We start from the raw sequence: 215830 nt of genomic DNA on the forward strand, positions 1-215830 counted from the left end.
GGGGGTGTGGTATATTGTATATCTTAAAATGTATGCCTACATTCAGATATATACAGTGCCTTCGGAAAATATTCAGATTTGACTTTTTAAAATTGATAAGGGAAAACAATTTAATTAATCCACACACAATACCCCATAATGACAAAGCAAAAATAGGTTTTTATAAATGTTTGCTAATTTATAAACAAATAAAAAAACGATATAAAATATACATAAGTATTCAGACCCATTACAAGCTTGGCACACCTGTATTTTGAGAGTTTCTCCCATTCTTCTCTGCAGATCCTCTCAAGCTCAGGTTGGATGGGGAGCGTTGCTGCACAGCTATTTTCAGGTGTCTTCAGAGAAGTTTGTTTGGGTTCAAGTCAGTGCTCTGGCTGGGCCACTCAAGGACATTCAGAGACCTGTCCCGAAGCCACTCCTATGTAGTCTTGGCTGTGTGCTTAGGGTCGTTGTCCTATTGAAAGGTGAACCTTTGCCCCAGTCTGAGGTCCTGAGCGCTCTGTAGCGGATTTTCATCAAGGATCTTTCTGTACTTTTCCCCGTTCATCTTTCCTACGATGCTGGTACCTGCCACTAAAAAACATCCCATCCAGCATGATGCTGCCACCACTATGCTTCACTGTAGGAATGGTGCCAGGTTTCCTCCAGGCGTTACGCTTGGCATTCAGGCCAAATAGTTCAATCTTGGTTTCATTAGACCAGAATATCTTGTTTCTCATGGTATGAGAGTCTTTAGATGCCTTTTGGCAAACTCCAAGCGGGCTATCGTGTGCCTTTTACTGAGGAGTGGCTTCCGTCTGGCCACTCTACCATAAAGGCCTGATTGGTGGAGTGCTGCAGAGATGGTTGTCCTTGAACCTTTAATGCTGCAGACATTTGTTGGTACCCTTCCCCAGATATGTGCCTTGACACAATCCTGTCCAGGAGCTCTACAGACAATTCCTTCGACCTCATGGCTTGGTTTTTGCTCTGACAAGCTCTGTCAACTGTGGGACCTTATATAGACAGGTGTGTGCTTTTCCAAATCATGTCCAACCAATTGAATTTACAACAAGTGGACTCCAATCAAGTTGTGGAAACATCTCAAGGATGATCAATGGAAACAGGATGCACCGGAGCTCAATTTCGAGTCTCATAGCAAAGGGTCTGAACACTTACGTAAATAAGGAATTTCTGTTTTATGTTTTTAATATATTTGCTAACATTCTAAAAACCTGTGTTTGCTTTGTCATTATGGGGCATTGTGTGTAGATTGCTGCGGAAATGCTAGACAACAGGAACTAGAGACAGACAGGAGCACTGGAAAAATACTGGTAGGCTTGACGAAACAAAACGAACTGGCAACATACAGAGAACACAGGTATAAATACACTGGGGATAATGAGGAAGATGGGCGACATCTGGAGGGGGGTGGGGAACAAACACAAATACAGGTGAAACAGATCAGGGTGAGACAGGTGTGAATACCTCCCGAAGGCACTGTAGATCGCTCTGTTCAATATCACTTACCCTTCCATTTCTTGATTAGTTGTCTGGGACAGAGATGTTGTTTCGATGTGCCAATTCGAAGGTACTAAGCCCATGAAACTGGTCCGGGAGACTCTTGATACGTTTATCAAGCTCAGACTCCATGTCATCAGACAAGACCTTGTGTGCCTCTGTTACTCTCTCATAGAATTTCTTTCACACAGGTACATGTTCGTTATCCTTTGCGTACCTCTTCAGTGTCATTCAGTAATTTTTTAAAATCTCTTGCTGCTGCTCAAATGGACTTCTTCCATTCTCTCACTTCCTTGGCTGCTCTCGTAAGAACGTCAATGGGGGCTAGACCCTTACTTGTTTTACATTTGTATACACGGGGAATGATTGTCTTCTCTGTAACAATAAAAATTCACTATCTTGAGTTTATATGCATGACACATTGCAAAAATACTACTATATTAGCCCACATACATACAGTGCCTTCACACCATTTGAATATAGTACTCATACTCCTTGACCTTTTCCCCATTGGTGTTGTGTTACAAAGTGGGATTAAAATGGATTAGATTGTCATTTTTTGTAAACGATCTACACAAAATACTCTAATGTCAAAGTGGAAGAAAAATGTGAAGATTTATTTGTAATGAATGGAAAATAAAACGCAATATATTTTGATTAGATAAGTATTCAACCCAGAGTCAATACATGTTAGAATCACCTTTTGGCAGCAATTACAGCTGTGAGTCTATCTGGGTAAGTTTCTAAGAGCTTTGCACACCTGGATAATACAATATTTGCACATTATATTTTTTATTTATTATTCAAGCTCTGTCAAGTTGGTTGTTGATCATTGCTATACAGACATTTTCAAGTCTTGACATACATGTTCAAGACAATTTTATTCAAAAGTGTAACTAGGCCACTCAGGAACATTCAATGTTGTCTTGGTAAATTAAATACATTTAAAAAAAGAATAATTCCAGTGTATATTTGGCCTTGTGTTTTAGGTTGTTGTCCTGCTGAAAGGTGAATGTGTCTGTCTTGAAATTCACTGCTCAACTAAGGGACCTTACAGATAATTGTGTGTGGGGTACAGAAATGGGATAGTCATTAAAAAAGCATGTTAAACACTATTGCACACAGACTTAGTCCATGCAACTTATTATCTGACTTGTTAAGCACATTTTTACTCTTGAACTCCTGAACATTTCAGCTTTTAATTTTTCAGAATTTGTAAACAAATCTAAAAACATTATTATACTTTGACATTATGGAGTATTGTGTGTACATCAGTGACACAACATCTAAATGTAACCCATTTTAAATTCAGGTTGTAAAACAACAAAACATGGAAAAAGGATGTGAATACTTTCTGAAGGGACTGTAGCTACAAGGATGCACTTTCATGCTCGATGATGTATAAAACAATCTTAAAATGATCTACTTTGGTTTAGATACAAGCATTATGAAATACAAATTCATTTTACTTTTTGAAAATCATTTTTTTTGGACCTAACATGCTTACCACATTTTCCATGTGGTTTCTTCCTTCAGACTCCGTTAAATTATGACTTCTTACAAAATATTTTGTGTATGGTTTCCTAGAAACAAGGGGTGGCTCAACTTACCCTACTCCTCCCTATGGATCCAAACAACTGGGTAATCCATTCCCTTGACAGATCCTCATGGAAGACCAAAATCACTAATGGAACACAACTCTTCGAGGCCGAAATAAGATAACGCTAGCCGGGAAAAGAGCACGCCGCAAAGGACAGACACCGGTGCCAACAACAAGCCCTGGTCACAAGATGTACCATCCCTGCCCCCACTGTGACGAAATGTGCAGGTCACGCACGGATTGGCCTATTCAGCCATCATTGGAACTGTGGCCAGCCACACCATAACCCGGACCTGTGATAGCTGGAGGGAAATCATACTCGACTACGAGGGATCCCAAAGGAAGGAAGGTTTGTGTAGCTGCATTGGTAGCCTCTTGATACTTGGCTCTATGGCCTACAGGGAATGTGAGAGAAAGAAAGATGGAGGGAGAAAGAGAGAACGAGAAGGAAGGGAAAGACCGATACACACCGAGGAAAAGAGAGAAAAGGCAGTGACAGCCATAGAAAGAGAAGGGGGAAAGAGCAAGGTAGAGATACAGTACAGTAGACACAGGAAAAGAGAGTGATCGTCTCCTCTGCCCTACGTATCAGTATGTGCAGTGGGGCTCGAGAGCTGTCCTCCCTCATCGATCACCCTCATTTCAGGGAGGTGAGGATGAGGCACAGTCCAATTCAAGGTCAGGCCATGTGTATCTGCTTCACATGTGCATGCATTGTGCGTGTGTGGGTGTGTGTATGCTTGCATGTGTTTAGTACTGCTTATTCTATACAAGTGGGATTGTGTGCACATGGCAGTAGTAAGTGTAAACATCTATATTCTGTGGGTGCGTGCTTACAAGTGTGCATGCATATACATGTGTACAACCAGCTCCTGCCTCCCCCGCCCCCCACTCCACTCGGCATAAGTACAGTAACTGAACTCCTGCTATCAGCTCATGCATGCCATCTCTTGCCATTATGTAATGACGTCAACAAGAAAATGTCTAACTAACACAAGATAGACCAGAGCCTGTCGTTTTTCAATGGGAGCAAACTAATCATAGTGGGCAGAACAAGCAAGGAGGTGGGCAGAGCCAAGCTGGAGCTAGTGAGATCCTATTGGTGCGTTCATCCATTTATTTGCAAATTTTGGTTAGGAATGCCTATGCTGTGAAGTGTGCATGTGCAATAACTGAATTCGCCTTTGCACCCCTTCTACATTCAAAAAAAACTTTAGCAAAGGGTAAAGTCTACAAAGCGCAGTTCACTCTGTTACAGATTCTAGTTTTGGAAACAGAAAACTGTATAGAGATCAAATGTTTCATCAATGAGAAAATTGGCTGGCCACTGGGCTTCCTCTCATCACCATATTTGGTAGGGAGTGGAAATGCCAACCGGATGCTTCACATTTATACATCCGGTGAAATATCTGGCTCATTGTTCTATCTGTGATGTCAAGCTTGCATGGGGTCAGCGCCGATACACACATTGTGGGAGAAGTTAGCTGTCAAAGTAATTTCAGACCCATGCTCCGTGTTTATGAAAAACATCTTATTCATCTTAGCAATGCCGCTGCCCTGGGGAAGACTGTGCTCCAGATGGCACCCTATTCCCTAGTGCACTACAGTCGTGGCCAAAGGTTTGGAGAAAGACACAAATATTAATTTCCACAAAGTCTGCTGCTTCAGTGTCTTTAGATATTTTTGTCAGATGTTACTATGGAATACTGAAGTATAATTACAAGCATTTCATAAGTGTCAAAGACTTTTATTGACAATTACATGAAGTTGATGCAAAGAGTCAATATTTGCAGTGTTGACCCTTCTTTTTCAAGACCTCTGCAATCCGCCCTGGCATGCTGTAAATTAACTTCTGGGCCACATCCTGACTGATGGTAGCCCATTCTTGCATAATCAATGTTGGAGTATGTCAGAATTTGTGGGTTTTTGTTTTTCCATCCTCCTCTTGAGGATTGACCACAAGTTCTCAATGGGATTAAGGTCTGGGGAGTTTCCTGGCCATGGACCCAAAATATCGATGTTTTCTTCCCTGAGCCACTTAGTTATCACTTTTGCCTTATGTCAAGGTGCTCCATCATGCTGGAAAAAGCATTGTTTGTCACCAAACAGTTCCTGGATGGTTGGGAGAAGTTGCTCTCGGAAGATGTGTTGGTACCATTCTATATTCATGGCTGTGTTCTTAGGCAAAATTGTGAGTGAGCCCACTCCCTTTGCTGAAAAGCAACCCCACACATGAATGGTCTCAGGATGCTTTACTGTTGGCATGACACAGGACTGATGGTAGCGCTCACCTTGTCTTCTCCAGACAAGCTTTCTTCCGGATGCCCCAAACAATCGGAAAGGGGATTCATCAGAGAAAATGACTTTACCCCAGTCCTCAGCAGTCCAATCCCTGTACCTTTTGCAGAATATCAGTCTGTCCCCAATGTTTTTCCTGGAGAGAAGTGGCTTCTTTGCTGCCCTTCTTGACACCAGGTCATCCTCCAAAAGTCTTCGCCTCACTGTGCGTGCAGATGCACTCACACCTGCCTGCTGCCATTCCTGAGCATGCTCTGTACTGGTGGTGCCCCGATCCCGCAGCTGAATCAACTTTAGGAGACGGTCCTGGCACTTGCTGGACTTTCTTGGGTGCCCTGAATCCTTCTTCACAACAATTGAACAGCTCTCCTTGAAGTTCTTGATGATCCGATAAATGGTTGAATTAGGTGCAATCTTACAGGCAGCAATATCCTTGCCTGTGAAGCCCTTTTTGTGCAAAGCAATGATAACGGCACGTGTTTCCTTGCAGGTAACCATGATTGACAGAGGAAGAATCATGATTCCAAGCACCACCCTCCTTTTAAAGCTTCCAGTCTGTTATTCGAACTCAATCAGCATGACAGAGTGATCTCCAGCCTTGTCCTCGTCAACACTCACACCTGTGTTAACAAGAGAATCACTGACATGTCAGCTGGTCCTTTTGTGGCAGGGCTGAAATGCAGTAGAAATGTTTTTTGGGGATTCAGTTCATTTTCATGGCAAAGAGGGATTTTGCAATTAATTGCAATTCATCTGATCACGCTTCATAACATTCTGGAGTATATGCAAATTGCCATCATACAAAATGAGGAGGCAAACTTTGTGAAAATTTATATTTGTGTCATTCTCAAAACTTTTGACCACGACTGTACTTTTGACCAGAGCTCTAGTGTACTACTAAGGAATAGAGTGCCAATTGGAATGCTGCCTTTGACTTGAGTGAAATGGATTATCTCTGCCTCTGTAATCATTGTAACACGCCTTGGTAGATTTGTGGAGTGGATATGTGTTTGTAAAAATAAATGCTAAAATGTGTATTTATTTTTAGAATGTTATAAGTTTTCCCACAATAAACATCCGGTCACATTGTACAAGTCAAGATATCATTAAAGATGGGCTACTTGGCTTCAGCACCCAGAGAAACAACTGTGTTTTCCTGTTTGGGCTACAGTTGATCATGCCAGATTGTGCAATTGGGGCGTGCTGTGACTCACCTGAATCAGTCTTGGAACCCCCAGGGTGTCTGTGCACATCTTTGGTCAAGCTCAGCACTAACACACCAGACACAAACACCCTGGGGGTTCCAAGACTGATTCATGAGTTTCAGCCTCTTTCTCCTCCACCTCTCTTAGGCTCTCCCTTCTTTTTCTCTCACCCCTCTTTCTTCCTGTGTCTACTGTACCATAGCTCCACCTTGCTCTCTCTCCCTTCTCTTTGAATCAGTGCTCTTATAAGCTGTGTTCCAGCACCTCCTGATTAACAAATTAAGCACTGGTGCATACCCTAGGGGTCCTCCAGTGATTGATTGGGAAATGTGTAATGTAGCATCCAGGTATAATGTGTTTGGATGCAGTGTATTGTAAGACTTGTTATGAGCATACATGGCATTGTTATAATGCCTTTATAGTCACCTCATAACGATCCGGGCTAAATAGCATCATTGTCGGATGAGACAGTTGAAAATGTTGTCCATAGAGAGACATAACATATTATAAGCCTAATAAGACATACAGTTAACACCAACATTAAAATCAAGAAAACACCAACATAAAGAGTCTTAACAAGACATTGAGCCACCACGAGCCAGAACAGCTTCAATGCACCTTGGTATTGATTCTACACGTGTCTGGAACTCTATTGGAGAGATGTGACACCATTCTTCCACGAGAAATTCCATCATTTTGTGTTTTGTTGATGGTGGTGGAAAACGCTGTCACAGGCGACGCTCCAGAATCTCCCATAAGTGTTCAATTGGGTTGAGATCTGGTGACTGGCACACACGCATGCACGCACGCAACACACACACACACCATTAAACCCCCTATGCTCCTTTGAGACCCCTCTGTCAAAGTCACTGAGATCTCTTCTTTTAGCCATGGTAGCCAAGATAATGTAATGTAACTCTGCCAGACAAATAAACATTTGGACACCTTGTAACGATTTTAGTTCTAATCCAAGTCAAGGTCATGCTTTTAAATATTCAGAGTATATGATACTGCTGCAAATTCACAAGAGTAAGAGTTTTAAGAAACACCACATTAAAATGTCAGTGTCAGTTCACTATTTCTTAACACCTACTCCTATCTTTCTCTATTTCACCCTTTCTTCCCACCAATTCCACTCTTTCTTTCCACCTGTCCTCGCTTTCTCTATTGATTCAAGCCTCCTTCCCACCCAGTGGAGTCGTCCCCCCCCGTCCCCCCAGTGAGATACATAGCTGATACGATCATATCATCCAATTAAAAAAATACACACTAACTGAAATGAGTTTATTGACTGATAAAAATTGAATGTGTGTGATTGTGTTGTTGTGAGGAACTACTGTTCCTTAACTAGGGCCGGGATTTAATGCAAGGCACGTTATTGTGTACCACAGTACCAGTACGACTTTAAACAGTAATTTACGATTGGGCTGCCATAAGCACTGTGAATGCTATCTCTGCGAACGTCAAGGAAAATGCCTTTAAAAGGCACATTGTTGGATGTATAGCGATGTGCGCTATAACACACCTTGGATTGAATCCAGGCCTAGATTAACTTGGAATGCTGTTAGGAAATGTTCTGTTCAAAAGCTGGTGGACTTGACGTGTAGAATATCAAAATACAGAACACCAAGATCTACCATCCTTTTCAGTTTACCAGTGAATTCATATAAAATCATAAAATGACAGAATTTTGTCATAAAACATACTGTAAGTAAATGTACAAAAACACAAAAGAAATGGCCATTTGGTGCGAAACAACATATATAAACATACAAACAGACTACCCAACAAGGATTGATATTTACATTCATACATAGTTGTAGTTCTTCATATTTGCTTTTGAAAAGTATGCACAAGATAAAATAGCTAAAATACAATGACATTTCTACAAACAAACTAAAGCATTTCAGTAAACTTTCTTTTCTTTTTTTCCTTCCTTTTTACAATGATATACAGAGCTCTACCAAGAGATAGCTGCCTTTGGAGTGCTTGTACTATTCTAGGTTTCATGGATACATCAGGCCTCACGTTGTCAAAGCATAAAAGTGCCGCTAGTGTGGAAAGTGACCGTATTACTCCTAATAATCGTAGCAGCATTTTATTTTTGAATCTTTCATTATCAAAACAACCTGGAAAAAAACTGGCAACGAGCAGCGCTTATACACGATGCACACAATTTATTTGAAGTGATACGGTTTGTTATGACAACAGCGGCACTTCTTTGCTTTTTCAAAATACCACCCACTGAGTTTTGCATTAGGTACATATTTTACAAAATGGATGCCAGTTAATTTCATTATTTAAAAAACTGCATTTGTGAATACCAGCATTTGATGACGATCATAAAGGGAGATTCTACAGAGATCAAAGGACGGGGGTAAACAAGGATGGACGTAAGCACAGTATCAATTCCCTTTCAACCACATGACAGTCGGTAATAAACAACAAGATAAATATGTCCAAATGTTAATTTCAATGACTGGAATTGAAAAGGGACTGACCAACTCGGGTGTTTATTGAGATAATGGTGAGGGGCATGTTGTGCCCATTGTGCTACTCAGTGCCCATAGATGCATTGAATAGCCCTGCCAGCTGAAGCCAACGTCCCGTTTTGACAATTATAGCACCGCTACGAAAGGCGAGCAAGGTTGAGTGGATACACTCCGGTATGCCCTTTCCCTGACCGTTTCCAAAATGGCATTCCCTATATAGTGCACTACTTTTGACCATAGTGCATTATGTAGGGAATAATAGGATGCCATTTGGGACGCAGGCCCTCTCTACAGAGCATAATGCAATGCGGCAATGACAAAAGGCCCATTGCAGTACCAGTGAACTGGCACGACCTAGCTGTTCTCGCCGACTGCTCATTGAGTGGACAGACGGGTCAGTGTGAACTCTGTAACAATAGAAAAGTAGGTGACCGAGGATTGTGGATATTTGTGAAAAATATTTTTCAAAAGGAAAGGAAAAAAAGCACAGGATCAGCGTCCCCCCCCCAAATTCTAACCTTCATTACTGGCAAAACTGATTCAAGATCAGCATCTAGAGGAAATTTCACCCTACACTTCAAGATGGCTAAAGAGGTATAGCCACATTGTAGCCATTGAAGATAAAGTGAAGCCATTCACTGAAGCCAGTCACTTGCAATCTGCATATACCCTGCACTGCTTTAACTTCACTGCTTCGCGTATATATGTATCATTTGCTAATGCACTCCAGAGTTCCCAACCCCAAAATGGTACCCCTGTCTTTCTAGAAGACAGGGGATGGCCAACCCTCCTCATAGAGAGCGACTGGTTGTGCAGGAACACACCTGATTCTACTAACCAACTCCTGATCATGACATTGATTGGCTGAATCAGGTGTGTTTGAGCAAGGCTGGAATAAAAGCTTGCATACCCCGTAGCTCTCCCCACACCCAGCCACACTCCATGTTCACCTTAGCAGTTTATCTGAACAGTGGATGTCCTTTTCCTCTCCTCCCTTCCTCTGGTGACTGTCCCCCGCTCAAAGAGGTCAATGGTGAGACAACTATTTTGGGGAATCCGCAGTATTTGATGAAAGAAGAGGAAAAATCGAGCCTAGAAAACCTCTTCCTCTTCAGCCTCACAGCCGTACTCTAAGAGAAAAAGAGAAAGGGAGTGAAATGCTAGTGTGCAGGTCCATTGGGTTAGCATTTCAATCAGCACCATCACAAGCTCACAGCGCTAGGATTATGTTGCCTGGGGTATGCAATTTATTTTACCTTTATTTAACCAGGCAAGTCAGTTAAGAACAAATTCTTATTTTCAATGACGGCCTAGGAACAGTGGGTTAACTTGCCTGTTCAGGGGCAGAACAATAGATTTGTACCGTGTCAGCTCGGGGGTTTGAACTTGCAACCTTCCGGTTACTAGTCCAACGCTCTAACCAGTAGGCTACCCTGCCGCCTGCAATTATTAACAACATTGATGAAAATAAGCCATAACACCTACGATTCACACGCGTTGAAAAGAGCTTGCAATGAATTGTTACTTACCTATTGTGCCATGGATACGTTCTATTGTCAAGTCTGTATTGACATGCTATGACGTGTGTGTGTGTGTGTGTGTTGGTGGTGTGTGGATGTTTTTGTACTGTAATGTGTGTGCGATCTGCATTGCATGTTCTCTCACCGTTTCCTCCCAGGAGCTGCAACGCACTGACACAGGGCTCCTCCACTTCTTCCTCCTCTTCATCCTCTGCCACTTCGTCATAGGCCACCGGGCCACTCTCCACCATAGTGGGTCCTGGAGGGGCCGGGTTGGGGGTAGGCGGGCTGGACAAGTTGGGCAGAACAGGGGTTGCAGCCGGGGTCAGGTTAGGGGTCACCTGGAAAAGGAACGTGTTTACGTTAAGCAATACTGTCATCTGCTATGGCCATTGGATACCACTTCTGCCACCGAAATGTCGCTAAATCATGTCTCTAGCAAAAATTGAAAATATTAATTAAATGAGGGAGTGAGTTAGAGAGAGCAAATGGAGACAAAGAGGGAAGAAAGGGAAAAAAAAGAGCAACAGAGAGTGAGGGATAAATCAGGGATCGCATATCCCAGCAGGCATTTTTGCAGGAGTGAAGGGAAGCAACGCCGGGAGGTGCGAGAGGCCTAATTAATCATCGTGTACTGGAAAAGAGGAGGCTATTTGAACTAATTATAGCATGGCCCTCTCTTATTTCTCTCGCTCTCTCTTTCAGTCGCTGCCTCTTTCCTTCTCTCTCATGCTAGGGCATAATGAGGACCATCTCCAGGCGGTGACAGTCAAGTCATGACCACCAGTAGGAGACCTGATGGCAGATGGTCAGGGAGAACAAGTTGACTAGCCTCAAGCGCCTACAAGGCTCTGACCAAGGGTCTTCAGCACTGTTCACAGGCAGGCTTGTTGAAGCCTGGGCCAGTGGGGCCTGGGCCAGTGGGAGGGATTGACAGAGAGTGGAGACTGGGATAGTGTGAAGCCATGTTGGCCTTAACTAGTGGGTTCACCAACAAGAGGAGAGACAGCACTATGGTTGGGCCAGGGCAGGGAGGATCCCGATTGAAACTGCAGCAGAGCCATGTATACTGAACAAAAATATACAGTTGAAGTTGGGAGTTTACATACACCTTAGCCAAATACATTAAAACTCAGTTTTTCACAATTCCTGACATTTAATCCTAGTAAAAATTCCCTGTTTTAGGTCAGTTAGGATCACCGCTTCATTTTAAGAATGTGAAATGTCAGAATAATAGGGTCAGAAGTTTACATACACTCAATTAGTATTTGGTAGCGTTGCCTTTAAATTGTTTAACTTGGGTCAAACGTTTTGGGTAGCCTTCCACAAGCTTCCCACAATAAGTTGGGTGAATTCTGGCCCATTCCTCCTGACAGAGCTGGTGTAACTGAGTCAGGTTTGTAGGCCTCCTTGCTCGCACACACTTTTTCAGTTCTGCCCACAATTTTTCTATAGGATTGAGGTCAGGATTTTGTGCTGGCCACTCCAATACCTTGACTTTGTTGTCCTTAAGCCATTTTGCCACAACTTTGGAAGTATGCTTGGGGTCATTGTCCATTTGGAAGACCCATTTGCGACCAAGCTTTAACTGACTGATGTCTTGAGATGTTGCTTCAATATATCCACATAATTTTCCTTCCTCATGATGCTATCTATTTTGTGAAGTGCACCAGTCCCTCCTGCAGCAAAGCACCCAGACAACATTATGCTGCCACCCCCGCGCCTCAGTTGGGATGGTGTTCTTCGGCTTGCAAGCCTCCCCATTTTTCCTTCAAACATAACGATGGTCATTATGACCAAACAGTTCTATTTTTGTTTCACCAGAACAGAGGACATTTCTCCAAAAAGTACAATCTTTGTCCCCATGTGCAGTTGCAAACCGTAGTCTGGCTTTTTTATGGTGGTTTTGGAGCAGTGGCTTCTTCCTTGATGAGCGGCCTTTCAGGTTATGTCGATATAGGACTCATTTACTGTGGATATAGATACTTTTGTACCGGTTTCCTCCAGCATCTTCACAAGGTCCTTTGCTGTTGTTCTGGGATTGATTTGCGCTTTTCGCACCAAAGTACGTTCATCTCTAGGAGACAGAACGTGTCTCCTTCCTGAGCGGTATGGCGGCTGTGTGGTCCCATGGTGTTTATACTTGCGTGTTATTGTTTGTACAGATGAACGTGGTACCTTCAGGCGTTTGGAAATATCTCCCAAGGATGAACCATACTTGCAGAGGTCTACACATTTTCTTTCTGAGGTCTTGGCTGATTTCTTTTGATTTTCCCAGCATGTCAAGCAAAGAGGCACTGAGTTTGAAGGTAGGCCTTGAAATAGATCCACAGGTACACCTCCAATTGACTCAAATTATGTCAATTAGCCTAACAGAAGTTTCTAACGCCATGACATCATTTCTGGAATTTTCCAAGCTGTTTAAAGGCACAGTCAACATAGTATATGTAAACTTCTGACCCACTGGAATTGTGATACAGTGAAATAATCTGTCTGTAAACAATTGTTGGAAAAACTACTTGGGTCATGCACAAAGTAGATGTCCTAACCGACTTGCCAAAACTATAGTTTGTTAACAAGGAATTTGTGGAGTGGTTGAAAAACTAGTTTTAATGACTCCAACCTAAGTGTATGTAAACATCCGACGTCACATGTTTCATACGCACAAAAAGGTTATTTCTCTCAAATGTTGTGCTCAAGTTTGTTTACATCCCCGTTAGTGAGCATTTCTCATTTGCCAAGATAATCCATCCACTTGACAGGTGTGGCATATCAAGAAGCTGATTAAACAGCATGATCATTACACAGGTGCACCTTGTACTAAGGACAGTTTTGTCACACAACACAATGCCACAGATGTCTCAAGTTTTGAGGGAGCGTGCAACTGGCATGCTGTCTGCAGGAATATCCACCAGAGCTGTTGCCAGAGAATTGAATGTTAATTTCTCTACTGTAAGACGTTTAAGAGAATTTGGCAGTAACTCCAACCGGCCTCATAACCGCAGACCATGTGTAACCACGACAGCCTAGGACTTCCACATCCGGCTTCTTCACCTGCAGGATCGTCTGAGACCAGCCTTCCCGGAGAGCTGAATAAACTGTGGGTTTGCACAACCAACAAATTTCTGCACAAACTGCCATAAACAGGGTCTTGACCCTGTGTGCTAGTCGTCCTCACCAGGGTCTTGACCCGACTGCAGTTCGGCATCATAACCAACTTCAGTGGGCAAATACTCACCTTCGCTGGCCACTGGCAAGCTGGAGAAATGTGCTCTTCAAAGATGAATTCTGGTTTCAACTGTATCAGAAAGATGGCAGACAGCATGTATGGCATCTTGTGGGCAAGCAGTTTGCTGATGTCAACGTTGTGAACAGTCCCATGGTGGCGGTGGGGTTATGGTATGGGCAGGCACAAGTTACAGACAACGAACACAATTGCATTTTATCGATGGCAATGCATGAGGCAAATGGTGGTCACACCAGATACTGATTGGTTTTCTGAACCATGCTCCTACCTTTTTTAAAAGGTATCTGTGACCAACAGATGCATATCTGTATTCCCAGTCATGTGAAATCCATAGATTAGGGCCTAATTGACTGATTTCCTTACATTAACTGTTACTTAGTGAAATTGCTGCATGTTGTGTTTGTATTTTTCTTCAGTGTAGAAGAGAGCTTCAGGACGCTCAAGTCATACACAATTGCAAACATAAGCACAGACATCAATCTTCACCCAGTGCCGGGGTTTGGTCTAGTTGTAGCGCTACCGCACCTGAAGCACGTGCCTCTGGAGGCAGATTAGTGCACCTGGACCACATGCCCCTGGAGGCAGGTTAGTGCACCTGGGCCACGTGTCCCTGGAGGCAGGTTAGTGCACCTGGACCACGTGCCCCTGGAGGCAGGTTAGTGCACCTGGACCACGTGCCCCTGGAGGCAGGTTAGTGCACCTGGACCACGTGCCCCTGGAGGCAGGTTAGTGCACCCGGACCACGTGCCCCTGGAGGCAGGTTAGTGCACCTGGACCACGTGCCCCTGGAGGCAGGTTAGTGCACCTGGACCACGTGCCCCTGGAGGCAGGTTAGTGCACCTGGACCACGTGCCCCTGGAAGCAGGTTCCACCACTCACTTTCTGTACTGTATCTCTCTCATATATCTCTCCATTTACATTTCTCTCACTGTCAATAAAACATGTACAAATTCCTAATAAATATATGTAAAAAAAAGAGAAAAGAAGACAACATAAAAGTGAACCTTACAAAGTGAACCTCTATGGTTACTCTTTCGAAAGATGCCCCTTTGACGTGTCTTGTAAACGTCTCACTCCTCTCTCTTTCTCCTTTCCTGAATGCAGGCTTTACTTCCATTCTGAACACTATGCTCCAGCCAATTAGTGGACTTTTTCATTGGTTCCCTGGAGGTAGCATTGGGTTGCCTGGCAACGGGCAGATGACCCCCACAAGGTTCTTGTGTGAGGTCCTTTCTACTGCTGATTGGTGAGCTGTGAAGTCTCATTCAGTTGTCAGAGCACTGAGGGAGCCCAGAGTAGACCACTAACATGCCAACTCCTGTGATAATCAACATTTAGCCCAATGCTAATACCTTATTAACCAAATGCTTACCGAACTTGAGTTACGTGCTAATACAATGTCGACTGCTGACCCTAAGTTGAACAAGAGCTAACCTAATGAGTCCAGTGGACTGTATCAAAACAAAACAATGGTAAGTAGTCACTTACAAAACAGGGTATGGAGCGATCTGAAGTGTAAGATTGAAGGTGCTATTTGGTTTAGGGGTCAAGGGAAATCAATGATGATCAAGGCCCTATTCAAATAAGTATTAAAAAATACAGACCTGCCAACTTCAGACATTTTTATGAGTACCTCCTCAGCACGGTGGCGGTACTCCCAGCCCCGGACCCCATGACGCGCACGTTTAGCTTAATAATGATGTTGGCAGAAAACTGCCTCAGTAGTGATGGGTTCTGACTTACATTCTGTCAGAACATGTTATTGTTAGACATCATGTATCTTATGGAAAGAAGAAGAGCCAGTCTGGTACAAGTCAACAGGACAGCCAACAGTGAGTTGGGGAGGAGTGAGGAATTTGGCCGAGGTCAGCTCAGATGAAGTGAGAAGGAATCACCAAAGTCCAGTCTAGCAACAGAGATCTATTGGCTGTCCAGATGTGTAAGGAGGAGACTCAGCATAGGAGGAAGGTTTAAATACCAGTGCTTGTGTAAATATGTCTTTTGCAGCTGTGTGACCCAGTGGGTGAATAAACTTGGTTTAAGCTTTACTAGACATCTGAGTTTTTACTCGGTTTATTTAGAACCTAACAGTTGGCACTGCGAGCAGGGTTCACCACGATTTACAGTTGAACTACAGAGTCAGAATCAGTGACAGTTCCTACATCTGTTACCACTCATTCTAACATCTTGGGGAGATGAGAATCGTAGGCTGAACAATTATAGGATATGGACCTAGAAAGCCTGAATTTATTCAGTAGGCCCATTGTGTAACGACTGGTCGTAAATATATGGTGTAGGGTAGGTGTTACATCTGCTCCTCCATGCCCTCTACTTCTCATCCTGTGTCTCCCTAACCTGCCGCCACTCCCCCAGTGCTGTCTGTCTGTCTATGGGTGTATGTGATTGTGTGAGTGGAGACAGGTGTGCTGGAGTCAGAGCGGATCCCCACCAGCTGCAACCTGTTCCATAATCAAGACCTCTACAAATATTTAGCCCTGCCACTTCCACGCTGCCAGATCGTAGCCTCTGCTCAGTCAGTCTGCGTTTCAAGCCATTTGTTCCTGCATAGATCTTATCCTGTTGTGCCTATTTTTCCCTGGCCTGACCCTGATTTTCTCTCCACTACTGTTTCTGCCCGCACTGACTCTGGTCCCTGTCTCCAGTCCCCTCGTCTAGTCAGTCCTGCTTGCCTGCCCTGCACCCACTCTGGACCTGCTTATCCTGCCCCTACTCCCCTTGCCCCAGCCTCAGTTCCTGGTTCCCTACGACCTGCCTGAGCTTTCCCTGGCCTGCACCCCCCCCCTGCTTTTCAATAAATACCTTAGTTACCTTATCCCTGTCTCCTCGTCTGAGTCTGCAATTGGGTTCACCTGCTCCGCCCCGCCTAACAGTTGGTTCCTTTAAAGATAGGTCACGAGTGGAGATTTTCCTCTGCGAGATCCATGTATATATATGGTGTAGGGTAGGTTCTATAAGGCTAGGTCCCGAGTGGATCTAGTTCTCTGCGAGATCCATGAGTGACACTACAGTGTAGGTTCCGTGTAGGAAAGGTCCCTAGAAGTATTCCCCTGCGAGATCGGTAAGAGGGAGGAAAGTCCCAGCTGCAGTGGCTGTGAGGCAGTAGAGTGTATGTGGATAGTGATAAAACGTTGCCTATCAGTTCTGGAGGAGAGCCTCATCCATGGTTAGAAGAGGAAAAAGATATTCAAACGTTGTTTGAACATGATTTGAGTCTATTAGCAGTACGGAGAGAGGTTGTTTTATGCCATATTGGGGTGGGGAACTGTGACAGATTATGTGGAAATAAGAAGACAACTGTGAATAATGTGTTACATGTGTTGTCATCAACAATGATATTTGAATAAGACATTAGGTCACCTGTATTCTCCAGTAGTAAAATGTCAGAAGCTTCACTATCAGGTCCAGTAACCAAATGATTAGATACAAATACCGTAACTACTCTCCGGGATTGTATGCAAGGTCCTTTCTGACCTTTTCCTGAATCCTGACGCTGGCCATAGAGGGTGCAAGAACCTGGAGGCTGTTGGACTTTACACCTCCAGCACATCACTGGACTTTTGTCTTGGATCTTGGGCACAAACAGCTGAGACTGGGTTTAACAGCTGAGGGGGTTTAATCTCGTGAGACATTTTATTTCCTCTTATTCTGAAATAAATGTATAGAATTGACGAAAGGGAGGAGGGGTCACGAGAAATTAGATTGGAGTTAATATTGTAAGTGTTAAGAGTTTTAAAGAATAAATTCTGTCAAGCGACAGCATTGGGGTTGTCAAACCTGAAAGGAATTTCTAAAATGTTTGTTCATGAACATGTAGGGCATTGTGGTGTGGTGGTTAAGGAAACTCATGGGGAAAAGAGAGACCAATCAATTGTTAAACTTGGTTGAGAGATAAATGTCACCGTGTCTAAGGGTAGTACATGCTAAATAAGAGTACATAAACGTTGGGGTGGATTAAAACAAACAATTGGAGGGAGGACAGTGGACTCATGTTTTGATTGTAATGAAAACTTTTAGGTTGCTGATTAAGATGTATACTTTCTCTTCCAGAAGAGGAGGGGCTGTCATCATATCTCCCTTTGGAATGTTTCCTGAGACTGTTGTCTTGGGAGAGCAGTTGTAATGAACACGAGGGGAGACAGAGCTTGTTTCAAGCGCAGGGAGCAGCAGGTGTTTATTGCAAAGGACCTTCGGAGGAGGCTGGGTCCTGGGGCAGGCAGAAGGTCATACACAGGGGGTCCAAAAGGGCAACAGTACAGACATGGAAAAGGCTAGTAATGTAGTCCGGGAGATCAGGCAATAGGTAGATAACAGGAAATTCGATAGACTAAAGTACAGGCAGGGCGTTAGTGAGGCAGGTAAAAAATATCATACACGGGAGGAGTAAATTACAGGAAAAACAGAGCTCAGAAAGACGTGTGTCACAAAACAAACAATACCTCACAGTGATGGGGTGCAAAGAACTGAACTAAATAGTGTGTGATAATAACATACAGGTGTGTGAACAGGTGATTAGAATTCAGGTGACTGGGATCTGGAGAGTGAGCTGCGTTCAGGGGATCTAGGTGTGAGGGTTTGAGTTGGAAGTAGCAGTTAGTGAAATTCTGCGGTTTTAATAAGTATAAAGGTATCCGGATTCAGCCATAAAGGGAGCTCCCAGATAAGTAAGACCTGGTCATGTGTTTGTTTTTTCCCTACAGTTTACCGCACGCACACACAACTCACGGGTTATGAATATTTGTTAGTGGTGTTAATACCGTGTTTGATTTATTGAGTGGGGGCTTTTTAATTTGGTTTTAAACTGGGTACGCAGAATGATGGAAATGTTTGACATGTTGTTAAGTGGTTCCTGAATTACAGGGAAAGAAAATAAAAATAAAATACTTAATGGTGTTAAATTACCTTTGTCCTGACTTTCTGGTGAGGCCTGATCAACCTCAATAGAAATTATCAAGACAATAGGTGAGATTTAAGCATAATATGAATGAGGGACACTTGTCTCTAGTCTATTTTACCATTACCTTATGGGATACAAACTCTTGATAAATTGACCAAGAACAGTGTGAACCAGGCCCGTGTGCTTGGGAAAATCTGATTAATTTCCCAGATATTGAAATCAGGACATTATCATGGGCCATCAACTGTGACAGGCATGAGTTACCTATGTGCTGTTGGGAACTGTAACGCTACCTGTAACGCTACCTGAAACGCTACATGTAACGCTACCTGAAACGCTACATGTAACGCTACCTGTAACGCTACCTGTAATGCTACCTGTAACGCTACCTGTAATGCTACATGTAACGCTACCTGTAACGCTACATGTAACGCTACCTGTAACGCTACCTGTAACGCTACCTGAAAAAGAACATGAAGACACGCTAAAAGGATGAGTCCAGGGAGAAACGGGGGGTGGTTAACCATGCCAATAATTGTTTATTTGGGGTATCAGGTTGATTATGGAGGCCTGCACAATGCAAAATGTATAGTAATTTAGACTAAGAGTGCATTGAGATACCGATCTGTCATTAACATGCCACTCGTGACAGTAAAACAGGGACAAACGGGGGCTGTAATGAGAAAAGTTAATATGGGTAAAATATGGTCCGGTTTGTAAATGTACATTCTAACCGTGACAATGTGTGCTAAGTTGAGGGGCTTGAATTCAAGTAATGGACTCAACATAGAGCACTAAGGACTGTAATTCTAAATTTGGGTTGGATAATTTATCAAATGTTTTAATTATGATTAGAAGATAAAGAGAGAGAGAGTGAGCACTGCCCCTCAGCTGTGAGGAGAGCACAAAGTGAGGGGAGGTTGCACTGCTTGAATTTATTGAGGGTTTTAATTACTTTAAACCTTATCTTTTAGTGTCCTCCGAAAGGGAGGTTATTAGAGAACCCACTAGATGATAGCTTGGGCCAACCATGAGGGGGTACTGGATAGTAGGGATTTCGTTTTACAATATCATCAGAATCATAATGTTAAAGCGCATCAATACATGTGGATTGCTGGATGATACCGTACAACTAATTACGTACAAGGCTCATAGTCTGTGTCTTGCTTTGTCATTGTTCCAGAAGAGGGATTGTTTGGAAATTGACTAATTGACTTGAGAATGTTTTAGTATGTTTATAACTATAGAAGTGGATTAGTAGTAGTGACTAATGTGTTATGGGTTAGATGAAATGATTTATGTGCAAATGTATTTGTAGCAGGAGGCAAGGTACGTACAAATCAAATCTTATTTGCCACATGTGCCGAATACAACAAGTGTAGACTTTACCGTGAAATGCTTACTTACAAACCCTTAACCAACAGTGCAGTTCAAGAAGAAAATATTTACCAAGTAAGCTAAAATAAAAAGTAATAATAAAAAGTAACACAATAAGAATAACGAGGCTATATACAGGGGGCACCGGTCCCGAGCCAGTGTGCAGGGGTACAGGCTAGCTGAGGTAATCTGTACATGTAGGTGGGGGCGAAGTGACTATGGATAGGTAACAAACAAACAGCGAGTAGCCGCAGTGTACAAGAGGGGGGGTCAATGTAAATTGTCCGGTGGTAGATTTTTAAAAATTGTTCAGCAGTCTAATGGCTTGGGGGTAGAAGCTGTTGAGGAGCCTTTTGGTCCTAGACTTGGCACTCCGGAACCGCTTGATGTGCGGTAGCAGAGAAAACAGTCTATAACAGTTTATGGGCTTTCCTCTGACACCGCCTATTCTATAGGTCCTGGATGGCAGGAAGCTTGGCCCCAGTGATGTATTGGGCAGTTTGCACTACCCTCTGTAGCGCCTTACGGTCAGATGGCGAGCAGTTGCGATACCAGGCCTGTGTTGGACCAAGCGTTTGCATAAGGGGTGTTAATTACAGTCTGGCAGGACCGACATCAGTGTATTCTGTGGAGTCCCAACAATCAAGGCATTAATGTTACAGGGAATTGGGAGAGCGGGATGGAACGTGACTGGAGCGGGATGGAATGCGTCTGGGGTGGAGATCTGTGTGGCTCATAAATTAAGGAAGGGGTTAGTAGAGTCTGGGGAACAATACCACTCCGCTGTGCAGAGTGATACCATGGAATAGCTCGTAGAACAGGAAGGACAGCTAACTGTGCACAATATAGAGACAACTATGAAGTTAAATCGTTACGTCACACATACCCATATTATTGTGGCAGAGATACTGTTGTCATTTCAGACACTATTGTTAACTTTCAATGATGAGTTTGTCAAAGAAGGTATCGACCGTAGCAGAACACAGGTCATTGAAAATGTTGGGTGCTAGGGAACCGGGTATGAGTTGGGAGACAGGTAGGGAGTATCTGAAAGGGTTAGTCCTAGATCTATCAGTGAACCACAGAGACAATAGGAGAGCAGGAGAGAGATTCCATGCAATAGCTATTCTCACGGCAGTCGCTGTACATACAGTAACTGAAGGAGCGGCAGTATGGCGAAGGATGTTATAGTAACAGCATGGAATTGGACTACGGCTCAAATGAGGGATTTTGAAGTATGCGTCATGGGCAGTGTTAGTAGTAGCAGGGGTTACCTTAGTAGCATTGTTGGGATATCATCTTCTGAGGGAATTGATGTGAAACGTATATACAGTGCTGAGTTACCTCAAGATGAGGTAAAGTTGATTAAGGCCACCACACGTGTATATCGGGTGGCCATTCAGGAGGAAGGAGATGGGAGAGAAGTGAAATTGACATGGCTTGGGAACACCTTTTTGAAACCTGTGGCCGGACAGGGGAAGACTGGGTGAAAGCATGAGGAGGTTTTTTTAGAACCTTCATTTTTGTGGAACCCAGCAGAAAAAGTATCCCGAAGGCATAGAGTCAGGTGAAAAGAGAATGGGAATCGTTATGTTATCAAACTGTTTTTTCTTTGTATTTACAGTTGAAGTCGGAAGTTTACATACACCTTAGCCAAATACATTAAAACTCAGTTTTTCACAATTCCTGACATTTAATCCTAGTAAAAATTCCCTTTCTTAGGTCAGTTAGGATCACCGCTTCATTTTAAGAATGTGAAATGTCAGAATAATAGTAGAGAATAATTTATTTAAGCTTTAATTTCTTTCATCACATTCCCAGTGGGTCAGAAGTTTACATACACTCAATTAGTACTTGGTAGCATTGCCTTTAAATGGTTTAACTTGGGTCAAACGTTTCAGGTAGCCTTCCACAAGCTTCCCACAATAAGTTGGGTGAATATTGGCCCATTCCTCCTGACAGAGCTGGTGTAACTGAGTCAGGTTTGTAGGCCTCCTTGCTCGCACACACTTTTCCAGTTCTGACCACAAATTTTCTATAGGATTGAGGTCAGGACTTTGTGCTGGCCACTCCAATACCTTGACTTTGTTGTCCTTAAGCCATTCTGACACAACTTTGGTATGCTTGGGGTCATTGTCCATTTGGAAGACCCATTTGCGACCAAGCTTTAACTTCCTGACTGATGTCTTGAGATGTTGCTTCAATATATCCACATAAATTTCCTACCTCATGACGCCATCTATTTTGTGAAGTGCACCAGTCCCTCCTGCAGCAAAGCACCCCAACAACACGATGCTGCCACCCCTGTGCCTCATCGTTGGGATGGTGTTCTTCGGCTTGCAAGCCTCCCCCTTTTTCCTCCAAACATAACGATGGTCATTATGGCCAAATAGTTATATTTTTGTTTCATCAGACCAGAGAACATTTCTCCAAAAAGTACGATCTTTGTCCCCATGTGCAGTTGCAAACCGTAGTCTGGCTTTTTTATGGCGGTTTTGGAGCAGTGGCTTCTTCCTTGCTGAGCGGCCTTTCAGATTATTTCGATATAGGACTCATATTACTGTGGATATTGATACTTTTGTATCTGCATCCTCCAGCATCTTCACAAGGTCCTTTGCTGTTGTTCTGTGATTGATTTGCACTTTTCACACCAAGGTATGTTCAGAACGCGTCTCCTTCCTGAGCGGTATGACGGCTGCATGGTCCCATGGTGTTTATAGTTGCGTACTATTGTTTTTACAGTTGAACATGGTACCTTCATGTCACGAACCTCGCCGAAGATGGTGCCTCTTCCTGTTCGGGCGGTGCTCGGCGGTCGTCGTCGCCGGCCTATTAGCTGCCATCGATTCCCTTTCCGTTTGTTTTTGGTTATTGGGTAATTGGGTACACCTGTTTTGTGTTAGGGTTTGTTTGTAGGCTATTTAAGGGCACTAGGCCCGCTGGGTATTTGTGCGGGCTTGTTTCTTGTTACTCTGTTGGATGGTGTTATTTGTTCGTGTCTTTATTCTCCGGACTATTTTTGTCCTGTTGTTTGGACTGGTAACTTGTATACGCCCTGTGTGTTGGCGTGACCATTTTTGTTGCGCCGGTGAATAAATTTGACAAACGACTGAACCCTGCTCTCTGCGCCTGATTCCACCCACCACTCCTAGTTTATCGTAACACTTCAGGCATTTTGAAATTGCTCCCAAGGATGAACCAGACTTGTTGAGGTCTACAATTTTTTTTCTGAGGTCTTGGCTGATTTCTTTGGATTTTCCCATGATGTCAAGCAAATAGGCACTGAGTTTGAAGGTAGGCCTCCAATTGACTCAAATTATGTCAATTAGCCAATCAGAAGCTTCTAAAGCCATGACATAATTTTCAAAGCTGTTTAAAGGCACAGTCAACTTAGTGTTTGTAAACTTCTGACCCACTGGAATTGTGATACAGTAAATTATAAGTAAAATAACCTGTTTTATAAATAAAATAGTCTGTAAACAATTGTTGGAAAAATGACTTGTGTCATGCACAAAGTAGACTTCCTAACCGACTTGCCAAAACTATAGTTTGTTAACAAGGAATTTGTGGAGTGGTTAAAAAACTAGTTCTAATGACTCCAACCTAAGTGTATTTAAACTTCCGACTTCAACTGTATAATTATGCATAGCTTGACACATTATTAGTCTTGTGCTATCACTCTCTTAGGAACCAGTAGGAGGAAATAGAGACAGTCAAAAGCTCCAGCTGAAATGCCATTATCAGTTGTCCGACGAGAAAGGGAAATAAGAGTGTGCATAGTGTGATTACAGATCAGAGGCCATATGTCTCGGAGATGATAATCATGTTTTGTTTCTTTCTGTTTTCTTCTTTTTCGTGTGAATTTTTACCCCCTTTTTCTCCCCAATTTCGTGGTATCCAATTGTTTTAGTAGCTACTATCTTGTCTCATCGCTACAACTCCCGTACGGGCTCGGGAGAGACGAAGGTTGAAAGTCATGCGTCCACAACCCAACAAAGCCGCACTGCTTCTTAACACAGCGCGCATCCAACCCGGAAGCCAGTCGCACCAATGTGTCGGAGGAAACACCATGCACCTGGCAACCTTGGTTAGCGCGTACTGCGCCCGGCCCGCCACAGGAGTCGCTGGTGCGCGATGAGAAAAGTATATCCCTACCGGCAAAACCCTCCCTAACCCGGACGACGCTAGGCCAATTTTGCGTCGCCCCACGGACCTCCCGGTCGCAGCCAGTTACGACAGAGCCTGGGTGCGAACCCAGATTCTCTGGTGGCACAGCTGGGTCTGCAGTACAGCGCCCTTAACCACTGCCCCACCCAGGAGGCCCATGTTTTGTTTCTTGTACATGTTTTATTTTTTTGGTAAACAGTATGGAATTATTGTTCAAAAGGGGGGACTGATGGGTTCTGACTTCTAAACTTGAAAATATGAAATATCCTTATGAAATATCCTTATTCATGTCACTGAGGAAGAGAGGGGTATGCAGAAAGTTTACATTCTGTCAGAACATGTTATTGTTAGACATCAGGTATCCTATGGAAAGGAGAAAAGCCACAGTCTGGTACAAGACAACAGGACAACCGTGAGTTGGGGAGGAGTGAGGAATTTGGTTGAGGTCAGCTCAAATGAAGTGAGAAAGAACAGGAATCACTAAAGTCCTGTCTAGCAACAGAGATCTATCTATTGGCTGTCCAGATGTGTAAGGAGACTCAGCATAGGAGGAAGGTTTAAATACCAGTGCTTGTGTAAATATGTCTTTGTCTTATGCAGCTGTGTGACCCAGTTGTGGTTTGAGATTTACTAGTCGTTCGTGGGTTTTTTCTGTTTATTTAGAACCTAAGAGTAGGAATGGTAGGATATAGACTGCTATGGGTACTTGGTAATTGGCTGGTCTTTAGAAACTACCTAAAAGTATATTTTCAATCAGGGCTCTCCCTAGCATTTTCTGACGTGGTGCTGATGTGGTGCTGATGAAGGTCAAAGGTCGTGACCCCCTCAGGAAGTTGGAGCATTTAGCATTTTTAAAAACCTCTAACTGCCATTTCCTGAAACCTAGTGTCTTAAATTAAATCAAACAATATAGCCATAACAGTAGTCTAGTGTTTGATCCAGAATTAAATTGAGGTGGTCTCAATGACACCTTTACATGATTTTAGGTCAAATGTAGGGGTAATTATTATTCCAATGCAGGGGTATCAAACTAATTTTGCCTTGGGGGCCACATTCGTTCATCAACGAGGTCCGGAGGGCCGCACTGAATTTAAAAAAAATATTTCCTAGCTGTCAATTTTTTTTATTATTCCCCTGACTGTCTAGCTTTCATTCAGGTGATTATGAGCGAGCTGGACACAGTCAACAAACTGTTAGAATGTAGGTCCATTATAATTTCTACACAGTTTCGATTTGGTTTTAGTTATTTTGAAGTACAGTGTATATATACAGTACCAGTCAAAAGTTGGGGCACACCTACTCATTCAAGGGTTTTTCTTTATTTGTACTATTTTCTACATTTTAGATTCTTCAAAGAAGCCACCCTTTGCCTTGATGACAGCTTTGCACACTCTTGGCATTCTACCAGCTTCACCTGGAATGCTTTCCCAACAGTTTTGAAGGAGTTCCCACAAACGCTGAGCACTTGTTGGCTGCTTTTCCTTCACTCTGTGGTCAAGCTCATCCCAAACTATCTCAATTGGGTTGAGGTCAGGTGATTTTGGAGACCAGGTCATCTGATGCAGCACTCCATCACTCTCCTTCTTGGTCAAATAGCCCTTACACATCCTGGAGGTGTGTTGGGTCATTGTCCTGATGAAAAAAAATTATAGTCCGACTAAGCGCAAACCAGATGGGATGGCGTATCGCTGCAGAATGCTGATTAAGTGTGTCTTCAATTCTAAATCAGACAGTGTCGCCAGCAAAGCACCCCCACAGCATCGCACCTCCTCCTCCATGCTTAATCTACTCTCCGTCTCACAATGACAAAGCAGTTGGAACCAAAAATCTCAAGTTTTGACTCATCAGACCAAAGGACAGATTTCCACCGGTCTAATGTCCATTGCTTGTGTTCCTTGGCCCAAGCAAGTCTCCTTCTTATTGGTGTCCTTTAGTAGTTGTTTCCTTGAATACATTTGGCAATGAAGGCCTGATTCACACAGTCTCCTCTGAATAGTTGATGTTGATGTGTCTGTTACTTGAACTATGTGAAGCATTTATTTGGGCTGCAATTTCTGGGGCTGGTAACTCTAATGAACTTATCCTCTGCAGCAGAGGTAATTCTGGGTCTTTCTTTCCTGTGTCAGTCCTCATCAGAGCCAGTTTCATCATAGCGCTTGATGGTTTTTGAGACTGCACTTGAAGAAACTTTCAAAGTTCTTGATGTTCCGGATTGACTGACCTTCATGTCTTAAAGTAACGGACTGTCGTTTCTCTTTGCTTATTTGAGCTGTTCTTGCCATAATATGGACTTGGTCTTTCACCAAATAGGGCTATCTTCTGTATACCACACCTACCTTGTCACAACACAACTGATTGGCTTAAACGCATTGAGTAAAGAAATTCCAGAAATGACTTTTTACAAAAAACACATGTTCATTTAAATGCATTCAATTCAAATCAAATCAAATGTTATTGGTCACATATACATGGTTAGCAGATGTTATTGCGAGTGGAGCAAAATGCTTACGCTTCTAGATCCAACAGTGCAGCAGTATCTAACAGGTAATATCTAACAATTCCACAACAAAAACTAATATCTAACAAATTTCAAAACAAAACCTAATACACACAATCTAGTAAATGTAACCTTTATTTAACTAGGCAAGTCAGTTAAGAACAAATTCTTATTGACATTGACAGCCTACGTAAAGGAATGGGATAAGAATATATCAAATATATGGATGAGCAGTGACAGAGAGGCTAAGATGCAATAGATAGTAAAGAATAGATAGTGAAGGATACAGTATGCAGTATATACATATGAGATGAGTAATGTGAGATATGTAAACATTCTTGAAGTGGCATTATTAAAGTGACTAGTGTTCCATTTATTAAAGTGGCCAATGATATCAAGTCTGTAGGTAGGCAGCCGCCTCTCTTTGCTAGCGGTGGCTGTTTAACAATCTGATGGCCTCGAGAGATAAGCTGTTTTTCAATCTCTCCAGCTTTGATGCACCTGTATTGGCCTCGGCTTCTGGATGGTAGCGGGGTGAACAGGCAGTGACTCGGGTGGTTAATGTCCTTGATACTCTTCTTTGCCTTCCTGTGACATCGGGTGTTGTAGGTGTCCTGGAGCGTAGGTAGGTTGCCCCCAGTGATGCGTTGTGCAGACCTCACAACCCTCTTGAGAACCCTGCGGTTATGGCCGGTGCAGTAGCAGTACCAGGGAGTGATACAGCCTGACAGGATGCTCTCAATTGTGCAACTGTAAAAGTTACTGAGGGTTTTCGGTGACAAGACACATTTTTTCAGCCTCCTGAAGTTGAAGAGGCGCTGTTGTGCCTTCTTCATCACACTCTGTGTATGTGGACCATTTCAGTTTGTTGGTGATATTTACACCAAGGAACTTAACACTTTCCACCTTCTCCACTGCTGTCCCATCGAGGTGAATAGGGGGGTGCTCCCTTTGCTGTTTCCACGATTATCTCTTTAGTTTTGAAAATGTATGATTGGCTCAGCTCCAACTTCAAACGGTTGAGTCTAAAACCACAATGTGCCAGCTAGAAGCCTCTTTTTTAATATTTTAGAGTAGTTTTTTTTAACCAGAGTACTTTGACCTTAAATTGCGGGCATGGTATGCAAAATGTTTGCAGGTTGGCAGGTCTGAAAATGGTCATCCTAATTTTTCCAAGTCGCATTAAATACAGTTTATTTTACAGCTCAGTTTAAGGTGGTATTTACGTTGTATTTACTAGGATACTATGTGGTAACAATGGATACTTTCTGGTACTTACCTCACATAATTTATAACTACCTGGTACCAAATGGTACAAACTATGCTTATGTAAATTAATCTCAAAGAAACTAAATTGTAATTTGTATGCAATTATTATATAACTGTAATTTCACTGTAAAATAAAGGGTTACCGAATTTAGATTTTATTGTGTGTGGTGGGGCTCACCTGTGAAGCGGCTCTCTTCTTCTTGGTTGCAGAGGATATAAGTGGACGGAGTCTGAAAGAGAGAAGAACGTCTAAACCATCAGAATTGAAAAAGAGAGCACAAGCATGAGTAACCTTAGCTAACACTCGATGAAAAAACAGAATGCTACACAAGAATTTACCAAACTAGCACACCTCCTACATTCTAGGACTCCTGAGTGGCGCAGAGGTCTAAGGCACTGCATCTCAGTGTAAGAGGCGGTCACTACAGTCCCTGGTTCGATTCCTTCCCATAGGGTGGCGCACAATTGGCCCAGCGTCGTCCGGGTTTGGCCGGGGTAGGCCGTCATTGTAAATAAGAATTTGTTCTTAACTGACTTGCCTAGTTATATAAAGATACAAAAATTATAATCATTTTCTACATTATAATTGAACGCAAAAGACTCACCAACCTCTCCTCCAAAAAAAAAAACGAGTTTTCTGGAAATAAACTATTTATTACAGCAAATTAACAACCCCGCCCACCCTTCAACCTACTTGCCGTTTTGACTTTCAAACCTGTGCATTTGAAACATTTCAGTCCAAGACCTTCCCCGCTGGGGTTCAAGAAACCCTCTGGCATTGATGAAACGCTGGGGCTAAATTGGCTAGAAATCAGCTTTTAACATCAAACGCTACTATTTAAAGCTAATGCTATTTAAGGCTTATATCAAAAAGCGCTCTCTTACAAAGTTAATTAGTCTTAAGGGGGAAGTGGGGGAAATGAGGGATTCTGGAAGGTTGGATAGAAAGTGACCTTGAGGTGTTTCGGTGTGGAGAAGGAGAATGCGGTGGTACTGTATTTCTCTAAGGTAGGCTACGTCTGTAAGGCTGTTTTATGGCACCTGTTAGTTGGGGAGTTTCCTCTAACTCAGGCAGCCGGCCACATTGGGACGCATGAACATGGATGAAATCATACATGCATTCATCAATTGTCTGCTTTTGTCCGTCAAATGACAGCTCAAGTCAACTATTTTCAAGTTGCATAAATAAAAGACGGACCAATTTGTGCATTTTCTATCTGACAATCATCTCTGTTGTCCATCATATATCAACAGATGACTCCGGTTGAAAAAGGAATAGCTCAATATGGAATGTTCAGACACAAAATGTAAATGTGGCCACAGTCTAAATAAGACACCACTGACTACTATCCATCAGTGTCATTGTAATATTGCCTTTATAGAAGGCTGGTGTAGCATGTTAAAAAGGAAAAGCAGCTAGAAATATTTTAACAAAACACACAAGTGCCCTAGCCACACCAAACCCTGACATATACACAACTAAGTCGCTCAAACATAACTCATATACCCTGACAAATTAATTCATTAAATATAGTTTAAAAACAAACAAATACAAACAAACTCCCTTTCTACCCCCCTCCCTCCAGCGTGACACACATACACAACACTCCCTCCCTCCCTGCATGGAAGAGAGAATTTGCCCCATCTCCTCTTCCACCCCCCTTGTAGAGAAATAGGGGGTCTCCCTGAGGACTCAGTGGGAGTGCTTTCCTCTTCGATAAGGGAAAGTGCCACTAATTAATCTGATTAGGGAAAGGGAGGAGGCAAAAAAAGGGGTGTGGGAGGGATAGCGTTTCTCGTTTGCCAAGCAGGGCTCTCTCTCCCTTTGTCGAGCCTCAGGCTGTAAGCATTAGCCATCTGCGTAGTTTGACGGCACATGCTTCTAGAAATACAGTGGGTTGAACCTCCGTCTTCCATTGAAAGCAGTGGCTAGCGGTGCGCTAGTAGTTTGATTCTAGGCTAGCAGACGTTGAATCAAACTGCTGCTTTAGCCACAACAGTTTTCAGTATTCAGTATGTTTGTTAGTGTTTTTATAACTCAAATGTTCCAAATTCAATCTCACTGCCACATAGAAAGACCTATTAAAAATGGGTGGAATATAAAGAAGAAGCATGTCATTTTCAGCCATCCCATGTCTACGTCCTCCCCACAACGACCACAATAACCTTCCTCGGCGTGCCAGCGAGTTCACCAGTGCCACACTATCATTAGGACTGCTGTGCGCCCTTACTGGAGAAACACAACCATCCCTGGGGTGGGTATGGCAAGCGCAGCAAACCGTAACACAACCGAGTAGAGTGAGTCAATAGCCTTGGACAGAGAGCTCTCTTTCGCCCAGCTGTGACTAATACACTTACAGCATGGGCCAGATAATAGCCATGTAGCCCGCGGGTCCTGAGTTTCGCGCTTGCACGCTTCCTAAAGTTAAATACAGTCGATGCATATATAGCTATATAATCCTGTCATAGGCGGATCATGGTGTGCTGTGCAGCCAGCTAACCAGCAGACATACAGAAATATTCTGGATGCAAGCATGAAACGGAATTGAGGTGTGAGGAATCTCATATTTATTTAATTTTTTTATTTTACCTTTATTTAACCAGGCAAGTCAGTTAAGAACAAATTCTTATTTTCAATGACGGCCTAGGAACAGTGGGTTAACTGCATGTTCAGGGGCAGAACGACAGATTTGTACCTTGTCAGCTCGGGGGTTTGAACTTGCAACCTTCCGGTTACAAGTCCAATGCTCTAACCACTAGGCTACCCTGCCGCCCCATATATGCACACAGTGTGAATACAGTCACACAGCTGATAGGCGGATCAAAGAGCGTAAGGTTGATTGAACTCAAGGTCGAAAGGTCAGGTTTGTTTTTTGTTATCGTATACCACAGCATTGTTGAATACTTTATTCTGATGTGCTTGTAAGGCATTCTAGAGTGTGCATTATTTTCAGATAAATGGACAGTTGGAAAAGTTATTGTATACCAATTGTTTTTGTTCCAGCAATAGGTGCCTTATTAACGTTTTAAATCAATGCACCAAGCGGACCTTACTTGTTACAAAGTGACAAAAAACGAAATCAACAACCACACATACAGAAATGTCTGGATGCGAAGGTGAAATTGAATTGAGGTGTGAGGAATCTTAGTCACACGCAGTGCATATACAATAAAACAGCTACTCGGTTGGGTTGATTGAACACAAAGGTCAAAAGGTCAGCTTGTTGTGTGTAGAAGCGCTTTTGATTTGTGTTATCATGCCAGTTAGTATTCTGACCTTCCATTTTGGTCCAAAAGTAATGGAAGGGAATCAATAGCAATTCTACAGAGCACACTGCACACTGGGCCTTAATGCTGTCTGTGAGGGCAACTATGCAACCGCAGACAGACCCGAGCAAAAGCATCTGCCAATTCAATCAGGTATTATATGGTTTTCAAATTCAATTCTCAAAATGCATCAGGGTATTTTCCTAGAACGAGTTGCCACTTGCCGATGCAATAACGAGCATCCATTTGAAGGAAACACATGTGCGTATTACACACACACACACTAGCACGCGACACAAAGTGGTAGGTAGCCTAGTTAGGGTGGCAGGTAGCCTAGCGGTTAGAGCGTTGGGCCATTAACCGGAAGATGGCTAGAATCCCCAAGCTGATGTGTCCCTGAGCAAGACACTTAACCCTAATTGCTCCAGGGTCACTGTTGATAATAGCAGACCCTGGCTGTGACCCCACTCTCTGAGGGTGTTCCAGGGGGAGTTGGGATATGCAAAAAACAAATTTCCAATTCAAACATGCGTATTAATACACACTTGTACATGAGTTAAATGTGTTTCCATCGCAAAAAAACGGTTGCGATAAACAGCAAACTTGCCCAATCTGTTTTTGGTGCTTGCTTTCTAGGCAACAGTGGACAGGGTAGGTCATATGATGAGATATGGATAAGGTCAATATCATTTCTATTTGATAATTGGCAGCCAAGCATTGATCATCATGTCACCAGCATTCAAATAATAACCTATCATCAATACTTATAGAAAATCCCCGTCCATCACTTAACCACCATAAAGTTTATCATAACTTATACTGAGTGTACAAAACATTAAGGATACCTGCTCTTTCCATGACATAGACTGACCAGGTGAATCCAGGTGAAAGCTATGATCCTTTATTGATGTCACTTGTAAATCCACTTCAATCAGTGTAGATGAAGGGGAGGAGACAGGTTAAAGAAGGATTTTTAAGCCTCAAGACAATTGAGACATGGATTGTGTATATGTGCCATTCAGAGGGTGAATTGGCAAGACAAAAGAGTTAATCGCCTTTGAATGGGGTATGGTAGTAAGTGCCAGGCGCACCGGTTTGCATCAAGAACTGTAACGCTGCTGGGCTTTTCATGCTCAACAGTTTCCTATGTGTATCAAGAATGGTCCACCACCCAAAGGACATCCATTCCCTGTGGAATGCTGTCGACATGAAATGAGGCTGTTCTGAGGGCAAAGGGGGTACAAAAAGATCCCACCATGTCGAACTAACAAATTGTCTGTCGACATTTATGAAACACTTCATGTTTCCATCACACCTGTCATGTTTTTTTTTATGCATTGCATGACTTTACTCGCATAAAAACTGTGGATGGAAAAGTGGTTAATGCTAGTGTGGCATCCTAAAATCAGGACCATTTCCACCCTAGAGTCTTCACCAATATGGTAGTTAATTACATGAATGGGGCTCCGATTAAAAAAGACTGACTGCGCTGTTGAACTCCACAGACATTCTCTGAGGAGCAGGTATACTGTTCAGTCATGTAACAGTTATATAAAAATGGTTTCTGTGGGCAACTATAAGCACATTTGTAGAACTTTTGCTACTCGTCTCCCTTTAAAAAATGTTTTTACTTAACTGGCCTTTTCTCACTAGCCTGGGAGGGGACGGCTTGGGGACGGATACATGTCCTCGTATGATATGAGCTCCCAGATGGCCCTTGGGGACTGATTTGACACTGTGTGAGGCTAATGCAGAGTGACACCCATTCTGTTGGGGGTGGTGAAATGTGACCGGGGGCCACGCACTGAGGTGCTACGGCTGCTCTGACGGCCTTGCAGTCTGGGGGCCCTCTGGTTTGGACTGGTGTGTGTGCGTGTGTGTCTTGGATCTGCCTGTCTGTCTGTCTCTGTTTTTGTGTCGCTTTCCCATTTCATGTGCATGCTTTCATGTCTGTGTGTGTGTGCTCAAGAATGTGTGTGAAGGGTGTGTGGGAGCAAAGTGGATGTGACTATTGCGTATGTGAGGGGGTAAATTGTGTGTGAGCAAGTGTGTGATTGGGGGGAGGGTCTGTGAGCACTTGTATGATGAGGGTGAAAGGCGGCTGTCGAGGGTTTTAGAATGCGTGTGAATATGTGTAAGCATTGCATGTGATCAGAATGTGGCCGTGAGGAGTGTAAGTGTGTGAGTCTGTGTGAGTGATGGGAAGGTGTGGTCCCGAAACAGTTAAGATATGTGCATGTGGGTTTAAGTGTGTGTGAATGACATTCTGAGCCTAGGGGTAGATTTTGGACCTGGGTGTGGATTTTGACGATGAGGTAGATTATGTGGCATTAGTTGACAGTGGCTGACTGAAGTGGAGTGAGAGACACAACGGAACCACTCACTGAAGCCCCCACAGGGGCGGAAACTTCACAGTTTGGCACGAGACACACAGCTGTCAGACACACCCCTCCCATCCTCCCTCCCCAAGCACAAGTCAAAGAGTCTGGGGGGGCAGGGGTCAAAACTCTCACTTTAGTGTTGGGGTCAATTCCAATCTACATACATTCCAGTCCTTTCAGGAATAGCCCCATTCCACTGTGATGTCAGCATAAACAACATGCTGTCTGAGAAAGGTGAACGGTTGCTAGCCTGAAAAGCAATGACTCTCGGAAAATGCCAAAAGTGAGCTATTGTGTGCCATATTTATTGCTTTGAATGCATAGGGAAATGTATAATATACACTACCAAAAGTTTGGGGTCACTTAGAAATGTCCTCGTTTTTTTTGTCCATTAAAATAACATCAAACTGATCAGAAATACAGTGTCGACATTGTTAATGTTGTAAATGACTATTGTAGCTGGAAACGAGTGATTTTTTAATGGAATATCTACATAGCCGTACAGAGGCCCATTATCAGCAACCATCACACCTGTGATGGCAATGGCACGTTGTATTAGCTAATCTAAGTTTATAATTTTAAAAGGCTAATTAATCATTAGAAAACCCTTTGCAATTATGTAGCACAGCTGAAAACTGTTGTTCTGATTAAAGAAGCAATATAAAACTGGCATTCTTTAGACTAGTTGAGTATCTGGAGCATCAGAATTTGTGGGTTTGATTACAGGCTCTGAATGGCTCTGTATGCCTATGTAGATATTCCATAAAAAATCACCCGTTTCCAGCTACAATAGTCGTTTACAACATTAACAATGTCTACACAGTATTTCTGATCAATTTGATGCTATTTTAATGGACAAAAAAAATGACAAAAGGAAATGTCTAAGTGACCCCAAACTTTTGAACGGTAGTGTATAATAATTTAGAAATAATAAATAGTTGTGATATATATTTTGCTTTCATCCGAGTTTAGTTTATAGCCGAAATGGCTCGCTCACTAACTAGCAACAAACTTCTTCGGCTGTCCCCATAGGAGAACCCTTTGAAGAACCCCTTTTGGTTCTAGGTAGAACCCTTTTGGGTTCCACTGAGGGTTCTACCTGAACAAAAAGGGTTCTCCTATAGACCCTTTTCCAGTACACGACACATTGACGTCATGCACAGATGCGCGCGACTCTTGGCGGCAGTAAGAAATTCATCGCCATCTGCGCCCATAGCCTAGATTGAAGTTTTTATTACTTCTAAACAAAATAACTTTTTGGGGTTCTCATACGCTTACACTGATGTTATGAACAGCTTGAACAGTCACTAAGATTACATTTGTTTGTGATCTTAGCAAAATAACTATTTTGTATGCAGTTGTAGCAAAAGCTAGCAAAAGAGCTTGAAGTTTAAGTGTTTTTTAAGCATTATGTAGTTGATTTGCAGTTGAGGGGCTCCCGAGTGGCACAGCGGTCTAAGACACTGCATCTCAGTGCTAGAGGCGTCACTACAGACCCTGGTTCGATTCCAGGCTGCATCACAACCGGCTATGAATGGGAGTCCCATAGGGCGGTGCACAATTGGCCGAGTGTCGTCCGGGGTAGGCCGTCATTGTAAATAAGAATTTGTTCTGAAATGACATGCCTAGTTAAATAAAAAATATTAATAACATTTGCGATGATGACACAAACATTAAGCAGGACATTCATAGGCTAATGTAACAAAAATATAAATGTATTTAATTTGACCATGGGAAAAAAGATACTACATAAAGACTGTACTACAGGTTAAATTGAATTGAGCCTCGACTTTCATTTCATCATATTTGAACATCTTTTGTGGTAAAAGGGGGAGATGGGACTGCTTGTGTGAAACGGGGGTCACCCAAAAGGGGAAAGGAATCTTCCAGTAGAATTGGCTGGCATAGGGACCACGCCCAAATGTGCCCAAATGCCCGCCCTGTGCACCGCAGGTGCCCTCTCAGCCTTTAGTCAGATGGTCAATACAAGCTCTAATGGAGCGAGTACACCAAAGACAGATCTGCCAGTTAATTATATCATTAATTCCTAGGCTTCTCCAAGCTCCCCCTTGTACCCCCCTCTGAGATGGGGGGCTAGGCAGGGTTGGATGGGTATTCCCATCTGCTTAAAATTGGTATTTTATTTGTACTGATATTTTCTTAGAGTTATGTCTGTCTGAGATGTGGGTCGGTTAGGGTATTACCAAGATTCAGGACTTAGACTGAAGGCTTTGTAAGTCAAAGTAACATAAGTAACACAAGTACTGTCTTTTTTTAAAGCAAATCTGAGCTCAGATCAATAATGGCAACATGGAAACTTCATCACAGTTATCAATTGGGGGCAGCAGGTAGCCTAGTGGTTAGAGCGTTGGGCCAGTAACCAAAAGGTTGCTGGATTGAATCCCTGAGCTGACAACACAAAAATCTGTTGTTCTGCCCCTAAAAAAGTCAGTTACCCCACTGTTCCCCGGTCGGCTGTCATTGTAAATAAGAACTTGTTCTTAACTGACTTGCCTAGTTAAATAAAATAAAAATATCAATGAGAGAAATATAACGCTTCTACAGTTAAGAGATACATATTAGAGGGCTTTGCAGCAAGCATTTAAATGACAGCCATTGGACTTGACTGTAAAATGTGTGGTGGTGATATTAGAGCATCTCTCCCCTCCATCGGTTCAGAGTGAGAGCTTTTTCCAGGCAGGCCCATATGTCACCACATCAATAATGCTTGTCAATTCAATCTGACAGCAGGGGAAGGGAAGCCATATTTCACTGGAGCCAATATCGCACAGCAGATGTGTGGATATAAATATATTTGAAGGGAGTGTGCACTCGACCATACCACAGTGGGTGGTGGTAGTAGCAGTGATCACCCACAATGTGACTAGCTTAGGACTGGTCCTTGCTGTCCAGCTGGTGTGGGTACCAGTATGAAGGGGCCACACCCTGATTATTTCCCCCCATTGCCTTCCTGCAAAGGGGTGAGCACAGATGGAACACGAGTATTGCCAGGTCCCTCACTATCTGATGGGTGGAGGCGGACGACCTGTGGGGCGTGGGCCCAACGGGCTAGCAGGAGCCTCGGAGCTCCACCACTGTGTCCGAGCGCCTGGAAAAACGCTCCTGCGGCACGGCCATTCAGAGCCAATATGTAGAGCGCTGGCTAAAGCCACCTAGTGCGAGGCAGAATGGAGGCAGACGGCCAGGGACAGCCTGGAGGATAGTGCTATAGGCTGGAACATGCCAGAAGTGAGGCCTTCTGGCATGTTCCAGCGCACTGCTGCTTTCACACTCCACTATCAGCACTGAAGAGCGAGGTTACGGATTCTAACCTTTTTTCAGGGGGGCTGGCTCAGGGAACATGAAGCCATCCCTTTCCCCAAGGATAAAGCCATTAAAGATGGAGTACAATGTCTCGAATCCAAGAGCCGATACGGGCTACCCCGGAAGAATACAAATGCAATCCGACCAGGTGCCGTGAGTTTGCATCAGCAGTTTTTCCCCTGCACACGTGATTTCACCTCCTCTGGCTGACCAGCTGGCCTTATCACGCTTCCTGCAGACACACTCTGGAGGGCACGGAGGGTCTCGGGGATAGGAATGAGATGGGGAATCTTCGGAATGGAGGAAGAAAGAAGTGACTATTATCTGATGCTCCCACTGAGCAGGTCAGCAGCGGGGAGAGATTTAGTTACACCCCCCACCCCACCGTATCTCACTGTTGTGACGGCACTCTCCCCCATCTCTGCACACCCAATTTCACAGTTGGTATTCTCCAACTGTAAATGGGACTGCCTGTGGGGGGCTTTCTTCCACAACCCCCAACACACAGACGCGCTCCCCCTCTACATTTTTCTAACTCGCAATAACATTCACAAATAGTATTGCGAACAGACCGCTTGGTTGGATCAGGTCAGGTTTGTTATCCACTAGGGAAATGTTCACCATGCCCTTCCCTGCAAAACATTGATCATCTGAGATTTATTTTTATTTTTATTATTGTCACATACACCAGATAAGTGCAGTGAAATGTGTTGTTTTACAGGGTCTAGATCATGGGAGATTTTATGACCACTGCGACTACACTGCCAGTCAGTAATATCAAATGGCTGTTCTTGAATTGCATTTAGTCTCATGTTCTCATTCTATACATGAATCTCCACCCCTAACAAAACAATAGGGTAAGAGGTGGAGTTTCTTTATTATAATCCTGCACTGAATATTTACTCTAAAAGTGGTCAGAACGCCTGTTCAGCCCAGGCCTATCTAGTAGGACTACAGCTGAGAGCTGTGCCCATGGCAACCCGGTGAGTGGGAGGGAGTTCCCACGGAGACAGCTTGAGACACAAGAAATGTCTGCATCACCTTCCCTTGACGCAGAGAAGCAGATGGAGAAAGAGGGCCGGCACAGAAATGTGTGTGGATCACCACATAGATAGATTTGCAGCACCAAGGCTCCGTGATTTATCTTCACCAGTTGCCCTGAGCAGTTCAACCTCCGAGTCTATGAGGATTTGTGACTTCCCTCAAATGGTTAACAACCTGCTTGTTGTTGTGAATGATTGTTCTTGTGAAAGGGACCATTGGTAAATAAGAGCAAACGTATCAAATGTAATAATGATTATATTGCCTATCACATTAACAAATGTAGCCAATTGAATGGCTGATTGTCTACGCTATAAAGAGTACACACTAATACATGAATTAAAACATAATAAACATCAATTAATCAATAAACATGAACTAATGCACACCATACATAAGTTGAAAAAGATATTTCCTTCATACGTCAGATATAAGTGTTAACGTTTAGCATGGAAGGAAAAATTTACAAAATTACATCCACTGAAGTAGCATCCCCTCAAAGAGCTCCTAGCCAATGAGATTGTATGGTCCAGCCCACCTTTGCCACATTGGGCGCTTCCCAAATAACACCCTATTCCCTACATAGTGCACTACTTTGGACCAGAGCCCAATCAGTACCATAGGGGTACTATTACCTATTCATACTAGGCGGTGTCTGAGGAAGGCCTCAAAATAATTGCCAAAGACTCTATCCACCCCAGTCATGGACTGTTCTCTCTGCTACCGTCCAGCAGGCGGTACCAGAGCATCAGGTCTCGGACCATCAGGCTCCAAGACAGCTTCTACCCTCAAGAAATAAGACTCTTGAACAGCTAAACAATGGCTGCCCACCCTCACTCACGGACTATCTGCACCGACTCTATGCACACCAACAGGTGTATACCCATACATTCACAAACACCGACACTGACACGCTTGCACACAAACGTTGCTGCTATAATTGTTATTCATTTATTTATATTATCTATCCTGCTACCAGTCATGTTTTTACCCCTGCTTACATGTACATATCATATCTACCTCTACGCCAGTGTCCCTGCATATCAAAATTATGGTGCTGGCACTGACCCTGTATATAGCTTACATTCTCATATTTGTATTATTCGTTTTTTTAAACTTTATATTATTTCATCTTAACTTGATATTGAATAATGCATTTTTGGGAAAGAGCTTGCAAGTAAGAGTCTCACTGTTCTGTTTTACACCTGCTGTGTCCTGTGCACTTTGATTTGAGTTGGGACACAGCCATTGTTCCTAACAGCAGGAAGTGGTTTTTGAGCTCAAACATCAAGGTGCCCTCCAGACTGCCTGACCACAAGTTACAGATAAATCACTGCCCTCAACAATGTGGAACAATAGTGGGCGAGCAATCTATGACCTCTGTTACCATTCACTTTACAGAGAGGTCAGATGTCAGTGCAGCTGAGGGAAGTTCCTTTGAAGAAGGACTTCCACCCGGCCATCAGTCTCCACTGCTAATCTTTAAGAGAAGACTCTGACTAGCTGCTGTTTCGCACAATTGCACAGACGGACAAGGGGTGCCAGTGGTGGAGACAGTGACTGTCTGGCTAAGAAGAGGCTGGGATTCTTCCACACACAAATAAGTGGCTGCCCCTGACAAGAGAGGCACTGCGAGAGTGGAGCGTGGGCAGAGATTTACTGACATAAGAAATGCATCTGCGAGCTTGAGCCATCCCTCAGACTGTTTGAGAACAGAAAGAATGCCAGGCGTTCCGGAAAATACATCTCAGGAAAAGAGCTCTCTGGTGCATTAAGCAGACTAAACATTACAGAGTCTGCTATGTGATCTGTATAGTCCATAGGAAAGAGAAGCCCACACAACCAGACATCCAGGTCCTGTTCTGCACACGTCACTCTGCATGTCCTTTCCTGCCTACGGGTGGAGACAGGGTCTGCTCGCGTGCCTTCCCTCCGCTCCCCACAGGCATGGCTCAGGGAGACACTGATAGGACAGATCCTGCCCTCTGGGGAAATCGTCTGTCAACAACTCCAGGGTTTACCAATGCAGGGATACTGGGGATGTGGCACGACATGATAGAGATGCTGTGGAGAGTTGACGAATCAATCTGTTGGTTGGGGGCTTTGCTGGAGGACATGGAAGGGGGTGGGGGTCTAGGGGAGCCTACCAAGGGGCCTGACTGTATGGTGCATCATTCACACACAGCCACAGCACATTCCACACCCAGGTGCCTCCATAACAGGTCCCCTCAACAGCAAACGGATGGGCATCTGAGGGCTTTGGCATGAACCAGAGCATCTGTGTCATCTGTTGGTTTGCAGAGGTAGACTTTCGCACGGGTGCTGGGAGTGGGTTAGCAGGCAAAGGGGGAGGGGGAGTCACAGCAGAGGAAAAGTAGCAGCCGGATGGAAATGATGACATTTCAAGAGGAAATTGGAGATAGTTTGAGGGGGAGAAGGCGAGAGGCAATCTCTCAGAGACGAACCCTGCAAAACACATCAGGGTGCCCCAGATCCTGGGCTGCTATTTCTGGCCAGCGTGAGACGAGACAGCCTGTGCTTCTTGCTCCAAACTTTGACCTTTGCGAGGTCAATAAAGACACAAACAAACACACCTGACCCCAAGGTTGACATTATTGTATTGTATCGAAAACTAGTCAGGAGAAAAAAGGTCGCCGGGAGGCTGGAATTACGAGCCCTTTCAAATGCAGAACAGCTCTGTGTGTCTGCTGAAGTTTCCTGCTGTGTCACTGATCCCGAATGCTACCAGTAAAACGAAAATCATATCAAGGTCAAGTAAAGGGTACGGTTGAGAGGCTCCTGCGGGACTCCCTGAAAAGAGATCAGCACACAGACTTTTCTGCCACCGTTCGTTACAATTTACACTTAAAACAACCAACCTTGACTAGTCAGGGATTGCAGCTTTCATAAAGAGAAAGGGATGGGGCGGGAGGGAGGGAGGAGTTGATGAGGGACAAAGAACTACAGGGTAATTAGTTTTGACCTCTCTGGAAGAGCGCTTTTCCATCTTTGTTAGTTTGGTGGGCGCGGAGGGGGCTTTCGTCTGGCAGCTGGTGGAGGACTTGTAGTGAAAGGGAGGGGTGAGACTTCTCGTGATCTGTGGCTGTGGGAAAGTTTCAGTGTTCAGAGTGTGTCTGAATGCGAGACAGAAAATTAATTCTAAGAGTCTCTGCTCTGCGAGTGAGAGAGCACCATAGATAGCTGAGCACGTTCAGACTCGGACAGTTAGCTCCAGTTCTGTCAGTGAGAAAAGAGTTTCAGCCCTGTAATGGGGGAAATATATGTTTAATTACTGTATTGGACTGACTCTGCTGTTGTGTTTGTTGATGTCTCTGTTGATGTGTCCTGTACATCTTGCCGGGCCATTAATGCAGATGACAACTACTTCTCAATTAATTTACCTGGTTCAAATAAGAAGGGAAAAAAAACATGCATCAGATACTGTTCCAAGTTTGTGTCTAAGAAAGTATTTCAATTCAGTGACAAAGTTCTCCGCTCTGAGTGGGAGGCTAGGATGATATTATCAACAACACTAGCTGTGTGTCATCCGAGGAGAAGGAGTCTGGGGGTGTAAGCGCGGCGCGCACTACCCAACTGGATCACAGCGAACAATGGATTTACTGTCAGGCTCCCTTCTCCCTTTCCACTCCTTTTCTCTAAGGGCTTTTAAAACACAACGCACGCTCTGAGGTACCAGGTATAGCAGCCAGATCCAAGAGCAGGCTAAGCCACCTGAATCCCACAAGCTCGACTCGCACCGCGGTTCCTCATACAAATGGGAGGCAGCAACAACTTTAAAGAGAGCAATCTTGCCTCCGACTAATGTAAGATGCATCACAATGACAAGCACTGAGCATTTTATGTGACAACAAACTGAAATGTGTTGTACGGGGATACCAAGTCGCATACCAAGTGCTAGCTTTCAAACATTCAAGAGAAACACTTAGAGAAATTCACTCTGTTCCCTCAGTCTCATATATCTGGCTGTGATTCAATACTAGATGCTGATATAAAGTTGAGGGAGTATTAAAAATGCACACATTCTTATTTGAATCCAATGAGGAAACACTGACGGGAATAGAAGGTGTTTTATGAACAGAAGTGAGGCTGGCATACCTTATAGTTCAGGGTGCTGGCCAAGCTAGACAAAACCAGGCCAGCTAAAGTGCACACAGGGAAATTAATCCTACCCCCCTCTCATCATCCCAATAGACAGAGTTCCAGATGCTTTCCCATAATCCAGCAGGAGGCTCAGATCCGCTGCTGTAGCACTGGAACTAAAACTCGAGTTCATTGTCAGATTTTTGGCCTTTCTAGGGAGTTTTTCCTAGCCACTGTGCTTCTACACCTGCTTGGTGGTTTTAGGCTGGGTTTCTGTACAGCACTTTGAGATATCAGCTGATGTAAGAAGGGCTATATAAATACATTTGATTTGGTCCACGTCGTCTACTCCCCACCTCCCCCCACGTAAGCTGACCACATTCTGAGAACCGGTGGTCTGTTCGGTTGAAGCCCAGAGCCTCAGCAACTTCAAGGTCGCAGTGATGGGACACAAGTGCATCAATGAGTCAATAAGACTGTAAGGCTTTGTGCTCAAACAATAGGAGAAGACGTGCAACCTTAAATATGACGAATGAAAGGCTGGACCTTACTTAGTTGAAACATTCAACGTTCATAAAAAATCCTACCGTAATGCTTGTATCTAATTCATTAACACACTGAATAGCCAGAAGTGACACGATTCCCATCAAATGAGCTCTACTTCCAATGACACATAATATTCATAACTGATGGCAGTCAATCCATTGTTAGTGGGAGAAAATTGAATATAAACCCAGCATCTGCCTTTTGATGAAGAATCGAGGCCTGAAGGGATAGCTCCAATCTGTTGGAGTTGACCAGAGACTAGATAGTACCGACCCCGGCACCTGAGCCTGCTGAAGGGGGAGTAGGGTAGGTGACGGGGGCTTTGTAATTCTACCGGCAGTCTACTCATCAGCTCTCCAACAGTGCCTCACATCTCATTTTCATTACCAATTCAGAATTCATTACCAAAATGTTAATTATCATTAATGTGGCCGTGGCATGATCTAGAAATGATTGGCAAAATGAGAAATGGTCTGCCGTGGCGTGTCAGTAACAGAAGTCGTGATCTCATGCTCCGTCTGCTCTGCATTCATTACATCTCTCACAAGGACATTTGGAGTCCAACTGGAGGATTAATTGGAGAGGGGGGGGGGAAGACGGACACCTCAGACATGACGTCCAGAGGGCAAGATTGGCTTGTTTTCGGCAAACCAGCCTAGGGATCAGAAATGGGGTGAGTGGTAGTGGGGGACTGAGGAGGGTGTACAATTTGAACACCTCCAGAGGCAATAGGGGACCTTTACGCCACAATTGGTGCCTATTATTGGTGGTAAAAAGGGCCTGGTTCCTGTGGTTATGTGAAAGTCTTTCCATGTTGTCAGGAAATTATAAAAATGGCTTGTTGAATAGCCTGTCTGTTTAATACCTCGATAAGAGAGAGGCATCATAAGCAACATTAGCCTTGTTGTATTTTCTATCCCAGAAGTGCTTCTCAGAGCCCAGCTATTGGGATATTTTCCAACCAAAAGGACTTTTCGCAATCTAAACATTTCTATATAACTCCAATTCCTTCTCTGTCGAAGCATAGTCCTGATATTAGCATTTCACTACTGTACCTTCTCCTATATTCACACATGAATAGCATTCAAATCAAATCAAACTCCCATCTAATTATTGTTGCATACAACGAATACAACCTTACCGTGAAATGCTTACTTACAAGCTCTTAACCAACAATGCAGTTTTAAGAAAATAGAGTTAAGAAAATATTCAATAAATAAACTAAAGTAAAAAATAAATATAAATCTATAAAAAAAAGTAACACAATAAAATAACAATAATGATGCTATATAGTCGAGGTAATTCAAATCAAATTGTATTTGTCACATACACATGGTTAGCAGATGTTAATGCGAGTGTAGCGAAATGCTAGTCGAGGTAATTTGAACATGTAGGTAGGGATAAAGTGACTATGCATAGATAATAAACAACAAGTAGCAGCAGTGTAAAAACGTTAGCGCAATGACTGGAAGTCTATGGTAACAGCTTGTTAGCAATTGCTCTAACACTAGTTAGCCACTTCCTTAAACTGCACGTAGAGACATAAAAATGGTATCCACAAGTTCATCTGACTCTGGGAAAGTAGATAAATGGCTTTCATTGCCAAAATCCCAAAGTATCCCTTTAAGAAATAAAACCTGCAGACCTACTAATGAGAACAGAATTAGCTCAACCCAAGCTAATTCTCCCGTGTGGATCAGTTGGTAGACCATGCTGCTTACAACTTCAGGTTTGTGGGTGTGATTCCCACGGTGGACCAGTAGGTAAATGTATGCACTCACTACTGTAATTGCTCTGGATTAGAGCGTCTACTAAAATGTAAATGTTAGTTACACTCATCCATATGTGAAGGCTAGGTTACTTCTAACAATTCTAGTTGAAATCCCCTTACCTCTTGCCCATGATGGTGGTGGCCAGGCCCATATTGGTCTTGTTGGGCTGCTTCTTGCGGCGGGTCAGCCTCTTCCGCCCAGGGGGGCCACTGGGTGGCTCTTCCGTGGAGGTTGGCTGGGCAGGGCTGCTGTTGCCGCTGCCACCCTTGCTGTTAAGGTCACGCAGCACGTCGTAGTTGATCTTGCTGGAGATCTTCTTCTGCTCCAGCATCTTCTCGATGGCCTCGCCCGCCGTACTGGCACGGATGGGCTCCCGCTTCTTGGACGTTTTCTTGGGCTGCAAGGGGAAGAGAGAGGGGGGAGAGTTGAGAAGATCTGGAGTGTGTTCATTAGTGCACACCATAGTAAACCGGAGCAAAATGTTTTGCAACGAAAACAAGTGTTTGTTATTGGACAAGTTCAGGTTAGTCCCTCTCCATTTCAGCCATTTGCTTACGTTTGGTTCCTAGTGAATAACCCCCTGATATGTCGGGAGGAATTTAAAATTGGTTGTTGGAAGCATTAAGATTACCTTTATTATTTATTTTTATTTAGGGAGGAATTTGGGAGACTTAATAATGCGATGCAGATATACTGTACATACTACTATGTCAGATATGATAGATGTATAGAGTGGCATTCTCTAATCTGGTCCTGTAGACTTTTGTTCCAGCCCAGCAACCAGTAGTTCTCCAAGACCAGAGACTGTGAACTCAGCTGCAGGACATTGCAAGCCGTGGGACACCAAGTTGAGAGTTACATGCACAGATTGATATATTGATATTAGTGATAACGTATCAAATGGTAAACTCATTAACTAGAATCGCTGTTGATAGTAATAACAACAGTAGCTAGTTAAGTGTTGTATTAAGTCATGGACGATACACCCTTTTTCTTTGGGGTCAGGAAGCATGATGTCACCCTAAATAAGTCTGTGATTAGTGAGATGACAGAAGCTCAGTAGGCCCTGAAACCTTTCCATGCCTCTCGGTTGGCCGTGACTTTCAAGTGATCTCCGAAAGACCTAATGTAGTGCATTACTAATTTTGACAGGGCCTATAGGGCTCCGGTCAAAAGTAGTGCACTATATAGGAAATAGGGCACCATCCAGGACGCAGGTCCTGTTTATCATACAGAACGCTGTATCAGCACAAGGAAAACCCCCACTGCCTTGACCACAATGAGACCCCAACTACTGTGGACCTTGAGCCCCTCCTCTGTAGTTGTGCCTCTAGACACTGATCTTGGGCCAGTTTTACATTTTCTCTAGTAATGGTTAAGGTTAATATTGGGGGGAGAGGAAGCTGATCCTATATCTGTACCTAAGGGTAACTTCACCCCTGAGCATCTGGAATATGTATCATGTCCTCTCTGCACCTCATTAGGCGGTCTGCTACTCTGCTAGAGTACGGCTAATCCGACCGGGTTGAAAGCGGGCAGATGTGGAGATGGCGAGACAGGTTAGTGCAGGGTTAGCGCACCCCTGCCATAGTAGTCATATTCATATAGTCTCTGGAGCCTCTGCATTGAAACTGAAGACCAGAACAGAGCACAGGCTGATTTGGCTCAAACTGAAAATATGCGAAAGCTCTAGACAAACAGCTGTTCTGTGTCTGTAGCCAGACGTGGGACTGAGGAAGGGCCACCTCTACACACACGTGCACACACAATTCTTGAGCACACAGCTGCAAAAGCATGCACATGAAACAAATGCATATAAAACCCAGACAGACAGAAACATACACACACCATATCCACCCTTCGATTCCTTACCTTTTCCTTGTAGGTCCCTTGCTCTTTCTCTTTAGTTATCCTCTCCTCCTTTTCTAAAAAAAAACAAGAACAAAACAACTGGATATATCACCTCTACAATAGACAGTAAGGACTGAATAGGTCATTATGTATAGACAATCGTATAGTATAGGTAATTTATTTTATTTATTTCACCTTTACTTAACCAGGTAGGCAAGTTGAGAACAAGTTCTCATTTACAATTGCGACCTGGCCAAGATAAAGCAAAGCAGTTCGACAGATACAACGACACAGAGTTACACATGGAGTAAAACAAACATACAGTCAATAATACAGTATAAACAAGTCTATATACAATGTGAGCAAATGAGGTGAGAAGGGAGGTAAAGGCAAAAAGGCCATGGTGGCAAAGTAAATACAATATAGCAAGTAAACTGTAATTACTGTATTCTGGTACTGATAGAATAGAAGACTTAGTTACAGCAGTATTTCAGAGGGGATAGAGGATGCATCCCCAACAGAGGGGATAGAGGATGCATCCCCAACAGAGGGAATAGAGGATGCATCCCCAAATGGCACCCTATTCCCTATATAGTGCACTACTTTTGACCAGTGCCTTATGGGAGGTAGTACACTATAAAGGGAATAGGGCATAATTTGGGACACATCCTTTTTTGTTGAACCTAGCTATTAAGCCACTTACAACAAAATACCAGCCTAATAAATTCCACTGGTTCAACTGGGCGAGGGTGAATGAACATAAATTAACATAGATAAATATATTGAAGGGACGTACAAGTACTTCAAATGCTCAGCAAAGAGGTTAATGACCATGATGACAGCAGAAAATCTTAAACAAACATTTTTGACCATCGAGGATTAGGAACAATTGGTTCATTACAGAGCTGGCAAATATGAAAACCTGTTTGGGAACTGCGTCGTGACACGGTGGATCAATATGAATATGTGTATTTTGAATAGAGCATGAGAGGTTTTGCCTCTGTCTGTTCGCTCACCTTTCTGCTCCCTCAGATATTCCTCATTCTGCTTCATCCACAGGGCCGTCTTAACTCTCACTTCTTTGTCGTTGAGGATATACTGCAAGAAGGAAGGGGGAAGTAAGGGTTTTAGTAAGGTGCTATAACGGTAAAGTGCTAGGGTAGGTAGCACGTAGACTAGCAGTTAGAGCATAGGGCCAGTAATTAAAATGTTGCTAGTTCGAATCCCTGAGCAGACATGGTGAAAAATCTGTTGATCTGCCCTTGAGCAAGGCACTTAACCCTAATTACATCAGTGTCGTTGTTGATAAAAAACATTTTTATTTAACTAGGCAAGTCAGTTAAGAACAAACTCTTATTTACAATGACGGCCCAGGAACAGTGGCAGAACGACAGATTTTTACCTTGTCAGCTAGGGGATTCGATCTATCAACCTTTGGGTTACTAGTCGAACGCTCTAACCACTACGCTACCTGCCGCCCCATAACGGCTGGCACTCTGGGGGAATTGGGATATGGAACAACAAAAAAGCTCTCATGTAAGGGACATAAGTAGAGGAAGCTTGTGTTTAAAGAAAAATCATTATGATTTGTGTTAAAAGTATTCTTATCTCAAAAGCACTTAAGAGGAAGAGCATACCCTCTCAATTTCATTATCGTCGATGCCGTCCAGGTCCAATTCCCCGCTCTCCGACTTGCCATCTGAGAAGAGAGACAGAGAACAACACATTTACCAGTCTAATAACAACACTTGTCTTCACATTTTCTGGAAGACAGGGCTCCGTTTAATGTCGTATCAAGGGTAGCATTCCAAATGACACCCTATCCACAATATAGTGCACTAGTTTTGACCATAAGGCTCTGGTCAAAAGTAATGGACTATATAGGGAATAGGGTGGTATTTGGAATGCAGGCAAAGCCTCCTGTTTTCCCATTTTTAATAAAGAGGGCAGTTTTTTATTTTTTATTTGACAGGGACTTGATTTCCATGTTTCCAGGCGGACGGGGCAAAAGGCTTGATTATCTGATAATGATTTCCCCATTTTCTTTTGGTGCCCTCGGAACCTTGCATGCCTTCAGGCGTGACTCTGTGATTACTGCGCAGTCAGGTAATTCATTGGAGAGGGAGGCCATTTTGAAACGGAGAGATAATCTTCTCCGCCTCGCTGGAGTCTGGAGTGTTCAGAGTCTCTGAGACAATGCGATGCTACGCTGTTTAGTATTAACCCAAGTTGCATCAATAATGTAGGCGGACCCCGGGCCGCCTTTGTGGTATACTGTAATTGTCGTAACAGGCTTAGCGGTGAGAGCTGAGAGGATTGAGTTTTATTTGGAGAGATTTTGGAATTGTCTTCCAATGCAATGTGTGTTTTGTATTAATCTCCAGCACCCATTATAATGTTGCATATTCAGGCAGATACAAGAGAAATACACAGAGAGCCTGGTATAATGACTGACACCATTACATATTCATATTGTGTGATGCAGTTCATCAATATGCTCACGTTTATCAGTAGCTTGACATGGGTTAAATATGGATATTTGAGTCTGAAATTATTTGGGCAAATTCAGAACATTGGGGATATTGATTTACATGGGGTTTTAGTCGGGAAATGCTAATACAAAAAAACAAGTGTGGATTGCAGACATTCCTTATCCAAAGACTTATTTTAAGGTAAGGAAACAAATATCCCCCTTGTTCAAATTAGAATTTTCATTTGGAGCAGATTAAATGGCAAATTCTTATTTCAACAAGCGAAGAAATATTGAATTCCAAAGTGCCTATAACCCTCTATGAATAGTTAAAGTCCAAAGGTAGAACTGAGGAAAACAACTATAGAAAGTTGACTTGTGGCATAAGAGATCTGACCTCTACTTAGCGAAAAAGGATAACAATCTCAAAAGCGATACAGTAAAAATTACTCTCCATAAAGTCCAAATACACTTTACATAGAAGGACTGGATGTGTGACCAGGACACCACTATAACCAAACAACACAAATAGCCCTACCTAAATAAGAATCTAAATAAGATTGTCCTGTCCCCATAGTTAATATCACCTCAATAAACTGTCACTAAGCAACGGTTTGTGACAACAGTGCAACTTTCAAAACCAGCAGAGCACAATCTCATTTGACCCATCTTTCTTTTTCAAACTCTTCCAACGGCTTCCATTTCTAAAAGAGGCATCATCCCTGACATTCTTCTCCCAGGATCTCTTTCCTCCGTTTCTGAGACTCTCCTGACTTCAAAAACGTATTTTGTGTGATAAAGACAAGGTTTGCTGGATCATTAAGAGCTATGAAAATTTCATTTATCCATTATTTTACCAGGTAAGTTGACTGAGAACACATTCTCATTTACAGCAACAACCTGGGGAATAGTTACAGGGGAGAGGAGGGGGATGAATGAGCCAATTGTAAACTGGGGATTATTGGGTGACCGTGATGGTTTGAGGGCCAGATTGTGCATTTAGCCAGGACACCGGGGTTAACACCCCTACTCTTACAACAAGTGCCATGGAATCTTTAATGACATCAGAGAGTAAGGAAACACACGTTAACATCCCATCCGAAAGACGGCACCCTACACAGAGCAGTGTCCCCAATCACTGCCCTGGGGCATTGGGATATTTTTTTGACCAGCGCAAAGAGTGCCTCCTACTGGCCCTCCAACACCACTTTGAGCAGCATCTGGTCTCCCATCCAGGACCAACCCTGCTTAGCTTCAGAAGCAAGCTAGCAGTGGTATGCAGGGTGGTATGCTGGGATAGTTTAACAGCTTAGCGCAATATCTACTAATAGGGACCTATGCTGATATTCTTTAGGCAGGTTCGGTAAATGTTGAATGTCGTAATGGTAGACTTAGGGAGATGACATCATCATCATAAACACTGGGGAAACTTCCTGGTTTAGAAGCTCTTTTTGGGAAGAGCCATATGTTATTTAGATGTAGGCGGATAAGGTATAAGACACCTTCCCTACATAAGTAGCCACGTAGCATAGATCTAAATTGATAGCTTTGCAACAGAAAAAGGCAACCAGAAACGAGCATTCAAAAGAACAAGCCGTGTGTGCCAAGCTGCCAAGAAGATCAAGGGAACGCCAGAGAACAGGGTTGGTGGAAACCCATCATGAGAAATAGCAGCTTAGATATGGGTCACAATCTGTCAGCCATCTTAGTGCCTTCATTATGCTGTCATTTGGGGGTTTGGATGGGACCCTGCAACGACTGATACAGGACGTCGTACTGTGATGAAAATAGCAGTTGTGGGGGACAGAGAGAGAGAGAATGAAAGAAAGAGAGGCAGATGGAGGGAGAGGTAGAGAGAGAAAGACAGAGAGAGAGAGAGAGATTAATTTACAGATCTGGGGATTATCTATCCAAGTGTCACTGTGAATTTCAATCCAAATGACACAGCAGTATAGAGTCTCCTTATTGGTGACAGATCTAGTCACAGGCAGCTACCATCTTTGGACTCTGCTTCCATGTATAATGGCAACAAAGCTGCCAAACCTCAGACTCTAATGTTCTGTATATTCAATCAATTCCATTGTGTATTCCGTTCAATTACAGTATTTTCAATTAACTTCCAATTCAATGGAGGGCGAGAGAGAGAGAGAGAGAGAGAGAGAGAGAGAGAGAGAGAGAGAGAGAGAGAGAGAGAGAGAGAAACCCAAAGACAGACATGAAAAGAGAAGTGAAAGGGGAGGGCAATAAAAAGCAGAGTAGAGCAAGATTGTTTCCAGCATATATTTCCAGCATATTGACAGGGGTCCCCAGTGGCCAGACTGTCTGTTGGGTAAGATTGGAGTTGGGGCTGCCAGTAAACATTAGCCACAAATGCACACAGGCACAGAAATGACTCCCTGCACGTTCAGGGGCCGTCTTGGGGTCAACAACAAGGCAGTACAGAGCTGCACAGACACAGGGCTATGTAGCGTGCAGACAGGAATACTGTGCGTGTGTGTGACTGTGTGTGGACTGCTTGCTCAGAGTGAAGAGTGGAACTGATATTTCCAATATTCGAATGGTGAGAAAGTTCCAAAAGGGTAAAAACTTTAATAGCGAGAACCTGGTTACCGAAATTTACCGCCCAAACCCACTCCTGTTTCCTGTTGTGAATACATTTTCATTTTTATTACCTTTCATTTATTCAGGGTAGCCCAATTGAGACCAGTGTCTCTTTCCCAATGGTGACCTAAGTACAAACATTTTCTCACAAACAGGAAGATAAATGTACATTACAAATAAAACAAGAAGAATAAAAATAACCACAAGGCACAACCTCAACACCACAATTTCTACAAATAAACCACTACAATCAATCGAAACAACTGCAATTAATTAATTCAACACCAGAGTCCTAAACTGCACTAGTGGCACCAGGGAATTAAGATGCAACGATTTTTGGGGGTTATTTCAACATTGGGGGGAACTAAAACTAAAGGAGGATTTAGCTAAATGGTTGAGACCAGAGGGACCTAAATAGTTAATCAATCATTCGAGCAGGTTTGGTAGCTCATTATTTTATGTGTTAGAAACAAAGTTAAGTAAACTGGAATCTTGAGTAGAAGTGATCTACGGGACTTTAAAGAGGACCAGCCAACCTTTTGATACAGGATGCAGTGCTGAGTATTAAAACTGTCCCCTGCGATAAAGCGAAGGGTGCTATTGTAGACGGCATCCAAACGTTTAAGAATAGTGGCTGCTGCAAACTGATAAATGGTGTCAACATAGTCAAGAACTGGCAGGAAAGTTGACTGTACAATCTGCTTCTTGCTATTTAGGGAGAGCCAAGATCTACTTCTAGCTTATCCATATACACTGCTCAAAAAAATAAAGGGAACACTTAAACAACACAATGTAACTTCAAGTCAATCACACTTCTGTGAAATCAAACTGTCCACTTAGGAAGCAACACTGATTGACAATACATTTCACATGCTGTTGTGCAAATGGAATAGACAACAGGTGGAAATGATAGGCAATTAGCAAGAAACTCCCAATAAAGGAGTGGTTCTGCAGGTGGTGACCACAGACCACTTCTCAGTTCCTATGCTTCCTGGCTGATGTTTTGGTCACTTTTGAATGCTGGCGGTGCTTTCACTCTAGTGGTAGCATGAGACGGAGTCTACAACCCACACAAGTGGCTCAGGTAGTGCAGCTCATCCAGGATGGCACATCAATGCGAGATGTGGCAAGAAGGTTTGCTGTGTCTGTCAGCGTAGTGTTCAGAGCATGGAGGCGCTACCAGGAGACAGGCCAGTACATCAGGAGACGTGGAGGAGGCCGTAGGAGGGCAACAACCCAGCAGCAGGACCGCTACCTCCGCCTTTGTGCAAGGAGGAGCAGCAGGAGCACTGCCAGAGCCCTGCAAAATGACCTCCAGCAGGCCACAAATGTGCATGTGTCTGCTCAAACGGTCAGAAACAGACTCCATGAGGGTGGTATGAGGGCCCGACGTCCACAGGTGGGGGTTGTGCTTACAGCCCAACACCGAGCAGGACGTTTGGCATTTGCCAGAGAACACCAAGATTAGCAAAATCGCCACTGGGCCCTGTGCTCTTCACAGATGAAAGCAGGTTCACACTGAGCACATGTGACAGACGTGACAGAGTCTGGAGACGCCGTGGAGAACGTTCTGCTGCCTGCAACATCCTCCAGCATGACCGGTTTGGCGGTGGGTCAGTCATGGTGTGGGGTGGCATTTCTTTGGGGGGCCGCACAGCCCTCCATGTGCTCGCCAGAGGTAGCCTGACTGCCATTAGGTACCGAGATGAGATCCTCAGACCCCTTGTGAGACCATATGCTGGTACGGTTGGCCCTGGGTTCCTCCTAATGCAAGACAATGCTAGACCTCATGTTGCTGGAGTGTGCCAGCAGTTCCAGATTTTAGGGATAACACCAGAAACAAAATATGGGTCAATGGTTCTACAAGAACTGGTGCAGAGAGCTGCAGTAAGAAGGGATTAAGTGAGTCAGCGCATATGGATTTTTTTTTTAACATCAATCTTTAGCAAAGCACTTAGTACATCATAGATATCAAGTAGCTGAAATGAAAATAAAATATGTGAGTCTGTTTGTGCATCATTCTCTACAATCTGTTCTGAGGTGACTAGAGTACTCTCTAGTAGAATTATATTAATTTTTAAAGATTATCCTTTCAAATACGTTGCCAGCTGAAGCAAAATGCACTACAAATGTACATTTTGTTTAGTATGGGACCAGAGGCTGTCAAAATCTGCTGTGGCAAGAAGGGGGTGTAGTTTTGTTTCAAAGATTTTACCACTTTCCTGAAGTTAGCTGGATTACCACCACTCTCCGATACACAAATAAATATGCTGATTTTGCTTTTCTAACACCAGATATAGACATTTATTTTTCAATTGTCTGAAGGACTGCCAATCTGATGTAGAATCAGTCAGTCTAGCGTTAGCCCAAACTAAATGTATTTCCTGTAATTTCAGACAATTTATGTGTGAACCAAGGATTAGAACTGTTTTCACCCTTAGCATTTTGTGCGGTGCATGTTCATCTGCAACATCTCTTATGCGGGCAATGGGACAATGGTCACTGAACTGATATACCCCATTGGCTGTAAACTCATGAGGGGTATTTCTTAGAATAATATCGAAGAGAGAAGATTTTTCAGGGTGTTTAAAGCTGGAGCGAGTTGGATTTAGCTCAGTACAAATATCTTTAAGCCCATCAGATACTGGAATCAACCAATGCAGATTAAGATCGCCAATTATTAATAATTCGGATTTAGCATAGTTAGACAGCAGGTGACACAATTTGATCAGAGCATTAATTATAATTATAATACATATGAACAGCATGATGTGAAATGGGACTATTCAATGATATGCGATGTCTAAATCTGGCTTCTCTACAACCTTCTCTGCTCTACAACGCTCAGGGTGGGGACAGACAGCTCATCTCAGTATAGAATGCAGTTCACAATGCATGTATCATCTCATCAGCTGGAAGCTTTTCTTCTAGTGACAGGTACATTTGCTGCAGAATAGCCTATGCTACAGTAAAATTAGGACTAATACAGTGCACACCACTTGACTTTCTCCACATTTTGTTACATTACAGCCTTATTCTAAAATGTATTACATTGATTTTCCCTCAGCAATTAACATGCAATGCCCCATAATGACAAAGCAAAAACAGGTTTTGAGAAATATTTGCACAATTTTGATTTTTTTGTTGTTTACATAAGTATTCAGACCCTTTACTCAGTACTTTGTTGAAGCACCTTTAGCAGCGATTATAGCCTCCAGTCTTCTTGGGTATGATGCTACAAGCTTGGCACACCTGTATTTGGGGAGTTTCTCCCATTCTTCTCTGCAGATCCTCTCAAGTTCTGCCAGGTTGGATGGGGAGCGTCGCTGCACAGCTATTTTCAGGTCTCTCAAGAGATTTTAGATCGGATTCAAGTCCAGGCTCTGGCTGGGCCACCCAAGGACATTCAGAGACTTGTCCCGAAGCCACTCCTGTGTTGTCTTGGCTGTGTGCTTAGGGGCTTTGTCCTGTTGGAAGGTGAACTTTGAGGTCCTGAGCGCTCTGGAACAGGTTTTCACCAAGGATCTCTCTGTACTTTGCTCCGTTCATCTTTCCCACGATCCTGACTAGTCTCCCAGTCCCTGCCACTGAAAAACATCTCCACAGCATGATCGTGCCACCACTACGCTTCACCGTAGGGATGGTGCCAAGCGTCCAGACGTGACACTTGGTATTCAGGCCAACATTATTTTGGCAAACTCCAAGTGGGCTGTCATGTGCCTTTTACTGAGGAGTGGCTTCCGTCTGGCGAGTCTACCATAAAGGCCTGATTGGAAGTTTCTCCCATCTCCACAGAGGAACTCTGGAGCTCTGTCAGAGTGACCATTAGGTTATTGGTCACCTCCCTGACCAAGACTCTTCTCCCCCGATTGCATAGTTTGGCCGGCCGGCCAGCTCTAGAAAAGGTCTTGGTGGTTCAAACTTATTCCACTTAACAATGATGGAGGCCAATGTGTTCTTGAGGACCTTCAATGCTGCAGAATTTCTTTAGTACCCTTCCCAGATCTGTGCCTCATAAAAATCCTGTCTCGGAGCTCTATGGACAATTCCTTTGTTTTTGCTCTGACATGCACTGTCATCTGTGGGACCTTATATAGACAGGTGTGTGCCTTTCCATTTAATTTCCAATCAATTTAATTTATCACAGGTGGACTCCAATCAAGTTGAAGAAACATCTCAATGATGATCAATGCTCAATTTCGAGTTTCATAGCAACGGGTCTGATTACTTATGCAAATAAGGTATTTCTGTTCTTTATTTTTAATACATTAACAAAAATGTCTAAAAACCTGTTTTCGCTTTGTCAATATAAGATACTGCGTTTAGATTGATGAGATTTAAACACATTTCTTAAAATCAATTTTAGAATAAGGCTGTAGCGTAACAAAATGTGGAAAAAGTCAAGAGGTCTGAATACTTTCCGAATGCACTGTATATCTGAAACCGGTCGGCTTATTTTTGAATTGTAAAGATGATTTTTATTATTGCAACTGCAGAGTTTTAAAATAACATCACTCTAAAATGGCTGCTTTAAAATCAGTACAAAATAGATAATCCTGCTCAAGATTGATATATATACACATATGTATATACAGTACCAGTCAATAGTTTGGATACACCTACTCATTCATGTTTTAGTTTTTTCCCCACTATTTTATACATTGTAGAATCATAGTGAAGACATCAAAACTATGAAATAACACATATGGAATCATGTAGTAACCAAATAAGTAGCCACACTTTGCCTTGATGACAACTTTGCACACTCTTGGCATTCTCTCAACCAGCTTCATGAGGAATGCTTTTCCAATGGTCTTGAAGGAGTTCCCACATATGCTGAGCACTTGTTGACTGCTTTTCCTTCACTCTGCGGTCCAACTCATCCCAAACCATCTCAATTGGGTTGAGGTGGGGTGATTGTGGAGGCCAGATCATCTGATGCAGCACCATCACTCTCCTTCTTGGTCAAATAGCCCTTACACAGCCTGGAGGTGTGTTTTGGGTCATTGTCCTGTTGAAAGACAAATGATAGTCCCACTAAGCGCATGTAACAGTATAACTTTAGACCGTCCCCTCGCCCGAACCAGGGACCCTCTGCACACATCAACAACAGTCACCCACGAAGCATCGTTACCCATCACTCTACAAAAGCCGCAGCCCTTGCAGAGCAAGGGGAACCACTACTTCAAGGTCTCAGAGCAAGTGACGTCACCGATTGAAACGCTATTAGTGCGCACCACCGCTAACTAGCTAGCCATTTCACATAAGTTACACTCACCCCCATTTTGACCTCCTCCTTTTCCGCAGCAACCAGTGATCCGGGTCAACAGCATCAATGTCACAGCATAGACTTTACGTCCGTCCCCTCGCCCCAGCCTGGGCGCGAAACAGGGACGTTCTGCACACGTCAAGAGTCACCCGCGACGCATCGTTACCCATCGCTCCACAAAAGCCGCGGCCCTTGCAGAGCAAGGGGAAACACTACTTCAAGGTCTCAGAGCAAGTGACGTCACCGATTGAAACGCTATTAGTGCGCACCACCGATAACTAGCTAGCCATTTCACATCGGTTACACTCACCCCCCTTTTGACCTCCTCCTTTTCCGCAGCAATCAGTGATCCGGGTCAACAGCATCAATTTAACAGTATAACTTTAGACCGTCCCCTCGCCCATACCCGGGCGCGAACCAGGGACCCTCTGCACACATCAAAAACAGTCACCCACGAAGCATCGTTACCCATCGCTCCACAAAAGCCGCGGCCCTTGCAAAGCAAGGGGAACCACTACTTCAAGGTCTCAGAGCAAGTGACATCAACGATTGAAACGCTATTAGTGCACACCACCGCTAACTAGCTAGCCATTTCACATCGGTTACATGCAAACCAGATGGGATATCCCTGCAGAATGCTGTGGTAGCCATGTTGATTAAGTGTGTCTTGAATTCTAAATAAATCACTGACAGTGTCACCAGCAAAGCACTCCCACACCCCTACACCATCACACCTCTCCCTCCATGCTTCACGATGGGAACCAGACATACGGAGATCATCCGTTCACCTTCTCTACATTTCACAAAGACACGGCGGTTGGAACCAAAAATCGCAAATTTAGACTCATCAGATCAAAGGACAGATTTCCACCAGTCTAATGTCAATTGCTTGTGTTCCTTGGCAAAATCAAGTCTCTTCTTCTTATTGGTGTCCTTTAGTAGTGGTTTCTTTTCAGCAATTCGACCATGAAGACCTGATTCACACAGTCTCCTCTGAACAGTTGATGTTGAGATGTGTCTGTTACTTGAACTCTGTGAAGCATTTATTTGGGAAGCAATTTCTAACGCTGATAACTCTAATGAACTTATCCTCTGCAGCAGAGGTAACTCTGAGACTTCCTTTGCTGTGGATGGTCCTCATGAGAGCCAGTTTCATAATAGCGCTTGATGGTTTTTGTGACTGCACTTGAAACTTTAAAAGTTCCTGAAATGTTCCGGATTGACTGACCTTCATGTCTTAAAGTAATGATGGACTGTCATTTCTCTTTGCTTATTTGAGATGTTCTTGCCATAATATGGACTTGGTCTTTCACCAAATAGGGCTAACTTCTGTATACCAACCCTACCTTGTCACAACACAACTGATTGGCTCAAATGCATTAAGAAGGAAAGAAATGAACTTTTAACAAGGCACACCTGTTAACTGATAAGTATTCTACTTGACTACCTCACGAAGCGTGTGCAAAGCTGTCATCAAGGCAAAGGATGGCTACTTATATTTTGATTTGTTTAACACTTTTTTGGTTACTACATGATTCCATATGTGTTATTTCATAGTGTTGATGTCTTCACTATTATTCTACAATGTATAAAAGAGTGAAAATAAAGAAAAACACTTGAATGAGTAGGTGTTGTAGGTGCTGTGCCCCCCCCTGCCGACCCCTTCGTAAGTCGCTCTGGATAAGAGCGTCTGCTAAATGACTTAAATGTAATGTAAATGTGCCCCCTACCACAGTTTGGGAATCACTGAGCTAGTTACTACTAACCAAGACAAGGGAACAGGCTAGCCTGAACCCAGAACTGTTTATGTTCATGCCTTATCCATGCTGCCATTCAAGCCAAAGAAGGAGTGGCATGATAGCACCCAGGCTAGGAACAGGCCGCATTAGAACAGGCCTACAGTAAGGCTGCCTTTTCGACAGTCAGCATATTTCAAGGAGAGTGTGCTCCAGCTACTTCTGTACACTTGACTGAGCATTGTCCCAAATTACATAACAAATTATGTAAATAATTATGAATTAGACATGAATCAGCCTTGGCACTCCTGTCGTAACTAACAAACACACACACACAGACAAACAAACACACAGACACACACGTGAATATAATTAGCCGAAATATGATTAAAATAATACAAATATCCCCAAAATGTACCAAAACGTTGCAGCAGTTATGTTGCAGCAAATTGCCTAGTAATGGTTATAAGAGCTATAAAAGCTCCTTTCACCTCAAAGAACACCGAGTTACATTTTAGCGGAGAGCGGATCATAGTGTATAGTGCATCAAGGGATAAGGTATATGAGTGTAAGTTTATGTGAGTGGGCGAATGTGTGTGTGTGTGTGTGTGTGGTAGTCTATAGACCATAAGATCATTTCAGGCCACAAGCTGTTTAAAACGCGCGTTGGGAACAGAGCGTAAGATATGTGTGCATCTACCGTATGTGTGTGTTTGGGAAGGGATGTTAGTGAGTGCGTACGCATGCATGAACGCATACACAGTGTGAGATAACAGTACACTCCTGCTCTACACAAAGGTCAAATTAAGCCATTCTCAATCTCATTTAGCAACGTAAAACATTTAGTGCAATCCTACATAATAGCATTGGAATATAAGAGGAACACTGCTTTTGGGCTATACAAGGATACATCTGCCGAATAGAAATGTGTAGAAACATTTGACATTTTAGTCATTTGGCAGACACTTTTATCCAGGGCGATTTACAGTTACTGTATTCATCTTAAAACAGCTAGATGGGACAACCACATATCACAGTCATAGTAAGTACATTTTTCCTCAACAAAGTAGCTAGCAGTAAAATAAGAGCTAGTAAGAGGGAAAAGAGTCAAGCGCAAGTGTTAGATCACGAAAGGCTTTACTACATTTTTGGGGGGAGGGTTGAGGAGGGGGTGCTGTGGGATTATTTAAGATACTCTTTCTGATGTTTTCGGAAAGATGGGCAGGGACTCTGCTGTCCTAGCTGGTTCCACAATTGGGGTGCCAGGACAGAGCTTGAACTGGGCTGAGCGGGAGCTGCCCTGCCGTAGGGGTGGGAAGGCCAAGAGACCAAAGGTGGCAGAATGGAGTACTTGGGTTGGGTGTAGGGTTTGAGTAGAGCCTGAAGGTATAGGGAGGGGCAGTTCCTTTTGCTGCTCTGTAGGCAACTACAATGGTCTTCGTGTTAATGTAAGCTAGTGGAAGCCAGTGGAGTGTGCAGAGGAGTGGGGTGACATGGGAACACACAAACATTCTAGAAACATTGTACTAATGACTTTCAGAGGAATCCTATTCTATTCACATTGGGCAAATATTATGATATCATATCGCATTGCATTATACAACTACAGTCGTGGCCAAAGGTTTTGAGAATGACACAAATATACATTTTCACAAAGTCTGCTACGTCAGTTTGTATGATGGCAATTTGCATATACTCCAGAATGTTATGAAGAGTGATCAGATGAATTGCAATTGCAAAGTCCCTCTTTGCCAAGCAAATGAACTGAATCCCCCCAAAAATATTTCCACTGCATTTCAGCCCTGCCACAAAAGGACCAGCTGACATCATGTCAGTGATTCTCTCGTGAACACAGGTGTAAGTGTTGACGAGGACAAACCTGGAGATCACTCTGTCATGTTGATTGAGTTCGAATAACAGACTGGAAGCTTCATAAGGAGGGTGGTGCTTGGAATCATTGTTCTTCCTCTGTTAATCATAGTTAACTGCAAGGAAACATGTGCCGTCATCATTGCTTTGCACAAAAAGGGCTTCACAGGCAAAGATATTGCTGCCGGTAAGATTTCACCTAAATCAACCATTTATCGGATCATCAAGAACTTCAAGGAGAGCGGTTCAATTGTTGTGAAGAAGGCAATTTATGTGTGGGGTTGCTTCTCAGCCAAGGGAGTGGGCTCACTCACAATTTTGCCTAAGAACACAGACATGAATAAAGAATGGTACCAACACATCCTCCGAGAGCAACTTCTCCCAACCATCCAGGAACAGTTTGGTGACAAACAATGCCTTTTCCAGCATGGTGGAGCACCTTGCCATAAGGCAAAAGTGATAACTAAGAGGCTCAGGGAACAAAACATCGTTATTTTGGGAACATGGCCAGGAAACTCCCCAGACCTTAATCCCATTGAGAACTTGTGGTCCATCCTCAAGAGGCGGGTGGACAAACAAAACCCACACATTTTGACAAACTCCAAGCATTGATTATACAAGAATGGGTTGCCATCAGTCAGGATGCGGCCCACAAGTTAATTGACAGCATGCCAAGGTAGATTGCAGAGGTCTTGAAAAAGAACGGTCAACACTGCAAATATTGACTCTTTGCATCAACTTCATGTAATTGTCAATAAAAGCCTTTGACACTTATGAAATGCTTGTAATTATACTTCAATATTCCATTGTAACATCTGACAAAAATATCTAAAGACACTGAAGCAGCAAACTTTGTGGAATTTAATATTTGTGTAATTCTCAGAACTTTTGGCCACGACCGTACATAAAAATAAGTGTTGCATCAGATCGGCAGATGGCTATAGATGATGCATTTCAGGAAGCTAGGTGTATGTCGCACGTTACAAGAGAGACATTTCAACATATTATTATTTTTAGCAATTGCGTTTTTTTGGTAGAAATGCCTTCTGGAACATGTGAACTTTCATGGGCCTTAATAACAAACTTGTATTCCATCTGTAAATACAAATAGCATTGTTAAATTACTAGCCTAGTTGATTTGCCACGGAAAAAGTCAGGAACCTTCCCGCTAGCCATGATTGGCTGAGATAATGGATGGAATTGTATGTGCAGAGAGATAAGTTTGGATTGGCCTGCCATGTAGCGTGCTTCTGTCTATAACGTGAGCTGATCAGTATGTGTTGATAGTCCTTTCTACCTCAGCGCTTTTGGAAGATATAACGTTTGCCATCGAGAACTACAAAAGGTTTACTACTTTTCTCAACATTGATACCCTGAATTTAGCAGCCGCGATCGACAGATCATTTGGAAAAAATTGTGATGGGCTACTTTCTGCACACGCAACGGTCAGTGTGAACTGGAGTAACTTGACACAATGCTGGCCAAACAAGATGTATACTGAACAAAAATATAAATGCAACTTGCTAACATTTCAACGATTTTACTGAGTTACAGTTCATAAAAGGAAATCTGCAGATTGAAATCAATTCATTAGGCCCTAATCTATAGACTTCACATGACTGCGCAGTGGCGCAGCCATGGGTGGGCCTGGAAGGGCATAGGCCCACCCACTGGAGGGGCCCAGCCATTCAGAATGAGTTTTTCCCCAACAAAAGGGCTTTATTACAGACAGAAATACTCCTCCGTTTCATCAGCTATCCGGGTGGTCTCCGACGATCCCGCAGGTGAAGAAGTCAGGTGTGGAGGTCCTGGGCTGGTATGGTTACACGTGGTCTGCAGGTGTGAAGCCGGTTGGACCTACTGCCAAATTCTCTAAAACTATGTTGGAGGCAGATGGTAGGTCAGATGACAGGTCGCTCCTACCAGGTGGCGTGGCGAGAATCTGTCTCCTCACCACTGGCGTCCCCCAGGGCTCTGTTCTAGGCCCTCTCCTATTCTCGCTATACACCAAGTCACGTGGCTCTGTCATAACCTCACATGGTCTCTCCTATCATTGCTATGCAGACGACACACAATTAATCTTCTCCTTTCCCCCTTCTGATGACCAGGTGGCGAATCGCATCTCTGCATGTCTGGCAGACATATCAGTGTGGATGACGGATCACCACCTCAAGCTGAACCTCGGCAAGACGGAGCTGCTCTTCCTCCCGGGGAAGGACTGCCCGTTCCATGATCTCGCCATCACGGTTGACAACTCCATTGTGTCCTCCTCCCAGAGCGCTAAGAACCTTGGCGTGATCCTGGACAACACCCTGTCGTTCTCAACTAACATCAAGGCGGTGGCCCGTTCTTGTAGGTTCATGCTCTACAACATCCGCAGAGTACGACCCTGCCTCACACAGGAAGCAGCGCAGGTCCTAATCCAGGCACTTGTCATCTCCCGTCTGGATTACTGCAACTCGCTGTTGGCTGGGCTCCCTGCCTGTGCCATTAAACCCCTACAACTCATCCAGAACGCCGCAGCCCGTCTGGTGTTCAACCTTCCCAAGTTCTCTCACGTCACCCCGCTCCTCCGCTCTCTCCACTGGCTTCCAGTTGAAGCTCGCATCCGCTACAAGACCATGGTGCTTGCCTACGGAGCTGTGAGGGGAACGGCACCTCAGTACCTCCAGGCTCTGATCAGGCCCTACACCCAAACAAGGGCACTGCGTTCATCCACCTCTGGCCTGCTCGCCTCCCTACCACTGAGGAAGTACAGTTCCCGCGCAGCCCAGTGAAAACTGTTCGCTGCTCTGGCCCCCCAATGGTGGAACAAACTCCCTCACGACGCCAGGACAGCGGAGTCAATCACCACCTTCCGGAGACACCTGAAACCCCACCTCTTTCAGGAATACCTAGGATAGGATAAAGTAATCCTTCTCACCCCCCTTAAAAGATTTAGATGCACTATTGTAAAGTGGCTGTTCCACTGGATGTCTTAAGGTGAACGCACCAATTTGTAAGTCGCTCTGGATAAGAGCGTCTGCTAAATGACTTAAATGTAAATGTAAGATGGTAGAGAAATGAACATGAGATTCTCTGGCATAAGCTCTAGTGGATATGGCTGCAGTCAGCATGCCAATTGCACGCTCCCTCAAAACTTGAGACATCTGTGGCATTGTGTTTAGTTTAGAGTGGCCTTTTATTGTACCCTGCCCAAGGTACACCTGTGTAATGATCATGCTGTTTAATTAGCTTCTTGATTTGCCACACCTGTTAGGTAGATGGATTATCTTGGCAAAAGAGAAATGCTCACGAACAGGGATGTAAACCTGTTTTTTGTCCGTATGGAACATTTCTGAGATCTTTTATTTCAGCTTATGAAACATGAGACCAACACTTTACATTTTGTGTTTATATTTTTGTTCAGTATAGCTATAAACAAAACTGAGTTAAATGGTTCCCGTCTGCCATGAAGTGTTCATCCATGTATACTGGTAAGAGTCTATCTACATATTCAGATATTATACGTTTCTAATTTTGGCAGAAAGTCATTTTCATTGCAAGTTAAAGCCTACTGTGAGGAAGCTAGCGAACGTTAGCTTGCTTGCTGGCTCACTAGCTAACATTACGTGTATGATCTGTGTAGTAATATTATTTGAATCAGAAATCTAATTGTATTTCTAGTTATAGCCTAATGTTAGCTAGCTAACATTGAACCTAGTTGGTTAGCTGTAGCTACATGCAGATTCATACTACAGCTATCAAATCAAATCATATTTATTTATATAGCCCTTTGTACATCAGCTGATATCTCAAAGTGCTGTACAGCTATGACAATGTTTGTTTTGTAGTAGTATGAGTTGGGATTATGCCGGTTCATTGTTTAGCTAGCTAGCTAGCTAGCTACATGTCTAAACAAAAGACTCCATTTCGCCAGATGATTACATGACCATCAAGATAACCAGGTGTGTCTGGGGGTGATTACGGCCATCTATTGCATTTCATGAACATGTGTACATGTCTATAGACAATAGTGACCCATCCACTTCGATGAGGGGTGGTTTTGGCATTTATTTCACATGACCCATCAATTTAGACAAGTTTATCAGGTAAACATAATCTAATAATTATAAAATATTTTTATCTGGACACTTTCTGTTTTTGATATTGCTACCATGCAAGTAACCATTTCACTGTACCATTCACAACCTCTGTACCCTGTTCATGTGACAAATAAACATAGATTTGTATTATATATAGTGTGTGTTTAGCAGAGACAGTAATGTGAAGAACAACATGACCTGCACCAAAGTCAGATTATGATATACAGTGCCCTCGGAAAGTGTACTATTTCCACATTTTATTACGTTACAGTCTTATTCTAAAATTGATCAAATAAATAAATATCCTTAGCAATCTAACCCATAATGACAAAGCTGAAACACATTTTTAGACATTTTTGCAAATGTATTACAAATAAAAAATAGAAATACCTGATTTACATAAGTATTCAGACCCTTTGCTATGACACCTGAAATTGAGCTCAGGTGCATCCTGTTTCCATTGAACATCCTTCAGATGTTTCTACAATTTGATTGGAGCCCACCTGTGTAAATTAAATTGATTGGACATGATTTGGAAAAGCCAACACCTGTCGATATAAGGTCCCACAGTTGACAGTGCATGTCAGAGAAAAACCAAGCCATGAGGTCGAAGGATTTGTCCATAGAGCTCTGAGACAGGATTGTGTAGAGGCACAGATCTAGAGAAGGGTACCAAAACATTTATTCAGCATTGAAGGTCCCCAAGAACACAGTGGCCTACATAATGTTTTAAATGGAAGAAGTTTGGAACCACCAAGACTCTTCCTAGAGCTGGCCGCCCGGCCAAACTGAGCAATCGGGGGAGAAGGGACTTGGTCAGGGAGGTGACCAAGAACCCAATGGTCACTCTGACAGAGCTCTAGAGTTCCTCTGTGGTGATGAGAGAACCTTCCAGAAGGACAACCATTTCTGCAACACTCTACCAATCAGGCCTTTATGGTACGTGGCCAAAAGGAAGCCACTCCTCTGTAAAAGACACATGACAGCCCACTTGGAGTTTGCTAAAAGGCACCTAAAGACTCTCAGACCATGAGAAAATCTCAGACCATGATACTCTCTGGTCTGATGAAACCAAGATTGAACTCTTTGGCCTGAATGCCAAGCGTCATATCTGGAGGAAACCTGGCACCATGAAGCATAGTGGTGGCAACATCAGGGACTGGGAGGCTAGTCAGGATCGAGGGAAAGATGAAAGGAGCAAAGTACAGAGAGATCCTTGATGAAAACCTGCTTCAGAGCGCTCAGGACCTTAGACTGGGGCGATGGTTCACCTTCCAACGACCCTAAGCACACAGCCAAGCAACGCAGGAGTAGCTTCGGGACAAGTCTCTGAATGTCTTTTAGTGGCCCATCCAGAGCCTGGACTTGAAACATCCCTGGAGAGACCTGAAAATACATGATCAGCAACGCTCCCCATCCAACCTGACAGAGCTTGAGAGGAACTGCAGAAAATAATGGGAGAAATTCACTGAATACAGGTGTGCCAAGCATGTAGCATCATACCCAAGAAGACTTGAGAAGTAATCGCTGCCAAAGGTGCTTCAAGTACTGAGTAAAGGGTCTGAATACTTATGTAAATGTGATATTTCAGTGTATTATTTTTAATAAATTGGCAAAAAATTCTAAAAACTGTTTTGGCTTTGTCATTATGGGGTATTGGGTGTAGATTGATGAGGGAAAAAAACAAACAATTTAATACATTTTACAATAAGGTTGTAACCTAACAAAATTTGGAAAAAGTCAAGGGGTCTGATTACTCTCCAAAGGCACTGTAGGCCAAGGACTAGATAAAGTGTATTTTTATCTGGATATTACTACACTACTCACTCTGTTTAGCACATGGCCTCACATGTGAATCATTAAAGAGATGGGTGTGGCTAAGGCTTAAGAGAGTGTGAACAATGATTAGTGGGTGTAGAACTCTCCAGTAGGTTTACCAAAACATTCAAGGGACATTTTCTCAAAAGTGGGGTTACAAGTTTGTCAACTTTCAAAGCAGAATTACTGTACCATTATTCCTCAACTGCAGTGTAAGATATACAATTTTCTAGCTCAGAGTCTACTTTTATGCAATTTAAAAAACGCAATTTAAAATGTTGCTACATCGGACCGAATCCAGGTGGTGGGTCACATATTTGTAACATGACACATTTACATCATATTACTGGGGCATGTAAAGCTCCCCTTCAACATTATCTCACTTATAAGCATACAATGTTTCTCAGGACAATATCCAGGCTTCTCTGCTTTGTAGCCCTAGTATGTTTTCTGCGTGACAGGCCCTGAGTGTAGCTGATGTGTGTGTGACTGTGTACACCAGGAGGGGAGAAAGAGAGGAGGGTGCCACTTGCTTGTCTCCCTTCCTGTCAGTTGTCATCCGTTCAAGGCGAGCTCCTCTGTGGTAAGCTGTCAGTTCCACAAACACATTTAGATACAGTGTGTACACACACAGAGACACACACAAACACTGCATATTCTGTCTCAGGAACCACATTAATAAGATATAAGAAATAACAAATCTCCTGAGATAACACTGCAAAAAAGACAAACTGGAACAGTGTTGCCTGTCCCTTTAAGATGAAGGCCAGGTGGTACGGCAGAGCAGAGCTGCAGCTGTACTGTCACTGGCAGGGGGGTAGGCAGGTTGGCCGAAGCAGCTGTCTAATTACATCACGGCAGGAGGTCAGCGCATGGCCAATCACCCTCCTTCGCCGACACACCTTGCAGCTCCAATAGAGGACAGAGGGAGAGAGGAAGGGACCGTCTGCATGGACAGCATAATAGAGACCTAGAAAGTCACTCAATGACGTCGACCATAGTACTGCTTTCTGCATTGAAAAGGAACATGAGGAAGGTCTGTACCCAATATTTCCAGTGAAAGAAAGAAAGGAAAGCTTTCGACAACACATGGCTAGAAGCCAGGCCTGGCTAAACATGCATTTGAAGTACCAAATACATATGTGAAAATCTTGTAGTAAATAATGTTGTGTTTCTTCAAAAACACATTCAAAGAGGTACCAGTTCCAGAGTTCATGTAAGTCTAGTCTATATTAGGAAATAATGCAACTAGCTGATAGGAGCATATTGGCTCAAAAGGCAGAACCTGATTCAACAAGCAGCCGGTATAGCCACTAGTAGGAATACCATCAAGTGAACCATTGTCCATGCTTTCCTTTCAGACCACAAGCCACACCATTTGCATGTTACACCTTGATGTCAACGTAAAATGCTCAACGTAAAATGTCACTCAGGGGTACGTACTCAAGCCAAACTCATTTTGAGAGATTATAAATATCCAGAAACGTTGTTGGTATTGCATTTGTTGGATTGTAAAAGTAATTCACAATATATATTTTTTATTATAAAAGTCAGTCAACACGGTTTACATTTAATTTGTTAATCGACCTGGCCAAGGCTTTCGACTCTGTCAATCACCACATTCTTATTGGCAGACTCAACAGCCTTGGTTTCTCAAATGATTGCCCTGCCTGGTTCACCAACTACTTCTCTGATAGAGCTCAGTGTTTAAAATCGGAGGGCCTGTTGTCCGGACCTCAGGCAGTCTCTATGGGGGTGCCACAGGGTTCAATTCTCGGGCCGACAATCTTCTCTTTATACATCAATGATGTCACTTTTGCTGCTGGTGATTCTCTAATCCACCTCTACGCAGACGACACCATTCTGTATACTTCTGGTCCTTCTTTGGACACTGTGTTAACTAACCTCCAGACGAGCTTCAATGCCATACAACTCTCCTTCCGTGGTCTCCAATTGCTCTTAAACGCAAATAAAACTAAATGCATGCTATTCAACCGATCATTGCCCGCACCTGCCCGCCCATCCAGCATCACTACTCTGGACGGCTCTGACTTAGAATACGTGGATAACTACAAATACCTAGGTGTCTGGATAGACTGTAAACTCTCCTTCCAGACTCACATTAAGCATCTTCAATCAAAAATTACATCTAGAATCGGCTTCCTATTTCTCAACAAAGCTTCCTTCACTCATGCTGCCAAAAATACCCTCGTAAAACTGACCATCCTACCGATCCTTGACTTCGGCGATGTCATCTATAAAATAGCCTCCAACACTCTACTCAGCAAACTGGATGTAGTCTATCACAGTGCCATCCGTTTTGTCACCAAAGCCCCATATACTACCCACCACTGCGACCTGTACTCTCTTTTTGGCTGGCCCTCGCTTCAATATCGTCGCTAAACCCACTGGCTACAGGTTATCTACAAGTCTCTGCTAGGTAAAGCCCCGCCCTATCTCAGCTCGATGGTCACCATAGCATCACACACTCGTAGCACACGCTCCAGCAGGTATATCTCACTGGTCACCCCCAAAGCCAATTCTTCCTTTGGTCGCCTTTCCTTCCAGTTCTCTGCTGCCACTGACTGGAATGAACTGCAAAAATCACTGAAGCTGGAGATTCCCATCTCCCTCACTAGCTTTAAGAACCAGCTGTCAGAGCAGCTCACAGATCACTGCACCTGTTCATAGCCCATCTGTATACAGCCCATCTATCTACCTCATTCCCATACTGTATTTATATATTTTGCTCCTTTTGCACCACAGTATCTCTACTTGCACATCCATCTTTTGCACATCTACCATTCCAGTGTTTAAATGCCATATTGTAATTACTTCGCCACAATTGCCTATTTATTGCCTATACTCCCTTATTTGACCTTATTTGCAGTCACTGTATATAGACTTTGTTTTCTTTTTTTTCTACTGTATTTTTTATTTCACCTTTATTTAACCAGGTAGGCAAGTTGAGAACAAGTTCTCATTTACAATTGCGACCTGGCCAAGATAAAGCAAAGCAGTTCGACAGATACAACGACACAGAGTTACACATGTATGTTTTGTTCATTCCATGTGTAACTCTGTGTTGTTGTATGTGTCGAACTGCTATGCTTTATCTTGGCCAGGTCGCAGTTGCAAATTAGAACTTGTTCTTAACTCTGTTCCACTGGATGTCATAAGGTGAATGCACCAATTTGTAAGTCGCTCTGGATAAGAGCGTCTGCTAAATGACTTAAATGTTAAATGTAACTCGCTTACCTGGTTAAATAAAGGTGAAAAATAATAATAATAATAATTTCATTGGGGGTAATGGAAAAAATGCTCAGAGGTGGGTTGTGGGAGGGGTTGGGCAATTGTACCGTAATATTGATTGATTGTGTTGTTTATGTGATTCCAATAAAAATGAATTGTTTGCAAAGAAAGAAAGAAAGAAAGAAAGAAAGAAAGAAAGAAAGAAAGAAAATTCAGGCCGAATCGGGAGGATTGGCAACCGTAGCCTCAAACCCACGTTGCAGTACACCACCAAGCGAGGTTTGTAATTCACAGAGACGGCTTGTCTGTGAGGTAAATTCTGCTAAACTCAGCCCTGAGTTCAGCATTTTTGTTCAAAATGGCAGAGTTCACATAAAGTTAATGCCAAACCTCGTTTTTAAAAACAGTCTACAACATAAGACAAGTTTGCTCAAACCGTGCAGAATATAACCATGTTTCACTGGTCTTGGATTGGATTTACTGGATAATCCTATATCTGGCTAGCGCCGTCAAAGTCAGGTGAACAGCCGCTGCTCTAGTTTGGGGAATAGGTCTCTCCTTATCCTGTATTTAGGCTAGATACTTCTGTTTAGATCTAGTGTGAAGAGACATTTTGATGACATCAGCATGAACTAGTTACAACTTTATTCTGAGGGAGATGCCTCTGGGGAGTTAAAAGCGGCGTCCTCTCCTTGGGAAAGTGGGACTGCTTTAAATAGGCACTGGGTTCGAAGGAGGTCGTCACATCATCGGTCATTTTGGCTCATCACGGAGCGCCTATTGAGGGCAGATGCACTTAGTGGTGCCAGAATGCTGGGGTGACTGTCCACGGGAGCTACTGTACACACAGCCTGCAGAGAGATGGCCCCGGACTGTCAGCTTTAAAGAGTGAGGGGGGTGGGGGTGCCCAGTAGACCTCACACATCCACACACACAGATAATGCGGAGACAGACAGGCAGGGAGGCACAGATTTATATAATGCCACACACACACACACACACACACTTTTAGGCAAATACCTGAGCAGACACACTCACTTTTGGACTTTATGGGAATGCTATGAAGTCCAAAAGTTATGGGCAGATTTAGAAAGTTGGCTGTCAGAAGTATTACAATGTAAATCTACTTTAATCCATCTGTCTGCATATTTCAAGACATGCAGTGAGATACGCAATGGCTTGGACAATACTCTTCTTGTCAATTATCTTGAAAAAGCATACTTAAAAACTGTGAATCAACCAATCCTCCATCGTTAAGTCAATGGAAAGATCATATGCTTCATTATCTAAATATTTGAAAGAGCGTGAGGGTTGGAGAGGAACAAAATGGTGCAATTTGAGGACGTGGCGGAGAGTAGTGCAGGCAGTGGAGATAGAGGTGGGAACAGGTGGGTCTGGGCAGGTGTGATGTTGTTGATGTTTGTGTGCATCTGTATGTTGTCTTTTGTATTGTATTAAATAATTAATTAAATTAATAACACCAACACATTATCACTGACACATACACGGCAGGGTTTTAAATGAGCAGGACGCTGAGCCAGTGAGCCCACGCCTATATTTCTGTGTGTGTGTGGGATTGGGGAGATTTATCTCTGCTAAAGCCACTAAAGCCCAATGTTTACGAGTCCTGGGGCCTGAGCCTCTCCCAAAGAAGCTTTCCCTCCAGCCTCTCTGCTCTGTCCAAAATTATTCCCTATATAGTGCACTAATTTTGACCAGAGCATTATGGGTCCTGGTCAAAAGTAGTGCACGATATAGGGAATAGGGTGCCATTCGAGACACACCCCTCAGCTTCCCAGGCACAAGGACAACGATGAATAATATCCATCCACTCAGCATAGCTACCGTTACCAGCTAGCTAGCAACCTATAAAGAACGCTAGCCCAACTACATTTCATATCACAGACTTTAATTAGGGTTATTGTATTCAGGGAGCATGTTAGCTAGTAGTGCTAGTGCGCTAAATATTTTATTAGGGTTCCTGTATTCAGGAAGCGTGCTAGTAATGATAGCGCTAGCTTTTTACTAGGCTTACTGTAATTCAGCCAGTTTGATTGGACAGGCGACAGTGGCCAAGTGGAGAAGGAAATGGGAGGTCAAATAGGGGTAGAGGGGTAAAGAGGGTCGGGTCAAGAGGCGAGCAGCTGTGAGGATCTGCAAAGCCTGACCAATGATCTACTACTATAACATTCTATTTCACTTCTCATGCACACTTCTCATACCATTTCAATGAATGTGGAATTTCTCCAAATCAATAATATCATACTATCACAAAGAAAAATAACTTGGTGTTTTTCTCTTGTCCCTGATAATGATGCTGTTAGCCTGAATACTGTTTTTATTCACATTAAACACAATTTAATTATAGGACAAACTACTACAATGTAGCCTACATAGTCAAAAGGAAGCAGCAGAACTGTAGGAAAAAGACTAGGTAGTTTATATGGACTAGAAAAGTGTAAAGAAGGTCAACGTCAGTCCCCAATTAATCTGAAGGAATTGATTGGACTAAAAGCTTCGCGCACAACCCTTCAAACGCCAATCAATGTTCTACAATACCATCCAAGGGTCCCTTTACACTCACAGAACTAGGCATGCGTCTCAAATCACAAATATACATTTCCACAAAGTTTGCTGCTTCAGTGTCTTTAGATATTTTCGTTACTATGGAATACTGAAGTATAATTACAAGCATTTCATTAGTGCCAAATGTGTTTATTGACAATTACATGAAGTTGATGCAAAGAGTCAATATTTGCAGTGTTGACCGTTCTTTTTCAAGACCTCTGCGATCTGCCCTGGCATGCTGTCAATTAACTTCTGGGTCACATCCTGACTGATGGCAACCCATTCTTGCATAATCAATGCTTGTAGTTTGTCAAAATGTGTGGAATTTTGTTTGTCCACCCGCCTCTTGAGGATGGACCACAAGTTCTCAATGGGATTAAGGTCTGGGGAGTTTCCTGGCCATGGACCCAAAATATCGATGTTTTGTTCCCCGAGCCAATTAGTTATCAATTTTGCCTTATGGCAAGGTGCTCCATCATGCTGGAAAAGGCATTGTTTGTCACCAAACTGTTCCTGGATGGTTGGGAGAAGTTGCTCTCGGAGGATGTGTTGGTACCATTCTTTATTCATGTCTGTGTTCTTAGGAAAAATTGTGAGTGAGCCCACTCCCTTGGCTGAGAAGCAACCCCACACATAAATTGCCTTCTTCACAACAATTGAACCGCTCTCCTTGAAGTTCTTGATGATGTGATAAATGGTTGATTTAGGTGCAATCTTACTGGCAGCTATATCCTTGCCTGTGAAGCCCTTTTTGTGCAACGCAATGATGACGGCACGTGTTTCCTTGCAGGTAACCATGATTGACAGAGGAAGAACAATGATTCCAAGCACCACCCTCCTTTTAAAGCTTCCAGTCTGTTATTCGAACTCAATCAGCATGACAGATTGATCTCCAGCCTTGTACTCGTCAACACTCACCTGTGTTAACGAGAGAATCACTGACATGATGTCAGCTGGTCCTTTTGTGGCAGGGCTGAAATGCAGTGGAATTTTTTTGGGGGGATTCTGTTCATTTGCATGGCAAAGAGGGACTTTGCAATTAATTGCAATTCATCTGATCACTCTTCATATTCTGGAGTATATGCAAATTGCCATCATACAAACTGACGCAGCAGACTTTGTGAAAATTAATATTTGTGTCATTCTCAAAACTTTTGGCCACGACTGTAGTTGTATAATGTAATGCGATATTATATCATTATATTTGCCCAATGTGAATAGAATAGGATTCCTCTGAAAGTCATTAGTACAATGTTTCTAGAATGTTTGTGTGTTCCCTCCGCACACTCCACTGGCTTCCAGTGGACTGTATATAGGGAATAGGGTGCCATTTGGAATGTAACCTATGATTAATGCAGTCCATTTATGTGGTCAACATTGGCCAATGGGTGAGGCAGTGTCACATTTGGAATTCGGCCCATATGCCTTAAATGTCTAAGGTGTCTGTGTATTTCATTATTTATAGTCTACTATGAATCATCCTCACTAATAACCAATGGAATTTTCTCCTAGGAAGTGTGAAAACACTGGCTCTCAGCATCCAGCATATTTTGGGAATGAATGCTAGTGTTTCTGGTAGACTTCCAGTCATTGCGCTAACACTAGTTAGCATTGGCTCGCTGAACTCCTAAATATAAATATCTGTGGCACTTCATTCCCCTCTTCAAGGGATTAATGCAAGGGCACCGATTAAACGTTCTGTCAATGTTTGCCGACACAATCTCCCTACCAAATCTCAAAGAACACTGACGATAAGGCTCCAATAAAAGCATTTTATGGATTGGTCAACAGATCAAGGAGAAATACTAGGGCTTCAAAATAAGGTTGTCAGAACAAGGGTTGGCAAACAACCATCCATGAATCAAATCAAATGTTATTAGTCACAGTGTGCCGAATACAACAGGTGTAGTAGACCTTACACTGAAATGCTTACTTGTAATATCTGTCGAAGTTGGATATTGTACACGATGAATGCTTTGGTATCTAAATCATTTGGTAAAATGGGAATCCTTCATATCATTTCGAAATGTTTAAATAATACTCCACGCTTGTTTTGTTCCATAATAATAAATTAGGGTTTAAATAACAGTAGAGTTTACCCTGAGACAGGCCTTTAAAATTCAACCTGAACTTCCAGTGACTCTGTTTGGGATAGCGCCCTGCAGATTAATGAAGATTTATGACAACAGTGTGACCACTGGTCAGGATAATATCAGCCCAGCCCAGCCTCACTGAGCTGCTGAAACCGAGGCAGAGAGGCTTTGTACCAAATGGCACACTATTTCCTATGTAGTGCACTTGAAGTGCAATACTTTTGTCCAGGGAGAAATAGGAGCCATACGGCTCTGGTCAAAAGTAGTTCACTTTTAAATGTTTTATTTATTTTAATTTTAACAGGGAAGACATATTGAAACCTTTTCCAAATTCGCCCTGAATAAAACAATAGACAGTTGAAGTCTGAAGTTTACATACACTTACGTTGGGCGTCATTAAAACTCGTTTTTCAACCACTCCACAAATTTCTTGTTAACAAACTACAGTTTTGGCAAGTCAGTTAGGACATCTTCTTTGTGCATGATACAAGTCATTTTTCAACAATTGTTAACAGACAGATTATTTAACTTATAATTCACTGTATAACAATTCCAGTGGATCAGAAGGTTACAAACACTAAGTTGACTGTGCCTTTAAACAGCATGGAAAATTCCAGAAAATTATGTCATGGCTTTAGAAGTTTCTGATAGGCTAATTGACATCATTTGAGTAAATTGGAGGTGTCCCTGTGGATGTATTTCAAGGCCTACCTTCAAACACAGTGCTTCTTTGCTCGACATAATGGGAAAATCAAAAGAAATCACCAAGACCTCAAAAAGAAAATTGTAGACCACAAGCCTGGTTCATCCTTGGGAGCAATTTCCAAATGCCTAAAGGTACCACGTTCATCTATACAAACAATAGTGCGCAAGTATAAACACCATGGGACCACACAGCCGTCATACCGCTCAGGAAGGAGACGCGTTCTGTCTCCTAGTGATGAACGTACTTTGGTGCGAAAAGTGCAAATCAATCCCAAAACAACAGCAAAGGACCTTGTGAAGATGCTGGAAGAAACAGGTACAAAAGTATCTATAGCCACAGTAAAATTAGTCCTATATCGACACAACCTGAAAGGCGCTCAGCAAGGAAGAAGCCACTGCTCCAAAACCCAGACTACAGTTTGCAACTGCACATGACGACATGTGCAGTACATTTTGGAGATAGTGAAGATAGTACATTTTGGAGAAATGTTCTCTGGTCTGATGAAACAAAATTAGAACGGTTTGACCATAATGACCATTGTTATGCTTGGAGGAAAAAGGGGGAGGCTTGCAAGCTGAAGAACACCATCCCAACCGTGAAGCCCGGGGGTGGCAGCATCATGTTGTGGGGGTGCTTTGCTGCAGTAGGGACTGGTGCACTTCACAAAATAGATGGCATCATGAGAATGGAAAATTATATGTGAAGACAGTGAAGAGCCGACTCTGGGATGCTGGCTAAGGGATGCAAAGAAAAAGCCATATCTCAGACTGGCCAATAAAAGATTGGCAAAATAACACACACTGGACATTGGACCTCTGCCTAGAAGACCAGCATCGCCGGAGTTTCCTCTTCACTGTTGACGTTGAGACTGGTGTTTTTTGTACTATTTAATGAAGCTGTCAGTTGAGGACTTGTGAGGCATCTGTTCCTGTAACGGCTGTTGGAAGGAGAGGAGCAAGGTGCAGCGTGGTACGTGTTCATACCTTTTATTTGAACTGAACACTGACATAACAAAAATAACAAAGAACGACCGAAACAGTTCTGTCTGGTGCAGACCCAGAAAACAACTACCCAGAAAACACAGGTGGGAAAAGGCTACCTAAGTATGGTTCTCAATCAGACAATGATAGACAGCTGCCTCTGATTGAGAACCACACCCGGCCAAACACACAGAAATAGAAAACATAGAATGCCCACCCCAACTCACGCCCTGACCAAACCAAAATAGAGACATAAAAAGGATCTCTAAGGTCAGGGCGTGACAGTTCATCAAACTAGACACTAATGTACTTGTCCTCTTGCTCAGTTGTGCACCGGGGACTCCCACTCCTCTTTGTATTCTGGTTAGAGACAGTTTGGGCTGTTCTGTGAAGGGAGTAGTACACAGCGTTGTATGAGATCTTCAGTTTCTTGGCAATTTCTCACATGGAATAGCCTTCATTTCTCAGAAAAGGAATAGACTGACGAGGTTCAGAAGAAAGTTCTTTGTTTCTGGCCATTTTGAGCCTGTAATCGAACCCACAAATACTGATGCTCCAGATACTCAACTAGTCTAAAGAAGGCCAGTTTTATTGCTTCTTTAATCAGCAAAACAGTTTTTAGCTACGCTAACATAATTACAAAAGTATTTTCTAATGATCAACTAGCCTTTCAAAATGACAAACTTGGATTAGCTAACACAACGTGCCATTGTAACACAGGAGTGATGGTTGCTCATAATGGGCCTCTGTACGCCTATGTAGATATTCCATAAAAAAATCTGACGTTTCCAGCTGCAATAGTCATTTACAACATCATCAATGTCTACACTGTATTTCTGATAAATTTGATGTTATTTAAATGGACAAAAAATGTGCTTTTCTTAGCAAAGGAGAAATGCGCACTAACAGGGATGTAAACAAATTTGTGCACAACATTTTTGAGAAATAAGCTTTTAGTGTGTATGGAAAATTGGGATATATAATTTCAGCTCATGAAACATGGGATCAACACTTTACATGTTGCGTTTATTTTTGTTCAGTATATATACATTGTGAAGTATACATAGTGAAGAGAACAGGTCCCAATATCGTCCGCTGTGGTACACCTTTTTGTACCTCAAGAAATTCAGACTTAACCCCATCAATTCTCTTCATAGGGTATAGGGTGCCATTTCGGAAGCAGCTACAGAGAGAGGTGGTGGGCGTATTGATTGGTTAAGTGAGGCTAGGGGATGTGCTGGAGTTAATACCTTTTGTCACGTTCTGACCTTTATTTCCTTTGTTTTGTCTTCATTTAGTATGGTCAGGGCGTGAGTTGGGGTGGGCAGTCTGTGTGTTTTTCTATGTTGTGGTTTTGAGTTCAGCCTAGTATGGTTCTCAATCAGAGGCAGGTGTCGTTAGTTGTCTCTGATTGAGAATCATACTTAGGTAGCCTGAGTTTCACTTTTGAGTTGTGGGTGTTTGTTTTCCGTGTGTGTGTTTGTTGCCACATGGTACGGTTTCGGTCATGTTCACGTTTATTGTTTTTTATTTTCATAGTGTTCAGTTTATATCTTAAAATAAAACGTTATGGACAATTACCACGCTGCGCAATGGTCCTCCAATCCTTCTCGCTTCTCAGAAGAGGAGGAGGAATGCCGTTACACCTTTATCCATCCAGTCGGGAGCAGAGAGCCATTCGCTCGGCACACACTTGCTCACATCATTGATCCGGTATGTTAAATAAAATATAGAACCCACTTAAGCCAAATTAAGGCATGTGGTCAAATCAAAATCAATCAAATCAAATGTATTTATATAGCCCTTCGTACATCAGCTGATATCTCAAAGTGCTGTACAGAAACCCAGCCTAAAACCCCAAACAGCAAGCAATGCAGGTGTAGAAGCACGGTGGCTAGGAAAAACTCCCTAGAAAGGCCAAAACCTAGGAAGCAACCTAGAGAGGAACCAGGCTATGAGGGGTGGCCAGTCCTCTTCTGGCTGTGCCGGGTGGTCAAATGCGGTCAGGGCTATAGGGGAGTCAGTGGGTAGAGAGTGTTTTAAGTTGTGTTTGAATGACCCCTCAACCCGCGACTGATGTGAGGGGGGTGTGGGGAGAACTCTCAGGCCAAAATGGCAGTTATTAAGAAAAGAGGGAGAGAGAGAGAGAGATTTGGTGATCGCTTGACTGACAAGTGCTCAATAGGAGATTCTGACCAAAACGTCATACTGATAAGACACACAAAAAATACATCTAAATGATGTCCTTTCACAACCAGTATACAACCTGACTGTGACAACACAAAAGTTTTGCACACTGGTATTACTAGCAGTTTGGCGGTGGACTCACAATATCACTCAAACACAGCTCAAGGTTTTCCCGGGCGATTATGGTTAGGGGTAACGACACGCACTGTAATCTTGGGTTATTACACGGTTAAAAGGGAAGTTTAGGACTAATTTGATGTTAGATGGTTCCTCACCCTGAAAGTAGTCTATGGGCCTGGAGAAACTAAAATCCATGGTTCAGTTTTCTTTAAATGGATACTTTGGGATTTTGGTAATGAGGTCCCTTATCTACTTCCCCAGAGTCAGATGAACTCGTGGATACCATTTTTATGTCTCTCCGTGCAATTTGAAGTAAGTTGCTAACTAGCGTTAGCGCACTAGGTAAGTAGCATTAAAGTAATGACTGGAAGTCTATGGGTATCTGCTATGGGTAAAACTACCTCTACCTCCTTCATACTGCACATAGATATAAAAATGGTATCCACTAGTTCATCCGACTCTGGTGAAGTAGATAAAGAAAATTGCCAAATCCTGAAGTATTTCTTTAAACAGCCACCACAAACTCCAGATAACATAAGCCACTGCTAGAGAACAATCAATGGAAGTGATATGAGCAATTGTGCATTTACCAAAACACTATGGAGCTGATTTGATTTGGCAATGTAGTCTGGACTCACCACTGTCCTTGTCCTCTGCGATGCACTCATGGATGGACTCACTGAGCCCCAGGCTAGCCGCGCTAGGCAAGGGACCCAGGATGGAAGCTAGGGAGGGCCCTCCTCTGGGTGGTGGATGTGGAGGGGCTGCCTCCTCTGTCACTCCTTCTCCCCCTCTTTCGTCCCCTTGCTGTTCCCCCTGGATGACCTGGCAGAGGAAGTCCTGGTTCAGGTGTTGGGCAACTGCCTCCAGCTCCTCGTCCTCCTCGGGGTCCACCTCCCTGGGGCTGGAGCACGAGGCCTGAGAAAGCACCTCGTCCAGCGGGTCTGAGGGTCAGAGTGGAGAGGATGGGTCTTGGGGATATATACAGTACATACACATATTCAGGGATTGAGTCACATAGGTGTTATGTGTGTAGCTGTACTTTAGACACACACACACACGCTGCTCTTTTCAGAGAACTCAAAATGACAATCATCCGTAGTTCTCCGCCTGCCATTTTCAAAGGGCAAAAGTGTGACCTCATGACACTGATGAAGCACCTTGTCAGAACTGACCTACAGCGTCGCCTTGATTAAAAAAACGACAGAAGCCACAGAGACGTGCTTCTTGTTGAGTTAGTAAAAAAAACACACTAAAGGCAGTGGGCACACACACACACACACACCTATTTCTTTGGCATAGGCAGCGTAGATCCCTCTGAGCTTTGGCCTGCTGTTTTCCAGCTCCGTCTCGATCTCGTCTCGATACAAACTGATTTCACCTGCAGGGGTAGAGAGACGGTGAAACTGAGATGACCCTTTACATTACATTGTTTGTTTTCACATTTACAATTATCTCAATCCTACAGTGACCTAGTTGATCGCATGCATTTTATATGACATTTTACATTCATTTACATTACATTTTATATCACAATTATTTTGATGAGATTTTTGAGTTTTATTTACATACAAAATCCTCAAAGATCTAATCAAAAATGCTCACAGACTTAAATTTCCAAAACTTTGTGGTAGCCTGCATTGAGGCTACCTATTACCACAATATAAACCAAACATACCTTGAACTTCATCCAGCTTTTTGGCTAACTCTTGTTCAAGCTAAAATGGGGTAAGGGAGAGTCAAAGTGAAAAAAACTATTGATGGGATTCAGTCAATCGCATATTTACGGATAGTGCTTTCAGAAGTGTGTTGGAATTGCACAGTAGCATGTTCTGGATGGATGAGTTGACACTTGATATGGAAACTGGCAGTCTGGTCACATACCAGATTACTTCTCATCCACGTTTGTGGTAAAAACTGAACGAGTCACGCCATGCAACTAAAAGTTTCTAAATCAAGTGTCAACTCCTTCCATTCGGGCCACGCTTCTGTGCAAATCAAATGCACTGAGATATGATTGACATGGCAAGCCAGCCAATGCCTGGCCATCAATTCCATCTGAGACATGCTGCTGTGCCAATCAAACACACTGACAGGTGATTGATTGGGCAAGCAAGCCAATGCCTGGAAAGAGTCAGGTAACGTACCGCTTGCATCTTGACCTTCCTCTGTCCAGCAGTGAAAGAGGGTGGGTCACACTCCTGCTCCAGATCCACCCGCATGAACTCATCGATGGTCAGCTGACTGGTGGGAGTGTCCTCGAACTCTGTCAATCTTGACAACAGAAGGAGAGGTGTGTCACGTTCTGACCTTAGTTCCTTTTTTATGTCTCTATTTTGGTTTGGTCAGGGCGTGAGTTGGGGTGGCCATTCTATGTTTTTCAGTCTGTTTTGTTCTGTTTGTTGTATTTCTATGTGTTTGGCCTGGTATGGTTCCCAATCAGAGGCAGCTGTCAATCGTTGTCTCTGATTGAGAACCATACTTAGGTAGCCTGTTCCCACCTGTGTTTGTGGGTAGTTGTTTTCCGTTTGTGTATTGCACCTTGCAGAACTGGTCATTTGTAGTTTTGTTTGTTCAAGTATTCGTATTGATTAAAAGGTATTATGAATACTTACCACGCTGCACCTTGCTCTTCTCCTTCTCCCGACAACAGACGTTACAGAACTACCCACCTCCAACGGACCAAGCAGTGTGGTAAAAAGGAGGAATGGACATGGGAGGACATTCTGAACGGGATAGGAGCCTACACATGGGAGGAGATCCTGGATGGAAGGGATCGCCTCCCACGGGAACAGGTGGAGGCAGCCAGGAAAGCGGAGGCAGCAGGAAAAGGGAGCCAGCGATATGAGGGAACACGGCTGGCAAGGAAGCCCGAGAGGCAGCCCCAAAAATGTATTGGGGTGGGCGGCACATGGAGAGATTGGCGGAGTCAGGTAGGAGACCTGAGCCAACTCCCCGTGCTTACCGTGGCGAGAGGTTGACCGGGCAGGCACTGTGTTATGTGGTGAAGCGCACGGTGTCCCCAGTGCGCACGCATAGCCCGGTGCACTACATCGCAGCTCCTCGAATCGGCCGGGCTAGAGTGGGCATCGAGCCAGGAGGGATGAAGCCAGCTCAGCTCATCTGGTCTCCAGTGCGTCTCCTCGGCCCGGGTTATATGGTACCAGCCCTACGCACGGTGTCCTCTGTTCGCCAGCACAGCCCAGTGCGGCCTGTTCCAACTCTACGCACTTGCCGGGCTACAGGGGGTATCCAGCCAGGACGGATTGTGCAGGCTCGTTGCTCGAGACCTCCAGTGCGCCTCCACGGCCCAGTGCATCCGGTGCCTCGGCCAAGGAAGAGGCCGCCTGTATGTCTCCCCAGCCTGGTGAGTCTCCCGCCTGTCCGGCGCCGCCAGAGTCTCCCGCCTGTCCGGCGCCGCCAGAGTCTCCCGCCTGTACGGCACCGCCAGAGTCTCCCTCCTGTCCGGCGCCGCCAGAGTCTCCCTCCTATTCGGGGCCCGCGGTAAGGGTCCCCACTCCAGAGGCACCACATAAGTGGGCCAAGACTAAGGTGGAGTGAGGTCTACGTCCCGCACCAGAGCCGCCACCGCGGTGAAATGCCCACCCAGACCCTCCCCTATAGTTTCAGGTTTTGCGGCCGGAGTCCGCCCCTTTGGGGAGGGGGTTGTTATGTCACGTTCTGACCTTAGTTCCTTTTTTATGTCTCTATTTTGGTTGATCAGGGCGTGAGTTGGGGTGGGCATTTATTATTTCAGTCTGTTTTGTTCTCTGTGTTGTATTTCTATGTGTTTGGCCTGGTATGGTTCCCAATCAGAGGCACCTGTCAATCGTTGTCTCTGAGAACCATACTTAGGTAGCCTGTTCCCACCTGTGTTTGTGGGTAGTTGTTTTGTGTATTGCACCTTGCAGAACTGTTTGATTGTCGTTTTGTTGTTTTTTTTGTTCAAGTATCCGTATTGATTAAAAGGTATGAATACTTACCATGCTGCACCTTGGTCTTCTCCTTCTCCCGACAACAGACGTTACAAGGTGTCACTATCTGGTCAAGTTACAAAGGACGGACGAAGACCTTTTCTCTATACACACTGATGATGGCCTAACAGCGGAAATATTTGTATTTTGCTCTTGTTACATTAAAATAAAAGCAATAAATAACTCTGAAAATCAATTTCTTAACTCAAACCTTATCACCAACTTCAAGCCTTAATTTAACCATAACCCCAGAGCTTGCGTGGTCATCTAGCAGTGTATGTGTTAGGGTGCGGGGTTAGGGAAAGCATAAGGTTTACCAACAGTCTTCAATGGACCAAACTGCATTTGCCAACATGATGGGATCTACTAAGCTACATTTTACATTTACATTTAAGTCATTTAGCAGACGCTCTTTGTCACGCCCTGGTCTAAGTATTTTGTGTTTTCTTCATGTATTGGGTCAGGCCAGGGTGTGGCATAGAGTTTTTGTAGTGTGGTGTGTTTTGTCTTGGGATTTTGGTATGTGTGTATAGTGGGATTGTAGCTTAGTGGGGTGTTCTAGGAGAGTCTATGGCTGTCTGAAGTGGTTCTCAATCAGAGGCAGGTGTTTACCGTTGTCTCTGATTGGGAACCATATTTAGGCAGCCATATTCTTTGGTTGTATTGTGGGTGATTGTCCTGTGTGTCTTGATGTCCTTGTTTGAGGTTAGTAGACACTTGTATAGGCTGTTTTCGGTTTTCGTTTCGTTTATTGTAGTGTTAGTGTTTTGTCGTGTGTTACTTTTGTTTATTAAAGATGAATCGCAATAGACACGCTGCAGTTTGGTCCGACTCTCCTTCACCATTAGAAAGCCGTTACAGAATCACCCACCACAGGACCAAGCAGCGTGTCAACAGGCAGGAGCCACAGGAGAAGCAACAGAGGCAGCAGCAGCAGGAGCAGCAGCAGCTACAGTGGGAGAGATTGCACTACCTGGAGAAATGGACATGGGAGGAGGTACTGGACGGTAAAGGACCCTGGGATCAGCCTGGAGATTATTGTCGCCCCAAAGCCGAGCTGGAGGCAGCAAAAGCAGAGAGGCGGCATTATGAGGAGCTAGCACGGCAGAGCGGATGGAAGCCTGAGAGTCAGCCCCAAAAATGTCTTGGGGGGGGGGCTCACAGGGAGTATGGCTACGCTAGGTAGGGGACCTACGCTAACTTCCTGTGGTTACCGGGGGGCTAGAGAGACCGGGCAGGCACCTTGTTATGCAGTGGTGCGCACGGTGTCCCCAGTGCGGGTGCATAGGCCGTTGCGGTATATTCCAGCTCCTCGTATCGGCCGGGCTAGAGTGGGCATCGAGCCAGGTAAGGTTGGGCAGGCTCGGTGCTCAAGAGCTCCAGTGCGCCTGCACGGTCCGGTCTATCCAGTACCACCTCCACACCCCAGCCCTCCGGTAGCAGCTCCCCGCACCAGGCTTCCTGTGCGTGTCCTCGGTTCATTACCACCAGTGCCAGCACCACGCATCAGGCCTACAGTGTGTCCCGCCTGTCCGGCGCCGCTGCCGGAGCGTCCCGCCTGTCCGGCGCCGCTGCCGGAGCTTCCCGCCTGTCCGGCGCAGCTGTCGGAGCCTCCCGCCTGTCCGGCGCCGCTGCCTCCCGCCTGTCCGGCGCCGCTGCCGGAGCCCGCCTGTCCGGCGCCGCTGCCGGAGCGCTCCCGCCTGTCCGGCGCCGCTGCCGGAGCCTCCCGCCTGTCCGGCGCCGCTGCCGGAGCGCGCCGCTGCCGGAGCCTCCCGCCTGTCCGGCGCCGCTGCCGGAGCCTCCCGCCTGTCCGGCGCCGCTGCCGGAGCCTCCCGCCTGTCCGGCGCTGTCAGAGCTACCGCCCCTCATGCCAGAGGCGCCAGAGCCCCTCATTCCAGAGGCACCAGTACTCCTCTGTTCAGCGCAGCCAGAGCTGTCAGCCTGCATGAAGCATCCAGAGCTGTCAGTCTGTCCAGCGCCGTCTGAGCTACCCGTCTGCCCAGCGCCGTCTGAGCTACCCGTCTGCCCAGCGCCGTCTGAGCTACCCGTCTGCCCAGCGCCGTCTGAGCTACCCGTCTGCCCAGCGCCGTCTGAGCTACCCGTCTGCCCAGCGCCGTCTGAGCTACCCGTCTGCCCAGCGCCGCCTGAGCTGAGCCACCCGCCTGCCCAGCGCCGCCAGTGCCGCCAGTCTGCCCAGCGCCGCCTGAGCTACCAGTCTGCCCAGCGCCGCCAGTCTGCCCAGCGCCGCCAGTGCCGCCAGTCTGCCCAGCGCCGCCTGAGCTACCAGTCTGCCCAGCGCCTCCAGTCTGCCCAGCGCCACCAGTGCCGCCAGTCTGCCAGGATCAGTTAGATCCGCCATTCAGCCAGGATCCGCCAGTGTGCCAGGATCCGCCAGAAGTGCCAGTCAGCCAGGATCTGCCAGATCCGCTAGTCAGCCAGGATCCGCCAGTCAGCCAGGATCTGCCAGATCCGCTAGTCAGCCAGGATCCGCCAGTCGGCCAGGATCTGCCAGAACCGCTAGTCAGCCAGGATCCGCTAGTCAGCCAGGAACCACCAGCCAGCCAGGATCTGGTAGATCCATCAACCTGCCTGAGCTTCCTCTCACTCCCGAGCTTCCTCTCACTCCCGAGCTTCCTCTCACTCCCGAGCTTCCTCTCACTCCCGAGCTTTCTCTCACTCCCGAGCTTTCTCTCACTCCCGAGCTTCCTCTCACTCCCGAGCTTCCTCTCACTCCCGAGCTTCCTCTCACTCCCGAGCTTCCTCTCACTCCTGAGCTTCCCCTCAGTCCCGAGCTGCCCCTCAGTCCCGATCTGCTCCTCAATCCAGTGGGTTTCTGGCCATGGTCGGCGGCGAGGGTGGACTATCCAGGGACGCGAGGAGAGGGGACTAAGACATTAATTGAGTGGGGTCCACGTCCCGCGCCGGAACCGCCACCATGGACAGACGCCCACCCGGACCCTCCCTATTTGTTTTGAGGTGCGTTCGGGAGTCCGCACCTTAGGGGGGGGGTTCTGTCACGCCCTGGTCTAAGTATTTTGTGTTTTCTTCATGTATTGGGTCAGGCCAGGGTGTGGCATAGAGTTTTTGTAGTGTGGTGTGTTTTGTCTTGGGATTTTGGTATGTGTGTATAGTGGGATTGTAGCTTAGTGGGGTGTTCTAGGAGAGTCTATGGCTGTCTGAAGTGGTTCTCAATCAGAGGCAGGTGTTTACCGTTGTCTCTGATTGGGAACCATATTTAGGCAGCCATATTCTTTGGTTGTATTGTGGGTGATTGTCCTGTGTGTCTTGATGTCCTTGTTTGAGGTTAGTAGACCCTTGTATAGGCTGTTTTCGGTTTTCGTTTCGTTTATTGTTTTTGTAGTGTTAGTGTTTTGTCGTGTGTTACTTTTGTTTATTAAAGATGAATCGCAATAGACACGCTGCAGTTTGGTCCGACTCTCCTTCACCATTAGAAAGCCGTTACACTCTTATCCAGAGCGACTTACAAATTGGTGCATTCACCTTATGACATCCAGTGGAACAGTAGTGCATCTAAATATTTTAAGGGGGTGAGAGGGATTACTTTATCCTATCCTAGGTATTCCTTAAAGAGGTGGGGTTTCAGGTGTCTCCGGAAGGTGGTGATTGACTCCGCTGTCCTGGCGTCGTGAGGGAGTTTGTTCCACCATTGGGGGGCCAGAGCAGCGAACAGTTTTGACTGGGCTGAGCGGGAACTGTACTTCCTCAGTGGTAGGGAGGCGAGCAGGCCAGAGGTGGATGAACGCAGTGCCCTTGTTTGGGTGTAGGGCCTGATCAGAGCCTGGAGGTACTGAGGTGCCGTTCCCCTCACAGCTCCGTAGGCAAGCACCATGGTCTTGTAGCGGATGCGAGCTTCAACTGGAAGCCAGTGGAGAGAGCGGAGGAGCGGGGTGACGTGAGAGAACTTGGGAAGGTTGAACACCAGACGGGCTGCGGCGTTCTGGATGAGTTGTAGGGGTTTAATGGCACAGGCAGGGAGCCCAGCCAACAGCGAGTTGCAGTAATCCAGACGGGAGATGACAAGTGCCTGGATTAGGACCTGCGCCGCTTCCTGTGTGAGGCAGGGTCGTACTCTGCGGATGTTGTAGAGCATGAACCTACAGGAACGGGCCACCGCCTTGATGTTAGTTGAGAACGACAGGGTGTTGTCCAGGATCACAGTAGGCTAGTGAAGGTTTGGTGGCTAGCGAGAGGATATGAGCCCTGTCCAGAATAGGATTCCAGCCATGACAGAGACATGCCCTCATCTGCTCCCCTCTTAGCTCATACCTTTTCCTCAGTGTGGCCTCGCACACTTTCACCACTCCGATCACGTCCTTGACGGTGCGGCGGAACTCGTGCATCCGGGCAGCCACCAGCAGCGCTGGGGAAGAAGTGAGGATTACAGTGATCAACCAACACACACCCACAGAAGAACACACGTGCATACGTCCACACGCACACTTTTATTAGCTATTCAGAAAAAGTGTATACTACCTAAAACACAATCAAATAAACACACACACTGTATAAACCATATTTCTGGGTTGTGTAACTTCCAAAGATACTATTGGTATTGGAAATGGGTCTCAACTTGACTCAATAGTTTCTGCACCAGTGACATTCTACACTGGCATACCGCTCATCGCTTTTACCTGTTCTGCAAGTACACGTTTTTTCTTCCCTGTGCGCCGCCTCCGCTATGTTTAGCCAGCATTAATAAAATGAATGCTTGTCTTGATCAATACGCTCCTTTGAAAGGTGTAGAAGTTACACAACGGCCCAGTCTTTAGTGTGTCGCAGCAGAGGTTGTCCATAACACATGACAAAATCTTTATGTACTGCTTATAAATGCTGTATGCATGGGTTATGAATGTGTTATGAAGTCTTTGTGTAGGCACAGTACCCTTCACATGAAGTGTGACCTTCCTTTTTCTGCTGTGCGCTACACTCACTTGGTTAGATTGATTTAGGACTTTAAGCATACATTTTGACTAACTGAAATGTTTGCTCCCAACAAAGAAAATCCTGAGGGAATACAATTGAAAGCTAAAAAGGGCAAAGGAAGTATTGAGGGCTGAGTATTAGCATAATTGTCAATAGGGACAGTGTCATGTTTTAGCTTTTGTTTTTCATGCAGTGTTTTCACTTGGTATACAATTGAAGTCGAAAGTTTACATACACTTAGGTGGGAGTCATTAAAACTAGTTTTTTAACCTCCAATTTACATCATTTGAGTCAATTGGAGGTGTACCTGTGGATGCATTTCAAGGCCTACCTTCAAACTCAGTGCCTATTTGCTTGACATCATGGGAAAATCAAAAGTCAGCCAAGACCTCAGATTTTTTTTTTTAGACCTCCACAAGTCTTGGTTCATCCTTGGGAGCAATTTCCAAATGCCTGAAGGTACCACGTTCATCTGTACAAACAATAGTACGTAGTAAGTAGTAGTAAGTATAAACACCATGGGACCTGGCAGCCACCATACCGCTCAGGAAGGAGTCGCGTTCTGTATCCTAGAGATGAACGTACTTTGGTGCAAAAAGTGCAAATCAATCCCAGAACAACAACAAAGGACCTTGTGAAGATGCTGGAGGAAACAGTTACAAAAGTATCTATATCCACAGTAAAACGAGTCCTATATTGACATAACCTGAAAGGCCGCTCAGCAAGGAAGAAGCCACTGCTCCAAAACCGCCATAAAAAAGCCAGACTTCGGTTTGCAACTGCACATGGGGACAAAGATCGTACTTTTTGGAGAAATGTCCTCTGCTCTGATGAAACAAAAATAGAACTGTTTGGCCATAATGACCATTGTTATGTTTGGAGGAAAAAGGAGGAGACTTGCAAGCCGAAGAACACCATTCCAACTGTGAAGCACGGGGGTGGCAGCATCATGTTGTGGGGATGCTTTGCGTTTGACCCAAAACGTTTGACCCAAATTAAACAATTTAAAGGCAATGCTAACCACTGGGAATGTGATGAAAGAAATAAAAGCTGAAATAAATCATTCTATAAATCATTCTCTCTACTATTATTCTGACATTTCACATTCTTAAAATAAAGTGGTGATTCTGACTGACCTAAGACAGAACATTTTTACTAGGATTAAAATGTCAGGAATTGTGAAAAACTGAGTTTAAATGTATTTGGCTAAGGTGTATGTAAACTTCCGACTTCAACTGTACATGCTTAGTACTTTTGACCAGTGAACCAATATCTATACCCTAATGTTCTGTGCACACTGGTTGGGAATGCTATAAGTAGGCTAGACCCAATCACTTGTTTCCATGCGTGAAGAGACAAAAGAGGCTGTTGTGCCATCACCGCGTTGCACTTGCGCACACTTTTGTCATTCTATATCTGAACAGACCTCACGGATAAAGGAGAAGGCTTTTCTGTTTACAGCTCATCTTCCACCCCAGAGGACAGAAGCCATTTAAAGCCATGTGTCCTAGTCTAAACTTCCCCTCCTTTGCTCCAAATACTTTGAATGATTAATGAATAAATTATGAATTATTTAGATATCGCAGTAGGCAGCAAATATTTGGGAGGGAAGGCGGGTGGCAGTAGTGGTTGGGGGGTTTGAAGAGCTGAACCTTACACTTGAGGAGGAAGCTTGTTGTGCTATTTATTCCTAAACTATGGGATATTGCTGACTCCACAGCGCAGAATAGAATAGAAGCTTAAATGCACTGCTTTAGGGGTTTGAGGGCAGAGGGGTCTCAAGCTGTTCAATTTTGAACACTGTGTTCTTAGACTCCAGGCTAGGTACTGATTAGGCTTTACAGCTTTTCATGACTGTTGCTTCTCTGCCACCCACAGCACATTCATAAAGCACAGCACATAAAGAACTATTAACGGTCACTTCAATCTTTTAATTTTTTTATTTTTTAACCTTTATTTAACTAGGCAAGTCAGTTAAGAACAAATTCTTATTTACAATGATGGCCTACCCCAGCCAAACCCGAACAACACTAGGCCAATTGTGCGCCGCCCTATGGGACGGCAGGATGTGATACAGCCTGGATTCGAACCAGGGACTGTAGTGACACCTCTTGCACAGAGATGCAGTGCCTTAGACTGCTGTGCCCATTGGGAGCCCAATGTTAAGACCAAAGTTTCAGTCACAAAGACAGTTGAATCTATGGTTCTAGCAACCTGTCTTTTTTAAAAGTGTTATGCTGGCACTTTTGGACAGGAAGTCTTGTGTAAGGACAATTGCGCCGATCAAGACCTTCAGGTGGAGAGACTGGTCACTCCAAAGGTCAGGCCACGTCCTAAAGTTCATCCCCGTGGCAACCAACGTACCTGCCCCACACAGCCCAGAGGGCCTGCGTCCCGTGTGCATCCAGTCCCTCTTCATCCTCTGTAGTAGGCGCAGTGCAGTCATGGACACCTCATGGGTCTTCTCCCCAAATTCCAGCATGTGGGCGAAACGAGGGATGTACAGGCAAGGGTCTTCGGGAAGGAGGAGAGGAAGTTAACAATACAAATATGTAACATCATAAAAATATAAGGAGGATGAAGGCACTCTTCATTAGGGGTGTGCCGACCTGGCCATACTCATATTCATAATCGTATCTGTAAATTGACAGTTGATCGGATGATACTCGTGATCGGAAATATAATAATACCTAAGTACAGTGCCTTCAGCAAGTATTCACACCCCTTGACTAAAATAGATTTAACAGAGTACTACAGTATGAGTCATAATACCCATAAAACCTACCAGTCAAACAAGGAAATGGTTCCAATAGGTTTTCCAATGAATAGTGGGAAAACGATTGGAACCATCTCAAAAATTTGATCGCTAGGTTTTATGTGTATTATGACACCTCTACTGTGGGGCTCTATTGTCATTTTTTTGTCAACGATCTACACAAAATACTCTGTAATGCCAAAGTGGAAGAAAAATTCTAACATCGGACAATAAAACACTAATATACAGTATCTCTAATAAGTATTCAAGCCCGAGTCAATACGTTAGAATCGTCTTTGTCTTTCTGAATAAGTCTTTAAGAGCTTTGCACACCTGGATTGTACAATATTTGCACATTATTATTTTCAAAATTCTTCAAGCTCTGTCTAGTTGGTTGTTGATTATTGCTAGACAGCCATTTTCAAGTCTTGCCATAGATTGGCCTCGTGTGTTTGGTAATTGTCCTGCTGAAAGGTGAATTTGTCTCCCAGTGCCTTTTTGAAAGCAGACTAAACCAAGTTTTTTCCTCTAGGATTTTGCCTGTGCTTAGCTCTATTCTGTTTATTTTACTTCTAAAAAACTCCCTATTTCTTGCCGATGACACGCATAACCATAACATGATGCAACTAGCACCATGCTTGAAAAGATGAAGAGCGTTGCTCAGTGACGTGTTATCTTGGATTTGCCCCAAACATAACGCTTTGTATTCAGGACAAAAGTACATTTTTTGCAGTATTACTTTAGTGACTTATTGCAAGGATGCATGCTTTTCCTTCTTTTTACTTTGTAATTTATGTTTGTCGTTACGCCACAATACTATGTTGTTAATCCATTGTCAGTTATATCCTATCTCTTCCATTAAACAGTAACTGTTTTAAAATCACCATTGCGCTCATGGTGAAATCCCTGAGCGTTTTCCTTGCTCTCCGGCAGCTGAGTGAGGAAGGGCGCCTGTATCTTTGTAGTGGCTTGGTGTATTGATACAACATACAAAAGTGTAATTACTAACTTCACAATGCTCAAACATTCAATGCCTGGACACTGGTCTTACAAATCAAATCAAAAATCAAATCAAATGTATTTATATAGCCCTTCGTACATCCGCTGATATCTCAAAGTGCTGTACAGAAACCCAGCCTAAAACCCCAAACAGCAAGCAATGCAGGTGTAGAAGCACGGTGGCTAGGAAAAACTCCCTAGAAAGGCCAAAACCTAGGAAGAAACCTAGAGAGGAACCAGGCTATGAGGGGTGGCCAGTCCTCTTCTGGCTGTGCCGGGTGGAGATTATAACAGAACATGGCCAACATAATGAACATTTTATGATTCTAATTACCACGTACGCAGGAAATTAGAGTAAATACATTTGACCTCAACTATGGCGTGGGGTTGGAGTCAATTCCATTTGAATTCAGTCAATTCAGGAGATGAATCAGAAAGTGACATTTTAAATTCTTAAATCGACATTTCAATTAACTTTCAGAATTTATATGAAAATAACCCCAACTCTCATTTACATACAATTCCATTTGCAACTTAACAAATGCTTGGCAGCTAACTCTAAACTCGCCACTGGAGCCAAGGTTACTGAACGGGTGAGTGACGGTTATAAAGCAATAAGGTGAGACAGGCTTTGCTTAATTAAGGGCTTGAGGTAGTGTTATGTCAAGAAATATGATTCCGTAAGGGCCTTTTTTAAAAGTACAGTGTGGCTAAAGAAACTGCAAGTTTAAATAGGAAACTGGATCTGGTGAACTCATACCCCTATATACCATAAAAAAAACAGACTTCAATTTGAGTTTTCATCAGTACCTTTCACTGATATCCTTTCTACTGTATAAAAGGAGCTTGAAGAAGATGAAAAGACATTCAGCAACTCTTGGTAGTACAATGGCAGATTTGGCTGAAAAATATGTATTTTTTTGTTAAAACCAATGCGTTTCAGCAAATGTCATGGAATTAATAAAAGGTGTTGAAAAGCACAGTTTTGAGTCCTCATCATCGGCTTCAGGGCAAATCTGGGTCTGTTTTGTAGAGCAGTGCTGCTCTGTGGGGACAGTTGTTCTCTGTGGGTGTGGTGTCACACCAAGGATATATGCCCAGTATCTTATATAAAGTAAGTGAGAGATAGTGTCACCTAGATCTAGCTAAGTCCTTGGCAAACTGTGTAGCTGTCCCACCAAGGCTTAATATTTCCCTGCAGCCCCTATTCCAGTGCCTATTCCAAGCTATGGCCCACTTTATACAGAGCAACTGGCATACTAGGCAATATAACCAATCATAGACCTCATTTTATTTGAATCATTGCACATCCTGAGGGCGACCATTTTGAATCTATTTTCATGTTCACGTTGGTAATGTTTAGAAATTGGATCAAAATTCTAAAAGTAGCAGAGATGCTACTCTGGAACTTTGATAAGCCCATAGAGTTTATGTTCAACAATATATATAGAAACAAATGCAAGATAAAAAATAATTTATATAATATAATTCAATATCATGTTTACATTTTTCAATAACCACCAAAAACTCTGAAATCTCCATCCCTAACTACAACATTTTCAGACAAGATAGAACGGCCAAAGGGGGCGGTGTTGCAATCTACTGCAGAGATAGCCTGCAGAGTTCTGTCCCACTATCCAGATCTGTACCCAAACAATTTTAACTCCTACTTTTAAAATCCAACTCTCTAAAAACAAGTCTCTCACCGTTGCCGCCTGCTATAGACCACCCTCTGCCCCCAGCTGTGCTCTGGACACCATATGTGAACTGATTTCCCCCCCATCTATCAGAGCTCATGCTGCTAGGTGACCTAAACTGGAACATGCTTAACACCCCAGCCATCCTAAAATCTAAGCTTGATGCCCTCAATCTCACACAAATTATCAATGAACCTACCAGGTACCACCACAAAACCATAAACACGGGCACCCTCATAGATATCATCCTAACCAACTTGCCCACTAAATACACCTCTGCTGTTTTCAACCAAGATCTCAGCGATCACTGCCTCATTGCCTGCATCCGTAATGATGAGGTCACTGTCAAATGCTCCCTGAAACACTTTAGCGAGCAGGCCTTTCTAATCTACCTGGCCCGGGTATCCTGGAAGGATATTGACCTCATCCCATCAGTAGAGGATGCCTGGTTATTTTATTTAAATGCCTTCATCACCATCTCAAATAAGAATGCCCTATTCAAGAAATGTAGAACCAGGAACAGATATAGCCCTTGGTTCTCTCTGCCCTTAACCAACACAAAAACATCCTATGGCGTTCTGCATTAGCATCGAACAGCCCCTGTGATATGCAACTTTTCAGGAAAGTTAGAAACCAATATACACAGGCAGTTAGAAAAGCCAAGGTTAGCTTAATCAAGCAGAAATTTGCTTCCTGCAACACAAACTCAAAAAGGTTCCGGGACACTGTAAAGTCCATGGAGAATAAGAACACCTCCTCCCAGCTGCCCACTGCACTGAGGATAGGAAACTCTGTCCACTATAATTGAGAATTTCAATAAGCATTTCTCTACGTCCATGCTTTCCACCTGGCTATCCCTACCCCGGTCAACAGCACTGTACCCCCCCACAGCAACTCGCCCAAGCCTTCCCCATTTCCCCTTCTCCCTAATCCAGTCAGCTGATGTTCTGAAAGAACTGCAAAATCTGGACCCCTACAAATCAGCCGGGGTAGACAATCTGGACCCTTTCTTTCTAAAAATGATCTGCCGAAATTGTTGCAACCCCTATTACTAACCTGTTCAACCTCTCTTTCGTGTCTTCTGAGATTCCCAAAGATTGGAAAGCAGCTGCGGTCATCACTCGTCTTCAAAGGTGGGGACACTCTTGACCCAAACTGCTCAGACCTATATCTATCCTACCCTGCCTTTCTAAGGTCTTCGAATGCCAAGTCAACAAACAGATTACCAACCATTTCGAATCCCACCGCACCTTCTCCGCTATACAATCTGGTTTCAGAGCTGGTCATGGGGTGCTCCTCAGCCACGCTCAAGGTCCTAAATGATATCTTAACCGCCATCGATAAGAAACAATACTGTGCAGCCGTATTCATTGACCTGGTCAAGGCTTACGACTCTGTCAATCACCATATTCTCATCGGCAGACTCGATAGCCTTGATTTCTCAAATGATTGCCTCGCCTGGTTCACCAACTACTTATCTGATATTCAGTGTGTCAAATCGGAGGGCCTGTTGTCCGGGACTCTGGCAGTCTCTATGGGGGTGCCACAGGGTTACATTTCTGGGCTGACTCTCTTCTCTGTATACATCAATGATGTCGGTCTTGCTGCTGGTGAATCTCTGATCCACCTCTACGCAGACGACACCATTCTGTATACTTCTGGCCCTTCTTTGGACACTGTGTAACAACCCTCCAGATGAGCTTCAATGCCATACAATCTCCTTCCGATCGCTGCCTGCACCTGCCTGCACCTGCATCACTACTCTGGACGGTTCTGACTTGGAATATGTGGACAACTACAAATACCTAGGTGTCTGGTTAGACTGTAAACTCTCCTTCCAGACTCACATCAAACATCTCCAATCCAAAGTTAAATCTAGAATTGGCTTCCTATTTCGCAAAAAAGCATCCTTCACTCATGCTGCCAAACATACCCTCGTAAAACTGACCATCCTACCGATCCTCGACTTCGGTGATGTCATTTACAAGACCCTGCCACATACGTCTCATGTCTGAGCCATTGAATTGCGACTCCACCTTGTCCCTGTACCGGTATTTCGCTTGTCTGATTGTCTTGCGGAGGGAATAACTACACTGTTTACATTCAGCCATATTTCCAGACCTCTTTCCATGGTTAAATGCGGTGGATGGCGCTTTCAGTTTTGCGTGAATACCGCCATCCATCCACAGTTTCCATCCATCCATGGCGAGGGGCAGTCATTGGTCTCAACCTTTAAGTCTTTACTGAAGACTCATCTCTTCAGTGGGTCATATGATTGAGTGTAGTCTGGCCCAGGAGTGGGAAGGTGAACGGAAAGGCTCTGGAGCAACGAACCGCCCTTGCTGTCTCTGCCTGGCCGGATCCCCTCTTTCCACTGGGATTCTCTGCCTCTAACCCTATTACAGGGGCTGAGTCACTGGCTTACTGGGGCTCTTTCATCCTGTTCCTGGGAGGGGTGCGTCACTTGAGTGTGTTGAGTCACTGATGTGATCTTCCTGTCTGGGTTGGGGCCCCCCTCCCCCCTTGGGTTGTGCCGTGGCGGAGATCTTTGTGGGCTATACTCGGCCTTGTCTCAGGATGGTGAGTTGGTGGTTGAAGATATCCCTCTAGTGGTGTAGGGGCTGTGCTTTGGCAAAGTGGGTGGGGTTATATCCTTCCTGTTTGGCCCTGTCCGGGGGTGTCCTTGGATGGGGCCACAGTGTCTCCTGACCCCTCCTGTCTCAGCCTCCAGTATTTATGCTGCAGTAGTTTGTGTCGGGGGGATAGGGTCAGTTTGTTATATCTGGAGTACTTCTCCTGTCCTATTCGGTGTCCTGTGTGAATTTAAGTGTGCTCTCTCTAATTCTCTCTTTGTTTCTCTCTCTCGGAGGACCTGAGCCCTAGGACCATGCCTCGGGACTACCTGACATGATGACTCCTTGCTGTCCCCAGTCCACCTGGCCGTGCTGCTGCTCCAGTTTCAACTGTTCTGCCTTATTATTATTGGACCATGCTGGTCATTTATGAACATTTGAACATCTTGGCCATGTTCTGTTATAATCTCCACCCGGCACAGCCAGAAGAGGACTGGCCACTCCACATAGCCTGGTTTCTCTCCAGGTTTCTTCCTAGGTTTTGGCCTTTCTAGGGAGTTTTTCCTAGCCACCTTGCTTCTACACCTGCATTGCTTGCTGTTTTGGGTTTTAGGCTGGGTTTCTGTACAGCACTTTGAGATATCAGCTGATGTACGAAGGGCAATATAAATAAATTTGATTTGATTGCGCTAACGCTAGTTAGCAATTGCACTAATGATAGATAGCAACTTCCTTCAAACTACATACAGAGACATAAAAACATCTGACTCTGGGGAAGTCGATAAAGGGCTTAATTACTAAAATCTTGAACTATAGCTTTAAATACTATGTAAAAACATGTTATACAATGTTGTTACTAATGTAATTACAGTGTTGCTACACAGGTTTAAGAGCAACTTAATGTAAAGTGTTACCACTTGATGATAAAGAAATAAGAACAGTAGCTCAATTCGAAAGCTTCTCTAATAACAACCCAACAGAGATAAATACTAGTCTGGCATCTAATCTGTCATTGTCAAGCCAAACATGAGTAACAAGGACTTGGCATGATAGCACAAACGGACAGCACTCAGGCTAGATAAATACTAGCCTATGATAACAATTTCCACAGTGGTTTATTAATATCATCGGATTGACCTACTGCGGTTTTCTACTGTGCTATCTTTTATCACAATAGACATGATTGTAAATATTGGTCTGATATACACTAAGTATACAAAACATTAAGAGCACCTGCTCTTTCCATGACAAAGACTGACCAGGTGAATCCAGGTGAAAGCTATGATCCCTTATTGATTCCACTCGTTAAATCCACTTCAAATGAGTGTAGATGAAGGGGAGGAAACAGGTTTTAAAGAAGGATTTTTAAGCCTTGAGAAATGGATTGTGTATGTGTGCCATTCAGAGGGTGAATAGGTAAGAAAATATTGGGTATGGTAGTACAGTAGGTGCCAGGTGCACCGGTTTGTGTCAAGAACTGCAACACTGCTGGGTTTTTCAAGCTCAACAGTTTTCCGTATGCATCAAGAATGGTCCACCACCCAAAGGACATCCAACCATCTTGACACAACTGTGGGAAGCATTCAAGTCAACATGGGCCAGCATCCCAGTGGAACGCTTTCGACACCTTGTAGATTTCATGCCCCAATGAATTGTGTCTGTTCTGAGGGCAAAAGGGTGGGGGTGCAACTCAATATTAGGAAGGTGTTCCTAATGTTTGGTACACCCAGTGTACATATCATATCATACATATCATATACATTTAGCTCCAAAGCAACATTAGCACCGAAGCAGACATTTCAAGGAAGCCATTCACAACAAAGAATAATGCAGTTTCAATGAAGAATGAACCCCAGGATATGCTCCATATTACACTGGAATTGAAATTGATCTGGAAGTCACTATTTCATTGTAACTGCATGGATAATATAATGTGTGTGTGTGTCAAACTTTGATTAGCGAGTGTGATGAATGGTAATGGATTGAGAAGGATCTTCAAACAATAGCAGAGTAGTGCAAGTCTACTGGGCGGCTGAGTGCCAACTCTGGACTGGATGACCTGAGTTGCCTCCCAAATGACATCCTATTTCCGATATAATGCACTGATTTTGACCCCTATGGATTGACAACTCAAATCGCTCAAAATAAAATTAAAATATATATTTTTTAAAGGGGCTTTCTAATTAGCCTTCTTACCTAATGACAGCTTATAGCTGTAACAAAACAATACCTTTACATTCAATATTGTTTAGACAATCAAATAGTTTCATTGAAACTTAAATAAACAATTTCCAGAATCGAATATAGGCTGCAAAAATACATTTATTTAGTAGGCTTTCACCAGCTGCACCGGTTTAAACATGATATAGCCTGCATAGCCTACTAAATCATGGGTTTCAAACATCTGGCCCACGGGAGGTCTGAGTAAAAAATATATATATAAAAAAATAAACGTTTGGTATTTTTTTTTTTTAAAGATGGGGGGGCGAACTCAATATACTAAAAATCAATAAAAACCAAATCGAACTGTGTAGAAATGATAATCGACCTTCATTCATAAAGTGTCTTGACTGTGTCCAGCTCGCTAATAATCACCAAAATTAAAGCTAGACAGACAGTGAAGGCGCATCGAAAATAGCCTGAATTAAAGTAATAATTAACTGATAATAAACTGAATTAGTCTATCGTAAACAAATACCTGCTTGGAGACTGTGTATCCATCTACCGGGTTGTTGACTTTGTCCACAATGACTCGTAAATCCTTCCAAACCAAACCGGGGATTTCACTTGTGCAGGACCTGTTCCCAAGACGGTGTATTTCATAACATTTATTTTTACTTTATCTGGTTACGTTAGGCTAGCTAGGGAAAGTAGTCTAAACTTGACAACGTATTCTCACGTGGGGGGATGAAACATATGTTCTAGCACTACACAAATAATGGACAGTTCCTTTATCCATTGTGTGTACTGTACTGTATGTCTGCCCCACCGCACACAGAATGGGATTCACAACACAATGCAACACAACAAGCTCCTGGGTTTGTAAAAAAATATTATCTTGATTTTAAAAAATTCCAACCTTCAATAGAATTATTCTGAACCAAGAACTGACCCGTGGGTTGAAATAATGTTTTCATTACACCCACCAAATAATTTTCTGTAGGTCAATCGGGAGGAAACTCAGATATCTGACCAGATACAGGACTCTACTGTACTGAACTATACTCTACTATGATGTGATCTACTGTACTGTACTGTCCAATCATGGACTTGTCGTCTATGTTTTGGCCAAATCAAGTCCGTTCCAAAAAACAACGTCCTTAGACGTTGAAATCAAGACCGTGGCAGACGGACCAAATGTCAATGTATTTTCCAACGTCCATGGACGTGGGCGTCGAACTGTGCTCACTGGGTATCAATTGCCAACCATTAAACGATGATGAATAGCCTACTATCAGTGGCATTGATGTAGCCTATTCTTGATTAAGCTTCCTCTGCATGCCACTGTTTACCATGTATAATAGACAATAACAAGACCACTAGATCTGCCAGGCAAAATACCATTGTCTGAAATTGTATTAAGTATAAGCTGCTTACTTCTGGACCCGTCCGTTTTTAAACCCTTTCCAAACGATTCCATTTTGTAGCTCCGTGGCCCTCTGTTGGAAAACCGGGGAAACTGGCCTGGGAACAGGACAAACAGTTGAAGCCCAACCCCCCCCTCTCCCTACCGTTTACCAGTCCTCCGGATTTTAACATGGCTCCTGGCTGCGAACAAGCGTCCACTAACCGAACCTGAACGTTTTTCTCTGTCAATCGACCCTCCCGCATTTCAATCAGGTAAAGATTTATTAACTGTTCGGTCGTGGGGTTTCCCACGAATGGAAATGTTGCTGAATCGAACGCTATAGTTGGCATCACTTCGACTGTGCGATTAGGGGAAGACATTTCAGCAGATATTTTCTGTGTAGCCTACTTCGTCTTCTTAAAAATGCACCGATTCGAGAGCAACATTTTGGGCTCATATAACTTGAAATTGTGTACATTGTGTCTAACTGAAAGACTGGCGATTGCATCTCACAATTGTATCCAAATATTTCAATATAATTTACATAATTGTGCAAGCACTTCGCTTCATTTGTTACACGGAACGCAATTAAAAACGGCGTCCGTTTGGCGAGCCATGTCCCGCACTGTCAGCAAATTAATTGTGTCTCAAGTAGGCTTTTGCACCTTGAATATCCTATAGTTCGATATGCACAGCAATGTGCTCTATAAAACACACATGACATATATGGATGTTCAATCCAGCTTTCGTGGAGCGTGTTTGGTTCATAATTCGTAGTTTAAGTAACTTTGTGCAGTAAACTATTCATGTGGCGTACAAACCAGATGGATTTCATAGTAGGCTACAATGTAGAATATATCATACGTTATCTATGAACCAAAATCACAAACGGGGCCTCTTCTGATATAAATATGCCTGAAATGAACCATATTGCTCCCATTTATGTGGGCAGTTTAAGTAGTGACGAGAACGTTACGGTAAGGGTTAACTCTCTTGCTCGGATCTTCGCCATGTAATATTGTACAGATCAGCTGTGGGAGGCGCATGCGGAATACTGACGTGCAAAGGCATCAGGGAATCTGATTTGTCAAACTCGAACTGGGCGCCCGCCCTCGATACACAAAACTACAGTACCTACAGTCATAAGAGTAGAATGATTGTTGGCACAGGGATGGATCACGTACCATTTGGATAATGATTTGAACTCGCGTCCGCCTGGATATCTAATAATTGTGACAACATCGTCGCTGCAGTGGAGTTATGCAACATTGTAACAATTTGCAACAGTTCGCCCTTTGTGCAACGTGGATGTGATTATTTTTTAGAGGGGATACATTGTCGCTTAAAAGGAGGACGCTATGAGATTGTAACCGCTTCGGATGTAATTCCGCTGGACGGACACCTTGATGTTGCTGTGCAAATATTTTCAGGGTGCGTAGGGGTTTTGTTTGATTGTACATAGACCGATGACAGAGGGTATCGGTTTATACACGTGTTGCATTATGTGGAATTAATTTGTTTAAATCTGAACTGTTATACATACTTATTTGCACTTTAAATGCACGTCGCCTTGTCCAAAGGTTGATAGGTGGATTTGTTTTCTGATGCCAGAACCCCCAGATTGCCTGTATGGCCGAATCATGAAGTTTTTTACATTTTTGCTTTTGCTTCCAGAAACTTTAAAAAGGACTAAAAAGAGTGGGAAGCAGTCCGGCAAGCTGCCAGTATGCTATGAAATCGTGACTTTGTCCGTGAAGAAGAAGATGGCTGCAGAACTGTACCCTGCCAGCTTAAACACCAACCTCCCTAACAGCAACGGCGCGGTAGTGACTGCAGCCAGCAAGAAAAACATCGTTCAGGTCACCCAAGCTGTGACCGTGCCAACTACGACTGCCACTCAGCAAAATATCAACAACAACAACGTCGAGACTACCAGTTGGCAGTCCACTCACCCGACATTGCGAGAAAGGTATGTCAAGCTTCAGTTCTCGTTCTATTTTATAATGCAAATATTATATTATGCAAAACCTTGCGTAGTGATTGCCCCTCCGTGATTAAAAATGTCATCGATTTAACGTGGCATGATAAATATATTATTTCGCTTCTTTCAGGAATGCCTTGATGTTCAATAAAGAACATATGGCCGATGTTCATTTCATTGTGGGTCCCCCTGGTGAATCACAGAAAGTTCCAGCGCATAAAGTAAGTGGCTTTTCTTCTGCGCCACAGTCTCGGCGTGTTGGCTCTGTGTAGATTAGAAGTCTGAAGCAGTCATGTAGGCATATGTATAGTAGTAGCGTACCATGCTTTTCCTGCCATTGTGGCCCATTGGACACTGGATTTTCTATTTGTTTTATGAATTACATTAAACTGTCATATCATTTACATTTAAGTAAATATAAGCACAACAACTGTGTAATGTGCACATGCTTTATTAAGAATGTATCCCATCTTGCCAAACAATATGCATAGCCATATTGAAATAACCCACTTTCCCTCTTGTGTTTACAGTATGTTTTGGCTGTGGGCAGCTCTGTTTTTGGTGCCATGTTTTATGGAGACCTGGCAGAAGGGGAGTCTGAGATTCACATCCCAGACGTGGAGCCTGCTGCTTTTTTAATTCTGTTAAAGTGAGTAACACATCATCTCTGTGTAAGACTTGCTAATGCATTTCAGTCCTTTTCGTCAGCAAAGTTGCCATGCTTTTGTCATATAGCCAATATATAGGGACGGCAAGTAGCCTAGAGGGTTGAGAGGCAGGCCTGCAATCTGAGGTTTGCTGGTTTGAATCCAAAGTTTCCTATTTAGTGCCCTTCAGCAAGGAACGTAACCCTTTAACTTCCTTTAAACCCCTCGGTGTGATTGTTTGATTTCAGGGGGTTGGGTTGGACAATAAAGTATTTTTTTTCATGTATTGCTGTGGTTGGGGTCAATGTCATTTACATTCAGTATATTAATTGAATTGGCTCATTGAAATGGATTTTGTCCCCAACTCTGATCGATTGGTGGTTTAGCAATCATTCTATCATACATTGTGATGGTGGATGTGGTTATAATGGCTAAAATCCTAACCCCCCCCTTCCAGGTATATGTACAGCGACGAGATTGAACTGGAGGCGGACACGGTGCTGGCCACTCTGTACGCCGCCAAGAAGTACATTGTGCCTGCCTTGGCCAAGGCCTGCGTCACTTTCCTGGAGACCAGCCTGGAGGCCAAGAACGCCTGTGTGCTGCTCTCTCAGAGCCGCCTCTTCGAGGAGCCAGAGCTGACACAGCGCTGCTGGGAGGTGATCGACGCCCAGGCTGAGCTAGCCCTCCGCTCCGATGGCTTCTGTGAAATCGATCTGCAAACCCTGGAGATCATCCTGCGCCGTGAGACGCTGAACACGCGCGAGGCAGTGGTCTTCCAGGCAGTGCTGGAGTGGGCGGTGGCTGAGTGCCGGCGCCAGGGCCTGGGCGCCACGGCACGGAACAAGCGGGCGGTGCTGGGCAAGGTACTGTACCTGGTGCGCCTCCCCACCATGACTCTGGAGGAGTTTGCTGACGGCGCGGCACAGTCGGACGTGCTCACCCTGGAGGAGACGCACAACATCTTCCTGTGGTACACGGCGGCCAACAAGCCCAAACTGGAGTTCCCGCTGGCTCAGCGGACAGGCCTGACGCCGCAGCGGTGCCATCGCTTCCAGTCATCGGCCTACCGGAGCAACCAGTGGCGATACCGGGGCCGCTGCGACAGCATCCAGTTTGCCGTAGACAAGCGTATCTTCATTGCCGGCCTGGGCCTGTATGGCTCAAGTGGCGGCAAGGCTGAGTACAGTGTCAAGATTGAACTGAAGCGGCAGGGTGCCACGCTGGCGCAGAACCTCACCATGTTCGTGTCGGACGGCTCCAGCAGCACATTCTCAGTGTGGTTCGAGCACCCGGTCCAAGTGGAACAGGACACCTTCTACACGGTCAGCGTAGTGCTGGACGGCAACGAGCTGAGCTACTTTGGGCAGGAGGGCATGACTGAGGTGCAGTGTGGAAAAGTGACATTCCAGTACCAGTGCTCCTCGGACAGTACCAATGGGACGGGCGTGCAGGGGGGGCAGATCCCCGAACTGGTCTTCTATGCATGAACCCTAGGGTTGGTTTGTAACACATCCCCTCCCCTGCGTGGAAGTGCATTCTACCACTGGATTCGTTGAACATGCTGGGGATTATTAGAGGGTCCAAAAGCAAAAGAGTTCCTTTGCCTTCTTCAACAATGTAGCAGCAGTGAGAAATTATGTAAATGAAAACATGCCTGTTAGTCCTTTGACAAAATGTTTGAGTGATGGAATGCTCTTTCCATTTTTATTTATTGAGATAAAGATAAAACCTATGATTTTAACTATTGAGCGCTGTGGCATGCAGCCTGGTGTAAATATTACAGAGAAGTTGTATTATTGCACTCCTACTGGGCCACTCCCTGTTAGCGTGTTGTTTTTTGTAAATAACTTGAGGCTAATTTGTTTACAGCTTGAGGTTGGCTGACAAATGACATGTCTTGTATTTAGTGCGCAGCTTAATGGAACTGCAGAACATAAAGAAAACGTTTTTGTGACTCAAACTCAAAGGTGTTGATACTTGTTCTTTGGTAACATGAGGCGTAATGGAATTATGACTCTGTATTATGCTGCAGCATACTCAATTTCGAATAGGCCGACAACCTCATATAGTGAAATGTTATTGCTTTAACAGTAAAATCATGTTTCGGCTTGCCACTTGTGCCTTTTTAGGAGGGTTTGATCACCAATTTAAACTTGAAAGGCAAATGACCTTCCCACAACCCTGACAAATCACAACGAATTCATACATTTCTCTCACGCTGTGATTTCAAGTGTTCCACAGGACAACATAATCGCTCTGTAATCAAAACAGAATAATTTGCATAAATTGCAGAGGCGACGAAGCGACTCGCAGTGCCCTTTTTTCCTGTTTCAACCAAAGCTTTTTACTCACATCTCCAACATATTCAGGGTACTGTCTGGCTCATCTTTCTGGTTGGGTCCCACCTCTCAAAGTTGTTAAGTGAAATTGGGAGATGGATTTGAATTCAACCCATTGAAATGTGCTTGCAGTGCTTTCATCATTCTAATGAGAGGTAAACACTAGAGCAAGTTGGAGATGGTAGAATGACAGACTTTCTGCTGACAGGCAGCTGGATTACCTAGCAGGGAATACATACTGACCTGCTACTCAGGGCCCATATTCACAGTCTGAGTGCTGCTGACCTAGGATCAGTTTAGAATTTTCGCCAATATGAATTTATGGACAGGGGGAACATATTAGGGTAGCCTAGCCTAGAGCGTTGGGCCAGTAACCGAAAGGCCGCTTATTCGAATCTCTGAGCCGACAAGGTGAAAAATCTTTAGGTGTGCCCTTGAGGCAAAGTACACATTTTTCCAGGTTCGTGGTTGATAATGGCTGATCCTGGAATATGCAAGAAATACATTTTCAATTCATGCATATAATACATGTGTGAAATAGGACAAATATAAGCACCCACCAAATGTATTATTATAGATCAGCACTCCTCTGGGTCTGTATTCAAAGAGCATATCAGAGTAGGAGTTCTGCTGATATAGGATCAGTTTTTCCTTTTAGACCATAATGAATAAGATTATATGGGGGGGGGGGTTATAATTCTTGGAGGGATTTATTTTAGTTTTTTGTACTTTTTTTTAACCCCTTTTCCTCCCCAATTTCGTGATATCCAATTTGTAGTTACAGTCTTGTCCCATCGCTGTAACCTCCGTACGGACTCGGAAGAGGCGAAGGTTGAGAGCCAAACACGACCCTGCCAAGCCGCAGTGCTCCGACACCAATGTGTCGGATGAAACACTGTACCACGGGTGACCATGTCAGCTTTCATGCGCCTGGCCTGCCACAGGAGTCGCTAAAGAGCGATGGGACAAGGACATCCCGGCCGGCCAAACCCTCGCCTAACCAAGACGACACTGTGCGCCGCCTCATGGGTCTCCCGGTCACGGCTGGCTGCGACACAGCCCGGTATCGAACCTGGATCTGTAGTGACACCGCTAGCACTGCGTTGCAGTGGACCTCTGCGCCACCCGGGAGGCTCTTCTTGGAGGGATTTTAAGTCTATTAATCCCAGGTTGTGTACTTGGATGATTACCTCGTTTACTCTCTGTACCCCTCTCATTACATTAGTCGGATGAGAACGAAGCAGAGATGTTGATCTTTTACGGGAGGGGATGGGAGGCGGGCATAAAATGACTGCATAGCAAGTCGTCAAAACACTTGAAAGGCATGGGGACACAGTGCCCCCACTGGTCAAATTGAAAAATGTGGTACTGCACTTGTCTTCACAATGTGTATGCTATTCAAATGGAAAAGTCTTAAGAGAGATCCTTGGGACATCCAACTCTTGACTTCACCCCAATGAAGTTGACATTTAAAATGGTTAGGGTTCAGGGTAGGGATGTCCCAAGGGTGCAACGGCTGCTGGCATATGTAAAAGTGCAAACACTCAACATTCTTGGCAGGGTGATTCCAAAGACGGTACAGTATGAAGATAGGCAGAAACTGCTTCGCCAATAGAAATCCCCGATCACACTTGACATTGGCGAGCTAAGCTCATGCGCAGAAACACTTCATCGGGTAAAACGTTCGTCTCGTGCCGAACTGCGCATGTGCAGACCGGCAAATCAAACACACTCCTATATAAAGTTGTTCTTGACTAAAAAGTTTGTCACAATGAAGTTCGAGTAATAACATGTTCATCCTACTTGAATCTAGGTTGTGCCTTTTAGATTTCGAGAAACAGCTATGGAAGAATTTTTTACTTCTCTCCTTGACTTCTCATACCCCAAACCCCGGCCCTGTCTTGGTCTGCTTCGTAAGCAGTCCCGGAAGTCTCTTGATGTTGGGCCTCGGGGTTTAGAAACTCTGTGGTGATTCACTGTGATGTGTCCCATCCTGCAATAGTTTTTCCCTTTCTAGAAGATGACTCATCTATCTGTTATCCAGTCTTCCATCAGTGGCCATAATTGAAATGAACTAAATATGGAAGGTATTGTTGGTCACTTAAAGTGTAGGGACATAAAATAGCCAATTAGCTTTCGGTTGGTTTGTTAAAGAAAGAAAGAAAACAACAAGTGAGATACGTTTACAATCGGCAAGGATTGGATAGCTGTAACAAACAAGCCAAAGTTCCACCCAGCCTATCAGCAGTGAAGCAAGTACCATATTGCTTATACCTATCCAATCCCTTTCAGATCTGACCAAGTACTCACTGGCCAGGTTGGAGGGCTATGGATTGATTTTGGAATTCAGCCCTTGAGCTAAAATAAGGAGTAAGGTGACGTTGCCCTTAGACAATGATCTTGGGTCAGTTTTAAATTTTCCCCACTAATGGTTAAGGCTAGGATAGTGGAAGCTGATCCTAGATCTTACCTATTGCTGGGGAGTTGATGCAGAGCTCTCGAGCCAGCAGGAGGAAGGTCTTCCCTAGGATGTACACGTTCACCTGTAAAGCGGAGGAGAGTTGGGCTCTGTTTCAAAACTTTAAGAACGCATCTTTCCTGCCTGCCTACCTTGAAATTCCTGATCGGATTGGTGAAAGCCATGTTATTTAACTCTTTCCCACACCTGTCAATTTGTGTTAGATCTGTTATTACATCAATGAAAGAATGCACATCCTTCCCGCCTCCCGTCCTTGAAGAAATCCCTGATCTGACGTGGTTGGATTGGTGAAAGCTATGTGTTAGAACCGTTGCTTAGACCTATCGATTTGTGCTAGATCAGTGATTATGTCAAGGAACGGAGGAAGGAAGGCTGTTTTTAAAGTATTCAAACAAGGCCTTGGCCCCTGTTCCAAAACTTTCGAAACATATCCTTCCTTCCTTGAGGTAATCAATTATCTGTACCTACATGGGTAGATAAGTGAAGGCAATGTTTCCAATGGCTTTGTCCAATCAAACCTAGGCAGATCAGTGATTTCTTCAAGGAAGGAAGATTGCGTTGCTGTCAGCTAATTATCATTTAAAGCTTAATAGTTGCAGTCATATGAAAGTTAATTCAATTTCAAAGCAGCACAATTGAGGAATTGTATATGGAACTGGAGTAGGTAGAGAAAGTATGTTTATATTGTGTTCATAGACGTAAAGTGTGTAGGGGGGTGAAGAGCACATTACTCAAAACCCTTCCACCCTGTGCCTTAGCCCCCAGTGTCATGAGAAGTTGCCCCAACTCTGTACACACTGATCTAAGGTCAATTTTGTATTCCCCGGCTAATGGTTAAGGTTAGGCTATGGGGTGCATCAGCTGTTCCCAGATCAGTGTCTATGGGCGACTTAGGACCCACTCGGGGGACCAGGGCCACATAGCACTGAGGATTCCGTAGCCTGGTCTTAAATCTGTTTGTGCTTTCTTGTAAAGTCATATGGTTGTTGTATGGCATGACAGCCACTATGGGAGTGGGCTATATAGCACAAACAGATCTGGGACCAGGCTAAGGATTCAGTGCATTGGTGGCATATTTCTGGAGAGGCTCCACCCTTGCCACCCTGGCCTGACCACGGCCTTCCAATACCAAACAGGGGTGAGTCTAGGGTGGGGGCCGTGCTCCCAGGACAGCTGGCCTCGACTGGGGGTAAAAATATTGCACTGCGCCAGCTGTGTCGGACAGAAACGCTTCCTCCAGGGACCCAACAACTGAACATTAAATTCCCTGCATTGAATTGACATACTCTCTGTCTTCTAGTGAATAGATACACCATGGGAGATTAGGACTTTGTTCTTCATACATTTAATGATGTTTTGGGAGGTTTTACTATGTGAGGAGCTGAAATGAAAATGGTTTGGTTATGACGGATCTGAGATTTAAAATGTCCTTAATCTGCATATCATTTGGTTTTTCATTTTTGGTAGGCAGTTCAGTTGTTTAATTTGGTAGTCAGCTGACTTGCTTGTGTCACACTCCCTGCAGACCACATCATTCATTGTGATGAGGCTATACCCAATGGCATTAGTATGTGGATATCACATATCGCCTGGGGCCGTATGTTTTAAGCATCTCAGGCTAGGAGTGCTGATCTAGGATCAGCCCCCCCCGCCCATGCAATCTTATTCACTAATCTAAAAGGCTAAACGGATCCTAAATCAGCACTCCTGCTCTGAGACACGTCGTACATACGGCCCCTGGGTCAAATACATATGTCAAATACTTGAGAGCTGTGCATGATTTAGTCTGTGCTGTACAATGGATCCAATGGAGTAGTCCCAATAGTGACACTTTATCAGTAGTTAAAGACAACCTTTACCTTACTTCCCTGAATGGTTGTCCTACATGGCTACATTCTGTTTCTCTACCACTCTCACAATGTGTACACTCGAGCACCACCCCTTATGGATTTAAAAGAAATAGACTGGTGCCAATAATAAGGTGGGAACTCCCTCCAGCCATGCTTTCACCAATCCAATGCTTTTAAATGCATGAGGAGTGAAGTGCACACATCTGGAGAAGGGTAGAGAATCGTAATGGACGAAGACAGAGACTAAACGTACCTGTAGGAGATCACTCAGGTCCAGAAGCATGTCTGAAGAGGGAAGGAGCGTTAAGGAAGGAAAGGTGACAGCAACAAGGGCTTTACTGCAAAGAACAGAGATACACCATGGTTGTGTTCAGTAGGCACTAAACAGAAAGTAAATGGTCTGAAACTGCAGGGTACTATATGAACTAAGTTGCATGACCCATTTCTCAATGGGTTCAGCACTTACAAATACTGTTCAAAGCAAAGTATACAACATTATTACAAGCCAAAGGCTATTTTAATTATTTATGTTTTTTGCTGAAATGGCCCAAATCGATCTGTCAATAACATTCTAAGAATGACCTAAAACATGTATTCTTAATAATGCTAATAAGTAAGAGGTGCAATGTACTTTTCCATCAACAAAAGAGAAAACAAATTCTAAAAAGAGAATGCCGTCCTTTCAAACTGAAAATAATGTAAAAACATTAAATCCGGTGTTCAAGACAAGTAAGTAAGTCAAGGGCCTTAGAATTGTGCACTAGGTTTGTTTTTTTGCCAATTACTACGGTGAGTGAGACGGTGCATACGTTGATGCCGGGGTCTTTCTGCAGTCAAGCATCGGGTGACTCAAACTCCCCTGATGCTTGGCCCCTTCGGCTGCCGATGCGCGGCTAAATATAGAACTGGTCCCGCAGTGCTTCAGCTCCACCCTAGCAACCTGCAGACGAGTTCACCTAGAGACGGGACAGAGGGAGCGAAGTGGATTGACTCGGGAAGACTGCCGGCTGAAGCTCACCTCACAACGTGGTGAATGGACGGAAGTGTGCAAGCACACACAGACACACACACAGACTGGAACATACATTCCTAATTGGAAGACAAACACACACCTGGAACACAAACACATATTATAAATGACTAGCGTACACAACTACTATACACATTGCAAACTTCACAGCCATACACACACCTGACCAACCTCTTATTTACCATTACAAACAACAGCCGAAAAACAAGCGCGCACACACACTAACCAACACACACTGGATAGGCTACATTGAAAACAATCGACTGCCAGTTGAAAACACACACTTCCCTTCCGCCCTCTGATGTACACACACGCTCGTACCTGAGCAACACACACACGGACACATAGACACCTGAGGTGACACACACATAGCAGGTGTGGCCGGTGGAGAGATTACAGGGTCCATTAATCTCAGCGGGGTGAGATTAGATAAGCGCCACAGAAAGGGAAAGGATAATCTGATAGTTCCGCCGCCATTCGACAGATAATGCAGACCGTCGCTAAACCTCACACACTAGGGATGTGTTCCAAATGGCACCTTATCCCTACATAGTGCACTACTTCTGACCAGGGCACCCTATTCCCTAGATAGCCCTATGGGCCGTGGTAAAAAAGTAGTGCAGGTACTTATATTTTCCTACTAGCACTGATAACTACTTTGTTGACGGAAAATGTACTTGCTACGATTGTGATATTTTGTTGTCACACCTAGCTATCTTAAGATGAATGCACTAATGCAGGGGTGTTTAACTAATTTAACTAAATTCGGTCTTCAATGAGTTCCAGAGGGTTGCACTGAAAATGTGCTTTATTTCTTTGCTGTCAAAATTTGTGGAATGTTTTATGCTCCCTGACTGTCGAGTGATTTCAATCAACTTTATGAATGTAGGTCCATTGACTGTGCATAGTGATTATTAGCGAGCTGGACAGAAGAAACTGTTTGACACACCTGCACTAATGTAAGTTACGATGGAGAATAGTGTCTGCTAAATTACCAACATGTATATAGGGAATAGCGTGCCATTTGAGATGCAGTCAATCACTCACAAGTAGGGGGTTCCCCTGCCAGTATCATAGTACTGTCAGTTGCCCATAGCTCGCTTTCAAAGAGGGTCGGACAGGCGTGGGGCAATGTTTTTACACTTTGGGTTAGTGATAAAATTGTTTTGGCGTTAACAATAACAGCGACGAGATGTGTATTTGTTCCCAGAAAGCATTAACGAAAACGCTTATTTCCGAAGTGGTCCACGAAAAAAAAACTAGGAATTGTACCTTGTATTGATAGTTCTTCTCCAATGGACTATTTGGGTAGTTCGAATCCACTGAGGATTTGAATAGCAATATCAAAGAGAGTGATAGGTTAGACAGTCCTGTATAACGCATTCGCCTTTGGGCGAGTGGTGTTAATGTTACTGGATGAATCCATGTAGATAAGGCTAGACAGTTCCCTTCAACAGTTGCTTGTGTGTATTATAGTCTAGTAAAAGGGTGTGGTTGTGTGTAAATCAATAGGATTGAATGAAGCCCCTGAGGACCTGTATCTTTCTATCTGAGTCCCCTGTGACTAATCGGAGGAGCCCAACCCAAACCCGACCTAACCCCCAAGGAAAGAGAGGTGTACCCTTCTCCCAGCAATGCCACAATACACAGACAACTGCTGAGATTCTCTGGTGTTACACAAACACATTTCTCTTTAGTACAGGCCTTGAACGTTACAGTGGTACAGAACCCGGGTTGGACTGCTGAAGTGACAAATGAAGACTTAGTATCACTACTGTGAACCTAACACCAACAGTGATGTGGTGGTGCTATACCCTGAAGCAGGACACAGCGACCTGAGAGGGATGGCTAGAGGTAGGCCAGATACAAGCATCATCAAGTCACTGTAAGATACAGTAATTCCTTTCTCCCCATCACTTAACCATATGTGGTTACGTCGACTGTAAATAGAATAGAATCTACAACGAATATGGTCCTCCCCTTGTATTTCTAAAAGAGTCCATGCAAACACACATATGAAGAAAACGCTGGTCAATGGTCAATAAGAAGACTTTCACGTTACTTTGCAAAAGGTACTACTGAGCACGACCAGGGTGAGTAGAATCTCTGCCCAATCAGTGCGACCTTAATCAATTCACTTCCATGGGAGGAAGAAAAACAGCAGTGCTCCAGACCTTCAGGCTTATATTTGAATATCCTTGATGTAGATCAGTCATGGCTGGTGACACTTTAAATGGGAAGGACAGGCTCATAGTAATGGCTGGAAGGGAGTTAATGGAATGGTCTCAAACACATCAAACACCTGGTTTCCATGTGTCTGATTCCATTCCATTCACTCCATTCATTCATATGAGTCGTGCTCCCCTCACCAGCCTCCTCTGATGTAGAATTACTTATGGTGGTCGTGTGGCGCTGGGTCCAATTCCGCTGGGGTCACAACTCAAAATGCATCCACACATGACTGTAAGTCACTTTGGATAAAAATGTCTGCCAAATGGCATATATTATATTATTATATATTATTCCTCACACAGACAAGATGGCCTCCCTTTATGACAACAGCTTCACCAAACTTACACCTTTGTTTGCTTTACACTCGTCCACACTGTCGCACCTGAGGAAAACATTTGTTGTTCCACTCTCCACCGTTTAACAGCAATAACTAAAACGCTGATGACATCCTCAAGGTTGTGGAACTATAACTGTAATGGCTGTTACGGGAAGAGGTGGGAGGGCAGGAGTGGCGCTTCCTCAACGCGACACCAACAGAAAGCAGATGAGCTTCCTCAAAAGACCAATTAGTGAAAAAAGATCAGTTGGCTGCCTGTGTAAACGCAGCCTATGTGATTTATAATCTGGAGTAGGGTGATGTTGCCCCTAGTAGACACTGATATTGGGTCAGTTTTTCATTTCCTCCACTAATGGTTAAGGTTATAATTGGGAGAGGGGAAGCTTATAATGCATTCTGATCACTGAGCGGTTTGATCTGGACGCTGCGGTAAACATTCCAGCTCTTCTGCGGCCTTGGAATTGGGAGGTGTGTCGTTGGACCTGATCGGAAAATAATGGGTCTCTGAGAGATGGGTGTGTAGAAGCACGTGCTGAGCATCCATCCACAATAACTCACAAACACACCCTCTCTATTACACACATGGATGCACAAACACATCCACAAATACACACATCCACAATAACACACACAGACAATACGTCACAAATACAATCATTCTCCCTTTCTCTAATCTCCCCTGGGCAGATTCTGTGTGTAGACCGAAGAATCTGCCGGGACTAAATGAGATGCGAGAGATAACGAACAGCCTTAGTTCTGGTTTTTGTCACTGGTTATTTTGATATATCTGGATTGGGCGAAGGCGGTGCTTCACCTCGAGTGCTTCACGCATGTACCCAAAGTAGTTTTCTTTAGCGAGGGTGGAAACTTTGTTTTTGTCAGAATTTCTAACACATATGAACACAGTTAATCATGCAGCTGACCAAAGATTGTACTTCTGGGTTAACAGAGATTACCCTTTCTTTCACAAATACAGTACTCAAACACACACACACACGTTAATCTGTAACCATTGATATGCCTTGGAAACACCATCACCCCAACCCCCCATGGTCAAATACAATCTCCCCCCTTTGGCCCCCTTTAGGGCAGCAGGGGGTGTGGTCCCAGTCCCAAGGATACGGGGCGTGCCCTCAGTCCGGCAGACCAAGTAGAGGCAGGCGGCAATGACATGCGCCATCTTGCGTCCGCGCGTCAGGTGCTTGCTCACCACCATCTTAAAGAAGTTGAAGGCCGTGTCCAAGCAGTGCTGGTTGAGCTGCAGCTGGCTGCCCAGGTTGTGGATCTGCCGCTTTCCTGTGGACCGAAACACAAACACACACACACACACGTACATTAGGGTAAATAGTTACACACACATTGGTAGGCGTAACTTACACACACACACACACACACACACACACACACACACACACACACACATAGACGCATATGCACAGACATGGATAAATAGTACACCCACACACACTAGACTACTAGTGTTTTGGGTTGCCAGCAGCGGTGATGTCATGAGCGCGAGAGCGGGGCAGACAGGCCTAGTTAATAGGGCCTGACAAACCTCCCCTGTGCTTCTCCCAGGCAGAGAGAGACAGACAGCTGTGTACTTACCAGAGAGAAGCCATCTGCAGCACAGCCTCACACACGCACACATGTATGCTTGCAAACACATACACACTCACAGACACACACAGACACACACGCAAATAAGCAAAATCAATGAACACACAGATGGTAATACAGAACACACATACTGTATACAGCAACTCTAGTCCAAACACAAACATAAAAAATATAAAAAATATGCATGTTCAGTTCCATTCCCCGTAGTAGGATATATTTGTGTTAGGCTATCAATAAACCCGTCTCAATTGACATTAACATCTCCCTCAACGTCAGCAAGACCAAGGTGCTGATTGTGGACTACAGGAAACAGGGACGGGTGAACACCCCCAACATTCACAAGGCCGCAGGGCCGGACAGATTACCAGGACGTGTACTCTGAGCATGCGCTGACCAACTAGCAAGTGTCTTCACAGACATTTTGAAACTCTCCCTGTCCAAGTCTGAAATACCAACATGTTTTAAGCAGACCACCATAGTCCCCAAGAACACTAAGGTAACATGCCTAAATGACTACCGACCCGTAGCACTCACGTCTGTAGCCATGAAGTGGTTTGAAAGGCTGGTCATGGCTCACATCAACACCATCATCCCAGAAACCCTAGACCCACTCCAATTTGCATACCGACCCAACAGATCCACAGATGATGCAGTCTCTATTGCACTCCACACTACCCTATCCCACCTGGACAAAAGGAACACCTATGTGAGAATGCTATTCATTGACTACAGCTAAGCGGTCAACACCATAGTGCCCTCAAAGCTCATCAATAAGCTAAGGACCCTGGAACTAAACACCTCCCTCTGCAACTGGATCCTGGACATCCTGACGGGCCGCCCCCATGTGGTAAGGGTAGGTAACAACACATCCGCCACGCTGATCCTCAACACAGAGGCCCCTCAAGGTTGCGTGCTCAGCCCCCTCCTGTACTCCCTGTTCACTCATGACTGCACGCCAGGCATGACTCCAACACCATTATTAAGTTTGCAGATGGCACAACAGTGATAGGCCTGATCACCAACAACAGCCTATAGAGAGGAGGTCAGAGACCTGGCCATGTGGTGCCAGGACAACAACCTCTCCCTCAATGTGATCAAGACAAAGGAGATGATTGTGGAATACAGGATAAAGAGGACCGAGCACACCCCCATTCTCATCAACGGTGCTGCAGTGGAGCAGGTTGAGAGCTTCAAGTTCCTTGGTGTCCACATCACCAACAAACTAACATGATCCAGACACACAATGACAGTCGTGAAGCGGGCAAAACAAAACCTATTCCCCCTCAGGAGACTGAAAAGATTTAGCATGGGTCCTCAGATCCTCAAAAGGTTGTACAGCTGCACTATCGAGAGCATCCTGACTGGTTGCATTACTGCCTGGTATGGCAACTGCTCAGCCTCCGACCACAAGAAACTACAGAGGGTAGTGCAAATGGCCCAGTACATCACTGGGGCCAAGCTTCCTGCCATCCAGGACCTCTATACCAGGCAGTGTCAGAGGAAGGCCCTAAAAATTGTCAAAGACTCCAGCCACCCTAATCATAGACTGCTCTCTCTGCTACCCCACGGCAAGCGGTACCGGAGTGCCAAGTCTAGGTCCAAGAGGCTTCTAAACAGCTTCTACCCCCAATCCATTAGACTTCTGAACATCTAGTCCCCCCCACACACACACACCACTACCACTCTCTGTTGTCATCTATGCATAGTCACTTTAATCAACTCTACCTATATGTACATACTACCTCAACTAACCAGTGCCCCCGCACATTGACTCTGTACCGGCACCCCCCTGTATTGTTCTTTTTTTTACTGCTGCTCTTTAGTTACTTTTATCTCTTATTCTTATCTGTATTTTTTGAAACTGCACTGTCGGTTATAGGGGCTCGTAAGTAAGCATTTCACTGTAAGGTCTACACCGGTTGTATTCAGCGCATGTGACTAATAACATTTGATTTGATCCACATTGACGGGGCAGCCGCGGAGAGGGTCAAGTGCTTCAAATTCCGCTGTGTCCATATCCCTGAGGACTTAACATGGTCCTCTCATCCCTCAGATCCTTAACAACTTTTACAGCTGCACCATCGAGAGCATACTGACTGGTTGTATCACCATCTGGTATGGCAACTGCACCACCCTCGACCAGAAGGCCCTACAGAAAGTGGTGCGGACGGCCCATCCAGGACATTCATGCCAGGCCATGTCTGAGAAAGGCCTGAAAAATTGCCAAAGACTCCAGCCACCAGAGACATGGACTGTTCATAATCTCCATGCTTCCTTCTGGCAGGCGGTACCGGTGCATCAAGGTTCAGAACAACAGACTCCTAAACAGCTTCTATCCTTTGGCCATAAGACTGCTAAATGAATAACACACTACTGCTCTCCCTCACACCACCGCTGCTGCTAAAATTATTATTGATTAGATTCATTATTACCGCTTCGCTGCTGCTCATTGATTATTGACTTCCATTACCATTTATCTATCTATATATCATGCTACTGGTCACTATTACTCCTATTTACATGTATTACCATTATTATATTACCATAAATAATTATATATTCCTGCTACCAGTCACTTTCCAGCCATGTTTACATGTATATCCGCCTTTCACGCCTACACTGACACTCACACTTGCATACACACACACACACACACACACACACACACACACTCACCACCACCCACCTCCTATGCTGCTGCCATACTGTTTACTACTGTTATTATTATTTATCCTGCTACCAGTAACGTTCTCATAATCTCTGCCTACATGTAAATATTTATCTCAAATACTTCAGTATCCCTGCACATTATACATTTGGCAAAATTATGGACCCTATAGCTTCCTTTCTTATTTCTTGTGTTTTTTTTATTACTTATTCTATTTGATATTGAAAACTGCACTGTTGGGTAGGGCTTGCAAGTTCAGCATTTCCCTGTACTTTTGAATGTGACAAATAAAACTTGAAACTAAATTGGAGCTTATGAGAGCTGTATAAGTAATGTTTAGTGTGACAATCAAAGATACACTCAACTATTGACGGTAACAAACTCAGTTATGATTACTAATGACTGTTTATGAGCAAGTGTGTTAGTATGACTGTGCACAAACATACACACACAAACACACACACTCAACCTCAGGAGACTGTAGAAATTTGGCTTGGCCCCTAAAAACCCCTCACAAACTTTTACAGATGCACCATTGAGAGCATCCTGTTGGGCTGTATCAACGCCTGGTAAGGCAACTACACCGTCCGCAAAGACAGGGCTCTCCGGAGGGTGGTGCAGTCAGCCCAACGCATCACCGGGAGCACACTGTCTGCCCTTCAGGACACCCGGTGTCACAGGAAGGCCAAGAAGATCATCAAGGACCTCAGCCACCCGAGCCACGGCCTGTTCACCCCACTATCATCCAGAAGGCGAGGTCAGTACAGGTGCATCAAAGCTGGGACCGAGAGACTGAAAAACAGCTTTTATCTCAAGGCCATCAGACTGTTAAATAGCCATCACTAGCTGGCCTCCACCCAGTACCCTGCCCTACACTTAGTCACTGTCACTAGCTGGCTAACACCCAGTTACTCAGCCCTGCACCTTAGAGGCTGCTGCCCTATGTACGTAGACATGGAACACTGGTCACTTTAATAATGCTTACACACTGTTTGACACACTTCATATGTATATACTGTATATTTTAGTCATGACCATCCTATTCAACTATTGCTGTACATACAGTTCCTTCGGAAAGTATTCAGACCCCTTTCCACATGTTGTTACATTACAGCCTTATTCTAAAATTGAATAAATAAAAATGTTTCCTTATCAATCTACACACAATACCCCATAATGACAATATGAAAACAGGTTTTTAGACATTTTTGCAAACGTATTAAAAATAAAAACAGAAATACCTGATTTACATACAGTAAGTATTCAGACCTTTTGCTATGAGACTCGAAATTGAGCTCAGGTGCATCCTGTTTCCATTGATCATCCTTGTGATGTTTTTACAACTTGACTGTGGTCCACCTGTGGTAAATTCAATTGATTGGACATGATTTGAAAAGGCACTCACTTGTCTATATAAGGTCCCACAGTTGACAGTGCATGTCAGAGCAAAAACCAAGCCATGAGGTTGAAGGAATTGTCCGTAGAGCTCCGAGACAGGATTGTGTCGAGGCACAGATCTGGGGAAGGGTGCCAAAACATTTCTGCAGCATTGAAGGTTCCCAAGAACACAGTGGCCTCCATCATTCTTAACTGGAAGAAGTTTGAAACCACCAAGACTCTTCAACATCTCTGGAGAGACATGAAAATAGCTGTGCAGCAACACTCACAATCCAACCTGACAGAGCTTGAGAGGACCTGCAGAGAAGAATGGGAGAAACTCCCCAAATACAGATGTGCCAAGCTTGTAGCGTCATACCCAAGAAGACTCGAGGCTGTAATCACTGCCAAATGTGCTTCAACTGAATAAAGGGTCTGAATACTTATGTAAATAGGATAAAGCTGCTTTTGCTCTGTTAATTGAAATGCATTACAGGTGACTACCTCATGAAGGTGGTTGAGAGAATGCCAAGAGTGTACAAAGCTCTCATCAAGGCAAAGAGTGGCTACTTCGAAGAATCTAAAATCTAAAATGTATTTTGATTTGTTTAACAATTATTGGGGTTACTACATGATTCAGTGTTATTCCATAGTTAGATGTCTTCACTAGTATTCTACAATGTAGAAAAAAATACAAATAAAGAAAAACCCTTGAATGAGTAGGGGTGTCCAAACTTTTGACTGGCACTGTACATATATATATATATATATATATACACTCCGGATTCAAACATTGCTTGTCCTACTATTTCTTAATTCCATTCTTTTACATTTGTGTGAATTGTTAGATACTACTGCACTGTTGGAGCTAGGAACACAAGAATTTTGCTGCACCCGCAATAACATCTGCTAAATATCTGTATGCGACCAATAAAATGTGATTTACATGTGTTCACACATACTGATATGCGAGTTGGATGTGCATGCGCACAGGATGTGTGTATATGTGTGTGTGTGTTTGTGTGTCAGGCAGGATGGTCTGGAATGCAGAGTGGAGTGAAGGCCGGTCACCAGTGTCAGAGAACCATTCAACCCATCACCAGAAATAACCCAAAAGCTTTTAAGAGCATTAATCGTTCTATTCTCGAACCTCTGTGTGTGTATGTGTATATGCGTATATATGCGTATGCAACTACCCATGCGTGTTTACGCGACTAATCGTGCGTGTGTATGTATTTCTGTGTGTGTATTCCCTCCTCCCCCGCCCCACTAGCTCCCCTCAGTCTCAGGAGAGTTTCATCCTGTGTGTTTGGATGGCAGAGAGTGTCGGATTAGATGTGGCTTGTGTGTGTGCGCGTGTGTGTGGTGCGTGCGTGTGAATAAGTGAATGTGAGGTTTGTGTGTGTGCATGTGACAGAGAGAGCGAGAGAGAGAGGGACAGTGTGTGTATGTGTGCGTGTGAGAGAGAGAGGGACAGTGAGTGAGTGAGTGAGTGAGTGAGTGAGTGAGTGAGTGAGTGAGTGAGTGAGTGAGTGAGTGCATGTGAGCGGTAGAGGGACCGTGTGTGTGTGTGGGTCCAGGTGTGGAGTGTGCTCTGAGAACACAGTGTTCTCTCACAGGTATGTACTTGTTCACAGTGATCGCCACAAACTATACAATTTCTCATCAAACCCCTCTCTCTCTCTCTCTCTCTCCCTCCCTCCCTCCCTCCCTCCCTCCCTCCCTCCCTCCCTCCAATTTGAGACATACACCAAACAAACTAGCCTCTCCATAAAACTGTCTTCTATACAATGATTGGATATGAAACTGTCAAGTAAACCAACTTCCCAAAATGTATAATCTTAGATTTTATATGATAACAGACCAAATGAAACCAAAAACATCCTGGTTAATTTCACTCACTATCTCACAACCAATCATTCAGTTTCCTGCTTGAACAGGTTTTGTTTGGTCCCCAGATAAAGAGTTATGCATACAGGGGTGAATCCCAAATTCCATTTAAGTAACATTTTCACTTAATCTCCCATTGACATCAATGCATTAAGTGAAAATAGGTCTTAATTGGCAGAATTCACCCAAAAATGTATATTAGTTGGAATAGTGAATCATGTCCACTCTGTGTTGCACTTCTATCTCCAATATGCTGAACAAGCCCCAGCTGTTTTGAGAAGGAGAGGGCATGGTGGCTTTAGTTCAGGACTCACCGTTCTGCAGCGTCTGAGCACGGGACTCTTTTCCAAGGCTGGTGTGGAACCCAGTACCCAGGACTGGGGCTTTCACTGGACCTGGAAGGAGATTAATATATTAATAATATAATAATAATAATAACAGGTACTTTTCAGGTACTCAAAGCACTTTTCATTGCATTGGGGAGAATATAATCATCCACTACCAATATGTAGAAGCACCTACCTGGCTAATGCCACTGAAGCCATTCGCCTTTCTGATGTCAAACACTAAAGAGCTGACAAAAATGTTCTGTCAAATTAAAAAGTCATTATTGCAAATTATAACTACATAATTGCTAACCACTCAGCATATTTGAAGAGAGCCCATATATTTTACCAAACATTTAGTCTATTTTGAATGAGTTTATTTTTAATCAGCATATGCAAAACAACATTAATTTACAGAAGAAGTTTGTTTGCGTTCTAAATCTCAGAGTATAAAACCAATGAATATTGCCATCTGGTGGTTTGTGATAGCTAGACAGCACAGCTCAGCAAGAGACGAGATAAAACGCAGGCTTATGACAATTTACCTCCCTCTGCTGGCTTTTTACTGTGATAAACATAAGATTTTGCTTTTACAAGACCAACGTTTCCCAAACTCGGTCCTAGGACCCCAAGGGGTGCACGTTTTAGTTGTTGCCCTAGCACTACACAGCTGATTCAAATAATGAACTCATCATCAAGCTTTAATTATTTGAATCAGCTGTGTAGTGTTAGGCTAAATCAATTTCATATTCAACCACCAAATATAACATTTTGTGCAGTTGGCTATGCATACCCAAATAAGCTTTCACTCCTTTTGTAAGAAACGGTGCCAATGGAAGTCATCAAACTTTCTACAAAGCAATCAAGTTCAATCAGTTGCACCTGGTTTCCATTCTGCCTCCTTCTTCTGGTGGTGATTAGTTTACCTATGACTGAATGAACTTTTATTTTGTCCCTTTGGTTCATAGCAAGGGAGTTTCAAAGCAACCTGTTTTGCTTTTCTTGCCATCTTTATTTTCTGCTACTATCTGACCAGTACTAGTATTGTTTGCTGGGGATTTGTATAGCAAAATGATGGCTCTAAGTCCTGGCATTAGAATTGGGTAAATTTGATATTCTTAAATTCTGAGTTTGAAGTCACTTGGAAAAATGCAAAACAATTTTGATGTGTTGTGGTTCTCTATGCTTTTACCTGTGAGAAATGTCAGATATTAATTTAACTTTCTCCCAGACTATCATTGCTTTACATGGGGGTTCTTGGAAGTCCCAAAGGTTACAGTATTCCAGAAGGTATGCAGAGTTCTTTTCATTGATCAAGGTCTGCATGAGTCTTCTAATGTACCCTAACCTGAATTGTCTCATGTAGGAGTGGATATACAGTCAGAATGTCGGGATCGATACCTGTGGGTGCATGTTGGTTCATCTGGCAACGCCCCTAAGTTTGAGGCTGTAGGTGGGTGATGACAAGGTTTAAGTAGACCTTACTTAAAGTCTGGCTCAATTTGATTTAAATGGTTTATGATTGAAAGATTTGGTGCCCTCTGTCTTAGATAGTGGGTCCTCTATTGGCATTAATGACCATAGTAGGCAATAAGTATCCTATAGTAGGATGGAGTGTATTTGTTTAATGTAATTGATGCGCAGAGTGAAATATAGCGTCCTCTTCTCTGCAGATGCGGCTGGTGTGCATCCCATAGATGTAAAGAATGCGTCCCGGTGTGGTTACACCATCAGCACCTTCAAGATGGATGGCTACACCACTCTCAGGGCTTCCTACTTCTCCTGTCACATTGACAACCAGGTAGCCTGAAGTGTTCCCGCAATGTAAAAGTGTTGGATTGGTGGAGGCATGGGCTAGTGGGAGGGGGATAATTGGGATATACTGTACGTCTCACTCTAGGACAGCAGAGTTCTAAAGTCTTAGCCCAACCTGATTCAACTGTCTCAATGGAGGTTTGATGATTTGAATGAGGTGGTGAATAGGGTGTGTTTGTTTAAGGGATGGAACAAAAAGGTGCAGGCTGAGGACCTGGACTCAAACTCCTGTCTTCCCATGCTGGACTGTCATCTTGCTGAGCTGATCAAACCTGATGACTAACAAATATTTGCTGTTTCAGAACGATGAGGTATTCACCTTCCAGTTCAATATCATTGTCATGGATGCCAAGGACCAACAGTCGCGCTACCCTTTGTCTCAGACCTGCTCCCTGCTACTGCCCTGGTCCCAACGGGAGGTTATATGTGAAGAGGACTACATGGAGGTACAGTAAGGCTGCCTTTTCCGGTCCTGGGCCTTTCCGGCCTAGCCTAGTGTGTATACTGGGTTTCACACTGAGTAGAAATGCAATTTGCTTTGTCAAATGAACTCTGATAAATACCCAATCAAATTAGTATGTTTTTGACCATTATTTAAGATTCAAACTAATTGATTGATTAATTCTGCTGGCATATAGTGGGCCTCCAGAACCAGAATTGGAAAATCCATAATTGTTTTTCTTTGACACAAAGTTAGATGACCCCTCTTAAATATAGTCCTATATCCCTTAGGTAACTGTGGGGAGAGATGTGCCTTGTACTACCTCTGAAGGAACCTCAAAGGAAGCATGGAGGGCTGCCCATTCTGTTGTAAGCCACATCCTTTAGAAGCATTCAACATGTTTCTTAAGTATAATCTTTGCATTGAAACATGTTCAAGCTTGATCTTGACTCAATACTGACTCCTCTTAGGCCCAAAATATAGCCAATTCTGCATGGCAGGTAATGTTCCTAAAGAATGAGGATGAAATGGCCACCATGCCCATCACCGAAGCACATCGACTGGGTTACGAGCTGAGTGCCACTCCGAAAAGGGTTCTCTTCCGCTCTCCCTACAGACAAACTCACTCGGAAATCATAATGGTGGGTATTTCAAGAAATTCTATGCGTTTCAGTACTCTGCGCTGATCTGAAAACATTATTGAAAGAAATATGGTGGGAGCCCTCAAGACGCTTGCTCTTATAACGGTGTATTCCCAATCAGTGCAGATGAGGAAAAGCAAGAAACGTTGAACTTCTAAAATATAATAAATTAAGGCCTAAAACTGGCAGACCCTTTTCCCAACCACATTGTCTTTCTACTCTCAGGTTGATGGTGTTGCGGTGGAGGTCATTCACGGGACAGTGTTCTTCAGTCAGAAAATGATGGTGGTCATGATTGACATATCTGTGGCCTGCACCATAAGTATATTTATTTGTATTCCCCTATATTGCTAAAGAATGGTCTTTAACAATGCCACTACCATTAGCTGCAGCAGATGTTTTGATAACTCCATGCAAATGAGTTTATTATATTCAAATATAATGCACGTAATAATCCAAGACAACTGTGGATTAATATTTCTTCAAATAAACCATGAAATTGTGCTTCAATGACCAGGTTTCCAGTGAAGTACATGTAGGATAAATGACAGGCCTGATGGAAATTGGACATTCTGTTAAACTTTCCAAATTTTGACAAAACAAAATACATAAGATGGGATCATTGTCAGTAAAATTATGAGAAATGTCGGAAACGCTAACGCGCAAATATTGATATAATAACCATATCGAACTTGTGACGCGATGGCATGTGTGGTTCTCCCACTACAACTGGTCCGGCAAGCATGCAGTTTATTAGGCTACTGATTAAATGAATTAACTTCACAGGGTGGTGAACGTAAAAGGAGGTGCCTTATTCTGGTGACATGATGATCAGCGCTTGGCTTCTGTTTGACAAATACTCGCTCTTTTGATACATTTTCTCATGTAGGCTATACCTGTGCTCTAGGCAGCAGCGCCATCTGCGCGTTTTTGGCTGGCGCGAACATGACACTAACATGCTGACCAGACAGGACACGTCGCGTGCGCGAGCGTCGCAAAATACATTTAGAAATCCATATTATTCAATTGCACCCACACTGCTCGCGCACACCAACGAGCGTCTGCGACGCCAAGGGCTAAATTACAACTCATTCTTTTTTCTGACGCAGGTCGCGCTGCAAGTCCGGTCTCTCCCATCTCCTAATTGGTTTATAGAAGCAGTTACCCACGTGCCATCTCCTCACGTGGGTGACAGACTAACTGTTTTGCTGGTAGTCCAGGACACATTAGCTAGCAACAGCAAGCTAGCTAAATAGAACAAATTAACGTTAGCTAGCAAGTGCAAGCTAACTAGCTAAATTGCAATACATGTTTAATGATCTTTGACCTGTCCCCAAATTAATGTCATTGGTTCAGACTTTGTTTTGATATTTTAACCTGCTTGTCGTGAACGCGTAAATTTATACGCGCAGCCGGTTTGGGTTCCGTGTAACATTTAGTAAGCTCTTAACATTTTTTTTTTTAACTATTAGTTGAAAATGCAATTGAAACCCATTTAACTAGCTTTAGATTTTTTTTTTTTTAGATTTTTTTTTACGTGCACTGTCATCTGCAACAATTTGATGGAAACATCTCTGAAATGCCGGTTTTATCCAGACTTTAGAATATTCTCATGAAAATATGTCGCCAATTAGATGGAAACCTAAATGTAAATACAATCACTCATCCACCTCTTGAAAGGAATTTCCATTTGAAAGAAATGCTGTTGTAGTTGCTGAACTATTTCAAATTGAGTACTTGTTTAAAATCTACCCACTGTGCACATAGTGGCATTTGAAAATGCAGTACTCATTTAGTGATCATGTACAAACCTTCAATCGAGTACTTGTGCTCATCCCTACACTGTTAACCAGAGTTATTCAAATCTGAGCCTGGAGGTTCAGGGATAGACCTACTGATGGTTTTCTGTTCTACCTGATAATGAAGGTCTGAATATGTCGCCGATTGGAAACCATCCCAGCCGTGAGGCACGGGGGTGGCAGCATCATGTTGTGAGGGTGCTTTGCTGCAGAAGGGACTGGTGCACTTCACAAAATAGATGGCATCATGAGGGAGGAAAATTATGTGGATATAATGTCGACATGGCTACCATTCTAAAGACTTGCATTGCTTTCTCGCTCTCAGACCCAGGATACTTTGACGGGGTCAGGCTACTCTGGGAGACCCCCAGGATCATGACACCGTTGGTTCACAGCGGCTTTGGCTTTGAGAGCAAGCAGATCAACGTGGGCGTGGAGAGCCAACTGCTAGATGAGGGCACGGCGAGGGCCAGAGGCTACACTCTAGAAGTCAAAGGGCTCATGGTACAGATGGGTGTCCCCTTTGGTGCCAAAGGAGGATATAGGAAGGTAAAGGCCACTGGACTTTAGCTCCGATCTGGGTTCAGACATAGCCTGTTTCTGCTCAACTACAAACTCCTTACGGAATTGTCATGCCAAACAGTTTAACAATGGAGTAGGCAAAAGCAAATACTGATCTGGGACTAGGCTAGGTTCAACTGGTGCCAGGTTTTCAAACTGCAACCCCAGAGAGCTTCTGGGTGTAAAGGCTTTTTTTCCCTCCAGCCCAGCACTAAGATGACGCTTGTTTAAATGTCCAATACAGCTGTTTATCACGATCAAATAATTTCTGGGTAACAATTAAATACATTTGTGATTTAAAGAAACAAATGGCTTCTTAACCAAGGGCAAATTTTCAAGAAAATATCTTGCTAGGACTGTGGAAGTGGTCTGAGTGGGGAGGGGAAATCAGAAAATTAGCTGTTATTGGCAGTTTGAAACTTAAAAAAAAAAATTGGTCTAAGTAATTTACAGCATGGTGAAGTCACTACGGAAGGCCAAAATTCATCCCACCAAAACGAGCCGGAACTTATCAAACCGCTCTTGCACTAAAAGGGCATTATCATTTTATATTTCATATACACAGGAAAGTCAAGTTTGTCTACACTGGGCCTTTTTTTCAACTTTAAATAAATCAACTAGGCCTAATCTTTCATCTGGACCACAATTGAGCAAGTATTTATGTGCTGGGCTGACAAACAAGCCTGCACCAAGTAGCTCTCTGGGACTGGAGTTGGAAGACCTGATCTATAGTGATCAAAAATAAGCGCAACAATTCCAATGATTTTTACCGAGTTACAGTTCAATTGACTGATTTCGTTCTATGAAATGCATTCATTAGGCCCTAATCTATGGATTTCACATGACTGGACTGGGGCGCTGCCATGGGTGGGCCTGGGAGGGTGTAGGGCCCCAGGCCCAGCCAATAAGAATTAGTTTTTCCCCACAAGGGCTTTATCACAGACATACTCCTCAGTTTCATCAGCTTACAAGGTGGCTGGTCTCAGATGATCCTGTATGTGAAAGTCCTGACTGGTGTGGTTACACGTGGTCTGCGGTTGAGAAGGTGGTTGTAAGTACTACTAAATTCTCTAAAATGAAGTTGGCGGCAGCTTATGGTAGAGAAAAATAAGAGAAACTAGTTGAGAAACTCTCTGGCAACAGCTCTGGTGGCCGTTCCTGCAGTCAGCATGGCCATTGCAAGCTCCCTCGACGTAGACATCTGTGGCATTTTATTGTACCCAGCACAAGGTGCACGTGTGTAATGATCAAGTTTAATCAGCTTCTCGATATACTACACCTGTCAGGTGGATGGATTATGTTGGCAAAAGAGAAATTATCACTAACAGGGATGAGAAATAATATTTGCATATGGACAATATCCGGGATATTTTTATTTCAGCTCATGATACATTTTACATGTTGCGTTTAAATATTTTTGTTCAGCATAATATATTCATAGATAATGTTTACCTAGTGTGCTTTTAAACTTAAATTGGTTCTAAAACTAGATTGTTCCTTATTCATGACAGCTTGAAGTGCAAGTTAACACAGTAAACTGTATTTTTTTAGAGTTTGGTGACAAACAATATCTACCGGGAGATGTACGTGGCTTTCCTGTTCTATGAGCATGTGTTCTCTCATGTCTACACTGATGGTAGCACTGTTGAAACGAGACACCGGCTGCTCAGGGTAGTGGACACTCCATTGCTGTGCCGACACCCCTTCACCGTTGATGTCGACGCCCTTCCTCCATACCACAGTATGTTCATCCTTTTTGCACATAACGAACATGTGGTTACAATAACCAAGGTGTCATTTCCAATGTGCTTTGTGGCATTGCTGATTTCTTGTTAATCCTGGTTATTTGGCTAATTAACAATTTCCTCCATTACTACTCCAGAGACCAGCTTTGAAGAGCATACGTTCAACGTGTACTTGGGGAACATTCCTCACGATGTGGCTCTGATGGGAGTGAAGTTGAATGAAAAGCAGATCTCTGTGTCAGATGCTGCAGAACATGGCTACACCATCAGTAAGATCGTCCATGCCAATGGCACCCATGCCTATACTATCAGGGTTCCTTTTGACGACAAGGCTGTGCATAGGACGGTGAGTACATTTTGGATCAAACACATTTCCATAAATGGAGCTTATAGTCATGAATTGCAACTTTTGAAGAAAAAAATCTTAATAGTACTTAGGTGAGGGGCTCTTCCAGTACTCCATGGACATGAACTACACGTTAAGCATCATGCCCCAGGAAGAGGCTTACTACCATCTAGCCTCTGTTATGGAACAGCTCAGCAACACATGTAAGGACTTGATTTGAAGACGTCTTTATACTTTACTTCAAGCGTAAAATTTTACTTTGAAGACCTTGCTAAAATAACTTGTTTTCAAAAATCTGCATTCTCACCCCAGTCCCTCCTGAGCTCAAAGGGGTTTGCACAAGAGGAGGCATTGTCTTTCACATGACCCAGCCAAGACTGGGATACCTGTGGGAGATCGGGGTCGGTCATGACCCTCTAACACCTGAGCTGGTGGCTGAAAGAGGGTACAACCTGCGAAACGAAAGCCATATTTTGACCTTGGAGGTGCCACTGTTCACTGTTGGCTACACTTATGAGGTACAGTATGTTGTCAATTCTAAAGCAGTGTTTCTCAATCCATTCCTAGGGGAAACTCAAAGGATGCACATTTTGTCTAGCCCAGCACTAAAACACAACTGATTCAGCTATTCTCCAAGCCTGTGATTAGCTGTATCTGTTGTGTTGATGCTGGTCTAGAACAAAAAAAGATCAGTCTCAATCCATTCTTAGGCAGCGGTTCCCAAACTTTTTGGCTCACCCCCTTATACATTTGGGTCACAGCTCGTGTTCCCCAACACACTCACGCATTTATATTTTTGAAAGCCTTATTGCTGTACAATGATGTACACACATATATATTTGTTTGCATTTCACTTCATACTTCCATTTGGTCATTTACATGGGTAATTACCATAAACCTATTAATCTATACTCACTCCAATGAGATGGCTGAGCCTGACGCTGGGAGCACAGCATTTGTATTCAGAGCTTTATGCTTGACACAGATAAAAGTAGTTCATGTTCCACTCTCGTGAGTCGTAACATTTAATGTATGTAAGTGAGGGAAAAGTAGCTTCACCGATGAAAAAGCAGTCAGTTTATCAATGCGATTTCAGATGATCCTGGTTATTCTCCTGCGATTGACAGACCGAATTCAACCAGCGGGGTTGTGGCAAAGGTTGCACGCAAGGTCCTGTCACTGGACAGTTCCAGGAATACTGTAGCTCCGATGACAGCGGTGGTGGCAATGAGCGGTTGTTGGCTCCAGTCGTGGTTTTCAGTCTCCTCAAACTAAATCCAGTGAATGCCTCCACACTCGTCCACTCTACTCCACTTGTACTGCCCAGCTCTCCAGCTTCTTCACAATCTCCTCAACTTTGTCAGCCAATGACATAATGTTGGTAATGGGGCCTTGCCGTGACATGTTAAGTCCATTCAGTCTATCAAAAATGTCTGCCAGGTTTGCCAGCCATTCTGCATTGGGTAACTCTGTATCCAGTATGAATAGGTGCTCTTCATCTCTCATTTCAAACAGACGTAGCAGCATTTTACCTCGACAACCACCTGACCTCAGTATGCAACAGTAGCGATTCATGCTCAGATCCCATATGTCTCGTATTTGAGGCTTGCCTTTATGAAGTACACCATTTTGTTTGAAGCATACTAAGCTTATTATAGAGGGCCTTAGAAGAAAGAGCTTCCCTGTGTAACACAATGAGGGAATACTACGCGTGGCACAACAGCTTGTACCTTTGCCTTCAGACCCTTGTTTGCCCATCTGTACACACGCCCATACAGTTCTCCCAACACAGCCCCTCATCCCACATCATCAAATGTTGAATGTCCCCTCAAGCACACTGCAAAATAACACCTTCATGTTGTTTCCCGATAGCAGTATTTGATGAATACGAGAAGGTGAGCTTCATGTGACATCAGCTGACTCATCTAGTTGTAGAGAGAATTTCCCACTTTTTGTTCGCTCAATCTGACGCTTTCTTTTGCCACTTCATATATTCGCCGGGCAACAGTGTTATCAGACAGCTGGATTTGTTTGAGCTGACGCGCTATTTTCTCTCATACCTATTGCTGTGAGGAGATTGAGTCTCACCAATAGTATGTGGCTTTTTAGATTTCTCGTATTTGAGACACTTAATGATATGATGCTTAATAACAAACAGCTTGGGCTTTGGTAGGGGTTGTAGTCTGTGGTCAATGTCAGCGTAGAGTGTTTGTGTAAATGTCTTCAGTTTCACTGGCTTCAAACTGTTCGATTTTTATTTTTTTAGCACATGCAACACATTGTGGATGTGGATCCCCAATCAACCATGAGACATGTGAAAACAAACTGAATGTAATCGCCTTTATCTCTTTGCTGATTTCAAGTGCCAGCTCACCCTTGCGCTCCTTTCCCACTGGTACTAGGGTCTCAACAGGCGGCGCCTCGCTCGGCCTAGGCTCTGTCATTATCAGATGGCGTTTCATCGGTTGTAGATTCACCCTCATTAATGGTTGCATTGTCTTTATTTTTGAAAATCGTCCACCGGTTCATGAGGAAATTGGTCAATCGAAATAAATTAATTAGGCCGTAATCTATGGATTTCACATGACTGGGAATACAGATATGAATCTGGTCACAGATGCATCTCAGTACTTCTGTGCATTCAAATTGCCACCAATAAAATGCAATCGTTTGTTGTGAGTAGCTTATGCCTGCCCATACCATAACCCCACCACCACCGTGGGACACTCTCTTGACATCAGCAAACTGCTCGCCCACATGATCCAATACATGTGGTCTACGGTTGTGAGGCAGGTTGGACGTACTGCCAAATCCTCTAAAATGACGTAGCAAAATTAATATTAAAGTCTCTGGCAACAACTCTGGCATATATTCCTGCAGTCAGCATGCCAATTGCACACCCTCTCAGCTTGAGAAGTCTGTGGCATTGTGTTGTGACACAACACCATCCCCAGCTCAAGGGGCACTTGTGTCATGATCATGCTGTTTAATCAGTTTCTTTATATGCCACACCCGTCAGATGGTTGGATTATTTTGGCAAAGGATAAACACTCACTAACAGGAAAGTAAATTCATTTGTGCACAGTTCGAGAAGTTGTCTGTATGGAACATTTCTGGGATCTTTTATTTCAGCTCGGCAAGCATGGAGACCAACACTTTACATGTTGCGTTTATATTTTTGTTCAGTGTAGTTAAAACATTTGCACTAATTTGGGGAGGTTGTCGACCAGTTAAAAAATAAATAATAATATTGACTAGGCCCACTACTACATTGGTGTTGAAACTATGCCAACCCCTAGAGGCTCAAGGTAAAATGACTGGCAAAAAAAAGATGCCGTTTTGTTAATCTCTCCCTACCTGTCTGTGCTGACACCACAGTTTGGGAACCACTGATCTAAGGCATGACCATCAACCAAATTTGGCAGGACATTGCCCTCACTTTAGTAGTTGCTTATAGGCCTACTTCACTGCTATGGGCCAAAACCTTTTCATTTCAGGATATCAACTTGAGACATTTTTATGGCATATTTGAAATACACTCAAGAGATTCAAGGACTTTGGAGATCCAGACAGCAACAGCAACGCGCTGTCTTTTCAGACGTGATCAGCTTATAAGTGAGTATCCATCCATAACTCGAATGCTTTGTTTTTGTATTGGGCTGTCATCTGCAGCTTTGACCTTTTTTGTCTTTCCAGTCTGTTCAACTGATGGGATCATGACTGTGTTGACCAGTACAAAAACTACCTGGCCTGCAGTGAATCCACGCAGTACTACCCTCTTGGACAGAACCTGTAAACCAAAATTAATGGACGACTCAAGAGTTCTGTTTGAGTTTGGCTTGAACACGTGCAATACCACGGTTATGGTATGATCTCATTTAAAATATAAGTTTGGAGCCTGTGGAATTTTGTTTAGTTTTAGCTCAATTTGAAAGGGCAGCCTAATTGATTTAAATACTTTATTAGGAGAGGGGTTTCGATTTTAACATTATCTAGGTCTAAATGACAATCCCATAGAACAAACAGTATACAATAATGCTATAAGCTAGATGTTGGGAATATTCAGGCATAATCTTTTGACTGACTTGAGCTACACATTAAAGTAAAAGAAGTTTCCACTTGTCTTATAGGTTGAAGACTCTTCTGTAGTGTATGAAAACGAGATCCTGTCTTATAGGGAGTTCATACTTGACAGCGCTTCTTTCATCTCCAGGGATTCTAAATTCAGGTAAAGATCAGTCATGGTTATTTGGGAACATGATCGATCTTAGCATTTCAATGCTGTCATTTTCATGATACAATACCCTGATCTGAATATGTTAATGTATTTGTGCAATAAGCTACTTAAGAATAGAGTAGGTGACCTAGGTGTGAATAATCATAGTCCCAAATGTCATTAATAAATCTGATCAAGAAATGTGGATTAACTGTGGCTGCATATGGCACAGCTCTAATGACCTTTCCTTTTTAGACTCACAGTGCGATGTCTCTACCCACTTAGCTCAGTCAGTAGGCTGTTTGTGGACAGGACTTTTAAATCTCAAATGTCTGGGGTTGGCTCAATCAAATTCACAGGGAGCAACGAAGGTAAGATTGTTTTACATAACTACATGTAGTTTTGAGCACAGTTTTGAGGAATGTATAAAAAAAAATCCTTTGTTTTAGATGGCGCAGCCAATAAACCAGTGCCTGCCTGTCCACGGCAAGTTCCCACCAACACTGAAAGTGTCCAGGTTATCGGCACAAAGCCTTCTCCAAGCAATCATGAGGTGTCACAGACAGGGGGGCATTATAGTACCAATTATGGATCTTTAACAGCTGACAACACCCTGGATCCTTCTCTCAGCCATTACAGCGGTCTCCAAAGAAGTGGTACCCCACAATCATCCAGCAATGTACAAAGTGTTCTGAATCGCTATGGACTTGTGCAAGGTGGAAGTGCTTATGGTATTGGCCAACACAAATTAAGTGACACCCCAGCCATAAATGTCTATGAATCCACCCAGGATGTTAATACTCCACATCAAAAGGGCATGGGAATCAGGCCTGAAACTGATGGAGGCAGCAGGCTCGGTGGATATGGGCAATTTCCCATCCATAGCCCTGTCCAGGGTGACTGGATCAAATATATCCCAGGCCACTATAGGCCTACATCTGCAAAGATGATCAATGTCCAATCTAGTGTCCTCAATCTAGTTCCCAGCCACTTAAACAGTACTCGTGGTGGCAGCACTCAAAATGCACAGCAACATTTGAGACCTCACCCAAACTATGAGGGTAAGAGACCAAGCAACTCTGCCCAACATGAGATGTACAATGCTGTACAATCAGCAAAGGTGCGCAAACCAGCCACAAGCCATCATGCAAATGTCCAAACGGTGAACAATAAGCCCACTTTAAGTAACCCCACTGCACAAAGTGGCAGCACACCGCAGCATTCTGGAGGTAATGTCCTCTCTGGCTTAAGACGCTATAGCCAATATGGTGTTTTGCAAAGTTCTGATGGCATATCTATCCCGCAGCAATATGTCAAGCCAGCCAGTGAACAATATACTCCTGGCACTGTCAAGACCCCAAGACACTATGACACTCCAAGCAAGGTAAACCCTTTCCTTGCTTCCTATGTTTACCAGAATACTAAAGTACAACCTGGTTCCAACTACAACACAGCTGCCCAGCGTTTTGGTGTGAAACCAGTCCTTCCTGCTAATGCATATGGTTCTTCTCAAGTAAGGAACAGCTTCCAGCAAGTCCCCAGTCACAAAGTCCCACTAGGTGACCATGCCCAAGGTACCTCAAGTTATGTGAAACCTGCTTCCAGAGACAACTTTGTTGTTCAAGGTGTAGATCGTCAACCTACCACCAGCAAAGTCCCTGAATGCAGCACGTATGGGGATCGCCAAAGTGGTTTATCTCAAGTTCCCGGTCATGATGGTCTTGGCCATGATGAAACCTCCTTTGGAGAAGTGAAGTCCACCAAAGCTCAATTGGCACCAATTAAGATACTTGTACCTAGCCAACTTTCTGTAAACAAATATGGACCTAGCAAGGGACAATATGCCAAGCCAGCTTCTGGCTATTATGGATCCTCAGTTGGCAGGACTGAAATTGTCTACAGTAGTACAAAACCTAACACAGACTATTACAGCACAGCACAGGGGACGGTCTACCAAGCTTCAGACAATGTCCAGTCTACCCCTCAGTTCCCATTTGTGAAGGCTGATGGCAATATCACTCAACCTAACCCCAGCAATACAAAACCTGTTCACTCTGGTATATGCCAAAGCCACAAACTTCATAATAGTGCAGCCTCTAGCTTCTATGGAACCAGCCAGGACACACATTATGTCCCTGTGGCTAGCAAGTATGATGCTTACAAAAGCAATCATGTCCAACCAGCTTCGAACCAGTATGTGGGAACGCAAACCAGCATTGTTACACCTGGTCCGTACAGTGGAACTCTGCAGAAACTAGCCACTAGCCTGCATGCTGCCTCTCAACCACATAATGTCCAACCCATGACTAGTTGGTATGGTGCTACTCAACACATTGCAATAAAACCTGCCCTTAGCCAACATCAAGTTTCACAAAGTGATAGAGTTAAACCTGCTACTAGCAAGTATGTAATCCTTCAACACCACAGCATTCAACAAGTTCCTGGCCAGGATGTTTCTCAACGCAGTAGTGCGAAACCTGCCACAAGCACATCTCAATCGGTGCCTAGCCAGTATGATGGTTCTCAAAGCAGCAGAGTTGCCCATGCCCCTATTGGGACTATTCTTTTTCAGCAGAACATCATACATCATACTTCTAACCAGGACAGGGGTCCACAAAGTGTCAGCGTTAAACCTACCAAGTCTGCTCCTACTCACAGTAATATCAACCAACAAGCTGCTGGCCAGTATGGAGGTTCACAAAGCTACAGAGTTGAGCCAGCACCACCACATCAGATCAGGATCCAACCTGCCACTAGTGGCATAAGGGAACCCTCTCCCGGTCAGTCTGCTTCTTCTCACCTAAACATTGACCAACAAGCTACAAGCGTGTATGGAGGTTCACAAAGCCACAGAAGAACTCCAACTCCTAGCAAGTATGGTGCTTCTACTGTTCAGTATGCAGCAAAAGGACAAGCGCGAAATCCGCTTGCAGTCATAAGTGGTAGCAATGTTGATACTGACAGATCAGATCCTTGTGTGGAATGTTCCCTGGGCAACTCTGGAGGAAATTCAAACTTCATAAAAGTTAGCAGTGGAGGCCAGCCTATGGTTGTCTTGGGCACCAGTGTCTTGAGAAATCCCAGCTGTGTCAGTCCTATTTGTTTGTTCAACCAAGGGTCAGCCCAAAGTGGTAGTGCCCAATCAGTGGAAAAGCAACAGAACTTTGCCCAGAGCCACATCGTCCAGGATCCACCCAGCCATTTCCAACCAACATCTCAGGGTGGGAAAATAAATGGCCAACCTGACCCAATTCATGGTACCACTTCTAACTTGCATCAACCTGTGCAGCATGGTGGTCATCTTCAAGCATTAAACAGAGGTGAAACTACACTAGGCTACCATGGGTCTGCACAGCTTACCAGTGCCCAGCTGTCACCCAGCCAAATAAAACCAGCTTCTGCCTATTACAGTAAATACCAACATGGTTTTAGCAAGAATGCTTATGGAACTGTACAATCAGCCAATGGTGCCTATGAGAACACCCAGGGCAGCAATGGCCAACTTAATCGTAGACATGGGTCACCTTTAAGCTTCTATAGAGCTGTTCATGTTAGTGCTAAGAAACCTTTATCAATGACCAGTGTTCAATCCCCAAGATACGGGGTTGTACAAACAGGCAATATCCAAAGAGACAGAAACCCCAACACTCATAGTGAGTATGGAGCAAACTGTCTTTGTTGTGGACAAATTCTTTCAGATCACCATGGGTACTTATCTAGCCTCAAAGGCATGCAAGGTGGAGCTGAGAATAAGCCCAACAACTTGAACTTCATCTTTACAGAAAAAGGAAAAGCTACAAACCTGCCCAAAGTCAGTGGTAACCATATTGATGCTGAAGGATCACAAAACTGTCCTGACAACTCTGGGCCAAGTTCAAATAACCCTCTAAACCCCAGGAGCAGTGACCCAGGCCGCTATGGTGGTAGTGTGCATGAAGGCATCTTGAGAGGTAGGCAATATGTCCTATAATTATCATAATGTAACCCTAGACTATAGCTGTGATCAAAGCAGATTGCTTATCTTATTTTCTCAAGTAGTTTGCTTTGACAATGTGCCTGTGTAGCCATAATTTCTGGATAATACAAAATGTAGATCCTTTAACATGTAACTTCTATTTCATCAGGTAAGCGTGGCCAAAGAAATGAAAAAGCCAACGTGAGCTGAGCACCTTGGAACATCACTCAATGTAACTTGTCAATTGTTCCTCTAGGATAATGTTGCTAACTGGGGAATCTTCCATGCCTATCAAGATCTTCTATTGCAATACATTTCTATTTCAGATATTACGGCGTTGGAGTGTTTTTAGTCTAACCTTTAAATTTAACCTTGTCTATTCAAGTGCGATTTTCGATTGGAAGGTTAACTATAGCCCACAGACTGGGTTCATAAGCTACATATTGCATGGTTCTAGGACAAAAAGAGTAGAAAGTAAGGAGCTAATTCTTACTATTCCGTCAAAATTAAGCATCATACAAAGACTAAATAAGTTGATCATTTAAGATGAAGAATCTACAGGAAGTAACATTTCAATGAACTTCTGTACCAGACTTGTGTTTAAAGGCCCACTGTGAATTTACGTGTTTGTGTGTTTAACGTTACATCCATCTCAAATAAAAATGTATGTCCGTTGATTCAATGTCACATTTTTAAATGCCTCATGCACTTAATTTTAAATGGTTTATAAAATGTTTTATGCCATTTGTAAATTCTTTAACCATATTTTGAAGCAATACATTAACTGTCATGGACTGTTAGTCCTTGCAGCTATAGTGTCATCTCTGCATTAGAGTAGTTACATTTTTCCAGCCCTAGCCATCTCAGTATAGCCCAGGGTAGCCCAATTTTAGATCTCTAATTTAATTAGACAAGTTCTAAAGGCATTCCATAGAGACTGATCGATAATTTCTGGTATAATGACTACCTGCTAGCAGCATGTGTTCTGAATCCGAAGTGACATCCATAATAGGTAGATGGTTCTGATTGGAGAATTGCTATTTGCATCACCGAGCAGTGAACGTAACTATTAAACCATGTTTTTTTTTAGCTGCTTCCCCTCCCCAAATAAATCTAATATGGATGCCAATATTCTAGCTTCGCACGTCGATGTTTCCGTCACTTCTCGTCTGGGGCAGCACCTGCCTGTTTTGCAGGACTCATTAGCTAACCGACAGGTGTGAACCACAGACGGGTGTACACAAAGCAAAAACCAAACATTGGCATCCAAATTAGATCTTGATTTGGGAGTTGGCATCTAAAACATGGCAAAGAGTGGGCTGCCTCGCTTCTAGCCTTAGGAAACTGCAGTATTTGTGTATTTTTCTTACAGCCCAGAAAATCTTAAGTATTACATACCGAACCATCCAGGGCATTTGAACTAATTCCAGAGGCTGACCCAAAACTGCATTTATTGTAGCTGCGATTTTAAGACTAATTAGAGCGACAGACTGGATCACTGCTACGCTAACTTCCGCGATGCATACAAGGCCCTCCTTTCGGAAAATCTGACCACGACTCCATTTTGCTCCTCCCTTCCTATAGGCAGAAACTCAAACAGGAAGTACCTGTGCTACACTGGTCTGACCAATTGGAATCCACACTTCAAAATTATTTTGATCATGCGGACTGGTATATGTTCCGGGTAGACTCAGAATATCGACGTATAAGCTGATTCAGTGAGTTTATAAGGACGTGTATAGGAGATGATGTACCCACTGTGACTATTAACCTACCATAACCAGAATCCGTGGATAGATGGCGGAATTCACGCAAAACTGAAAGCGAGAACCACCGCATTTAACCATGGAAAGGTGACTGGGAATATGGCTGAATACAAAGTTATTCCCTCCACAAGGCAATCAAACAAGCAAAATGTCAGTATAGAATAAGTGGAGTCGCAATTCAACGGCTCAGACATGAGACGTATGTGGTAGGGTCTACAGACAATCACTGACTACAAAAGGAAAACCAGCCACGTCACGGACACCATCTTGCTTCCAGACAAACACCTTTGCTTGCTTTGAGGATAATACAGTGCCACCGACGTGGCCCTCTACCAAGGACTGTGGGCTCTCCTGTCCCCACATTCTTGAAAATGGCCACCATTGTTCCTGTACCCAAGAATGCAAAGGTAAATTAACTAAGACTATCGCCCGTAGCACTCACTTCGGTCATCATAAAGTGCTTTGAGAGACTAGTCAAGGATCAACCTTACCTGTCACCCTAGACCCACTTCAATTTGCTTACCGCCCCATTAGGTCCACAGACGATGCCATCACACTGCCCTTTCCCATCTGGACAAGAGGAATACCTATGTGAGAATGCTATTCATTGACTATAGCTCCGCAATCAACACCATAGTACCCTCCAAGCTCATTAAGCTTGAGGCAATCCGTCTCAGCCCCTCCCTGTGCAATTGACTTCCTGATGGGCCGCCCCCCAGGTGGTGAAGGTAGGAAAAAACATATTCGCTGAGCCTCAACACTGGGGCCCCACAAGGGTGTGTTCAGCCCCCTCCTGTACTCCCTGTTCACCCATGACTGCATGTCCATGCATGCCTCCAACTCAATCGGCAAATTTGCAGACGACACAACAGTAGTAGGCTTGATTACCAACAATGACGAGACAGCCTACAGGGAGGAGGTGAGGGCTCTCGGAGTGTGGTGTCAGGAAAACAACCTCTCACTCAATGTCAACAAAAGTCAGTTGTACACCTGAATGCATTCAACTAAAATGTGTCTTCCGCCTTTAACCCAACTTTGAATCAAAGGTACGGGCGGCTGCTGTAATCGACATCCACGTCTTCGGCTGCCGGGGTAAAATGGCTCGGGGCAGAATGACAGATTTATACCTTGTCAGGCTCGGGTATTTGATGGAGCAACCTTTTCGGTTACTGCCTGCTGCCCCTATCAAAACAAAGGGGATGATCTTGGACTTCAGGAAACAGTTTTAAGTTCCTCTGAGTACACATCACGGACAAGCTGAAATGGTCCACCCACACAGACAGTATGGTGAGGCGCAACAGCGCCTCTTCATCCTCTGGAGGCTCAAGAAATTTGGCTTGTCACCTAAAACCCTCAAACTTTTAGATGCACAATTGAGAGCATCCTGTCATGCTGTATCACCGCCTGGTACAGTAACTGAACCGCCCACAACCGCAGGGCTCTTCAGAGGGTGGTGCGGTCTGCACAACGCATCACCGGGAGCAAACTACCTTCCCTCCAGGACACCTACAGCATCCGATGTCACAGGAAGGCCAAAAAGATCATCAAGGACAACACCCACCCGAGCCACTGCCTTTTCACCCCAATACCATCCAGAAGGCGAGGTCAGTACAGGTCCATCAAAGCTGGGACCAAGAGACAGAATCTGTTTTTCAATCTTAAGGCCATCAGATTGTTAAACAGCCATCACTAACACAGAGAGGCTGCTGCCTACATACAAATGTGAAATCTTTGGCCACTTTAATGGATCACTAGTCACTTTAATGCCACTTCAATAATGTTTACATATCTTGCATTACTCATCTCATGCGTATATACTGTATTTTATACCATCGATTGCATCTTGCCTCTCATCGCTCATCCATATTTTTATATATTCTTAATCCATTCCTTAGATTTGTGTGTATTAGATAGTTGTTGTGAAATTGTTAGATATTGCTGCACTGTCAGAACTAGAAGCACAAGCATTTCGCTACACTCGCAATAACATCTGCTAACCATGTGTATGTGACCAATTTGATTTAAGTTTCTTGCTCATTGTTCTGTGATGCAAATTGCTTCTTTTTTTTTATTTGATCAGAAGTCTCCAGAATATTTTTTATATATGGATGTAGCTATGGACATGGGGCACATGCTGCTAGCAGGTAGTCATTGTACCAGAAGTTCTCAAATGCAGTCGCTATGGAATGCCCATAGACCTTGTCTTATTCATTAATCAGAGGTCTAATATTGGGCTAGTGGCATGATTGTAGACTTCAAAACCATATGCATATCATTCATTTAAAATTCCCATATTTATGATGTGCAATTATTTTTTATGACTGACCTTACAGCAAGACCATAACACAATTAACTGAACTTAGAACAGTACCTTTCATTCCAACTTCCAGGGTGAACACTTCATAATGGGTTTGTGAAGGCTTTATTATTGTTACTATTTCTCAAATCATAAGAAAACAGCATGGGGGTTATGAAACATTTAGCAAAGCCCACAAGATGTAGCCAAATGCTGATTTTTATTTTTTTTAAAGGTAGTCTATGATTTGTGAAACATTTATGTAGCCTAGTGCTTATGATGACATTATGCACTATGTATACTTTTTGTTTAATCTAACTGCAAGGATTTCTTCCCAATTGTATTATACCATCAAGCTTATTTGAACAGTTGTCTTTATTTGTGAAGAACTTTTCTTACATTGTCTGCTTAACATCAGAGACAAGTTTGCATGTAATATGGTGCATTTTCACATATGCAACATTTAGCATCTCTAAATATGGATTTGGGCAGAGGATATTTGTGTAATACTGCACAGTGGTAAGATCAAATTTTTTTGTTTTGTGATGCTGAAGTCTTATGCAAAATGCAGGTCTTACCATCTGCTGAGACGAATTGCCCCACAGCTGACGAAATCCCACCACTGCCCTCCACGAATTGCACCTCGGACACGATGATGTTGTCCTCCAGCACAGACCCACAGTTCGTGCATACTGCATTGCCCCGAGCCTGATCGAGGTCGATCTCGGAACAACCACAGTTCTTGCATATGCGGGAAGTCATGTCTGTGGTGTCCGCCCAAATAAACCTGTATCAAAAGAGGATAATTTGTCACTTCTGTGTAACGTTTGCTACATAATCGTATTTACACATTCCCCATGCAATGTGTTGATTACACCAGCAGGCCACCATTGACAAGCCATCAATATATTTGTGCATGCTAAACTTTGCTTTAGAGAATATTTTTCAAGCAATTACTGAAATTGTTCGGACAACACATGATGGATAAGAGCGTCTGCTAAATGACGTAAATGTAAATGAAAGACATGAGATCACAGTAACGTGGGACATGGTTTGCGCTCATTGTCACAACAGTACCAAAGTCAAGATAACCAGCTAGCTAACCCATTTAATGTGTAGCTAGCTACATTAGCAACTAGATATCACACACCCACTACTGTAATGCAGAAGGGGAGACATGCATGGCAAATATGTTTTCATTTCATTTTCAAAGCCGAGATAGTACTTACTATCTTTATATTTAGCTAGCTACCTGACGTTATTCAAAGTTTAATACCTGCGCGGTGTTAGCTAGTACTTGTAATGGCGACAAAGAAATCCAGTACAGGAGGAAACACTTCAGACGCTATGGATACTTGGTTAACTCTTTTCTCATAGTAAAAAGACTGTGCATATGCTAAAAGCTTGTTCTCAAAACATGTTCACGTGATACAACGATATGCCGTTTAAAAAGGTAATTGTTAGCTAATTTCATATCCCATTCGACGAGGTAGCTTATGTTTTGGTGTTTTGACTTTCGCAAAACCTATTCGGCATAAGCTAAACCAAATATTTTATTTTCAGGGTAAGGATGATAACTTCTGGATGAGTATTGAATTTATTGAAACTATGTACACAGTATTCTTATTTATGTATCCCAATTATTATGTACACTGAAATACAATGAAATTACTTTACAGTTAGTAGCTATTGCTTTAAAAAAAAAAAAGGTTTTAAATGTACACCCCTAAATTTACATTTAGTTCCTTCCATCACTAATCCGGGTGCGACGCGCTCTGTGATGACGATTGGTGGGCGGGTATTTCGCGCGCCAGTCCTCCAGTGTTTTTGTTACCACAATAGTTAACCAGCATGCCGTTCACATTTTGCTTGCTGATGCCTCACAGAATGGAGAAATGTATCCCAGACTAAATGGTATGTATGGGAAATATGGATTGGGAACAATTGGAGCTCAACCCAAGGATTATAGCAGCCGTAAAGAAAGGTAAAAATAAACGGACGTTCGCTAGCTAGCCATAATTCGGCTAGACGTACAATAGCTAATTTTATATAACAGGTGGGACTAATCTTGGATGCTGATTGGTTAAAACCGCATTCCAGCCCGTGTCTATAATTAAGCAGTAAGGCCCGAGCGGTGTGTTATATTGCTAATGTACCACGGCTAAGGGCTGTTTGTAATTACGACTCTATGCGCGGAGTGCCTGGATACAGCCCTTCGCTGTGGTATATTGGCCATATACCACAAACTCCAGAGGGGCCTTATTGCTATTATAAACTGGTTATCAACGTAATTAGAGCTGTGAAATTAAAGGTTTTTTCATACCCGTGGTATACAGTCTGATATACCACAGCTGTCAGCCAATCAGCATTCAGGGCTCGAACCACCCAGTTGTATATTCCACAAGTTACCACTGGCTAAAGCTATGATGTTGAAATGTCTATTTACTTTGTTCCATCTCACTGTGCAATCCACTGTGATCAGCCCAGCCAGCCAATTTATACATTTGATTTCCACTATAAAAAGCATCTAGACATTTAATTTAGACTAGCATTTGATTTTAAATAGCATATATTTGTATAAACCTTGGTGTCTGTCTCTGATATTTGCAACATTGTTTCAATATTGAAATTGGATATCCCGCTGTCCCATAGTAATGAACATATCGGGACGAGACGGACAGGCATCTAGTCAGCCAGTCAAAATCATGAATCAGCTGGCAGCATTTTTATGGATGTATACATAGAAATGTCAATAGAAAACAGGTGAAACGAAATGCAGCTAGTTTGATGTCTTTCCAGCTTCAGTTTGAAGTGATTGTGTTAGCTGTGTTGTTGGCTAGCTCCTCTGAACAAGTGTCCTGACGAGAAAGCACATCTTCTATGCCAGGCAAAATCGTGCCTCATTAGCTCATTGTTGTGCGTGTATCCAAATAAATGTCACTAGAAAACAGCTTAAACAAATGCAAATGCAGCTACTTTTCTGTTATTCTGGCGTAGTTGGCTAGCTAGCAAGAAAGGGTTATAAGAATGTTGCCAGCCAGTATGGCAATGGAACATTTAGAACAAACAAAAGACTGAACGACTGGGTCACGTCTCTGGCAACCAAGCCGATAACGAATGATCAGCCGGCTCTGGGTAGCAACCCTAGATTTGTGTCTGGACTATATCTTGTGGAAGGATGAAATAGTATGAATAAATTAATCAAAATAGTTTTTTTTAATGAAAATATGTCTATCATTATTTGACTATGTTGGTAACCCATTATATGACAGTGATAATGCCCTTGAAGTTGGTGTTTGAAGGATATATTGGCACAGTTTGCTGATGAAACAGCATGATCATTACACAGCTGCACCTTGTGATTGGGACAATAAAAGGCCACTCTAAAATGTTCCATTTTGTCACAACACAATGCTACAGCTGTCTCAAGTTTTGAGGGAGTGTGCAATTGGCATGCTGACTGCAGGAATGTCCACCAAAGCTGTTGCCAGATAAATAAATGTTAATTTCTCAACCATAAGCTGCCTCCAACGTCGTTTCAGAGAATTGAACGGTACGTCCAACCGGTCGGTACGTCCAATGGTCTTGGCCTGACTGCAGGTCGGTGTCGTAACCGACTTCAGTGGGCAAATGCTCACCTTCGATGGCCTTCGGCACACTGGAGAAGTGTGCTCTTCACAGATGAATCTCAGTTTCAACTGTGCTAGGCAGATGGCAGGCTGTGTATGGCGTCGTGTGGAAGCAAACGGTTTACGCATGTCAACGTTGTGAACAGAGTGCCCCATGGTGGTGTTATGGTATGGGCAGGCAAAAGCTATGGGCCGCGAACACAATTGCAATTTGAACCAACAGAGTTAACGTGATGAAATCCTGAGTCCCATTGTGGTGCCATTCATCCACCGCCATCACCTCATGTTTCAGCATGATAATGCACGGCCCCATGTCGAAGGGATCTGTACACAATTCCTGGAAGCTGAAAATGTCTTAGTTCTTCCATGGCTTGCATATTCACCAGACATGCCACCCATTGAGTATATTTGGGATGCTCTGGATGTGACGTGTACGACAGCATGTTCCAGTTCCCACCAATATCCAGCCACTTTGCACAACATTCCACAGGCAACAATCGACAGTCTGATCAACTCTATGCGAAGGCGATATGTTGCGCTGCATGAGGCAAATTGTGGTCACACCAGATACTGACTGGTTTTCTGATCCACGCCCGTACTTCAAAAAAAAAATATATATATATATCTGTGACTGACAGATGGAGTACAGATATGCCAGTCATGTGAAATCCATAGATTAGGGCCTAATGAATTTATTTCAATTGACTGATTTCCTTTATATAACTGTAACTCAGTAAAATCTTTGAAATTGTTGCATGTTGCGTTATAATTTGTGTTATTTGTCTTATGCATTTGGTCTTTTACAACATACTATGCCAGTAGAAGTCAGATAGATTTGTATATATAATTTATGTGGACCACCCTTCAAATTTGTGGATTCAGCTATTTCAGCCACACCCGTTGCTGACAGGTATATAAAATCGAGCACGCAGCCGTCCAATCTCCATAGTCAAACATTGGCAGTAGAATGACCTTACTGAAGAGCTCAATGACTTTCAACGTGGCACTGTCATAGGATGCCACCTTTCCAACAAGTCAGTTTGGCAAATTTCTGCCCTGGTAGTGCTGCCCCGGTCAACTGTAAGTGCGGTTATTGTGAAGTGGAAACGTCTAGGAGCAACAACGTCTCATTCGTGAAGTGGCAGGCCACACAAGCTTACAGAACGGGACTGCTGTGTGCTGAAGCACATAAAAATCATCTCAGTTGCAACACTCACTATCAAGTTCCAAACTGCCGCTGGAAGTAACGTCGTGCACAATAACTGTTTGTCGGGAGCTTCATGAAATGAGTTTCCATGCACAAGCAGCCGCACACAAGCCTAAGATCAGCATGTGCAATGCCATGCGTCGGCTGGAGTGGTGTAAAGCTCACTGTCATTGGACTCTGGAGCAGTGTAAACGTGTTCTCTGGAGTGATGAATCACGCTTCACCATCTGGCAGTCCAATGGACAAATCTGGGTTTGTTGGATGCAAGGCGAATGCTACCTGCCTGAACACACAGTTCAACTAAAGTTTGTTGGAGGAGGAATAATGGTCTGGGGCTGTTTTTCATGGTTCAGGCTATGCCCCTTAGTTCCAGTGAAGGGGAACCTTAACGCTACAGAATAGTGACATTCTAGATTCTGTGCTTCCAACTTTGGCAACAGTTTGGGGAAAGCCCTTTCCTGTTTCAGCATGACAATGCCCCGTGCACAAAGCGAGGTCCATACAGAAGTGGTTTGTCGAGATCTGTGTGGAAGAACTTGACTGGCCTGCACAGAGCCCTGACCTCAACCCCATTAAACACCTTTGGGATGAATTGGAACGCCAACTGTGAGCCAGGCCTAATCGCTCAACATCAGTGCTCGACCTCATTAATGCTCTTGTGACTATTTTAATTCATGGTATCAGAATACACTGCTGTATTAAAGCTGCAATATGTAACCTTTTGGGGCGAACGGAACAATTCACAGTGAAATATGAGTTTTATAGATATGTCATTGAAAGCAAGTTTAAGAATCTGTAGAGCTGTTCTATGTACACTATTGTTATGCTTCCCATTTTTAAGTTTATATTTGATGTCGTTTTCTTTCAGTTTTGTACACCAGCTTCAAAAAAGCTGAAAATACAATATTTTTGGTTATAGAAGAGTTATTTCACAGCGTTTTTAGATGGTACAATTATTCTCAACATGATTCTTGCTTGTTTTGTCACAAACTGAAATTAGGCACACATTAGAATTTTAGCAACCTGTAAATGGCGGAGCGATTTCTGCGTAGTGGAACTTTAAAGCAATTCAGAACTAATTTGTTGACATGTTCTGTTGCAGATTCAAAGCCAGATGAACTCCATTACAGAATATATCCATAATCATGAATGAATAAGTATATTTATTTGACAAAAATGCACCTAGTCACCGAACTCCAACAATTACATTGTTTTAAAGAAATCAAAATAGTAAACTATTTGTACATATGCCTTTTATACATAACATATGAATTGAAGTAAAATGATTAATTCATCAATGTCACAAACCTGGGAAGAGCACCATATGAACTATTATTATTGAGAGAGCACAGATTCTTATGCTTTTCCATTTTGACGAATTAGACCAGCACAAACGACAAAAGAAAGGGAATATTGAATGATCCATCGCATCTCCCAAAAACACTTTCAACATACATCTGTAAAATGATAGTTTCTAGACTAAAGCTTTGTGGTTGTCTTCCTCTAAGGCTTCCATGTCTTCTCCCTGGACCTCCTCAATGTCCACCTCTTGAACATCAGACTGAGGCCTCATCTTCACTGTCACTTTCCAACCTTGTTGAGGATGGCTTGTTGTCAGGCTCAAAAAGCCTAAAATTTGCCTGGATGACCACCAATCTTTCCACCCTTGTATTGGTCAGCCTGTTGTGTACTTTGGTGTGTGTATGTTCCCAAAGAAGGACCAGACTGCCAAGAACCTTGCCCTCATCCAGGCCAAGGTGGGATGAACACGGTAGGGATGAAACCATAGGCCTTGTTGATCTCTGCACCAGCCAGGATGCTCTTGCCAGCATACTTGGTGTCCAACATGTATGCTGCGGCGTGTATGGGCTTCAGGCAGAAGTCTTCACACTTTCTGATGCATTTCAGAAGTACAGTAACCTCTGCTTGGAGCAACAGTGAAGTGGGCAGGGCTGTACAGATTTTTCTTTTACATTTGCAAGTAGAGTCTGAACATCAGACAGGATGGCATTGTCTCCCTCAATCCGTGCAATGGCTACTGCTATAGGTTTCAGAAGTTTCCAGCTGCTTACCTCTCTTTCCCAAAATACATCATCCAGGAGGATCCTCTTGATGGGGCTGTCCATATCGGCAGACTGTGATATGGCCATTTCTTGGAGAGACTCCTTCCCTTCCAGGAGACTGTCAAACATGATGACAACACCATCCCAATGGGTGTTGCTGGGCAGCTTCAATGTGGTGCTCTTATTTTTCTCACTTTGTTTGGTGAGGTAGATTGCTGATGACCCTTCACATACCAAACCATTTCCTTGGCTCTCTTGTAGAGTGTATTCATTTTTGTCAGTGCCATGATGTCCTTGAGGAGCAGATTAAATGCATGAGCAGTACAGCCAATTGTTGTGATGTGAGGGTAGGACCCCTCCACTTTAGACCAAGCAGCCTTCATGTTCGCAGCATTGTCTGTCACCAGTGCAAATACCTTCTGTGGTCCAAGGTAATTGATGACTGCTTTCAGCTCATCTGCAAAGTAGAGACCGGTGTGTCTGTTGTCCGTAGTGTCTGTGCTCTTGTAGAATACTGGTTGAGGGGTGGAGATTATGTCATTATTTCTTGCCCACGAACATTCGACCACCCATCAGAGATGATTGCAATACAGTCTGCTTTCTCTATGATTTGCTTGACCTTCACTTGAACTCTGCATCCAGCAAATAAGTAGATAAAGCATGTCTGGTTGGAGAGGTTTATGCTGGTCGAAGAACATTCAGAAATCTCTTCCAATACACATTGCCTGTGAGCATCAGAGGTGAACCAGTTGCATACACAGCTCTAGCAAGACATTCATCATAATTTCTCTGACTACGTTCCTCCAATGAGTCAAAAACTTCTGATTCCAGGAGGACCATGAGCTGTTGCTATTGATAAGGTGTCTGATTGATCATTTTCACCTCGAATAGAAGTAGAGGGACTTTTGTCAGAGGTTGCTTGCTATAGCGCTGAGGGAACTTTATGCACTTGTCCAGATGATTCTGCATCTTTGTTGCATTCTTCACATATGATTTGGCACAGTATTTGCCAATGTACACAGCTTTTCCTTCCTTCTCCATTAGCTGCAGTAAAATGTCTCCACACATCAGATAGTGGTTGTGACATTTTCCTGTAAAGATGATTTTTTAAAATGTAAAACAAATCAACTTACAATTCCATGTACAGATAAATAGTTAAGCAGTTAGATTAAACAACTCCTTTGTAAGATACAGTGCCTTGCGAAAGTATTCGGCCCCCTTGAACTTTGCGACCTTTTGCCACATTTCAGGCTTCAAACATAAAGATATAAAACTGTATATTTTTGTGAAGAATCAACAACAAGTGGGACACAATCATGAAGTGGAACGACATTTATTGGATATTTCAAACTTTTTTAACAAATCAAAAACTGAAAAATTGGGCGTGCAAAATTATTCAGCCCCTTTACTTTCAGTGCAGCAAACTCTCTCCAGAAGTTCAGTGAGGATCTCTGAATGATCCAATGTTGACCTAAATGACTAATGATGATAAATACAATCCACCTGTGTGTAATCAAGTCTCCGTATAAATGCACCTGCACTGTGATAGTCTCAGAGGTCCGTTAAAAGCGCAGAGAGCATCATGAAGAACAAGGAACACACCAGGCAGGTCCGAGATACTGTTGTGAAGAAGTTTAAAGCCGGATTTGGATACAAAAAGATTTCCCAAGCTTTAAACATCCCAAGGAGCACTGTGCAAGCGATAATATTGAAATGGAAGGAGTATCAGACCACTGCAAATCTACCAAGACCTGGCCGTCCCTCTAAACTTTCAGCTCATACAAGGAGAAGACTGATCAGAGATGCAGCCAAGAGGCCCATGATCACTCTGGATGAACTGCAGAGATCTACAGCTGAGGTGGGAGACTCTGTCCATAGGACAACAATCAGTCGTATATTGCACAAATCTGGCCTTTATGGAAGAGTGGCAAGAAGAAAGCCATTTCTTAAAGATATCCATAAAAAGTGTTGTTTAAAGTTTGCCACAAGCCACCTGGGAGACACACCAAACATGTGGAAGAAGGTGCTCTGGTCAGATGAAACCAAAATTGAACTTTTTGGCAACAATGCAAAACGTTATGTTTGGCGTAAAAGCAACACAGCCCATCACCCTGAACACACCATCCCCACTGTCAAACATGGTGGTGGCAGCATCATGGTTTGGGCCTGCTTTTCTTCAGCAGGGACAGGGAAGATGGTTAAAATTGATGGGAAGATGGATGGAGCCAAATACAGGACCATTCTGGAAGATGGAGTCTGCAAAAGACCTGAGACTGGGACGGAGATTTGTCTTCCAACAAGACAATGATCCAAAACATAAAGCAAAATCTACAATGGAATGGTTCAAAAATAAACATATCCAGGTGTTAGAATGGCCAAGTCAAAGTCCAGACCTGAATCCAATCGAGAATCTGTGGAAAGAACTGAAAACTGCTGTTCACAAATGCTCTCCATCCAACCTCACTGAGCTCAAGCTGTTTTGCAAGGAGGAATGGGAAAAAATTTCAGTCTCTCGATGTGCAAAACTGATAGACATACCCCAAGCGACTTACAGCTGTAATCGCAGCAAAAGGTGGCGCTACAAAGTATTAACTTAAGGGGGCTGAATAATTTTGCACGCCCAATTTTTCAGTTTTTGATTTGTTAAAAAAGTTTGAAATATCCAATAAATGTCGTTACACTTCATGATTGTGTCCCACTTGTTGATTCTTCACAAAAAAATACAGTTTTATATCTTTATGTTTGAAGCCTGAAATGTGGCAAAAGATCGCAAAGTTCAAGGGGGCCGAATACTTTCGCAAGGCACTGTAAATGTTTTAAAATGAAACATGTATGGAAACCGGTGAATTAACACTCCTCAGTTAGCAGGCTCAAGTTAGTTAAAACCCACATGGTAGCAAAGACTAACTAGCAGAAATCTTTAACAAGTAAAAGTAATTTAAACACACTTTGCTGTAGGCTACTATTTACTAGTAACAAAAAATGTATGTCATGTAAAATATATATTCACCCCACCCCGTATTGTAATCAAAACTTACCAGAAAGCATGTAGTCCTAGGCTCAGACAGTGTAGTAGTGTGGGCTCAATAGCATCTCATTAGTGTGCAAGATCTTGAGGATCAGCTGTACATGTTATGGAAGAATGGACTGTGCATGCAATTCCATTGAATTGGGAATAGTTTAACCAAAATATGCCACAAGACCTAGAATTGCCTTGTGTATCCCACAAAAGAGGTTGACTGTTAGCTTATAACATTTTTTGGTGAATTTAAGAAAGATTCCCATGGAACATTTCCGGATGTTTCCTGGAAAGTTTCCGACCCTTTGCAACCCTAGTCTGAACCCCAGAATTAGCGGGACAGCATTACACAGGTGGGAAAAAAGGTAGCAAAAACAGTACACCACAACACTTTTAAACATGTTACTGAGTCTAGAGGTTATCAAATCAGGAGAAGAACAAGTGAAGGAAGCAGCATAGGGAAAATGGGTGAAGGTAGGGTGTGTTTATAGAGATAAGATCGAGAGTTCCAAAATGTCTGAAAATGCTGTTTGAATGTCTTTGGGTCTGCATCTATAAAGAGATCCGGTGGAGTGCTCCACAGTGCCCAAAGTTGGGGGACCATGGGGCATAAAAGGCACAGTGTGGAATAAGGGGTAACTTGAGGGGTGGTTGGCTTTCATGGCATCAGTCAACAAGTTCAATTTGAGAGTGGAGCATGCATTATATCAATACCCCCCTCCCCCAATCCAGATCTGAATGGCAGGAGTGTGTATAAGCTTTTGTTCCAGCTCTTACCTGATTACAAATAGCCTATTGCCATGATTCAGTATGTTGATTATTTAAGTCCGGTGTTTGAGCTGGGCTGGGACAACATTTGTCACACACATCTGGTCTTCAGGACTTCCTGCAATGCCTGAAACATACTAGAGCAGGAGAATAGTGTTTCAGGTTGAAACAGCTTACTTAGTTGAGTATATGGAAAAGGTTTTAGGAAGGTTGAAAGATGAGGAGGTGCGATGTCGGAAGTACCTGCACCCCAGCTCATATGCCAAAGTCATCCATGAATGCCAGCAGAGGATGGTGGCAGACCACCTGCAGTTTCTCCACGGGGAGTGTCAGAATATCATCCGCCAGGAGAAGAGAGACGGTCAGTCTGGTTACAGGAGTGACGGTCAGTTTGTTTGTTACTAATAGATACAGGGGCTGGCTTAGAATGTCTGTTACTCTAGTTAGATGGTAATTCTGTATTTAGATGGTCAATCAGTAAGTTAGATGGTCAGGGTGCCAGGGGCTGGCTTAGAGGCAGTCTTAATTAAGCACAGGTCATCCTTACATTGGCGATCAAGCAGGCTGTATTTGAGATCCTGAGTGGAGTGGGATCCTGAGTGGCGCAGCCGTTTAAGGCACTGCATCGTGCCTGAGGCGTCACTACAGACCTGGGCTGTATCTCAACTGGCTGTGATCGGGAGTCCCATAGGGTTGCGCACAATTGGCCCAATGTCATTTTTTTAATGTAATTTTTTTTTATTTTACCTTTATTTGACTAGGCAAGTCAGTTAAGAACAAATTCTTATTTTCAATGACGGCCTAGGAACAGTGGGTTAACTGCCTGTTCAGGGGCAGAACGACAGATTTGTACCTTGTTAGCTCAGGGGTTTGAACTTGCAACCTTCCGGTTACTAGTCCAACGTCATCCGGGTTAGGGGAGGGTTTGGCTGGGGTAAGCCGTCATTGTAAATAGGAATTTGTTCTTAACTGACTAGTTGCCTAGTTAAATAAAGGTTAAATAAAATATAACTTGAGCTGGCTGAATCCCATATGGTTCATTGACTGACTCCCATATGTTACTGGCCATTGGATATGCAGTGCATTTGGAAAGTATTCAGACCCATTGACTTTTTACACATTTTGTTACGTCTTATTCTAAAATTGTTGAAATATGTGTTTTTCCTCATCAGTCTACACACAATACCCCTTAATGACAAAGCGAAAACAGGTTTTTAGACATTTTTGCAAATGTATTCAAAATAAATAATGGTATTCAGACCCTTTGATATGAGCCTCGAAATTCAGCTCAGGTGCATCATGTTTATGAGTAATCGGTGGAGAAGGGCCTTGGTCAGGGAGGTGACCAAGAACCCAAAGGTCAGTCTGACAGAGCTCCAGAGTTCCTCTGTTGAGATGGGAGAACCTTCCAGAAGAACAACCTTCTCTGCAGCACAGGCCTTTATGGTGGAGTGGCCAGGCGGAGGCCACTCCTGAGTAAAAGGCACATGACAGCTTGCTTGGAGTTTGCCAAAAGGCACCTAAAAGACTCTGACCATAAGAAACAAGATTCTCTGGTCTGATGAAATAAAGATTGAACTCTTTGGCCTGAAAGCCATGCGTCACGACTGGAGGAAACCTGGCACCATCCCTACGGTGCAGCGTGATGGTGGCAGCATCATGCTGTGGGGATGTTTTTCAGAGGCAGGGACTGGAAGTCTAGTCAGGATCGAGGGAAAGATGAATAGAGCAAAGTACAGAGAGATCAATTATGAAAATCTGCTCCAGTGCGCTCAGGACCTCAGACTGGGGCTAAGGTTCCCCTTCCAACAAGACAACCATCCTAAGCACGCAGCCAAGACAACGTAGGAGAGGCTTTGGAACAAGTCTCTGATTGTCCTTGAGTGGTCCAGCCAGAGCCCGGACTTGAACCCGATCAAATATCTCTTGAAAGACCTGAAAATAGCTGTGCAGCGACACTCCCCATCCAACCCAACAGAGGTTGACAGGATCTGCAAAGAATGGAAGAAACTCCCCAAATTCGGGTGTGCTTGTAGCGTCCTACCCAAGATTACTCGAGGCTGTGATCGCTGCCAAAGGTGCTTCAACAATTTACTGACTAAAGGGTCTGAATACTTATATGTGATATTTCATGTATTTTTTTACAATTGTTTTTATAAATGTGCAAAAAAAATCCCAGGACCTGTTTGTTCTTTGTCATGGTGGGGTATTGTGTGTAGATTTGAGGGGAAAAAACCCAATATAATACATTTTAGAATAAGGCTTTAAGGTAACAAAATGTGGAAAGGGTCAAGGGGTCTGAATACTTCCTGAATGCACTGTAGCTATCAGATTTTAAACTGAACAGAGAACCTCCATCTGTGACTGACTAAAGATCTCCACAGGTTTCGCGCAAGGTGCTTGAAGTACTTGAATTTGGCACTCGAGAAAATATATTGTATTCCAAAGTTAAAATGAGAGGAGAACAGAAAATAAAGTGTTAATATGAAAAATATTTGAAAAATGTATTGGTCTTGAAAATGAATTTTCAGGCAGACTACCTACATAATTCCCCCCCCCTCACGTGTTTCGCGCTCTGGATGCCTGGAAATTAATATGTTCCGAGCTCCTTGGAAGAGAAGTAACAGAGCCATCGACCTGGTGGCTTGCTTGCCACTCAATCATGGGCATGCCAAGACCGTCCTGGACAAAAAAAATGACCTTGAAGTTATACTCCCCAAGCTTCTCGAGCTACCTCGCCAGTTGACCTTCTGGTTCCTTCATCCTTATGAGCCACTGAAGGCTGCTGTGGTCGGTGCGCACAATGAAGGGTCTTCCGAGCAGGTATTGACGGAAGTGTGTAATGAACTCCACTGCTGCTAGTAGCTCCCTCTGTGTGGTACTGCTCCACTGGATGTCATAAGGTGAATGCACCAATTTGTAAGTCGCTCTGGATAAGAGCGTCTGCTAAATGACTTAAATGTTGAGAGGTGGCAAGACTCCGGCACACCCACTGGTTCCGGAATAGAGAAGGCGCAAATAAGGTTTCCAATTTGGCCTCAATAACATGACAGTAATTCTACCTAAAAAGCAAATATTTTGAGTACCAATTAATTTAAAACCCACTATAGCAGGTAGGACTAAACAAGGTTGCATAACTTTGCCTACTAGCTATACTAATGATCTGCTGACCAAAGCGTTACAGCGAACATATCAATGTTTTCCCGCAGTAAAGTAAGCACACTGTTGACTATGCTGAAACCTATCAAAGCCAGACTAAAATAATACAGCTAGCTAGGGTAGTTACAAGTCAAGTAGTACTTGAAGTAGTATGTCCCACCCCTCACCCAGACACAAACCAACATTATCAAGAACGCCTAGCCCTAGCTTCACCATTTAAGTTAATTAGCAAGCTAGACTGTTGGTTTATAAAAGCCAAAGAAGGTTCTCATGCATTTAAATGACTAGACAAGTCGATGGCTAATGTAGCCATCTAGCCAGGCTAATGTTGCTAATTATCTGACCGTGAGCTAGCTGACCGTGAGCTAGCTCCATTCTATTTGTTTTTTATCTTAAACTCACCAGTTCTTAACGATTACAAGCATACCCATAACATGATGCAGCCATCACTATGCTTGAAAATATGGAGAGTGGTACTCCGTAATATGTTTGGAGCATATCCAATACCACACTTTGTATTCAGGCCAAAAAGTGAATTGCTTTGCCACATTTTTGGCAGTATTACTTTAGTGCCTTGTTACAAACAGAATGTAGGTTTAGGAATATTTTTGTTCTGTACAGGCTTCCTTTTCACTCTCAATTAGGTTAGTATTGTAACTACAGTTTTCTCCTATCACATTCAACTCTAACTGTTTTTAAAGTCACCATTGGCCTCATTGTGAAATCCCTGAGCTGTTTCCTTCTGCAGCAACTGAGTTAGGAAGGACACCTGTATCTTTTTGTAGTGAGTGGGTATATTGATACACCATCCAAAGTGTAATCAACTTCACCATGCTCAAATCGATATTCAATGTCTGCATTTTTTTTTCTCCCATTTACCAATAGGTGCCGTTCTTTGCGAGGCATTGGAAAATCTCCCTTGTCTTTGTGGTTGAATCTGTGTTAATTCACTGCTCCACTGAGGGACCTTACAATTATCTGTATGTGTGGGGTACAGAGATGAGGTAGTCATTAAAAAATAATGTTAAACACTATTATTGCACACAGTGAGTCCATGCAACTTATTATATGACTTGTTAAGCACATGTTTACTCCTGAACTTATTTAGGCTTGCCAGAACAAAGGGGTTGAATACTGGTCTCAAAACATTTTGAGCTTTTCATTTTTAATAATATACAGGTTATAGTGTGTAGGCCAGTGACAAGAAATGTAATCCATTTTAAATTCAGGCTGTAATACAAAACATTAGGATAAAGTCAATAGGTGTGTATACCATCTGAAGGCAATGTATCTATAACATTTCGCTTTGCTAGTCAACGTTGTGGTGTTAAAATGTATGCTGTAGGTGCGTCTGCTCATTATTCATTTATGTTGATCTTAGCTAATGTGAAATCAGCGAGGGAGATTCTCAGTCTCTCGGGTCCGGATCTACAACGACTCACCCACCTGTCAAAGTCAGACGTGCAACACCTGCACACAGCTGTTGCTATCTCTTACCGCAGACATTCACCTGTAACAGGTAGGCATGCTCTATTCTATTGCAGGGTTCTCCAACTCCAAACATGGAGAGCTACTGGGTGTGCAGATTTTGATTCAGGCCCAGCACTAACACACCAACTAGCTAGCTATGTTTAGACAGGTGTTTTAGTGCTGGCTAGACTAAGTGATGCAAAAACCATACATTTGCATAGATTTTTTTGTACAGCAAAATCATGTCAACATGCATTCGGAGAGTATTCAGACCCCTTTACTTTTTCAACATTTTCTTACGTTACAGCCCTATTCTATAATTGACAAAACATTTTTACTCATGAATCTACACACAATACCCCATAATGACAATGCGAAAGTATTCATACCCTTTTGGTTATGAGACTCGAAATTGAGCTCAGGTGCATCCTGTTTCCATTGATCATCCTTGATGTTTCTAAAACTTGATTGGAGTCCACCTGTGGTAATTTCAGTTGATTGGACATGATTTGGAAGGCGCACACCTGTCTATGTAAGGTCCCACAGTTAACCGTGCATGTCAGAGCGGAAACCAAGCCATGAGGTTGAAGGAATTGTCCGTAGAGCTCCGAGACAGGATTGTGTCGAGGCACAGATCTGGGGAAGGGTGCCAAAACATTTCTGCAGCATTGAAGGTCCCTATGAACACATTGGCCTCCATCATTCTTAAGTTGAAGAAGTTTGGAACCGCCACGACTCTTCCTATAGCTGGCCGCCGACCAAACTGAGCAGTCGGGGCAGAAGGGCCTTGGTCAGGGAGGTGACCAAGAACCAGATGGTCACTGGCAGACGTCCAGAGTTCATATGTGGAGACTGGAGAACCTTCCAGAAGGACAACCATCTTTGCAGCACTCCACCAATCAGACCTTTATTGTAGAGTGGCCACTCCTCAGTAAAAGGCACATGACAGCCCACTTGGAGTGTGCCAAAGGGCACTTTTAAAGGACTCAGACCATGAGAAACCAGATTCTCTGGTCTGACAAAACCAAAATTTAACTTTTTGGCCTGAATGCCAAGCGTCACGTCTGGAGGAAACCTGTCACCATCCCTACGGTGAAGCAATGGTGGTGGCAACATTCTGTTGGGATGTTTTTATTTTTAGGCGCATGTGCGAGTAAAATAGTCGCACTGTATAGCCCTGAAATTCACACACAGAGACGATGAAGGTGCATCATGCTCTCCTCCATGTAAAGAAATTTGACTGCAGCCAACCACTGCGCACAAATCACACTGCCAACAGGTACCGGGAGGTGGGACAGAGGGCAGATTGTCAAATCAGCAGTGTTTCCCTGTCATCGCTCGCCTTGCGACTGACCGGTGCCTGTTCAATCAATAGATTGCTAGAAGATGCATATCGTTCATTCTAGTGAGAGAGGGCAGGGCAGACTTTTTTCTGACTGGCGAATGGAAAAGTAGCCTAGTTTTTAATTTATTTTCTTTAAAAAAAATTGAGTCCAAAACAGGAGGTTTAAAAAGTAACCGAGACATTTTCAGTCCTCTGCAGCATTGCATTAATTAACAAAAGCCTGCACCCCCAGTAACTCACCAGAACCAGAGTTGGAGATGCACTCTACCATTGTATCCAGCCACCCGGAAGTGATTGTGGCCTAGGCTTTACAATCCTAGGCTCAAACAAGTTATAGTTTATTATTCAAAGTAACGGATTGTTTGTTTTCACACAGCCTTACAAGTGCACCGTGGAGAGTGTCCCTCTTTGGAACCTGGGCACAAGCTAAGTTTGGCTTGCCCCGTTCTGGACGCTCTACTGCGAGGTGGTGTACCGTTGAGCGGCATCACAGAACTGGCAGGGGAGAGCAGTGCAGGAAAGACCCAGTTTGGCTTGCAGCTGTGTCTTTCTGTGCAGTATCCACTGGCGTATGGAGGGCTCAATTCAGGTGACCTAATGGATAAAATGGACTGAATGGGGGAGGGACGAATTGGACTAGCCTCTCCAATAAGGAACACATAATTTGTTGCAAAACATTTGAAAGTGTTTTCCATTGCATGCCCTTATAAATGCGACCCAGCTCTTTGTTTCCAGTGTTTTGTCCTGATGTTCTGCCTGTAAACCGTATTGTCTAAATATTGTAACTTTTTAATTATTGGCAGATAGTGAGGCTTATGGCATGATATTTAGTATGTGCATGTGTCTTTACACCTGCAGGAGCTGTGTATATTTGCACAGAAGACTCGTTTCCCATCAAGCGTCTGCGGCAGCTCATTACCCAGCAGGCTCGGCTGCGGCCAGAGCTTCCCCAGGCCCTGATACGGAGCATCCGTTTCAGCGACAACATCTATATAGAGCATGCTGCCGATCTGGTAGGACAGTGGTGCAACAGACACTCAAGCACCACTGGCACAGGTTGAAAGCAGTTTATGACGTGTCCACATGGAATTGGCTTTCCAGACGTAGATATGTAGTTGGGTTATGTTCCCATTTATTGCAGAAGTAAAAGATACAAAAGATTTTGGTTCAAACATGATGTGGAGCATTCCATAAGCTGTTCTAGTGAGACTGTAAGAACCATATGCTCTCACCTGTGCTAATACTTTCTGGTCACCTGTGCTTCCTAATATACATGTGACCAGTGTTTCTGTGCTGTCCCAACAGGGTGCACTGCAGGCCTGCGTGTCCCAGCGGGTGCCCATTCTGCTCTCCCGGGGCCTTGTTCGGCTGGTGGTGGTGGACTCTGTGGCGGCTCTGTTCCGCAGCGAGTTCCAGGCGGACGAGGGTATCGAGAGAGCCCGCCACATGCTGGCCTTTGCCGCCACTCTCCACCGCCTGAGTCACAACTACAGTACCCCGGTGCTGTGCATCAACCAGGTAGGGAAAAGCCTTAACTACTCAGCAGACCCGGGTCAAATGCACTATATCAGACTATTTCGGTTTTCCTGGTACTAGTAGGGAAACACTGGAATGTATTTCACCCAGGTCTGCTGCTACACATGCATGTCAGATGATGTATTATTATTCTTGGCTCACTTGAAAAGGACGTGTTAATCTCAATGTGACTTTGCTGTTTTAAATAAAGGATCAATAAAATGAATGATGTTGGATGTGTTCTATTGATATTGCATTGTATAATGTAATTATGTTATAGTAGCCTGACCCTATACATGAACAAAAGCTAGCGGTATGTTCCGAATAATGTAATGAGTTATTACACCGTACCTATTCAGGTGACAGATGTAATGGATGGGCCAGATCCAGCACACTGTAACTTTGGGTAAGCTGTTTGTCTCCTGGTATATTTACTAGCATAGAGCGATACAAGTATAGGTGTGTGTGTATAGCTTTGTGTTGTTGTAGTAGTAATAATTAGGTGGGTGCTTACATTTGTCCTATTTCACACATGTAGCAGTGTGTATTAATATGTGTGAATTTGAAAAAGTGGTGTTTGCATACCCCACTCCCCCTGAGACACCCTCAGAGAGTGGGGTCACGGCCAGGGATCAGACATTATTGACGCGACTGTGTGTGTGTGTGTCCGTCCACATGCTTCTTTCTCAGGTTGGTGGACAATAAGGTGCTGCCTGCCCTGGGCATGGCCTGGGCCAACCAGGTGATGGTGAGGCTGATGCTGCTCCGCCTCCCGGGCTGTGTGGGCACTGGGGAGCAGGGCAGTACCAGCGCCCCTCGCAGGCTGGAGGTGGTGTTCGCCCCCCACCTCCCCAGAGCCAGCTGCCTGTGTGGGGTGTGGGAGGAAGGAGTGAGAGGACTGCCAAACAGACCCCGGTCCGTCACCAACAGCGTTACCAAGAGACTTGAAACCACAGGCGAATTGGGCCTGAACGATTGTACCTAAATCCGATAAACTTTTACAGTTATAGGATACAGAAAAAAAGTGCCAAATGGGAAAATGATAGGGACCCGCACACTGTTTAGATGCTCTGCAGTTTTCTTGGCAATATTGTAACCACAAAGGAATTTTGTATCAGGTGATTCAAGGGTGATTCCAGCAGGGAATGCACACTGGAGGAGAGTGGACACTGCAGGATGGCAGGACTGTTGCCTTACTTTGTGCTTCGACATTCCATAGTGAAGCCTATATGCATTTAAAAGGAGAGGGAAGATGGTAGATAAAGTATGAAAGTATTATGTGTCAAATGATCCTGACAAACTACCTTTAAAAAAAATCTAAATACATTTTTAGCAGCAGACATTTTCTGCTTTTCTTTTCACAACAGAATGTAATATAAGCTATTGCAAAAATATATATATATATATATATATATTTTGCACTACACTTCTGAAGTTTCATTTGCATAGCAGCGTGTTCCTGTTGGAGGGAGCTGACACTTGATTTAGAAATCGGTAGGCCTGTGGTGTATGCCAATCAGTACTGACAACAGCACATCCTAGCAACAGCACTGACGGTTTCTAAATAGTGTAATTTCACTCCAACCAGGGCATGCTGCTCTGCAAGTCAAATGCACTTCTGAAAACAGTGCAGAAAAATATCTGCAATGATTAAATTCTGTCAAGTCTTTTATTTGTTTCACATGTTAGAGGACGTTCTATCCAGTGATGTAGTGGTAAATAAAATTGGTGGGTAAAGCTAATTGCCATTGGTGGTGAATGAAGTAACGCTTTTTATACTTTCAGTGCATTTTTCCCTGATAGCTGGGTAAACACTCGCACAAAAAGAGTAAATGGCATTTACGTGCATTTACTTTAGACAGCTCGGTGCATTCAACACCTCTCAAATACAAGCAGTGATGAAGTCAATCTCTCCTCCACTTTGAGCCAGGAGAGATTGACACGCATATTCGTAATATCAGCTCTCTGTGTACATCCAAGGGCCAATCGTGCTGACCCGTTCTGAACCAATTGCAATTTTCCTAAATACTTTTTTGTGGCACCTGACCACACTACTGAACAGTAGTCCAAATGCGACAAAACCAGGGACTGTAGGACCTGCCTTGTTGACAGTGCTGTCAAGAAGGTAGATCAGCGCCTTATCATGGGCATACTTCTCCCCATCTTAGCTACTGTTGTATCAGTATGTTTGACCATGACAGTTTTTACAATCCAGGGTAACTCCAAGTAGTTTAGTCACCTCAACTTGCTCAATTTCCATATTATTTAGTACAAGATTTAGTTGAAGTTTAGGGTTTGGTGAATGATTTGTCCCAAATACAATGCTTTTAGTTTTAGAAATATTTAGGACTAACTTAGTCCTTGCCACCCACTCTGAAACTAACTGCAACTCTTCAAATGTTGCAGTCATTTAAGTCGCTGTAGTAGGTGACATGTATAGTGTTGAGACCTTTGCATACATAAACACTCTGGCTTTCCTCAAAGCCAGTGGCAATTCATTAGTAAAGATTGAAAAAAGTAATGGGCCAAGACAGCTGCCCTGGGGAAACCCTGATTCTACCTGGATTATGTTGGAGAGGCTTCCATTAAAGAACACCCTCTGTGTTCTGTTAGTCAGGTAAGTCTTTATCCACAATGTGCATGTGTGTGTACGGCTTTGTGTCTTTGTATGTCACTGTGTGTGTCCTGCAAAAGTCATTTTTATATATTTCTGCAGACGTACTTTTAAATGGATAGTCATTGGCTCAATAACTGGAAGTCTATGGGAACAGCTAGCATATCATTGTGCAGGCACTAGCAACAATAGAACCCCCCCTTACCCTTGCCACCACTGCTGAAAAAAAATCCTAGGGGGAATCTCTCTACTTTGACAAATAAATCATTTTATTCAGTCCTTCCTTGCCTGGGTAATTCATTTAAGCTTAATACAGATTTAATAGACTATCAATATAGTATATAGATATGTACATGATATGTACGTGTCCAAATACCCATACTAGTGTACAATGTAAATAAACTGCATTGTATGTACTCCTCTTCGCATACTATTTATGTTGTAAGGTTTAGTAAAAAGTATGCAGTTTGCCACGGGCGTAGTGTACTACTTTTGCTACAGCTTCGCATATGTAACTGGCTAGCTAGGTTAAATATGAAGTTGTTGCTCAACAACAACAAGCTTATCGGGTATTCAACTTCAAATCCTACTGAAGCACATAGTTAACGTATTTAGCTCAAGTAAAGGCACGGCATGCTGCAAATAACAATCTGTTTTCAAAGATACGATTAAATGGTCATGATCCTTTTTAAGGACAAAAAAAAATGACTTGCATTTGAACAGGAGACTCTGCTCGTTGTCTTAGCCATCTTCAATATGTTTTTTGGTTTACCTTCAGAGAGCTATCAAGTTCCAAAGACCTATCTGGTATGAATACATTTTGTGTGTGTGTGTGTGTGAGAGAAACTCCTGAAAAGTTTACAATTCATTCATACTACATGAGAAGCCGAAATGAGTATGACATCCTGGCTTTTAAAGCATACTACTTTTTTAAATGTCACATGCTATTGTTCGCATACTCAAAAGGCTACTATTTAGGATGCTAGTATGAGTATTTGGAGCACGGCCGCTGTCGAAGGCACCGCTCCAGAATCTCCCTTAAGTGTTCAATTGGGTTGAGATCTGGTGACGGAGATGGCCATGACATATGGTTTACATTAGTTTATACTCCTCAAACCATTCAGTGACCACTGTCATCCTATGGGGGCATAACCATGGTAGCCAAAATAATTTCCTGGACTGCATTTTTATACATGACCCAAACCTTGAGATGTTTATTGCTTAATTAACTGAGGAACCACAACTGTGTGGAAGCACCTACTTTCAATATACTTTGTATCCCTCATTTACTCAAGTGTTACCATTGTTTTGGCAGTTGCTAACAGCTCTAGCTGCTGTCCCCTTCTTATACATTCATTGAGTGTACAAAACATTATGAACAACCTCCTAATATTGATATTTTTATGATTTTCTTTCACCTTTTATTTAATTAGGCAAGTCAGTTAAGAACAAATTCTTATTTACAATGACTGCCTACTGGGGAACAGTGGAGCAGAACAACAGTTTACCTTGTCAGCTCGGGGATTTGATTCAGCTACCTTTCGGTTACTGGCCCAATGCTCTAACCACTAGGTTATCTGCCGCCCTGAGTTGCACCTCCTTTTGTCCTCAGTATTATCAAGATCAGAGAATAACATCTCCCTGTCCCAATCCAATTGCAAAGTAGTACACTACTCCCGTGGCAAACTGCATACTTTTTACTAAACCTTATATCATAAATAGTATGCGAAGAGTCAGTACATACGATGCAGTTTAAGTACATTGTACACTATTATGGGTATTTGGACACGGCCAGTGTCACCACCATCAACAAAACACCAAATTATGGAATTTCTTGTTGAAGAAGGGTATCCAATAGAGTTCCGGACAGATTGTAGAATCTATGCCAAGGTGCATTGAAGCGGTTCTGGCTCGTGGTGGCCCATTGCCCTATTAAGATGCATTATTTTGGCAGTTACCTGTATTTGTAACAGTGGAACAGCACAGTTAAGCCTAATTTATCAGAGAGTCAGACCCAAAATGTACATATCTATATACTATATTGATAATCTATTAAATCTGTATTAAGCTTAAAAATGAATTACCCAGGCAAGGAAGGACTGAATAAAATTATTTATTTGTCAAAGTAGAGACTTCCAGCTTTTCCTCTGAGGTCCAAAGTCCAGTCTTGAGTTTAGCCTGAAATAAAACCTTTCTTTACTGAAAGATTGAATTAGTCAGTGTCATATCTCAGGGGTGCACAATTATCTTCAGTGCTTACAACCTTTAAGTCTAAGATGGTCATACCATGGATCACTTAGTTATTTGAGTTTACATTTTAGGACCCCTTTTTAGGTATTAAAAGGATATATAGAAAAATGATTTGATCAAATATTGAATTTGGCCTTTACTACTCATACCTCAAATGCATTGAATACACATCCATAAATGGTAAAAGAGAATAAAAAAATTGATAATAAATTAATGTTTTGAAGTGTCTTTCCTATGTCTAGAAGATATAAGAAAGCTCAGGAAATATTTTTTACCTTCAGACGAGTCCCGTCATCGTGTTCGTGAGAGTCTCCCCTTTCCATAGAGTGGTCATAATAGTAGCCAAATTAATAGACGCTACAGACGTTTTCGTGAGAGAACTGATTTTCGGATGTCTCGTGGTCTGACAAACAGCTGTAGCCCGGCCATCTTCCACCGCAGATGCGGAAGGCCTCCGTAGCCAGATGCAGTAGATTGAGATGCTCTGATAAAAAGGCAAAGGCCAGAATACATAATGACCCTTGAGGACCTGAGTCCCATATTTATAGTTTGCTTATTACCTTCTTATCCTGTGCAGCTTCATCTATGGAATAGAACTTGTGGTTTGTGTGTTTTCTGGAAGTCTGACACACAAAACAGACAGGCTGTTTATCCTCCAGACAGAAGAGCTTCCCACTGGGCACAGATGTCTTTTATGAGTGAGATCTGGCCAAGAGGGCAACGTCTATTCCATGTTGGTTCAATGTAATTTCATTGAAAGGATGTGGAAACAATGTGGATTCAACCATTGTGTGACCAGTAGGTTGAGTTTCTTACTGTGCAGACTGTCGCGCAACTCTTCTGAAGCTCTCTGACCTCCCTCCTGTAAGAAGGCCTCACACAGGTTTTTTTTAAAACCAAGTTACATGGATGTTCGTGTCTTGATGATCCACTCCTGCAAACTGGACACTCCTCACACTCATTCCCTTTCCAGTATTCCTGCAGACAGATTTTACAGAAGCTGTGTCTACATGACAGGAGGACAGGATCCTTGAAGATGTCACAGCACACAGGACAGGAGAGATCCTCTGGGAGAAACAGTCTGGAAGCCATTTTCTCACTCAGTCACACTCGCCTCTTGTGTCAGTAATGCCCTAAGAAAGGAGGTTACTTTTAAAGACTTACCCTTGTTTAGTAGCAGAGCTATATTGACAGTTTTAGTCATTTCTCCTCCAGTAACTACGCTGAAATGTTGACATTAATGAGTCATGGGTCTGGTGTCAGGTAGCCTAGTGGTTAGTGCGCTGGGCCAGTAACCGAAAGGTTGCTTGTTTGAATACCCGAGCTGACAAGGTGAAAAGAAAATCTGTCCATGTGCCCTTGATCAAGGCACTTAACCCTAATTTGCACCGTACTACTATGGCTGACCCTGTAAAACAACACATTTCACTGCACCTATCATATATACACTGAGTGTATAAAAGAATGGCCAACCTGACACAACTGTGGGAAGCATCCTTGTGGAACCCTTTCGACACCTTGTAGAGTCCATGTCCTGACGAATTAAAGCTGTTCTGAGGGCAAAAGTGGTGCAACTCAATATTAGGAAGGTGTTCCTATTGTTTTGTACACTCAGTGTATATACAGTACATAAGTCCTTTGTTGAAAACATCGGTCAAATAGACACCAGTAGAACAGAGCTAAATGTTAGTGCTGCAATGAGTTTTACTTCTTGTAATAAGACTTTCTTGACTCTGTATTACCTGTGTATGATTGAAGGATCTTTGCAGTGTAAGACATACAATAGCATGGCGTTCTGAGAGAACAGTAAATGAACCAGTATGTGAGTCAGCTGTATTTCACTGTGCTGTGATGTACTTTACCCTGTACAGATCAGGTGAGTGCTGTATTTCCTGAGTTTTTTTAATGCAGGTGTTTGAGGAGTGGAGCTTTGAGTGAAGAAGGAATCTCCATAAGGAACACAAATACTTCTATCATCCACAAGATTATGCCACAGGGACAATTCATGTTTAATGCAACAATGAACAGCAAATAGGCAGATGGTACATTGCTCTTTTTTAAATCTACTTGAATGTGGTATGGAATAACAAAGACTGCATTTAAAAAATATATATTTATATATTTTTTTTATCCAGGAAGTCCCATTGAGGTCGGAAGACCTCTTTTATGAGTGAGATCTAGCCAAGAGGGCAGCTCAATAAAAATCACACATGTATCATACACAGCACAGTAACATGAACTTTGCATACAAGTTCTGAATAATGTCTGTTATTTAAATGAGTTTGTATACTGTTTCATCTGTGCAGATGTTACGCAGACATATGTGGATCTCTTATTGATTAGGATATACTGAATAAGCATTCATTTGATTTGATAAACATATATACATAATGTTAAGAAAACGTGATTCATTAAAACTAACTTGTACATTTTAAGGAGGGAGATAAGAGGCTAATATAAAAGTATGTTGTCTTATATTCAGTAGATCAATTGATAGAGGCTGTATAGGTAAGCATTACAATGTTAGTATACAAATAATAACCCCAAAGGTTTCCCACCGTGGCAATTACTTTGAACCCCAAATTGTTCATTTTTTCCAAGAGTGCATTATTTGGAGCCTACGAGATATTTAATTCAAATTCAACGTATCAATGGGGGGGGGGGGGGGGATACGGGGCTGAGTTTGTGTGCACTTTGAATCCAGGGCGAATTTGAGCACGTAGCCGGAGTTTTGCCGGACGATATACGCTATCGATTGGATGTTTTCCACAGCACTAAAGCGATGTCAAAGAGACAACACCGACGATACTCAGTGTCTTTAGTCGAATGGAATCCACTCCACATTTGGAGGTAAGTGAATGTAGGCTACTTTGGCGTACCGGTAACATGTCGTTATGTGAATGATATGCATGAAATTCCCTAGAAATAAAATGACATATTTTCAGTAAGCATTCAGGTATAATGCATTAAAAGGCCTACTTGTCAGGAGCAACATATTATGACCACTTTATAATGACTTATAATCATCTCCATGATCTGCTAAATAACAGCCAGTTTGGTTGAGAAATGTATTCATGGCGAGGCACAACGCAAGCCTTGTTATAAAACATTACAGTTGAAGTCGGACGTTTACATACACTTAGATTGGAGTCATTAAACTCGTTTTTCAACCACTCCACACATTTCTTGATAACAAACTATAGTTTTGGCAAGTCGGTTAGGACATCTACTTTGCATGACACAAGTAATTTTTCCAACAATTGTTTACAGACAGATTATTTCACTTATAGTTCATTGCATGACAATTCCAATGGGTCAGAAGTTTACATACACTAAGTTGACTGCCTTTAAACAGCTTGGAAAATTCCAGAAAATTATGTCATGGTTTTAGAAGCCTCTGATAGGCTAATTGACATCATTTGAGTCAATTAGAGGTGTACCTGTCGATGTATTTCAAACTCAGTGACTCTTTGCTTGAAATCATGGGAACATCAAAAGAAATCAGCCAAGACCTCAGAAAAAAATTGTAGACCTCTACAAGTCTGGTTAATCTTTTGGGAGCAATTTCCAAACACCTGAAGGTACCACGTTCATCTGTACAATCAATAGTACGCAAATATAAACACCATGGGACCACGCAGCCGTCATACCACTCAGGAAGGGGATGCGTTCTGTCTCCTAGAAATGAACGTACTTTGGTGCGAAAAGTGCAAATCAATCCCAGAGCAACAGCAAAGGACCTTGTGAGGATGCTGGAGGAAACAGGTACAAGAGTATCCATATCCACAGTAAAACGAGATCTATATCGACATAACCTGAAAGGCCACTCAGCAAGGAAGAAGCCACTGTTCCAAAACCACCATAAAAAAGCCAGACTACAGTTTGCAACTGCACATGGGGACAAAGATCGTACTTTTTGAAGAAATGTCCTCTGTTCTGATTAAACAAAAATAGAACTGTTTGGCCATAATGACCATCGTTATGTTTGGAGGAAAAATGGGGAGGCTTGCAAACCGAAGAACACCATCCCAACCGTGAAGGATGGGGGTGGCAGCATCATGTTGTGGGGGTGCTTTTTGCTAGAGGAGGGACTGGTGCACTTCACAAAATAAATGGCATCATGAGAATGAAAATTTATGTGGATATATTGAAGAAACATCTCAAGACATCAGTTAGGAAGTTAAAGTGTGGTTGCAAATGGGTCTTCCAAATGAACATTGACCCCAAGCATACTTCCGAAGTTGTGGCAAAATTGCTTAAGGACAACAAAGTCAAGGTATTGGAGTGGCCATCACAAAGCCCTGACCTCAATCCTATAGAAAATGTGTGGGCAGAACTGAAAAGGCATGTGCGAGCAAGGAGGCCTACAAACCTGACTCAGTTACACCAGCTCTTTTCAAGACCAATGGGCCAAAATTCACCCAACTTATTGTGTGAAGCTTGTGGAAGGCTACCTGAAAGTTTGACCCAAGTTAAACATAAAGGATATGCTACCAAATACTAATTGAGTGTATGCAAACTTCTAACCCAAATCCAAATCAAATCAAATTTTATTTGTCACATACACATGGTTAGCAGATGTTAATGCGAGTGTAGCGAAATGCTTGTGCTTCTAGTTCCGACAATGCAGTGATAACCAACAAGTAATCTAACTAACAATTCCAAAACTACTGTCTTATACACAGTGTAAGGGGATAAAGAATATGTACATAAGGATATATGAATGAGTGATGGTACAGAGCAGCATACAGTAGATGGTATCGAGTACAGTATATACATATGAGATGAGTATGTAGACAAAGTAAACAAAGTGGCATAGTTAAAGTGGCTAGTGATACATGTATTACATAAGGATGCAGTCGATGATGTAGAGTACAGTATATACGTATGCATATGAGGTGAATAATGTAGGGTAAGTAACATTATATAAGGTAGCATTGTTTAAAGTGGCTAGTGATATATTTACATCATTTCCCATCAATTCCCATTATTAAGTGGCTGGAGTTGGGTCAGTGTCAATGACAGTGTGTTGGCAGCAGCCACTCAATGTTAGTGGTGGCTGTTTAACAGTCTGATGGCCTTGAGATAGAAGCTGTTTTTCAGTCTCTCGGTCCCAGCTTTGATGCACCTGTACTGACCTCGCCTTCTGGATGATAGCGGGGTGAACAGGCAGTGGTTCGGGTGGTTGATGTCCTTGATGATCTTTATGGCCTTCCTGTAACATCGGGTGGTGTAGGTGTCCTGGAGGGCAGGTAGTTTGCCCCCGGTGATGCGTTGTGCAGACCTCACTACCCTCTGGAGAGCCTTACGGTTGAGGGCGGAGCAGTTGCCGTTCCGGCGGTGATACAGCCCGCCAGGATGCTCTCGATTGTGCATCTGTAGAAGTTTGTGAGTGCTTTTGGTGACAAGCCAAATTTCTTCAGCCTCCTGAGGTTGAAGAGGCGCTGCTGCGCCTTCTTCACGACGCTGTCAGTGTGAGTGGACCAATTCAGTTTGTCTGTGATGTGTATGCCGAGGAACTTAAAACTTGCTACCCTCTCCACTACTGTTCCATCGATGTGGATAGGGGGGTGTTCCCTCTGCTGTTTCCTGAAGTCCACAATCATCTCCTTAGTTTTGTTGACGTTGAGTGTGAGGTTATTTTCCTGACACCACACTCCGAGGGCCCTCACCTCCTCCCTGTAGGCCGTCTCGTCGTTGTTGGTAATCAAGCCTACCACTGTTGTGTCGTCCGCAAACTTGATGATTGAGTTGGAGGCGTGCGTGGCCACGCAGTCGTGGGTGAACAGGGAGTACAGGAGAGGGCTCAGAACGCACCCTTGTGGGGCCCCCGTGTTGAGGATCAGCGGGGAGGAGATGTTGTTGCCTACCCTCACCACCTGGGGGCGGCCCGTCAGGAAGTTTGAGTTCCTGTATGTTTCCTTCATCACACTATGTCTCGTTAGTCATGAGGCATACGCCCCTGCCACTCTTCTTACCAGAAAGATGTTTGTTTCTGTCAGCGCGATGCGTGGAGAAACCCGTTGGCTGCACCGCATTGGATAGCGTCTTCCCAGTAAGCCATGTTTCCGTGAAGCAGAGAATGTTGCAGTCTCTGATGTCCCTCTGGAATGCTACCCTTGCTCGGATTTCATCAACCTTGTTGTCAAGAGACTGGACATTGGCAAGAAGAATGCTGGGGAGTGGTGCGCGATGTGCCCTTGTCCGGAGTCTGACCAGAAGACCGCTACGTTTCCCTCTTTTTCGGAGTCGTTTTCTTGGGTCGCTGCATGCGATCCATTCCGTTGTCCTGTTTGTAAGGCAGAACACAGGATCCGCGTCGCGGAAAACATATTCTTGGTCGTACTGATGGTGAGTTGATGCTGATCTTATATTCAGTAGTTCTTCTCGACTGTATGTAATGAAACCTAAGATGACCTGGGGTACTAATGTAAGAAATAACACGTAAAAAAAAAAAAAAAACTGCATAGTTTCCTAGGAACGCGAAGCGAGGCGGCCATCTCTGTCGGCGCCGGAAGTTGAGGAACCCACTGGGAATGTGATGAAAGACATAAAAGCTTAAATAAATAATTCTCTCTAGTATTATTCTGACATTTCAAATTCTTAAAATAAAGTGGTGATCCTAACTGACCTAAGACAGGGAATTTTTACTAGGATTAAATGTCAAGAATTGTGGAAAAACTGAGTTTAAATGTACTTGGCTAAGGTGTATGTAAACCTCCGACTTCAACTGTATAACAAGTTATAAACCATTATACCTGGATAAAGTATTACCATATTTTAAAAGTATCCATATCTGATACAGGAAATAATATTCTGACAATAACATACAAATAGAAAGATACATATAGATCTATTCAAATAACCAAGTATTATTCAATTCACTTCATCCCTGTTTTATATACAGAAATGAAAGCCAAAATATGTCTTTCTGTTTGCCACCATTATATTACAAGTATTTCATTGACATTGCAAATAGACTATACAGTGTACAGCACATAGCCTACATCAGGGATTCACAAACCTGTTCCTGAGAGCTACCCTCCTGTATGTTTTCGCTCCAACCCCAGTTGTACTTACCTGGTTCAGCTTATCAACTAGCTAATTATTAGAATCAGGTGAGCTAGATTGGGGTTGGAGTGAAAACCTACTATACGGCATCTCCAGGAACAGGATTGCAGAGCTCTTCTCTACATTCTAGTAGCTTCCTGGCAGAAGTACCTTTTTAGGAGATGCTTACAGTGAACAACAGTGGTAAAGATCTCTTTCACCACTGTTTTCATTGCATGTTCATTGAGTTAGCAAAATTATTGGTTAGGTAAGGTGTCAAGGCACCTGTGTACAGTTTATATTATTCACGTTGGAACCTGGACATAAAATATAATTTGTTTGACAGTAGTAAAATGAACCCTCTCCCCAACATAAAAAATATGTTCACATGACTTTTCATAATAACTTGCTGTGACTTCCTGTGTAATGCATGCATCTGCTTGTGAGTTCCATTTATTCTGTACCAATTGGGGAGAAAGAGTGGGTTGAGAACCAGAAATCAGAATCTTTGGTTCAATATTGAACAAGGTTACCAAAAAGTGCACAGTGAATAAGGAATCATTTGTGGGATAGCTATCTCCTCTAAACGAGGTTGGTGAATCTTTGTGTGTTTACCAATGTAGAAGGTCTGATTAAATCCCTGTCACTCCATTCATTCAACCACCTCAAAGACAATTGGTGTACCCTTTTGTATGAGTCAAATAACTGTCTTTAGGCCAACACATAGCAGTGATCTAAGTGCCACACTATGATTGTACTAACCTAAATTATATTTGTGCTGTTTCACCAAATGAGCAAATTAATATAAACAATTGACCTTCATTGTTCATTCGAGGCTTACAGAATGAAACCAGTATAAAGATGTGAGACAAGACACTAAGTGTGCCCCTGATGGGCATATGTATATGTTTTATTTAACCTTTATTTAACCAACCCTTGAGGTTTTGAGGATCACCTGACGAGATGTCAGCAGGAAGTAGTCAGCGTGTACACATAACACAAGAGCACAATACAATACATTAAATACAATTACAATGGTCAATGACATTTTCTTCTATAAGAGCTTTAAACTCAGGCAGCGACACTCTCTCCTCCACTTTTAAAATATTTTGTAGCTCGTATAAAATGTATAAGGCCCCGATCCCGACTTAAGAATTTATGCCTTTCCTACGCACTTCTCAGTATTTGGTATTCAGACTTACCTTATTTGGCTCTGCAGGTGTGGCTACCTTGCGCGTTCTGAATACATTTCATTCAATCGCTGAAAACCCTCCCACCTCCTGGCCAACAGATTATTTAATTCAATGGGGTTTTCAGTATATTTACCTTAAACCATCCCTTTTAATGCGGTACACCTTTTAGTTTGAATTTTGTCGACGCGCTAGAATATATTGAGAGTACAGGTTCAGAATAATAGGGATCAATTGAAGAAAACCGTTGAAATAATGCATATTCGTCTCTGTTTCAGTATCAATTGGTAGAGAAAAATGATGTAGAGTATTTAGGTTTAGTAAGGTATTTATGAATCATTAAAAAAATGTTTCGAGAGCCTTTACTCATGAAAGAAATTTACACTTTCAGTTCTTCAACCCATGTTAAGGTTGGAAGATTATTCTACATATAATTATAATAAGGGGAATAGTGTACAATAGTAGCCTATTCCCCGGTCTATTGCCTACACTATCCATGAAACTGTCTGATGACGCGGCCTAGTATTGCGCCATAGGTCGGTTTCAAACTGTTACGGCTTGGTCTGCGCTCCACTCCATTACGATTTAATCAGCCTACATTTAAAAAATATATATATTATCAACTGTTACTAATGATCCTCAGCAACAAGCACATGGCCATGCCGTCATTTACAGAGGAAGCAAATGAAGGTAAATGAAACAATATGGAATAATAATGTAGGCCAACTGAAGGGAAATAACAGTACATTTGCATTTTAATTTGTTTGGTTATTAGGCCTACTGATTGTCAATACTGATATTTAACATGATATAAATAGGAGACAGATAAAGTCAGGGTAGCCTATAATGAAGACATTAGAGAATGCCCATCCCTGCAAGTTAAAAGGCCATACAATTTAAATTATGCATAATGGTACAGGATTTCATAAACTTTACTGCTTCAGTTTGCTGCCATATGACTGGTTTCGCATTCCCTTATCCAAACGGATTACTCATTTATTACCTAGCTCTTATCAACTTGTAAACGACAGTGCATGGAGAATGGTGTAATTTCTATCGGAAGTAGATTATTTTTCCATTTGGAACGGGTTTGTTCGCTAGACCTTATTCTGTAGACACTGCTCCGCCACGCCTACATTTATTCCATCTTCACTCAAAACGAATAGCGGGTGAATAGCATGCTATTCTCATGCCTAAATTCAAGACTGACAAACGTTATGTTGTGTAACTAACATACTGTATCCGTTATATCGCAACCAACCATTCTGTCAAATGCGTTGTACATCAATTGTACAGCCTGAGTATGCACAGAGCTTTTCTCTCGAAGGCAGTTAGTTGCCTTGAACGTCACACGGTAGGTAGTTTGGGCCCTCCACTGTGCCTCAAACCCAGGAGCACTCCCACTCATTCAAGAGGCGGTGTCCAGCTGTCCTAGTAACAGTTGGCATGGAACTCTTTGTTTTGGTGACTAATAGGCTATAGCCTAGAAACAGAGAAGACAATGTTATCTATTAGCCACCATGACTCTTACAATGGACTTCCGCTAACATTCTGGCACAGAGCAGCACCAGGATACTGTGGCTGTGGGATGTCACATCTATAAATGATGATAGCTCTATGTGTATTTATATCACAGTTAGCCACATGAGGATATTCATTTTTTTATGATGTGTATGGATTGGCTTCAATATGTGTTATCTCATATTTAATTCCATTGGTCCCATAAATTATACAGGGTGTATATTAATCAATAATGTCTCAGGTATGTCTTTCACTATATTCCACTGATCTTATAGGACAATGAATAATAATGTATTCCATCCACGGTAATCAAATAGGACAACATTTCATTCATTTGCAGACTGCACATCCCTCCTCTTATGATATGTCTGTAGCAGCACCCTTCTCCGTCTCCACACAACCCCCCCCCCTATTATGATGGACTCAAACCTCTGCCCCCAAATCATACTGGGAGGGGTTGTATAATGAGTGGGTCAGGCCATTGTTGTGGCCCGTCCACGGTGCCCATTCACAAAAGCATTCCTTGGGGTTAGCCAGCGACCCCTCTGCAGGGGGTCAGGGTACTATGGGAATATCTCATTTTAGCTGTGAACGAGACTGGGGTGAGCTTGAGATGATGAGTTTGGGACTCTGTGGGAGTTTGTGAGTGAGAGTCCATGGCTCTAAATTTGAGAGAGAAAGACAGAGAGTGCTTGTGTGTGTGTGTGTGTTGTATTAGTATATGCACAATGTTTCATTGCCGATCCAAATACTGTATTTAATTGGGTGTGTGTTAGTGCCATTTTAGTTTGTTGTCTTACTCATAGGGTGTGGCTAAGCTGTGGACAAATCTTTCATCACACTACTTCATTGTACTTACAGTGCCTCACATCAACACAGGATTAGGATCAGCGTCTCTCTGTCTCCCAATTCTCATTTTAAGGTAGGTTTAACAAAATATACTGCTGTTTTCAAGTTAAACTAAATACCCGGCTCTTGTTAACACGTTTATGATTCATTTGTGTGTTCTCGCAGCAAAGAGAATGTCATTTTATTGATTGACAACACAAGGGGAAAATAAAGAAGACCGTAGAATAACTACTGCCAAAATGAACTCTGATCATCTTACATTACACTTGGTGTGTGATAACAGAGCTTCCTGGATTGATAATGTACAGCACTAACAGCCAACTGTTTTACATCAGGGGTATCAGCACAACATCAGCACAGCATGCTGCACTCTCCTGGGTCCAAATGACATTGGGAAAAATATTTGACTGCATTACAAAGAAATAACAAATGCCACACATCCTCATCATCATCAGGAAATTAAATGATTTTGTGTCTGCCTTTCTCTCACAGATTGTTACCCAGGTGAGTGCAACATGCTGTGCAGTGTGCATAAAATACTGCATCTGTAGTTAATGAATTGACATGGATTTCCCACAGATTTCACTCACCTGGTGTCCCAGGTCAGAATCAGTCCCAGATAAGAGGGGAAGGATGAAAACCAGCAGTGCTGCAGCCCTCGAAGCCCAGAGAAAATGGGGTTCTTCTACACAATCTATTTCTAATTTAATTGAATTAGGACCTAATCCCTATTTTTTTTCGCCATGTCCTCTCTTCCCCACCCTCCATCCCTCTCCAGGATGTATGAAAATGCACCTGCCTTGGTGGCACCACAGAGGGTCTTGGGTGATCGTAGGACAACTCAGGAGGAGATGCTGGGCCAGACCAGGCAGGTGATCCAGGGGATGGAGGCCCTGAGACTAGAGCACCACTCTCTCCTGGAGGGCCTACTGGGGAGCCTGCACTGCCTGGAGGTGGAGGGGAGCCAGAACCACGAGGAGCCCAGCCCTGCCCAGGAGAAGGCCAGGGCCATCCGCCGCTCGCTGGACACCCTAGAGCTTGGGCTGGGCGAAGCGCAGGTCAGATACATTGAATTGTAATCATTGCAATTTGCAGATGAAGAACAGATGCTGCTGATGTAATAAATGTCTGCAGGGCAAAAACATTCTTGACTTTTGTAGGATATCTCTTGTGTAGAAAAGTAAAATTCTTTATTCAATTATTTTGTTTATACATGTGGCAGGAATAAAAAATGCACAAACACGTTGTGGCTGTAGCAGCCTATGTGGGTGATGTGCAGATCAGATGTCTATGGTACATTATATGCCAAAACTCTTAAGTTAATGTTTCAGTCTCTTAGTCAAAATCACATGTGGGACTGCGCTCAGATTTTGGATCAAGAATATCTGTTTCTCATTCTTTGTCTATCTTAACATTTGTCAGGAGGAGAACGCGTTGTTCAATTTGTAGCTAGCCACTGTGTTTCCTGTTTCACTTCTGTTTTGCCTGATGGACCTGACCGAGGTCAGAGGTTAAGGGTACTGCTTGTGGCAGCTGGGGTAAGCTTTCTTTAGCTTAGAGCAATTTGCATAGTATTGTCAGTATGTATCAAGTTAGGGTTGAGGTCATGTCATGGGAGGTCAGATGATACTTGCTTGATGTCAGCCACAGTAATGCAGCATTCAAAACTACTGGGAACTCAAAAATCTCTGACTTCCGACTTCAGTGTGTTGAAGACAACTAGGAACTCTGGAAAAACTAGCAACGAGTGGGAAAAATAGTTTTGAACGGTCTTCCAACTCGGAATTTCAACTCAGGAACTAGGGCCTCTTTCCGACTTTCCAACCTAAATATCCCTGACGTCATGATTTTACCTCTTATTTTTCTGATTTCCCAGTTATCTTGAACAAACCATAAGGCAAGACATGGTAAGAAAAACCTATGCAGTTTCAGGTTAAAGGCCTATCTGGGTTTTCCCCCATAGAAATAGAATTACGAAAACGGACATTCCCATGCAAGTGTGATGGGTGGACTGGCGGCCATATTGTCTTTTCCAATAATTATTTTCCTACCTCCCCTTCCCTAGGTCTTGCTGGCACTGTCGGCCCACCTTAGCATGGTGGAGGCGGAGAAGCAGAAGCTGCGTGCTCAGGTGAGGCAGCTGTGCCAGGAGAACCAGTGGCTGCGGGACGAGCTGGCCAGGGCACAGTGGAGGCTGCAGGAGAGCGAGCAGAGTGTGGCACAGCTGGAGGAGGAGAGGAAGCACCTGGAGTTCATGAGCTGCCTCCGGCGATATGATGATGACGGCGATGACCTTTCGTCCCCCGTGAGTCAATAGTCACCGCCACAGCACCACATTAGGATTCTCTTATTTTTCATCATAGTTTATTTCGAGATGTTCAAGTGATTTCAAGTAAAGCATAAATACATTTTATCAGATCAAAAACAAACTTACAGGCATTAATCCACCCCATTTAGCCATCAGGAATTGTAAAAAATAAATATGTATATTGGGGCGGCAGGGTAGCCTAGTGGTTAGGGCGTTGGACAGGTAACCGGAAGGTTGCAAGTTCAAATCCCAAATCTGTCGTTCTGCCCCTGAACAGGCAGTTAACCCACTGTTCCTAGGCCGTCATTGAATTATTTTTTACAATGACAACCTACTCAGGCCAAACCCAGACAACACACCTCTGGGACTCCCAATCACAGCCAGATGTGATACAGCCTGGATTTGAACCAGGGATTGCAGTGACATGTCTTTCACTGAGATGCAGTGCCTTAGACCACTGCGCTACTCGGGAGCCACTGGGATTTAAGTCCCTACAGACAGCAACATTTCCTAGATCATGTTTGAGAACTTTAAACTCAAATGCAGGTCAGACAATATGATTCCTGGTTTTTGGTGGCAGCAGTGGGATCCATGCTATAACAGAAGGCACAGAAGAAGCCAGAGTTTCTGTCAAGGTACTAAAGAGGAGACTTTTGGAGACAAGCATGGGTTCAACAGTGCCACAGAATGTGTGAATGCATGCCAAGCCAACAACTTTTGGTTCCCAGAACAATTAATCAATGTTACAGATAGCATTCTAGCATCTCTAACAACTTATTTTCTCGCAAAACCATTCCAGGACAGTCCCAAAAATTGTAGGGTGATGACATGAACAGGGACGTTTTTCTTCCACATTGTCAATGTATCCAGAACATGAATCACCTGATATGTTCCCATAACGTTTTGTTGGGCTTTCTTCTCAGTCAGACAGGAGTGGGAACTTAACCTCATGTTCTAGGAACAATTCTTGTTAGCTGTGTGTGCGCTAACGATAGTGATAATACAACCCTAGCTTTACTCACCAGGAAGAGATGGATTCCAGCAAGGAGACACTGGATGACCTCTTCCACAATGACGAAGAGGAGAACCAGGGCCATGGCAGTAAGCACTGGGTGGGCAGGGGATTAGAGACCGGGATTATTACCGTAATCTAAACTAGAATCGTATTCAGTATCAGAATGGCCTACTATGTAGCTTTCAAACATTCTCTGGCACAGTGAAACACTAACAGTAACAGCAATGATAGTCACAAAATAAAAACAAAATACATTTTATTCCCCTAACGACAATAGTACAATTACTAATTGTTGTAATGGTGTTGGTGGTATTATTTTGTCAGTGTCACAAATTATTTGTTGCATGTATTAGAAGCTAGCAAGCTAGTATTACTAGCTAGTAAACTAGCGGTAGAGATAATGGTCACAGTTTCTATGTCATTAAATAAGGTAGACTCCATATTCCCTTCAGTTCAGCAGCACAGTAGCAATGTGGCGATGGCTGCCGCCAACCAGGGTGGCTACGAGATTCCAGACCGTCTGCGTACGCTCCACAACCTGGTGATCCAGTACGCCTCGCAGGGTCGCTACGAGGTGGCCGTGCCTCTCTGCAAACAGGCCCTGGAGGACCTGGAGAAGACCTCCGGACATGAGCACCCAGATGTGGCCACCATGCTTAACATTCTGGCCCTAGTCTACAGGTGAGCCCCACGGGATGCCGGAGAATATGATGACGGACCACAGGAACGATCCTGCGTTATATTCAGTTATGTTCTCCGATGAGATATTGTTCCACCAGTTTGATAAGAGTAAGATGGGATAGTGTTTGTAATGGAAAGAATCTGATCAGAGAACATAAAACATATCATAGTGATGACAGCATAGGCCTATTGTCTTTATTACACTGAAGTTATGCATCCTTCAATGAGTGCTCTTATGGTCTTCCAGTCATATATGGCTAAATATGAATATCAATATTTTCTTATTTTTCCCAAAATGAATTGGTCAACGTTATGGTACCATCGATTTAGAATTATGTTACTTTTGAATAGACAACAGCTGACATGAGCTAAGTAATTGATCCAGTTTTGTGCATTCCTCATGTAGGGGGCACCTAGCTTTCCCACAGATGGCAATGGGCTAGCAGGTTCTAAACTTCAAAGAAGCAGTGGCTGCCAATAGAGGAAAAATATCAGGTGTCAAATGTCAGTGTTGAAGCACATTATGATGCAGGAAGTTTATAAGGACATGGGCTCCGCCTTTTTGGAATAGCTGCCAGGCACAAATGTTTGTTTTTTCTTCTGTCTGTATGATTTAGTGTGGAAATCCTACCTGCCAGCCACACCATTTCATTCAAAGCACGATCCACCAACTCTGCAGCCCAATCCCAGCCTAATGTTTGACAGTGAAAGCATTCGGGTTTAACATGATAAATAGTCAGTTACTCTCCTCACATGATGGGAACCATTGTTGTTGTTGAAAACAGCCAAGATCTGGCAACCCTAACCCTGGTTTTACCCTGAGGTTGCCGTGGCGATACCCTAGTAACCACCCCTCTCCTTCCAGGGACCAGAATAAGTGCAAAGAGGCAGCAAACCTTCTCAACGACTCGCTAGCGGTACGGGAGAGGACCCTTGGCAGGGACCACCCGGCGGTGAGTGTATGACCATCACTTTGTGTCTATGTGTGTGTATGACCATAATTTTGTGTTTGTGTGTGTTTGTCCCTGACCCCACTGTTGTGTTGCTCCCATACCTGCTTCCCCTTCCAATCCTAAGGCTGACAGCTACTAGTCACTGTAGCTGTCATTGACCTAGCGGCTGTGTGAGTGTCACTGACCCTGTGTCTAATGTTCCCTATCCTCCTCTCAGGTGGCTGCTACACTCAACAACCTGGCTGTGCTTTATGGGAAGAGTGGGAGGTACAAAGACGCCGAGCCACTGTGTAAACGAGCGCTGGAGATTAGGGAGAAGGTGGGTCACTAGGTGTTTGAGTGTGTGTCTGTCTGTCTGTCTGCCTGCCTGCCTGCCTGCCTGCCTGCCTGTCTGTCTGTCTGTCTGTCTGTCTGTCTGTCTGTCTGTCTGTCTGTCTGTCTGTCTGTCTGTCTGCCTGTCTGCCTGTCTGTAAAAATAATAATAAAACATGGATTTAACAGTTTACATCAATAAAGGGATCATAGCGTTCACCTGGATTCACCTGGTCAGTCTGTGACTCCTAAATGACTAATATATAAATGTAAACTGTGTGTGTGCCTGTGTGTCTGCATTTATCTAAATAGCTCATCCTACCCTAAACTCCTAACCCTTGTTGATTTAGATACTGGGTAAGGAGCATCCTGACGTGGCCAAGCAGCTGAACAACCTGGCCTTGCTGTGCCAGAACCAGGGGAAATATGGAGAGGTGGAGCAGCACTACCAACGGGCCCTGGACATCTACCAGACCAGGCTTAGCCCCGACGACCCCAACATGGCTAAAACCAAGAACAAGCTGGTGAGAGTCTGGTACCCCTTCCACACTACTGAGCTGAGCTGAGTTTTAATGGTCTGGCTTGGTTAAGCATCCGTCATAGTTGATAGAAGTGTGCTGGAATGATGAAAGGAAAATACCGGGACACTAGCATCTAGTCCCAAACAGTGCCTGGGCTAGAACTCCATTTTGAAAGACCATAAAAATCCTACAATGTAATTTTCTGGATTTCTTTTCTCATTTTGTCTGTCATAGTTGAAGTGTACCTATGATGAAAATTACAGGCCTCTCTCATTTTTTTAAGTAGGAGAACTTTCACAATTGGTGGCTGACTAAATACTTTTTTGCCCCACTGTATCTCCCTTCCTCTCTTAGGCCTCCTGTTACCTAAAGCAGGGGAAGTTTAAACAAGCAGAAGTGCTGTTCAAAGATATCCTAACCCATGCCCACGAGAAGGCCAGTGGCTATACAAATGGTAAGGACCCATCATTTACATCTTCCATCCAGGTTTTTATTTTGAAAAAAGTATGGAAAATGCCTCTAGTTCCCAGCCATACCTGGGTTGAAATAGTACTTTAACTCTTTCAAATCCTTGAGGTGTGCTGTGTTTCGCTTAGCCTGCATGCTGGATGGGTGGGTTTGCACTTTGGGGGCTATTCTATTGGTTCCATTACACCAGTTAACTTGTCTGTCTGTCTGTGTATTTATCTGTCGATACAGGGGAGGTCAAGTCCATCTGGATGCAGGCAGAGGAGAGGGAGGAACAGGTGAGCAAACTCAGCCCCTCATATTTGATCAAATCTCATTTCACCTATTACAACCATAGTAAACAATCTGCCCACACTGGACTATAACCTGCACAGCAACCAATGCTCCAACCAACTGAGCCATTATTCACCATTCTCCTGTTGACCATGTTTAAAAGTGTGCTCCTCAGGGCAGACAGAGAGAAGGCCTGTCTATAGGAGATCAAGGTAGCTGGGACAGAACTCGCAAAGTGGACAGGTCAGTCATCTCCATGCTCCGGGTGACATTTCCACTAGGTACAGCTCTAGGATCAGCTTCCCCTCCCCTAATACCAACCTTAACCATTAGTGGAGAAAATACTAAACTGACTCAAGATCAGCATCTAGAGACAACATTACCAAGAAGTCGTTCCTATATCGTTCCTATATCGTATTTTTGTCTCTACCTTCTTGCCCTTTGTGTTGTCTGTGCCCAAGAAACCCTGTTTTGTGCTGCTACCATGTTGTTCTGCTGCCATGTTGTGTTGCTACCATGTTGTTGTCATGTTGTCTTGTCATGTGTTGCCGCCATGCCATGTTGTTTTCTTAGGTCTCTCTTTATGTAGTGTTGTCTCTCTTGTCGTGATGTGTGTTTTGTCCTATTTTTTTAAATCCCAGCCCCTGTCCCCGCAGGAGGCCTTTTGCCTTTTGGTAGACCTTCATTGTAAACAAGATTTTGTTCTTAACTAACTTGCCTAGTAAAACATTTTTTTTAAAGATTCACCATCTACCCAGTAGTTTTCTGACTGAGTATGCTGAATTTGTCCCTTGAGTCACTAATGTATGGTCAGTTTCTCATTCTCCCTCCCTATGGTTAAGGTAAGGAGTTGGGGCGGGAAAGCTGATCCTAGATCTGTGCCTAAGGCTGGGCAAATTCGTCCTACTCCATTAGGGTCGTATTAGGCATGAAATGAAAGAAAACAGGCCGAAACGGGGAAGGAATACCTGGAATTGTCCAACAAGAAAGACTTCTGTTGCAAAAGGTTTTGCTATGGTGTACACTAATGAATATTACCTGGCTTACACAACCCCTGACCTTTGACCCCGTGCAGTGCCACCATTACCAACACCCTGAGGAACTTGGGAGCCCTCTACAGGCGACAGGGCAAACTGAAGGCAGCAGAGACAGTGGAGGCGGCGGCCATTCACACCCCTAAACAAGTGGGTTCGGTCTGCATTTAAAAATATATATATATTTTATTTAATATATAATATATAATATAATATATATTATTTAACTTAATATAATTGTTTTATTTAACTTTTATTATTATTTGTTTGATTTATTTTTACAGTTTAGATTTATTTTTAGGAAGGGAAAAAAAAGGCAAGTGTTCAGTTATAGTATGGTCCACATGAATGTATTGTTCATAATGAAATTCCTAAAAAAATCTAATCAGATTTTATTGGTCACATACACATGGTTAGCAGATGTTATTGCGAGTGTAGCAAAATGCTTTTGCTTCTAGATCCGACAGTGCAGCAGTATCTAACAGGTAATATCTAACAATTCCACAACAAAACCTAATATCTAACATATTCCACAACAAAACATAATACACACAATCTAGTAAAGGAATGGGATGAGAATATAGAAATATCAAATATATGGATGAGCAGTGACAGAGAGGCTAAGATGCAATAGATAGTAAAGAATAGATAGTGAAGGATACAGTATGCAGTATATACATATGAGATGAGTAATGTGAGATATGTAAACATTCTTAAAGTGGCATTATTAAAGTGACTAGTGATCCATTTATTAAAATGGCCAATGATATCAAGTCTGTAGGTAGGCAGCCGCCTCTCTTTGCTAGCGGTGGCTGTTTAACAATCTGATGGCCTTGAGAGAGAAGCTGTTTTTCAATCTCTCTGTCCCAGCTTTGATGCACCTGTACTGACATAGCCTTTTGGATGGAAGCGGGATGAACAGGCAGTGGCTTGCTTGGTTATTGTCCTTGATGATCATTTTGCCTTCCTGTCTCATCGTTGTTGGTAATCAAGCCTACCACTGTTGTGTCGTCTGCAAACTTAATGATTGAGTTGGAGGCGTGGCTGAGAACGCACCCTTGTTGGGCCCCAGCGGAGTGGAGATGTTGTTTTCTACCTTCACCACCTGGGGGCGGCCCATCAGGAAGTCCAGGATCCAGTTGCACAGGGTGGGGTCAAGACCCAGGGACTCAAGCTTAATGATGAGTTTGGAGGGTTGAATGCTGAGCTATATTCAATGGACAGCAATCTTACATAGGTATTCCTCTTGTCCAGATGGGATAGGGCAGTATGTAGTGTGATGGCGATTGCATCGTCTGTGGACCTATTGGGGCGGTAAGCAAATTTAAGTGGGTCTAAGGTGACAGGTGAGGTGATATGATCCTTGACTAGTCTCTCAAAGCACTTTATGATGACAGAAGTGAGTGTGACAGGGCGATGGTAATTTAATTCAGTTACCTTGGCCCCCATTGTTCCTGTCTTTGGTAGCGGTTCGCGTCGGTGGCACTGTATTGTCCTCAAAGCATGCAAAGAAGCTGTTTAATTTGTCTGGAAGCAAGACATCGATGTCCGCGACGGGGATGGTTTTCTTTTTGTAATCTGGAGGGAATAACTACACTGTTTGTATTCGGCCATATTCCGTGTTGCCTTGCCATGATTAAATGCGGTGGTACGTGCTTTCAGTTTTACGTGAATGCTGCCATCAATCCACGGTTTCTGGTTAAGGAAGGTTTTAATAGTCACAGTGGGTACAACATCTCCTATACCCTTCCTTATAAACTCGCTTGAGGAGTTAGCATATACGTCAATGCTGTTATCTGAGGCTACCCGAAACATATCCCAGTCCACGTGACCAAAGCAATCTTGAAGCGTGGATTCCAATTGGTCATGTACTGCAATAGATATGATCGAATTTAGGTAGCCTTGTTCTCAAATAACCTTTGTTAAAATCCCCAGCTACAATAAATGCAGCATCAGGATATATGGTTTCCAATTTGCATAAAGTCCAGTGAAGTTCCTTGATGGCCATCTTGGTATCCGCTTATAGGGCGATATACACGGCTGTGACAATAACGGAGGAGAGTTCTCTTGGGAGATAATGCGGTCGGCATTTGATTGTGAGGAATGATCATATACATACAACCGTAACCACTTACAAGTAGGAAACGAGTTCACCCGCAAGTGACTTATTAATACCAATGAAATGTGAAGGTTTAGGAAATACCTGGCCAGGGAATGGCCAGGATATGTTTATCCTCCCACAATTAGTAGTATTGCTGTGTGTTTCCATGTTGTATGTGTTCATGAGATGTGTGTGTGTTTATGCATTTGTGTGTATGCATGCTTTTGAGTTTAGGCCCGCTCATGCAATCATGGGTTCATCTGTGTGTGCGTCTGTGTGTGTATAGAGCCAGAAGCGGTGTGTTCTAGCTGCCGAGGCCTCCAGCAACAGCACGGCCATGGATCACCAATGCAGCAGTAGTGAGAGCCTGACCTCTGAGGTGATCACAGTGAAGTACAACAGTGGCCTACATGGGGGAGAGGAGGTCAGCCGCAGTCTGGAATGGAATGGGGTGAGGAAGAGTACAATTCTCTACCGCTCAGGCTACGGCTACAGAGACTCATGAGCAAGGATGAAATCGTATATATGCATTCATCATCAATTGTCCGTTTTTGTCCGTCAAAAGTTCAACTCGAGTCAAGTTTTTCCGTGGTGAGGAAAGGCAGCTTATAGTAATGGCTGGAATGGAATAAATGGATTGGTATGAAACACATTAAACACGTGTTTGATGCCATTCCATTCAATCTATTCCAGACATTTATTACTATGAGCTGTGCTGGCCTTCTAGGCAGAGTTCCTCTGTCCAGTGTCTGTGTTCTTTTGCCCATCTTAAACTTTTCTTTTTATTGGCCAGTCTGAGATATGGCTTTTTCTATACAACTCTGCCTAGAAGTCCAGCATCCCGGAGTCGCCTCTTCACTGTTGACGTTGAGACTGATGTTTTTCGGGTACTATTTAATGAAGCTGCCAGTTGAGGACTTGTGAGGCGTCTGTTTCTCAAACTAGACAATCTAATGTACTTGTCCTCTTGCTCAGTTGTACACCGGGACCTCCAACTCCTCTTTCTATTCTGGTTAGAGCCAGTTTGCTCTGTTCTGTGAAGGGAGTAGTACACAGCGTTGTACAAGATCTTCAGTTCCTTGGCAATTTCTCGCATGGAATCTCCTTAATTTCTCAGAACAAGAATAGACTGACCAGTTTCAGAATAAAGTTCTTTGTTTCTGGCCATTTTTAACCTGCAATCGAACCCACAAATGCTGATGCTCTAGATACTCAACTAGTCTAAAGAAAGTCAGTTTTATTGCTTCTTTAACCTCTAGCGTCGAGCAATCCCGTATCCGGGAGCGTAATTATAGCCTCAAGCTCATTACCATAACGCAACGTTAACTATTCATGAAAATCGCAAATGAAATGAAATAAATATATTGGCTCACAAGCTTAGCCTTTTGTTAACAACACTGTCATCTCAGATTTTCAAAATATGCTTTTCAACCATAGCTACACAAGCATTTGTGTAAGAGTATTGATAGCTAGCATAGCATTAAGCCTAGCATTCAGCAGGCAACATTTTCACAAAAACAAGAAAAGCATTCAAATAAAATCATTTACCTTTGAAGAACTTCGGATGTTTTCAATGAGGAGACTCTCAGTTAGATAGCAAATGTTCAGTTTTTCCAAAAATATTAATTGTGTAGGAGAAATCGCTCCGTTTTGTTCATCACGTTTGGCTAAGAAAAAAAACAGAAAATTCAGTCATTACAACGCCAAACTTTTTTCCAAATGAACTCCATAATATCGACAGAAACATGGCAAACGTTGTTTAGAATCAATCCTCAAGGTGTTTTTCACATATCTATTCAATGATAAATCATTCGTGGCAGTTTGGTTTCTCCTCTGAACCAAATGGAAAATTGCACGCAGCTGGAGATTACGCAATAATTTCGACGGAGGACACCAAGCGGGCACCTGGTAAATGTAGTCTCTTATGGTCAATCTTCCAATGATATGCCTACAAATACGTCACAATGCTGCAGACACCTTGGGGAAACGATAGAAAGTGTAGGCTCATTCCTGGCGCATTCACAGCCATATAAGGAGACATTGGAACACAGCGCCTTCAGAATCTGGGGCATTTCCTGTTTGAAATTTCATCTTGGTTTCACCTGTAGCATCAGTTCTGTGGCACTCACAGATAATATATTTGCAGTTTTGGAAACGTCAGAGTGTTTTCTTTCCAAAGCTGTCAATTATATGCATAGTCGAGCATCTTTTCGTGACAAAATATCTTGTTTAAAACGGGAGCGTTTTTTTATCCATAAATTAAAAGAGCGCCCCCTATATCCAAGAAGTTAATCAGCAAAACAGTTTTCAGCTGTGCTAACATAATTGCAAAGGGTTTTCTAATGATCAATTAGCCTTTTAAAATTATAAACTTGGATTAGCTAACACAACGTGCCATTGAAACACAGGAGTGATGGTTGCTGATAATGGGCCTCTGTATGCCTATGTAGATATTCCATAAAAAATCAGCCGTTTCCAGCTACAATGGTCATTTACAACATTAACAATGTCTACACTGTATTGCTGATCAATTTGATGTTATTTTAATGGACCAAAAAATGTGCTTTTCTTTAAAAAAACAAGGATATTTCTAAGTGACCCCAAACTTTTGAACTGTAGTGTAGGTATTACAGACTCAGTCAGGGAGAGGTCGAAAATGTCAGTGAAGAGAGCAGTGGCTTGTTGTGTCACTTTAAAATCAGGGGACGGGCTCATTGTAATGGCTGGAACATAATTAATATAACGGTATCAAACACATTAATTTTATTCATTCCATTCCAGCTCTACTATGAGCTGCTCTCCCTTCAACTGCTCTAAATTTGCTATTTGGTTTAAATCCAGATCGTCCTGCTTAGGCTGTGTTTACAAAGGCAGCGAAATTCTGATCTGTTTTTCACTAATTGGTCTTTTGATCAGCCGTGAAAAAGATCTGATGTGAAAAAATCTGATGTGATTGGTCAAAAGACCAATTAGTGGAAAAAATATCAGAATTGGGCAGCCTGTGAAAACGCTTAGTCTATAAAAGTATGTGCTGCAGTTGATTGCCTACAGTGTGACTGTATAGCCCTACCCAGAGTATGCATGAGTGTATATGTACATGTATACAGACAATTGGGCCTGTGTGTGTAATTGGGGAGGACAGGCTCGTGGTAATGACTGGAGTGGAATGGTATCAAACACATGGTTTGATGCCATTCCATTCGCTCCGTTTCAGCCATTATTATGAGCCGTCCTCCCCTCAGCAGCCCCGACTGGTGTGTGTGTTTGTGTCTGTACGAGCATGTGCGTGTGGTGTGTGAGCATGTGCATACATACATGTGTATGAGCAGTTGCATGCATACATGTGGGTGAGCATGTGTGTGTAACCCTCTCTTGCTCTCTCTCCCTGTAGGATGACCGTGGCTCCCTGAAGAGAAGCAGCTCCTTCAGTAAGCTGCGAGCCTCCATCCGACGGAGCAGCGAGAAGCTCGTCCGCCGACTGAAGGGGGACAAAAACCCTGGCTAACCAGTCCCATGTCTGACTAGGCTTCACAGTTCACACCCTTGCCACAACAGAGGGCGGGGCAGTGGGCATGTATGGGGCACCAAGGCCCAGGCCTCAATTTAACAATGCCTAACCCCTAACCCCCAGGCACTTGTAGATCTGAAAGCATTGGATAGGTATAAACAATATACAACCTAGTGGGGAAAAAAGCAGGGCCATATTACTAAATGCAATACTTTCTGAAATACAGTCATTATGCGCCTAGGCTGTGGTTGTTTCAAACAGAACCCCATTGTCTTACATCAGATAGCATAATTTGTGTTTGCACTGATCGGTAGAGGGACTAACAGTCGAAGAAGTAGGAGTGGCGCCACCTGTTGAAAGACAATGACTGAATCCTAGCCCTTAGCTCCCATTTGTTGGTACTCTTTTGATTCCCTTTCAACATGACTGGCCTGAACAAAGCTTTAGATGGAACGCTTGGCCATTACCGTCCCAACCCTAAAGCCTTGTGAGATTCTGATACAGTACCATCGCCTTATTCTATGCCAGCCATATTTGCACCACCTGGGTATTGGTAATGTAATGGTAGCTCAAGCTTGTTTGCTTTTCTAGTCCTTCCCTATCATAAAGTACCCATTGGCAGAAGCTATAGTAGGGATGGCTTCAAACTATTGAGATGCGCCCTTTGATTATCTGTCTATGTGTAGCAAATGGGAGAACTGTAAAACTCACTGCTTAACCTGAGGGTGTCACTCCTTGCGCCATTGGAAAAGTCCTTTTCAATAGTGCCACGGGTTAGAACACTTCAGGAGGGAGGTCACGTGTGTTTGCGGGGCAGAGGTCCTGAGTTGGAAGTCTCGATATGAGTCGATCAAGGGGAAGCGGTACTCGCTAAGCAAGCAGCGTGACGTCCTTTATATATGTCGTAGACATGACTTGGCTCAAGCTACTGACATTCTCAACCCCTTCATTTACGTTTCATTTAATGTCTTGTTTATATGTGAACATTTCTCTGTAAAAACTATAGAAATGATAGAAATGTTTAAGAGCCAGGTTGTGCACATTTTCATGTGATTTTCATGTGATTTTTAAACACCTGCTGGATGAAAAAAGTAGAAAATTTCACATCGTAGTTGCATTTAAATATAAACACAGAGTATACCAAAAATTAGGAACAACTTCCTAATATTGAGTTGCACCCCCCCTTTTGCCCTCAGAACAGCCTCAGTTTGTCTGGGCATGGACTATACAAGGTGTCGAAAGCGTTCCACAGGGATGCTGGCCCATGTTGACTCCAATGCTTCACACAGTTGTGTCAATTTGGCTGGATGTCTTTTGGGTGGTGGACCATTCTTGATACATAAGGGAAACTGTTGAGCGTGAAAAAACCCAGCAGCGTTGCAGTTCTTGACACAAACCGGTGCACTTGGCACCTACCACCATACCCCGTTTAAACAAACTTAAATATTTTGTCTTGCCAATTCACCCTCTGAATGGCACACATACACAATCCATGTCCCTATTGTCTCAAGGCTTAAAATCCTTCTTTAACTGGTCTCCTCCCCTTCATCTACACTGATTGAAGTGGATTTAACAAGTGACATCAATAAGGGATCATAGTTTTCACATGGATTTACCTGGTCAGTCTGTCATGGAAAGATCAAATCAATCACGTTCACAGATATCTCATTCAAGGTAAACGCTGCAGATGTGAGCTCAATTGGAATCAACCGTTAAGCGTCAAGCAGGCTGTAGCTTAAGATTGAAACCTGGCCTTAAAGGAAAAATCCACTGAAAAACTATATTTTGGTATTTTTTAAATTAGTCCACTGTTAATTACAGTCCCAAAATGTTTTGCATGTCAGCAGTCAAGTTTTTTGGACTAACTCAGGGCACACAGGTCAAAGAGGTGTGCTCAATCACAAGAATAGTTAATGTTTGAGGGTTTTATTTTAAGAAACCTAATGCAAATGGTAAATCTAAGTGCTGGCATAGTGCTATAGGTCCAGGGGTGTGTCAGAAATATTTTTGCTATTTTCACAGCAGTAATGAACACAATAGTTGGCAGAAGGCCGAAAGGGCTGGGTTTTGATGAATAAACACGTTTTAGGTGTAATGTGGGCTTGGCGGCTCACTGGCCAATCAAGGCATTCCATGGCTTAATACCTCATGCATTTTTCGCAAATTCTGTATATTATTGCATTGTCATCAACTCCAATTCGGCTAGGGGCACAGAATATTCTCATCCTAGTCCATTGTGGATTGATACTACAGTTTATTAAATAGCATAGGCAACAGTAACTAGTGATAGGCAACAGTATTAAAAAAAATCCACTGTTTGCTCAATATCTTTGGAGTGTTGACAGTCAAGATTGTTGTAATTAGTTTCAATGAGTATAGGCCTTTATGCATCGCACTTATCCGCAAATAAAAAATACTAGTCTCCCGTAAATTGTATTGTATGTGTGAGGCATGTTCTCAATAAACAAGATATAGCCTTGGCCTACTGTCGATACAGCGTTAAAGTACTGAAAATGTTGAATAGCCTGTGTTTGGAGGAGCGAGTCTTTGGCAACTGGACAAGAGGTGGTCTTTGGAAATGGATACAAGCCATATGTTATGCACTGCAGGTAGGCCTATGTTAATTGTGAATATTGGCAAGTCACAAGTATACATTTTAGAAATGTTTTATGGATAGGCTCTTTGGCTAATACATGGCCGGGATAAGAAAAATACAATAGACACATTATACTAGGGTAAGGGTGGCCTACTATAGGGGCTTGTTTTTTTAATCAAATGAAATGGAAAACAAGCCATTGTTACAGGAAAATAACTTAAATGCTTCTAAATATGAGTTTCACCGGATTATCTCAGCTCTCGTTCCATGATGGTTAGGCCTATATAGCCTACATGTATGGAGTTTTAACGCACATCCCAAATAATAAAATGCGCTGTAATACCCTACATACTGTAGGTGTGACGTTGCACAGGATGTATTCACTGTTTTGACAAATTTGATATTTTAACAAAGCTCTGGTGATTTAAGATTTATTGGTGATTAAGATGTATTTGAAAGCGGTCTCATAAGCCAAACACTTCATCGATAGTCTTGACCACTTGGCGAATGCATTGGGTATGACATAAAAAAAAACAGCCTTCATTGAGAGGGGAGGCTATGCTTGGTTTTTAATCAAATGAAACAAAATTGGGGGGAAAAACACTTGTTTTGTATGATTCAAAATTCAAGGTTTAAGGCACAAAAAGCACACATAAAAAGCAAATAACAAGAGCAAAAAGCACAGCTCTTGTTCCATGTGCATATGGGCACCGTGCGTCAAGGCTGGCTGCGCTTCCGCTGTCAAAATCCATGCCATTACCAACCGTGTTACCACTAAGACCAGCATTCAGTTGCTCTTAAATATCCCCACCAGGTGCATACTGGAAATTGGCACTTTGGCGCACTTTTAAGGACACACTTCAGATATTACCACCTCTCCCACCTCAGCGCAAGCGAGCTCATATAATGCAGTCAAATTACCAATCTTGGCTCTAGGGTTTGAAAATACACTGAACAAAAATATAAACGCAATATAAACGTAAAGTGTTGGTCCCATGTTTCACGAGATGAAATAAATGATCACAGAAATGTTCCATATGCACAAAAATCGTATATCTCTCAAATGTTGTGCACACATTTGTTTACATCCCTGTTAGTGAGCATTTCTCCATTCTCCTATTAAGAAGCTGATTAAACAGCATGACCATTGCACAGGTGCTCCATGTGCTGGGGACAATAAAAGGCCACTCTAAATGTGCGGTTCTGTCACACAACACAACGCCACATATAACTGGCCTCAAAACTGCAGACCGCATGTAACCACACCAGCTCAGGAGCGCCACATTCAGCTTCTTCATCTGCGTGATTGTCTGAGACCAGCCATCCATACAGCAGATGAAACTGTGGATTTGTACAACCGAATAATTTCTGCACAAACTGTCAGAAACTGTCTCAGGGAAACTCATCTTCGTGCTTGTCGTCCTCACCAGGGTCTTGATCTGACTTCAGTGGGCAAATGCTGGCCACTGGCTCGCTGAAAAGTGCACTTCACGGATTAATCCCGGTTTAAACTGTAAACGGCAGATAACAGACATCATGTACAGTTGAAGTCAGAAGTTTACATACACCTTATCCAAATGCATTTAAACTCATTTCTCCACAATTCCTGACATTTAATCCTAGTAAAAACCCCCTGTATCAGGTCAATTATGATCACCACTTTATTTTAAGAATGTGAAATGTCAGAATAATAGTTGGGATAATAATTTATTTCAGCTTTTATTTCTTTCATCACATTCCCAGTGGGTCAGAAGTTTAAATAGACTCAATTAGTATTTGGTAGCATTGTCTTTAAATGGTTTAACTTGGGTCAAATGTTTCAGGTAGCCCCCACAAGCTTCCACAATAAAAAGGGTGAATTTTGGCCCATTCCTCCTGACAGAGCTGGTGTAACTGAGTCAGGGTTGTAGGCCTCCTTGCTCGCACAAGCATTTCAGTTCTGCCCATACATTTTCTACAGGATTGAGGTCAGGGCTTTGTGATGGCCACTCCAACACCTTGACTTTGTTGTCCGTAAGTCATTTTTTCCACAACTTTGAAAGTATGCTTGGGGTCATTGTCCATTTGGAAGACCCATTTGCTGTCAAACTTTAACTTTCTGACTGATGTGTTGAGATATTGCTTCAATATATCCAATATATTCTCATGAAGCTATCTATTTTGTGAAGTGCACCAGTTCCTCCTGCAGCAAAGCACCCCCACAACATGATGCCGTCACCACCGTGCTTCACCGTTGGGATGTTGTTCTTCGGCTTGCAAGCCTCCACCCTTGTTCTTTCAAACATAACGATGGTCATTATGGCCAAACAGTTCTATTTTTGTTTCATCAGAACAGAGGACATTGCTCCAAAAAGTACAATCTTTGTCCCCATGTGCAGTTGCAAACCGTAGTCTGGCTTTTTTTATGGTGGTTTTGGAGCAGTGGCTTCTTCCTTGCTGAGCAGCCTTTCAGGTTATGTCGATATAGGACTTGAATTTACTATAGATATAGATACTTTTGAACCTGTTTCCTCCAGCATTTTCACAAGGTCCTTTGCTTTTGTTCTGGGATTGATTTCCACTTTTCGCACCAAAGTATGTTCATCTCTAGGAGACAGAACGCGTCTCCCTCCTGAGTGGTATGACAGCTGCGTGGTCCCATGGTGTTTATACTTGCGTACTATTGTTTGTACAGATGAATGTGGTACCTTCAGGTGTTTGGAAATTGCTCCCAAGGATGATCCAGACTTGTGGAGGTCTACAATTTTTCTTCTGAGTTCTTGGCTGATTTCTTTTTATTTTCCCATGATGTCAAGCAAAGAGGCACTGAGTTTGAAGGTAGGCCTTGAAATACATCCACAGGTACACCCCCAATTGACTCAAATTATGTAAATTATCAGAATCTTCTAAAGCCATGACATCATTTGGAATTTTCCAAGCTGTTTAAAGGCACAGTCAACTTAGTGTATGTAAACTTCTGACCCACTGGAATTGTGATACAGTGAATTATAAGTGAAATAATTTGTCTGTAAATAATTGTTGGAAAAATTACTTGTGTCATGCACAAAGAAGATGTCTTAACCGACATTCCAAAACTATAGTTTGTTAACAAGAAATTTGCGGAGTGGTTGAAAAACAGGTTAATGACTTCAACCTAATTGTATGTAAACTTCCAACTTCAACTGTATGACATGGTGTGGGCGAGCGGTTCCTTGTTGTGAACAGAGTGCCCCATGGTCAAGGTGGGGTTATGTTATGGGCAGGCATAACCTACGGACAACGAACACAATTGCATTTTATCAATGCCAATTTGAATGCACAGAGATACCGTGACAAGATCTGAGGCCCATTGTCGTGCCATTCATCTGCCACCACCACCTCATGTTCCAGCATGATAATGCATGGCCCCATGTCGCAAGGATCCGTACACAATTCCTGGAAGCTAAAAATGTCCCAGTTCTTCCATGGCCTGCATACTCACCAGACATGTCACCCATTGAGCAAGTTTGGGATGCTCTGGATCGCCGTGTATAACAGCGTGTTCCAGTTCCGCCAATATAATGCAACTTTGCACAACCATTGAAGAGGAGTGGGACAACATTCTACTGGCCACAATCAACAGTTTGATCTATGCAAAGGAGATATGCCGCGCTGCATGAGGCTAATGGTGGGAACAAGGGAGAGCTCGTTTTTTAAAAGTTTGTTGTTCTGAAAGTACAGTATATTGGAAAATTTCTTAGTGGCTAGCTAACTTTTTAGTTTGGATCCCATGATGTATTTGGCATCAGCTGATGGGACTGCTAGTCCAGTGATCCTGCTGTCCGAGGCCAGGTCTGAATAGCTATTTTGCGTAGCAGCTAGCCTATCAAGCTAGCTGGGTTTTCTTGAAGGTTTGAAACCAGTATGCGACGCAGTTAGCCATTGTAGCTGGGACTCCCTTTGACCTGCCCTGTCTGGAACTGTGAGGAGTAACAGCGTAACATATGTTGCTAGCAACCATGACAAAAGCCGATGGGAGTACCGTTGAGGACAGTGATGTCTCTCACACGTAAAGGATCTTTTAAATGAACAAAAAGAGTTCTACAAGAAGTTGTTACAACAACAAGAAAATAGCTTCAAGTGTTTTGTCCAAATACCGGTGGATTCAACTAATACAAGAATGGAAGACCTGACCAGATAGGTCCAGGACCTGAAGAACAGTTTGCAGTTCGGGGAGTTGAAACAGGAGGAAAGCAAGATGGCAGCAATCTGTAAGTCATTGAGAGAGGACATCAGTTCTTTGTGTGAATCCATGATAACAATTATGGAGAAATCAGATTATCTCGAGGGACAATCCAGGCAGAAACAACATGGTTGTGGACTGAGTTGCAGAATCTCCACAAGAGACCTGGACGGAGTCTGAGGACAAAGTGAGGGAAATGATCTCTGAGAAACTGAAGATGGACCACAGGAAGATTGAGGTGGAGCACGCCCACAGGACTGGAAAACCCACCACCCAGGTGACAGGCCCAGACTGATAGTGGTCACGTTCCTGAGGTTCAAGGACAAGGTAGCTGTTATGGAAAGATCCAAGAACCTGAGAGGAACGTATATCTTCCTCAACAAGTACAGTCCTGAAGCTGTGCGCCAGAAGAGGAAGTAACTTATCCCAATCATGTAAGCTACCAGAGTGCGTGGGGACATTGCTTACATCCGCTATGACAGGCTCATTGTCTACCCTCCCTCCCAGAAGCCTGGAAGGGATGAGAGCCAAGCCTATGGGTTCGTAGCTTCAACCCCGCAGCACATACACACACCAATTTATTAATGGACTGCTGAATGTATATATATTTTTTTATCTTGCTTTGTTTGCTCTTTTTAGTATTATGTCGATTTCTGATAAGCTACCCAGGAAAGTGCTGAAAATAGCCCATTTTAATATATGTAGCCTTAGAAATCAGATAACATTCATCTATTAGCCACTTCTAATACTCAGATAATTAATTTGATGATACAGCAGTAGCAATACAAGGATATAACATCTATAGAAGAGATAGAAATGCTTATGGGGAGGGGTTGCTGTATATATTCCGAGCCATATCCCTGTAATGCTTGGAGAAGATCTTATGTCAAGTGTTATTGAAGTGTTGTGGTTACAGGTTCACTTGACCCATCTAAAGCCTTTTCTTTTGGGGTGTTGCTATAGACCACCAAGTGCTAACAGTCAGTATCTAAATAATGTGTGTAAAATGCTTGATAGCGTATGTGATGTAAACAGAGGTCTACTTCCTGGGGGACCTGAATATTGACTGGTTTTCATCAAGCTGTCCACTCAAGAGGAAGCTTCTCACTGTAACCAGTGCCTGTAATCTGGTTCAGGTTATTAATCAACCTACCAGGGTGTTCAATTCCATCTTTCATAGAATTCGATGGCTTATTCATCACAAAATCATGTGATGTTGCCAATTATTTTAATGATTACTTCTTTGGTAAAGTGGGCAACAACAGTGAGCCATCATATTCATGCATAAAAAAACATAATGAAAGAAAAGCATTGCAAGTTTGGAAAATGTTTAAAACTTATCATTATCGATCAATAATGACAAACCTCCTGGCATTGACAACTTAGATGGAAATCAACTGAGGATGGTAGCTGACTCTACAGCCACTCCTATCTGTCATATCTTTAATCTGAGCCTAGAGAAAAGTCTTTGCCCTCAGGCCTGGAGGGAAGCCAAAGTCATTCCGCTACCCAAGAGTAGTAAAGCTGTCTTTACTGGTTCTAACAGCTGACCTATAAACTGGCTGCCAGCTCTTAGCAAACTGTTGGAAAAATTTGTGTTTGACCAAATACAATGCTATTTCTCTGTAAACAAATTAACAACAGACCTTTATGAGAAGGGCACTCAATATGTACTGCACTGACACAAATTACTAATGATTGGTTGAAATAAATTTATAATAAGATTGTGGGAGCTGTACTATTAGATTTCAGTGCAGCCTTTGATATTATTGACCATAACCTGTTGTTGAAAAAACCTGTTGTTGAAAAGGGTTTTCTTTAATGGAGCTTCTCTAATGTCAAACATGTAAAGTATGGTGTACCGCAGGGCAGCTCTGTAGGCCCTCTACTCTTTTCTATTTTTACCAATGACCTGCCACTGGCATTAAACAAAGTATGTGTGTTCATGTATGCTGATGATTCAACCATCTATGCATCAGCAACCACAGCTGATGAAGTCACTGAAACCCTTAAAGAGTTGCAGTCTGTTTTGGAATGGGTGGCCAGTAACAAACTGGTCCTGAACATCTCTAAAACTAAAAGCATTGTATTTGGTACAAATCATTCCCTAAGTTTTCAACCTTAGCTGAATAAGGTAATGAATGGTGGTGGTCAACAAGTTGAGGAAACTAAATTACTTGGCATTACCTTAGATTGTAAACTGTCATGGTCAAAACATAGATTTGATGGTTGTAAAGATGGGGAAAGGTCTGTCCATAATAAAGATATTCTCTGCTTTTTTGACACCACACTCCAAAAAGAAAGTTCTGCAGGCTCTAGTTTTGTCTTATCTTGATTATTGTCCAGTTGTGTGGTCGAGTGCTGCAAGGAAAGACCTAGTTAAACTGCAGCAGGCCCAGAACAGAGCGGCACATTCAGCTCTTCATTGTAATCAGAGGGCTGATATAAATACTATGCATGCCAATCTCTCTTGGCTAAGATTTGAGAGACTGACTGCATCACTTCTTATTTTTCATAAGAAACATTGTGTTGAAAATCCCAAATTGTTTGCATAGTCAACTTACAAACAGCTTTGACACACACACTTACCCCACTAAGCATGCCACCAGGGGTCTTTTCACAGTCCTTAAATACAGAACAAATTCAAGAAAGCGTACAGTATTATATAGAGACATTATTGCATGGAATGCCATTCCATCTTGTATCGCTCAAATAAACAACAAAACTGGTTTAAAAAAACAGAAAAATAAAAATAAATAAAAATAAAGCAACACCTCACAGCACAACGCCTCTCCCCTATTTGACCTAGATTGTTTGTGTGTATGCATTGATATGTAGGCTACATGTGCCTTTAAAAATAAAATGTATGTAGTTCTGTCCTTGTCTATTAATGTTCTGTATTATGTCATGTTTCATGTGGATCCCAGGAAGAGTAGCTGCTGCTTTTGCAACAGCTAATGGGGATCCTAATAAAATACCAAATACACCACATGCTGACTGGTTTTCTGATCTACGCCCCTACCTTCTATTCCCAGTCATGTGAAATACATTGATTACGGCCTAATTTATTTATTTCAATTGACTGATTTCCTTATAGGAACTGTGACTCAGTAAAGTCTTTGAAACCGTTGCATTCTGTCTTTATATTTATGTTCAGTGTAGAAGAGCACCGGCTTTAACAGGTTGAAATTGCAAATGAGCATGCATTTGACAATTGCGCTGGTTTAAGGTCAGCTGAAAATAGAGCCTTAATACTTTCCTACAACTTCCAATCTCCTTTCTTCCCCCCTTTTATAATTTTCAATAAATAACTTTTCAAGCATGTTTTTAATGAATAGAATCAATGAGAGAACCTGATCAGTAACATCTGTGCTGATTACATTGATATATTTATTCATTTGTGCGATAATGCCTAACTTGTATTTTGGACAAAGTTGCTTGCAGTTCTGATCCATCTGTTGAGGTGATTACATTTTACAATAACAATGTTGACAGGAATTTGCTTGGTTTTACACGTCTGGAAAAATAATATATACAACCACATTAGTAAGATCATATGAATAAAATACAGTATAGCATCATCAATAAGCAATTACATGCAGTGAGCATTGAACTTCAGTCTGCTTACTTAGTGCAGTCCAATATTAGAAAAGTGGGATTAGTGAAAGGGTGCACACCCAATTTAGTTTCTCCCCAAAGTTGTGCACTTGTTCACTCCCCCCTCAAAGATTTTGTGCCATTGGATTGGTGTATGCACTGGCTTGAGGGAGTTCCCAACACATTCCCTATGTGCGTTTGTAACCAAGTGGCAGGTGGGAATTTACCACATACCACTGGGTAAAATCATAGATATATCTGTGCTATTGTAGCAACTGGGTGGCGCAGCGGTCGAAGGCACTGCATCTCAGTGCTAGAGGCGTCACTACAGACACCCTGGATCGAAACCAGGTTGTATCACAACTGGCTGTGATTGGGAGTCCCATAGGGCGGTGCACAATTGGCCCAGCGTCATCCGGGTTTTGCCAGTGTAGGCCCTAAATAAGAATTTGTTCTTGACTGACAGCATGGGCAGTACAAAACGTGATTTTCCTGTGTTTTATATTTTTTCTACACTATGAGGTTGGAATAATACTGTGAAATTGTGATTATGCCATTTTTAGCATAAGAGCTGTTTGCTAAGAAGTTATTTTTGTTTATAGACAGTAGGGTACTTAATTGCTAACCAGAAATGTAATATTTAGATAAAATGTTTGCATTGGACCTTTCAATGCAACAACACATTATTTATAAAAAGACATCTACTAATATGGTTTTTGAACACTAATTTGATTAACAAGCATGATAGCTGTACTGTTAGTTTATGGTTTACCCAGCTTGTTGGACATTAGCCAATCAATGTTTCTCAACGAGTTCAAAACATGCGAATGCATCCAACTGGTATTTACGACTGCAAAAGTGGGAAATTCCCACCTCTCACTTGGTTAAACACAGCACAACACCAAGGGTGCATTCAGTTCGCTTCAAAGTTTGCTAAGTTGTGTGACGGTTTCTATTGAACGACACGTTACCCAAAAACAGTGCACACCCATCTTCAACAGCCTTTGAGGTATGTTTACTCCCATTTGGTGGGTGTGGTTAAGTGTTGCCTGATCAATATTGGTGTGTTCATCGGAAAATCATGCAGCAAACCATATGGGATCTGCTCTCTGGGCCACCATAGTCACACGCGTTCATTGCAACAAACTACGCACTCATCACTGTGTTAACGCTAGTTTCCTTCAAACAATACTTCTGGGAGATTACACGGAGCTCTGAGCTAAAATAACACCCAAATAAACTAACAGACCAACTGATATGTTGTTACAGTGTTAAGCCTGCATGATACTAGACAACGAAAATGGTCATTGTCTGCTTTCCCTACTTCCATCCCAATGAAGTAATATTACCATATTTTTTTTATTTTACCTTTATTTTACTAGGTAAGTCAGTTAAGAACAAGTTTTTATTTTCAATGACTGCCTAGGAACAGTGTGTTAACTGCCTTGTTCAGGGGCAGAACGACAGATTTGTACCTTGTCAGCTCGGGGATTCGATCTTGCAACCTTTCGGTTACTAGTACAAAGCTCTAACCACTAGGCTATGCTGCGATATGGATTGTGGCAACACGTGATAGACAATTTAAATATCAATATAAAAAATGAAGCACTTTAATTAAATTAAGAGAACAACTTCCAAATAGAATACAAGATAATTTTATTAAAAAATGGCCTACAATACTGTTTCAAATGTGTATCCTACAGTTCAGGAAAATGTTCTTCACCTCTCGATGGAAAAAAATGCCATATTTTATTTAGACAAGTTAAATCATTAATGGATTACATAAATTGGAAATAAATTTATCCTACACCATGATTTTTCCAATCATAAAATGCGTAGGGTAGGCTACACTGCCATAGAGGATTTGCTGTGGAAAACAAGGAAATTAAATACTTTACTTGAGTTGTATGGAATGATTGTCAAATTGATTAAAATCACCTTGAATCTGCAAAAAAAACAACAGGATTCAATTGTTCTGATGATAATACCCAACAGAGGGCAAAATAGTCTTAAAATCAGAACTAAGAGTAAAGCCCAACATCCACTTTAGGGAGAGGTAATGGTGTCCAATAATGGTTGCAATTGAGATAGAGATTGAGATAGGTGTGTAGCTGTGTAGGTGATTTTAGCGCCAATTACTGGTTTAACTAAAGATCAGCTGGCGATAATCTGGTGGCCATCGATGGTTGCAATTGGCTTAAAGTTTTTAAGTGCAGTTTCCATTGAATTCAAGGTTGCTCACCGTTCTGTGGTACTGAATGCAAACCAGTCCATTCCTTTTAAATCTGTAAGGAGTGTGCAAGTGAACATTTCAGAGATAAAATAACATTGGGACTAAGAGTTTTGTTTGAACATGACAAAGCATTTAAGGCATCTATAGTTTCAAATGTAGGCTATCAATCCCAATCAGAGACAACCAGTTCAATAATTTACTTTCTGAAATGTGCTGTCATTGCGAGTGACGTTGACTCTTTGTGAGTCCTCTGATGTGCTTTTAACGAGGGGGCTGAGGAGTAACTTTTCCCACACTGGGAGCAGGGGTAAGGCTTTTCTAGTTCATGTGTGCCCTGGTGTTGAGTTAATTGTCCCTTTTGGGTGAAACTCTTCCCGCATTGAGCACATTGGTATGGTTTCTCTCCAGTGTGCATGAGCTGGTGTCTCTTCAGTGCCACCGAAAGAGAGAAATTCTTCCCGCAGAGCAAGCACTGGTACGGTTTCTCCCCGGTGTGTGTGCGCTGGTGTTTCTTTAAAGTCCCCTGGAGGGAGAAACTCCTCCCACAGTCAGAGCAAGTGTAAGGTTTCTCCCCCGTGTGTACGGTCTGATGACGTGTCAAGTGGTGTATATGAGTGAAACTTTTCTCACAGTTGGTGCACTGGAAAGGCTTTTCATTGCTGTGCGTGCTCTGGTGTCTTTTTAGGTTGGTAGATGAAGAGAAACTCTTCCCGCAGTCAGAGCACAGGAAAGGCCTCTCACCGGAGTGTGTGAGCTGGTGTTTCTTCAAATTGATTCTCTGAGAGAAACTCTTCCCGCACTCACCGCAACTGAACGGTTTCTCCTGCGTGTGCGTGCGCTGGTGGCTGTTGAAGTGTCCCAATTGTATGAAGCGTTTCCCACATTTGGAGCAGTGGTAAGGTCTCTCTCCGCTGTGCGTCCGCATGTGCTGCTTCAGGTTTCCGGACTCTGAGAATGTTTTGCCACACTGGGAACAGCAGTGAGGTTTCTCCACAGGAGCTCGCCAGTCCAGTTCCTGTATCAAACTTTTTCCACTCTTCGAGCCCCATTTAGTCTCGGTGCTGGGGCTAGGCCTCTCTGCTGTGAGGATGAGAATAATTTTGTAAACAAGTAAAAAATGTAGCATCAGCATAAAATAATAAATAAAATAACATATTTGCTAGAAGGCGTTATAACAACCGGTGTCAGCTCCCTACCACTTCTCCCTTTTCCAGTTAGCATTTTTAGCAGCTGAAGCAAGTACAGAATCTTTCTAGCAATAAAGTAATTTTTTTCAAATCTAATGCAGACACGTTCTTCAGAAAGGGATGCTGGCCATAATAGGAGTTGAGTGTTTGGCGTTGACAAATGTTCTGAATTAAATTGAATGGAGCTCTATGGCAATACTGACTCAACAAAATCATGTCAATATAAGGGAACTAAATACAAAAAAAGTCTGCTTTGGGGAATCAACAGCCAAGTTGTGTTTAGAATCATGCTAAATTGTATTTTGAGTGGAACATCCCCCTAAGAACTCAAATGAAGAACGTCATAATGACTTTTTAAACAACACTTCCAGTCCTACTGAAGAGTTGAAATGTCGTTTTTCAAGCCATCGCTTAGGACTACTTGTGCAATTCTTACCTCCACCCTCCTCAATTTTCACTGTGATAACCTCGTCCTCTTCTTCTTTCACTGTTGAAACCTCTTCCTCTTCTTTTTTAAATGTGAAAGTCAACACCTCTTCCTTCACTGTGAAAGCTTCATCCTCCTCCTTCACTGTGAATGCCTCCTTGTCCTTCATTGTGAAATCCTCCACCTGCACCTCTTCCTCCTCCTCTTTGACGTAAACATTCAGCCCCAGTGTCCCACTGTAATCATCCATCTTCTCTGAAGCCATACTAAAACCCTGCAGGGCTTATGCCTGTACAGCTGGGCTCAAAACCTGGAGGGCTGCCGCAGTGTCTGCTGGGTCATGTTCAGTAGGCACACAATGGAAGACAGTGACCCGAAACAGAGTGAAATGTTGTTTAATAAGCTTGTTTGTGTTTCCTATTTTAAAATGTTTTTCTACAGTATGCGCTAATGAACACGATTCAGGTATTCCTTTTTCCCTTTTAGTCAGTGTCTAATTTAGAACAGGGCCCTGTTCAGCTGCAACATTACCGTATGCTCAGATAGACAAAATGTATTCTGCATAAAACTTTTCTGTCATCTAGAAATGGGAATTGTCTAGAACCTATTCATTCCATTTCTATCTGTAAAGTTCAGAATGTTGCACATTAACTAATATAGTACATCACTGGTGTACGTTGGCCTCAAATCAATAACATTGGCTGATCAGTTAAGTGCAATGGAGAAAGGAAAACCCACAGACACTGCAGCTGCCATCAAGGACTGGTGTGACACCCGTGCAGGGCAGCCTACTCTGTCCATGGTTTGGTTCCAGTCTGGACGTTTCGGCAATGCATCAGACCACTATATAGGTTGCACCAGCAATTAAAACTCCCCCTGATGCACTGGACAGTGGACACCACCTAGGCAGAAGACATAACAGTTGGCATTGTTAATCAGAGTGTAAGCAAAGTAAGCAAAGACATTTCAAGATATTGGACACTGTTCTGGCCGTCACTATTTACCACAGCCACAAATGGCTAAACCCCACCTATTTCTACAATTAATATTCAATTGATTTGAAACCTAACCCTAAACCTAGGTGCCAAACTTATGGTCTCTGATTCAGTGGGATTGGGTTAAATGCGGAAGACACATTTCGGTTGAATGCATTCAGTTGTGCAACTGACTAGGTATCGCCCTTTCCTTTAACCACACTGCTAAATCAAATTTAAAAAACACACTGCTAACCTTGACTAACCCTAACCTTAAATGAAGACCAAAAAGGTGAAAAAATGTTTTGAACTTTTACAATATAGTGGCTGTGGTAACTAGTTACAACCCTTTGTTCCCCCTAGTTTAACTTCCAGGCGTGACAAAGCTCACAAGCTAGGCTACATTATCAAGCACTGTTGCAATAACATCAACGTTTTGTTTCACCCTTTCCCTTTTTTCTGTGTTTTTCTGCGTTAAAGTTCCCCAGTTTTCACCCCATACAGTAGGTGGTGGTATGTACCTAAAACCTTTGTTTGTGGACCACCATAATAGAGCCCCATAGTGGAGTTGTCATAATACCCACAAAACCTAGCGGTCAAAACAGGGAAATGGTTCCAATCGTTTTTCTATCATTCATTTTTTCCATAGGGGATTTTAGAAACACTTAAAATAAGGACTGTTTAGTGTAGGCATACCCTGGCATGACGTTTTGATAACCATGTAAATCTCTCTCAGACAAGGTACTTTTTATCAATATATTCAGCTCTATTTACTCCACATTTGAAAATGCTACTTAGCATCAAAGTAGACATCATGCAAGACTACAAATCCCTGCAAGCTCCTGTAAGTCATCTCTGACAACTTTGTTAACAGGTCATTTAAAACTTACGTAAGACAGTTCACAGAATTGTCAATTCAAAGAAATGTAGCTAATCTATTCATTACTACATTTAGCTAACATTAGATAGTTAATCCAGAGATTCTTACCTTTGTCCTGATTCGGCAGTCTTATCTAGATCATCATGCCATTTGAAGTTGTTTATGATAGCTACATTAGCAGCTAAATATAATTTCCTTTTTGGGTGTTAAATACAGCCGAATATGTTAATGAAAGTCAACTGTGTAAATCTCTCTAGGACAAGGTATCTAAACGTCATGCCAGGGTAAGCCTACATGGAACACAGCCCTTATTTGAAGTGTTTCTAAAAACCACTATGGGAAAAATGAATGGCGGAAACTATTGGAAACCATGTTTTACCGCTAGGTTTTATGGGTATTATGACTCATACTGTGGTACTCTATACTATAGAAGACAGTGATTCTAAGGACTAGAACACAGAAGTTGAAACAATGTCGGACAGAATGCAAGACCTAGTTATCCATTTTATTTTTAACAGAAAAGTAGTTTGATTTAGTTTTGTTTATTTATTTAGGTAGTTTGTATGAATACATGAACCCACATTGGTTCAGTTTTTTGGAAATCCTGTTTCCATCCCGGACAGTAGGTGCAGGCATGCACACTAAAGTGTGAACGCTAATATACCATAACAGAAGAAGCAGCTAGCTAGCTACAACGAGAGGATGAGAAGGATAAAAGGTTTCCGGAGTGGAGGAATATGGTCATATTCAAAATACAAGAACCATTTGCTATTTCAGCAGATGAAGGAGCGGAAAGAGCGTGGAGAAGGAAAGGAGCCGAGTGTAGAGGGAAGCGGTGTGGTGAGAAAGATTGGCGTCAAAGTACAAAAAAGGGGAAAAAAAACATGCTTTCGGTAGCTTAGAAAACAAACCTGATGAGAGTGAGGAGGAATTACCTGCGGTGGCATATACGGGGAAGACCGCCGAGTTCAAGCCTCATCAGGATAATGACTAGGATGATTCTGATGCTGGCTCAGTGGGAGTGAGATTTTTTGAGAGAATGGATCCTTGCCTTCTGGCTGATCCATGGGGTGTCAGGGTGGGTGGAGAAGAGGTTGGGAAATGTTGAAATCGGTGAAAGTAACTCGAAGTAGACTTGTGATTATTATTATTTTTGTATTTATATTTTTTTCTACCCCTTTTTCGTGGTACCAATTGGTAGTTACAGTCTTGTCTCATCGCTGCAACTCCCGTACGGACTCGGGAGAGGCGAATGTCGAGAGCCATGCGTCCTCCGAAAAACAACACAACCAGGCCACACAGCTTGTTGAAACAATGCATACTTAAACCGGAAGCCAGCCACACCAATGTGTTGGAGGTAACACAGTACACCTGGCGACCGTGTCAGCGTGCACTGCGCCAGGCCAGCCATAGGAGTTACTAGTGCGTGATGGGACAAGGACATCCCTGCTGGCCAAACCCCCCCTGAACCCAGATGACGCTGGGCCAATTGTGCACCACCCCATGACTCAAACCCAGAATCTCGTGTCATAGCTACCACTGCGATGCAGTGCCTTAGACCACTGCGCCACTCGGGAGGCCGACTTGTGATTATTTTTTGTGTGTCTTCCATCCAGAGGGAGCGGGCGCTCCACACCACGTGCCTCGGAACAAGACCGGTGACATGCTTTGCTCTCCGGAACAGGGCGGCGTTGAAAGAAATTATAACTGTTAAGTGTTGAGGAGGACCAGCTGACGATTGTACGGATAAGTAGGACACGTGACATCCCGACAACTTTGAGAAAGAAATACTATATCGAAGGTGCCTTGAGATGGCTATGCATATTCATGACGAGGCTAGTAGCATAGCATCTTTCCATTGAACACAGGCGGTTGATGTCAACACCCCTCATCGAATATTCAAAAAAGTATTAAAATAACTAAATGTATCCACCAATCCAAAGAGGAAGAGGCGGGAGCTTGACAGCCCACCATTCCGCTTTGTGGACAACAAATCCAATTGTTAGAGTGGAGACATACAGTACCAGTCAAAAGTTTGGACACACGTACTCATTCTTTATTTTTACTATTTTCTACATCGTAGAATAGTGAAGACATCAAAATGATGAAATAACACATATGCAATCATGTTGTAACCAAAACAAAACAAAAAAGTGTTAAACAAATCCAAATATATTTTATAAATTTACATTGTTCAAAGTTGCCACCCTTGATGACAGCTTTGCACATTCTTGGCATTCTCTCAACCAGATTCACCAGGATTACGTTTCGAACAGTCTTGAAGGAGTTCCCACATATGCTGAGCACTTGTTGGCTGCTTTTCCTTCACTCTGTGGTCCAACTCATCTCAAACCATCTCAATTGGGTTGAGGTCAGGTGATTGTCATCTGATGCAGCACTCCATCACTCTCCTTCTTGGTCAAATATCCCTTACACATCCTGGAGGTGTGTTGGGTCATTGTCCTGTTGAAAAACAAATGATAGTCCTACTAAGCAAAAACCAGGTGGGATGGCGTATCGCTGCAGAATGATGTGGAAGTCATGCTGGTTTTGTGTGCCTTGAACTCTAAATAGAATCGCTGACAGTGTCACCAGCAAAGCACCCCCACACCTCCTCCTCCATGCTTCATGGTGGGAACCACACGTACAGTGGGGCAAAAAGTATTTAGTCAGCCACCAATTGTGCAAGTTCTCCCACTTAAAATGATGAGAGGCCTGTAATTTTCATCATAGGTACACTTCAACAGAAAATCACATTGTAGGATTTTTTATGAATTTATTTGCAAATTATGGTGGAAAATAAGTATTTGGTCAATAACAAAAGTTTCTCAATACTTTGATATATACACTATTGGGGCAATGACAGAGGTCAAATGTTTTCTGTAAGTCTTCACAAGGTTTTCACACACTGTTGCTGGTATTTTGGCCCATTCCTCCATGCAGATCTCCTCCAGAGCAGTGATGTTTTGGGGCTGTTGCTGGGCAACATGGACTTCCAACTCCCTCCAAAGATTTTCTATGGGGTTGAGATCTGGAGACTGGCTGGCCACTCCAGGACCTTGAAATGCTTCTTACGAAGCCATTCCTTCATTGCCCGGGCAGTGTGTTTGGGATCATTGTCATGCTGAAAGACCCAGCCACGTTTCATCTTCAATGCCCTTGCTGATGGAAGGAGGTTTTCACTCAAAATCTCACGATACATGGCCCCATTCATTCTTTCCTTTACACGGATCAGTCGTCCTGGTCCCTTTGCAGAAAAACAGCCCCAAAGCATGATGTTTCCACCCCCATGCTTCACAGTAGGTATGGTGTTCTTTGGATGCAACTCAGCATTATTTTTACCAAAAAGTTATATTTTGGTTTCATCTGACCATATGACATTCTCCCAATCTTCTTCTGGATCATCTAAATGCTCTCTAGCAAACTTCAGACGGGCCTGGACATGTACTGGCTTAAGCAGGGGGACACGTCTGGCACTGCAGGATTTGAGTCCCTGGTGGCATAGTGTGTTACTGATGGTAGGCTTTGTTACTTTGGTCCCAGCTGTCTGCAGGTCATTCACTAGGTCCCCCCGTGTGGTTCTGGGATTTTTGCTCACAGTTCTTGTGATCATTTTGACCGCACGGGGTGAGATCTTGCGTGGAGCCCCAGATCGAGGGAGATTATCAGTGGTCTTGTATGTCTTCCATTTCCTAATAATTGCTCCCACAGTTGATTTCTTCAAACCAAGCTGCTTACCTATTGCAGATTCAGTCTTCCCAGCCTGGTGCAGGTCTACAATTTTGTTTCTGGTGTCCTTTGACAGCTCTTTGGTCTTGGCCATAGTGGAGTTTGGAGTGTGACTGTTTGAGGTTGTGGACAGGTGTCTTTTATACTGATAACAAGTTCAAACAGGTGCCATTAATACAGGTAACAAGTGGAGGACAGAGGAGCCTCTTAAAGAAGAAGTTACAGGTCTGTGAGAGCCAGAAATCTTGCTTGTTTGTAGGTGACCAAATAGTTATTTTCCACCATAATTTGCAAATAAATTCATTAAAAAATCCTACAACTGTGATTTTCTGGATTTTTTTTCTCATTTTGTCTGTCATAGTTGAAGTGTACCTATGATGAAAATTACAGGCCTCTCTCATCTTTTTAAGTGGGAGAACTTGCACAATTGGTGGCTGACTAAATACTTTAGTATATAAAAATATATACTTCTGTGTATTGATTTTAAGAAAGGCATTGGTGTTTATGGTTAGGTACTGTTGTACAACGATTCTGCTTTTTTCGCAAATGCGCTTTTGTTAAATCATCCCCGTGTTGCATCGATTATATGCAATGCAGGACACGCTAGATAAACTAGTAATATCATCAACCATGTGTAGTTAACTAGTGATTATGATTGATTGTTTTTTATAAGATAAGCTTAATGCTAGCTAGAAACTTACCTTGGCTTCTACTGCATTCGCGTAACAGGCAGGCTCCTCGTGGAGTGCAATGAGAGACAGGTGGTTAAAAGCGTTGGACTAGTTAACTGTAAGGTTGCAAGATTGAATCCCCAGGGCTGACAAGGTAAAAATCGGTCGTTCTGCCCCTGAACAAGGCAGTTAACCCACCCGTTCCTAGGCCGTCATTGAAAATAAGAATGTGTTCTTAACTGACTTGCCTAGTTAAATAAAGGAGTATAAAAATAAATAGGCAAAATCGGTGTCCGATTGTTAAGAAAACATGAAATCGGCCCTAATTAATCGGCCATTCCGATTAATCGGTCGACCTCTAGTCCAAAGGACAGATTCCCACAAGTCTAAAGTCCATTGCTTGTGTTTCTTGGCCCAAGCAAGTCTCTTCTTATTATTGATGCCCTTTGGTAGTGGTTTCTTTGCAGCAATACGACCAGGAAGGCCTGATTCATGCAGTTTCCTCTGAGACGTGTCTGTTACTTGAACTCTGAAGCATTTATTTGGGCTACAATATCTGAGGCTGGTAACTCTAATGAACTTGTCCTCTGCAGAAGAGGTAACTCTGGGTCTTCCTTTCCTGTGGCGGTCCTCATGAGAACCAGTTTCATCATAGTCCTTGATGGTTTTTGCGACTGCACTAGAAGAAACTTTCAAAGTTCTTGACATTTTCCGGATTGACTGACCTTTATGTCTTAAAGTAATGATAACTGTTGTTTCTTTGCTTATTTGAGCTGTTCTTGCAAAAATATGGACTTGGTCTTTTATCAAATAAGGTCACCTTGTCACAATACAACTGATTGGCTCAAAAGCATTTAGAAGGGAAGAAATTCCACAAATTACAAGGCACACCTGTTAATTTAAATGTATTCCAGGTGAATACCTAATGAAGCTGGTTGAGAGAATGCCAAGAGTGTGCAAAGCTGTCAAGGCAATGAGGTGGCTACTTTGAAGAATCTCGAATATAAATATATTTTTATTTGATTGACACTTTTTTGGTTACTACATGATTCCAGTGTGTTTTTTTATAGTGTTGAGGTCTTCACTATTCCTCTACAATGTAGAAAATAGTAAAAATAAAGAAAAACCCTTGAATGAGTAGGTGTGTCCAAACTTTTGACTGGTACTGTAGGTATCTCATCATTACATCCAAATCTCTGATGAGCTTGAATTTGGCAGGTCGTGTAATGGTGGAAGGGGATGCAATGTTTGATTCTGTTGGCGCGAGTTAAGTTGGTAAGAATAACTGAACGATGTTAATAAATAAGAATGAAGCTAAAAAAGCTGAAGTTAGAATTGAATTGCAGTTTCTGGTTGGAGTACGTTTCATGAATAAGGATTTTTATTTGGGAGACCCGTTTGCAGTTACGAAGAGAGTGAAGGAAGAATTGTGAAAGGTGGAGTTGGTCAGATTGACCAGGAGTAGTATGTTGGTGTTTCATGTGTATCGAATAAGCAAAAGGAGAAAGCTCTGTGGCTCTATAAACTTTCAATGTACAAAGTGGAGAGTTATGATTTTTAGAGTAAGGCACCGAAGAAAGGTGTCATATCTGGTGTCTCACTGGATCGAAGCTTCATGGTTTAGGGGCACGTTGATTAACACGTACTGTGAATGGAAAGGAAGAAAGGCTTTCTGTACTGTATATGAAGTTGTATACGTACAAAAACCAATACAATATCATTTTTCAAGTAAGGCCATGTGTCAAGTATTTGCAGACGGAATATCAGTTTGAGTCTGAGGATGCACGATGCTGCAATTGTGATGGGAATCATGTTCCAGAGAAAGAGGTCACAGTAGTAAGGAACAAGGCTGTCGAATAGGTCTATGCAGAGGCAGTGAAAATTGTTGAAGGAGAGAGTAGACATGAAAGAGACGTGGAGAAGTCAGAGATAGCCAGACTTGTAAATGGGCTAAGGAACAGAAGTTGTGTTTATGAGAAACACCATCAGTGTGTGCTTTGCAAGCAATGTAGAGGATGAAGGCGCGGCAAGAGCGAGGTGAACGGATAGACATGGTTATGGACAGTGAGGAAGGTGAGCCGAGTGTAGTGGGAAGATGTGTGTTGAGGAAGAATGGTGTCAGACATGATAAAGAAGAATCTGGACCAGTAGGAGTGGAATTTTGGGAGGAAGTGGATCACTTGCCTTTTGGCAGATCCATTTGTGATTTCATGGTGGGTGAGAAAGGATTTGGGTGAAGTTGAATCCGTGAAGGTAACCTGCAGTGGACTTGTGATATTTGTTTGTGTTTCTTCTGACTAGAGGGCGAAGGCACTCCGTGTCACACAACTTGGGTCTAGATCCTTTTCTTGTTTTGCTCTTAGGAACAGGGCACCATTGAAAGGAGTGATTTATGGGGTAGCGTCATGTGTGGAGGTGGTACAATTGAAGTTGAAAATTCTTGTTGTTTGTGATGCCCACTGTTTGGTACGACGCAGACCCGGTGGGGAGCATGGTGAAACAGTCATTGTCAGTCCTTTTGAGTTGAGTCTCTACCAGACAAAGTCATATTAGGATATATCAGTTATACTGTTAGAGCTTTTGTGACGAATCCACTGAGGTGTTTCAGGTGTAACGTTTATGGCCATCTTGCAGCAGTGTGTAGGAGGGAGATGTGGGAAGTGTGCTGGAGGGCATGGGACAGACGATTGTGTAGTTTAGGTGGATAAAGATGCGTCAATTATAGGGGTGCTCATGTTGCTGGGGATCCGGAAGTGTCCGGTGCAAGAAAGGCAGATTTATGTGGACAGAGTCAAAGTAGTGCAGAGGGTGTCGCATGCGGAGGTTGGATCAAGGGTGAGGGATCCTGAGAGGACCCCTGTGAGTAGTAGATCTGTGCCTGTACAGAGGGATAGGGTAAGGAGTGAGTTATGCTTCAGTAAGCTTGGCTTCTTAGATGTCATAGCAATGGTTAGCAACTGTATCGCAGAAATGGAGCGTAAATCACAGAAAATATATGTGGTGGCAGCTGCAGAGAAGTATTTGGGTATTTGAGATTTGACTTCAGAAGTGTTACGGGGTGTGTTGAGGGGTGGTGTCCCATCCTCCCAGGCTGTTGGCATGGGCAGGAGCAGATAGGGTCAAAGTAGTGGAATGGGGTAGTGGGTTTTTAATCAGCGTAGGTGGCAACTGCAGAGAAGTACCTGGGTGTATGAGATTTTACTGCAGAAGAGTTAATGTGGTAAACGTGGTGTGGTAAATAGTGGTAACCACACTACATGACAAAAAAATAGGTGGACACCTGCTCGTCAAACATCTCATTCCAAAATCATGGGCATTAATATGGAGTTGGTCCCCCCCTTTGCTACTATAACAGCCTCTACTCTTCTGGGAAGGCGTTCCACTAAATGTTGGAACATTGCTGCGGGGACTTCCAATCAACCACAAGACCATTAGTGAGGTCGGGCACTAATGTTGGGCAATTAGGCCTGGCTGAGGTCAGGGCTCTGTGAAGGCCAGTCAAGTTCTTCCACACCAATATCGATAAACCATTTCTGTACGGACCTCGCTTTGTCGTTTTGAAACAGGAAGGGGCCTTCCCCAAACTGTTGCCACAAAGTTGGAAGCACAGAATCGTCTAGAATGTCATTGTATGCTGTACTATTAAGATTTCCCTTCACTAGAACTAAAGGGCCTAGCCCAAACAATGAAGAACAGCCCCAGACCATTATTCCTCCTCCACCAAACTTTACAGTTGTCACTATGCATTCAGGCCGGTAGTGTTCTCTTGGCATCTGCCAAACCCAGATTCGTCCGTCGGACTGCCAGATGGTGAAGCGTGATTAATTTACTCCAGAGAAAGCATTTCCACTGCTCCAGAGTCAAATGGCTGCGAGCTTTACAACATTCCAGCTGATGCTTGGCATGGCGAATGGCGATTTTAGGCTTGTGTGCTGCTGCTCGGCCATGGAAACCCATTTCATGAAGCTCCCGGTGAACAGTTATTGTGCTGACATTGCTTCCAGAGGCACTTTGGAACTCAGTAGTGCGTGCTACAACAGAGGACAGATTTTTATGCACCATGCGCTTCAACACTTGGTGGTCACGTTCAGTGCGCTTGTGTGGCCTACCACTTCGCGGCTGAGCCGTTGTTGCACCTAGACGTTTCCACTCCACAATTACAACAGTTACAGCTGAACGAGGCAGCTCTAGCAGGGCAGAAATTTGATGAACTGACTTGTTGGAAAGGTGGCATCCCATGACGATGCCACGTTGAAAGTCACTGAGCTCTTCAGTAAGGCCATTCTACTGACAATGTTTGTCTATGGAGAGTGCATGGCTGTGTGCTCGATTTTATACACCTGTCAGCAACGGGTGTGGCTGAAATAGCCAAATCCACTAATTTGAAAGGGTGACCACATACTTTTGTATATATAGTGTAGGTGTTAAGATTAGTTGGTGGTGCATTTTTTTCCTTTTCGGAACAGGAATAATGAAGAGATTTTCATGTAGGCAGGCCGTAACTGGCCTCACACTTCAGTACAGTAGGTGGCAGTGTATGCACTATGAAGATGGATACGATCCACCAACCCAATCCCAAAGAAGAAGAAAAAACAGCAAATATAATACTTGGCCTATGCAGTGGTAGTGGAGGGTAAAAACACTTTACTCACCTTTTTATTTTGCGCTACAGTTTACACACCTTTTGCGGAAAAATGCATTAAAAGTACAGCAAGTGTTACTGTTTCACCGCGACCGACAAATCAGAGTTTACCACCTATTAATTATTTACCACTACACTGGGCCTATATTGATTTCCAAAACGAATAAAACATCGATATCAAGCTAACAAATCTAACGTTAGCTAGTTAGTTAGCTAAATAACTCGTCTAGTAAGGACACAATCAGATTTGTTTACTATCCAACTTAACCGCATTTACCATTGAGTTAGCTAGTAACAGTTCATGTTTCTAGCTAGCTAACGTTAGCAAGCTAGACAAGTAACGTTAGCTAGCTTGCTAAATTGTTAACGTTACACAAGTAAAACTACTCACAAATGAAGGAAACGTTACTTACTTGAACAAACAAACTGTGCATTCCAATCTACTACATGAACAGATAACAAAAAATGCTCAAATATCTACTGAATGGGTGTCGCTAATATAAATAATAGTGAGGAGGAGCTCCGCGGAACCTTAGTGTCCGGAAGTAATTTAGCCATTCATTGTTGTCATTGCGATTTGTGCAGTTGCTATTTTCTCGAGTTTTCTCGTGCCAATTAAATCGTTACATTCCTGGATTACGCATTATATGAATAAAGGCCGATTTAATGAACAAATAAGAGAGTCAGTTGAAAAAAGGTTAAGGATACATGACTGTGTACATATATGGTTGTGTTGGGAAAATCCCTAAATATGACATTGAGCCAAGCGGGGAGAGGCTGCCCGTTGTCCCAGTTACAAGACGAGTCAGATAAATTCAGCCAGTGTTTAGGAGGTTCCAGAACAAAAAGTGTGCACGCACGAGAGAAAAATAATAAACTCAACAACAAAGCATTGTATGCATGTCATCGCATGTGATTTTAACAGAAGTACCGTGAATTTTGGTTAGTCTTGTTCATCCAAAACATATTTTGTTTTGGGGGATATTTTACTAATCCCGTACAGTAGGTGGCGGCAATACACCGAGTGTAGTCTGCCAATAAACCTAAAATATATATATAAGAATAAATAGTTCATTGTACGTGCATATTGCAGTAGGGCGTAACAGAAGTTGTACACATGGGGAAACCTTTTTAGTAGCCTTCGGTCAGGGAGAAATATGGCCTATATTATACAATGATGCTTCATTTTACATGACTGGAGACATTGGCAGAATCTTTAATATTGCACAAATGATTGAAATAACAGGCTACTCTGACACTGACAAACGGAGAATCTGAGACCTCGTCTTGAATGTCGTCAGCATGCTGTTCACTTAAAGATTTGCCGCTCGTTCCCAACTGTAGGCTATGCAATCCACAGCTAGGCAATTTTTCAAAATTTTAAGCTAATGATCCTCTGTGGCTAAATTATAGGCCTTCTCATGGTGTAGTAGGCTATTCTGAATTGTTACATTTCTTTCTGAACAGTCAGCAGTAATTATATAACTTTGGCAAATGTATTCAATTTATCAGGGGTGCTGCAGCTCCTCCAGAACCTAAAATAATGCTAATTTAATCATTCTCTTATTTGTTTAAAATGCTGTGGTAAACATTGGATTCATGGTGATTTACATATCTTACAGTTTTGTACCCTTAAACCTTTTAAAACTGACTATAGTATTTGTTGATTAAATTTGACTTTATTTATATAATGAGTAATCCAGTAATGTCACGAGTTAATTGACACATGAATACTCTAGAAAATAGCAACTCTACATATCCAATTAATACAATGAATATCTAAATTACTTCCACTCCTCGGCACTCTATTTCCAAATGTTCGGTGGTGATAAAAACGACTTTATATTGAAGGAGTGCCTTTGATTCCACGGCCTGCACATGCGTAGTTCGGCCCGAGACGCCCGTTAGACGCGAAGACTTGTTCATGTGCATGAGCTTAGCTAGCCAACATCGCTTACAAGTGTGATTGGGGATTTCGATTGGAGAATCAGTTTTAGCCTATCTTCATACTGTACTGTCTTTGGTGGTACCTTCACCTATTGCGTTTTCAAACCTGTCTTTTATACTGGATAGCTAGTAGCCAATAGCTAGCTTTTGGGAAATAAAATTCCACAGGCTTTTGGAACGAAAGAACAGTTTAATAGTATTGTTTTTATTTAACAAAAATGTGTTTGTCACTTTCATGAGGTTGGAGTGATGATATGTTCAACAGCTTAAGCCATTGGCTCGAACCTAGATTGTGCCTTTAGATTTCGAGAAAATTAACATCTAAAGAAAAGTGGTTGATTTCAAAAACCCCAAACCCCGCCCTGATTGCTGCAGTCCTAACACGTTATGTTTGCTCCTCAGCCCTCTTCCTAACCACTTTCTCTCCCGGGAAACCCAGTCAAAACTGGATGCAGTTTGATTTTTACATTTATTTGTTTATTAACAACAAATCAATACATAAAGCACACGAGGAAACACAAGCATACATAGATGACAAACAATGGACAATCGAGCTAGGGGGTACAATATCACATTACAATTACACAAGGACCTTAATAAGGGACATACATATACTTACAATTCTAACAGCTTTTTTTGTTAGTAGAGTACTTAACTGTCTTAAAATACAGTTCAATTTATTTTTGTAGGGTAAGATAATGTTTTTTTGTTTGTAAATTTACATTTCTGTATATGAAATTTGGCCAAAAGAATAATGCAATTAAATTACATAAAAATGTTTCAGCTTATTTCTATCATATGTAAAGAATCCCAGCAGTACATCTCTCCACAATAGTGTAAAATCTTCATAAATGTGTTCAATTATAAATCTACTGATGTCTTGCCACAGTTTTGCCACAGTTTTCTTACATGAATACAATGCCAAAAAAGATGCAACACTGTTTCTGGGCAGTCATTACAAAAGGAGACATTTGAGGTGATGTTTTCCTTAAACTTCTTCATTTAGTGGTTGTCAGGATAATATTTATGAATAATTTTAAAGGAAACTTCCTTAAATTTTTAACATGTGTGTGGCAACATCCAAACTTTTTTACAACAGATATTATCAATAAATCCATTCCAATAAGGCATGACATAAGGTATAGATACAACATCCTGCTGAAACAAGGTTCGTATCGCTCTGTTGTTGAATGGACCAAAAGAGAAACAAATCTTTCCTACTGATGAGTCAACAGGGTCAATAGAAGGTAGGCTCTGAGGGTCAGGTCTTGACACATTCCTGAATAACAGAGCAACACCTGAGGGAATGGCATCTAAAACAATTGCAAAATATTTAGGTGTTACAGAGACCTTGTAAAGTGATAAGAATTCCTTATAACTGAGTAAAAGACCCTCTGCATTTACCAGTTGGCTCACCAATAGGATATTATTTCAGAACCAATATTCTAAAAACAAAGAAGTATTTTTATACAATATATCCTGATTATTCCATATATAATATCTGTGTGGAGAAACATTGTTTTTATAAATTAAGGACCATGACAAGAAAACCTGCCGATGAAAAGCAGAAAGTTTCACTGGAATTTTGTCAATATTATAATTGCAAAACAACATGAAGTTAAGGCCACCAAAAGTAGAGAAGACACGATGAGGAATACAATTCCAGATAGAAGTGGGTCTTCTTAGGAATGGTTTTATCCAATTGTTCTTAAAAGTATTATTTAAAGTAGTAAAGTCCAGAAAATTCAGTCCACCTTTCTCATAAGTGTTCATTTCAACAGTTTTTCTAATGTACTGGGTACGGTTTCTCAAAAGAAAGTTGAAAAGCATCTGGTCTATCTCCTTGCTTATTTTGGCTGGGGACCTGGCTGGGGACCTCTGAGAAAGGAAAGTTATCCTCATGATCACCTTTTCCTCCTCAGCTCTTCTGGTTTTAGCAAGATTACTACCATATTTTCTAAGGTATTTGGACACCTAAAATTTAAAGAGCTCCCAGTTCTTGCAATAAGATTTTTCTTCACAAGCCCTTTCCCAAAAGTGTGAGAGCAGATCTTTAACCTCAAATTTAACTATATCATTATTTAATAATGAGCTATTTAGCTTCTGCCTTGTGAAGTTGATATGACTCAGAATTCAACGCAAACTGTTGTCACGTGTCAAACTGCATTTTGGGAATGTCAGACAAAATTTTGACATTAGCTTGCTTATATATATATATATATAAGCAGTTTGTATATATATATCGTAGTGATGAGCCTATAACACTTAGCTCGCTTTATACACATCATTTTTTGAATTCTGAACTGTATTTGAATAAATTACCAAACTATAAAACTATCTAGCCAGCTATGGGTAACTAGTTAGCTAGGTACATTCATAGCTTTAGGTTGGTTGTTTTGGTTGGTTGTTTTTAAACTCAACTTCAAGATTTCCACCAAGGACGTTGCTTCTCCGATCATCACTTCCCTCGCTTGAGCAAGGGACATTTAAGGTACACTCGGAGGTATAACGTCATTCAATGGCTAAGAGCTGTCTACTTTGACTATGGACTGCAACCAATGAGCCAGATATTTCACCGGATGTATAAATGTGAAGCATCCGGTTGGCGTTTCCGTTCATTACCAAATATGTTTTTGATAGGAAGCACAGTGGATGGAAGTGGGAGAAGATGGATCGAGATGGACTTTGGTCTATATTCTGCACATTTTCTCATCGACAAAACATTTGATCTCCATACAGTTTTCTGTTTCCAAACTAAAATCTGTACCAAACAGAGTGGACTGCAATTTATAGACATTACACTTTGCCAAAGTTGAAAAAAAAAGAAGATAGTCCTGCGCACTAGGAATAATTTGCTCCCCATTAGAAATGACAGGGTCTGGTTTATCCTGGCGTTGTTATAAAAATATTTGATACCACTGTGAA

General features: G+C 43.0%; 6 protein-coding genes across 14 annotated transcripts; 4 read left to right on the top strand and 2 right to left on the bottom strand.

Annotated features, from left to right (window-relative positions):
• Positions 1-7876: 7876 nt before the first annotated feature.
• brf1b (BRF1 RNA polymerase III transcription initiation factor subunit b) lies at positions 7877-140522 on the bottom strand. 3 transcript variants are annotated; one of them, XM_029631575.2, is made up of 19 exons: positions 140275-140522; positions 139577-139785; positions 119405-119485; positions 112658-112831; positions 108190-108221; positions 106078-106150; positions 89410-89559; positions 86389-86482; positions 80275-80401; positions 79806-79845; positions 79413-79508; positions 78766-79071; positions 48011-48072; positions 47390-47471; positions 46395-46447; positions 44642-44919; positions 28269-28320; positions 10764-10959; positions 7877-10228 (listed from the first exon to the last, which is right to left on the bottom strand). In XM_029631575.2, exons 2-19 carry the CDS (start codon positions 139758-139760, stop codon positions 10191-10193), a joined length of 2118 nt encoding a protein of 705 aa, XP_029487435.1. In that variant the 5' UTR covers positions 139761-139785; positions 140275-140522; the 3' UTR covers positions 7877-10190. The 3 variants fall into 3 exon arrangements, with proteins under 3 accessions (XP_029487435.1, XP_029487436.1, XP_064864900.1); XM_029631576.2 differs by having other exon boundaries at positions 140228-140522; XM_065008828.1 differs by lacking the exons at positions 119405-119485; positions 139577-139785; positions 140275-140522 and adding an exon at positions 113144-113237.
• btbd6b (BTB (POZ) domain containing 6b) lies at positions 98778-103228 on the top strand. 3 transcript variants are annotated; one of them, XM_029631579.2, is made up of 5 exons: positions 98778-98909; positions 100312-100606; positions 100749-100839; positions 101149-101267; positions 101723-103228. In XM_029631579.2, exons 2-5 carry the CDS (start codon positions 100401-100403, stop codon positions 102753-102755), a joined length of 1449 nt encoding a protein of 482 aa, XP_029487439.1. In that variant the 5' UTR covers positions 98778-98909; positions 100312-100400; the 3' UTR covers positions 102756-103228. The 3 variants fall into 3 exon arrangements, with proteins under 3 accessions (XP_029487439.1, XP_029487437.1, XP_029487438.1); XM_029631578.2 differs by lacking the exon at positions 98778-98909 and adding an exon at positions 98929-100068; XM_029631577.2 differs by lacking the exon at positions 98778-98909 and having other exon boundaries at positions 98928-100606.
• On the top strand, positions 120364-135613 carry LOC115107865 (uncharacterized). Of its 4 annotated transcripts, none has more exons than XM_029631571.2 (19): positions 120364-120519; positions 120648-120706; positions 120783-120869; positions 121090-121217; positions 121534-121677; positions 121964-122041; positions 122144-122314; positions 122540-122636; positions 124439-124662; positions 126226-126415; positions 126557-126765; positions 126851-126968; positions 127078-127283; positions 130263-130380; positions 130462-130631; positions 130896-130993; positions 131237-131352; positions 131431-134931; positions 135106-135613. In XM_029631571.2, the coding sequence occupies exons 1-19, from the start codon at positions 120488-120490 to the stop codon at positions 135144-135146; spliced, it is 5787 nt and encodes a 1928-aa protein (XP_029487431.2). In that variant the 5' UTR covers positions 120364-120487; the 3' UTR covers positions 135147-135613. The 4 variants fall into 4 exon arrangements, with proteins under 4 accessions (XP_029487431.2, XP_029487432.2, XP_029487433.1 ...); XM_029631572.2 differs by having other exon boundaries at positions 135193-135613; XM_029631573.2 differs by having other exon boundaries at positions 134680-134931.
• A 256-nt stretch (positions 140523-140778) lies between the features above and the next one.
• xrcc3 (X-ray repair complementing defective repair in Chinese hamster cells 3) lies at positions 140779-158915 on the top strand. 2 transcript variants are annotated; one of them, XM_029631582.2, is made up of 7 exons: positions 140779-140912; positions 154225-154362; positions 156035-156247; positions 156517-156671; positions 156964-157176; positions 157533-157579; positions 157864-158915. In XM_029631582.2, the coding sequence occupies exons 1-7, from the start codon at positions 140894-140896 to the stop codon at positions 158156-158158; spliced, it is 1080 nt and encodes a 359-aa protein (XP_029487442.1). In that variant the 5' UTR covers positions 140779-140893; the 3' UTR covers positions 158159-158915. The 2 variants fall into 2 exon arrangements, with proteins under 2 accessions (XP_029487442.1, XP_029487441.1); XM_029631581.2 differs by having other exon boundaries at positions 140795-140982.
• A 5813-nt stretch (positions 158916-164728) lies between these two features.
• On the top strand, positions 164729-188301 carry LOC115107870 (kinesin light chain 1-like). Its single transcript, XM_029631583.2, has 15 exons — positions 164729-164887; positions 172660-172720; positions 173426-173705; positions 174713-174952; positions 175981-176056; positions 176423-176651; positions 177517-177604; positions 177822-177923; positions 178267-178440; positions 178792-178891; positions 179137-179183; positions 179342-179421; positions 180254-180362; positions 182600-182764; positions 185705-188301. Exons 3-15 carry the CDS (start codon positions 173427-173429, stop codon positions 185816-185818), a joined length of 1803 nt encoding a protein of 600 aa, XP_029487443.1. The 5' UTR covers positions 164729-164887; positions 172660-172720; position 173426; the 3' UTR covers positions 185819-188301.
• Positions 188302-195984: 7683 nt separating this feature from the next.
• Positions 195985-211656, bottom strand: LOC115107871 (zinc finger protein 436-like). Its single transcript, XM_029631587.2, has 4 exons — positions 211372-211656; positions 200801-200964; positions 200072-200392; positions 195985-199528 (listed from the first exon to the last, which is right to left on the bottom strand). The coding sequence occupies exons 3-4, from the start codon at positions 200325-200327 to the stop codon at positions 198645-198647; spliced, it is 1140 nt and encodes a 379-aa protein (XP_029487447.1). The 5' UTR covers positions 200328-200392; positions 200801-200964; positions 211372-211656; the 3' UTR covers positions 195985-198644.
• Positions 211657-215830: the final 4174 nt, after the last annotated feature.

The sequence above is a fragment of the Oncorhynchus nerka genome, linkage group LG24 (genome assembly GCF_034236695.1).
Source record: "Oncorhynchus nerka isolate Pitt River linkage group LG24, Oner_Uvic_2.0, whole genome shotgun sequence".
Classification (NCBI taxonomy): Eukaryota; Metazoa; Chordata; class Actinopteri; order Salmoniformes; family Salmonidae; genus Oncorhynchus; species Oncorhynchus nerka.

Bases quoted from the DNA above. Each gene is read 5' to 3' on its own strand.
- btbd6b (XM_029631577.2), top strand. From the start codon at position 100,242: ATGCCAGAACCCCCAGATTGCCTGTATGGCCGAATCATGAAGTTTTTT. The intron at 100,607-100,748 runs GTATGTCAAGCT...CGCTTCTTTCAG, and splicing joins CACCCGACATTGCGAGAAAG to GAATGCCTTGATGTTCAATA. The intron at 100,840-101,148 runs GTAAGTGGCTTT...TTGTGTTTACAG, and splicing joins AGAAAGTTCCAGCGCATAAA to TATGTTTTGGCTGTGGGCAG.
- LOC115107865 (XM_029631571.2), top strand. From the start codon at position 120,488: ATGATGGCTCTAAGTCCTGGCATTAGAATTGG. The intron at 121,218-121,533 runs GTAGCCTGAAGT...TTGCTGTTTCAG, and splicing joins CCTGTCACATTGACAACCAG to AACGATGAGGTATTCACCTT. The intron at 122,042-122,143 runs GTAAGCCACATC...GACTCCTCTTAG, and splicing joins GGAGGGCTGCCCATTCTGTT to GCCCAAAATATAGCCAATTC.
- brf1b (XM_029631575.2), bottom strand. From the start codon at position 139,760: ATGACTTCCCGCATATGCAAGAACTGTGGTTGTTCCGAGATCGACCTC. The intron at 79,846-80,274 runs GTACGTTACCTG...ACCCCATTTTAG, and splicing joins GGAAGGTCAAGATGCAAGCG to CTTGAACAAGAGTTAGCCAA. The intron at 79,509-79,805 runs GTATGTTTGGTT...CTACCCCTGCAG, and splicing joins AAAGCTGGATGAAGTTCAAG to GTGAAATCAGTTTGTATCGA.
- xrcc3 (XM_029631581.2), top strand. From the start codon at position 140,910: ATGGTATGTATGGGAAATATGGATTGGGAACAATTGGAGCTCAACCCA. The intron at 156,248-156,516 runs GTGACCTAATGG...TTACACCTGCAG, and splicing joins GTATGGAGGGCTCAATTCAG to GAGCTGTGTATATTTGCACA. The intron at 157,580-157,863 runs GTAAGCTGTTTG...CTTCTTTCTCAG, and splicing joins CCAGCACACTGTAACTTTGG to GTTGGTGGACAATAAGGTGC.
- LOC115107870 (XM_029631583.2), top strand. From the start codon at position 173,427: ATGTATGAAAATGCACCTGCCTTGGTGGCACCACAGAGGGTCTTGGGT. The intron at 176,057-176,422 runs GTAAGCACTGGG...TATTCCCTTCAG, and splicing joins GGAGAACCAGGGCCATGGCA to TTCAGCAGCACAGTAGCAAT. The intron at 176,652-177,516 runs GTGAGCCCCACG...CTCTCCTTCCAG, and splicing joins ATTCTGGCCCTAGTCTACAG to GGACCAGAATAAGTGCAAAG.
- LOC115107871 (XM_029631587.2), bottom strand. From the start codon at position 200,327: ATGGCTTCAGAGAAGATGGATGATTACAGTGGGACACTGGGGCTGAAT. The intron at 199,529-200,071 runs GTAAGAATTGCA...TCATCCTCACAG, and splicing joins GAAAATTGAGGAGGGTGGAG to CAGAGAGGCCTAGCCCCAGC.